At 32.3% G+C, this 288358-nt stretch overlaps 4 protein-coding genes and 1 long non-coding RNA gene across 12 annotated transcripts; 3 read left to right on the top strand and 2 right to left on the bottom strand.

Annotated features, from left to right (window-relative positions):
• Positions 1-35859: 35859 nt before the first annotated feature.
• Positions 35860-87240, bottom strand: LOC127737570 (ankyrin repeat and MYND domain-containing protein 1-like). Of its 7 annotated transcripts, XM_052248406.1 has the most exons (20): positions 87100-87240; positions 83992-84201; positions 81970-82064; positions 77887-78033; positions 76685-77353; positions 68982-69189; positions 67201-67693; positions 66719-66890; positions 65238-65378; positions 62779-62880; positions 61570-61677; positions 59439-59570; positions 58664-58771; positions 56818-56983; positions 56226-56439; positions 53234-53388; positions 50199-50285; positions 44985-45118; positions 39718-39755; positions 37629-37776 (listed from the first exon to the last, which is right to left on the bottom strand). In XM_052248406.1, the coding sequence occupies exons 2-19, from the start codon at positions 84197-84199 to the stop codon at positions 39720-39722; spliced, it is 3375 nt and encodes a 1124-aa protein (XP_052104366.1). In that variant the 5' UTR covers positions 84200-84201; positions 87100-87240; the 3' UTR covers positions 37629-37776; positions 39718-39719. The 7 variants fall into 7 exon arrangements, with proteins under 7 accessions (XP_052104362.1, XP_052104364.1, XP_052104363.1 ...); XM_052248402.1 differs by lacking the exon at positions 39718-39755 and having other exon boundaries at positions 35860-37776; XM_052248404.1 differs by lacking the exons at positions 39718-39755; positions 50199-50285 and adding an exon at positions 52352-52387 and having other exon boundaries at positions 35860-37776.
• Positions 87241-105445: 18205 nt separating this feature from the next.
• LOC127737571 (sodium-coupled monocarboxylate transporter 1-like) lies at positions 105446-165037 on the top strand. 2 transcript variants are annotated; one of them, XM_052248410.1, is made up of 18 exons: positions 105446-105525; positions 106924-106953; positions 107433-107785; positions 108686-108754; positions 112509-112560; positions 114554-114621; positions 114873-114953; positions 115980-116053; positions 118868-119005; positions 121200-121335; positions 122262-122350; positions 122852-122964; positions 123393-123463; positions 126911-126997; positions 158801-159036; positions 162566-162666; positions 163466-163590; positions 164797-165037. In XM_052248410.1, the coding sequence occupies exons 3-18, from the start codon at positions 107447-107449 to the stop codon at positions 165016-165018; spliced, it is 2001 nt and encodes a 666-aa protein (XP_052104370.1). In that variant the 5' UTR covers positions 105446-105525; positions 106924-106953; positions 107433-107446; the 3' UTR covers positions 165019-165037. The 2 variants fall into 2 exon arrangements, with proteins under 2 accessions (XP_052104370.1, XP_052104369.1); XM_052248409.1 differs by having other exon boundaries at positions 105464-105525; positions 107408-107785.
• A 14660-nt stretch (positions 165038-179697) lies between these two features.
• Positions 179698-181677, bottom strand: LOC127737573 (uncharacterized). The gene is made up of 3 exons (XR_007999693.1): positions 181630-181677; positions 180776-180940; positions 179698-180049 (listed from the first exon to the last, which is right to left on the bottom strand). It is a non-coding gene; the product is annotated as an uncharacterized LOC127737573 (long non-coding RNA).
• Positions 181678-187858: 6181 nt separating this feature from the next.
• LOC127737572 (sodium-coupled monocarboxylate transporter 1-like) lies at positions 187859-222683 on the top strand. The gene is made up of 16 exons (XM_052248411.1): positions 187859-188269; positions 193421-193489; positions 195242-195293; positions 196573-196640; positions 202255-202335; positions 202472-202545; positions 203523-203660; positions 204666-204801; positions 209173-209261; positions 211996-212108; positions 212748-212818; positions 214743-214829; positions 215597-215835; positions 216249-216349; positions 219953-220077; positions 222048-222683. The coding sequence occupies exons 1-16, from the start codon at positions 187931-187933 to the stop codon at positions 222321-222323; spliced, it is 2058 nt and encodes a 685-aa protein (XP_052104371.1). The 5' UTR covers positions 187859-187930; the 3' UTR covers positions 222324-222683.
• Positions 222684-234451: 11768 nt separating this feature from the next.
• Positions 234452-272495, top strand: LOC127699240 (sodium-coupled monocarboxylate transporter 1-like). Its single transcript, XM_052202997.1, has 14 exons — positions 234452-234790; positions 236689-236757; positions 243971-244022; positions 245142-245209; positions 249529-249609; positions 249744-249817; positions 251244-251381; positions 252387-252522; positions 255364-255452; positions 258563-258675; positions 259446-259516; positions 264982-265068; positions 265830-266068; positions 272459-272495. The coding sequence occupies exons 1-14, from the start codon at positions 234452-234454 to the stop codon at positions 272493-272495; spliced, it is 1593 nt and encodes a 530-aa protein (XP_052058957.1).
• Positions 272496-288358: the final 15863 nt, after the last annotated feature.

Genomic DNA, 288358 nt, shown 5'->3' on the forward strand with positions numbered 1-288358 from the left:
ATGTATGTTTGCAAAGCTGCATTGTTCCTTTTGTTTAAAGCTTTTTTCCTGTTACAAAATAGGTCTTTGGTCTTTTGTAGACGAAACGCGCGTCTGGCATACACAATTTTAATATTGGTATATATGTTGAGTTTATTTACAACCACTGGGTCGATGCAACTGCAGATGTAGATTTCCTCCCCGAGGGTGTCACCAGCCCAGTAGTCAGCACTTCTGTATGAATTATCATTGATATGGTCGTAATTAGATATAAACTGTTTACAAAACGTTAAGTTTTTCGAAATACTATGGTATTTCTACCCTAGGAATATGATATTTAGTAGCTTTATTTGGCAAAACCTTCTTGAATTGTGGGTCCTCAATACCATAAAACTTTGTATTTTATTTGGCATGTTATATCATTTTTGATTCGAGCGTCACTGATTAATCTTTTGTGTACGAAACGCATGTCTGGAGGACAAAATTTTAATCCTGGCATCTATGATCAGTTTATTTACATGAATTTTAATATCTTCACTCAACTTATACCCATGGAAACTAGATTTTACTTTCTAAAGGGTTTAATAAGGTTTAGAATGAACTGCATTTAAATCGTTATGACAGCTACTGGCAACTTCTTAAAATCTTTGGTACTAGTAGCTTTAGAAAATCTCGTCATTTGGTAATCTTTTCTGGTATAGAACTCAATTTTCTTTTATAATAACTGAATTCTTTGGGTGTTTTACCATCTAGCCAATTATGCGACATACATTTATTATTTTAACATCACAAGAAGGTGTATTTTGACCAATATTAACAACATTATTAACATTACTATGTAATTCAAACCAGTCATTCACAATTTATTTACAAATACTAAAATCTTCGTTACATTGACAATCTTTCTGATGTGTACACAATATAAAAATAAGGAGATGTGGTATGATTGCCAATGAGACAACTATCTACCAAAGTTCAAATGAAGTGTATGTAAGAAGTTATAGGCAACCGTACGGCCTTTCAACAATGAGAAAACCCATATCGTATAGTCGGCTATGAAACAATTCAATTGCGAAAACTAACGGCTGTTCACCATCTATTCGCGACAAAGCATCTGCATTGTGATTTTTTACTTCTGGTCTGTGCTATATTTAAAAATTATACTACGACAGAAACACTAGCTATCGTAAAACCAATTCATGTGGATAAACCAAAATAGCCATTCCAATGAACCATGACCAGTGCGTATGAGAAATTTCTGCCCAGAAAAATAATGACGATTATAATGTATAAAAGTAACTATATCTAATTGTTCACATGACACATAACTTTGTTGATGTTTATCAAATTTCATGGTACTTTCTTTTCTATTGTGGATTTGTGATAACAAAGCCCAACTAAAACATTGGAAGCATCAGTATTAAAAAATAAATGAAGTTCTTGGTAATGGATACAACAACACAGGAGCTTTACATAAGTCAGAATTCAAGTTCTCAAAGGCAGTGACAAAAAAGAAACATCTTTCCTAGTTAGTCTGCTTAAAGACTTGTTGTCAGATATTCGGAATCCTCTAGTTTTATCCATGTAGTGCCATATAAAACTTTTGCCCACTTACCTCTACTTTTCTTTTCATAATTTTATAACATATAGTTTATAAAGCCTTTTTTTAAATCTTATAAAATCCTTGTTATTTTGTCATAGTTTTTGAAAGATAAAAGGTGTCATTACTAAATGTCTTTAAAATCTAGAGTGAATCATTTCCCGCCAAATTTTCAATTTATTAATTCTCAAAAATAAGGAGACGGGCCTTTCATTTTGTTCAATTTTTTAAGTTCCTTTATTTATATTCTATCAGTTTATAGCAGTCTTTAAAAAAGCCTAAAAGGAGATTATACTTAATTAAACACAAAAAGAAATTGTCTGTTATAATTACAGAGATCAATAAAATATTGAGTTTTTTTTCTATATTACTTGGAGTATTCCAGGTTTTAACAAAACCTACAACTTTTAGTTAGGACGGAAATCCAACCCTTAGACACCACATGTCCCAAGTAGAAAATGTTGTTTCCAAACAAATTACATTTTGAAGGATAAATCAAGACGTTGAAAATAATATCATCTAGATAAATAAGTAACGTTTTCAATCGTAGCTCTCGGAAAATCAACTACACACACCTCTGGGGCTTTGCAAAGACCAAATAGGATCTTTATATATTCGTATAAGCCATAATTTGTAATAAAAGCGGTCTTATGACAATATACTCCTGCCATTTACCAATAACCTGACTGAAAAACAAAGACCGAAAATGACTTGCATTTGCAAGACACCCAAGACACATGCCTATTTTTGGCAGTGGGTATGCATCACGTACACTAAATTGATTCAGTGTGCAATAATCAACCAGCGAATCGAGTAATCCTTCTTCCTTACAAGAAACATCCTTGATGCCCAAGCTTATTTTGATAGCCTTAATGGAGCTGCCCTGTTGTTTCAATCTTATGTTCAGTTAATGATGAAGTACCTCAATCAGCTTATCATTAAGCTAACGTATTTTTATTTTTTAATCAGGACTTCTCTACCAACTTTTGTTTGTCATTAAGATTGCTAGTTTCAAATAACTGCTTGCGTATATATTTTTCAAATGTCCTGGTAACTTTGGAGTGTCGACCTGAACTCAACAGTTAGCGGTATCTGATCCTTAATACACTGTAAATCATCAGGAATGTTAGGGGTCGATCAGATCACCTTGACTAATGCCATGCTTATTTCAATTAAATTATCTGTACAACCAATTGGACTGAAAGGACTGCCATTATTTTTATCTTCTTGTACAACATTTTCAAAATGAACAACAAGGTGAATTTCTCCTAAAAGTTATCTTTTACGAATTTGCACAGGAGAGTTGTCTAAACTTACCAATCTGACAGGGATATTTTGCTGAAATGGGTCTACAAGACTTCTTACGACTAGAATTTCCCTCTCATCTATATTACCAGCTCAATACTGCCATTTAAAGTTTCTAAACTCTCACTATTCACCTCACGACTATCTTAAACCTCAGACTTTGGATGAATAGTAACAATCCCTTTTAATACATTTTTGGCTACTTTATCCGATCTCATCTGCACATAACAATCTATCCATCCCGCTTTCAGTATTAACAATAATTTTTCTTCCTCAATTACTCCACAACTCAAAAGTGATAAAATCATAACAGCAGAAATCCAACAACGAAGATTTATATGGTTAGGCCATGTGCTGAGAATGCCACAACACCGCACACATAAAACAGCTCTATATTGGACACTACTAGGAAAAAGGAAACAAGGGAGACCAAGAATCACATGGCAAAGAACTGTAACAGCAGAATTTGAAGCAATGGGTTACACCGGCCTGGGGCCAAGCCCAGTACATGGCTAAGGACAGAGAGAAGTGGAGGCAGTTTGTTGTGGCCTTATGTCCCAATAGGGATGCAGGGGATAAGGGAAGGTCAATAGTAACTAGTCTTAAACTAGATGCACAAAGTTTATATACCTATATGGTGTTAATTTCTTTCAGAACGATAGGTTATTGTTTTGCAAAATCAACCCGGAAGATATCAAGTTTCAATGAAATGTGCTTCAAGGCATAAAATAATGACACAGGTCATTATTTTCTCTGAGTTAAATGCTAACTACAGTTTGCTAAAACATTTAACTCATTTGATAGTTCTCGTGTGTTGTTGTCAATTTGAGTTTTACTTTTCAATTTTCAATCTTTAATAGGTTATAGGCAGAAACAATCCCTTTCTCCGTTTGCTAGATTGAAATACCAGAAAAACATCGTTAACGCTCATTTTGAAACATTTGGTAATTTATCGCTACAAGGAATGAACATTATGTGAGATCAAATTAATAATCCAAAACTTTTCATAGCATTTGTAAAACAAATCAAATTTTATCACATTCATGTGAAAGAGGGGCGAAAGATACCAAAGAGACATTCAAACAAATAAATCGAAAATAAACTGACAACGCCATGGCTAAAAAAGAAAAAGACAAACAGACAAACAATAGTACACAAAACACAACATAGGAAACTATAGACTGAACAAACGAACCCCACCAAAAACTGGGGGTGATCTCAGGTGCTCCGGAAGGGTAAGCAGATCCTACTCCACTTGTGGCACCCGTCGTGTTGCTCATGTTAGTACAAACCCGGTTATAAGTCTAATTCGGTAGGTAACATTCGGGAAATGGGGACGGGATTGTAGTTACGACATTAGGAACATCTCCGCTATCATCTTTGAAACGGATATTCTGTAACGGTCAACCAACTCGTGATGGTGTCCGTAAAATTTAAGAAGGAATGATTTCAACTTCAACACTTGGAACTCTTTGTTTAATAGCTTCCTTGTGAGCAGCAATCCTCTAGGTAATCATGATAGGAAATACAAGCCCTGGAGTATCGTATCAACTGGGAGATATATACTCCGTATACAGGCGCTGCTGGAATGTTTTTATAGTGATTAAGATGATAACACAATGTTGACTGCTGTACTCCTATTTTTGACATTTTTACCTATTGTGTTTGTTTGTTTTGTTCACGCATCGTTGTCAATATAATGGAATTTGATGCGACTGTCATACAAGTGAGAGGTTTAACTAGCTATAAAACCAGGTTCAATTCACCATTTTCTACATAAGAAAATGCCTGTACCAAGTCAGGAATATGACAGTTGTTATACATTCGTTTAATGTGTTTGAACTTTTGATTTTGCCATTTGATTGGAGACTTTCCTTTTTGAGTTTTCCTCGGAGTTCAGCATTTTTGTGATTTTACCTTTTGCTACATAAAAATGGACACAAGTTCACAATTGGGAAGCTGAAATCATCTCTTTTGTCATAAAGTTTTGTTTTGAACAGACCCTCATTGTCAATTTCTAGATGTAAGTCAAGATATGAGGCAGACTTAACTGTATCTGTTGTATCCTTTATTTCAAGTTCGATGGGATAGATGTGTTCAACATAGTCACCAAATTTTGAATTATTTAGTGAGAGAACATCATCTATGTAGCAGGAAGTAAAGTTAAAGGATACTGCTAACTTCTTTTTTTTCTTCCTAAGAAGTTCCTGTATGAAGTCAGCCTCATATGAATAAAAGAACAAGTCAGCAAGAAGAGGGGCACAGTTGGTTCCCATTGGAATGCCGATTTTTTGTTGAAAAACACGTCCTCCAAATGTAACAAATATGTTGTCAATCAAGAAATCAAGCATCTTGATAATGTCAGTTTCAGAGAATATTTTGGTAGAATCAGAGTGACTTTTTACGAAGTAGGATGTATCCCTCCCTAAGACCAGATACTTGTATCTACGTTGGTCATTCTTTTTTATGAAACAAAGCAGGACCAACTCTTTCAGCTTGGAATGGGGAATACTTGTGTAAAGTGTAGAAAAGTCAAATGTTTTCATACTATTGCAAGATGAAAGAGTCTTAGATTGTATGTACTCTAATAGATCTTTGGAATTTTTTAGTATCCATATCTGATTCACGCCACTTCTTGAATAGGTAGTTTCACAATAACTTTGAAGCCCGGCTTTGATTGCTGATAAAATTGATATTAACAATTTAGAAAAAGGTTTCGTGGAGCACTTAGAAGACCCAGCAATATACCGGTGTTTGTAAGGACACTTATGTAGTTTAGGTATCCAATACAGTGGTGGAAGATCCAGTTCTTCATCTTTGGTTGAAATTCCAAAGGAACATATAGAACAGACCTATGATTATCCAGGATTTCATTTTTAGTAAGTGTCGTAAGAGTATATGTTGAGTTTCCAAGTGAATTGTTAATACCTAATTCATTTATCAAGCAGTTTATGTAATGTGATTTACACACAAAACGATGTTGTTTAAGGCTTCATCTGCGGGGACAACAACATATTTGTCATGAAGGTAGGACAAGTGTTTAGCAACATTTGGATCTTTAAAGATTGGTATAGCATGGGTATTGATAGACCCATTCAGTTTTTTTAATTAATTCTGAAATGTATAAACTACCTCACAGCCTTAATCCATTCGGAAAGAGTATCCACGTCTTTTTTCTCGCGTATAACCCATTGCCTATTATCATCCTCGACTGAATCCATCAGTATTTTGAAGTTGTGTTTCCAATTGATGGATTTAGGTTCCCGATATTTCGGGCAAATTTCGCAGAGAAGTGTTATTGACAATGTTTAGGTCACCAGTAATAACGTGGCCAGCCGGATTATATATGAATGGGAAATTATCAAGGTGCAATCAGGAGGTTTAGACTTGAAGTCGTCAATATTGAGATCCTGCAACACTTGTTTGTAATTGAAATTTTAGTTGCAATTGGTTTGGTATAGGTATAAGAAATGATAGGTACAAACTGATCTTTAAAATAGGGAGATATTTTCGAGTGAACTAATTTCTGATGAAGGATATTGCTCAAGTTGATGGCATCGAGACCTTTGTTGGCAAAGGAACGTTTAAGAAAGGATCTTTTCTCTTTTTCATCTTTTCCAATGCGAACTGGTTTGAAAAGTCGGTGACTTGCAATATCCGAAATGATAGCTATAAGTTTGTATTGGTTTGAATGAGGGTTTGTAACAGTGGTTTCCAAACATAAGTTGTACAGAGAATGAAGTTGTGAAAGGGGTAATGAATAAAGCATCGTGCGAATGTGATGAATACCTAACGGCTTTTGTATAAATGGCAGCAGTTCATTAATAGAGACATCATAGAGAGTAGTTGATGTATAATGACGATGACCATGACTGCGTCTACGTCGAGGAATAGAGTTGAAAATATTCATCACATTTACCGAGCTACAGGAAGGACTAGATATAATACCAGTACCATCATTTTTTTCATTACAACCATCGCAGTTCCCAATAGTCGAATCCAGTAGTCTTCTTTCTGTCTACGGAGAGATGTTGCAAGATGAGGATTGTTAGTCCTGTGGTATATCTTTTCGAGGATGCGAATTTGCATAGAAACGATTGAATGATCAGGCTGCTTAAAATACTGGTAAACAATGTCGCTAGCACTGATGTTCATGTCTGATCTATGGAAGGATTGTGAAGGATTTTTTTTAAACAAAAGTATACAATCTTATTGATTCACACTGTATTAGAAAACTTACTTTGACATATGGATGTTCGTTTTTCGTGTTACATGTAAATTACGATTTTCCGCACCCTTTATGCCAATTCTTGATATTTTGCATTTATATTATATCTTTCACTTTATCAAATGACCAATTATTCTTACATCCTATAGGGGAACAGCCACGTACTTTATATGGAGGGGTACATTATGTTTTATTCTGATTCTCAATTTTTAAAGAAAAATATTGTATTGCAAGACAAAAGAGGGAAAGCAATTATTATCAATAGATTGTTAAACATTGACGAAAAAATAATCTGCTTGCTCGTGTTAAACTATCATGAAACGATTGGAAAAAACATAGAACTCCTGTTTATAAAGTTAATACAATAAATTACTCACAAATTGACTTGTAATTTTCATACACAATAACAATTCATTTGTTTTTTGCTTCATGCAATCACAATATAATTTGTATTGTAACTGGACAGTGATTTCTAAAGTTTATATCTAGATTAAATAGTGAGTTTTATTTCACATCATAAATGAGACATAGGGCGTATTCAAAACAAACGCATAAGAAAAGAATCGGTAGAATAGGAAACAAATCTTTGTAGAAAATGATAATTTTGACGGTAAATAAGTGAGATAATTCAAATTTTACGGTTCTTGTCCCGTATAACACTCCTTAGGGTGCCATGATTGTCAAAGGAGAACCTCATTACGGTCGGTTTTTCATTTGATCAAAGATATAACATTGAAATTAAGTTAACAATATAATCAAAAATCATAATGAATAAATTAAATAAAAACACAGAGCTGTATACTAAGAAATATAAAAAGCCTGACCTAAAAGGACAATCAACCTTGGCAACTTTTGTAAAACCATCTGTTATTCAGAAATATCAACTAAATGACCAAAATCAAAACAAAGCTACAAATACATTTTCCGAGTATATTGCTAGAAGCGATTTACTTCCATTTTCAACAGTTGAAAGTCAAAACCTTAAATACTGTATAGAAAATCTTAATCCAAAATTTCAAATTCCAACCAGGAAACATCTCTTATCTAAATTGATACAAACTAAGGCCAAGGATGTACGTCACAAATTGTATGATAACCTTCAAGAAGCTGATCACATTTGTTTGACTATTGACATTTAGTCTAATAGGGCAATGAAAGGATTTTTAAAGTACCTATCTAAAGTGGATCATTGGTATGTATTTCCTTAGATAGAATTTTCTAATGCTTTGCCAGAATATAGATTTTTCCATGTTTTTTTTTCAAAAAAATATAATAAAAAGTATGGGTCACCGTGCTATTTTTTAAGCTACAATTCGTGCAAAATTGCCCAAAATTGCATAGATTGTTCATGAAAAAAACACTTGTTTGTGAATAAACGAAATTTATGAGATAGAATTTTGATATAAAAAATGAGAATAGTTATCAAAGGTACCAGGCTTATTATTTAATACGCCAGACTCGCGTTTCGTCTACATAAGACTCACCAGTGACGCTCAGATTAAAATAGTTATAAAGTCAAACAAGTACAAAGTTGAAGAGCATTGAGGACCCAAAATTCCAAAAGGTTGTGCCAAATATGGCTAAGGTAATCTATGCCTAGGATAAGAAAATCCTTAGTATTTCGAAAAATTCATACTTTTGTAAACAGGAAATTTATAAAATGACCCTATAATTGTTATTCATGTCAACACCGAAGTGCTGACGACTGGGCTGGTGATACCCTCGGGGAAGAAACGTCCACCAGCAGTGGCATCGACCCAGTGGTGTTAATAGTTATCAAAGGTACCAGGCTGATAATTGAATACGCCAGACGCGCGTTTCGTCTACATAAGACTCATCAGTGACGCTCAGATCAAAATAGTTATAAAGTCAAACAAGTACAAAGTTGAAGAGCATTGAGGACCCAAAATTCCAAAAGGTTGTGCCAATTGTAACATTTGGTCTAATAGGGCAATGAAAGGATTTTTAAAGTACCTATTTAAGGTGGATCATTGGTAAATATTTCCTTAGATAGAATTTTCTAATGCTTTGCCAGAATATAGATTTTTCATGTTTTTTTTTTCAAAAAATATAATAAAAAGTATGGGTCACCGTGCTATTTTTTAAGCTACAATTTGTGCAAAATTGCCCAAAATTGCATAGATTGTTCATGAAAAAAACACTTGTTTGTGAATAAACGAAATTTATGAGATAGAATTTTGATATAAAAAATGAGAATAGTTATCAAAGGTACCAGGCTTATTATTTAATACGCCAGACGCGCGTTTCGTCTACATAAGACTCACCAGTGACGCTCAGATCAAAATAGTTATAAAGTCAAACAAGTACAAAGTTGAAGAGCATTGAGGACCCAAAATTCCAAAAGGTTGTGCCAAATACGGCTAAGGTAGTCTATGCCTAGGATAAGAAAATCCTTAGTATTTCGAAAAATTCATACTTTTGTAAACAGGAAATTTATAAAATGACCCTATAATTGTTATTCATGTAAACACCGAAGTGCTGACGACTGGGCTGGTGATACCCTCGGGGACGAAACGTCCACCAGCAGTGGCATCGACCCAGTGGTGTTAATAGTTATCAAAGGTACCAGGCTTATTATTTAATACGCCAGACTCGCGTTTCGTCTACATAAGACTCACCAGTGACGCTCAGATTAAAATAGTTATAAAGTCAAACAAGTACAAAGTTGAAGAGCATTGAGGACCCAAAATTCCAAAAGGTTGTGCCAAATACGGCTAAGGTAATCTATGCATAGGATAAGAAAATCCTTAGTATTTCGAAAAATTCATACTTTTGTAAACAGGAAATTTATAAAATGACCCTATAATTGTTATTCATGTCAACACCGAAGTGCTGACGACTGGGCTGGTGATACCCTCGGGGAAGAAACGTCCACCAGCAGTGGCATCGACACAGTGGTGTTAATAGTTATCAAAGGTACCAGGCTGATAATTGAATACGCCAGATGCGCGTTTCGTCTACATAAGACTCATCAGTGACGCTCAGATCAAAATAGTTATAAAGTCAAACAAGTACAAAGTTGAAGAGCATTGAGGACCCAAAATTCCAAAAGGTTGTGCCAATTGTGACATTTGGTCTAATAGGGCAATGAAAGGATTTTTAAAGTACCTATTTAAGGTGGATCATTGGTAAATATTTCCTTAGATAGAATTTTCTAATGCTTTGCCAGAATATAGATTTTTCATGTTTTTTTTTTCAAAAAATATAATAAAAAGTATGGGTCACCGTGCTATTTTTTAAGCTACAATTTGTGCAAAATTGCCCAAAATTGCATAGATTGTTCATGAAAAAAACACTTGTTTGTGAATAAACGAAATTTATGAGATAGAATTTTGATATAAAAAATGAGAATAGTTATCAAAGGTACCAGGCTTATTATTTAATACGCCAGACGCGCGTTTCGTCTACATAAGACTCACCAGTGACGCTCAGATCAAAATAGTTATAAAGTCAAACAAGTACAAAGTTGAAGAGCATTGAGGACCCAAAATTCCAAAAGGTTGTGCCAAATACGGCTAAGGTAGTCTATGCCTAGGATAAGAAAATCCTTAGTATTTCGAAAAATTCATACTTTTGTAAACAGGAAATTTATAAAATGACCCTATAATTGTTATTCATGTAAACACCGAAGTGCTGACGACTGGGCTGGTGATACCCTCGGGGACGAAACGTCCACCAGCAGTGGCATCGACTCAGTGGTGTTAATAGTTATCAAAGGTACCAGGCTTATTATTTAATACGCCAGACTCGCGTTTCGTCTACATAAGACTCACCAGTGACGCTCAGATTAAAATAGTTATAAAGTCAAACAAGTACAAAGTTGAAGAGCATTGAGGACCCAAAATTCCAAAAGGTTGTGCCAAATACGGCTAAGGTAATCTATGCATAGGATAAGAAAATCCTTAGTATTTCGAAAAATTCATACTTTTGTAAACAGGAAATTTATAAAATGACCCTATAATTGTTATTCATGTCAACACCGAAGTGCTGACGACTGGGCTGGTGATACCCTCGGGGAAGAAACGTCCACCAGCAGTGGCATCGACCCAGTGGTGTTAATAGTTATCAAAGGTACCAGGCTGATAATTGAATACGCCAGACGCGCGTTTCGTCTACATAAGACTCATCAGTGACGCTCAGATCAAAATAGTTATAAAGTCAAACAAGTACAAAGTTGAAGAGCATTGAGGACCCAAAATTCCAAAAGGTTGTGCCAATTGTGACATTTGGTCTAATAGGGCAATGAAAGGATTTTTAAAGTACCTATTTAAGGTGGATCATTGGTAAATATTTCCTTAGATAGAATTTTCTAATGCTTTGCCAGAATATAGATTTTTCATGTTTTTTTTTTCAAAAAATATAATAAAAAGTATGGGTCACCGTGCTATTTTTTAAGCTACAATTTGTGCAAAATTGCCCAAAATTGCATAGATTGTTCATGAAAAAAACACTTGTTTGTGAATAAACGAAATTTGTGAGATAGAATTTTGATATAAAAAATGAGAATAGTTAACAAAGGTACCAGGCTTATTATTTAATACGCCAGACGCGCGTTTCGTCTACATAAGACTCACCAGTGACGCTCAGATCCAAATAGTTATAAAGTCAAACAAGTACAAAGTTGAAGAGCATTGAGGACCCAAAATTCCAAAAGGTTGTGCCAAATACGGCTACGGTAGTCTATGCCTAGGATAAGAAAATCCTTAGTATTTCGAAAAATTCATACTTTTGTAAACAGGAAATTTATAAAATGACCCTATAATTGTTATTCATGTAAACACCGAAGTGCTGACGACTGGGCTGGTGATACCTTCGGAGACGAAACGTCCACCAGCAGTGGCATCGACCCAGTGGTGGTAATAGTTATCAAAGGTACTAGGCTTATAATTTAATACGCCAGACGCGCGTTTCGTCTACATAAGACTCATCAGTGACGTTCAGATCAAAATAGTTATAAAGCCAAACAAGTACAAAGTTGAAGACCATTGAGGACCCAAAATTCCAAAAGGTTGTTCCAAATACGGCTAAGGTAATCTATGCCTGGGATAAGAAAATCCTTAGTATTTCGAAAAATTCATACTTTTGTAAACAGGAAATTTATAAAAATTACCCTATAATTGTTATTCATGTCAACACCGAAGTGCTGACGACTGGGCTGGTGATACCCTCGGGGACGAAACGTCCACCGGCAGTGGCATCAACCCAGTGGTGTTAATAGTTATCAAAGGTACCAGGCTTATAATTTAATACGCCAGACGCGCGTTTCGTCTACATAAGACTCATCAGTGACGCTCAGATCAAAATAGTTATAAAGCCAAACAAGTACAAAGTTGAAGAGCATTGAGGACCCAAAATTCCAAAAGGTTGTGCCAAATACGGCTAAGGTAATCTATACCTTGGATAAGAAAATCCTTAGTATTTCGAAAAATTTATACTTTTGTAAACAGGAAGAAGATTGGTTTTAAAATATGCTTGAGGATAATAAAAAGAAACATGGTGTCACCGACCTTGTTTTATTGCTACAAGTACACATTGAAAATTTCTCTGTCATTCATTTTTAAAATTTTACCATGTCTCCCCTTAAATGGCTAAGTTGACAATTTGATTCGAACAAACATAAATATTTGGTATTTAATAAATCAGTTAGTAATGCAATAAATTACTTATTTTTCGTTATTTCAGTAAACAGTCTATAGAAATAAGAAGATGTGCTATGAGAACCAATGAGACAATGTGGTGGGAAATAGTAACCATTTAAATGCCAATCTGTCTCAAAATTTGCAGATTTGAGCAAAAAACTAGACCTATTGTGAACCGCTATTTTACAATCCAAGATGGCGGTATACAGTAAATCTACCTTAATAGTTAACCAGATTCCAGTATAAAATGTTGTATAGTATTATATGTTTCTTGTGATAATATAATTCGTAACTTTGGTAAAATAATTGTAATATAATGCATTACTTTCCAAAATACATGTAATTGTTATTGTAATTAAATGCTGGTTTTGTCCAAGTAATTGTAATGTAATGCATTACATTGCGATGTAATTCGCCCCATGCCTGCTCTACAGATATAACAACATCTGTTTCAATATTTAGATTAATCATATTCCTTTCGATATTTATTGACAAATCACCTTCAAGTTCATTAGTTTTTTAACACTCTTTTTTTCTATGCTCATTATGCAAATAGTTAAGTTATTTGTATAAGCCTTACTCCATCTGCTAGAGTGACAAATTAAATCACTGTCTGCTTTTTAACTTGTCAGTTAAAGTGTTTGACATTGTGATAATTTCTTATGTTCTCGAGCTCGTACCATTTATGATTTGAGCTGCGTCGGATAGAAATCGACCTTATGCAAATGAATATCAAAACATCTGTGTAAAGCTATTTTGGGTTGTAAAGAATCTCTAAGCAAAGTCTGTAACTGTTCGAAAACTGTTTTGATATAAGAACACTACAAAACAGATCAAAATTCATCTTTTATTGTTCCAAAATCAATCAAAGTCTATACCTGTATATGTATACGTGCACTTGCATAAGGTCGATTTCTATCTGACGCAGCTCATTTAACATTTTTTATCTTACCATTCTCTTTATACAGCCTACTATTTAACCTTCAACATATCTCTAGCAGAAGATTCTTATCATGATATCATTGTTAACTGTATCTCTATTTACTGATATAAAATCAACGACATTTAGTTTTCATGTAGGTTTACAACATTTTCAAGATTAAACAAATCCTCAATTGATTGAGAGTTATGTTACATGTATTGTTCCAGAGTTGCTTCATGTGTACATTAGTTGTTACAGATCAAACACTCTTATTACTGTTAATTAATTTCTATATTGTAATGCTTTATGACTATCACCATAATCATAGGATCGCATGGAAGAACAAAATCATTATTTCTGTCATTGTTCCGCTGTGCAGATTGGAATCGCAAACAAAACAAATTTTACAGCTAGTCTCTGATGTGTGCTAAATAATTTTACATTTTATAATATAGACCATATCAATATAACTATAGTTACTATTCTCATGTGATTAATAGATAGAACCCACTAAAACAGGATAATTAAATACATTATTATTAACAATAAACTATAAAACATCACATTTTTTCAATACTCGAGCAGTTTCAAATAAATGAGCTCTTTTAACGACAATGATAGACTTTTTTATAATATTTGTACTATTCACATGGTTTACAACGTTTTGTTTCAACAATATCATACTGATCTAACTGTTATAGTAACTCACTAGAGCATATAGTATATCGTATTTACTGCAGAATTCGCAAAACGGTAAAAAGGCCAAAAAAAGTACAAAGTTGAAGAGTATTAAACACCAAAAATTCCTAACGGTTTAGCCAAAATACAACTAAGATAATATATTCCTGTGGAAGAAGTAACTAAGTATTTCGAAAAAAATCAAAGTTTTGTAAACAGTTAATTTTCAGGAGGTTGATAGATGTTTGGTGTTACGTCTTGCTGTATCTTTCCAGTTAGTTCCAAATATTAGTGTTTAGATACAAGAAGATGTGGTATGAGTGCCAATGAGACAACTCTCCATCCAAGTTACAATTTATAAAAGTAAACCATTATAGGTCAAGGTACGGCCTTCAACACGGACCATTGGCTCACACCGAACAGCAAGCTATAAAGGGCCCCCAAAAATTACTAGTGTAAAACCATTCAAACGGAAAAACCAACGGTCTAATCTATATAAAAACGAGAAACGAGAAACACGTATGAACTACATAAACAGACGACAACTACTGTTATCAGATTCCTGACTTAGGACAGGTGCAAACATTTGCAGCGGGATTAAACGTTTTAATGGTACCAAACCTTCTCCCTTTTCTGAAACAATAGTATAACATCACAACATAGAAAAACACACTATAAAATATCAATTGGAAGGCTTAACTCAATCAAACAACGTAAATTAACACACAATGAACGAATAAATTTGACCTGTGACACCTGAATGCAAATACACAGTTAATAAAAAAATTACAAGGGATAAATAATTAAAGTCAAAAGTAAATAAACAGGTTTAAACTTACTTAACATCTATTGGCTGTCTATGTATTTATCATTAATATTTGTGTTTTGCTACAATTGATGTAATACAAGACTCTCATTTGTTTAATCAACCATGTAATGGATTGAATATTAAACTAGAAAAAGCCCATTATTTACCAAATCTCTGAGTTATCTTCATGCGAAAAATAACTTAAAATTTGACGAACATTAAACATTTCTAGTACAATGGTAAAAGTAAGGAGACTTGGTGTGACTGCAAACGAAGCAACTATATACCCGAGATGCTGAGTGGTATCCATTAACAGTTTTGCCTACTATTCTTTAAGGTTTTCAAGACGCAGTTTGGCGTTAACCAAGCAGGTCAGTTTGAGTCTCATCACTCCCTACGTTTATCAAGCATGATATGTTTACCCATCATCACTGTCGCCGATAACCAAGCAAGAAATGTGATACATTTGTAATGGTTTGAAATTTTAGTTTCGAAATTTTGGAGTTACTCGAAAGAGATAATTTGCAAACTCCAAACGTGTACTACATTTGAATCAATCGACATCAGATTTTTATGATACACGAGGAGCAATTCATGATTCATACAGGAGTTCGTAAATTTAAACCTCGACAATACAAAAGCAAACAAAAAATACATATATAACAAGCATGCATGCAATAGAACATAGAATGCACGAGTTTATAGTATGCCAGCATTAAACACAATAGTTTTATTAAGTAACTTGTACACACATATTGAAGCATGAACGTAAAGCGTAAAACATCAAGGCAAAATTATAGGGGATTGCTTTACAATAAAAAAAAACCATATGGAACTTTATTCAATAAGTAGATTTAGAAGAAAATAGCAAAAGCACTATAAGTACGTCATGATGAAAACAAAGAGGTTAGGAACTCTTCCCATTTTGAGTTCATCAAACATAAAACTTAGAAACCAATGTTGGTACTTCTTTCTAATTTGATATTAACAAAATGAAAATGATCATTTTGAGAAAACGTCTTGTAGAACAAAATTATAGTCTTCGTTATACTAGAATTTCCACTCAGTTTGCAAAGTTTACAGTATTCACAAAATGTATTTAGTTGTGACTGAAGAGATTCAGCTGAGTCAGCAAACAGAGCTTATCGACTGTATATAATAAAGCAAAACGTTTAATGAAACTATTCATCTAATTCTCAAATTCATCAGATATACAGTCTAATTACATCATGCATTTGTAAAAAAAGATTCCAAATCGTTCAGATATAAGAAGAATAAATTGACCATTATTTACAATTAAGTTTTAATACCACTATACATATTACATATGACATTATGAAGTATACCATTAATTTCGTGTCCAAGCAATTTTCCAAATGATTGAGAGATCACCATTTGGTTTTAATCTTAGTCTAAGAAAGTCATGGGGTAGGCAATCGAAAGCCTTTGACAAATCCATTTATATTGCTGTTGCATATCATTTCTGATTTTTCTCAATCATCTTTAATTTTGATAACAGGTTTGACATCTGTACTCTTTTCAAAACGATGCAAAAAAGTTTATAAAGTTTAGTTCAGATATTCGACAACTTGATTCTCTTACGACCTCTTTTTTTTTAAAAGCTATGCAATATATTAACGGGTCTATTGTTTACCTTGGTGTATGATTTTATGCGGAAAGATTTAATGTGTGCTTTCATTATTTTGTCTGAGAAAACACGTTTTGTTCATCTGTCAAATGATTCATTTATTAGTTTACAAATTGGATAATTACAGGTTTTATATTACTGTTTAAATCAAATAACAAGGGATATCCAATTCTCACGAGTTGTTACATCTATTTCTCTTATGGTCAACACTCTCATTGTGTTAAATAAAATAAATCCGCGAATCGCTGATTTAGTCTTTTGCACATACCAACATGACATCATATGTCCTGTTTCGTCGTCAAACCTTAACATCAGACATTTTAAAACTTTGTGTACGCTTGAGAATGTAACAAAAAAATGTCAAAAAGAAGATTTCCAGGTGAAAAGTGTAAGTGTTTCGTATATTATTAAAGACATCACATATGTCCAATGCCATGGACGAAATGTACATCGTCTTAACCTTTGAAAATTCTCAATGACCTACTGAATACCCAATGGATATGTCGTAATGTCAACCAATCAAATTAACGCAGTTTTCGTATCACTTTTTTGTAACACACTCTGTGCAATGTGATACGAAAAATATCTCTTCATGCAAGAAATAGGCCACAACCATGAGAGAAGATATTTTAATATATTTAATACATGTAGTTTAATTATTTTTCTCGACTGTTCTTTTAATGTGAATTTTGATTTGTTTCTATGAATGTTTTTCTCTATTGTAGCAGCAAAGTGTTGTTCATCTGTCAAAAAAATGTATCCTGTTCAAAATGCTAGAAACTTCTGTAATTTATGAAACCTTAATTCAGTTTGAGTAACTTTATTTAGGGGAAATTAATGTTATGTTCATCACTCAATCAGCAATTGCAATTCCATATGTTTTGACAATAATTTGCCTGGTTTGTACGAATAACATAATTTAATGTAGAAAGGCATGTTTTGCAAAACGGTTCTTTTTAACAAATTTGTGAACGAATGCCGATTGGGAGTGTGTATGTATGAGTCAGTGGCAAAATACCCGAAATAATCTGTTGGTGTCTAATATAGATCAATATGACAGCGAAACAATTAGTTATCAAGCAGAGAGTAGAGACCGAGGTTTACGATGTAGCGGCAGTTAGAAAAGAATCTGTGTTATGTCACTAAGCAAGAGACACTAAAAATGTAATAACAAAAATACAGAGCTCAAAGGATACATTAATTCAAAACTGGGAAGTCCATAAAACTAGCAAAACCAATTTAAACGCTCGACTGTATCAACCAACGGAACGACTGGAAAACAACTGTCATATTCCGTAGAAAATGGTGGGTTGAATCTGATATTATAACTAGCTAAACCTCAGTTGTATATCATTGAGTTCTGTTGTATTGACAAAATTGTGTAATCAACCCAAACAGACATAATTGGTACCGTAACATTATTTTGGATTCAGCAGACAAAGTTCTGTAAACATACAGATATACAATATAACTAAATCTAATAACCCAAACAAACAAACAGAAGCCAAAACAAAAGTTAGGCAAATTGTAAAATGCAGATTGGGTGGTTTTTCATGAAAACATCTCCATCCTGTCCTTGTAGGAGCAGTCACATATATAAACTGTAAAATAAATAAATAATAAGACAAATTGTCGAACACGCCAGTTCATTATCCACGAGCCTTGCCCTTTAGAGCGTCGTATGTGAATTGAAGAATCCTTTATAGTCCAAATGAAAGTCAAATCAATACGTATGAATATGATCAAAAATATGTATATGCATATTTCTGTACCTTCCTAATAACGGCAAAACTATTAATAAGGTCAATTATGTGGATGTAACACTTAAATTTATAACTGGCTAATGGGGCCCAAAGTCCCATATAGCTGGTCATTGTGGTGGATTTCCTTAGAATTTGAGGGCATTATCATTAGAAATCCAGTTCAGTATGCTTAAGGTATAGTTGTATTCCATTCTCTTAACTCCTCAACACTTCCATCAAAACTTAGTCAGCAAAACCAATACGAATTAATGTGAAAACATGATATGCTGCCTCGCCATTACCTTTTCCGTGACATGCAACTGTCGACGTTGTGCTATCTCAAGCAACTCCAACAAAGCTTTTTCCTGGTAGTCATTGGCTGCTGGCATCGCTTTGGTGTCCGACATCTCTTACATTTACGAGTAGCAAATCCGAGCCTATTTCACAAACTGCTAAACACCTATATTTCAATCCAAAATATTGTCAGTCTTTCAGCTGTTTTTGGCGTACTCCTGTGGCAGCTAAGTGGGGATGTATCCTACATGAAATCAATACAGACTGAGCTGATGCTGTGGCCAACTGGAATCACATAGTTGGCAGCTCCATATTAATTCTGTAAATTTAGAAATTATTGCGAGGTTTTTATTATTGTTAATAATGGATAATCGCAATAATAAAAACTCGCATTCTGATATCTAAAACGCATAAGTGTATGCAGATTTTCTTGAAATCGCAACAATAAATCTCACATTTTTTTCTTTCTTTAAATATCGCAATAATAAGTTCACGCAATATTTTCTGAATTTACAGTAAGTGTTTTCAGCCGGGGAGATCCGGGAGCTCATAAAGTATATTAAAAAGCAGTCTCTTAAGCATCTGATGTTAAGTCTAAATGGTAATAGCTATCCAAAAATACGCATGGGTCTAGAGGTGATTAGAATATGTCTGCAGTGCGAGCAGATTCGGAACTGTGAACACCTCGTATGACAGAAAAGACTGAGCTGTACCCAATCGTTTTGAAAGGACGTTCAAGATCTCTTAGTTCAACGTTTGATGTAGTTTGACGGATTTTCAGTAATATGCAAGACGATCCGAGGTAAAGGTTTGTGACTTTTTATGCACGATCGTTTTCTTCCTGATGACTGAAACCACTGATGACGCCTTCATATAATTTTCTGTTTAGTACGTTCTGCATTAGGCCTTCAAGGTCTAAAAATTGAAATCATGACCTTACAAGATGGATAGATCCGTTTACAACCTTACACCACAAATGAAAATTTTCTTCGAAACAAACCCGATGTTCCTCTGCGTGCTTCGTGCTGGGGTAAATGCTTGTATTTCCTGCTGACTGCATTCCCAAAATTTAAACGAAATGGAATCGGATTAAAACCATTGTTGTTTTCTCTTCATAATATGACGTATTTTTTTCGTGATACCATCCCACATATTTGGCATAGTGGCGTTAGTGCTGCAAAATAAAGTTCTCACGGCACGTTACTCTTTCCTAAGTGTACAATAATGACGATATGGCTTCAACAGAACAAGTATATTACTTTTTTTTCGCCATGAAACTGCGTTAAGACCGCACCTATTGTGGTATCGAATACATCTGTAACTAGAATGAATTTGTCATCGGGATTCGATTCGTCAGGCAACGTGAACAGATTTAATGACATCTTGGACTGCTGAAAAGCTTCCTCGTGTTACCGTCGCCATTACTTTTCACTTGTTCAACAACTTGTTCGGTTAACAAGGTCGTATAGACATGCACTCATTTCATCAAAACTGTAATCGTGATCCCGGGGATAATTGATAAGACCTAGGTTTGACATGAGTGTCTTTCTAGCTTTGCGAAATGGCCACTGTTTCACTGTTTTAAGATTTGATGATGCCATTTACGCGAACATCCTTCCTAAGAATTCAACTTCTGGATGAAACAATTGACACTTCTTCTTTTGTTTTAGATTTCGGATGTACATCCTAAATCGTTGAAATAATGTCTTCAAATTCATTAGGCTTTCTTCGAAATTGCGACCACGTACCTCAACATCATCAAGATAAATTAAAATCTGTATCCCAGTAAGTTTACGTAAAACAAGATGCATGGTCGCTGAAATGATGACGGGCATTCCAAATGCCTATGCTCGTAATGGTATTTCTTGCAGTAAGTAACATTTTCGTTCGGTCGTTTGGCTTCAGGTCGATCTAATAATAACCGCTAGAGAGGTCTTATACGTAGAAACTGATTAGGAAAAAAGGGAAGTATTCATTTAATGTATGATAGTTTAAAACTCTATTGTTACCATCGCATTGTTCCACTCTTCGTTCTCGCCTTATCTAGAGCGGATATCTATTAAGAGGATAACGGTTTGATCACCTTGGCTTGTAGCACTGTATGAAGGTGTTGTTGTTCACGGTCTTTTAATTCAAGAGGTATCGTTCCCTTTCGAAGGTTGATAAAAGTCTGTTAAATGCAATGACAATTTCGGCAACTCGTCGGGTATGGACCTGGTTCTGTGGACACTTGGCATTCCGTTTTTACTCCAACACGCCTAACATATATAACTTGATTTCTTGCCGAAGTCCACGATAGTATCAAACTCTTCTAAATGACCAATATGTATGCCCTTTTTCAAACGAATTTAACGGTTTCCATAATTTAAAATGTTCACAGGACGGCACTTCCGACAGCATGAGAGATCAAAACCCCACTAACCAGAGGCATGGGTCTAGACTGAACTATTCGTTACAATGCTGAAGGTCTCATCTGAAATCGGAAGGACCGCAATGGTACGATTTATTCAAAGGTTTTGAGTTGCATTCTCAACGAAGCCGTTATCCAAAGAAGCAGTTATAACTCGATGGTTAATGATGGGAAGGAGGGTTCATATTTATGACGGAACCATGAGTATCAACATTATATAGCCCACAGATAACGCCTATAAGCGGTGCATTGCAAACATCCTATCTTATTTCCGATGTACAGAACGGTGTTCCTTGAAAACGTGTCAATTACAAGTTAATCGCCCAAACCACGTAGCAGTATTGTTTCAGAATCTTCTGTGTCCTCTGGCATTAGCTTATTTTTGACGATTGTTATCACGGCTTCCGTATTAAAAAAATTGCTTACATTATGTTTTTACACTGTACTCCTTATTGCCAAACTTTTGCCGATAGTGTGTCTGCCTTATTAAAACATCAGTAGTGTACCGATGTGTCCGATTGTATTTTAAAATGGCCATGATATTTAAGGGTTGCCTTTTCTCGGGTTGGACTATGGCAAATTGAATCAAGTTTTGTACTACATTTTACAATGGGCTGTTAACATTTATCAACACCATGGAAATTCTTGACTCATAAAAATAAACATATTTAATGTGTTTAACAGGTTGACAGATCGACAGACGAAGGGCAGTAACTGAAACAAAGACCTATGTGACACACTATATTCTATAATGATGATGGCAACAACTGTAATTCAATATATTTATGAGTTTGCACACCTCATATGCTACATTTATTAAAAACATAAACTAAATTTAGTTTTAATTACAATAATGTACCAATTTAATTTATTTCCTGTGTTCGTCTGGGCATTGACCAAAAGCGAAAAAGGCTTAGGCGAAGACGGACGTGATAGCGATTAACCGGAAACATTATTAAAATAAAAATGTGTTTAAATCTTCAAAGACACCCCTAAAGTCCGCCTAACTGTAAGAAAAGGTTTAAATCAAATGTCGTTGACGCCACTATCGTGGTGATTTAATGTTCGATAAAATGTGACAAATACCTGAAACAATCGGTTGATTTCTTGTGGAGATAATAAGGCAATATAACAAACAATTATTTTGCAGACAGCAGAAAATGAAGCTTATCAATCTTCGTGACGTGACTATTTAAAGGCATACTGTAAATGGTTGTTAATTGATTGCATGTATATTTTTGTAAATTATGATTTGAGGTCTCTAAAGTCCTGCAATTAAATATTTATTATAATATATTATTGTTTTATATTTGTATTACAATTGATGCAGTGCATTTAAATTCAAATTTGAATTTGTCGTTTCTGACACATGCTATGTCTGATCTAACTTATATAACAAATCTTCCTCCATGAGGTAATCGGTCTTTCCTCCACTGTTTATCGACTTCAATTTGACCGTCTGCAAAAGAGGGTTTCACTGCTATAATCAGCATGTCCACGGTATTTTTAGTTGATAATTCTTTTTTAAAACAAACTATCTACCTTCCATTGTTGATATGAAGGTATGAGCACATTAATGTACCAGGGTGATTCTTTCTGATTACGTATGATTTCGGAAATATAAACTGTTCGCTTCCAGAGTCACTGTTTGATTGAATTGTATGAAAAGTTTGAATTTGTGAACCCCCAATAATGTTTAAAATCGGTACTACAGCTCCGTTTGAAATGTTGTTGTGGAAAACCATTCAATAAAGTTGGAAGTCGCTAGCTACAGCTATAGTAATAACAGGTATCGTCTGACGTTGATAACAGTTCACATCGTGTACTTGAGTTTGTACACGTAAGGTACGTCTATCTGTCACAAAGGTCTCATTTTTTTGGTGAATTTAATTTGACCTCACTGATTTTGCCTAATCTGTACAGGGGACATTTCAGTAGAAATATAAATACATATAACAATTGTTTAGTTCTCTTCTAATACAATTGAGTCCGATAATTATATGCTCTTTTTCAACTCTGTACAAAGCTGAATTTAGATTCATGATAATCCATAGCTAGTTACAATTAATCACTGAATTTAACACTATATTGAACAAAGATTTACCAGCCATGTATATTTTCGTATTAGTTTTATGAGAGTTTAATTATTGAACATCTGGAAATCTTTTTTCTTTGTTGTTTGTGTAGGCACATTTGTTGCTTTGCGCAGTTATACCCAGAAGAATGATATTTGCGATTGCTCACATTTGATCTATAGTACCCCGCTGACACATATGTTTAAAGCATCCAATTCAAGTTTGAAAGTTTTTGTTTAATTGTTATAATTATTATTATCAAAATAGCACTTTAAATTTAGCACGCTTTTATAAATAAAATTCTTAACAGATCGTTGCGTAAAATTACGTCTGCTCCAATTTGGATTAATTTTCTGGAAACATACATCATGAATACAATAAAAATTAAGAAAAGGTGATTCCACTTTCATATCCTATGTATTACATTACATCTCTCATTCTTAGATGAAATACTGGGAAATATGGATATCACGCTGATGAAAGTTCCAAAGAACCCCCTTTTCATAAATAACATATCTACATTTGGGCGGATGTACCAGGCCTGATTGTTTCGAAAAAAAAACTCATCAAGGATACCAGGCTAATAATATGATACGCCAGACGCGAATTTCATCTACATGCATATGAAGACTCATTAGAATCAGTGGCAATTGAATCAAATAGTTGGAAGACCAAATCACATACGAAGTTAAAGAGCATTAAAACCAACCATTTAAAACATGGTCAGTCCACGTGTTTCGAAGATTTGAGCTATATTAAGGTTGATATTTGTGTAAACCATCATTCAGACACACAGCACAATTTTAAAAAATCGTTTTGACACCAGATGATTAAGTAAAGCTGAATATGTTCTGTACTGTCCCCTAAATTGAATTACATAATCCGATACACTACCGTTGGAGTGAACAACTTTCATTAGAATTTTAGATACTTAGCACTGAAATTCTACCTATTTCTTCCATCATGTACGCTGATTAGTCTTTGGTACCGTTAAAGAAAATCTGATATCCCAATTAAAGGGAGGCGAAAGATACCAAAGTGATATTCAAACTCATAAGTCGAAAAGAAACTTACAATGTCATGGCATGAAAAGAATAACGACCAAAAGACAAATAACAGTGTACAAAATACAGCACAACTAAAAATTGAGCAATAGGAACCTAACCAGGTGATCTCAGGTGCTTCGGAAGGGTAAGCAGATCCTGTTCCATATGCAATATCCGTCGTGTTACTACTATAAAATACGTACGTTGATAAATTAAATCAAGTGATAAGTCATCACACAATAGCCGATTGGTAGTTGACTTTTATCTAACCCTAAGACATCACCAAATCAATATACTATTGGCCATGTAAACATTTTAACCCTGAACCTTGACCGAATGTGCAAATTTGAAATATATTGATGACAAATGAAAGACGGTCACCTAACTCGTGATGGCGTCCGTACAATTTTCGAATAGATTATTTCAACTTCACTTGAAACTCTTTGTTTAATAGCTTCCTGGTAATCAACAACCCTCCATCAAGGAAATCATAATTGGAAATGCAAGCTCTGGAATACAATATTATTAACTGGAGATATATTCTCCATGTGCAGGCGGAACTGGAATGTTGCTACATAGAAAAGGAGAGTACACAATTGGAAAGCCGAAATCTTTTCTTTTACCTCAATCTCATATGAACGAAGAAACAAGACGACAAGCAGAGGAACAGATTTCCAATGGGAACGGCAATAGTGAAAAACACGTCCTCTAAACGTTTAAAATATTTTGTCAATCTAGAAATCAATCATCCTCATTCTGTCCGTTTCAAAGCATTTTTTATTTGAATAAGAGCGATTTTTTTTACAAAGTACGCGTTCAACTTGGCTATTCTGTTCAATGTTATATTGAAAAAAGAAGGACAAATTCTTTCAATTTGTCTTTTAGTTGTACAAAAGGTAGAAAAGTGAAATGTTTTAATACTATTGTAAGAAAAAAGAGACTTCAATTATATCTATCTATATATATATATAAGTACGTCTGAACCAGTGACGACTCTAAAACAGATTTTATCCATCGGATCACCAGTGATGGTGATACAAGGCTGAAAACAAATTTCTGTATATATAATTCGTCTAAATAACAGCCCAACAATGTTAGATCTGTAAATTTGCGTTATGCGTGAGTTCGAATCCCGGCCAGGGAAGAACAAAACATTTGCTAACGCAAATTTACAGATCTAACATTGTTGAGCTGTTATTTAGACGAAATATCTATATATATGTAGGACTCTAAAGTGCGATGGGACGCTGAAACGCGATGGCCATGCTAAAGTGCGAAGGCCTATGCTACAGTGCGATTGTTTCATACGCTAAAGTGCGATGGTTTGTGATATTTAATGGTACACGCTAAAGTCCGGTGCTGCGATACGCTAAAATGCGTTTTTCTGCGAAAATGCGTTTGTTGGCGAAAGTATGGACGTTTGCAACCATAAATAGCATTATGACGCCGTTTGTACAAACAAAAATGGACATGAGTAAACGAGAATGTTTGTGCAGATGAAGGTTTTTTACTAGACACGAAAAGAGAAACAAATGATTGCAATTTTGGTCGGTGCTAGAAGAGTTTGTATGCGGAGGAGTTATTTCCCAAAAAATCATCGACAGTAACAGAAATGCAAACCTTTGATCCCGCTGTGTCGGCGGGAACAAACGTGTTTCTGACAGAATACTGGAAAAGAATACTTCTCATAAACTTAGAAACTGACGATAGTAGGGGGAAGGTGTTTACCGTAAAAGAGAGCGAAAACGGCAAAATACACCAATAGTCAAAGTATTTAATTCGTCCAAATTTAATTTAGAAACTCCTTCTTTGTTTTTAATCCCATGGCATTTACTTGCGTGATATAAAAGCTACTTTTTAATTTTTTAATTGAGTTATTTTATAATATTTGTTTTACAATATGGTTCGTCATGTCTGTGAAAGAGATAGGAAACAATAAATAAAAAATAAATAAGAAGATGTGGTGTAATTGTCAACAAAACAACTATCCACCAAAGACCATATGCACTTAGCAACATTATGAACTTCAACGTGGAGCCTTGGCTTACGTCGCATAGTAGCTATATAGGACCACGAAATGACTAATGTAAAACAATTCGAAAGAGAAAGACAACAGCATTATTTATGAACAATACAATTGACGAAAAACTAATATGAACACAGCAAAAAACAAAAACCATTGCCTGAACCCCATTCTCGTTACACCATCGCACTTTAAAAGCGTGTTAAACCAACGCACTTTAGCGTGTCATGTATACCATCGCACTTAAGCGTGTCATCTGATCGCACTTTAGCGTTTGACACCATCGCACTTTAGCGTCTGACACCATCGCACTTTAGCGTAGACCATTGCACTTTAGCGTGTCCATCGCACTTTAGAGTACCATCGCACTTTAGAGTCCTACATATATATATAGGTCTAAATTGAAAACAACGTTCAAACTTATGATTGCGTTAGATAAAAAGCGCAATTTTAATACGTGTGCATGCAAAACAAATTTCTTAGTAGAGGGGTCTAAATACAGCAAAAACAACATTTCCCAAAAGACCAAAAAAGTGAAAAAGTATATTTAAACAAAACGTATTTGACTAACAGGTCGAACAACGGATGTTCTTAAACCCTGCTGACTGCCATTGACGATTGCCAAATAAACGGATCACAAGATGTAACAAAATAGATCTTTATTATTAATTTAATACCAAACAGAAAACAATACAATTGCGGAGAAGATGATAACCGCAAACATGAGGTGCAAACATTTGTACACCATATCCGGATTTCGACAATTAATGTCTCTTCAGTGATGTTAGGAATCGAAACGGTATTTGGAAGGCCATATAATTTACCTCAATTTAGGATAGACTCTTGAATTTTGAAGAGTCGAAATAGGATGAGCGGATCATATAAACCCGAAGGCAAATATAATACAAGCCCAAAAGAAAAAATATAAATAAATTGAAAACATCGTTCAAACCTATGATTGCGTTGGATAAAAACCGCAATTTTTATACGTGTGCATGCAAAACAAATTTCTTGGTAGAGGGGTCTGAATACAGCACAAACAACATTTTCTAAAAGACCAAAAAAGTTAAAAAGTATATTTAAACAAAACGCATTTGACTAACAGGTCGAACAACGGATGTTCTTATATATATATATATATATATATATATATATATACTCTAACAGATCTTGGGAATTTTTTAGTATCCACATCTAATAAACGCCACCCCTAGAGTAGATAGTTTCAAAATAACTGATACAATTGATGTAAAAAAATTCGAAAGATGTTTCGTGGAGCACTTGGAAGACCCAACAATATGACGTTGTTTGTAAGGACACTTACAGATTATAGGTATCCAATACAGTGAAGGAAGATTCAGTTCTTTATCTTTGGTTTAAATTCCAAAGGAACATAGAACAGGCCTAGAATTATTAAGAATTTACTCCTTGATAAGTGGCGTGGGGGTATATGTTGAGTTGAGTGAATTGTCAATACCTAATTCTTTTATTAGGTGATATATGTAGTGTGATGTACACACAAAAACGATGTTGTTTGGGGCTTTTTCTGTGGGGACAACAACATATTTGTCATGGAGGTAGGACAGGTGCTTAGCAACATTTGGATCTTTAAAGATCAATTTAGAATGTGCATTCATAGACCCATTCAGGTATTTAATTCTTTATTTGCATTGAGACCTTTGTTAGAAAGGGAAGTTTTAGAAAGGATTTTCATCTTTTCCAATGCGAACCAGTCTTGCAATATCCGAGATGATAGCTGTAACTTTGTATTGGTATGAATGGGGTAGGTAACAGTGTTTTTCAAACACAACTTGTACAGAGAATGAAGTTTTTAAAAGGCGTAGTGAATAAAGCTTCATGTAAATGTGATGAATGGCTAACGGTTATTTGTATGATTAGCAGAAGGTCATTAATAGAGACATCTTGGAGAGTATGTCATGTATATTTACGATGCCCATAAATGCGTCTACATCCTGGAGCAGAGTTGAAAATAAGAACTAGTAGTCTTCCTTTTTTTCTACAGAGAGGTGTTGCAAGATGAGGATTGTTAATTCTGTGGGATATAGTATGATTCGAAGATGCGGACTCGCATAGAACATGTAGAAAGGATTGAATGATAGGACCAATTAAAATGCTGGTAAACAATGTCATTTACCTTTTTTTTATGTCTGATCTGTGGCCGCACATACGTTTATTAAGCCATCCTTTCGTTTTACCGACATATACCAATCCGCAAAGGTTACACTATGTTCTGGATTTAACATTTTCCTCTTTATAATGTTTATCCCTTTTTGATGATGTCTTTTCAGAACACATACATATTAAATTGTGTATTGAATAAATTGGTCAATTCACCAATCCACCAGGGGTTTTTAATTCGTTTTTTTTTCTTCTTGTCAAATTGACAACCGTTTGAAGAACTAAGGTTTGAATCATTCTTTAGCCATTACACTATATACATGTCCTTGTAAATGATATGTTAACCTTTATGTATACATTTTTATACTTTAATGTAAAAATACGTGATGTATCTAATAGACTCTCTTAACATTTTTCAGAGTACTGGCACTTATTAATAAACTCATTATAGATTTTTTTACGCAAGGCCAAATAAAATAACTTTAAATAAATCAATCTGTGTTGTTTCATTTATATGTATTGTATATAATTGTATTAGAAAACTGAGACTACTTTAAAGTACAATGTTTTTGATTTGTACAATCCTGGCATGTTAAGCAAAGATAAGAGAGCAAATTTTAAATGATTTATGTACAAAAGTACTAACACGTAACATGTTCAATAAGACAACCTTTGAATTATAATGCAATTTTTCTGTAATTATAAATTGATTTCGAATGAGTTTAAGGGTGATATATAATAATATGAAACATTCTCTAACTGATCATTCGATATGATATAAAAAACCATTAAATTTAAATCACATAGGATAGCAAGCAGAATTAATTGTGTCCTTAGTATTGAGTAAATTAAAACAAAAAATGGAAATTGCTTTACATAGAATATCAAAAATATCCAATAAGATAATTGTTATGCTACAAAGTTGAACGTACTAAACTTCATTTCACGTTATAGGTAACAGCTGGTATCAAATTTCAACACATTTTAAACCATGTGAATCTTTATTACTTTGCACAGAATTCTGAATCTAGATTAGTTATGTACTTCTATCTTCTCTCATCAAACTCACGTTTTCTCACCATTTTTTTGACATGTTACTATTAAAAAAAAACTGTGGTATATACTGACAAACTGACTAATGCAATACGGGAATACATATTAACAGTAACTGTTAATAGTACTGATACATTATTGTGTTACGATCATACAAAATGTTAAACACTGAAATCAAATATCTAAACTTACATCAAAACAGATTGTTTCGAATCGGTTGTTTGGGAGTAAACAATACATGCAGTTGCGACATCAGATGTTCGGATGCATATGGGGAATGGAGTAAATAAATAAGTCTGGCAATATTTTGATTTATGGAAAAAGAAAAAGAACACAACAAAATTCTAGACGTACCACTTCACAGTTTTGGTGGTCTTTATAGAATTCTAAAGGTCAGTATTTACAACTATAGTGTGTGTGCGGGAGGGAGGGAATTTTAAATAATATTGCAATTTTATTTTATTTTCCGCAGCAAGTTTTTTTGTTGAGATTGATGACCGCATGTAATTCTTAGAGTTGCATTGGTAATGAACAAAACCCTCACAATAAATTCATAGTCTAATAAATTATCAGAATTATCAGAACATATCGAAATATCATCCAATTTGACATTGTTTGGGTTGATTTCAGACAAAATATAATATATATGAAAAGTATCTATATAATACGTCTAAAAATTAGCACAACAAATGATTGTAGATTGTAATAATTTTATAATATTAAAAGTCAAGACATTGTCAGCTCTTTCGTTGTTCAAACATTAAAAGAATTATTACAATTACAATTTTTGATAAAACGACTTCCTTTAGATGTCTATTTGAAAATCAAATTACCCATTGAATGTAAGTAGCACGAACATGTAGCTTACGTTTGTTCAAATATCAAAGACCAAACATATCACTAAAATCTCATTATCAGATTATAAATAAATTGATGCTTAGTAAAAAATATTTCTTGTAAGTTTATGATCCTCTTTCATAAGTCAGTACTGTAAAAGTTAATTGGCAACAGATTATGAATTAAATGGGACTTTCCATATTGCAATCAATACATTAGCACTGTCATATATGAAATCCTATTATAAGATAACATAAAGCTGAGGAACATATGAATATTGAAAAGATAGGATATTACGTCATCGCTCTTGTATACAAGTGTCATAAAACAGCCGATTTAAACGAAAGTCTTCTTGAAGAGGATTGAAATGGTAATTTTAGTGCAATGTGATTGTTGCTGATTTGTCAACGAGTTCAAACTAAAATTCGGAGTGTTATAGTGAGTTAGAAATGTACCGCTCAAACCCAAATAACATATGTCTATTGTGTGATTACCTTTTGTTCAATAAATATATATGTAAATCTAGTTAATGCATTTAAAAACTGAAACAGTCGTAAGGATATTAACAGCATCTGAAATGTCTGAACAAAATAAGTTATGTATTGTCCTGAGTTTGTTATTTTTCTTGTAACAAGCCTGTTCTGTGTTAACCACTTTTGATGAAGGTAAATCTAGAAAAGTCCTTCGGACGCACCAATTTATAAAATATTATTTCATTTTCTAGCACTTAGACGATACCGCTGCTGGTGAACTATTAGTCCCTTGGGGTACCGTTAGTTCAGTGATCAGTGCTTCTGTACTGGCATAATTTTTAAGATACCTTTTAAAAGTTCTCCGTTCATAAAAGAAATTATTAAATTGCTAATGGTTTCAACTCCATCAGGCAATATTGAGTTAAAATGGTTTTGGCTTTTCTTTTATGTTCCATTTGGTCATATAGTTATAATACCTCCTTGGATTTGAAATTTTTGGGTTTAACGTTGCGGGTAAAAGTAAATTCAGAAAAGTGCCTAAATGTTAAATGTGATATTTGCTTTTTTGTGCTTCTTTGATAAATATTTGTTTGTTTTTGTTGTGATTAAGACTGTGACACGATTATGACTGCTGTACCCCTATTTTGACATTTTTACCTTTTATGTCTGTTAGTTTTATTCACGCATCGTTGTCAATATAATGGAATTTGATGCGACTGTCATACAATGTGAGTGAGAGGTTTAGCGCTATAAAAACAGGTTCAATCCATCATTTTCTACATAAGAAAATGCCTGTACCAAGTCAGGAATATGATAGTTGTTGTCCATTCGTTTGATGTGTTTGTGCTTTTGATTTTGCCATTTGATTAGGGACTTTCCGTTTTGAATTTTCCTCGGAGTTCAGTATTTTTGTGATTTAACTTTTTTTGGACGCACCATATTTACAAAGCCAGTGTTATCTCCATTTATTTTTCTACTAATCTAGAACACTTCATCTACTTTTCAAACAATTTAGAGTTCATTGTTTTAAACAGGTTAATAACAGCTACAATACATTCGGAAAACAGATATTTATTGGTCGTATACAAAGTGTCAGAGTAGAAATGGATCACAAAGTCTGAAAAAAACTGACAGAAATACTGAATATGGCTTACCAAGTCATTCTACAGATCTGGTAAGATAATTAACTGTAAGAGATATCTCTCGCCTTTTTGCAATTTTGATAATGCAAATGTTGAAACTAAAATAGCAATACTTTAACATGTAAGTTATGCAAATATTCAAAGTCAATGAACCATGACTGAAGGTACATGGCTTAACAATCACCATGAACATGAGATGTGCCAATAAAACTGCATACCACATACCATTGACTTATCATAAGTATTTCCCTTTAAACAAACATAAACACAAACATTAACTTGTAAACTATGTTAAAGTTTCAAAGTCAATGAACCATGATGAGGGGTGGTGCTATATAATCTTCATGGAAACAAGACTTGCAAATGCCAATAAATTTGCATACCAAATATCATTGACTTAACATAAGCAGTTCACCTAAAACTGATATAATCTAATACATGTAAACTAGGCAAAAGTTTCAAAATCAATAGACCATGACTGAGGGGGCGGGTCCAAATATTCTCCAAGGAAATGAGATGTGCTAATGCTTATACAACTGCATACCAATCAACATTGGCCTACCACTAATGGTTACCCTTGAAGTGACCTAATCACAAACTAATACATGTAAACTAAGCAAAAGTTTCAAAGTCAATAGACCATGACTGAGGGGGCGGAGCCAAATAATCTCCATTGAAATGAGATATGTCAATGCTTATACAACTGCATACCAAGTATCCTTGACCTACCACTAGTGGTTCCCCTTGAACTGACCTAATCACAAACTAATAAATGTAAACTAAGCAAAAGTTTCAAAGTCGATAGACCATGACTGAGAGGGCGGGGCCAAATATTCTCCATGGAAATGAGATGTCCTAATGCTTATACAACTGCATACCAATTAACATTGGCCTACCACTAATGGTTCCCCTTGAACTGACCTAATCACAAACTTATACATGTAAACTAAGCAAAAGTTTGAAGGTCAATAGACCATGACTGAGTGGGCGGAGCCAAATAATCTCCATGGAAATGAGATATGCTAATGCTTATACTACTGCATGCCAAGTATCCTTGACCTACCACTACTGGTTCCACTTGAACTGAACTTATCACAAACTAATACATGTAAACTAAGCAAAAGTTTCAAAGTCAAAAGACCATGACTGAGGGGTCAGGGCCAAATAATCTCCATGGAAATGAGATGTGCCAATGGTAATACAACTGCATACCAAATATCATTGACATACCACTAGTGGTTCACCATAAACTAGACCTAATCACAAACTAATACATTGTTGAAGCCCCCGCCGCCGGAAACAGCATACCTTTGTCTTGCTTTTTGACTCTGTCAAGGCAAGACAAAAATGTAACTTTAGGTTGAAAATCTATTTACTAATTATGTTACGTTAAGTTCTGCACAGAACATTCGTTCATTATTCTTGAATGCCATAATTTAAGTCTATGAATCTGGTGAACCAAAATCCTGTAAATGTTGTTGGAGAGCAGGGTAAATTTCCTAGATGACTAGAAATTTTGTTAGAAAGGCTTATTTTTTTTAACAAATATTAACAAATGAACTTGTTGGAATTTCTTTTTTTTTGTTTGTAAAAAGTATGGGCACACCAAAATAACAACTTCATACTTGGTTTAAAATACATAAATCTCTTTGAAAGCTTCTCAAGAATAAGAGTTTTGTTGTTTATTATTTTGTCAGGTCATTACCATTAAAGTTTCTATCTTTTTCAACTATTTCAAGTTAAATAACAAAAAAATGAAATTTTCTAAAAAAAATACAATTTTTATAAACTAGATTCCCTAAGGAACATTTAGATTAATTTTGATTACATTTGGCCTAGTAGTTTCAGAGGAGAAGATTGACAACTTTAGGATGATGGATGACAACAGACATCAAGTATAGCAATATTTCAGACCAGGTGAATTAAAAAGCTAAAAAAATACATGTTTTTTTAGTTTTCTTAACTGTTATTTGAATATCAGAATCAAATCAAAATTTGAAAATGCTTTATATATGTGTTGTCCTTCAAATATCTACATAACTTTACGGGAGACAGACTAAAAGCTAAAAAATGTATGCATCAGAGTTGTTTAAAAAATGGCAAAACCCTCTGAATGCTAATAAAGAGAGGAATGGTAGGGATAGGAGTAATTTCCAAAGGCAAAGTTTTATTATTTCAAAAATTAGAATTATTTCTTGGATAAACATTAACCTCTTATGTTCTATTGCATATAATAATATTTAATTGCCAATCTGAAGTACACGGTTTTCCCTCCGAGAAACCTCAGGAAATGTTATGCTCACAAATTTATGCCCCTCAACTCTATCTCTCTCCATATATATATATATATATATATATATATATATATATATAGATTGCCTAACAATGTAATTTTAACACACTATTTAGTATGTAAATATAAGAATGTTTAAAATATTTACAAAATGATGAAAATAAACGCAATATTTCGCTAGACTAACTAGCTTTATCAAGCGTGCATCTATCCAGGTGAAATCGGATGTAGATGATAAGAAACTTTTGCAGCTCAATGTATATGTTGCACTTGAATTTAGCTGCCTTGAAAATAATACATAATTTGGATGAAGTTCAAGATTTTTACAAAATTGGTAGTTGAAGTTAGCAACGTCCATTGGCCAATATTACAGGATAAAAAGGACGATGCTGTGTACTAAATTATTCCTTGTCTTTCCTGTATCTTTTCTCATCTTTTTCGTTAAGACCATCAGGTTCTAAAGTGTGGAGTTGGTGGATCCAAAAATTTTCTCTTCTCCTTCTCGCCGTGGTGTCCCACTCGGTGTTGACTTCTATGATTTGGAAAGTAACATTATCAAAAGAATGTTTCGTTGAACGAAGATGTCTTGTGAGAGGACAGTTTTTGTTGGTTTTGTACCATGAACGATCGTTTACATCCTTGTGTCACGGAACTGTCACTCCCGTATTTGTAATTATTACTAACGTGTGTATTTAATTATATGTAAAAAAAAAATTACAACTAGGTTGTCTTGTGAGAGGACAGTTTTTGTTGGTTTTGTACCATGAACGATCGTTCATGGTACAAAACCAACAAAAACTGTCCTCTCACAAGACATCTTCGTTCAACGAAACATTCTTTTGATAATGTTACTTTCCAAATCATAGAAGTCAACACCGAGTGGGACACCACGGCGAGAAGGAGAAGAGAAAATTTTTGGATCCACCAACTCCACACTTTAGAACCTGATGGTCTTAACGAAAAAGATGAGAAAAGATACAGGAAAGACAAGGAATAATTTAGTACACAGCATCGTCCTTTTTATCCTGTAATATTGGCCAATGGACGTTGCTAACTTCAACTACCAATTTTGTAAAAATCTTGAACTTCATCCAAATTATGTATTATTTTCAAGGCAGCTAAATTCAAGTGCAACATATACATTGAGCTGCAAAAGTTTCTTATCATCTACATCCGATTTCACCTGGATAGATGCACGCTTGATAAAGCTAGTTAGTCTAGCGAAATATTGCGTTTATTTTCATCATTTTGTAAATATTTTAAACATTCTTATATTTACATACTTAATAGTGTGTTAAAATTACATTGTTAGGCAATCTATAATTTTATTTGTGTAATTGAATTAATCTCTGTACTGATTAATCCACACTCCCATAGATTTGTATGTCATGTGCTGCTATTTATAGGCACTTATATATATATATATATATATATATATATATATATATATAGTGTGTGTGTGTGTGTGTGTGTGTGTGTAATACATTAAAGACAAAAAAATCTATTAAATGATAAAGATAAAGTATATTATCTTTTTTTTATTTCTCAAAGTGCATAAACTTCATATTCTAAGCTTAACAATCATTACTGTTAAATTGTTATAAAATATATGGACGGAGGTGATTCAATTCAGCAGTTATTGTACTAGTATACATCCTTTGAAAATATATATCTATCTTGTTTTTGTTTCACACTTCTAATATGTCATAAAAGAGGTACTTAACATATTTTATAGTCAAAAGTTCATACATATTAAATGCAAGAAACATATAATTCTAAATGCATTTTTTAAACATTCAAAGAAACCAATGAAATACTAAAATTCTGACTAAATATTTAATTATCGAAAAAAGGAATCTATATACCACAAAATATTTAAATGTGTACATCATTATAGTGAAACCTCTGATAATATTATAAATAATAATGAAAAAAAGGCACATAATAAGAAGCAGTTTTTTTATAGATAGGAAAAGTATGCAAATTGATTATAATATAACATTTATTATGTATTAAAATTAAACATTAGTTTAATAATGCTAAACTTTTTAAACACAATTTATAAATGAAGTAAAATTATGAACTGTTTTAAAAAACAGACAATGTCATGTAAAAATAAATTTTCAATAAAATATCACAGATTTATAAACAACTATAAACTAAAACATTTCTATTCTGGAATAAACATGTGTAACAAACCACAAGGCACAGAATAATTAACAGCAGTTTTAATAAATCATAAAGACATTTCTCTTGTATATTACAAATAAACAACAACAAAAAAGACATGCTTTTCTTTTATGTACTACTTTTCAAGATAATTGATAATTTTTCTAAAGATTCATGAAAAAAATACCAAGGGGGCAATCTAAAACCCTGTTGGAGATAATTTGCATGGAAGATCTTTTCATTAAAAATATCTAAAAACAAATTTGTTCTGTTGAATATAAAGTATTTCATGTATAACATAATCGAGCTCATGTCCACCCAGTTTTTTCCAGAGAATTTTGACTTACCATCTAAATAAACCATCCTATATGGTCCTTATCAAGTAAAATCACAGTATTGCGCGGTTCATTTAGTATCTATGTAAATCTAACATTGGAAAACTCATTCATTGATACCATCCCCTTGATGGAAACCATTGATTACCTCTTGAAGTGTAAATCAGCCCCTAAATAACATGCTTATTGATATTGTAATAGATGTCACACAATGGATGTACATATTCAAGTGAAATAAATAAGGAGTCTAACCTAAATTGTTGTTCACTATAATAAAAAACAAATGTATATCAAAATCTAAATTTGTAGTGAACAAAATGTTTTGGCACATAAATGAAAATAGAAAAACACAACAGCATAAACAAACATTACAATCCTATTTCTATATTCTCTAAATAAGATATTTTAGATCACAACCAATTCCTAAATTAACTTTCAATATTCATAAGACAGAAAACTAAAACTTCATACATTTTACTTCTAATTTGATTATCATGGTGTTTTGTTACTGAAGAAAAGTTGTACCTGAAATTTATTCTACAAACATAAACACAGGGAAATGAGCAGAATATTAATATTTTATCAAATTGCATTTGTGATAGCAAGCATCAAACTAAAAATTGATCTGTACTGTTAAAATTATTGACCATTCAAGCATTGCACATTTTCTAAATTGTATAATTAAATTTCTATTAAAAATCTCTATACTGTGTACAAGAATGTTTTTTGTTGAAAAATTTAAAATAAATTAAATAAAATGCAAATCATACATAACTATAATTATCTACATAAACCCATGGTGGGTAATTAGGTCGTCTTCTTTGACCTTTTTCTGATCTAATTTTGCGTGGATCAACCCCAAGTATTGTAACTTCTCGTTTCCCTCTGGCACTGGTACTTAATCCTTTATTGGGAACCTGAAAATATCACATAAGAATTTTGTTAGAAAAAAAATAAAATATCACGAAATATGTTTATTATATTGTCTGATAATTTTTCCTATAAAACATGTCACACTATTTTAAAATTAATATAAACTTCCATTTGTTAATCTTTTTTATCTAAATATATGCACAAGAATACTTGTTTTAATGTCAAAATAATTAAAATGAAATTGTATAAATTTAAGGCTAATAAGAAAATATGAATCATGTTATGCTATTGAAGAAAAAATAGATTATGTAATAATTTTAAAGTTCCCTTCAACTTTATATTATCATACATCTCATTAAGAGACAAAAGAGAACACTACTAAATACAGATCTGTAAGCTAAACTTTAAAAAATCTGGGAAATGATGTTGCGTGCATTGAAGACTTAGATGGCAATTACAGTTATACAGTAATTGGGTTCCAATGAGAACAAGAGTGCACACGCTGAAATGTCTCGCCTTCTTTACTAACCACTGATTTTATGTTGATAGTCCTAAATATAAAGCTTTACTACAAGTAACACATAAACTTAACATGATCCAAGAGGTCAAGGTCAGATAAAACAAACGAGAAATACATGTACACCTTACAATCATTCAACAAACGAAACATAGTTGACTGCTTATAGTTTCTAAGAAACAGTCTTAACCAAGAAAACTTAACATTGACCAATGAACCATGAAAATGAGGTCAAGGTCAGATGAACCATGCCAGACAGACATGTACACCTAACAATCAATGTATGCATTAAATATAGCTGACCTATTGCTTATAGTATCTAAGAAACAAACTTAACCATGAAAACTTAACATTGACCAATGAACCATGAAAATGAGGTCAAGGTCAGATGATACCTGTCAGACAGACATATACACCTTACAATCCTTCCAGACAACAAATATTGTTGATTTATTGCTTATAGTTGAAGAAAAACAGACCAAAACACAAAAACTTAACACTGAGAAATGAACCGTGAAAATGAGATCAAGGTCAAATAAAACCTGTGAGACTGACATGTCGATCATAAAATATTTCCATACACCAAATATGTTGACCTATTGCATATAGTATTAGAAAAAAAGACCAAAACTCAAAAACTTAACTTTGACCACTGAATCATGAAAATGAGGTCAAGGTCAGATGACACCTACCAGTTGGACATGTACACCTTACAATCATTCCATATACCAAATATAGAAGACCTACTGCTTATAGTATCTGATATATGTACTTGACCACGAAAACTTAACCTTGTTCACTGATCCGTGAAATGAGGTCGAGGTCAAATGGTCTGATGGGCATGAGGACCTTGCAAGGTACACACATACTAAATATAATTATCCTACTACTCATAATAAGAAAGAAATTAACATTACAAAAAATGTTGACTTTTTTTTTCAAGTAGTCACTGAACCATGAAAATGAGGTCAAGGACAATGGACATATGACAGACGGAAGTTAGGTAACGCCGCCACCGGGTCACTATCCCTATGTCAAGCTTTCTGTGACAAAAGTCGCAGGCTCGACAAAAATCATATTAAATAAGGGAATCATATTCTAAAATTTTCATTAAAAGTTGCACAATGGATAAAACATATAAAAAGGAAACGTTGATTAATCTTTGTTACTTTGTATGATCATCTAGGTGTCTATAGAATCAAAGGTGAGTCTTAAACCCTTAAATGGCATCATCTGTATATATCAAACAATAGGTATTGAAATTCTGTACTATTCAAGAAAAAAAGATATTTAAAAAAAACACAAGTAGCAAAAGATAAATATTAAAAACACTGTTAAAGTATGTGAATAACAAACACACTTTCCACTCTGCAAATAATTGTGAAGAGGAAATAATCTTGATTATATAGGGTAGGTCAAGTGTTTGAGATGGAAGCGTGTGGTATGTAACAAACAAAATATCACCTACAATTAAGCTGTTATATTTTTTGTTTTGTTATCGTTGATCTGAAATACAGTTTATCAATTACATATAATCCATTGTAATAAAAAAAATCAAAGTGCTTGTGAGCAATGAGGGGTAAAGATTGCTTTCATTTTACATTGTGAACTTAAATTTTAACATTGCAATGTTATTATTTAGGCAATATTTTCATTGAGTTATCTTCCTTTGTCCATAGTTGTAGGTAGAACAGATAGATTCATACGCCATGCACTACTTTCTGCAACTCAAATAAACCTTAAATAAAATGGTTTTCTTGACAAGTATGGTAAAACATATACTCATCATAATGTAACTAGAATATCTATAAGTATATAAACTGCTTTACATGGACATGAATAATATATACCCAATAAGGATTAACCAATGGCATAATCTGATAAATTACTGTTTACATATAATGGCTAGTTTTTGGAAACCTCCTGAAGGTATAACTTTCAACTGATTGTCATAATCTTGACTTGGTAAATGCACATATGAATGAATGTTGTCAGTGTAACCAGATTTAACATTGTATCAAACCTTTCACTTGTGTGAAAGTCAATTCAGTTCCTATTTTCTTTGCATCTCAAGTCAATGTACCCATTTATAAGTGGCTGTGTAGTAATGAATTCTACATATCAAACAAACATGGCTATATAATATGTTTTTAATATTTGGAGTCAAACCTTTTAAACTGGATCTTAATGTCAGAAAAGTAACATTTTTTTAATGATAAGAAAAAGAACTTCTCTTCCTCATACTTATTAAAGACATTATAAGAAAAGAACTTAACAGTTTAATAAATACATGTTAAAGTAACTGGTTCATATAATAAGGATAATATATATATCTACTTGGAATGGGATAAGTTTGTGACATAAAGGCTGTTGCATAAATATTTTGAATCCAGGTTTCATTACCATCTTACCAATCTATTAAAGAGATGAATACAGAACTTCAAACAACCAATGAAAGGTAATTACACATTTTTTCTATTTTTAAATTAAAAAAAAAAATATTTATTGACCTTTAGCACATAGAAATTGACTCAAAGTTGAAGTATGAACACAGGGGGCCAATATGAATGAAAAGACATTATGGGATCTTATGGTAGAATATTTACAACAAACCAACAAGAAATGATTGTAACAGGATGCTGTTACGAAGTCTCCCAAACGAAGCTCCCATAATTCGTAATTCCCATGGTCACCTGACATTGGGCAAAGTCCAGTGAAAATTGGTTTGGTCCAGTAAAGTTATATGCATTAGTGATGCCTGGGGACTAACCCTATATATCATTCAAATCATCTTGGCATGACAAACCAGAATATATATGGTTTAGGGGTGGGGATCTCGACCATTTACAAGATATTAGAACTTTCTCAAATGGCAGGGGGTCGGATGACCCCTGGGGACTAACCCTGTATATCATTCAAACCATAATAGCATGACAAACCAGAATATATATGGTTTAGGGGTGGGGATCTTGACCACTTACAAGATATTAGAACTTTCTTAAATGGCATGGGGTGGGGGTGACCCCTGGGGACTAACCCTGTATTTCATTTCATGTGCTTTATCATGACAAACCAGAATATATATGGTTTAGGGGTGGGGATCTCGACCATTTACAAGATATTAGAACTTTCTCAAATGGCAGGGGGTCGGGATGACCCCTGGGGACTAACCCTGTATATCATTCAAACCATCTTAGCATGACAAACCAGAATATATATGGTTTAGGGGTGGGGATCATGACCACTTACAAGATATTAGAACTTTCTTAAATGGCATTGTGTGGGGGTGACCCCTGGGGACTAACCCTGTATTTCATTTCATGTGCTTTATCATGACAAACCAGAATATATATGGTTTAGGGGTGGGGATCTCGACCATTTACAAGATATTAGAACTTTCTCAAATGGCAGGGGGTCAGGATGACCCCTGGGGACTAACCCTGTATATCATTCAAACCATCTTAGCATGACAAACCAGAATATATATGGTTTAGGGGTGGGGATCTTGACCATTTACAAGATCTTAGAACTTTCTTAAATGGCATGGGGTGGGGGTGACCCCTGGGGACTAACCCTGTATTTCATTTCATGTGCTTTATCATGACAAACCAGAATATATATGGTTTAGGGGTGGGGATCTCGACCATTTACAAGATATTAGAACTTTCTCAAATGGCAGGGGGTCGGGATGACCCCTGGGGACTAATCCTGTATATCATTCAAACCATCTTAGCATGACAAACCAGAATATATATGGTTTAGGGGTGGGGATCTTGACCACTTACAAGGTATTAGAACTTTCTTAAATGGCAGGGGGTGGGGATGACCCCTGGGGACTAACCCTGTATTTCATTTAATGTGTTTTATCATTTAGAACATTTTCAATTAAAAAGATTGTGTCTATCACAAACGGTTTTCAATTTATAATCATTTGAAAATTTTAAAAAATAAAATCCCATAGGGTTCTATAGTAAAACCCTCTTTTCTTTTTGCCCCTCAAAGTACCCCTTTATAAACCCCATTGCACAAACAAAACCCTGATTGCACCACTAGACATGTTAGTCTAACATATTGTGAAACCCTTAGTTAATCTGACAAGCGGTTTTGGAGAACGGGTGCGGACAAGTTCAAATTTAAAAGCGGCGGAAGAGGAAGAGGAAGAGGAAGAGGAAGAAGAATAATAATAATAATAAGAACTGAGCAAAAACAATAAGTCTTCCCAAACTTCGTTTGGGAGACTTAATAAAGTAAGTAAACCAAAATGGAAATCAAGTACAACTCATCTGATTAAATAACTTGGCATTGAATAATATATTCTTAAAAAGCCTCATTACATTTTACATTTACTCAAAAATATGACATTCGAGTGCTTATTTTGAGAGGGGAGGTAGTTCAACCTTCTATCATTGGGTATTGAATTTTCTTTAAAATATTAGACAATAATAGGAGAAACCTTTGTTAGAATTTCATCAATGATAAACAGGGTAACACATACTTTTGAAGTATTTATTTGGAAATGAACTATATGGTACTTATTCTTATATCAGTTCACTGCATATTAAGTAGCAATATCATCAACAAGACTGGAAAAGATAGCCCCTTTCCATCCTTAATAGTTGTCATAGGTAATAATCAATCTTGTTTTTGCATTTCAACAAATTAGACAGAAAACATATTCTATATTATGTGGTAAGCAGTAAAAATATATGAAACCTGAAGGCAAAAGAATGAAAGAAAGCTTTGAACAGTGGAAGGGTACAGATGGTAAAAATGAAAATAAAAAAAAACATTTACTCTTTGTTTCTGTAATTTTAAAATAAAACATTATTAAAACCTTGAAATCATGTCTGTATTTAAAATAATACCCCTTAGTTTAAAGTTATAAAATAATACAGTTTTAAAGTATAAATATTTTTAATGAATTAAGCTAACTGAAGGATATATAAACCTAACAACAAAGACAACAAAACACTTCCAGATGTTACTCCATGTTATAAGCTTAAGTCATGGTAAAACATCTAATATATACATAATACACAAATTTCATGTTTGACATTGTTTGGTAAACATCAATGAAACAGGTACAACCAATACACAAAACACACAGTCAATCTACCTAAACATTACAAAATATGCATTCCTTTTTTGTATATTTCATTCAGATTTATTTCTGTATAAAAGTTAATATTTCATTACAGGATAGTCATTGGAATGGCAAGATTTCATATGTTTAACATCAATATTCATAAAATCATCATGTGTGAATGAAAGTAAACGAGAGAACAACTAAAAAATACAGCATGACAAAAACAAACCATTTAGAGGTAAAAAAACTGTCTTCTCTAGACTGTAGTCTATTTGGGTTTATACAGGTAAGTTTACTTTTTTTAAAACCCGAAACCATTCACCAACATGCCATATGGTCACTTCTTCCAGAATTGGGATGTCAAAGTTAGATTTCTCTCTTCAGCTGTCTGACCACCACCTAACACAGAATCAAGATGTGAGCTGAAGAAATACCTATACAGTTTCTACCCATCATCTAACACAGAATCAAGATGTGAGCTGAAGAAACATCTATACAGTTTCTACCCATCACCTAACACAGATTTTAGATGTGAGCTGGAGAAACATCTATACAGTTTCTACCCATCACCTAACACAGAATCAAGATGTGAGCTGAAGAAATACCTATACAGTTTCTACCCATCATTTAACACAGAATCAAGATGTGAGCTGAAGAAATACCTATACAGTTTCTACCCATCACCTAACACAGAATCAAGATGTGAGCTGAAGAAATACCTATACAGTTTCTACCCATCACCTAACACAGAATCAAGATGTGAGCTGAAGAAATACCTATACAGTTTCTACCCATCATCTAACACAGAATCAAGATGTGAGCTGAAGAAATACCTATACAGTTTCTACCCATCACCTAACACAGAATCAAGATGTGAGCTGAAGAAATACCTATACAGTTTCTACCCATCACCTAACACAGAATCAAGATGTGAGCTGAAGAAATACCTATACAGTTTCTACCCATCACCTAACACAGAATCAAGATGTGAGCTGAAGAAATACCTATACAGTTTCTACCCATCATCTAACACAGAATCAAGATGTGAGCTGAAGAAACATCTATACATTTTCGACCCATCACCTAAAACAGAATCAAGATGTGAGCTGGAGAAACATCTATACAGTTTCTACCCATCATCTAACACAGAATCAAGATGTGAGCTGAAGAAACATCTATACATTTTCGACCCATCACCTAACACAGAATCAAGATGTGAGCTGAAGAAATATCTATACAGTTTCGACCCATCACCTAACACAGAATCAAGATGTGAGCTGAAGAAACATCTATACATTTTCGACCCATCACCTAACACAGAATCAAGATGTGAGCTGAAGAAACATCTAAAACAGTTTCTACCCATCACCTAACACAGAATCAAGATGTGAGCTGAAGAAACATCTATACATTTTCGACCCATCACCTAACACAGATAAAGATGTGAGCTGAAGAAATATCTATACAGTTTCAACCCATCACCACACAGAATCAAACTATGACTGTCTAACACTGTGTACCCTAAACACAGAATCAACGGTCTAACTATTCCCAATAAAACATTTACACACACAGAAACTAACGCTGATCCTCTACACAGAATCAACAGTCTAACTATCCCACAATAAAACATTTACACAGAAACTTACGCTGATCCTCAATGCCTTTTTGTCCTTATTGATGTCATTAACAGTGAGTTTTCCTTTACCAAGGTCTGTGTTAGGAGTCGGACTGTCTGATTTTCCCTTTCTGCCATTCTTTGGGCTAGGACTTCTGGATCTCCCTATAATACATAATATAGTAGTTTAATTTCTATAGCTTTAAAACACCACAACATAGTGGAAATAGTTTGTACACTGATCTCCATCACAATTATACTCTTAAAATAAAGTCCATCACTGTTACACCTCAGTGACAAAGACCTGACTTGAAATGCTGACAAAGAAGGAATTGATTTAAAATACAAGTAATTTAGACATAGAGCTATGAGGCACTATTTTTAATAAAAGCTGTTTATTCTTTAACCTCTACCCTGTGTGTCAAAACAAATTAATTCATTTATAAACTGATAAAAAATGATTAAAAAATTGATGAATATATAAAAAAAATCTGAATTATGATATAAATATGCATCAAAAAGAAATAAAATGAGAAAAAATATTAATTTAATTCTGTTTGAATCCAACTTTTTTAAAAATTGTAAAGTATTTTAAAGAAAGTAGGAAATGGAAAAATTGAAATTTATCATTGTTAAGCTGAATACTGCACCTGTAAATTGATTTAGTGAAACAAAAATGTATCATTTCCTGAAATATTGCAAAGACGCAAAAAAAAATTTGGTTCACAAAAGAGCTTGGATAACAAATACCTATTTCATTTTCATAGGTACTTTATAGGTCAAAATAAACAAAACTATGTTAAACAATAAACAAAAATTAACTACAAGAGTTCTTTCACTGAAATATCATGCCTGCTTAGATAATTATGTTTAAGAGTCTAAATACAAGCATCACTCAAACACTGTGAGTTAATGAACCATGAAAATAAGGTCACAAACAGGTAAACCCTGTAAGACAGTCATAAACACATAAGAGTGTTTCTTCTACTAAAAAAAAACAGAACCGAATTGAATTTCTATTTTAAAGTAACATAGAAACTGCCTTATCTGTAATACTGTTTTCACCACTGGGCAAAAATATGAGTGTCATATGCAAAGCAGGATATGTACCTGATTTCAGTGTATACCATTCAGGTAGCAAGTTAATATTTCCTAAAAGATAATATAAAATCCTGCTGGTATTCCCTAGTTTGTCCCATCTTCTTGATTTTTATTTTTTTTGTCATCCTCTAAATTACATTTCGTACTTCTTTATTACCATAGTTTGTTGACCATTTTCTGTTTTATCAATTAAAAATACAAAAAAGATATTTTGAAATAGTTCACAGACAACTTTTACGTCATGACAACCTCTGTTATATATCAATTTTAAAGCTTCAACAATTTGGAGATTCTATCAATTTAAAACACCTTTCAGAAAAACAGTAACGTTTGGAAAAAAAGAATGAGATTATTTATGCGACAATCACATGAATTATTTGAGTTTTATTATTGCTTTTTAGTCTCTAAGCATGAATAAAGAATGGAAATGAAAGTTATATAGCCAAATTTATAGACAGAAAATAATATAAAGTACATTAAACAGGGTTGCTATTCTGCATATAAAACAGTACATATTTAATTAATTTCAAATTTCATATTTCCTTAGTTGACATATATATAGCTTCCTGAATAGCATATGAACTGAGACAGGTTAAAAAAAAAGCCCAAAACTTCTGCTAGATTGTTAAATGTTGCATATTTCTAACAATTCATTTGTAAGGTATGTCAATGACATACACTGGAAACAAGAAATTGTTTTGTAAAGATTGGTTGATCAATAATTATACCCTTATAAACAGAAAATTATCTCAACATCTACATTCATAACAAAACATTTGGACAACTGTTTGATTCAATAATGAAAGACAAATAGAATGAGAGTCATAGGTAACATGATATGCCCCTGGCCAATAATTGAACTGTTACCCTAAACTCTTCAATTTTAAGTGTTTCCTTATCATAAAACATGCATTAGAAAGGATCTAAATGAAAAAGTAGAATTATAAGATAATATTCTGAGAAAAATAGTACATACAAAAAAGAAATGTCTGCAATGCCTGAAAAAAAGTATTAAATTTAAATGAAGTGTCTCTGATATTCTGAATAAAATAGTTAATTTATGAGAGGTGTCTTGTGCTCTGAATAAAGTAGTAAATTAAAGAAAGATGTCTCCAGTGTTCTGAGTAAAGTAGTCAATTAACAAAAGGTGTCTCCTGTGCTTGGAAAAAAGAGAGGTGTTTCCAGAACTCTGATTTAGTCTACAGTGTTCAGAATAAAACAAAAGTGTGTTTATTGAAGTTTTATTTGATAAAAAGATTGAAGCTGAAAAGAAAAATGCACATTAAAATAAAAAGTACAAAAGATATACAGGTATATGATAGCCTTTTCATTACCTGTATTCAGAATTCAAACTTTAAAAAGTTCCTTAGAAAATATGCCATTATATATAACACTAAAATATAAGGAAGATATTTTCTATCCAATTTTTTAAATATTTGTAAATACCCATCGTAAAGTAGGATTGTAATTTAATGTATTGTAAATTGAATATAGAGAAATGGGAGGAACATTTGTTCATACGTAATATTTTGTTGGGAACTTTCAAAAACCCAATTTTGATTAAAAAAACAAAAAAATCCGAATTATTCTGTAATATTTCAAGCATTTTTAAAAAAAAATTTTGCAGTTCTATTTTGAGTTTCAGAATAAAATAGTTGGCGTCATCCTTCATTACTAACACTTACATAAACCATGGCACTATTTTTTTTATGTTTCTCACTCATTGTTCCATATTAAAAAAAGATCCACGATCCCGAGGTTATTAATAATAAAACCCCCTTTTATTAACTTATTTAGGTTTATTTTAGCTAATCATATTTGATCATATATGCAACTTTGGTTCCAATCAAACGTAAGCTAGAAACTGTTTTTCCTGCACATATTTTTTATATGCTTTTAGTAACTATGACCTTGACTTTATACATTGTGGCCTCAAAATCAATAAATATGTTCCTCTGATAATATGAGACCTAATCAAAGTAAAGCTGCAATCCAATATCAAGTATTTGATTTAAGATTAGGAAACCACTTTTCTGCTCAAATTTCGTTCCAATTTTAATAACTATGACCTTGACTTCTAAATCAAAAGGGAATTTCCTCCTATTATATGTTCCTTGTATCCAAGTAAGGTGGCAATCCAATATAAAGTATTTGATTTAGCATCCAAAAACCATATTGACTGATGGAATGACTGTCTGAAGGGTAAAAAATATATACCTATGCTTCTTTGTAGCATAGGATTTGAAAATAATTAACTTTTTCTGAAAATTATAAATATTTGGCCAGAAAAATTTAGACGAAAAGGCCAAAAAAAAAGAGTAGAATTCTGACAAATTCCTGACAAGAAATTTTACCCATAGTTAATCTCCTTTTTAAAATTTCTACATCTGTTAATATATGCTAATACTGTATAATGGACCAAATACTTGTTCATCGTTTAGATAGGACAGCCAAATACATTCTGCACTTATCTTAACAGAAGAAATAGAGAAACTGAGAGAGCTGTGAAACAAGAGATGTTAAAACAATACTCACTCTTGCCTAGTATATAAAAAACAACAATGTTAAAATCATTAAACCACAAACAGACACTGATTGTTTTAATATTAAATCTCACAATTAAAATGTGATAGCTTTCATACTTATTTTTTTTATATATTAGTCATCAACAAATGTGTTCATTTCAAAACGTGCAACTCTAAGAATTGTTAGATATTCCACATATGCAATGATAATAATAATTATCTTTAACGTCTAATGTTTTTTTATATTAAATGTTTGAAACATAAAGAAAAACATCACATGGACTATATGATATTTAATTTGAAGTTACAATATCATTTGAATCCCTAATCATGAATAATAGTTATGTTGATACATTGATTATTTATTTGTGTTTTATTGTCAGATAAATACTGGATAAACAGAACATGTATAGCTCACCTTGAGTACATATATATTATTGACTATGTTCTAATAAATTTAAAAAAAAAGTCACTCTTCTTGGCAATTTGAAGCACTCCTAAAAGCCAGAAAAAATACATTTTCAAATGTAATTCAGAAAAAAGTCTGGTCACAGGTTAATAAACTTTTACCTGAGAATGTACTGATTTCACACTATCAAATTTCATACCCAAGTAAACTTTTGTTTCAATGCAGTTTTTGTCATAAGCAATAACTCTTTGTTATGATCTTATTTCTTGGTCTCAGAAAAGTATTGAAATAGTTTAAGATGGACAAAGGATGCCAAGGGAATAGATAAACTCTTGCTGGTTCATCTACCATAAAAAAAAAAAAAAAAGTTGTGTTGTTTTGAAAACATACAATATAAACTTTAATTTCAACAAAATTCATAAAAATTAATACATTAAAACAAAAACCATTTTTATCAGAGAGTTATTTTTAAACGAAAGCATTTCTGCATGCTTAAATCATATATAAACAAGTGCAATGCATCTGTTCATTTAATTTGTCTCCTAATTTGAATATCTAAATATAGATATCAAATATTAAGTTGATTCATGCATAACTTGTTTTTTTCCATTAAGAAAAATGCATTAAGACACCACACAAGACTTAAAGAAAAAGTTCTCAATTCTCATGCAAATTACCTTTACAATGTACACTTTTTCAAAGCTTTCTAAAAATATGGTTGAATTTTAATTTCATGGCAAAACAGAAAAAAATATATGAAAATATGATTTTATTGGAAAACATCCTAAAAAGTATACAATAATAACATTTAATATTAAAATCCCATTTGTTTTTGTATCATAGATTAATTAATCATAACACCATTAATTCATTTATTTATTTCAGTAGACAGACTACCATCTTATAAATGTAAACATACTGGGAAAATTTCATTTTCCAAACACTTTTTGCTGCATTGTTGTTTTCATATCTTTTATATAAGTGAACTAGAATATCATGTGTTTAATAGATTTTCTTTTTTCTTCAACATTTTTTTCTTTTTTTAAAGAAAGTATGTAAAACAAAAAATTTGAAAATATGACCTTCCTTATAAACAACACACTTGGTAAATATCTTTGCTTGTTCGGGTGCAAATCTGTGCTAGGCAATACACATTTTATTATTACATTATTTGTTGTTAATTGGATGGCGCACACTTTCTCTAACTTACTTAGTAATTTCACAGCATTTATCATTTTCACAACATTTTTGCCAGCTTTCTCCCACTTTTTTTGGACTTTAAGATCTTTTAGAGAATCTGATAGAATAAACAGCTTGCAAATGTATTGTATTTACAGCTAATATGATGAAGTAAAGAGGTAGCATAAATGAAAAGAGGTATCCTGAAATTCTAGACTGTCTAAATACATGACAAAAATATTCAAAGTCAATCCAGTGTAAGATTTATGAACCCTTTATTTATAAAAAAAACTATAAATGCTAAAAACAGCATGCATTTAATATAAAGAAACTACAAACAACTGTTAAAAAAAAACCCTACACATAAAATTAAAGATCAAACAACAAAAACCCACCAAAAACTGGGGTTAAAGGAAAGGTGAGCAATTTCTGCTCCATCAGTGGCACCTGTTGTGATGTAACTCATTATAAGTCACATTCAGTCATAAAGGAACAGGATTATAACTAACAGAAATAGAACATATCTATCCATAATAGTCAACATAATCATGATGGCATCAGTAAAATTTATAATGGATAGATGGGTTGATTGGTATTTTATAACCAGTGGCAAATATTACATACATATCAGAACATGTTAGTATGCTATGAATATGAACCCTGCTTTGTACAAGTTAAGACTGAGACACTGAGCTGGATTTTCAATGTGTTATTTCACAAGGTATAAATAAGCCACACACAACTAAATGTAGCATGCCTTGCAGAGAAGCAGCAAATACCAATTCTCAATTCTTTGGTTTCATCTAGCAAGGGACTGAACCCAAAACCTCTGTACTAGAGCCAATCATGCTACCAAGAGACAAACAAGTCAGTTCTAAAACATCCAAAGAGATGAATCCTTAATATCTTTACCCCACTGAAATGTTATTGGCAATGGCTAGCAAACTGATAAGTGAACATATTTACTTTTACAAATTGTGACTTGGATGGAGAGTTGTCTCATTGGCACTCATACCACATCTTCTTATATCTATCAATTAGAAACACTGCCATTTTTTTGGTAAGTTTATTGTCTCCTATAGAGATATCCAATCAAAATCTTTCTTAACATTTTACCTTAAAAAAATGGATTTTCTCATTAAAAAAAATTCAACAGGCCTCATAATTCTACAGATGCTTGACATAAACATTTTATTTTCATGAATTTAGCAATCAAGTAGTAGGCCTTAGGACTAATACTGTATATCACTTATTCTTCACTTTATGTAAAACAGGGAATTAATGTAAAGAACATGTGTGTAATTATCTGTGAAATATCAGTGAAAGGTGATTTATTTTTACTTATATTACCTTATACAATAATCATTATAATTGAAACATACCAAAAATGATTTTGCTTTCATTACAATAAGTAGATCCTAATACATGTAGTTAACATCTTTTTATATAGTCCTAAGAAAACTATTTAGCTTATTCCACCATTAGCAGACATTAACACAGCAAATAGAACCAATGAAAATAAACTATCGCAAAAACAGAGCTTATGATATGTACAGTTTGGGATCTACAAACTATCTCAAAATAAAACAGCTAATGATATGTACAGTTTGGGATCTCCAAACTATCTCAAAAGAACAGAGCTAATGATATGTACAGTTGGGGACCAATAATCTATCTCAAAAGAACAAGGCTTATGATATATATGTACAGAAAGGGATCTATATACTATCTCAAAAGAACAGAGCTTATGATAAGTACCTCTAGGGCTCAGTAAACTATCTCAAAAGAACACAGCTAATGATATGTACAGTTGGTGACCAATAAACTATCTCAAAAGAACACAGCTAATTACATGTACAATTTGGGATCAATAATCTATCTAAAAAAACACAGCTTATGATATTTAGAGTTGGGGAAGCTATATCATGTATATCAAACTTAAAGAACACCAAGCATTAAAAAACACATATATCCAAAAAACACTGCACACCACTGATTGATTATTCATTTCCTATAGCAAGCCAAAATATATATATATGTATTAAAAGCTATATATGCTTTAAAATGAAGCTAAAAAGTGACCGCTGTGTTTTATAAGCTTTATATGTGAGTCATGTGAGCATGATAGAGCGGTCTTGCCTTTCCCGTTATTTGTTATCCAGTTGTCATTAGTATTTTTTCTACCTTCTGTCCAAGTTGGACTAGCACTGTACAGAGTTCCTAGTAAATATCATATATTATAAGCAAAGATTGAAAGACAGTATATTTGTAAAGATCCTTTTCCCCATGCAGTAAGAAGGAAGCTCTCCATACTAGGGAATAATAATATATCAATGAACTATTACTTTTATTACTGATCTTCACTATTTAATTACTGCAAGGTTTAAAATGACTTGAAAATCTTACAGACTCTTAGTGTTAAGAAAAGGTGGACAATATAATATTTACTTTCTTGCTGATAAGTATGTGATTTATATATATTTAGAAGTTATCTTGGCATCTTTTTTTACATGAATTTAAATTTTGCCCATTGTTAATGCTTATTTGCCATTAGGAGACTTAATTATATAACAAGACTAAGTTCAAATTTCAGTAATTTAAAACCGATCAGAAAACATAAAAACAAGATCACTACCAGAAACGAGAGAACTTCCTTCAAATATTTCTTATAATATACATAAACATTAAATATCTGCTAGAAAAGCCTAAGAAGTATATTATAATTCCTAAAATTTACCTAGTTGACCTTTTTGCATGACTTGTGGTAAAATTGCAGTTGCTCCACTTTTTCTTAGCTTCCCATTATTTTTGCATTGCATTAAAGTTGAGAGAATTTCTAAACAACTTTTTATAGCATCACATTTAATGTTCAACACTAGCATTTGCTAAACATTTTACCTATAAATGCAAGGAATAACTTCCTAAAAATCAAAATTAACAGTGAAGGGGAGGCAACTTTTTTCTCTTAGGGACAACATCTATATACATTCCTGACAGCTGACAGGTTGTCTCCTCACCTTACCTCAATGTTGTATATTAAATTCTACAAATTGTGACAGATCTTACCTCCTATTCTAACACACTCCTGTTTGTGTCTCTTGTCCCAGGCATGGATTTTACAGGCTTTACTGCAGTAATATACTTCCTTACACCTAGTACAAGCTGACAGTCTGACACCTACTGATCGGCCACACTCATAACAGTATTTAAACAGTGGCTTTCTATAAAATAAATATTTTAATAAGGTTATGGTCAGACCAAACAGATCTTTGAACATTTTTATTTGACAGCTATATTTACATAAAATGTGTTATATTTCAATGCTAAGTACGGAAGATGAAAAGACTCTTTCCCTGAAAATGTACAGTCAAACCTTGATAAGTGGTGTTTGAAGGGACCTTATAATAGTCTCAATCAATGTTCAAGTCATCAGAGGTACACAGTTACATTATATTTTATGTGACCAAGATATTTGTGTGAGGTATTCATATCAACACCTTATTATGTTTAAAATAAATCATCTTGAAATTAACAATTCTCCTTTCCTTTTATATCATCAACATTTAACATTCCCAAAAGTGTCTGCAGTACATTCTTATCATTGAAGTCAAATCTAAGTGCCCTTCATTTTTTCAATAAAAATAAAATATAAAGGACAGGTCCAAAAAAAGCCTTCACTCAAAAATGAAAATTCTAAAAAGTAATATAGTTTGTTGAAAGCTATGCTTTGAAGGCTCTGTCTTGGAATGACCAAGCATATGATCTTTAAACATTACAGATATGCCCTTTCAGTTACATATTGTGATTTTATTCCCTGGGATGTTTTACCCTGTTAATGATGTTGAACTATTTGTCTCTATACCATTCATTTATAATTTAACACACTATTATATATAATAAATAAACTTGCATTAATATAATACTTTATCTTGCAAGGAAATTTATCTTTGAGTGGAAATCAAAGATGTAAAAAATAAATTTAAAAAACAACATTAGACACAGGCACTATTTTATATACAATGCATTATGTTATTTTCTCTATTCTGTACAAATAATTTCATTTAACCCATAAATTAACTGCTTTTTTAACATAAAATACTGTAACTGGCTAACCTTCAATACCCAGTTTAACTTAAAAATAATGATATGTTAAGTTAATCACAGCAAACTAATTAAAAAACAAACAATAAACAAAAAACAAAAGACAAACAAACGTGGAAACATTCTGATCGGTCAAATATCAAACAACAAAATACCCTAATCCCATTCCAATGTTTAATCATAAATGATTAAGTCATTCATTTATAAATAAATATATTATAGAAACATTTTAAACAAGATTAAATTATGACAGATTTCCATGAATTTAAAATTACCATCAACCTTTAATATTTTTATAAAACAAAAACCAAACAATCCTTTGTTAAGTAATAACAGCAACAATTCAACACTGAACAAATACTTCTATTTGAATAATTCAAAATGCTTTGAATGTAGATAAAGTTGGCCAAATATTAAATTAATTCTGTCTATTTTCACTAAACAAGTATTGTACTCTTACATGATCAAACATCAGTATTATATTTATAAAGAAACTCATATTTTACATGGATGTTTCATATCGAAATGCATCTTTTAGACAATGTTAATTTTTGTCATAAAGTATTTGTTCCTATTAATACGCAAACACAACATTTGACTATTTCTGTTGGAAACAGAGTTACGTGCATAGGGTTCCAATGGAAAGAACTGTGAAGTGAGGAATGTGATCCATGCCAAAATTGTAAACTGAAACAAAATACATCATGTACTACTCATCAAATTTATTGTTTTCATTTACCCATCACCAAAAATCAGGTGTTGAGATTATTTCATATTTAATTTCTTATTTATCAAAGACTAGTAAAGCTCCATATGAACTACAAACTAAAGTATACCCCATATCCTTTGATTTTCTTTTATACTTCAGTACATTTGTATTTTTCTTAATAATTCTGTAACTATCTTCTTGTTTCAAAACATTTATGAGCTATGTCAGATTCAGATCAAACAAAATAATACTAACTAGATATCATTGAGATGGGAGCCATCTCTGTGGGCCCCGCTATGAATAATGTGAAAGTAAAAAATTTGTATCTTTATCAATCGACATGGGGTTGTCAACTGAAACCAAAGTTTTTGACCTTGACCTTTGACCTAGGAAGTTGTACATAAATTATGACACATCCTCTGGTGTTGGTTTATATACATGTCAAGTATAAACTTTGAAATCATAACGGTTCTCAAGATATAGAGCGGACACGATCTTTACCATAGGACATGGGTTTGTCAACTAAAACCAAAGTTTTTGACTTTGACCTTTGACCTAGGAAGTTGTACGTACATTATGACACACCCTCTGGTGTTGGTTAATATACATATCAAGTATAAACTTTGAAATCATAACGGTTCTCAAGATATAGAGCGGACACAATTTGTTACGGACGGACGGACGGAAGGACAGACAGACAGACGGACGGACAGACTGATCACTATAGGGTGTCCGCCATTCGGCAGGGCCCTAATTAATTTGAAACAAATGTGATTATCAAAGCAGACAAAAACTAAAAGTTTCACAAAAGAAAAAATATGAAAAATGAAATATGAGGTAGACCCTTCGATGGAAAGGAATGATGTTTATAAGACCCTTACTATATCATTTATAGCCAAAAACTTATGCCTGATCTATATCTGTTATACTAGAAAATAGCCAAATTCATCTAACGTCAACTTAGATTGATGGAGTTGGAACCTTAGTTACTCTTTGAACATTGGTTGAAAAGCTTCATTTCTTAACCCAATAATTAATTAAAATTCTCAAAGTAAAAAAAAATAATTTAAAAATGCAGTGATTTGAAGATTACAACATTCTAATAATGATTGGTGGAAAAAATAACTTATTACAGTGTTGTATTATGAAACATGTGATTTCATATCAATATATATACTTCTTTGTTTTATATATGCTGGATAGAACTCATAAATTTTTTTTTTTAAATCAATAAAAAGGTAGATGTACCTTGGTGGTAATGTTCCTGGCTCCTTCTCAGGGTAACCTCTCCCTACAGTGCGAGGACTTTTTGTTGATGGTTCAAATTTGACTTTACTTTCCCCTGTCATATCAGGTGATTTTGATGGTGACTTCGGAGATTTTGGTGACCTAGATTTTCGGTGGCCTGGAGGTAGTTCGGCTCCTGCTCCAGTGTAGACAAAGTTAGGACTAGGACTTCTACCTATAAATCAGTGAAATAAGACAGTATTATTTAAAGCTACTTGTATGTGTCATATCCATTATCACCATTGTTTCATAAAAAAAAATATGTATTAAAAAAATTAAACTGTCTATTAACTTTGATATGCGAAACATGGTTATAAATTTTGATAAACATAAGCTATATATCCAATATCACTAATAAAAACCTACAAATAATAACAAATAAAAACCTACAAATAATCATATTAAAAGTGTATGCCTGGGAGAAAGCAATAAGTTTTTAAAAAGTATTTACACACATTTTCAAAAAGCAAAAGGCTAACAATGCATTTGCTATATCTAATTAGGTTTATAAAGCAAGCAATAATATGAAGAACAGTAATCCACAGTGATTTACTTCTAATTCCCTGACTATTATCATCTTCCAATCTGAATCTTTCTCTCTCTACAGCCTTGGTCCTCAGTATATCACCAAGATGTTCCAATAGCTTTTTCCTGGCATTGTATGTGTCTCTTTCGGCATGTGTTAGTGCATGGTAAGGCATGTGGGCTATTCTTCTGTCCTATAAATGATTGACAAACCAGATATATTACACACTCTTTTACATTATGGAATTAATATCAAGTTCATAAATACTCTATTTATCCCAATTACATTTTTGTATTTTAATTTCATAAATTGTATTCTTTTTCAAATTATATATTTAACTTTTAAACAATCATTAATCAACATGAAACATAGTATAAGTGAATATACCAGTACAATTTTCTGAAACACAGATGTTCTATCAGATGAAATCAAAACAGTTCTATTTTTATAGTATTTCAGAGTGATTTTTTCCTTTAGACATAGACTTCAAGAAAAGTGCATAAATCATATGTGAAGCTCTAAATTACTCTGAGTCAAGAAAAGTTGAGAATAGTTTTGATCGACACTATCATAGATTTTTTGCAAATTTTTAAAAGTACATTGCAGAATGAAAATTTATAACAATTCTTTTGCTATTTTTACAATATTATATTTTTTTTTATGAATGAATATATGCTCCCTTCCAAATATGTGTATCGTACACACAAGCTTTCTTCAACCTAAATTATTTTGAATCTTCTGACAAAACAAGGACGCCATATAGTATATTTAAAAGAAAGTTATACTAAAAAATTGAATGTTAAATTCTCCCTGGCCTGCTCGTCAGAATTTAAAGTATTTCTTTACTAAATTCCCTCGTATAAATAAGACAAAACTCTAATATAGATTTGGTTGCTCGCAGTAACTTGTTCTTTTCTCTTGCAAACAATGTTTAATAACATAATAATCTAATATAATTTAATAACAATATTCAAATTGACATTTGCATACAACAAAATTGTCCAACACATCATTATATGTAAATGAACTTAAACTATATGATAGATCCATATTCCAAATATGACAATAAACGGTAAACTGTACGTTGTAGTTACTGTGAGCACCTTTGATGAACTGACTGCTGGACAATTCCTTTATATTATATAACGGAACCCCACCCTTTAAACCGCCAAAGCATTTCACATGCATATATAACCAATATATCTAAATCCAAAATAACAATAACCCGTTTTACATCTTCTCTAACCAGTTTTGAATATATTTAAATAAACTATATTTAACGCAGGGGAAATCCCTAAAGTCAAACAAAAAGAAATATATTTATTAAAGAATGACAAAATTATATGCCTTGAAGTGTTAATCATCGTCTGTTCTGTTTGGAGAAATACATTAATCCTATCATATGATACACAAGCTTCAATTTAATATCCACTTTCACAACAATATTAGTGATTTTTCACTTTGTGATTCGATATACAAGTACATGCAAAATTGTGATTAAATTGGAAAGTTACATTCCTTTAGATAATCCTTTTATAAAATAATCAATATCTATTCATCATTCATAACCTGATCCAGATTATATTGTCAGCTAAATAAAATATAATACATAAATTCAAAACACTTTTAATTAAATTACAATTAAATGAAACAAGCCATATTAAGCAACAACAGTTCTCCAAAGTGGAAAACAACAACTTATTATAAAAGTATCCTTTAACGTTTGCATATTTTTATAACTTTTCTAATCTTTAATAAAAATCTTATAAAATTTGTTGACTGAAATGTTATTATGAATTACTGGGCCACATTAGCACTGTATCAATCTAATAGCAAGATAAATTAATATCCTAGTAGTAATAAATAAACAAACCTGATTAAACATATAGTAAGCATAGTCTACAGCAGTTCCCATGATCCTCTTGGGTCCTATTGGTATTGGAGCTAATATATTGCCACCAGTTTTAACTAGTTTATCAATCTATAAAACAAAAGAATCTTTAGTTTACCCTAAAAAAAACCTTCTATTTTAAGATGAAGTAAAATGTGTCCTAATGTTGAGTTGTATGCTTTTTTATTATTATTTTCTAATTATGATTTGTTTGTTTATTAAACTATTTCTCATGATTGTACTTCTTCATATTTTTGTTTTCGCATAATTTATGTTGAAGGAAGAAAGAAAGATGTTTTTTGAAATAAAAGAAAGATTCTAACTTTCTTTTTACATAAAATAAAGCAATTAACATTTTCGTTTACATAAAATGAGGCAGTTAACATTTTCTTTTACATAAAATGAGGTAGTTAATATTTTCTTTTACATAAAATAAGGCAATTAACATTATCTTTTACATAAAATAAGGCAATAAGGTATGATTGCCAATGAGACAACTATCTATAAACACCAAGGATAACTATATGCATGTCTGGAAATTGAAATGATGAGAAATGACAAAGAAGTACTTTAGAAGCTCTAATTTCAAAATAAGTGCAGCCACAAGAATGCAACTTTTAAGCACTCTCTGGTGAAAACAGATTTTTACAATTTTCCCAATAGTTTTTGTTCCTAAAATAATAGTGGTACAGGCCTTTGTGTCTACATGGACCAATGTGATACAGGCTTTTGTGTCTATATTTACATTTACACTTACCAATGCAAGTCTTGTAGTTATAGGTCTTCTATACTCATACTCAGTAGAAGCTGCAACACAGAGAGCACTTCCAACACCATGAGTCAGAACTAAACTAGGATCAGCAAGGAATGCCAATAAAACATCTATTGCCTGTTTGAATAAAATTGACAAAGTATTGATTATATTAAGTTGTCAACATTATATCCATCATAAAAAGTTAAACAAAAATTTAAATTAATTGTCAGCTTTAAAGTGTATACATAAACATTTTTTGGGGAGATTTTAAAATTAACCTTTCATGATTTTATAACCCTATGTTCTAGTTTAATTAATATATCATTATGGTTATAATTGATATAATTTTTTATCTAAACATAAGGATGATCATGGCCTAGTTATATTAGTTGTTACATAATAGTCTAAGAATAGAGGATGATTATAGATTAGAAGATACTGCCCAAGGATGCAAAATTAAGAAGCAATATTCTGCAGTAGTATCAATCAATATAAAATTTAAGAAATTATTGTTTTTATAAACATGATACATACGTATACATAAACAATGATCATTAATAAAAAGTAAAATGTTCTAAAATTAATTTAAATAAATATTGAAAATGCGAAATATTCATAACCAGAAACCCCAAAACAGTATAAAAATAGTGCAGTGTAACACTGCAAAGTCAGTTATTATCATCACTTAAGTTGAGAGTGAATAAAAGATGTGAAGAATAAGAATGAGAAATTCACAAAGTACATCTGCAACAACACAGCATGACTGCCTCTTTTCTCTGTATGGCATACATTAAGCATATGATTCACATGGAAATAAAATGTATCTCTTCTTCTAGCAAACCAAAATAATTCAATACAGTGTTAGATTTTTGTACATTTAATTTCCTTGACTGTTGATCTGCAAAATAACCAATGTATAATGAGAGATCAGGTTGACTTAATTATTACTTTAATTTTTTTTTCTTCAAAAAACGTATGTGGGAGATTTGTGTCTGTACCAAGTCATGCTATGTGGACCATGTATTTTTGTTGTTGCTGGTCTTTTTTTTGTACATCTATTTATTTCAGAGGTGTCAGATTTTGGTTGTTTGTGTGTTTGTTGTACTGCTTAATATTATTGATAATACCTGTTATCCTTTTATGTATTATGCTTCCGTAAACTCTGATTAAAATGCAACATAGTTTGTAACATAAATTTCAGTTGGATAATGCTCCGAATTTCAAAGCTTCAATTCCATAATTGATGGTCTTAAATTGTGCACACACATGTTTACCTCATGCAGATGATTTTTAAAATGTATGATTTAATAGTTATTTTTCAGTTGCATTATAATTCAGATAAAAGTAGTGTATTTGAAACTTTTTGCATTGTTAATTTGCTCTTACTTTACACAAACTGGAGAAAAAAAAATTCAAGCTATTAAAGATTTAATAGAGAAATTTTTTAATGCACAATTTTAAATTCTGAAAATTATTGTGGAGATCATATGGATAAAATGATTGTAAAAACAAATTTTAATGTATATTTAAAACAATGATTTTCATTGAATTATTTTGATATCAAAGTGGAATTGATGTATAAAACTGGAAAATAAAAAAAGTATTGTGTACGCATTGGAAAAATAAAAATTGAAGAAACAACCTGATCTTCCACAACTTTGGTTATTCTTAAAGCATTAACACATATAGAAAGCCAGAAATTGATTGAAGAACATGTGTAGATATCCATTTAATATTTCATCAAGATTCTTTGTGATATTGCACTGCAGTGATAACAAGCCATCAGATTACCTCAAATTTTATCTAGTAATGAAAAGGCACACACAATTATACATGCAACACTAACGTACATATTTAGCATGAAAAATACTTTAAACAGGTGCACTATCAAAACACAACATTTACATTAAGTATGTCAAAACTCAAAAAATCTTAAAAACATTGAATAAAAGACTTGATCATGATTAGAAAATATATATATATATATAAACAATAAGTCTACTTTACAAACTAAATCTGTTACTTAGACTGATACACTGTGCAAAAGGGATTGGGTATACATAATCAGTGGTCTTATAATGATTATATGTACATAAATAGAGTTAAATATTTTCTGGTTCAATTGATGACCTACCTGATCATTACCACTAGCAATAGCTAGGGCAAGGGGAGAGAATCCATTACATAGTAAGTTTGGATTGGCCTTGTGCTCAAGAAGCAGATGAACAACTTTACAGGCATTCTAAAAAAAAAAGGAAAAAATTATATATTGTACAAATATTCATCAGTAATTTCCTTTAAACTATGTTTATCTAAATTCTTGTAAGCTGAAATGTCTTTTTCTCTTACTGCTCTTTTAAAATTTATAAAGTTCAGAAGCACTGGAGAAAAGTGTTAGAAAATAATAATTTCTTTCATCATATTGAAAAATAAAAATTATTGGTAAACATGCAGTAGATGTCTGACAGTTTGTAAACTTGCTCAAATGTTACAACTCATTACTGTTAATTATCAAAGGTACCAGGATTATAATTTAATACGCCAGACGCGCGTTTCGTCTACATAAGACTCATCAGTGACGCTCAGATCAAAATAGTTATGAAGCCAAACAAGTACAAAGTTGTAGAGCATTGAGGACCCAAAATTCCAAAAAGTTGTGCCAAATACGGCTAAGGTAATCTATTCCTGGGATAAGAAAATCCTTAGTTTTTTCGAAAAATTCAAAGTTTTTGTGAACCTGCTGACCAAATATGAAGTTATTCTATCAAGATGTACCTTAAAACAAATGTGACAATAATATTTGTTGGAGGAATGGATTACAAAATGGATGTACAAAGTGATATCAATATAGAGAGGGTATTATAATAATAATCTGTCCAAACAACCAACATTATAACAAGATAAAGTGCCAATATTAAATAAATCTTGATATAAATCAAATTTTTTTTTCATAAAATTATCATAACTTTTTTCACAACTTATTTCCAAATTTTAACCCATTTATTACATCTTATTTAAAGAATGTTTTTTTTAATTAAGGACTATGTTAAACTTGTTAAAGTTTTACCACAAACTTAAATCATGATTTATTTATATTTTTGTAATAATTTACTTCAGAAAATACCTTAGTTTGTGTCTAAATGAGTAATCTTTAAGAAGTGCAATTCATAAAATAAAATAATTTAAAACTTATGAGAAAATGAAAAAAAAAAGGTTTTTAATGGGAAGATTTTCTTTATGAAAACCAGCAAACAAATATCTTTTAAATGAATTAAGTTGTAAAATATTGTACTTTAAAAGATAGCTAATAATTTATTTTAAGTTAAAGGAAATAATTGTTTACCTTATAATTATCATCCCTTGCACATGCTATATGTAATGGAGTTCTACCACCCAGTAACAGTTCACTCTCAGGAGATATGGTGTCTTTATTCCATTCTTCTTCCTATAAGTAATTGTAAAATATTAGTGTATGTTACAAAATATATAATATATACATACTTAAGAGCCAGAAATCAACATTTAAGGGATAAACTCTTATAAGAAGTCAATTATTGGTTTCAGTCACAATGTATTTTTGTTCGCACTTTCTGTTTATTTATATTAGTTTTCAAGATAATAGGCAAAAACTTTAGTCGTCAAAAATCATCATTTAAGGGAACAAGAGTGCACACGTTGAAATGTCTCGCATTCTTTACTAACCATTGATATTATGCTGATAGTCCTAAATATAAAGCTTTACTACAACTATCACATAATTAAACTTAACATGATCTAAGAAAATGAGGTCAAGGTAAAATAAACCAAACTAGAAATACATGTACACCTTACAATCATTCAATACACTAAATATAGTTGACCTATTGCTTATAGTTTCTAAGAAACAGACTTAACCAAGAAAACTAAACATTGACCAATGAACCATGAAAATGAGGTCAAGGTCAGATGAACCATGCCAGGCAGACATGTACAGCCTACAATCCTTCCATACAACAAATATAGTTGACCTATTACTTATAGTTTAAGAAAACAGACCGAAACACAAAAACTTAAGACTTAGCAATGAACCATGAAAATGAGGTCAAGGTCAAATAAAACCTGCGAGACTGACATGTACATCATAAAATATTTCCATACACCAAATATAGTTGACCTATTGCAAATAGTATTAGAAAAAAAGACCAAAACTCAAAAACTTAACTTTGACCACTGAACCATGAAAATGAGGTCAAGGTCAGATGACACCTGCCAGTTGGACATGTACACCTTACAATCATTCCATACACCAAATATAGTAGACCTATTGCATATAGTATAAGAAAAACAGACCAAAACACAAAAACTTAACTATAACCACTGAACCAGGAAAATGAGGTCAAGGTCAGATGACACCTGCCAGTTGGACATGTACACCTTACAATCCTTCCATACACCAAATATACTAGACCTATTGCTTATAGTATCCGAGATATGGACTTGATTACCAAAACTTAACCTTGTTCACTGATCCATGAAATGAGGTCGAGGTCAAGTGAAAACTGTCTGATGGGCATGAGGACCTTGCAAGGTACGCACATACCAAATATAGTTATCCTAATACTGATAATAAGAGAGAAATTAACATTACAAAAAATCTTAACTTTTTTTTTCAAGAAGTCACTGAACCATGAAAATGAGGTCAAGGACAATGGACATGTGACAGACGGAAACTTCCTAACATAAGGCATCTATATACAAAGTATGAAGCTTCCAGGTCTTCCACCTTCTAAAATATAAAGCTTTTAAGAAGTTAGTTAACGCCGCCACCGCCACCGGTTCACTATCCCTATGTAGGGCTTTCTGCCACAAAAGTCGCAGGCTCGACAAAAATCAAGTCCTCATGAATTATTTCTATTCTAATAGGACAAAGACTTCAACTCTTTTGGATTGAAGCGCTCTAGGTAAAGGCAAATATTTGCTGATTAACAATATCATACTTAGACAGGTTTGGACAAAGTTAAATGATTATCTTACTTTTATTTAAGAAAATGGGTTTTCATGATATTTTTGTCATCGTTTGTTATTGTTTCAATGTCTTTTTTACGACTTTCAGTTTCACATTGGTGCCTTTCCCTGTAGAATGCTATTTCCTTCAAGTCTTTACATCAATTGACCTTGGATATCTCATTCATAAAACATTGTAAAAAGCATACAGCCCAAACAAATCATTACATTGCCGATCAGCTGACATACAATATATTCCTATTTTACCACATGTATGTACCCAAAGTGTTTGAAGAACATCATATCTAAATAATAAATAACCATAAGTGTTGATTAAATTTCAACAGATTTGCCCATTGAATACCCTGTATTGGTGCCATGTGCCTCAAAGTAGTAACTGGTTTTCATATGATATAAAAGTTTATCACAATGCCACTTCCCGTATTAATTAGCCAATAGAAAACCACATGCATATATAACAGAAAATGTAAAACTTTCTGTAAACTTAGGTTGATAGTACTTTGGTTTCAATAATGCAGGTACCATTGCAACAACATGATTAGATTTAATACGTCTGGCTTTATATCTTATCACCATTAAAATGTTCCACAAAGACTGAGATTTATTTCTGACCTTTCATTTAAATATGAAGTCACCTATATATAATTACAAACTAAAAATTGGAAACATTATGTCAAATATCAAAGCAATTCAACTTATACTGACTGGTCTGGTAAGTTTAGATATTTTTAATCATTACAGAAAATCACAATATCTTTGCAAGTTTCTACATTAAAACATATGAATGTATATACACACCAGATTTCTGTTAAGAAATGAATCATCCATAGTAGCTCTGACATCTGGTTCAGCACCAGCATGTAATAATAACTCTGTGATCTGTACACCTTCATCTCCAGGGATTGCACAGGCTATATGTAAGGGAGCTAACCCTCCTTTCTGTAAATATATTATATAACAAAGTTTATCAGTACAAATAATCATAGGTTTCATAACGAGAAGGAATTGGATATCTCTTGATATCAACTCGAGTTATTTCATTTCTATATAATAATAAGTGAACCTTTAGCGAGAATCAAATAAAGAGCGTTGATATCAAGCGATATCCAATTCTCATGAATTGTTAACCTATTTCTCTTATTGTAAACATTCTGTTCTTGTTTAAACGAAAAGTCCACGACTCGTTGATTTAGTCTTTTGCACATACCAGTCTGTCATATGTCCTGTTCCAGCATCAAACTTTAACATCAGACTTTTTGTATGCTATAGAAGTAAAAAGTGGAGTGTTTTGTATATAGAAGAAATCACATATCTCTGTTACCATGAAGGAAATGACCTAACAAATAGCCAATGGAAATGTCCCAATATTGTTTCATGATTCTGTATAAGCCAATCAAATTAACACAATTTTCGTACAAGAAATATCTATTCATGCAAGAAAAAGATAAAAGGCCACAACCATGAGAGAATGACATATATAACATCAAAGTGTCATCTGTTGTAATTTGTTTGGAACATCTAGGTTACTAGAAATATTTAACACAGATACAAAATAAATATCTGCACCATGAGCCCATGATATGCCCCTTGCTTTTTCAATGAAGAAAGTTCCATAACTCTCCAATGTCATATCAGAAATTTATAAAAAATCTAAAGGGAGCTTATTTTAATAGATATAAACCAATCACCAAAGTTTCGTGAAGACTGCTCGAAGAATTTTGAGTTATTGTCTGAAAACTAGATCCCCCTTTTTTATGAATAAAATCATATTACTCAGAAATGTAAAATCTTAAATTTTATAGAAATCAAAAGGGAGCTTATGTCAATAGATATAAACAATTCACTAAAGTTTCATGAAAATTGGTTTAAGCGTTTTAGAGCTATTGTCCGACATGTTGACAACGAACAGACGGACGGACAACAGTATACCATAATAATCCTGTAAACAGGCGTATAATTGCAAGAGTGAAATTAATTATTTGAATCTCCTACACCAGATAATGATCAAGATGTGGTTTCAGTACATGATACAGTAGAATTTAACTACAAATCACAAGAACTTTATGATTAGAACAGCCTACTGGGTGAGGATCCCGGACCAGTTACACTGTACCATCAGCTGGCATTTTATGCATATCAGAGGTGCTATTTAAATAGGGCTTTTGAATTAAGTTTCTTATCAATAAATATAACCATTGCTTTTGAAATTCAAAGGTCTATGAGAAACAGTACTTAAAATATTCTTGCAATTTTTCATTGCAAATGAGACATGTACAAACCTCCTTAGGAAGAGTAATGGCAGTAGAAGCTCCTCTGTACAATAAAGTCTTCACCATTTCTACATCAGCTGATTTTATAGCAAAGAACAAGATAGGCATGGGAACACCAGAGGCATTAGGGTCAGCACCTCTTCTCAATAACAAATCTAAAGTAGCTTTCATCCTCTCTTTCCTGTTAAGAAATTGTCAAAATGTACTACACTGTAATTCGGGACAACTCATAACAAACTTACGAAATCTTTAGACCTCTTATAATTAGGTACCTGTCACTATGACTATAAAACCTTTTTTCTTTTTCTTTTTATAGTAAATATTTCTAATGAGAAGTTTCACACGCAAAAATTAAACTGTGTCACTGAACTCACAACAAAATTAGAATGTACAAAAACAGAAAACAGAAAGCGATTGTCAACTTTGCCTTTAAAAACACTTAATATAAATAATTAAATGTGTAATTTTCAGAAAGTCTTGTTTAAGCTTACTCATTTTTTATAACAGCCATATGTCTAACTGTTCCCAACATTGCACTGTCACGGGAACGTCTGCCACCAACAATCTTCTCATTTGTACTCAGCTGAGTAGCACATCTTTCTAACAACTGTTCAGACACTTCTATTTCAAAGTCCCTTAGTGTAGCAACAGACTCAAATTCACTCTCTTCTGTCTTATGGTCCTCACCAGATAAAGAAAACTTCACTTCCTTACTGGCATCCCCTAAAACTGAATCACTGTCATTTTCTTTTATATTTTCTTTTGAACCATTAACTTCTGGTTCAACAATTCTAACTTGTTGTTTACCAGAGAGATTCTGGTTACTATCATTCTGTGCAAAGCCGCTGTCAGCACTGATAAGACTGGTACCTGAGGGAACAACCTTTTTATCTGTACTAATGGCAGGAGATTCTCTTCCTTTTTGTTTAGGTGGAGCTGGTGTAGATTTAGTGCTTCCTGGTGTCTTCTTTGTAGCGAGGATACCTAATAAAGACAAAAGATAATGAAACAGTGGTTTTCTAATATATGTAACCAGTTGCATGGTTTATGTAGAGTTATTTCCCCTAAGATGCAAAATAAGTTGGATTTCTGTTCCATTTTAAACTCTGTGCCAATAATGAAAAAAAATAACAGATTTTCACTGAATTTGTTCACTCCAATTTTAATTCTTTTTGATTAATGAATGCATTAATTCTCTACTACATCAGAATCTGTCAAATCTATCTGCCAAGGAGACATCTATAATTGAAATTATAACAATTTCTTTGCTGATAGACATAAACTTTTATTAAAACTTTTTCAAGACATATTTCTGTTTAATTTATTATTTTTTTTATAGACTCAGGATGATTATGAGATTGACATCATTTTAGACCTTATAGCTATTTAGGCTGAAAAAGGAAAAGGTCCGGTAAGGGCTAATTTTGGCCTAAAATTCGAAGTACATCTGATGAAAGATTTTTGACATTTTTTAAACACTTGAGTATCTACTTCAGTTGATTCAATTAGTTTTTGTAAAAGATTTGAACTGATTTGGTCATTAAAGACGCTCAAATTCAAGCTAAAATATTTGAAATCTATGAAATACGCCAAAAAAAGTCACTTTTCAGGTGGTTTTTGTCTAAAATGGAATTGGCCGCATTCGTGTTCAGTTTCAACCTTTATATATGTTATGCATTATCATCAAATACAACATATATATAAATAATAAGACTGAACACAAGTGCGGCCACTTCCATTTTTGGATAAAAAATGTCTAAAAATTAGCACAAATGCTAAAATTGTGACGATTTCAGTAATTTTGTATGAATTAATGATGCTAGTTCCTGATGCATGTGCATTGTGTTGTCAAAAACAGCCCATATTTATGTAACCAAAGTATTCTTCTTTCCAAGAAATAGCTAAAAGTTTACATTGTTAACAAATTTTTGAAATGCTATATTTTGGGGCCAAAAAGGAGTCTTACCGGGCCTACTCCTTTGCAACACTTGAACTACTGATGTCATACAACAGTCAATTTGTTTGGTAATGTACAAACATTTTCTATTGTGACGTCAATATTTTACAAGGACACCTTTGAAATGCAGTTATGACAAACAAATAGTGATAAGGTGTACTGTATACAGACACGGGTCCTTTGTTGAAGACTGTATGTTGTCCTAAAGATGTCGTTTGGTTATTTGTGTCCTTGGACTGCTGTTATATTGATGTTTACACACACATCCTTTAATTTGATTAATACATTTATATCTGTAAATTCAAATAAGTTTACCTTTTTGAGATTTAACAGCCTTTCTGTCTTTTTCTTCATAAACAGCAGGTCTATCTAGATATCTCTCTGCAATGTTATATCTAAAGCCTTCTAATGGATAGAAGAATATGGCTCCAGCTGACAATGCAGAACAACCTTCACCATTTAATTTATTCACATCAGCTCCATGATTTAATAAACAATTAATTACATCTACTTGCCAATTGACCTGCAGTCAAAGAAAACAGAATTTGTTTTATTAATTATCAAAAAAAATATATATTTTAGTGGGCCTAATGTATTTGTAATGTTGGTATACGTATTCATATCTTGTAATCTACATCCCAATATTTATATGTCAGAGATGAGGGTGTTGTTTTTTTTATTGTACTTCAGGGTAACTACTTATAATTAGGTACATTCTTATAGTGTTCAAAAAAAGTATTATCATTTATTTCTATCGATTCTCATTATTTAAACTACAGAATAAGTATTGTAATCTTGTTTTACTTCATACAGGAATCATTTCAACTTTTCTTTTTGTTCTAAATGTCTAGCATGAGAATATGGAGAAATCAAGATATAAAGAATTAATTAAGAAATGACAGAGTCATTGATTAGAGGAATACATGTCAAACATCTCTACCTTATTGAAGTTCTACATATTTAAACAGTTTAATTTTACTTAATATTTCAAAAAACAGTCGGATGTACATAAGCATTGTATAGACACCTATCTTTTGTTGAAGTCTGTATGTTGCTCTCTAGGATGTACTTTTTTTTACTGGTTGTCACATAAACGTATACCCTTGGTCTTTTTTCATAATTCTAATGATAATGTAAAATTGACATGTTAATATTAAGAGCAATTCTCTGTAACCACCAACCATTTCATATAGGGGTGGGGCTGGCACGCATATAGTCACCGATTTTCCTGAAACTTAGTCTGACCATATAATTAGGTGAAAAAGTAAGAAAAAAAGCCTCCCAAAGTGTTGCTAGGCAAGAGTTTTCCTGTACGTTGATGCGATTTTAGCATTGAAAAAACACCTACTTTGCAAGCATTCTGAACAAAACCAGATTTTATTTAATGATATTTGTTAATATTTTTCAGAAACATGATACTTAACAATCATAACAGCAATGTAGTATATAAATAATATTTTCGCTGAATATTGTCACAACCGCAGGAGCAGAGGTCATTTTTTCATTGCATTTGTAAAGACGAATTATACACATTTAGCCTAAACAAAATATACAGTTTTGCATCCACCTTCATTTAAGTTGTGGTAATAAATATGAAGTATCAATGTTTCTAGTCAATAATTTATAACAAATATTTGGAATTCGAAGTGCTAGGATGGTTGCTATGGAAGCCAAAATGTGTCATTTTTGTTTTTTTCTCAGAAATTTGACAAGGTTATTAAGATTACCCAAAACAGTTATTACAATTGAATGACTATGTGAAAACTATTGAGCATTAAATAACATTTAATTTACCTCAAGGTCAAAGATCATAGATGACCTTGACCTTTGATCTTGCGTATATTAATTAGATTAGTACGAAAATATAATAGAAAGAAGCAAACAATACGTAGGAATGTTCAGGACGATTAAAGCCACTATTTTGTTTACAGGTTAACATAAAGAAGTTAAGGTCTTGTCAAAAGCGCTCAGCACTAAGATTACCCAAATACTGTTATTACAATTGAATGACTATGATGTGAAAACTATTGAGCATTAAATGACATTCAATTTAACTCAAGGTCAAAGATCATATATGACCTTGACCTTTGACCTTGTGTATATTAATTAGATTTGTAAGAAAATATGATAGAAAGAAGCAAACAATATGTGAGGAAAATGTTCATGATGATTAAAGCCACTATTTTGTTTACAGGTTAACATTAAGAAGTTACGGTCTTGTCAAAAGTGCTTAGCAATCACCCTTATTGACATAAAAGAACCTAGTAACAATGTACGTTTTCATTCAGGACTGTATGGATTATTACATAAAGCAGGGTCAGGGGTGAATGTTATCATACGTCCTCGGCAACCATTCATTTATAGTGAAAAATGTCTAGCAACCATTTATTTATATTGCAAAGTTGCCATCAAACCATTTATTTATATTAGAAAAGTGCCTAGCAACAATATATTTGCGGTTTCATTGAGACAAAAATCAGAAAAAATTGATATCAAACCTGCAGTTTTCTTTAAATTAGTAATCCCTTATAAGAACACACATTGTATGTACCGAATTAGTTTTGTTGAATTACACTGACTTGAATGTACACATGCATAATACGGAATAGTTAATTATATGGAAAATTTAATTTCAAGGTTGAAAAATAAGGGTTTGATTACAAATCCAAATACAAAGACAACTTATTTCATTTTTTTTTACAAAATTTTCTTTTTTCGTAGTGTACACACCTCTTTCTATTTTCAAATGGTATGTGCACCTGAATGTACAGAAAATTCATTTCTTGGGTAATGATATTCAGTTCTAGACACCATTGCATTCATTTCATTCAATATCCCCATCACAAAATATAGAATGGTCTTTCCCTAGCTAACAGAACTTCTCTGAATCCACTCAATTGTGTGGATAATATATATGAGAAAAAAAAACTCCTTCTTAAAACCAAATACATTGTGTGATCTGCATTAACTTTTTTTCATGTATATTTTACATTGGTGGTCACATAGTTTTAAAGCTAAAATGTAAAAATCCCAAAATTTAGCTCAAATAATTCTTTTCGGGCAATAACTAATAAAGAAAGTTGATTTACAATTTCAGGAATGTTAACCCATTGGTAAATCTTATCTTTAAGCTCATTTAAGCTTTATATTCCTCTCTTTACCTATTAAAATTTTCAAGAACAGCAAACAAATTAATGACAATTTCAGTAATGACTATGTCAACATATTTTAACTTTTTTCGTTGATCTGTTTTTCTGAAAGTATATCTCTGTCTATTATAGTTCTTAAAATAAAACCCAAAACGCAGAAAGGGAGAAAAATCATTAAAAAATTGAAGTTTTTAAAACAACAGTATAGAACCCAATTCACACCATGCCATTGTAAAATGTAGTTTCTAAAACAAGAGCATAATTAATTTTTTACAATTCTGTTTCAAATATAATTTCTAAAACAATAGCTTAACTCAGTCTATTCTATGCCTTTACAAAGTGAAGTTTCTTTTTTTTTTGTACAGTTTATTTATTTATTTCTTTAATGGCAATTTGTCACACCTGGGACTTACATGAGTAATACAATCTCTTGGTCCCAGGTTGTCTTTGCCTATGTGCACTTAAGTTATAAAGAAACACAATCTATGGTGAGTAAAATACTATTACAAAAAAAAGTAATACAATTATGTAGTATGAAATATAAATTTGTATAAAATATAAACTATACAAGAGTGCACACGCTGAAATGTCTCGCCTTCTTTACTAATCATTGATATTATGTTGATAGTCCTAAATATAAAGCTTCATTACAGCTGTCACATAAACTTAACATTAACCAAGTAAACTAAACATTGACCAATGAACCATGAAAATGAGGTTGAACCATGCTAGGCAGGCATGTACAGCTAACAATTCTTCCATACAACAAATATAGTTGACCTACTGCTTATAGTTTAAGAAAAACAGACCAAAACACAAAAACTTAACACTGAGCAATGAACCTTGAAAATGAGGTCAAGGTCAAATAAAACCTGTGTGACTGACATATAGATCATAAAATATTTCCATACACCAAATATAGTTGAACTATTGCATAAAGTATTAGAAAAAAAGACCAAAACTCAAAAACTTAACTTTGACAACTGAACCATGAAAATGAGGTCAAGGTCAGATGACACCTGCCAGCTAGACATGTACACCTTACAATCATTCCATACACCAAATATAGTAGACCTATTGCATACAGTATAAGAAAAACAGACCAAACCACAAAAACTTAACTATAACCACTGAACCATGAAAAAGAGGTCAAGGCCAGATGACACCTGCCAGTTGGACATGTACACCTTACAGTCCTTCCATACACCAAATATACTAGACCTATTGCTTATAGTATCTGAGATATGGACTTGACCACCAAAACTTAACCTTGTTCACTGATCCATGAAATGAGGTCGAGGTCAAGTGAAAACTGTCTGACGGGCATGAGGACCTTGCAAGGTACGCACATACCAAATATAGTTATCCTATTACTTATAATAAGAGAGAATTTAACATTACAAAAAATCTTAACTTTTTTTTCAAGTAGTCACTGAACCATGAAAATGAGGTCAAGGACATTGGACATGTGACTGACGGAAACTTCGTAACATGAGGCATCCAGATCTTCCACCTTCTAAAATATAAAGCTTTTAAGAAGTTAGCCAACGCTGCCGCCGCCGCTGGATCACACTATCACTATGTGGAGCTTTCTGCGACAAAAGTCGCAGGCTCGACAAAAATTAACTTATATCAATAATGGCGATTGTTGGTAAATGAAGGTGTATAAACAATACACTAGTTCGATGTGTGCCTTTTGTATTCAAATGATAACTATAACTATAATACCGATTCATAAAAGGTATATATATATCTACAAAATGACCAAGAATAAGCAAAGAATAAGCAAATTTGACTATTAATAGTAATTACAATATTTGAGATAAACGGTCAAGTTTGTCTATTCTGAATCAGATTTTTATGGCCCCCGCAACAAACATAGTTTTACCCTTATCCATCATTCTGCCATTCCGTCATTCTGTCATTTCGCAACAAACAGTTATACAGACTTTTTCTAAACATATTGAGCTGATTTTTAGTATGTGAGTCTGCTATGATGAGTTACAGATCAAGTTTATGTTTGGTTCCGCTCTGCTGATTTTTACCGAAATAACTTGCTTTGGACTTTGAAAACTTCATGAAAATAGCAGTTACAAGGACTTTTTTTTTCTAAACGCCTTCACATATTGAATTAATTTTTAGTATGTGAGTCTACTAAGATGAGTTACAGATTACGTTTACGTTTGGTTCCGCTCCGTTGATTTTTGCTGAAATTACGGGCTTTGAAATTCGAACTTTCCAAATACTAAATTTTCCCGAAAACACTATACATATACTTAACATTAATTCTATTTAGATCTTTGCAGGTACATATAAAATATTCAATACCAAATTTTTTGTCAAAGTATATATTTAAGCGAGTATTTGGCAATTGCATTCTAACTTTGTGTTGGACTTTCTAAATTTCTATAAACCAATTTTATATGTTTGCTTTTTATGAAACTTTCCAGACTTATCATTTTCATCCCCCTAAGCTTTCATCTAGACAACATACTTTTCTGTCATCAAGGCTGACTTTAAATAAAGCCCCAAACAAAATCCCAGAAATGTGAGTTTATTTCTTTTTCACACTCATTAGGTATACCCCTCATCTCAACCTCGTATCCTAAATAGGTATTAATTGGTTTTTGTCGAGTCTGCAACATTTATGTTGCAAAAGCGAGGCATAGCAATCCTTGAATACTCGTTTACTAAAACATTTTTTAATAATTGACTTTGAATGGCAATATGTGCCGATTGTCAATTGACTTATATGTAGATCTTATTTTGTTGAACATTGTTGCTTATTACAATTTACTCTATCTAATATTGCCACTTACCCCCTTGTTGTAAATCTATATCTATGCCTGGGAAAAAGCCTTAATTAGTACTTATTTTGAATGATTTAAAGTTTCATGAACACTAAATACACACAAAAAATATCTAAAATGTTTAAAGTCAGAACAGGAGACAACGTGGCTGATGATTAACTGAAATACACATGAGTAAAATCATGTCAGTAACTTATTTCTGTTCTTAAAAGGAATTTGACATTCTAATTGAAAGAAAGAATTTCATTTTAGTTTCAAAATTTCAGAATTTTGTCACAAGGGATCAAAACATTGATGATTGCTAGGCATTTTCCAACTATTTGAGAATAGCTACTTTTAAATCTTTGGTGAAGATATTGATCTCTCACCTTTCAATAGGATCTGTATAACAGTTCATATTAGTCTGAACCCAAATATGTATGGTTGCTAGGTACTTTTATATCAAGTAAGGGTCATTGCCAAGAACTTTTAACATGAGCTTGACCTCTTGCATTTTACCCTTGTTACCAAACAAAAGCAATAATCGTTACTGAACATTTTTTCTATTCAAGGTATGGCCATATTTGTAACCATTTCTGACAAAATCTTATAATAAAGAGCTGCGCCATGAGCGCATGATACGCCCATCACTTTTTCCAAGAATAAAGTTCTATAACTCCTCAATGTCATATCAGAAATTTATCATAAACTGTTAACACAGAGATACATTGTATGTCTCGCCTATTTGTTATTTTGATAATGCAAATGTTGAAATTAACATAGCAATACTTTAACATGTAAGTTATGCAAATATTCAAAGTCAATGAATCATGACTGAAGGTACAGTGTTAAACAATCTCCATGGAAATGAGATGTGCCAATGCTAATACAACTGCAAACCAAATACCATTGACTTTTCATAAGTCGTTCCCTTTAAACAAACCTCAACACAAACATTAACTTGTAAACTATGTAAAAGTTTCAAAGTCAATAAACCATAATTAGGGGGTGGGATTATATAATCTCCATGGAAATGAAACTTGCAAATGCCAATACATTTGCATACCGAATATCATTTACTTAACATCAGTTGTTCATCTTAAACTGACCTAATCACAAACTCATACATGTTAACTAAGCAAAAGTTTCAAAGTCAATAGACCATGACTGAGCGGTAAGGACCAAATATTCTCCATGGAAATGAGATGTGCTAATGCTTATACAACTGCATACCAATTATCATTGACCTACCACTTACAGTTCCCCTTAAACTGACCTAATCACAAACTAATACATGAAAACTAAGCAAAGTTTCAAAGTCAATAGACCTTGACTGAGGGGGCGGGGCCAAATAATCTCCATGGAAATGAGATATGCCAATGCTTATACAACTGCATACCAAATATGATTGACCTACCACTAGTAGTTCCCCATAAACTGACCTAATCACAAACTAATACATGTAAAATAAGCAAAGTTTCAAAGTCAATAGACCTTGACTGAGGGGGCCGGGCCAAATATTCTCCATGGTAATTAGATGTGCCAATGCTAATACAACTGCATACCAAATATCATTGACCTACCACTAGTGGTTCACCATGAACTAGACCTAATCACAAACTAATACATTGTTGACGCCGCCACTGTCGCCAACATACCTATGTCTTGCTTTTTGACTCCGTCAAGGCAAGACAAAAACTAATTAAAGGGAGGTTATTTTAATAGATATAAAACAGTCAGCAAAGTTTCATGAAAACTGCTCAATGCACTTTTGAGTTATTGACCGAAAACTGGAAAATCCCCCCTTTTTTAATTAGTAAAACCCCATAACTTGGAAACGTAAAATCTCAAATTTATAAAAACCATGGCAACGACAACATAAACATTTTTTTTGTCAATCTATTTCTTTTATGTTTGTCGATAGCTACCAACAAACAAAATTTCAAAAAAATCTGAGACTATGCGTGCTGCAACTTGGTTGGTGGTTACAGAGAATTGCTATTACTACTGAGGTCTTTGTTAACTCATATCAAGAACAGCACCCTACCACCCCTATCTGGTTATTTTATCTATAGCTTACAGCAGCTCCAATGAGAGCTGTATGTCCACTGTTGTCAGCAACATCAGGATGAACTTTGCCCCCTGTCAATAAGTCTTCAACTTTCTGTAGATCTCCTTTTGCAGCAGCTCCTAACAACTCTTCTGAAGCAGTTTCTAGTGGACCTTTTGAAACTTTGAACTTTGACCTCTCACCTTTAAGCACTTGATCTACTTTAAATGACACAGTGTTTTGACTTCCTTTATGTTTCAGAACATGTTTTTGTAAATTAATAACTGATGGTGTTCTATTCCAGGCTAGAACTTTTTCATTTTTGTCATTTTTCTCTTGTCCTAACTGCCTAAAATATTCTTTATCGAATTCCTCCCTATTAATTGCTAGACTACGAGGGTCTAGCGAATCAGAATAAAGATCTGTAACTCTTTCAGTGATTTGACTATCAGGTAAAAGTTCAAGTATATCTTCAGATCTAGCAGTGTCTGCATTATCTGTTAGCTCATCTGTATTCAAATACATTACATGTTCTTCTGGGTTAAAGTCTAATTCTTTATGATTGTCCATTGTAAAAGCATCTGAATTTGCAGTACATAATTTGACAAGTTTCTCTCCTTTCCATAGACCTACATCCTGTTTGCCATCGTGGTACGTCAAGACACCAGGTCCTTCTCTTTCATCTTCTTTATATAACCCCTAAAAATGGAAAGAAAATATAAATACATTCAGAATATAGTTCGACTTATTTATAAAATCTAATTTATAAAATGTTTGTTTGTTGGTGATAATTGCTATTTTCCGTGTCCTTGGAGGAGGAAGCATAGTACCATGAGAGAATCAACAATATATCAATGGTTAGTTTAAAAATAAAATAAGATTATTTGATACTAATTAACTGATACTGAAAACATACTGACACTGCACTTATTGTTATTCATTCTAATCTGTTTCAGCACCATGATGGGTAGTCCTTGGCAGCTAATGTCACTAGTGGAACAGGAACTGCTGACCAGTCTACACCACCTGAGGTCAGTATTTGGTGGGTTTGTATTGCTCAATATTTAGTTTTCTGTGAACTTTTTTCAGAGGGTTTTTCCTCTCTTGGCAATGTTGGTTTTTCCTGAACATATTTCTTAAACTGCTATCTCAGTATCTATTCCTTTTTTGTTTTATAAATACGCATTCATAGCTAGCACAAAAGAAAAATAAAATCAAATACCATACTGTACCTCAAATTTATTGCCATTGGCAAATTTAAACACTCCATATCCTTCCTTTCTGTCCATATAAAACGTGCCAGTATAAGTGGATCCATCAGGCCAATTATATACTCCTTTACCATGTCTTCTGTCTTTATAAAATGGTCCTTTGTATGACTGCAATGGTTGAATTAAAACATTGAATGATTTCCTAACCAAATATGTTAACAACAAAATGATGTGATGAAGGTTTTTTACTAGTAGCTGAAATTTTGCAGTATTATGATTACTTGTGAAAAAAGAGTTTTAAGGACTGTACCACTCACAAAAGCTACTCCTGGATTCTAAACTGGCATTACTTTTTTTGTTAAATTACAGTTGACTAGAGTATGTAGAGAACAAGAGAATGGCTGAATTTTAAATTACTATTCTTTTACTTTCGGCATTAAGAACATGAATCAAAGAAAATGAGACAGCAACCAATGAACAAAAAAGCTAGTAAAACTAGCTTTTTTGTTCTTTGGTCATTAATATTCAAACATGACCCAAGGCCTTGTCAAAACAGATATATGTATTGTGTTTCTTATATACACAAACAATTTGATGTTGGTAAAATACTGGTATCTTTTAAGTAAGGCCTGGTTCATATTCATTTCTGCCAAAATATATGTGTATTAAACGGCTCTTTTTTTGGTCACACATGTAAATTTCAACATTCTTATGCAATTCATTTAGAATGAAAATTATCATTGGATGTTTACAAATAGTTTGAAGGGTTATAATTAGATTCCATACACTTCCACTCAGTCTACCAGTCCATAACTAAGGAAAGCCACCATTTTTAATTCCGAACTTATTTGGTATGTTATTTCTCCAAAATAAACAACAAAGTCACATTTTGTGCCTCAGAGTCTTCTTTTTGTCAATATTTAAACCATTCAGAAGCATATGAAAAGTATAAATACATCTATAGTGTTTATGTTTGACATCTGGAGTATACCTATGATGTCACATTGTTTAGATGCCAAAGACGATGTAACAGTTTTGCAGACTTTTTCAATTATGGGACTTTTAAGCCAAAAACTTGATTTTTACTGTCACAAATATCCTTGTACCTAGCTCCGCTACGCATCGCTAGATAAACTCAATTTGCCACAGTAAAATAAACGTTTTATGAAGGCCAAGCTTAAAATACAAAACAGTTATCTCCTAATTTTTATGAAGTCACAGAGGCATCACAATTAACTTCCTGTACTTAAAAGTAGAGATCATAATTATCTTTCTTTTAATTTTAACCAATATCAATAGAACTTAAAAACCTGTAATTTTAAATGGATTAAAGAACTGAACTACTTCTGCAATTTTCTGGGGCCAAATAACGACTCTTGTCATACATAATCTTTACAAATTTTGATAAAAAATTGGGTAAATATTTACATGGCAAGCCATATAAAACCAATGTACAAATGTCTCTTATTATTTGGTATTTTGTTTTGTGATTTAGTATAGAAAAGGTCATCATGACAGTAAATCAATGTACTTTAGACACAAGTTTCCACTGTAAGGTCTTAAAAAGTCAAGGAATTATCATTGAAGTTTTGTTCACGGAAAACAGGCTTTTAAAATTTTATAAAGGGTAATTGCACACATTAAAACAAAACTGTGGAAAATAATTAAATTTCTTTCTTTTTTTCTATTTGAATTATTCTGTAAATGTATTTGATCAATAAACAGATAGAAGTTTTTATCAAAACTTCAATAAATCTTGCTATGCACAGTATATGAAAGTTATTGGTGTGTATCCAAAGGGTGTCAACAAATGTTTTCAGTCATTTAAAAATGTTAACAAAAGTGTTATGTATAAACAAATACTTTTATCAAGATTCATCTCAAATATCTTCTGTACAAACTGATTTCCCTCTCAGGCATATATATTTCTTTTTAAGACAAACTTTGAATAATGAAAGAGTGATATCATTTTGTTTAATTCTTATTTACTATTTTGACTTTCATTCAATATCTTATTTTCTATATAACATGTTCTAGTTTTAAAGTAATAAAATAGAACGCTACTTAAAGTACTTTAAAACAAATTCAAAGTTGAGTTTACAATGTTTTATGCCAAAAAAATTTAAACCAATGACCCATGAAATACTTAATTCTTAAAAGGTTACTGTTTGAATTTCTATCATAACTAAAATCTAATCTGCTTGATTTAATCGTAAAATGACGATTGTTTTGACAAAAGTGCTACATATAAGTTTAATATACATCTGCCAAAGAGATGTCTGAGTACCTAAATCAGGAGCAGACAAAGATCAAATTACTCTTCAACAAAGCTGTACAGACATTTACAATGTTGAAACACAAATGACATATATATACACCATTACAAACATGGTTCTGATCTATATATTAAAGGTTAAATCATTACATCTGCATTACTAATGCCGTAGTTTAAAGATTTATTAATTATTTTAAATCTGATCCTAGATTATAATCACTGTTGACTATAGAGATTAAAATATTCTGTACATTATTGTATAATGGTATATGGCAAATATTGCAAAATTAAGATCTATGGTTCATATCAAAGATGATAAAATATAAAGAGTAATAAGGCTTTTGCCATGTGAAATATTGTCTGATTCTTAAATGAAGTCTGCAAATTGAGGGAGTTTATGATTTGCCTCATAGAATCAATAACTATGTTAAAACCCATATTCCTTAACGAAACAAATTTTTTTTAGGGAAAAGTCTATGTGTATGGACTACACATTTCACACAATGGTTGTGTATTATACCGTAAACATATTTCTAGACTGATGCAAGGTTTACAATAACTGTAAAATAGCCAACGCTCCACAGACTTATATTAAGTGTGTACAGTAGACAAACGCATGATTTTAACTACATGTAGAGTAAAGACAATTTCTGGAGACTAATGTGTAGTGTGCACAAATTTTGGTACAGATGGCAGGCTGGGGTTTAGAAACACCCCATTCATATATTGATTCATGCTAAAAACCCTACCCATTCATATATTTTATAGGAAAATCACAACCCATTTATATATATTTTCCAGCTATTATGATATCTTATTAAGACATTAACCACATGGGATCATTTATATTATTGTTAAAAAAAATTACAACATAGTTTTTAGATACTTCTTGACAGAAGAGGAACATTTATGACCCATTGATAAATAATCTCTGTAAATTGATATATTGGACATTACAAAAAGTTACCCATACCAGCGGCATGTCTGTGTACACCTTTATATAGGAAGAGACCCCTGTGAGCGTGCACTACAGGTTACCACAGACTAGAAATGACTAGTGCAATCACATACATGTAATAATGTACAGACTAACCTCATTATTGGATCAATGACTAGTGCAGTAATACATGTACATGTAATAGTGTACAGATCTAGACTTACCTCATTATTAGATCAATGACTAGTGCAGAGCAATAGACACATACATGTGATAATGTACAGACCTCATTATTGGACCAATGACTAGTGCAGAGCAATAGACATGTGATAATGTACAAACCTCATTATTGGACCAATGACTAGTGCAGAGCAATAGACACATACATGTGATACTGTACAAACCTCATTATTGGACCAACGACTAGTGCAGAGCAATAGACACATACATGTAATATGTACAGACCTCATTATTGGACTAATGACTAGTGCAGAGCAATAGACACATACATGTGATAATGTACAAACCTCATTATTGGACCAACGACTAGTGCAGAGCAATATACACATACATGTGATAATGTACAAACCTCATTATTGGACTAATGACTAGTGCAGAGCAATAGACACATACATGTGATAATATACAAACCTCATTATTGGACCAGTGACTAGTGCAGAGCAATAGACATGTGATAATGTACAAACCTCATTATTGGACCAATGACTAGTGCAGAGCAATATACACATACATGTGATAATGTACAAACCTCATTATTGGACCAACGACTAGTGCAGAGCAATAGACACATACATGTGATATGTACAAACCTCATTATTGGACCAATGACTAGTGCAGAGCAATAGACACATACATGTGATAAGGTACAAACCTCATTATTGGACCATTTGACTTCTCCTTCTCCATGTCGTTTATCATTGACAAAATCCCCATCATACTGGCTACCATCCTGCCATACTTGTAGTCCTATCAAATTATATTTTCTCTGATTAATCAAAATTATCTATAATGTAATTATTGTAATAAAGGGATGTCTGCAAAGTTTGATTGACAGTACATTACTTTAAAGGATCATTAACCAATGTCAGATGACTTCATATTTACCAAATGTTATCATGGGAAAATTAAAAAAAAATTGTTATTCTGGAATGGAAAATTTTGGCATTCTCAAAAGAAAATAGAAGACAAATAGTTGTATTGTGTGAGAGTTTTTACTGCAGGTGAAATTTTAAAGGTGACATGCACCACATCAATAATCCAACCTGTATCATTTGTTCAAAACCCAACAGAAGCGATAACACACGGCATTATACTTTAAGAACAGTTCTAGTAATCAGTATGTAGTTCATATTTAACTTTCTCTTAATCAAAATTTCTTGAATTGACCATGATTTTTATTTTACACTTTTAGTTGATATAGACAGGTGTAGCAATTCAAAGTAAAATATTTCTTGTTTTTAATCTTAAAAAAGATATGATCTTTTGTAAAAAATAGTTCTATGGTCTTTTGGGGTATAAATATAATCAAAAACCAATTAACTGCCGAAAGTAACAAATATCAAATACCAAAAGCATTAACCAGTTAATCAGACCTTATTCAATTTTCATATATATAGTTTTAATATTAACGTATTTCGATAAATACATTAGAATGTACTAATAAAAGTCTAATATTCTAACATGATCATCCATTATTGACTAAATTATCAATTTCATTCCAATTTTACCTAAACTAATTAGAACAAAGACCAGTTTGTCTAGTACCAGCTTGGGACAAAATCTTAAGTAAACATAATTTGTAAAAGGTGTAAAAAAAAACATACATTATACAGTTGTAAGCTGATCAAAATTTAAGATTAAGTTCATTTCATTTTTATTTACATGTAGTATTGACTTGAGTGAATGTGAATGTAAAAATATGCCACATACAGTGGAAATCATTTAATGCATGTTTGGGATGAGAACAAATAAACATTTAATTCAATAGGCCAGTCCTGCTATAGGGGTCGACCGACATGGAGGGTCTGACATTTGGAATGCTACTGAAAAATGAGAGTATACTTGATAGGGACAGAAATTAAGCCTGCAAAAGGCCACTAATTATATAATGAACCCCTGAAAGAGCTGTTGCAAGGGTAATAAATGTGTGAAGAGCATGACACTTTTTCTACTTGTGGCATCAGATTTAATGTCCCCATTCTGACCACATGTGGCTGCGAATTCATACATCCCACACAGCCAAAAGGACACCCCACTTTTACAAGTGTTCTACATTTACTGCAGGTCAAAAGAAGACCAAAAGAGACCATATTTCCTTACTGACCAGTCACCATTAGAATATATTTCCTATGACTATGAACTTTCATATCGGTTAACCAGTTAATTGGTCAAGAGATTATCCGACCAACAGGTTAGGTAAAAATGTTCAATTAGCCAACACTAATATCAACACAAGAATTGACGACATCCTGAAAATACAAGAAAAATAACTTCCACTCTTGTTCAAACTTCACATTTTTATATTGAGGTGATATTTCAGTTGATGTTCACATCAAAATGGCTGCTGAAGACTAAAATTAACTTACAAATGTGCTAGAATCGCTTAATTCCTATAGTAAAAAATGACAGTAATATTATGCATGTTTTTTTCTTTACTAGTAATATGAAAAATGGAGATGTGGGGTTCACGTCAATGCGACAGCAACTCGAGGACACAAATAGCCAACAAACATATAATTGAGGTCAACATATATTATACAGCCTTCAAAATTAGACACTCACAGTTGTCTTCAATCTTCAATAACTTGTTTAAGATGTACTACTAACCATATTTATAGTATTTATACATGTACATGTACTTCTCATCCTCCCCCTTCATTTCAAATAAACATACCTTTTCCATTTCTGAGATTGTCCTGGTACTCTCCTTCATACTGGGCCCCATTAGGCCATGTAAACTTCCCAGAACCTTCACGTCTATGGTCACATACGGTTCCTTTAAAAATAGCTCCACTTTTATACTGAACACTTATCTCATCTGGATCAAATTCCTCAAACTTGGCATGTTGTAACTTTGGTAATGGACCACTTGACACGGACATGGCTAGAAAGAACAAAAGACAATAGAAAGGGGCAGGTAACCTTCATCATTCAATTTGAATATAATGGTATATATACATGTATATATGAGGAATATTTGTATAAACATTTATTTGTATTTTTAGTGTTCTCAACGGTTATTACAGGTTATCCATTGGAAAAAAACCTGAAAAGTACAAGTTAAAATCATCATTCTTGAACTTGATCTCCATTTTGTCATCAGTTACAACATATTATAATTTGAAAACCATTGGTAGAAGGGTTCATAAGTTATTGAAATGAAATGATATAAATTGCCATTTTCCAATATATCAAGGACCATAACTCCTGAAGGTACCAATGTAAGAGTGAAAATGGTCAATATGGAACAACATGACATTCATTTTGTCATAAGTATTAACATATGAAGATTTGAAAAGCATTGGTTGAACAGTTCATAAGTTATTGCACAGTCAGAAACTGTTCACAGTCTCCCTTCCCCCATACTTCACCAATTCAATAACTCTTGTTTTCTAGTTAGATTGTACATCTGTTTTTGTACCAAACAGATGGGTCATTGTAGTACATTCTAGAGATGTTGAGTATTTGGTCAAATCATATCACACAGATTAACGGTTTTACCAAAAGATTTTGTCATCACAGTTTTAACCAGTATGGCAAATTCAGTTCATGAAGGGATCAAAGGGGGAGGGTAGATGATGTGTGAACGATATTTTCAAGCTTAATATGTGAACTGTACACTACTCTACACTGCCCCTTGGTCCAAACAAAGACCTCTTTCTTGTTGGAGTTGACCTGGCAGAAATGATTTTTTGATTAATTATAAATTGAACACAAAACTACTCACCAAAGTTTTCAAATGATCTTTGTTTGTTTATTTCTATTGACAGTAATGACAAATCCTAAGAAATACAATCACAGGTCATTCTGGGTTAAAATATCTGAAAGCAGGAGATTCTTTAACCCACTCGAGAGAGGTCTGGCAGATTTCCCGAATTTCTCCATTAATGCGGGAGACTCCCGCTCAAAACAGGAGGGTTAGCAAGTATGCCTTAAGCTCACATAATTATCTGAGAAAAATCCTCTTTTTTAAAAAAATTTAAAATTCATTTTATGATTTCAAGCATAAAATCAAAAAGTACATGTAGGACCAGCAAGAGTTTGCATCCTGCAATGTCCTGTCACACCTACAGTCACCTTCATGTAAAATTGGCACCAGGCTTTTGATGAAATATTTTCAAACTATCAATCATGTTCATTTGAGATGATGTTTTTCACTTAGAGGAACCTAAAATGTTCGCAAAAAACAACTACTATCCTACCTTTTATCATGTTTATTGTGATTGCAGTTTATAATCCTAACCTTCACTACGGAAGCAAGACAACTTGCCCCACTGCCAAATCGCCCCACACCAACTCGCCCCATTTTAAAAAAATCTGCCCACAAGGGTACAATCCCAATAATATATAATAAAGGTCTGCCAACTCGCCCCACTTGTGAAAACTTATCTACACAGAATAAAACAAATCACTTGTGATACTAATAAAAATCGAAAATTGAATATATATATGATTATGTCTTTATGATTGAAATTAAATGATGCTTCATTTCTTAAAATGAAATTGTATATATACAGTATTTATTATTATGTAATTTTAGTATTTATTGGAGAAAAACTTTATTATTATTTTAAGAACTCATGATTCTTTACTTATCTAGTAAAACAGTGATTACATTTACCAGAAAGCAAACGTCATAAACAGTTACAATAGTCAATAACATCATACGTCACAGAAATGCTGATACTTACTTCTTTCTGCTCTATTTGAACCAAAAGAAGAGTTAAAAAAACAAGATGCATTTCTAAGATTTTCATCAGTATTCATTTAATTCATAAGTGGGGCGAGTTAGTAGACCTTAATTCAGTACAGTTTAATTCTTTTATTCATTAGTTGAGCAAGTTGGCAGACTTTTATTCAATGGGATTAACATGATTAAACTCCAGCGAGTAAGTAAGATGTTATTCTTTTTTTCATAAGCATGATAAGTGGAGAGAGTTGTCAGACCTATATTCAACGAGATTTTACCCTTTTTCATAAGTGGGGCGAGTTGGCAGGATAAATTCATTGGGATTTTACCATTTTTCATAAGTGGGGCGAGTTGGCAGACCTTTAGTCGGCGGGATTTTAACCTTTTTAATCAGTGGGGCGAGTTGGCAGACCTATATTCAATGGTAAACAAGAGTGGGCGTTTTTTTTTAGAAAACGGGGCAAGTTGGTGAAAAAGTGGGGTGATTTGGTGTGGGGCGATTTGGCAGTGGGGCGAGTCATGGATTCCTTCGCTACATGTATGTGGAAAACTTCACCTTGAATGCGCTAATGATAGTATAAAAATATTTGATTGAAAACCTGGTACCTATTTTACTTGATAGAGACTATACACATTATCACTATTTATCCGCCATTTCTGGGTTTCACAGAAGTTCTCGTAAAATTTTGATGTCACAATAGCATGATCGAATAGAAAATGTTTAATGCCACAATGATTGCTGTATGACGTCAATAGTTCAAGTGTCGCAAATTCTCATGTCAGGTGGCTTAGATTCACAAATAGCGATAAGGTCTGTTCATGTTTATCAGACAGAAAAAAGTAAAGTTTCATGAACTCCGACTCTGTAACAAAATAACTGTTATACAATGTTTATGTTGACAAGGGCATTCAAAAGGTTTAAAAGAAACGGTGTGATATGGAAAATTGGTGGCGTATTGTTGGAGGCTTACCGACCATCTTGCAACCTTGGAATTGTACTTTTGAATGTAAACAGATAAAACAGTTGAGAATTTTTTCCTGTTTTGATGCAAATAGTTTAAATTGCATTCACTTTCTAATACTTTCTCATACCTGAATTTGAAAAAAAGCTACTATGTCGATTTTCCGTAGATTTTAAACTCAACTGCTATTACATTTAACTCATGTTTACCGCCTAAAAGCAAACTGTGAACTTCTAGGCAAACAATCCGCCATTTTTAATCAACCTCGCACTGACCGGAAGTTGTTGTTGCCATGCAAAATAGGTTCTTTCGGTACAAATTAATTTTGGGCCTATAAATATATCGCCTCATAGACTTTTTTGAAGGGTGATGATCCAATATGAAAATTAATATTCTTATTTGAGGAATCACCCTATAGTGAAGTATGATTTAAAATAATTTCCTTCTTAGTCCAGAGACATAGTTAACATATATTTCTCTGTTGGTACTGTCTTTCATAAGTCGAGACGTGAAAAATACTTTGAGTTATCTCTCTTACAGCACGGAAAATACTATGACTAAAGAATGTCCATCTTTTTCTAACTTGTTTTGTCTTAACATATTAATAATTTGTTATGCTATGATAATCATTATGAAATTGTTATATTTTGACTATATTTATATGCCCCTTGAGAGTCTATGATTGGTTAGTAAAATCTTGAATCTTGAATCATAGTTTGAATTTACTTTTAAGTAAAGGTTAATTTAAACTACTTTGAACAGTGAATAGTACATACACTAGAATAAGATTTACTGAAAATGTTGATACATGCTTGATATAAATACTTCTAAAATTCAAGACTGGGCATGTTATATGAAATCCATTATGGTTGAGGATAGGCAAGTTCAAATTTGTTATTATAGTATTGGTTAATGGGGTGTTTCCATAATGGCCCTAGGGCTGTTATATGTCCAAGGCCTGTTATAATAGTTGAGGATGCCTGTAATGGCACGAGACAACGCCGAGGGACATTACAGCCTCCGAGGCCATTATTACTGACCGAGGACAAATAGCAGGGTCAATTTGAAAACACCCATTTCTTAATACTTTTATTAACCAAACCGTCAATGTGTGGGAAATTAGAAACTGACCCAATAAATAAAGCAAATATTCTAAATGATCAATTTCAATCAGTCTTCTCTGCTGCATGTCCAATCAGTAAACGAGATTTTGAAAAGAAAAAACTCATGTCAGATCTACCAGAAAATTATCCAGACAGCGAACAAATAATCATCACAATTAATGGAGTGGAAAAACAGCTGAAAAATCTAAAACCACACAAGGCTGCTGGACCAGACAACATCAAGCCAATGATTCTGAAAGAACTAGCCAGTGAAATTGCTCCAATCTTAACCATCATATACAATTTTTCAATGGAGGAAGGAAAGATACCCGATGACTGGCGAACTGCAAATGTCACTCCGGCATATAAGAAAGGCCAGAAATACATAGCAGCTAACTATAGGCCAATATCCCTAACATGTATTTGCTGCAAAATAATAGAACACATAGTCACCAGTAACATCATGAAACATGCAGAGGTAAATAACATACTATACCCATTACAACACGGCTTCAGAAGTAAAAGATCATGCGAAACACAACTCCTTGAATGTATCGATGACATCACAAAAAACCTGGAAAACGGAAAACAATCAGATCTGCTAATACTTGACTTTTCAAAAGCTTTTGATAAGGTGTCCCACAGCTTACTCCTCCATAAATTACACCATTATGGCATCCGAAGTAAAACAAACAAATGGATAAAGGAATTTCTCACCAATAGAACCCAGGTAGTAGTTGTTGAAGGCGAAACATCTGACAAAGTAAAAGTAGAATCCGGAGTACCGCAAGGATCAGTATTAGGACCCAGTCTTTTTCTGTTCTACATCAACGACCTACCAGAAGGCTTACACTCCACAGTGAGACTGTTTGCGGACGATACTGTGGTCTATTTGACAATTTCATCAGACAGCGACTGCCATAAACTCCAAGAAGACCTGGACAAACTGGCAAAATGGGAAGAACTCTGGAAAATGGAGTTCCATCCTGAAAAATGTAGTGTCCTCACTGTTACAAAAAAGAAAAAGCCAACCAAGTGGGACTATAAACTCCACGGCCATACTCTGGTGCATGAAACATCAACTAAATACCTAGGCTGCACCATCGCAAATGATCTAGATTGGGGAGAACATATAAACAACATCACAGGAAAAGCCAGCCGAAGCCTTGGTTTCCTACATCGAAACCTCCACATTAGCTCAAAATCCATCAAAGAGCATGCCTATAAAATATTAGTAAGACCGCAAATGGAATACGCCACGACAGTATGGGACCCGTACCAGCAAAACCACATAGATAAAATTGAAAAGGTACAAAGAAGAGCTGCACGATATGTAACCAGCAGACATAGAAATAGATCAAGTGTCAGCAACATGATAAATGAATTAGGATGGAAAAGCTTACAAACAAGACGAAAAGAAGCACGACTCATCATGTGTTACAAAATAACAAACGACCTTGTAGCCATAGACAAGAATAAATATCTACAAAAACCAACAAGAAGCTCAAACCGGACAGGACAACATACTTACCTATTACAGCCAGCCACCAAAGACTGTAGGAAATGGTCCTTCTTCATAAACACCGTCAAGGATTGGAACAAACTGCCACCAGATACCGCCACAGCAAAGTCTCTTGAGATATTCAAGTCTCAAGTCACCAAAACCACAAACTAAATCAACACAACAATTTGTTTTTATCCTGTTTTTAACCTGTTTTTAATCATGCGCAACTTGCCAGAATATTCATCATGTTGAATGTGGGCAGTATATGGAAGAAGAAGAAGTATTATTTAACCAAGCCCAATCAGTTTTTTTGTGGAGAAATTGTATATATATATATATATATATCATACCAAATGCAATATTAAAAAGAAACTTTTGAAGTGATGTTATGGAATAACATGTAAATGTAAATATAGTTTTATTGTCCTATTCAAAGCAATTTATGGCATACAAAATACAAGACTTCGTTCTGGATTTTAAAACTCAAAATTAAATAAATTGAAACACATCAAGGAATGTATTAAATTATTATTAACTTGACAACTGGGTCAAATAAGATAAGTCAAGATTCTTGTGAACTTTCAATTTCTTGATGTTTCTTTTCCCCAGATTGAATGTATTTGAATTGATAACAACTGAATAGGTAATTAATGGCCCTGATTATTCATAATGGCCCTGCTTTTTCAGAATGGCCCTGTTTTTTTTATAATGGTCCTGTTTATTCATAATGGTCCTGTATTAATGCCCTGTTATTCAGTTTTGCTTTTATCCATAAAGGGACAGTTTCATACATAATGCACTAAACTGGTTAATGATCACGAATTGAATGCTTCTTCTTTTATTTGGGTGTAATCTAAGAGTTGACCGAAGTACAATTTGTATGAAGCGCGGAAGCTTTTCATACTTAATCATGATGTTGTGCGCACGTTCAACGCTTTTACAACCCTATAAAAATACAAAAAGAAGAATTCAATTCTTCTTATTACATTTTCATGTTACAACCATGAAATTACGAGTTATATCAAGTCTTTTTGTTTTTTCTGTGCATTGTTTTACGATTGTCACGGGTAGCACGTGCAGTCAATGATGTTGTACTTTATACGGAAAATAAATATAACTTTAGGAATGCCTCGGCCAATCAAAATTACAGAATCGTATGAAACTTTCTTGTCATTGTGTAATTATATATAAATATTGCTTTTTCATTAACGTATTTCTTCTTCGATCCGTTATTTCTAATGTATTGATGAAAAGCAAATCTATTCAGAAAGAGAGACAACGGCGGATCTAGAGACAGCCTTGCTCTGAGTGCTCAAAAGCAAAACAAAAAAGACGTTATAGAAAGGTTGTCGGTAAACAGTAGATGGAATTCAAAACAAACCCCAGCTGGATTCTAGAATATAGAGTATAGAATAGGCCACAGTTTCATCTGTTCGTGAGCGGTAGTACTCTTCCACAAGGGTCGTTTGGCTAATTGAGAGGTATAAATACGCATGTACAACCACGCCGGGTCAATTTTGGGACTGTAAATCTGATGCCTTACGTAGGGAAAATGTCTCGCTCTCTGCAATTTAAAGTACCCTGTGTTAACAACTCTCTCTTATGTTCGTAGTTGGCACACTGCAACGTGATATATGTGCCAAATCTAACATGTCAACATTTCCTGTGCCAGTCCAAATTTCTCGACGTTCATCCTTGTCCTCAAATTTGCAGTTCTGTCTATTAAAAATTGTAATTTGTTAACTAAATAATCATGAAATTTTTGCCACTGGGCGTGAAGTAAAACTACAGTAGAGCAATTAATCAAGATCTCATCTGAGAATCACAACTTATATATGTATATGTCCTATATAAACATGTAAATGATCAAAGATATAGGATTGTAAAATGAAAAACGAAACATTATTGTTATGTAGTTTAATATTCTAAATAAATCATAATTATCTCGAACTCACGGTTTGGCAAAAGAATCCGCCTTGCAAAGTATGTAGTGCATACAGTTTCAAGCCTGTGTGAAAGGATTTGGAAACAATGATTGTAAATGCGACATCGCGCATAACATACTTTATATAGATAAATTTTTGTAATTTTGAAATAAGTAGATGTGGCATGATTTGCCAATGAAACACCTCTCCACCAGAGACCAAAGTGCGAGAAGGGTTGGTACCATGTGTCTTTCCATAAAAAGCAATATGACAGACAGTAAACAAACAACTAATGAAATGCATGCTCCTGATCTGGGACAGACACGTAAAGAATGTAGTTCAAAACATGTCTGTGGACGCTCAACCCTCCCCATTAACATGGGACAGTGGAGTTACAGCACACTATAAAAAATATAAGAGAAAAGACTTAACTCATCATGTCAGCACTAAGCACACAAAAATAACTCCTCACAAAAATAAAAACCAACAGCACATGCATGGTAACGATCTCAGGGTACCGACAGTTACTGAAAGCTAGTTACAAGCCAATTCCAACTAATACATGATAGATCAAGTTTTCCAGACTAAAAAATCAACCAGTTCACATCCAATGGATTAATTTAAAGACGTACATTACAAACAGTCTGAGAAAAGACATGATCTTGAACAACACCAAAATTTTAGTATCTACAGGATGTAGGTCAAATAGCGGTCATAACTGTTAATCCATGTTTTAGTGAATTTATTTTTTTATTAGTAATGATCATTCAAAATATATCCAGCAAATTTTGAGATGATTTATTTAATTTTTACATTAGTTGAACATAACTTGACAATTATTGAAAAAGAACATAAAGCAGTTATATTTGCATTATTTTCATTTCGTATTTACCAAAATGTTTGAATTTATTTATTGTAAATAGTTTTATAGAAAGGATGTATATTTTTGGGGTTTGCAACATCACAACTATCCCCAGAGATCACATGAACATTAATTATGATCACTCCTTGCTTTTGTTGGGGTTCGTTTAGCTCAGACTTTAGTTATCTCTGTAGTGTTTTGTAGATAAAATCGTCATAGATACCAAGATTAAAGTTTTGTACGCCAGACGCGCGTTTCGTCTATAAAAGACTCACCAGTGACGCTCGAATCAAAAAGTTAAAAAGGCCAAATAAAGTACGAAGTTAAAGAGAGCATTGTAGACTATTATAAAAATAATGAATTGTGGTATGATTTTCAATGAGACAACTATCCACCACAGACAAAATGACGTAGATGAAACTACTATAGGTCACCGTACGGCCTTCAACAATGAGCAAACCCAAACTACATATATATATAAAACTATAAACTGGAGCTCAACACAACAAAATGTAAATCATTTCAAACCAACGGCCGGATTAATGCTCATAACATGTTCTTTGTCTTTTTGTCGTTGTTTATATTTATGTCGTGATATTGTTGGTTTCTTTTATTAATTTTTGCTGTCCCTTTCGTATCTTCCGCCTCTTTTTATCCGCAGCACACACAAATGCAATTACCGTATTCAAAATAAACGAAAAGAATGATTAAGAAAATAAATGAACATGTTTTATAGGGTTTTTATTTGCGTATTAAACTTGTCAATAGATATATATATAACAGGCGATCAAGTATTCTATACGGTATTTGTCCTAAGCGAGCAATGAACAAACTTAATTGGTGGAAAACAGTACATTATATTCAACTGTTATCTACTCTACAGTCACAGTATATACACAAATGACCCACTCAGTAAATAACTCACTCAATAAGGCTAAATTATATATCTGGTATCTCAAGATAAATTAAACGTAGCACTAACTGGCTAGCTGTAACTCGATATGATATTGAACTCGGACACAATATCTTTTTTCTCATAGCATTCATTTACCAAAACAACAAGTCTGCTACAGTGTTTATATAATTGTTGTACCGGTCGATCATGGTTAGAATCTCAAAAGAAGTTTTTTTAATACGTAATCACATACAAACATGTGGATCTAAATCTGTCATAATGAGATTCTACTTATTTTGGTGTTTTTTACGCGACAAGTCAAGTAAGGGTAATCAAAAGAGATTTTATTTTAGATGGGATCCGGGATAACTCCTAATATGTTATGTCTTCACAAATTGTGTGCATGGTCTCTGAGAGATGTATAATATGAGTTGACAGAGAGATGTATAATATGAGTTGACAGAGAGATGTATAATATGAGTTGACAGAGAGATGTATAATATGAGTTGACAGAGAGATGTATAATATGAGTTGACAGAGAGATGTATAATATGAGTTGACAGAGAGATGTATAATATGAGTTGACAGAGAGATGTATACTATGAGTCGACAGAGAGATGTTTAATATGAGTTGACAAAGAGATGTATAATATGAGTTGACAGAGAGATGTATGATATGAGTTGACAAAGAGATGTATAATATGAGTTGACAGAGAGATGTTTAATATGAGTTGACAAAGAGATGTATAATATGAGTTGACAGAGAGATGTATAATATGAGTTGACAGAGTGGTCTAAGAAGTTCAGTGATCACTAGCCTGTCAACTCTAAGGTTGTAAGTTCGAATCCCGCCCGTGGCAATGTGTGTTCGACTTTGATCTCAAATAACAAAGATTGACAGTTTTCTTGCCGAATGTTTGTTTTACAGCCAAGTTTACTGAAAGTGTTATTAAACATAAACAAACCAGCAAAACAATAAACATGACATTTCATTGGGTCTACGACTATATGAATACAGCACCAATACTACTAAAAATTGCCCGTTAAAATATTGAATGCAATCCCAGAATTTGATTTTACTGTGTAAACTAGTAAACTACATTGATTTTACCGTCTTGAAATTGTTAGAATCGCCCACATTTGTTCGAAGTTTTAGCCTACTTCTTTGATTTTATGAAAACTTGTTGTAGACATCAAGATATGAGAGAAAATTGCAATCATATTAAATGTCAAATCGACCTGTTAGAAAATTAATATAACCGAAAGGCGCCATTAAAAAACTTTAGTTTCCACTTCATACATCTTATATATAGAAATGAAATTGCCATTTATTTCAAGTAATGTGTTTTCGACAAAATTCTTGTAATTTTGCTTAATCAACTTTTACATCAATACCAATGCATCAAAATTTGAATGGATGTTTCTTAAATGATTTATATAAAACAATAAAGCACATATAAATTAAAGAAGTAAAGAATAGCAAATATTGGTAAGGTAACCAGATCAATTATACTATTAATATAATATATCATACTAAATTCATTTAATGATAAATCGGTAGGATTTATATAGGAAATCAAAAACATCATTGTTGATAAAAGATCACAAAGCGCTTCTTTGTGTACTTGAAATTGAAAAAGGACAAATGGCGTATTTTTGTTCTTCAAAATAGTATACGTTTATATTAGTTATATTAGACCTTGGGAAATACTACATGTATTGCTACATACATCTTTGGCTTTTTAAACTCTTAGACTTTTGTAATTGATTTTAAGTGTTAAAATAACATTAATTGTACCAAAATTCAAGGTTAAAATTTATATAAACTTATGCATGCTGTAAGCATTGAAGACACGATAAGGCAAACATATAAACTACAACTAGAACCCGGACATTGTACCGACACTTTCTTAGGAAAGTGTTGAGAAAAAGCGTATTATTATGGCAATACCCCTTACAATTAGAATCCTATAGCACAGAAAATTTTCAAAGACAGTTGTGTGTTACATCAATACGGAAAGATATCACATGCATCTTGCCACTGAGAAGATCCGGAGCAAAAGAAACAAATATGATTGCAGTTTTTTTCTTCAAAATATGAATGTTGCAAAATACTGATTAAAACATGTTTGCGCGCATTAAAGCATTACACTTCCCAAACCTTCCAAAAAATATAACCTATAACCAAAGACAATTCCACCATTCAAGTATAACAACGTCACACTCTTCACATCGACGACCCATTCCAAGCCAAAATCTTTTTGATATCCTCTCTTTAGCTTGCCTGTTGTTGCCTTATACTTATTCAAATTTAAATCCGCAAAAAAAAAAGACAGAACATACAAACAAGAGTTCAATTGCCGAAATTTCTCGCTTGCTTTACTGATCACGATTGATTTTTATGTTGAATTTAAGATACAAAAAATAGACAAGGTAAGATGAACCATGGTAGACGAACATATACACCTTACAAACGTTCCATGTACCAAATATATAGTTGACATATTCCTTCCAGTATCTGGGAAATGGATCTTGTCACGGAAACGTAAAGTTGACTAATGTACCAAGAAAATGAGGTCAAGATCAGATGAACACTGTCTGACAAATATGTACCCCTTACAATCAATCTATTCACCAAATACAGTTGACCTTTTGCTTATGTAAAATATTTTAGAAACGGACATAACAATGAAAACTCAATGTTGACAATTAAATAATAAAATGTGTTAAGATCAGGTGAACCCTTCCTGACGGACATGTTAACATTACAATAATTCTATATATATCAAATATAGTTTTCCTCACTGGATTATAAAATATACAGTATTATACATGTACATGTAAGCTGTGAGGACGGACAACGGACTTACGCCAGAGTAAATTTTGGTAACATAAGGAAAGGTAACATAAATCATTGGTACACAAGTTGTGAATTATCAAGGTTTTCTACCTTCTAAGTTTTATATAAATTCCTTTCGCCTTCGACTCCTTCTTGTCGATTGACATTCATTGCAGGTGGTACAAAAATCATCCGTCGAAAAAAAACCAGACAACACTATGGCCAAGAAGAAAAACAACGAAAAGACAAAGAACAGTCTTCAAAATACTAAACAGAAAACTTTAGACAAATCTCCGATTCATTGAGACAAAATACTAAACAGAAAACTTTAGACAAATCTCTGATAATAAGTTCAATGAAATTAAAAGGGATACCAATACTAACTTACAAGCCGTAAAATATAAGTACAGAAAATCGACTCCAGATTAGGACATAGCAAAGGTAATTGTACAAAATGTAACAAAGGGAGTATATCATTCAATGTTCTTTTCATAATTTTTTGCTTAGATAGCAATTAGTTCCTTCGTTATTTTTCAGTTGGAAGCAGATTTAGTTACGTTTCTTATACTACTAGTGTTTATGTTTATTTTAGTCCGTATCATGACATTGCCACTTTGTAGACCCATTAAGCCATTTATATATATAATGACACGACGTTTTACGTTGCTACTATGGCTGTAGAAAGAAAAAAGTGGTATAGCGGACTTTTTGTACTTAAGAATACGTGAATAAATGTCCTGTACAAAATAAAAGGTAATTTACAGCAAGAAAATGACTTCCCTTGCATTTCTAAACTGACGAAGCCTTTTCCGAAATTAGATGCTAATTCACACATGATATTAAAATTCGTTATCTGCAATATTCAATTTATTTTCCGTTAAAGTAACCATCAATTTCATGATAACCAACATGGGTTAAGTTTGAGCAGTTTTCAAGTTATTCATACAGGAGTGTATTTGCTGTTTGTCGTTTGATTTCCATCATTCGAAAAATATCGAATCCCTATAGCTTATTTGGTATTGCGTAATCTAGAGAGAACCCACAACCGCTCGTGTACAACGTTCTTTCTATTCAAAAGATGACTATTGTGTGCTTATAAGCATATAAACAGAGACCTTTTATCTTTCCATGATATCCTGCATTTTCCAATCTATGTATAAGTATCATCGAAATTAATAGGTCTTTCAATTGTTACTATACTATATAATAAAATATTAATTTTCGCGAACCATTTAGGTCACAGAAATTCCAAAAAATGGCATCAGTAAGGCGAGTTGTACAAATGATGTGAATACACAGAACCCGGATCCAAATTATCTTTTACTAAAAGTATTCATCATTTTCTGTTTTGTATGTACTAACAACATTTCATTTTTCTACAATTTCGATTAAAATATTATAAAACCTGCAGTTCAATAGGTCACATGCCCCAAATAAACATTCCCCGATTGGTCGAACTACTGTGGCCTCGGTGTAAAGCAACGCAAGCCTCGATGTAAAGATCACGCTTCCAAAAATAGAGGTATGTCCCAATTTAACATTCCCCGATTGGTTGAATTGCTGCTCGATGTAAAGCAACGGAAGCCTTGAATGCAATGAAGAAAAGGGGTTGACAGGATAAACGAAATCGTTATAAATTTTAACTTCGTGGTTCTTATGCAAGCAAATTTAATAAACAATGAATTTATACAGTTGTGTTATTGTTTTCACCTTACATAGGGCTTTATTTCCGATCTTATTTCTGTGTACACAATTCTGAATCTACATATTTCACCTATATCAATGTTAGGTAATCCGTTTGGACGATTCCATATACCATTATGTTTTAGGGTTTTTTAGCTTCAGTGTCGAGTTGGTGTATAGTATTGAGTATTACGGTGCGTCTAAACACTGCTAAGGAGTCCTTAGTGCACTAAGGACTTATAATATGCCACTAAGGACTAGATGGGGTGCTGTAACATGTAATTTCTTTTCATATTATGGTAGATATTGATATTTAATGCATAAATTTCAAATTTTATAGAAAAATAATCACAAAAAAATTAGTAATTAAGCATTGTTTAGGCACGTGTCTGTTTTTCTTTGATATGCCGAAAATCAGTGAACCGATTGCCACGTGCCATATAATATAACAACTGAAAAAACAATCATAATCTTTTTATTTTAAGTACTTAACAATTGTTTCGAAAAGATTAATGCTTAATATTTTATAATTAAATGTGTTGTTTTTATTTACAATGATTAAAAGGACAAATAATTTTGCTTTTGTTTTATTTCTTTTCCGACAAAGTTATTTGCAATAGGTGCACGACTCTGATGTGCGCTAACTAATATTAAGTTAGAGTGTGGTCAGCTTGTTAAAAGGTTTATGTAGGAGATACCAAGACAAAAGGAATAGATATATGTATAAGTTTTTTAAAGAATTTAGATGCGTGTATATACAAATGGTTTCACTAAAAAAATATGAGTAGATTCTGAAAAACTATAAAACATGATGTTTGCTTCCACTTTAGATTACTCTTTACGAATTTCGATTGAATAGGGAAAAAATCATGTGGCGTCCTTGTGGTTTATCAAAACAACTAGTTTTCAACCAGTTTGATAGACAATATGAATAACATAGATGATAGGAAGGTGTGGTATGAGTGCCAATGAGACAACTCTCCATCCAAGTAACAATTTGTAAAAGTAAACCAATATAGGTATACTGGTACGGCCTTCAACATGGAGCCTTGGCTCACACAGAACAGCAAGCTATAAAGGGCCCCGAACATTACTAGTGTAAAATTATTCAAACGGGAAAACCAACGGTCTAATCTATATATAGCTGTTTACAAAGGCTTCATACGGTACTTATTTATTGTCATTGTTCGACATTTGTTTTATCTTAAAGTAAAAGAATTTAAAAAAAACATATATCGAACTCAAGTCAAATTATGTTTCATTTTCAAATATATAAAGGAGACAAATGTTTTTTTTAAAATGTTCCACAGTTTTTAGCACATTATTTACGAAAAATATCCCGTATGTGTTAATTTAGAGCTAAAGATATAATTTTGTCCAAAAAAAAAGTTTATGCTTTGTACGAATTGCTCAGAAAATATGCTTTTACCATATGATACGAAAATAACAATTTTTGGAATACAAGATAATGTGAATACTTTTAAATCTATCCTATGTAAAATATGAAAAAAAAAAGTTTTTTTTTTTTTTAAGAACAAGTATGTCAGAAGGAAATCCGATGTGTATTTTATTGACCAAATTCTCTGTTTAAGATATTGTACGAAATAATTTATGAAATAATGACTATGTGGTATGTGCTTTGCTCATTGTTTGAAGGCTGTTCGGTGACTTTTAATTAATAAATTTCTGTGGCATTTTGTCTCTTGTGAAGAGTTGTCTCATCGCCAATCATACCACATCTTCCGTCCAAACGGTTCATGTATTATATAAGTTTGGTTGCATGAAGTAAAAATGTCTTTTCATATAGAATTCGTTTTTGTCCTGAAAGATATTTTATACAAATCCTTGCTCAAAAGTGTTATTTATATAATAATAAATTTTGAAAATGAACCATAGCAAACGCAAAAGAAATAAACACTGTGCAAACAGTTCATGTTTTAAATACGTCTGTTTACATGATTATTATTTATTAAATAAGTTTTCAAGAAATATACAAATCCTTGATTCTGAAAAAAAAATTAAATAAAATTTAAACAACTTATTCAGTGCGAAATTAAATAAAAATTGATCATTGGAATAATCTGAAACTGAAAAATAATTCATTTATTCGTATCTAACTTTTGGCAATTTTTTAGCGATAAAACTGTAAAATACTTGTTCCAAATTAAGATAACAGTGTAATCAGTTATGTAATTTGACACGTGTCTAACGGTTCATTGATTTTCGGTAATATCAAAGAAAAAACGGCACGTGTCTAAACAATGTTAAATTACTGATTTATTTGTGATTTTTTTTCTACAAAATTTGAAATTTATGCATTAAATATCGATCTCTACCATAATATGAAAACAAATTACATGTAACAGCACACCATCTAGTCCTTAGTGGCATATTATAAGTCCTTAGTGCACTAAGGACTCCTTAGCAGTGTTTAGACGCACCCATTGAGGGCTGTCTGCGAGAAATAAATCCTTTTTTCTGATAGATTAACTAAATTCAAAACCAATGTAAAAATAGATAACACATATATTTTATTTAACTGAGTAAATTGATCGGAATGTGAATGATACATAAACCTAAAATTCGTTTTGGTCTATCCCAGTGATGACATTTGCGCGGGAATTTAGTCCATTGACATCGTAATATAATTTACTTTGGATTATAATTATCTTTAGATGTAATGTTACAGGATTTAATGTGAAATTATTTGTCTCTTCTTTTATAGTACACGAGTTTGACGTCAGGTTTGTACACATGAAGTCTCTAGTCTAAAAAAGCCAGTGACAGAACGATAAACAGATATTAAAGCAACTGTCTAGGGCCAAGTAAGGGAGGTGAAAAAGCCAGTATTACGCAGAACGATAAACAGTTACATAGACGGATCCAGGGGTGGGGAAAATTTGGTTGATTTTATAGGGAAGCAGGGGCGGATCCAGCCATTTTATAAAAGGGGGTTCCCAACTCAGGACAAAGGGTGGGTGGGGGGGTGTGTTCCAACTATGTGTCCCCATTCAAATGCATTGATCGTCCAAAAAAGGGGGGTTCCAACCCTCGGAACCCTCCATCCGGATCCGCCACTGGGGAAGCATGACGGGAGTGGGCAACCCTTAGGTCAGTCAGCGGCCACCCCCCTTTTATGAAAAGTTGTGGATCCGCCACTGAGATTTATATAAGCAGGTTTTCTTTGTGTAGATACCTTAAAATATCACCAACTGTGACTGAGTACACAATTTGATTCATTTTAGCTCATTAGCTGTGCTCACTCGCTAAAAAGGTTCATTGCGGGCCTGCTCACTGGCTAACATTTTACGATATTCATGACTCGTGTAGAAAAGCCGATAATCTATACATGTGTGTGAGGAGTAGTTATCAAGCTTGCTTTCGTCTGTAAAAACTGTCTTAGGCCAAGTTAGGGAGGTGAAAAAGCCAGTAATAGAACGATAAACAGATGATCAGGTTTTCTTCATATAGATCCCTTAAAATATCCCCTACTGAGGACACAATTTGATTCATTTTAGCTCATTAGCTGCGCTCACTCGTCACAATAGGTTCATTGCGGCTTACTGGCTAATATGTGTAGAAAAGCTGATAACCTATACATACATGTACATGTATATGGTCAGATCATATGTTTTCGTACATCATATGAATTTGTACTATGCATGCCTTTTTAATGGAAATTGTGACGACAGTATGCATTCTTAATAGCAAGGAAAACGATGAGAGGAGGATACATATGTCAACCAAAATTTTTCAGCAACGTCAAAATATGTGAGGACACCCTATCAAGATCTATCAAGCTTGAGTTCATGTTGCGTTAAAACTGTTTTAGGAAGGTGAAAAATACCAACAATATAACAATAAATAGATAATCGATATTGTAAAATATCAATGTTTTGAAAAGCCAATGATCTACATATATACTTGAATATGTCAACCACAAAATAAAACTGATTTAATTTACACCACAACTGTTGAAAAAACCTTTATGTTTATATAACTTATCTCATTCTAGTCCATTCAACTGACAGAATCGGTGTACATTTCATGAACTCTTTAATAACAAGAATCATCATGGACTATTCTTTATAGCAATATCTGTTCAGCCATTTAGGGGTCTTTTGCATTCAAAGTTTAGTTTAAGTGGGTTTATTTTGAGAAAAAGAACTCAATTTCCAGATCAAAGTTAACATTTTCTATATATTTTGCTGTGTCAAAATGACCTAATGAATATAAAGGACAGTACCCATATAGACGAAAAAATGGTATATCACATTCTACACATGACATTTTAGCAGGAAAGACTGCCATTGGAGTATATAACTTTTAACCTGTGTATATATAATTAAAATACGATAATAAAATTCATGTCTTTTTTAGGACTTCTGATCCAACCATGTAGTATGGCATGTTTGTGAGATATGGTTTTGGTGGATAGGATGTTCATGAAGGACCTGTAGTACAAAGTATATCACTGGATTGAGCTCTTTGTCTAAGTGTATTATTAAAGTGCTTTGCTTTGAGCTCAGTTCATTGTTATGCAATTCATTCTTTGTGAAATAAAGATTTGACAGACAACTCTCATGTACAAGGATTTGTCAGGATAGTATCCATTCTATGTACAATGTAAGTAATAAGGAGATAAAAGCATTTTATTATGATTTGAACCAAACATTTTTTGTCCATTAACCAAATTTAAAAAAAAGAACAAATTTACCGGACAATGCTACACTCGCTACTAGCAATATGATGCTAGGTTGTTTTAATAAATCTGTACTGCCTACTGATGACTCGGTCCTGAGTGTAAATGGTCATTCAGTATGTTAAACAAAAAGACCAAAATTTATAAGGCCTATCTGGCCTAATTGATTTCTAAAACTATATTTCATTGTACATGTTCAACATTTTTCATTCATTTGTTTATTTCTTAATTTGTGTGAATTAACATTGTTACAGTAAATGTTAATTTCTACACTTTCATACCACAACAAATACTGTATTGGTATCACTTATATTTGTATCCATATAACAAAAAAAATTGAAGAGAGAATAATTTTGCAATACCTTTTTCATATTGAATACTATAACTTTTTTGATATTTAGACATATTAAGTAGATTTTCATAATACCTACTTGACATGCTTGAAATTCTATCAGATTACTTTTTTGCTTCGGCCAGCTTTGGAGATGTTATCAAAGAATTGATAAAAAACAACACTGAAGTTTACTTTCTAGCTCATCTAGCCCCAAGCATCATGTCAGGCATTGTCATTACTAAAAACCAATAAATGTCTTCTAATCTGAGAAACAATTTCGACATTTTAACAAAATATTTTACTAATGATACTGACAATCGACCACAAAGTTATATAAATAGAACCATACAAATAGTGAGCAAATACATATAAAAAATATGTGGTATGATTGCCAATGAGACAATTCTCCACAACAGACCAAAATGACACAGAAATTAACAACTACGGGTCACCGTACAGCCTTCAACAATGAGCAAAGCCCATAACACATAGTCATTTATGTTATTTATGTACACAAAATAAACGAAAAACAAATATTATGTAACACATAGACAAACGACAACCACTGAATTACAGCCTCCTGATATCATGTTCTCAGATATCATCTCCCATTTAAAAAATGAACCTATTATGTGTTGCTCTCCTAGCTACAAAATGTATCCAAAATCAAAGATGTGGAAAATATTCTATCATAATCATTTGGTAATTAATGCAATTAGTGTCTCTTCCATGCCCGTCTTGAACATAAAATCTAAATATTAAATAAACAACACTCCTCATGCTCAGGTTGGTTGTCATCGTACAACACAGTTAATAACACCATATAGGAAAAACATAGAACTCCTTTTGTCATATAAAACACTCATCCAAACATACTATCCACATTCATCTGTGTCCACACTTGTTTTTAATAAATATATTTACTTCATTGTTAGTGAGATGATTGTTTCATTCGTATATTTTGCTAGTAACGCTAAGGATATGTTTAAAAAGCCTATTTTAGAAATTGACTAAAGCCTTGCACTTACATTCTTACCAGCATTTGCTTCACTATAAAAATAAGGAGAAAGCATTGTGAAAAATATATCGAGAATGTCAAGATCTAATTACAATATCAGATGAGCAATAATGAGTCTTTAAATGACGATATTTGACTAATATTATCGTTATTACCTTATAACTTAAAAACTAAAATAAGACAGACAGACATTTCAAAATAGCATAAATCAACAGCAGAAGATATATAAAGGCGAATATGACTGAAACCACCAATTGACGCTTTACAGGAGTTATTACCCTTGAATGACGATTTTTGACCTATCATTAGTATTTTTTTCCATATCATCCTGAAAACTGTTATGTATCGATAGATGCTATTAACAACACCAATGATAAGCAAATCCATTTTACAATTACTTTACACCAATCAAAACTGTTAATTGACTGTTTATCAGGGTTATTGACCTTAAATGACAATTTTAATCTATGTTTTATATCAGTTAGCATTTTGCATTTTGTTTATAAAAAATCTCAACTCTAACAAAACCTGAACTAATCTAATAATACATTACAATCATTGACAATGATAGCAGTGATTATATTTGACAGTACAACAGACATCGTCGACCATCACCAACTGACAATCAAAGACAAATATATCGTCCAGATATCCTGACTTGGTAAAGGCACAGCATATGCTGGGGCTCAACTAGGTTTACCAACATATAAATATACTCATCATATATACCAGGATTGAAATTTTGTATTTGCGCCAGACGCGCGTTTCGTCTACAAAAGACTCATCAGTGACGCTCGAATAAAAAAAAAGTTAAAAAGGCCAAATAAAATACGAAGTTGAAGAGCATAGAGGACCAAAAATTCCTAAAAGTTGTTTACACATGAATTCATAAATTTGCATACTCTTCAATTATGGCGTTTCTATTTTTGAGATAATTTTCTGTATGTTTATTTCAATTATTATCGAGTCCTTTCGAAAGATTTGCCTATTCATCTAGATTGCTTACACCATTATCTAAAATGTGTATCGATGTGAAAAATCGATGTTTGTTCTACAATGAGATTGCCAGGAAATATTAACAATACATGTGTTTGATTTCTTTCCTAGATTGTCTATACTTTAATGGTATAACCCAAAATATTTGTTTTTGTTTTGTGTCGTTAATTTGTCAAAACCTACAAGCAAAGCAAGAAGAAAAAACTAAACATGTATACAGATTGACGGCAATGTTTAACATCAAGGTTATCAATGTTAAAAATTTGATTAAACACATAAGTATATATTATCTTTTTATTTTGAAAAAAAAATGTATTTACGACATACATGAGGCTTAATTTATATAAACGACATACTTAAGTCTAAACTTAAATTTAAATGTTTCCTTAAAATACTATTTGTTTTTTTTTACAAATGTGTGGTTAAATTTACATGATATTGTTTTAAATGACTTGTCTAATTAGGTATTGATTTGACCGCGTAAAGCATGACTAACGAATCGATAATAATAGTTGTGAACTAGGGTTTATAATTAGGTTTTGCACTCTCGGTATGCTACCCTTTCTTCGGAATTATTTAAATCAAAACTTTATTATGACAACGAAGACGCTTTAATATCGAAACTACAGATCAAATATCATTTTATGACATTTCAAATAGCAGTCTCTAGTAATAATTTGCTGATCATGTAAAAGGTAGGTCATTGATAAATAATGTGTTATACATTTAATATTATCAGTTCTATTTTCGTATATCATGTATAATACAGCGAGATGTAAAAAACTATGCGTTATGATTTGCAGAATTCATTTCGATACAAAAGTGTTTAAGAAAGGGTAATAGATATGTTATTTTTTTTAGCGTTTCTGTTCAAAGAATTGTTGATTTAGTAAGTTTATTCAAGTTTAAACTATAATAATTTGGCTTCGATTTTTCTTTTCACATAAACTTAAAACCATAATTTTATTAAAGTTTAATGACAGATTTAAATATAATTAATTCCTATGTTCTTAATAAGTCAACAATTGATCTGCTTAAAAGTAGAAATAGAAACTATAAGAAAGATTATCTCTCTTTGAAACGACTAACGGAGCACTAAAACTACATGTAAAGTATTTTACTGCATAACAATTGAAACCATTTCAAAATTTATTGAGACTGTTGCCTATTAAGGATAAGGACATTCGTTGTATTTCCGTTAACTTTGAGAGATACCCCAGCGACTTTAAAGTAATATTTATGTATTCAGGTTGTTAATAATGGATTGTGATAAACGTCAAATGGTATCTCTAACATGATTATCACCACAAAAACATGTTGATGTGATATGAGTATGAACCATGCCTTGTATAAACATGTTAATGTGATATGAGTATGAACCATGCCTTGTATAAACATGTTAATGTGATATGAGTATGAACCATGCCTTGTATAAACCGACACGATCAGCTTATTTTTCTATTCATAAAGTAACATTTATCAGAAAGCCATGTCCGTACCGATATTTTAACTCCGAGCCGACCAGTCTTTGGTCCCTCTAATATGATTTCTTTGCATTTTATTTGCAATATTTGATTGTAGATCTATACATTTCCCTGTATTTCATTTATGAAAATTTCAACACTGTATTCAAACTGAGGTCTCAGTGGAGGAATAAAAGTTTATTGTAAGAGTACATTGTCAATTTTACCGTCGAAAGCACCTTTAACACGTTTTTTTACATTATACTGTACTAGTACTAATTTCAATCGAGCAAACCAATAAACAAACGATCAAATGTAAACAGTTTCTCTCTTTTAGTTTCTGATACATTGAGTTTTAATGATCATATTTTTACTTTCAGTTTATCATAATGATTCATATTTATATTATCAGGAAAGGGCTGTACGATTTATATATGAAGACAATGTTAGTTCGTATGATGAATTACTTGTACGAGCAAAGGTTCCATCAATGAAACTTAGACGTACAATGTATGCGTAACATGGCTATTGAATGTTTAAGAGTTTTATATAAATTGTCACCACCATGTTTACATGATTTAGTTGTATTGAAAGATTGTAAATATAATTTTAGATATTCTAATATTGTAGATATACCTAGGGTTCGAATATCAACCTACGGTAAGAACTCTTTTAAATATACAGCTGCTGTTTCATGGAATGATCTACCTGATGATTTTAGAAAAAATTGCTAATTTCAGTCAGTTTAAAAATATTTTAAAGTTATGGAATGGAAATGACTGTAAGTGCACAGTTTGTGCAGATCATTGATTAATATATCATGTTAAATATTTACCATTTAGACCACATCCTATTTTTAATTTATGATATGCATTTTAATTACCAGCTTACTAATCATGGTTAGATTACTTTTGTGTTATGTAACTTATTGTATGCGTATTATGTACTTTATTGTTGTGTTTTGTATGTCGGTTAAAAGCTCATTAGAGCTTTTGTTGTGTCCTTGTTTGTATACTTTTTGTGTTATGTAACTTATTGCATGCGTATTATGTACTTTATTGTTGTGTTTATTTATTATTTATTATCAACCAATGACGTTTTATACATTATTCAGGAGAAGTCGATCTGTGTTATTTCAGGAAACATTGCAACTATGGAGTCGAGATCTTTTTACGTGGCAGATTATATCGTATTTACTGGGGTCATTGTGTTATCAATCAGCATTGGTATCTTCCATGCCCTGTCAGGTGGGAAACAAATGACCACTTCAGAATATCATCTGGGAAACCGGAGAATGTCAATTATCCCTGTTGCCATTTCGTTAATAGTGTCATTTGAATCATCCATTATGATGCTCGGAACTCCCGCAGAAATATATGTGTTTGGTATACAGAACATTATGTGGGCCTTTGGATGGTTTATTGCTAATTTACTCTCGATTAAACTGATGTTGCCTCTGATTCACCCACTTAAAATCACGAGCGCTTATGAGGTATGCAGCATTATAGTATCATAAATATATTAAAAACAAATGGCTAAACGTCAGTAATATAAAATCATATCTCGACGTTATTCACTTCGTTTATTTACATCCATTAGGTTTAAAAGTCAACAAACTATAAGCATAAAAAGCAAAAATATGATGGTATTTTAGAATATCGCTCAATTCAAATTCTGATTCAGTTGAAAAAGTGGTACGTAACTAAGAAAACACTGTTATACACAAGAGACCGTCAGTTTTGGAACCAATACGTGTAATTTATTTACGAGTACCAAATTCAAAAGGATCATGAAGGGACAGCAAACATCGTCTTAGATCTAAAGCGAGATTGAGCCTGACAACTATTTTTAGTACAATAACCTCAATTAAATGAAAATGTAAAAAGTTGCGATAAAACAAATACATGGATTAAATGATTCCTTTGTGCAAAAAAAAAAAACAAACAAAAAAAAAACCAACAAACCGAAAACCCAAGACACGATGAGTGTCATTTTCTTCATCTAATATTAAAGATAAATGGTATCATTTCTACAGCTGACGTTTCAGTGTATTTGATGCTTTTTTTAAACGGAGATCGTCAAAACAATTCTACCAGCTTATATCATGTGAGAATATATCTATATCGGACAGTTAATGTTTTATAAGACTGAACAACCAAACATAATGGACACATTGTTAAAATTGACTTAAGTTTTATATGTAAATTACAGTTGCTTGTTTGTAATGTTACACAATGTTTTCGGTGCTACAATGACTATTTCTATCTACCATTACGTCTACCTTTAGTTCTTAGACTTATGATTTGTTATTCATCCTTTGTGTTTTCTGACTCTTTTCAAGTAAGTTTGTGGTTAACAAGATTAGAACCATGGTCAAAAATTTCTTTTTCAGTATTTGGAATTACGATTTGAATCACATGCTGTACGTATGTTCGGTACTATGCTTGGAATGATTCATTATGTGAGTACCTACTTGATTATGTGTTATGTAACTCCCTTTCTTCATTATGTAAGTACCTACTTGATTATGTGTTATGTAACTCCTTTTCTCCATTATGTAAGTACCTACTTGATTATGTGTTATGTAACTCCCTTTCTCCATTATGTAAGTACCTACTTGTTTATGTGTTATGTAACTCCCTTTCTTCATTATGTAAGTACCTACTTGATTGTGTGTTATGTAACTCCCTTTCTCCATTATGTCAGTACCTACTTGATTATGTGTTATGTAACTCCCTTTCTTCATTATGTAAGTACCTACTTGATTATGTGTTATGTAACTCCCTTTCTCCATTATCTAAGTACCTACTTGATTTTGTGTTATGTAACTCCCTTTCTCCATTATGTAAGTACCTACTTGATTATGTGTTATGTAACTCCCTTTCTTCATTATGTAAGTACCTACTTGATTGTGTTTTGTAACTCCCTTTCTTATCTGAATTATGTGACATACAAACAAAAACCTTACGTAAAGGTAGACTGCTTGTGAGTGCAAAATTTCAAATAGCCATTCTGCGTTGTGAAATTGATTAAAATAATGACAAAGTTTAATAACGTAATGGGACAAATGCTATTTGTAAAGTTAGTGTGACGGTATTGCGACGACAAGCAAAACTCCAGCCAAACGCATCCAGTCATGTCATAAACAAGGATAGAAATCTTAAATATTTAATGTATTTGATTTTCCTAAAACTTTCATCTCGATCGTATCTTATTAGTTTTTGTCTCTCCATTTCAAAACACAAAATGCGCTTTTGAATCGGTAGCATAACTAATTTGAATACTACAGACAGATTATATATAAATTCTACCACTGGATCGAGAGAGAAACCATTTCTCACCTTTCGAGAAAGGTACATTTTTAAATCAAAACAAAATGCTTGCGAGTAAAGGATGTAGGCTATAACTACGTGAGAGTAAAGGATGTATAACTACTTGAGAGTAAAGGATGTACAACTACTTGAGAGTAAAGGATGTATCTACTTGAGAGTAAAGGATGTATAACTACTTGAGAGTAAAGGATGTATAACTACTTGAGAGTAAAGGATTCATAACTACTTGCGAGTAAAGGATGTCTAACTACTTGAGAGTAAAGGATGCACAACTACTTGAGAGTAAAGGATGCATAACTACTTGAGAGTAAAGGATTCATAACTACTTGCGAGTAAAGGATGCATAACTACTTGAGAGTAAAGGATGTACAACTACTTGAGAGTAAAGGATTCATAACTACTTGCGAGTAAAGGATGCATAACTACTTGGGAGTAAAGGATGTATAACTACTTGAGAGTAAAGGATGTATAACTACTTGAGAGTAAAGGATGTACAACTACTTGAGAGTAAAGGATGCATAACTACTTGAGAGTAAAGGATGTATAACTACTTGGGAGTAAAGGATGCATAACTACTTGGGAGTAAAGGATGTATAACTACTTGAGAGTAAAGGATGTATAACTACTTGGGAGTAAAGGATGCATAACTACGTGAGAGTAAAGGATGTATAACTACTTGGGAGTAAAGGATGCATAACTACTTTAGAGTAAAGGATGTATAACTACTTGGGAGTAAAGGATGTACAACTACTTGAGAGTAAAGGATGCATAACTACGTGAGAGTAAAGGATGTATAACTACTTGAGAGTAAAGGATGTACAACTACTTGAGAGTAAAGGATGCATAACTACTTGAGAGTAAAGGATGTATAACTACTTGGGAGTAAAGGATGTACAACTACTTGAGAGTAAAGGATGCATAACTACGTGAGAGTAAAGGATGTATAACTACTTGGGAGTAAAGGATGTATAACTACTTGAGAGTAAAGGATGTATAACTACTTGAGAGTAAAGAGTGTATCTACTTGGGAGTAAAGGATGTATAACTACTTGAGAGTAAAGGATGTATAACTACTTGAGAGTAAAGAGTGTATCTACTTGAGAGTAAAGGATGTATAACTACTTGAGAGTAAAGGATGCATAACTACTTGAGAGTAAAGGATGTACAACTACTTCAGAGTAAAGGATGCATAACTACTTGAGAGTAAAGGATGCATAACTACTTGGGAGTAAAGGATGTATAACTACTTGCGAGTAAAGGATGTCTAACTACTTGTATACGCGAGGAACTAGATGACCAAAAATTACCCCAACAGAATTGCCAAATCCATCTAAGGATGTCTCTTACATGTCTTAGTTTCTTAATAATTTCCAAATTCAACGGATAATTTTATCAAAGGCATGTTTTATGCTTTCCTCGTACTACCCACGCAAACTACCAGAGGTTTAACATTCACTTGTATGATCCAATGAGAAGCTCATGTGTTTGACATTCTGTTGAGCAATGCATAATGAAATAAAAACAAACATGAAGGTGAATTGTTATTTTTCTACATATTCAGAGTCAAAGTTTTTCTTATACCAAAAAAAAAAAAAAAAAAATATATACTTATTTGTACAACAAGAAAATAATGATTGAAAAACATAAAACGATACTACAATAATACATAACACAAATGCTTGGTCTGGGAAGGGGGTCAACTAAGCCATCAAGAAAGATGCAATAAAATAAATCTTTCCTACGCCTATAAATCTTGTCGACAGTAGAGAAATATCTTTAATATCGCATGTAATAAGGTGATGGAATTGTTTCTCCATTGATTTTTAGTAGACGTAGTGTAGGAAAATTATATCTTTTTTTCAATTATCCACAAAAAGGATCGTATTCATTCTGTAAGATGTCATAAGGCTTGTTGTCTATTTTCTTTATTTGGTCTTTTAAACTTTTTTGATTTGAGCTTCACTAGACGAAACGCGCGTTTGGTGTACACAATTTATATCCTGGTATCTATGATGAGTTCATACCCTTTGGTCAAGGTAGAGAAATCAAAGGAAAGCAAGTGACGTCATAATTAAATTTTGACCAATGGAGAACCACACATTGATTATAAGATCTTATAAAAAAAAATTAACCGTTCGGGGAAAGTATAAATCGGCTAAGAATTAGAGAAATGTATAGATTCTACAACTCTACCACGTTCATTTCGATATTTTCCTACTCGAAAAAGTTGATAATTTAAATAACGACAGATAATAAATATTGTAGTCAAAGGGTAAATAAAGTGGTAGAATTTGTTTCTATATTGATTTATTGAGAAATGCCCAGTTCAATGTTCCGAATGTGTACGTATTTCGGGAAACCACTCAAGTACAGCTGTACCTATAAAGATATTTCAACAGCTTTGTTAAATACATTTTGTAGAAAAATATCCTTTTAGGTAAAGCTCTCGCTTATATCTAAATCTCTAAATGAGGCTATTTTGGCAGCTTTTGCCGATTTGGACTAAATGTAAGAAATGTGAAGCCCTAATGCAAATATGTACTTAGACAAAATTTAAAAATATAAATACTAATGTTCGACAGACTAATGTTATATAAACATTTGAAGACTGTTATTTGGTAGATTTATATAGTTCTTTTTGATTTTCGTATTCAAGGGCTAAAACGTGTCCTTATACCTTCTCCTTTAAAACAGGCTGGTCAACAGCGGTTTAAAAGCATACAAAATTAGAGAAATTATTATTATATTTATTTTGCAATATAAATCACATGATTTGAAAGGATATCAGAACTTTCAGAAATATAAACCACAGTTTAAAACAATACAGTCGCATGTGGGTCACCATAACAAATTTTTGTTAATAGTTTTGTATTCATTTTTCAGACCATATATATGGGGATCGTATTATATGGGCCAGCAATTGCATTAGAGGCAGGTTTGTATATAAATGTACATTATTCCATTAAACAATCTCACATTTTAAATATCACCAAGAAAAGATAGAGTTGGTAAGATAAAACAAGAACAAATGACATTGTAAATGAACGAGCATGTAAGGTTTTGATGTGTTCGATTCATATATCTAGAACAATGTTTTTTCATCAGGAACGTTATTAGCCAATTATTATTAGAGAAGACAAAACGGGATGAATACAGGGAAGCTTAGAAATAGCCTACTTTATTTCCCATCTTTAATATATAAAAGTATTTTTAAAAATCATAAAAAATGCGAAAAAATTGATATAATGGAGTATAATTTTACATAAAAAATGAGAAAAAAATTAATAACACGGATTATGATTTTACATTACGTAATTCTTTGTATGGTTGATGCAATACAGGGCTTGAATACCAAATTCATGAAAAGTTCGACTTAGATTTGTCTTCCTTCGCAATTCAAAACCTTACAAACAAAACAACTTGATACCTTTGAAAGACAGGAAATAACTCACTTGATAAAAGTACAACTAAGCTGATGTGCTGCAGTAGCCAAGTGTTTAGCAAAAATAAAACAATAACAATATTTAAAAAAAAGTTAATGCATAACTTGAAAATAAAGGACAGTAAACATTTAACTTCATACGGAAGGCATAGTGATAAAAAGTGGACAGCCAAAAGTCTAGATATATGGGGAAGTGCATAACCATTAAAGATCATAAATAAGAATAGCAAGAACAGCAATATGTAGTTCTACCTTTCCTCAGAGTGTTCCTAGCCATGTTTTTGTAAAATATAAGGAAACTTATTAGATCTGGATACACAAATCATGTCCAATGAAGATACTACCGAAGTAATGTCGTCTGTTCATAAACGACTTATACAAGAAATAAAATACCACTCAGACTAAAAATACACCTATACAAAGTCATAATATCTTCAGACCTAACGTTTGAAATTATCATTTAAAGGTTTGGTTTCATGTAACAAAAAGCAAATATTTGATGATAGTGACTTTACAGGAGTGCTAATCTTTACGAATATTTGTTCATTGTTATCTCAATGTTTTTATTTGATAGTCATTTGTTTATTCTTAAAAAATATTCCGCATTGCTTGAAAAGTAGTTTTCCTTATAAAGAGTTAATTTTGCAATGCAATGTTTTTTCAAAGTGACATCGTTATCGGTAGGTAAACATAGAAAAAAGATATATTAGTAAATTATATCCCATGTAGGTAATTCCACTTTATCATTGCGTTCACCCAATTCTACACTTTATATCGTTCATATATTATCCTTCTGAGTGTAAGCTCTGCAACTTTTAAGAACATCATATTTTCAATCATTAATATAGTATAGTCCATAAATTATCGACAAAAGAGATTATTTCAGCTTTCCAAATGTGAACTTTTCGTTTTTATATAGCAACATCCCAGCAGCGCTTGTAAACGATATATATATATATATCTCCCAGTTAATACGATATTCCATAGCTTGCTTTTCCTATAATGCTTTCCTTGATAGAGGGTTGCTGCTAAGAAGAAAACTATTGAAGCAAGGATTTCTTCTAGTATTGTTGAAGTCATCCCTTCGAAAGTTTTACGGATCCTATCATTATTTGGTTGACCGTTATTGAATGTCTATCCCAGATGAGAACGGATATGTTTAAATTGTCATAGATAGTTTGCTGTCCACTTTTACTTGATAATGACACCACTGAATGCAATTTATCAGCAAATGATTACTTGAAATTATCAACACAACAGGTGCAACTAATGAAGCAGGAGCACATGAGATGTCCCCGGTTTTCGATGAGACTCGTGTTGCTCTTTAGTTTTGTGTTTAGTATTTTTGTAGACTGTCGTTTGTCTTTTCGTCTGTTTGTGATTTTTTATTGTCCCCTAGGTATCTTCTTTCCTCTTGTCCTATAAAAGTATAACCATAAAGATATAAATAGTTATGTACGTAATATAAAATAATAACTCCTTTCAGTAATGGGATTTCCACAGATTGCTTCGATTGTGATTGTAGCCATTGCTGCTGTAATATACACGTCTGTGGTATGATATATTAAATTTATTGATATTAGAACTTTATCAATTCTGAATGTAGATAACAATTATTATTACAAACATTTCCACTTTATTAATGCATTAAAACCACAGCAACAACAACAGCTTTTATCATAGTGTTTTTAACGTTTTTTTTTTATACATTTCAATCTTATCAGGATTTCGAATATCAATGACTTAAACATGCCGACCTTGTTGTTTTTGTTTTATTTTTTATGATGTTCTGTATCTCGTTGTAGGGTGGGATAAAAGCTGTTATATGGACAGATGTCTTTCAGAGTTTAATAATGGTAGTTGGTATAACGGCAATTTTGATCCAAGTAAGTGAAAATTACTCAATTTTATAATACTAATTATATGTTATATCTTCTGTTTCCCATACCAACACATATGCTTAGCTATTTCTGCCTACATTATTCGGAGACCATGAAGGACACAACTTCTTTATAGTAACTTCTATCGTAATTTCTAATTAAAAAAACAAGAAACATAATTTTCTTTACACTCTATAAACCAACTTATTACACTCGTAGATTGAACAATTTTTATAAGATGTTGAATCATTCGAATCACTAAGATGTTTCTACCACCATGTAAAATCGCCTTAGCCGCATTTGGCTACACTTTTCGGAAGTTTTAGTATTCAGATGCTGTTCAATTTAGTGGTCTTCCGATTGTTTTGAAACGAGCGCCACACATAAGTCTTATATAGATGCAAGGCGCGTCTGTCTTACAAAATTATTAACCTGGTATTCTTGATTAGTGTGAATTATAGTGTTGATTTTCCAAATTCATATAGAAAGAATGACGTTTCCCTTCAAGGTCGCACCACGATTGTGAAGGTTAGTGCGAAAAATAGAATGAACATTGTCAGTTATATTTATAGTGAATGGACTAATACATAGCAGAGTTATTCTTAAAATAGATTTGTGGGATAATTTAATTTGTATCAATAAATTGCAGTTTTATTTTTTGTGTATTTTGATGAAATTTAACGGAATATAATAGGTCCAGTTTTGCATCCTCAAAAGAGACAGTCATCTGGAAAACGATCCACAGTTTTGGCTGCTTAAAAATGACAAACTAAGTATGAAATCATGAAAACCTTCAAGTTAATTCGGTATTTCTATTTACTTTTCCTAATTATCTACTAGCACAAATAAAAATAACACAAAACAAAGAAGATGTTCAACTTTCATTTACAACTATCAACACAAATAAAAAAATGTCGAAACAGTCGGTAAAGGATGGTTCGTAATTCACAGGCACATCACTAAAACAAACAAACGAATTATTCGTTAAACTATGTTGTACAATGAAATTCATATTCTCTTTTTATATTTCAGGGTACAATATTAAGTGGAGGGGTGAAATCAACGTGGAGTATTGCTAATGATAATGGGCGACTAAACTTTTTCGTGTAAGTATATGCTAATCCATTTTATTTATATTATAGTATTAGAATGTTGGTCCTAAGTATGGGTTGTCATGGAATGAATATATAACACACCTGGGCCACTGGAAAGACCATCTTGACTACAATTCATTGTACAACAGCTTTGTGACTAGATATTCGAGAACCAAACACAATTATGTTATACATCTGAAATTGTTTGTCCACAGATCATAATCGTTGAAATATGGCACAAAATTTAAGTTTGGTAGAAATTGAAAAAATATAGATAAGAAACAAGTCGATGTGAAAAAGAGCACATTTAACTCACATAGGAATGCAAACTGTCTGTTCAAATATTTTATCAATCCAATAATCAAGTAGATGAGATCAGCATCAAATAGTTTTGATATTGTTGTTGGTGTTCTTTGTTTTTTTGTTTTTTTTTTGTTTTTTTAAATCAGAGTGGACTTCTACTAAGTATGAATTGTCACTTTCTGATAGATATTTTTACCTGCAATGGCTGCTTTTCCTTTATATAACATTTTGACTTATTCGTTGAATCCGTCTCATAGTGTAAAAGGAAGAATACATATGTAACAAAAAACAAGAACATTAAAAATCAAAAATCCTTATGTTTTTGGTAAATTTTATACATTGTTAATGTGGCATGTTTGATAGCTTTCCGGTTCTGAGCTCATCGTCCGGGGTTGGGGGTAATCTTAAGATCTGTTTAGTATATTTTTACGAAACGCGCGTCTGGCGTACCAATTTATAATCCTGGTATCTTTCATGGGTTTTTGGAGTGTAAATTGAGCATTGGACTGCTGATACCCTCGGGGTCTAACAGTCCACCGGAAGTGGTATCCACCCAGTGCTCAAAATACAAATGAAAGTTGTTATACTTAGTGCGTCCAAACGCTCTCCTGCTTTATCTTTATTAACCAAACATAAATCATGATATTGCGCAGTTTTAATAAAAAGTAATTTATGTTTAAAAAAATGAAAACAAAAAGTTTTAAATTTCATGCGTCTGAAGCGCTTTTCTGGATTAACCTTCATCAGGTACGCTCAACGCCGAATATTTAAAATCAAAGGATGTATAAGAACCGAAGCAGTTGAAGAGCTATGTGACCAAAATGGACACAGAAAGTAGCCTATATAGAATAAGAAGATGTGGTATGATTGCCAATGAAACAACTCTCCACAAGAGACCAAATGACACAGACATTAACAACTATAGGTCACTGTGCGGCCTTCAACAATGAGTAAAACCCATACCGCATAGTCAGCTATAAAAGGCCCCGAAATGACAAATGTAAAACAATTCAAACGAGAAAACTAACGGCCTGATTTATGTACAAAATAATGAACGAAAAACAAATATGATTTACAGCAGCAAACGACAACCACTGAATTACAGGCTCCTGACTTGGGACAGGCACATATAGAATGTGGCGGGGTTAAACTAGTTTGTTGGCGCCAACATTCCCCCTAAACTGGGACAATGGTGCAACAGTACAAACTATAAAAAAACAGTTGAAAAGGGCTTAACTCATCAGATGGATACAAAGCAGAAATACATCTAACATAAACTCAGTATGGACGAGAACACAAGAACAAACTTTACAAGACAATAAAAGATGACAAATATGAGAAACAGCAATACATAAATATAAGAAACAGCAATACATAAATATAAGAAACAGCAATACATAAATATAAGAAACAGCAATACATAAATATAAGAAACAGCAATAAACAAATATGAGAAACAGCAATAAACGACAACCACTGAATTACAAGCCCCTGACTTGGGACAGGCACATATAGAATGTGGCGGGGTTAAACTAGTTTGAAGGCGCCAACCCTCCTCCTAACCTGGGACAGTGGTGTAACAGAACAAACTATAAAAAAACAGCTGAAAAGGGCTTTACTCATCAGATGGATACAAAGCAGAAAAACATCTAACACAAACGCAGAGTGGACGTGGCAGGGTACGTATGCATCCCCACAACAAAAAGACACTAAATTCAGATATGTGAGTACTCGCAGTTACTGACAGCTAGTTCAGAGTTAACAACTAATAAAAAATATTATGCATCTAAGACTAAAATATCAATCAGTACACATCCAACGTCCAATGGATTTATAGTGTAAAGACGTCATTAACAGTCAGAGAAAAACATGACCTTTATTTAAGATCAACTTTGCTTGAGGGAGTTGAAACCTTTATTTCTTATAATTTCAAAATTATTAGCGGACAATTTTAGAAAGGTTTGTTGTAAACCACGTCAGTAACGAAGTATTGACTTCAAGCTGATGATACCCTCCGGGACTGATAGTCCATCAGCAGAGGTATCGACCTGGTGCTTGCAAAATGTGTTGATCTGTGAAAATTGAAAACATTGTTTGTCATTTGTTGAATCATAATGAAGTTATTAGATATAGGAAGATGTGGTATGAGTGCCAATGAGACAACTCTCCATCCAAGTAACAATTTATAAAAGTAAACCACTATAGGTTAGGGTACGGCCTTCAACACGGAGCATTAGCTCACACCGAACAGCAAGCTATAAAGGGCCCCAAAAATTACTAGTGTAAAACCATTCAAACGGGAAAACCAACGGTCTAATCTATATAAAAACGAGAAACGAGAAACACGTATGAACTACATAAACAGACGACAACTACTGTGATCAGATTCCTGACTTAGGACAGGTGCAAACATTTGCAGCGGGATTAAACGTTTTAATGGTACCAAACCTTATACATATTTATTTTTTAGAACAATAATTGCCATATTTTTTTCTGAGAACAATAAATGCCATATTTTTACAGTTGGGATACTGATATAACTAGACGTCATACATTCTGGAATTTATTTGTCGGCAGTATTATCAAAGGGACCGGAATGATCTTTGATCAATCATCTGTACAAAGAATTTGTTCTATACCAACACTGAAAGATGCAAAAAGGTATAGACTTGTTTTTGAGAAAAAAATATTTGACATACAATTTAGAACTTTTTTTTATGTCAGTGACTAAAATCATATCACCCATCTTTGTGCTTGTATCAACATGTAGGAAGGTTTTGTATTCATTTGTGAGTTTCCCTTTGCATCTACTTGTGTGCTTGTCTTTATGGTTATCTGTGTGCTTGTTGTGATTATTTTTGTGAATCATCGTAAGTCATTGTGAATCATCATTACACATCCATTACCGTGAAGTAATCTATAATTGGTCAAATAATATTAAAATCAAAAGAAAAAAATAAACAGCATAATAATCTATGCTAATAACGCTAAACGAAAAACGCTTTTTGCAGACATACACCAACTGCAACCCCTGGACTACGGGCTCATGGCTAGGAAACCTGTTAGTAAGCGTTCAAACATCATTCTAACGCGGGACAGTGATGTGGCAATACAATATTAAAACAAATTGTACAAATCAGTTGAAAAGAACTTGACTCACTAGATTGGTGATAAGCACACACCAACTTATAAAAAACAAAGTTCCGACTAAAGAGAACTGGCTGTTACAAAAACTGGTTCAACTTAAATATCTATCAGTAAACCAGAAAACAGATTTAAAGTAGAGATTTTATGAGCAGTTTTTCAAAAGCAGGACTTTGTGCAATGCAAAAATATAAGTTTTAAGATGGAAGACCATAGGTGTCAATAATTGGATAGTACTGAACATGGAATTATGTAAGTACCGATAAAAACCGATTCAAATATCGTCAATATATTTTGTACATTCAAATCATGATAAAATAACTAAGGGAATCGTATGAACTTCTAGCATAGGCAAGACCGTGTACGTCGACAGAGTAAACGTCTTCTCCAATGCATGCGCCCCTCGCAATTCCAATTCAGGTTCAAACAAAATATCACAATAGGGAATAGAAAACAATCGATCAATTAACAGATCAAAGAGACGTCTCTCGTGATTTTCGACACACATACATTATATTGGTCAACCAATTCGCTAAGGTAAAAATATAAATTACATGGGTTGCGTGTATTTACTTAAGCAATCAGTACACCGCTAACGGATTTAATGTAAATACGTCAGAAACCGTCTGGAAAAATCATGACATTGTGATTATTTGTGGGCTTCATCATGTTCTCATACGTGTGCACATGATTATTTTGATGTGTGATGACGTCTCTGTGTTCAACGGAGTATCGTGTGTTTTCCACTCACATATCATAGCAAGCCAAGTACTACCTCTTGCACCTGTGTGGCCGTAATGTTTTGCTAGATGCCGATAACGTTTAACTTGCATATGTAACATTTATTTGTCATTATTTTTGTGCATGTTTTTGTTTTGACCAATGAGCATGTCTTACTGATGATTTGTATGGGTGCTTTTTTATATTCAGGAAGGTTGTGTTTCGTGTTGATCTGTACTTTGTTTATTTTACGCATTGGTGATTGTTAGATTCGATTTCTGTAATGAGCAGTGAAAGGTGTATATAGTGTGTAATATGTTCCTAAACAACATAAAGTTATATGTCCAACAGTATTTTGAATTGAAGACCCTCGATACTCTGTTTTGATTTGAGCACAACTGATGAAACTTGTGTAGACTTAACGCGCGCCTGCCGTACAAATTATACGCATAGTATCTCTGATGAGTTTTTACTATTGTACGTTACTATCATCAATAGTTTATCGGTACATGCATCGATTATCGAATTTAATATCATCATTATTAATTTGTAGGAATCGTATTACTACTTAACAAGTGAAGTTCAAACCTAAATCAAGGATTCTGGTATCATAGCCTGCTTAATTTTTGAGTAAAACCTATACAAATGAAATATAACAAGACAAAATGCTTCTAGCGTATTTGGTCTCTGCCATCGTGGGATGATACTAACGTACGTTACTATCATCATTAAAATACCAATGATGTGATTGAAATAACATCTGTGTGATGATCTTGATGTCTCATTAACGAACATCTATGTCTTTTTTATTAGCTTTGCAAATAGATAATTAACAAAAAAACAAAAACAAAACCGAGAAATATAAGGGGGAAAAACACCCACCTGGAGGAGACAATTTGTTTTCTCTAGTAATAGTCAAAATGTATTCAAGATAAATGATATAATATACACTATACAAAACTTCAATATTACTGAAATGAATTCATTCCAGAGTGATGCTAATTGTGTCTCCAGTGTTCTTGATAACAGTTTCTATGGCCTGCTACGAAGGAATCGTTGCTTACTCTTATTACAACACGTTAGGATGCGACCCCCTAAAATCAAAACAAATTACAAATCCAAACCAGGTAAGGCCATATTAAAATTTATCTTGTTACGATACTTTTTTTTCAAAAACTATTACAAATGTCAAATGACATTTATTTACAAATATCAACCATATGGAAAACAAGATTGTACAATATATTCTAGCTCTAATTCTCCTGAAATTGAAAAGTTGTCAATCAATTTGACTGAGATCAAAGATTATTTAGACTTAAGAATTATCAAACATTTTCTCAATACTTTTCTTTTTAAACTGATGGAGGCAATTGGCAAGGATTGAGTGCTTACAAAACCACCACAAACAACCTTATTAAGAACTGCATAATAGTAACCTCTCTGCCCATAGTCAAGTGTCATTTAATGGTCTGCTTGAAAGAAATCTTTGCCTAAGAGGCGTTTGAACGTTGGCAGTTTCTAAAAAAAAAAAGGCGGAACAGTATTTCCTCAAAGTTAACAAATCTATTGTCTTCTATTACACAACCGTTTTGCTATTTATAATTGCGACCTTAACAATGACATAATTCATTATTATCGAAATAGTAATAACAAGAACTAACAAAAGAATATAAATACGAGTGCATTATAAGACACGAAAATAAATTTATTACTATATTTCAAAACCTTACGTTTGTACTTGAATTTATTTATTTCAAAACAAACTTTACAACCAACACCGGAAAGAACATTTGGAGATTTACTGCAAAATATTTTACAGCGACCCAAACAAACTACATTTATGAAGTTATCTATAATTATGTTTTGAGTATATGTTCTCAGTTGGATGTGAATGGGTTATCGATAATCCCATACATGGTAATATATATGTTTAATTGTGATCAAGGGATGTCAGGATTATTCATTGCTTTATTTTACTATTTTGTAGATAATCCCGTATATGTTTTAAGGGGGCTCTAGGGATGTCAGGATTATTTATTTAACTCTTTTGTAGATAATTCCATACATGGTAATGGATATGTTTAATAGGGTTCCAGGAATGCCAGGATTATTTTTGGCTTCATTATTCAGCGCTTCACTGAGGTAAACAACAAATTAGACGATATAAGAAATACGAACAGCGGGTGTCGATAATCATCTTGTGAAATACTAGGAAAGAACAGTACACCAAACAAACAACGCTTGTGGTTGTTTTACTTTATCTTAATCGGTGCTGGAAGATCTTCAATAATGAACCAAAAAATGCATATAATTTAAACGACGTTCCCTCGCATCCACATAAACGGTTGACGTTAATATTCATCGAGTATTTCTTCGACTTTATTTGTCTTTGCAATATAATTTCATTGAGTAATGAATAATAAACAAAATCACCTAGATATTTTTTCATACAGTTATCTTTTTGTTATTTATTTTGGCTATAAACATTGGTACATGATATCTATATCCTATGGTTAGCTTTGCTTAAGAAGTGATACAATCCCTTCGTACCTTCCGCAGACATGACAGATACATACTCTGTGTATCCCATTTAGTTTCTCCCTGATTAACCAAATGTTTTTAAGAACCTTTTCTAAATTTTAGTACATTATCGTCAGGTCTCAGCAGTTTATCAGCTCTGTTTTGGCAGGATATAGTGAAACCTCATACGAAACCAATGTCTGAAGCAAAGGCAACCATTATTTCTAAAGTTGCAGGTAATTTATTATATGTATGTATAAATGTAACAGTAATTTCGTTGAAAGCACACACTTTTGTTATTTGGCTTGACTTCTGGCCTTTTACTCTATTATATTACATGTTTTACCTAAATTATTTACATAGTTTATAGTTATGCTCTGCACATATATTTCGCACGACCCTTTATGGGAGCATGACCTTTGAAAATCAGCACGTTTTACTATTTTTAATGAATGTTCTACTGTTTCAGCTTTGGTAAAAAGTTAATCAATTTATGTTTTAATTTACTCCAATTTTTAAAAATAATACGACTTATGAATGTTTTTAGGTTCTTGTGCAACAATTTGGATCACTTCTAGAAATTGTATTATCAATGAATTTGATTTAAAGTATAGTTGTATTTACATACCAAATACATACATTTGATAAATAATTTGTATTTCAGTAATAGTATTTGGTCTTGTTGCAATTGCCATGGCTCTGTTGGTTTCTACTATTGGAGGTACTTTAACACAGGTATGGACCAAAAGACACATTTATATTTACGTGTTGTATATGTGTGTATGTATATGCGCGTAGTGTTGCTATGGTTTGGCTCTTCCAATTCAAATGGGACATGGGGTATATCCAATAAAAAGCAAAACATTGAGAGAAAGACACACTTAAATACCTTTAAATGACCCAATATTTAGTAAATAAACTCATCATAGATACCAGGATTAAAATTTTGTACGCGCGTTTCGTCTACAAAAGGCTCATCAGTGACGCTCAAATAAAAAAGGTTTAAAAGGTAAAAATAAAAAAACGAATTAGAAGAGCATTGAGGATCCAAAGTTCCGAAAGGTTTTGCAAAATACAGATAAAATTATCTATTCCTGGGTTAGAAAAAGCTTAGTATTTTTTCTAAAAAATTAAAGTTTTATTTACAGTTAATTTTTAATTATGACCATATCAATAATTTTCACTTATATAACTTGTAAATAAGTATATCATAAGTTAAGACAAAATGTACTACTAATTTTCTGCTGTCGGACGAAATTTAATTAACGGATGAATGTAAAGATCACAAACATACAATGTATATTTTGGGGTCTTGCAGAGAACAATAAGATAACGTAACAAAATTAAATCAATCGTACAATGAATAAAAGAAATGACGTCTTTATGGTTGGCTCTTCTATTAATTCCAAGCTTTCAGAAATGTTTTCATAAATAAATAAGACATGGACTTCAAAAATAGATTTGGGCTAGGTTTTTTATTTTCATTGTTATTAATGCATGTTATATTAGTATTACAAACCTAATCTTGAACTCTATCCTATTTTTTGGAAATTTATAGAAATTTATATGGGATGTCACATTGTGCGTCGATCTCTTCGGCTAACATATAATACGTTGTTCGGCTGTGCCTTTTTTATGTGCTGATTTAGGTTGTTTTACGTATTCGTTTTTATTCTGTAGTTAGTCACCACTTCGGTGTTAACATGTATATCTATTATATAGTCATTTTTATAAATTTACTGTTTGCAAAAGTATGAATTATTCTAAATACTAAGGATTTTCTTATCCCAGGCATATAACTTTAGCCGTATTTGGCACAACTTTTTGGAACTTTTGGTCCTCAATTGTCTTCAACTTTGTACTTGTTTTGGCTTTCGATTTTTTTTTATCTGAGCATCACTGATGGGTCTTATGTAGACGAAACGCGCTTCTGGCGTATTAAATTATAAGCCCGGTACCTTTTGATAGCTATTATTTGTGTGTGCTCTGTCCTGTATGTTCTTCCATTTATTTGTATTGTAGTCCTGTCATGTAATCCTGTCATTTTAAAGTTATATTTAACATTGCCATAAAAGCGGGAGGTTTGGCTAGCCACAAAACCAGGTTCAACCCACCATTTTTTCTTAAAATGTCCTGTACCAAGTCAGGAAAATGGTCATTGTTATATTGTAGTTCGATTCTGTGTGTGTTGCATTTTAGTGTTGTGTTTCTGTTGTGTCGTTGTTCTCCTCTTATATTTGATGTGTTTCCCTCAGTTTTAGTTTGTAACCCGGATTTGTTTTTTTCTCAATCGATTTATGAATTTCGAATAGCGATATACTACTGTTGCCTTTATTTAACGAACGCCTTTAATCTGAATTGGTTGATTCTACATTTTATTAACTACCACAATCTGTAAAAAGTATCAATTAACAAAAAATACTTTCTTTTTTTTAGACAGGAAATAAATAAAAGTGATAAAAATGAATGCATGTTTTTAATTTTATAAACCTTACAGTATATTTGTTTAGTTTACATTGTATTTTTGTTTTTATAAACAATGTGTATGAAAATAACTATTTCAAGAAAGATGTGATAAACATGATTTTAGTATACAGTCAAAATCAATGTCAGTGGTAGACTTATTTTCTTATATCAAATACGGTAATGTTCACACCCATTTTGATATTCCATTTGATAACGGACTTTCCGTTTTGAGTTTTCCTTGGAATTTTTGTATATTTTACTTTTTATTCTATGTCATGTCTAGGGCATATATTATGTAGGTTAAAGATTACGTAGATGTAATTAATTTTTGTGATCTGAAATTGTATTTGAGGCATTAGATGGGAAAAATAGCAAACATTATCACGTGTTGACCTACATTATATCAGATATGAATTAAAATCTCCTTTATAAAGTTACACAACCAATTGGTGGATGCTACTGTTGGATGACTCATCGTTCACGATGGTATTATCAGCCCAGTCATCAGCACTTCCTTACTGATATACAACATCAATGATACGGTCATTTTCTGAATTTACTCGGTCTATAAAAGTTTGAATTATAAAAACACTGAGGTTTTTCTACCCAAAGGCATATATATGTATCCTTGACTTATTTGATTAATTCGCCACTGAAGAGTCTTATGTATACAAAACGCGTGATAAATTATAAGCATGGTATCTTTCGTGAGTTTTTAAATTTAGACATGGTGTTCACGAATATACTGATTCATGTAACTAAAAAAGATGCCCCAATTTTGTGTATCAAAGATTCTCAATACTTATTGCATATCTTTTTGTTATGTAATACTATCAGTTTTTCTCAACCTTAACCCTTCATTGGGAGAAATTTAAAAAAACTGGTTTCACAATATAGCTACCTTTGTTTATAGGATTTGTGAATACATCACGTTGAAACCTTTTACTCATGCTTCTCTATGATGAAATAAATTTGAAACACGATGATATTCTTGTAAATAGATGATGATACATTCTAAACACTCACCATGGAGAAATTCCAAACGGCTAAACATTTGTTTGTGGAATAAAGACAAGTAACAACATGATAAAAATAACAGCTCATTCAATATTACACAAAAATACAAAAACTAAAAATTCAAGAAAAACATCCTACAGTAAGGTGCTTACTGTTTGCATCTTACGGATGTTAAGTTAATGTAATGCTTTTAGTCTATTAGAACAACATACAATGGTACTTGTTTATTCTGCTGATTTCAAGCATTTAGATTGAATGTAGATTTTCGGTGAATGTTTTGTTTTTCGATTATATCACACAATTATCAGTAATAATTTCCCTTGAAACGATATAATAACAAAATGTAGACTTTTCAGTTCAAAATGACACCATTTCAATGTCTATTGTTACACTTTAGTTTGGCATGTTTGCAATCCAAAATCAAACAAAGTGTAAAACGGTTCAGTTTCATATTTTGTTGTAATGACCTTTTTAGTGTCATTAGCTAAGCATGGTATTAGTATCAGTCTCAGTCTCAATGCTTTGTGTTGAACTCGCTGAGTCTTTTAATATTTACCTCAAATGATTTCGAACTATCACAACTAAGAAATATCGGCCATAAGTACTGTTATATAGTCAAGTTTTGAATAAAAAGATTGACTTCTTATTTCAGTTACTTTAAAAGTACTATAATAAGCACACTTTTAAATTTCTGTTTAGATTGGAGGTACTATATTAGCTATAGTTGGAGGTCCATTGACTGGATTGTTTCTTCTTGGTTGTTTCTGCCCATGGGCTAATGCAAAGGTGAGTGAAATCAAAAGCATGTTTGTTTCTATTAGTACTATTTTATAACAGAATGTTAATGAAAATACATTGAAAATATTAGGAACGTATGTTTAGAATCAAATATGAAATATATTTTATTATTATACTTCACGTAAAAATGCAATATTTTGATTGGCTTATACGAGGGTGTTAATTTACTCTATTCTATGGTAAATACTCTATTACCCTTCACGGAGACGCTTGATCAAGTGTGCGCTTTATTAAATACGACTCTATCCTATGGCAAATACTCTATTACCCTTCACGGAGACGCTTGATCAAGTGTGCGCTTTATTAAATACGGATGGTTGTTATGTACAAGACGTCATAGTTTATTACTTTGAATTTGAAATTTAATCGACAGTAATAACAGAACATTCAGTATAATAAATTAAATAACACATATCTGAGAGGGTGATAGAGCAGATTGTCAACCCTCGAAAAGACATTGTCAACCTTGGCTTCGCCTCAATGACAATGTTTTCTCGGGGTAACAATCTGCTCTATCACCCTCTCAGCTATGTGTAATTTATATAATGTTGAATAATAATTTTTGAAGTTTTGAAAAAAAATAAAATGTAGTCCTTACGCATCCATTCACCACCGCTGGTTCAAAATAAATTGACGCATTTGCTTTTATGCTAAGAAATATAAAATATCATATAATTGGGGTTCACAGCTAAACTAATCATCTCAAATAAAGCGGGAAGTTTAACTCTGTGATCTGATTAAGTCCTGGTTGTTATTGGGTTTTAAACCAATTTGATTGAAATATAGATCCTGTGTCTAAGCTTTGGTTACAAGGATCTGGCAACACTTCGTTTTACTTTTTGTTCCGCTAATTATTGCAATGACATTTTCAAATCTTTGACGGTGTGTATTAATCCGACAAAACCAGAGGATCCCCAAAAGTCTTTAAAACAGAAAGAAGAATTGAACGTTTTCAGATACTTGTAAAAAAGAAGCAAAGCGTGGAAACACAGGATCTGTATTTTAATATGATTGGTGTGAAACAAACAAAATCTTTTTATCTTATGTTAAACAGTCGAGGCAAATAGGAAATTGCATAATATTATGAAATATCCTAATTTAATACATTATTATGAAACTTCATAATATTAGATAATCGGCTAATTTTGTAACTATATTATGGGATGTCGTAATTCATAAAGTTATGGAAATACATAAGATAAGAAAATTTTTATAATTTTAAATATTTTTTTCGGTCGTTTTTTGGGCCCCGTGACTAATTTTGGGAAATTTCTAGAAAAAAAAAGTTATTTTTGAGTGGCGTTTATACCAGGTCATAATGAACAACTGTCAGATTTTTATCGACACGCCTTAAATTCTCCCGACACCACCCTCTTTGCTTGTTGTAAATAATTTAACAAAGGGAGACAACTAGTATCGGTTTAAAATACAACTTGCGGTTATAGTTCTTTGATAAATCGATCTGTTTATTGCTAATATAAGGTTGAAGATGTGTTTTTGTTATATTTCTAATCTAATTTGAATGTGATTTACAGCTGCATATTTCATTTTCATTGTTGAAATCTTGAATTATCTAGTTTAAGACGTTTGAATGGAATATACTTAAAATAAATTTTAAAGGTTTATCTAAACAATTGTCTGTTGTCATATGCATGTTGAAACAATAAAATATCAAAACACCAAATAAAATATTATCTATCAATGTTTATTTAATGCATAACGATGTATTTGTTAACTAAAATAATGCCAAATGACAAAATTATTTAACAACTAAAATCATATGTCTGATCTTAATTTTGTAAATAGCGATATTTTCTTTACCGCGTGTACAAACTTTATATTTCTTTTAATTTTAGAATTATTTTTTAAATATTTTACAGTGTTCTTTTTTTTTATTTAAGTACTATTAATTGGATCATGGAAATATTATATTGTCAATAAACTATTTCCATGATCGGATAATTATGATAAGATTAAATCGTAAGATACGGCATTTAAGTGCATAACGATGTATCATGGTTTATTTTCATCACTGCTGTCAAGATATGTAGCGTGTACAACATGTAATAACAACTCATCTTGGTATGATTCAATCACAAAAGTTACTGTTTACAAAAGAAACGATTGTAGAAAATTTATGTTGTAAAAAGGAGTATTTGTTTTAATAACACACATTTGTACATATTTTTAACGAAACAATTGCTATATTACGCACACGTTTTGATTTAAATGATTCATTAAGTTTTGAATATTTTATAATTAAAAACTTTTTTATCGAATTTAAATTTTATGTTTTTTTATTTAATTTGAAAGTGGTGTTTTGTAAATATCTGCATTTGCATGTCCGTCTGCCTGTTTGTGATTTAGTTAAGAAAGAGAGCATAAAAATCAGACAAACTCATTATAATAAATATACATAAGAATAAAGGAATACTTGTATCACAATTATACACAAATTAAGAAATATTTTTGTATCAGAAAATTATATAAATATAACGTGAAAATTGATATGGAATAGAACAATTTTAATTGAAAGACTACGCTTTCGATAATTTTAATTTACAGGGAAGTGGCAAAGTAGGGAAGAGCAACAAAAAAGTTCATACAATTGCGAAACTCTCGAGTCAAGTAGACAAAACGATCTTTCGGCTTCAAAATGATTTACTTTGAAGAAGAAAAAAAAAATAGTGCTGTTTTACAAAATCGTTTATCGAATTTCAGTATATGATAAAGTTTCTTTAATTGACAAAAATATGGGGATTTTGAACTTCAATCTAGTAAGGTGATTATTTAAGATGCTTGCGTAGAAAATTATTATAGACTACATAATTATGATAATAAGAAATCGTCATATTATACATTTATTTCAATATGGTAGTTTGTAAAGATCTAACCAATCTTTCACAATGCTCAAACAAGCGCTTACTTTGGAAGTGTTTTTTTTTTTCGGCTACATTAACAGGGACCCCAAAGGGTGACTGGGGGATAGAAGTATGGTCACGTAGTCTTCTTTCGACCGGCAGTAAAACGCTTGACAAAGTCCTTTTGGCTGTGCGGGATGTACGTATTTGCAGTCACATCCAGTCAGAATGGGGACGTTAAGTCTGATGCCTCATGTAAAGAGAGTGTAACGCTATCAGTAAGTTAAGAACCCTTAAAACAACTCTTTGAGGGGTCCGTAGGTGGCCTGTTGCAAGGCAACATTTCTGTCCCTATCCAAAATACTCTCATTTTAAAGTGCCAGTCCAAATTTCCCCGACCTTCATCCTGGATGGCCACTTATACAAGACCTGCCTATTGTATTATTGTTAACTTGTTCTCGTCCTAAACATGCATTAAATATTTTTCACTGGACGTTAAGCAACGAAAAAATCAATCAATCAATACTTACCAGTTTATATATATATATAAAATTGAGAATGGAAATGGGGAATGTGTCAAAGAGACAACAACCCGACCATAGAACAGACAACAGCAGAAGGTCACCAACAGGTCTTCAATGCAGCGAGAAATTCCCGAACCCGGAGGCGTCCTTCAGCTGGCCCCTAAACAAATATATATACTAGTTATATATATATATATATGTATAAAGGTTTATTCTTCTCCTCATTGTTATGCAATGATATGTGCATAACACTCGGCATTTTACTTTGCAGTAAGTACACAGGTTGGTTAATTTTAAAACAAGTACCTTTCTTTATTTACAACAGCTTATTCCCTTAAATCTAACATAAGAAATAGAAAGAAAAAATAATGTTTGCGTTATATCGCACAGGTTTGCGTTATTTCGCAAATGTTTGCGTTAGTTCGCAAAGGTTCGCATTATACGCAATTGTTTGTGTTATTTCGCAAAGGTTTGCATTATAACGCAAACATTAGGAGACATATAAGAAAACAAATGTATGGGACTTTTACTCTTCCGTAAAATAACGACAAAAACGAAGTTAAATCTTAAATGACATTGCCTGTTTATCTATTTTTATTCATGGGTAGATCAAAACATTTTTTTTAAGACTTATCGTTAAAGGCCATACGGTGACTGTTAGTTCTTATCCTCTACGTATTTTGGTCTATAGTGGACTGTTGTCTCATTGGCAGTCTTACAGCATTTTCGTTTTATAGTTATTATATGAATATCTTTCGACAAAACCGTATTAATATATAATAGTTATCTACCCAGTATATAATACTGCTTCCTTTTTGTGTTCATTAGAAATACGAGATTGCAAGTGTCGTCCGTATCATACTTATTTATTATGACATTCTTCTATTGAGTATTTATACCTTGTCATGAATCCAGGAGTTTCGTACATATTGTGCCGAATGTAGGTTTATAATTTATTATAATTACTTACCATACACCACTAGATCGGTATAAACATTGTTTCACCTTTTTAGTTTAATGTTATTTCTATTTCTTTCGAATGTAAAATGGTGGAAAGAAAAACAGTTGATGAAACCCATTTGAATAACGTATACAGGATGTACAATGATATATTAAAATGTCTATAGAAGTTGGATCTTTGAACGTGTAGTTGCATATACATTGTACACAAAGATACTGTTAAATGAAATTAGATATCCTGCATTTATCATGCTTTTCAATTATATATGGTCGAATCGCAGAAAGATCCCTCCTTTAAAGTATTGACAACTACAAATCTGCATTGACAATAATATATTGGTGTACATTAGATACACCCATTTGGACTAACGCCCTCAAGGTGTATATAAAACAAACAAGTATAAATTAATGTCTACAGAAATGGAAATAATACATGTACATGTAACTGTGCGTATTGCTTTTTGTTTCTTTATTCTACATTGGCTAGAGGTATAGGGGAAGGGTTGAGATCACACAAAACATGTTTAACCCGGCCGCATCTTTGCGCCTGTCCCAAGTCAGGAGCCTCTGGCCTTTGTTAGTCTAGTATGTTTTTTAATTTTAGTTCACTTATATGTTTTGGAGTTTAGTGTGACGTCCATTTTCACTGAACTAGCACACAATTTTAGTTAGGAGCCAGCTGAGGACCACCTCCGGGTGCGGGATTTTCTGCATTGAAGACCTATTGGTGGCCTTCGGCTATTGTCTGCACTTTGGTCGGGTTGTTGTCTCTTTGACATATTCCCCATTTTCATTCTCATTTTTATATGTAACACATGGTTAGAAGATGTCAGGAATTATGTACAATTGATCCATAATAGCTTAATATTCGATGAAGTTGAAATTAAAACTGCGAAAAAAAAGACAGATGTCAAATGATAAGTTGAACAGTCACAATAGTCAGAAAAATAAAAATATAACTATGATGAATATAAACAATAATAAAATATTGATACAAACAATATTTTCTCTTAATTCAAAAACGATAAAATCCATATATCATGTGTTTATATTCTACATTATGAGTAAACAGGACCTCTGAAAACATACAATATAGCTTTGATTTATCGAAAAATACAAGATTGTGCATTATGTTTTTTAATACAAACTGGGAACCTGTCTACAATCTAAATTGCAAGAAAAAAGAAACATAACAAAAAAGCAGCGTATTTGTTAACGAATGATAATCTTCTGAATATACGACATTCTTCACAATCTATATTATAATCTAATCAGATTTGGGAGACACACTTTTGTAGAAAAACGTTCTGTATGATAAGCTTGCAATTATAGCATAATACTTAGCTACATTATTAGAAACAGATGTTTGCGATGCTTATTAAAGGGACATTAGTTACTATTCTTATCGTTATGAAAGTGTTAAAACTTTGTTATTCAAAACTATTTACTTACTTAAAGATTAGAAGGGATATTGAGCAATAATTGGAAAAAAAACACAGTATATCATCGATATAAAGTATTTGATATATCATTGTTATAATTTATTTATTGTGTACATGTATCGTTAATGATACAGTGCCCTCGTTAGAAAGGTCGTTGGCAAATATCTAGACGTTTTATACATATTGTGAAAATTGATCTAGAAAGAAAAAAACAAATGTTAAACTCTTTAAATAAATTTATTTTCAACTTGTTATATGACGTAATTGGAATCTTATTTTCACAAAGTCTTTCATTTTTTGACTACTCTGTTTTTCAAGCACACCGGTCTATTCACTTTCGTTTAAACTTTTAATATATTAAAATATTGAAATGTCTAGGTGAATATTATAAATTAACTAAGTGTAGTAGGTTGTTTTCTATGCTTGGAATAACAACTAACGAGAGCTATGGGTTCTGATGCTTTATTGTACCAGTAGATAAAACAAGTCTGAAATAGCAATACAACATATATAAATAACAAGCTATTTCATATAACATAAATACTTTTACGAAATATCACAGTTTATGTAATACAGAAATATAATAATAAATAATACATTTATCTGTTATTAAATAAGTAGCAAGTAAAATGTTTTACAAGTAGAAGATGTTCACTGTTTACAGTCAGTGAAATTGACCTCGGTGTCACGTGTACTTTAACAACAAGATTCACTTTTATTTACACTGTATAGTGAAATGTAATGTACGATAAATTTGTGTATCTGTGTATATGTAATCACTACTGGTTTACCTTACAAACGGTATATAATAAATGTTATATCTACATTTATTAATAATAACTTCATTAAAATATATAATACGTATAATAATTAACTACATAATATCATACAACAATCATAAAGTTGCAAATATAATAATCATAAAGACTTATGATGTCAATATTATTGATTTGTTAAAAGCTCCAAATAAAGGGGAGGTAACTCATGTTTACAATACAATATAAACAATGCCAAACTATAAATAAATATACTCTTACCACTTATGGAGTGAGTTGAACTAGTAAGGTTAACGGCACATCAAATAAACATCACACAATCATGTGTTCTATATAATTACACATTACATGGAGTCCTGAAACCAAAATACAAACATAAATACTCGGACTCTAATTATAGAAATATACAATGTGACAAATATTCTTTACTCATTCATATTTGTACTTTATAAAAACTATTCGATACAAAACTATTACTTTATATAAATGGAAACACTTTTCAGTCGTTTGATTAACAAGCAGCCATTTATAAAATATAGACTATTCGTGACAATAACCAAATAGTAGTGTACGCAAATTAACAATATAATTCTACCGTGGCAAATAAACCGTAGATTATAAAATCATATACTTATAGCTTAATAAAATACTCTCATGTACATCTTGTGTACTTATGTTACATGCATGCGATATGAGGAGAACGTTACAAGACAAATAGAAACTTTGCTATAATATCATTTACGTGAAAAATATAAATAATGTTAATAAAGAAGTAAACTTACAGTATTCAATAATATGTTGTCCAAAATATAAGGTTTACAGGTAACTATGTGGTCAATATAATCAGACATAAATTCAATGGACTGTCATGGCTATCGTCCGTGGAAATATACAGGTACAAAACAAAGGAAATTAAACTTGACCGCGAAATACTAACAGCCAATCAGATACAATGATTCAAGTAACTCCCAATGAATATTCATAGAAAAATAAAGTGAATATTACTTAAGATAAAATTAAGGTTTACAAAGTATAATTTAAACTCAGATTCAATATTCGAAATATGTAAGCTTTTATCATAAATATAGTAATTAAATAGATGATTTTTACAATATATATAAAATGATCATAAAAATCACTCTGCTACATTCTCCCCGCTGTAGGAAAATGACTTCCACGTCATTCCAGTCTGTTTCCCCCTTCACTGAAAATTGACGTCCTCGGCAAGCCATTAACCACTAGTAATTGCATCGCATGATGTCAAGGATGGTTCTGGACAACTCCATCTCCAAACCTTTAAATCTCCCTTTCTGTGCTTCAGACTCCAACCAGTGAATCTTTAGTAACCAGTCTGGCTGTTGGATCGTAGCCTGCTTGGATACAACATAGTCCTCGAGGTACTTCGGTGGTTTTCTGTTCCTCTGTGGTCTTGTTGATACTGGTGGATCTCGTGGTGGTGTTGGTAATATCCGTCTTCTTCGTGGGTGTTCTGGAGCTATGGTGGGTTCATCTGCCTCTTCTAGTGATAGGTCTGTTGGCGCACTCTCATCTTGATCAATAGAAGTGTGTACTTCAGTAGTCTGAGCAGTCGCTTCTTCAGTATCCTCATCACTCACAGGGGCTGGTTCTGCAGCTCTATTGATGTCCACAGGAAGAGCGTCCCCTCCTAAACCAGTTCCCTGCTGATCACTACTCTCAGCTCCATCATGGTCGTCACCAGTGAAACCAAGAGTTCCTTTTTCTTGTCGGTCCACATCTGGTACATCACTGTTAGTGTTGTCCTGTGTATCCTGATCAAGTATCCAATACACCAACTCCTGCTCCGACTCCTCATCTGACTCCTTATCAGTGGTCCTGTTCTCACTGTTCCCTTCAGATTTCGTCGGTTCCTCGGGCTGCTTCTTTCCTCTTTGCCTGGGCGCAGGACGTTTCTTTTCTTTATCTGTATCTATAACAGTTGGCAGATCTCCAATAGGCAAGAAAAGATTCCTGTGTAGTGTCCTCTTTCTTCCTTCTTTATTCTCTTTCTGAACCACGTACACTGGGATTCCACAATTAGGTTGACTAATAATCCGGTACGGGTCATCTTCCCACCTGTCTGCTAATTTGTGCTTTCCATCAAAAGCTAGTGTCTTGACTAAGACTCTATCTCCCGGTTTCAGCACAGCTCCTTTTACTTTCTGGTCGTAATGTGTCTTCTGGCGTTTCTGGGCAGCAAATATGTTTCTTGTTGCTGTATCATAGGCTTTGCGTAGTCTGTCTTGCATTTCCTCTGCATACTTCGTAGTTGTAACAGGTTCAGCATCATCTCCAATACCAAAAGCAATGTCTATAGGTAGCTTTGGTTGTCTTCCGAACATCAGGAAGTATGGTGAGAAACCAGTTGATGTTTGACGTGTACAGTTGTAAGCATGGACTAGACCAGCAACATGTGACTTCCAATCTTTCTTCTGAACGTTTTCTAAGGTACCAAGCATACCAAGTAATGTTCTGTTGAAACGTTCAGTGATGCCATTACCCATTGGATGATACGGTGTTGTTCTTGATTTCGTCATACCAGTGATGTTACATAATTCCTTGATGATTTTGGATCCAAAGTTGGCACCTTGATCGGAATGAATTCTTTCTGGCAAACCATAATGGACGACAAAGTTGTTGAAGAATGCGTCTGCAGTTGTTTTTGCTGTCTGGTTTCTTGTTGGTATTGCCAAGGCGTATCGTGTGAAGTGGTCTGTTATTACTAGTATGTTCTCAAATCCACCTGTAGATCTTTCAAGTGAGAGATAGTCCATACATACTAACTCCAGAGGTTGTGTCGTCTCGATGTTAATGAGTGGTGCTCTGTGACTGGCAGGTTGCTTTCGTCGAATACATCTGTCGCAGTTCGATATCCAGTTGTCAACATCTCGATTCATTCCAAACCAAACAAAACGGTCTCTAACTAATGAAACTGTTTTATCTCTGCCTTGATGTCCCATCTCATCATGTAATGCTGTTAATACTTTGGCAATGCAGACTTCAGGTAACACAAGTTGTTTATGTTGTTCCCCATTGTCGTGGATAATACGGTAGAGTACGCCATCGATCATTTTCAACTTGTCGTAGTTGTTCAAGAACCAAGTGTTCCATGGTGAACGTTCTAGCTGTTCTTTTCGTGGTTTTCGATGTTCATCAACCCAGTATATCCAATCTTTAAGGTAAGTATCTTGCTTTTGTTCCATCTTTATGTTGATTAAATGTTGTGATGGTAAGAATGGATCATCAGTGGCTTTAGGTGTTGTCATCGATAACGTCTGAACATATGGTTGTACATGCTGTAACTGACAAATGGCTTTCACAGAATCTGTACTAATGTTGGAGGTGTTGGTACGACCAAGTAGTTCTGGAAGTCTGGAAAGTGCATCTGCATCAGCGTTGTTAGCACCTGGTCGATAGACGATGTTAAAGTTGTATGATGACAAACTTGCTATCCAACGATGTCCAGTGGCGTCAAGCTTCGCTGTTGTTAAGACGTAGGTAAGTGGGTTGTTGTCTGTAACCACGGTAAATGTGTTGCCATAAAGGTAATCATGGAACTTTTCTGTTACTGACCATTTGAGAGCAAGGAATTCTAATTTATGGACTGGATAGTTCTTCTCAGTCTTGCTAAGTCCTCTGCTGGCATAGGCAATGGCTCTTTTCTTTCCTTCTTGTTGTTGGTACAGTATTGCTCCAAGACCAAGCATAGATGCGTCTGTATGTAATTCGAAAGGTTCCTTATAGCGTGGATAACCAAGAACAGGTGGCATCGCAAGTTGACTTTTGAGCTTCTGAAAGGCATCTTCTTGTGGCTTATCCCAAACCCATGATGTTACTGTTGGTTTCTTAAGTTTTCGTTTGCTGGACTTCTTAGGTGCAGGCATCAAGTCTGTGAGCGGTCTGGCTATCTTGGAGAAGTCTTTGACAAACTTGCGGTAATAACCGACGAAACCAAGGAAACGACGAACTTCTTCAGGCGTTGTGGGTCGAGGCCAGTTGATGACTTTCTCTAGTTTATCTGGATCGGGTGAAATACCATCTTTAGAGACTATGTGGCCGATGTACTTAACTTTGTCTTTGAAGAATGCACATTTCTTGGGCGAAAGTTTCAAGTTGTGTTCTCTTAGTCGTTGTAGTACCATCTGTAGTCTTTCAAGATGTTCTTCATACGTCTCTGAAAAGATGATTTAATCGTCAAGGTATATAAAGCATATATCTAGGTGAAGATCTCCAAGTATCTGTTCCATGAGGCGTTGGTAGGTTGCTGGACTGTTTACGAGGCCAAACGGAAGTCGGTTGAACTCGTAGAAACCAAGTGGGCCGACTGTAAACGCTGTTCTAGCTTTGTGTGTCTCTTCAACCTCTACTTGGTGATAACCACTCTTCATGTCCATGACTGTATAGTAGTTGTTTCCTCCCAAGGCGTCAAGGATTTCTTCGCTTCTAGGAAGAGCATATGAGTCTTTAATTGTCAGCTGGTTCAATTGTCTATAGTCCACACACATTCTAAGCTTGTTGTCTTTCTTTCTGACCAATACAACATTCGATGACCAAGGCGAATGTGAACGACGAATGATCCCAGCAGTAAGAAGTTGTTGAAGGTGAGTTCTAACTTCGTCGAATAAAGCAGGTGGAATACGCCGGTGTCGTTGTTTGAACGGTGTTTCATCTTTCAGTTCTATTCTATGCTGAACGGCGGTGATGTGGCCTATATCAGTATCTGAATTGCTGAATACATCTCGAAATTGATGAAGTAGTTCTCTGGCTTTACGTAGTTGATCATCAGTAAGTGTGTCTGGAAATGTAGACTCATTCCATGCATCTTGTTCATAGTTGTCTGATACATCAATGTCGGTGACTGAAACAGGCTGAAGTTCGCAAAGGATGGCATTTGGCGAAACTGTCACTGTTCTGGTAGTTACATTGCTGATGTGTACTGGTATGATGCTGTTGTTTCTATACTGATACGATACTAACGATGGAGCTATATCTAGGTCAGATGGTATCGCTGCTCTATCAGTTGACTGTAGGAGTCCACAAACTGGATGGTATGGTAGTTCATGGTCCATGTATCCCTGTAGAACGACATCTTTGTTAGGTGGTATGCGGATTGTCTTTCCTTCAGCACTCTTGACGATGGCAAGTCTGTTGCATCTTTTCTGCAGTTCTCTATCTCTAAGTAGGAGACATCTAAACGTAATATACCAAGGTGTATGTAGATCTGCTGTTTGTAGAAAACGTGATCCATAACGTTGCTTTACATCATTCATAGCTGCTGTCAAAACGTTGGTTCCCAGTAGAAGTGGTACTAACTGGTTGTAAGTGCTATCTGGAACGACTAACAGCAAGCATTGCTGAGGATCTGCTGATGTAGATGTACCTGGTAACTGTAGATCTGCTGAGATGTAACCAAGGTATGGCATGTTCTGGCCATCTGCACACTCGATGTTAAGTATCTGGTTAAGTTCCTGGATAGGACTGTCAGCAAAGTACTGTCGATGGAATGACTGACTAACTGTACTAACTGTAGAACCAGTATCTAGTAGTGCTGATGCTTGAAGTCCATTGATGACTATGGTAACTTCATTAGGGCTGCCAAGTAATCCTTCTGTATCACCTGATGACTGTCGTTGTGGGTACATCTTGGCTTCAGTGTTAATCTGCTGAAAATTACAGGCTTTTCTGGAGTGATCGAGTCTAACTCTGCATGCAAAGGCATAGTGACCTGGTTGTCCACATCTAAAGCATATGACAGGTTCTCTGGATGGTTGAGATACATGAGTCGGAGTAGGAGCAGGTTGGTATTCAGCTTCTATCTGGTCCCAGTATGGACGTTGTCTGTTGCGTCTTCGGTGACGACGACGTTTTCTGCGTGGTGGATAGTACTGTGGATCAAAGGTGTCGTAGGTGTCGTAGTGTTGGTTATACATGGCGTTGTAACATGGCTCATACGGTTGGTTATACATGGCTAACGGTGTAGACTAGTGTACCTATAAACATTCAAATCATTCACCCTAATTCAAGTTCAATAATAATGCAAAAATCTAATAAGTGTCAACACCACCACACTAAAAGATCAAATGGAAATTTTTAATCAATATTAAAAAAAAAAATTAATCAGCAATGTCTATCTACAATCTGAAAATCTAGGTACTAGCTAACTCAGTGAATGTCTTATATGTATAGAATATATGACAATAAATTTTAATTCATATCAACTTAAGGACCAAGTCACTATATAAAGTACATTTATAAAACGATATAATTATATACTATGTATCTAATATAAACTAGCAATACTACACATAAAACATTATGTGTGTTATAATTGCTAAGTTCAACTGAGCACTGACCTATACCATGTGGGTCATAGTTCAATGTAAGTACAATACACTACATCTGTATACCGAAAAATAAATTTAAAATATAAAAGTGTATGCTATATACTATGTAGCTATGCTACTGTAATTTACAAAGTATGTTTATAACTATCAGTAATTAATGTACACCATAAATGAAAGCCTAAATAATATAAGTGTACATCTCCTCTGACAAACTAAGTCCGTATCCAAGTAAGCCTCGGAAAAAAAAATTAAAAAAAAAAAATTTTATGTGTATAAATGTTTAAGTATGAAAAGGTCAAAATGTAGAACGCCAAAAAAAAAATTAAAGTCCAAAAAGTGGATGTAGAATTTCAAAAATAAATTTTTAGTGTGTAAATGTTTCAAGTGTATGCTAAGTTTCAATGTATCAAAGTGGTATACAGTATATAATGTAAGTAAATAAGTCCTACCTTAAACTAGAAATTATTTCAATAATTGCACTGTTCCACAAACGTATAAATAAATCACAATATTTCACAATGTAGAATAACACAAGTTCAGTTTTCCAAAAGTGAAAAACAAAAGTCAAGTTACTATAAGTAACATCCGGTACTATAATGTCATCCGGTAAACTGTAAACAAACGCACGTGGACGATGATCACATGGGTCGGCATGTTGGTAAACATAAGCACATGGTAAAGTTCATCACATGGTACCATAACGGAAGTAATCAAACAAACATGGTCACTGTATACATGGACTCGAGACATCTAATGGTGGTCACTGACATCACATCTGGATCTCCACAAAAACTGGTATGTGCCATCAACCCAACGAAACGTGGGCGCCATTTGTAGTAGGTTGTTTTCTATGCTTGGAATAACAACTAACGAGAGCTATGGGTTCTGATGCTTTATTGTACCAGTAGATAAAACAAGTCTGAAATAGCAATACAACATATATAAATAACAAGCTATTTCATATAACATAAATACTTTTACGAAATATCACAGTTTATGTAATACAGAAATATAATAATAAATAATACATTTATCTGTTATTAAATAAGTAGCAAGTAAAATGTTTTACAAGTAGAAGATGTTCACTGTTTACAGTCAGTGAAATTGACCTCGGTGTCACGTGTACTTTAACAACAAGATTCACTTTTATTTACACTGTATAGTGAAATGTAATGTACGATAAATTTGTGTATCTGTGTATATGTAATCACTACTGGTTTACCTTACAAACGGTATATAATAAATGTTATATCTACATTTATTAATAATAACTTCATTAAAATATATAATACGTATAATAATTAACTACATAATATTATACAACAATCATAAAGTTGCAAATATAATAATCATAAAGACTTATGATGTCAATATTATTGATTTGTTAAAAGCTCCAAATAAAGGGGAGGTAACTCATGTTTACAATACAATATAAACAATGCCAAACTATAAATAAATATACTCTTACCACTTATGGAGTGAGTTGAACTAGTAAGGTTAACGGCACATCAAATAAACATCACACAATCATGTGTTCTATATAATTACACATTACATGGAGTCCTGAAACCAAAATACAAACATAAATACTCGGACTCTAATTATAGAAATATACAATGTGACAAATATTCTTTACTCATTCATATTTGTACTTTATAAAAACTATTCGATACAAAACTATTACTTTATATAAATGGAAACACTTTTCAGTCGTTTGATTAACAAGCAGCCATTTATAAAATATAGACTATTCGTGACAATAACCAAATAGTAGTGTACGCAAATTAACAATATAATTCTACCGTGGCAAATAAACCGTAGATTATAAAATCATATACTTATAGCTTAATAAAATACTCTCATGTACATCTTGTGTACTTATGTTACATGCATGCGATATGAGGAGAACGTTACAAGACAAATAGAAACTTTGCTATAATATCATTTACGTGAAAAATATAAATAATGTTAATAAAGAAGTAAACTTACAGTATTCAATAATATGTTGTCCAAAATATAAGGTTTACAGGTAACTATGTGGTCAATATAATCAGACATAAATTCAATGGACTGTCATGGCTATCGTCCGTGGAAATATACAGGTACAAAACAAAGGAAATTAAACTTGACCGCGAAATACTAACAGCCAATCAGATACAATGATTCAAGTAACTCCCAATGAATATTCATAGAAAAATAAAGTGAATATTACTAAAGATAAAATTAAGGTTTACACAGTATAATTTAAACTCAGATTCAATATTCGAAATATGTAAGCTTTTATCATAAATATAGTAATTAAATAGATGATTTTTACAATATATATAAAATGATCATAAAAATCACTCTGCTACATAAGTGTGATCAGGGGCGTTGTTTATCGAAGCTGTCTTAGGATCTGTCCTAAGATCTATCTTTGAAATAAATTAAAGTTTATTTTGAGTACCGACTTACTGTATATCGAAGCTATCTTAGCTAGGATGTGGCCTCACCACTTTTCTAAGTGTTACAGATAAGAAAACTGGGACTTAAACAAAATTTGTTTTTAGAATGCATCGAATTTCACCTGTAGTAATACATTCTAAGATTAAGTGTCCGATTCCCCAAAACGTGTCTATTCTCCCCAAACGTGTTCGTAATATATATTGCCCAAACGTGTCCGATAATTGTTATCGCCAAAACGTGTCCACTGTTAAACGCCAGAACGTCTCACGTCTTTTAGCACTAATACATGTATGTCCTTAAATTTTGACTGAAATTGCTTATTGTTCAGTTGCAATTATTTCATGCTCATTTAGAGCTAACATACAAACAGTTCTAGTGTAGTTGAAATAATCGTTTACTATGTAAATTAAGTGTTACTAATAAACTCTGATGATGCCTTTTATATTAATCCCACGGCGGGCCTTCAGCAGACTTTACTACCTGTTATCAACAGTTCTGGTATTTTAAAAACCGTTCAAATCAAAAACTGTTATCAGGTTTTTTAATAAATTTTAGGTTTCGAGCATCACTAACGACACACAAACAAGAGCCATAACGTCCAGTGCCAAATATTTCATGCATTATTTCAACGACATTATGTTAACAATAAATACTGTAGATAGCGTGATTGGTATGATTGCCAATTAGACAACTCTCTACAACAGACAAATGACACAGAAATTAACTACTATAGATCACCGTACTGCCTTCAACAATGAGTAAAGCCCATATCGCATAGTCAGCTATTAGAGGCCCCGAAATGACAATGTAAAACAATTCAAACGAGAAAACTAACGGCTTGATTTATGTACAAAAAAAAAAAACGAAAAAACAAATAAGTAACACATAAACAAACGACAACCACTGAATTACAGGCTCCTGACTTGGGACAGGCACAAACATGCATAATGTGGCGGGGTTAAACATGTTAGCGGGATCCCAACCATCCTCCAAACCTTGAACAGTAGTGTAACAGTACAACATTTGAACAAACTATAAAAATCAGTTGAAAAAATCTTAACTCGTCAGATGGATATAAATACAAATACAACTGTACACAGAGTGGACGTGGCAGGGTACTTGTACATCCCAACAACAAAAAGACAATATAAGTACAGATCTGAGAGTACTCGCAGTAACTGACAGCTAGTCCAAAGCCACTAGCAACTAATAAAAAAAATCATGCATCTAAGACTAAATCTATAGGCGGGTTATTGTCTCTTTGACACATTCCCCATTTCCATGCATAATTTTATACAATACTTTCACGAATGTTTAATACAATTTAGTTCAGATTAAAACAATTTACTCTGTAATAACGCGTTAATTTCACATTATGTAAAAATGAAACTATGTTAAAATATAATGTTATACCTAAAAAAAATTGCAGTTAATGAAAGTATAAGCGTGAAGATTCCATACGTTTCAGCCATTGGCCTTTTTATTGGAATTAAATAACTTACAATCATAACGCTTAGATTCATTACGTATAACTACAACTTTACCACGCTTTTTCTCTTTTAATTTTTTTTTATCGTTTGTACACATTGTTAAGTCTGTCAGGTCCTCACGTTTTTATTTATTTTATTCGAAGGTCTTTTTAGTTTTTTGATAAATTGCTGTGCCAAATACTCTTTTTTTTTTTTTGCAGTGAATTTAGATTTTTCATTTATTATGGAATGATGTAGCAATATTAGTTTGAATCAAATCATGTTTTCATACGAATGTCGGTTATTTCAAAGACTGTCCACTATACATCATTTTTATTTTGAAATATTCTATAAACATGCTTAACTATCAAATCTTCTATTTTTACTTGCAGCTTGACTCTTTCAAATCGCACTTTACTTTCGTAACTCGCAACTCGACTTTCTATAAATAAAGTAGATTTTTTTTCAGTTCGATAATGACTTTCGTTAAATTTGTTGCCTAACAATGTAAATTTGTGGTTGTATTTTTTACTTTCAAACTTTACGTCTTTAGGAAATTTAATCAATTTTTAATAAAGTCATCTATATCTGTCATAATTCAATAGAAACCCTTCAAAAGAATACGGGAATTCAAGGCTTTTTACCAGAGATACCGCTATGAATATAGAAAGATGTAAGAACAGAGGGCTATGAAATTAATAAACAATATTTGGTGTGCTAATGATATCGTTAGGTACCAACCTTCATTATTTTTTTACTTGATCTGTACGCAGCAGTAATACTAGGACTGATAGTTGATGGTTTACGTCCAGTGTCAAATATGTCATGCATGTACAGGATGCGATATGTTGATTTTAAAAGAAAGGGCTGTTCCGTTTGAAGGTTAGGAATTGGAGACAGCTACTGCTAGGGTATTGATAAGGACAGATATTTATCTAGCAATATTTCACCAGTATGTCAACCCTCAGGAACATATAGACATAAAGCATCCATCCAAGTTCCGATCGAACGTGGCTGCGTATTTATACATCTCGCTCAGTTAAACGGACGTCCATCTCAAGCAAAGGTTACGATACCAGAATATAAGACGTTCAGCAGTTTTATTCAGAAAATAGACTAAAGTGTAAACAAAATTGATTGCTATTCAGGAAATATTAATACGAATTGGAAATTTAAGACACTAGGCAATTTCAAACACGGACTTAATTAAGTCCGATTGAAAATTTAAATGCATCTCAAAATGTATATGTACATATACGTGCACACATTGACACATTCTCAATATAAAAACACTAATACCCTTTCATTGAACAATTATGTCCTGCTAGTTAATCAACTCATAAAATCTATTTTCTTATTTTTATAAATGTACATTGTAGCATACTGTTTGAAAGCGGCAAACATACATTTGTATATATTCAATCGTACGGTCTTGAACTATGAGCAATACCAGTAGAGTGTAGTTTACTTTAAAAAAGACACTGGTACAACATAATGTTAAATATGCTTTTCAAAAGAGCAAACCAACGATCAAATATATGTTAAAAACTATAAAAAAAAAAAAAAAGTAATTAACGACCACTGCTAGTTTCGGACAGACATAATAAATATTATAACAGGTTTAATCATATTTTAATCATATTTTTTTTTTATAGTTGTCACTTGTTCAGACGTACTTATGTATATATAAATATATAATTGCATGCATGTTCTTTGTTTCAAGCTCGTTAGAAGTTGTCTTGAATACATGTAATGTTTAATAAATGAGGTTAACCAATCAAATCACTCACATTGCATTCCGATGACGTTTTCATTTGGTCAACAGGCTATAAATTGCCAAATCGTCCTACTTTTTTTTTCACTTGCGGACAAAAAAACTGATTTTTTAAGAACATTAATTGACATTTATTTTGCGTCCAACTTATATCTTAAAGAGATGCATAAGCGTTCAATATTTTTAGATGTCAATTTGCCTGTTTTAGATGACTCCATCTTGCGATAGTTAAAATTGTGTAGCTAGACAAATGTCTGAAATTGTTTACCAACATACCTTAACAAAATATGTATATCGGTAAAAAAAATGACTTTAGTTCAATGTAATGTATTTCCTTTTAAGGTTTCTTGTATTCATTCAGTCAATTGGAATTTAGAAATATTTGTTCTCCTTTTTGTATAAAAAAATAATGACCTGTTTTGCAGACATAACTGCACCCCCTTCCCCTCCCCCTAAAAAAAAAGGAAAGGAGACAACGTACGTCTAGTTCACAAAGGATACACAAATGTATGTTCCTCAAAATATGAATGATTGTTGGTTGCACAACGTCCAGTGCCAAATATTGCATGCATATTTAGGACGATTTCTAGTCCATTTTTACTAAGACCAACATTGATAGTACTATTGCTTTTATAAGCAAGTAAAAAAGAAAACAAACCATTGTAGTTTCCTACATATATTAACTGTATAATTAATCTGCAATCTGGTCATTTGTCAATTTTTTTGTCATTGAGTTACTGTCTTGTTGATGCATACGACATTTTTCTTTTTATTCATATTTAAAGTCTGTCCTTGATGACACTTTGTTTTCATAATATTTGCTTAATATAAAAGGACGACCATTTGATTTTCTCTGGGGATATAGGAGGATTAAGAAAATGATATCAAATGGTCGTCCCCTCTCTGTAAGTGTCCAAATTAAAAAGTATGATTTAACAATAAGAGGAAAACACAAGAATAATTTTAAAGATAATATGTTCACAGCAGCTTTGATAATAATAAATTACATAAAATTGAGAATGGAAATGGGGAATGTGTCAAAGAGACAACAACCCGACCATAGAACAGACAACAGCAGAAGGTCACCAACAGGTCTTCAATGCAGCGAGAAATTCCCGCACCCGGAGGCGTCCTTCAGCTGGCCCCTAAACAAATATATATACTAGTTCAGTGATAATGAACGCCATACTAAACTCCAAATTGTACACAAGAAACTAAAATTAAAAATAATACAAGACTAACAAAGGCTAGAGGCTCCTGACTTGGGACAGGCGCAAAAATGCGGCGGGGTTAAACATGTTTATGAGATCTCAACCCTCCCCCTATACCTCTAGCCAATGTAGAAAAGTAAACGCATAACAATACGCACATTAAAATTCAGTTCAAGAGAAGTCCGAGTCTGATGTCAGAAGATGTAACCAAAGAAAATAAACAAAATGACAATAATACATAAATAACAACAGACTACTAGCAGTTAACTGACATGCCAGCTCCAGACTTCAATTAAACTGATTGAAAGATTATGTCTTCATCATATGAATATCAGGCACAATCCTTCCCGTTAGGGGTTTAGTATCATACCATCATAACATATATGAGAAGAACATAACCCGTGTCATGCCAACAACTGGTTTTTAAATAAATGTGTTTAGTGCCGATGCAAAGACCCTATAAGTGAATCAATATTAACGCCAAAATATGCAATCTTTAATGACCTGACATGAATGAATTTGTACGAAAGCATTACAAAAATTTCTACTTTTTAGACATAATATAAACAAATCATTATATATAAAATTGAGAATGGAAATGGTGAATGTGTCAAAGAGCCAACAACCCGACCATAGAACAGACAACAGCAGAAGGTCACCAACAGGTCTTCAATGCAGCGAGAAATTCCCGCACCCGGAGGCGTCCTTCAGCTGGCCCCTAAACAAATATATATACTAGTTCAGTGATAATATATATATATATATATATAACGAGATCTACTCTTACATCGTAAGGTTGATTTTCTGGGCACTTTATATATACATATATAATTATATCCGAAATATCTGAAATTTGTTCATGATTTAATAATTTTTTTGGTGATGTTGTACCCTTTTAGACTTGTTATATTATATAGTTTGTTCTACTGAATAAAAATAAAGATCCCGCCAGAATGTTTAGATCAAGGATAGGCTTGGCATTTGATATCTTTGTGGTTAGAAAAACCCATTCATGCAGTTACAACAGTTTTGACATGATTAATTTGATGTAATCAAGATAAACTGTTGACTTCTATATTCCCAGACTATAAGTACATGTGTAACAGTTAATCGGTATAGTATTGAAAACACACAAATGATATATTTTGCAGTCGCACTTGATTTATACAACGAATCCTATCTTACAAAAGTCTTGGCTTGATAATTGATGCAAAATAGTTTGAATGATACATCCACTTCGCTTTCTTTCTCTCTTTCTCTCTCTTGAATTAAAAAAAAAGATAGATTGCATTTAAAAAGATGAATTTATGGCAGACAAAAGTTTCGAAAAGGATACCTATATAATTAACTTTTTAAATAAAATGGTTGAAACTATCGTTTTAAAATTATTCGTTTATTTAATTACTTTTAATATTAATTGGAATTGGGGTTCGCGTGAAGAGGTAATGAGTAGATAGCATTTTTTTTTAGATGAGGGGGGGGGGGGGGAGGGGGAGGGGGTGATGAAAATGATATAACGGTTGCCTATAGCTATAATATATACCTTTCATTTCAAACATTAAGATTTTAGAATAAATACCGTGTAATTATAAATAGTTTTTACAAAAGACAGATGCAATGCCATTCAGTAATATTACAATTTAATTAGATGATCTATAGGAAGATGAGAATATCAGATGACTTAACTAATGTTTGCATGTTTATATTTACATAACAATATCCGGTTTAATCAATTTGCGTTAATTTGAGATTTGAAGGGGGACTTCAATACTTAATTGATAGAGGTGCCGCTGAGGTTCTTTTCATATAATTTATTTTAAAATATGTTCACCTTTGTCAATAAATGGTAATTTTATGGATAACAAAACAGTCATAACACCAAGAAAGTTACCGTGAGGGCTTTTCATATAATTACAAGTAATGTATCATGTATATTTCTTATAGTTTTCCCCACCTATACTTATATTTTGAAGCCGGAAAATGTATAACCTATTCCAGCGGCACGTCCTATCACCTTGTATGTAGAACGTATCCCCCCTTTTTTTTCAAGTCAACCGACTGATTTAATGAGGGGGAGTGAAAATAAATATACTGCTGGCCTGGTAAGAACTGTTGATATATAATCTGACACAAGGTGGGATTAGAATATTTTGCAACACAAAATGCAGGAAACAATAGTGAACAGAAGGTTAAGCTTTTCTCTGACTGTCAACGCAGTCTTTGTACTAAAACCAAGATGAATGTGTTCTGATTGATATTTAAAGGCATACAATACAGTTTCGATCCCACAATGAATACATTTTACCAAAATTTGCATACAAGTTATTTTACAATTCAATTATGTAATAAAAAGTATACCTTATTATAGAATTAAATTATACGAAAAGAACCTCAGCGGCATCCCCTGTCACTGAATTAAGTATTTTAGTACCCCCCCTCCCTTATCTACGAAGTAAGTTACACACAAATTGATTACAAACTATTGACTGGATATTGTTCTGTAAATATAAACATGCAAAAATTAGTTAGGGAACGACAATTTAACTTCAAAAGAGATTTTTTTTTCTTTAAAAAAACAGTATGAAGCCAAGATTACAAAATGATCTTTTCTACCAATAGGAAAATAATGTAAAAAACAATCTTACTAAGGGCAAAAGAATAGCATGAAATTGTAATAATTAGAAAAATAGTTAATCTAGAGGAAGCGGGATAATAACCTTTACCGTTGGTCACTAAATAAGCATAACTCATAGAAAAGATCTGAAAAAAACCAACATTTTAGTCCACTCAAACATTTTTGTGTGTGTCTTTTAATGCTTTTAGTCTCTATCACATGTTCAGGAGGATACAGCACAGAACATGCGGTATGTGGTTAAATAAAGATAACAAAAATTGAATCCATTCATCTATATGTTAAAATGTTTTAATTTGTGTGTGTATGTGTCTGGTGGGCTATACATATACTTCTTTATATTTTTGTTGTTTTTTCATATTCTTTCTTCTGAATACAAATATATATATAAGCACACCAGTATTTTCTTTTCTTTTGACATATTTACCTCTTCCCTTTATGTTTTTGCCTTTTATCCACTTTTTGTGCACCCTCTACTCTCTATTTCTGCCCATAGTTCTGTATTTTGTTAACCCCATCAAGCCTCTTTTCTTTTTTGTCACATACAAATATATTTCCTACATTTTAGCTTTATTTTAGACTTGAACAAATGTAATGAAGAAAAATGCACTTTTCAATTTGTTTGGTCGTTATTATTATGAAACACCGAAAATAGTACCTCAACTACATTTTATAACGAAACTGGATTTAAAAAAAAAAAACAAAATGAATGATATGAAAGATTTTGAAGAGCTTCCATGAATATCAAAATTAGAAATATGCTACAATTTAATTACAGTTCCATGTAAACGCCTATTGGTTTGTAGAAATGAATGACTAGTAATAACTATTTCCCAATTGTATAGAGCATGACATATGGTATAGACTATTGTTCAGTGTATGTTCACTGGTGTTAATATGTCCTTTGATTGAGTTAAGCTATTTCAGTTGATATTTTATAGTGTGTCTTTCTATGTTGTGATATTACACTATTGTTTCAGAAAAAGGGTGAAGGATTGGTACCATTAAAACGTTTAAACCCGCTGCATTTGTTTGTACCTGTCCTAAGTCAGGAATCTGATGTTCAGTAGTTGTCGTTTGTTAATGTGGTTCATAAGTGTTTCTCGTTTCTCGTTTTTTATATAGATTAGACCGTTGGTTTTCCCGTTTGAATGATTTTACACTAGTAATTTTTGGGACCCTTTATAGCTTACTTGTTCGGTGTGAGCCAAGGCTCCGTTTTGAAGACCGTACTTTGACCCCAAATGGTTTACTTTTATAAATGTTGACTTGGATGGAGAGTTGTCTCATTGGCACTCATACCACATCTTCTTATATCTATGTATTGAAAACCATTTGCTATAGATAGTTTTTGGCTTGTTAGTTGTTGTATTTTTTGCCTTTTGGGTATTATATTGTTTTCTTATTACATATAATTCATCTTCCTCAAATCTTATTTAAGTCATACTCTGAAATCTACAGATTTTAGACACCAAAGAGCACTTTTGCAACTCTATGATTGATTGATAGATTGTTGGTAATTAACGCCACATTCATCACTATTGGCTCTTTATATTGACGAAGGAGCCGGCGTTCCAGGAGAGAACAACCGACCTTCGGCAAGAAAACTGGCATGCAATTCTATTCAATTAATATGAGAGTCAAACGCAAATGTTTCATGGGGGTTTGAACTCACAATCTCAAATTGACAGTACAGCCGAGTCCAACCAAAGATTTGAACATTGCTATTTGATGCGTCTTAATTGAGTACGTGTCCTTTAGGAGTAGGAGCAAACACTAGTCGGATCGGAGTCAGAGTAACGTGTTACACATGTAATGTTTACTGTCTTCCAATCGATTTATTTGTGTCCATATTTTTTTAATGAACTACTCTGTTATAGCGGGAAAATGTTCTTACAATTGAAGAGTTCCGTTTTAGAGTGTTTACAAATTGTCTCATGATTGGGAAATTTCAACCTTGTCTTAAAAAAATTGCCTCATTTTACGGATTGGATTTACACCTACAAATATAATGCATTAAATAACTTATATAACAATCACTGACGAGAAAGCGACCCTTCATGGAGACGCTTGATCAAGTGTGCGCTTCATTAAATACGACTCTATCCTAAGGCAAATACTCTATTACCTTCACGGAGACGCTTGATCAACTGTGCGCTTTATTAAATACGACTCTATCCTATGGCAAATACTCTATTACCCTTCACAGAGACGCTTGATCAAGTGTGCGCTTTATTAAATACGGATGGTTGTTATGTACAAGACGCCATAGTTTATTACTTTGAATTTGAAATTTAATCGACAGTAATAACAGAACATTCAGTATAATAAATTAAATAACACATATCTGAGAGGGTGATAGAGCAGATTGTTACCCCTCGAAAAGACATTGTCAACCTTGGCTTCGCCTCAGTTGACAATGTTTTCTCGGGGTAACAATCTGCTCTATCACCCTCTCAGCTATGTGTTATTTATATAATGTCAAGCGATGCCGACCCATGGGTAATAAAGAACGTAAACACGATATGATTACCTACAAATTCATTAAAAGAAGCACATATATGCTGTTCTTTTTTATGAAACAAAAATAATCTGGCCTATTCAGTTGCTAAAAAATATTATGACTTCATCTACAGCAAGTATGACATGTATGATGTTATTTTTTCTTCGCTCGCTAAAAAGATTATCCACACATTGTCAGATTGTAGTGTACTAGTACCTCACTTTCAAGATCTATGGACAAACCGACATACAGGACAGGACACACTTGTTAAACCTTAACCGAACACTTAAACAAATATTTACATAGAAGACATTTATGATAAAATATCGAAAGGACAAAATAGAAAAAGAATTTAAAAATCAAATGCTAAGAGTGTGTATTAGTATATATAGGATTGGTTCATTCAAATGTTGAAAAAAAATATTCTTGCTTTGGATTGACTGAAAAAAATATTCTTGCTCGGTTTGCATGATAAAAAAATCTGGCTTGATATAAGAAAGAAAGTCAAATGGTCCATGTCTAATTGAATGAAAAAAAATCTAATGGTTTTTCATGAGTTAGATCATTATACCAAAACTTCAATCAAAAACTCATTAAAACTATGTATGTAAATAGTAAATAATAATAAGTCAGTGTTTGAAATATTTGTTAGAAATTTCAAACTTTTTGTTTGTAGGAATGAGCAGCTGAGACGCCAAGTACCCAACCCTTTTCATATATTTTGTTTAAAAAAATATATACCTTATCATACACAATTAACAAAAAAAAAACAGACCTATACAGCTTACTGTTTGGTGTGAGCCAAGGCACCGTGTTAAAAACCGTACGTTGACTAGACTTGCTACATGTCCCTTCCTTATTATTTTTATTTTCAATTTTCTCCTTTAACAATTTTACTACTACAACTAAGAGATTACCATCATACTGACATTTGCAGAGAAAGGTCTGTTTCTAAGGACAATCAGTATACTGACAGTTTTCAGTAAATATATAGATTAGTAAGAAAGAAATAAAAGAAAGGGAATTGTAGCAAGTCTATTTTTTGGCCTATAATGGTTTGTTTACTTTTACAAATTGTGACTTAGATGGAGAGTTGTCTCATTGGCACTCATACCACATCTTCTTATATCTATAGATATATTTGGATATATTTCATCTTCTGGTACATAACTATGTAGATTTTTTGGGGTTCCGCTCATCGTCAGTTTCTTGTTTAGAAGCAACGCAGTCGTAATACTAGAGTGTTACGAAAAGGTATATACTCGACGCTGAGGTTGGCAAATAAGACTTAAAATGAGGAGACTGTGTCAAAACATTGATTATCGATTAAAACAGGTAAAATTCAATTCGAGTTATGTTAAACGGGTATCCTACACACAAGTCTTGATTCATTAAAAGTTATACAAATTGAGTATAATCAGTTTCTGATATCATTGCTTTGGATAGATCATAGGATGGGCAAGGTGTGAGTATTTGTGTGTGTGGGCGGGGGGAAGGGGGGGGTTACTTTATTCATTACGATATCAATCTGTCACTCCACTACTGTACCTCGTTCCGAAAAGCATGAAATATTTGTAACTGGACCAAAACATCCAAACAACATTCAATATAATATAATAAATCTAGGCAAAACCCGCATAAAGCTCTACAGTCTGATTGAATTGTTTTCGGATGTCTCCATAGGCTTCCACCGATTTTGGAAGTTGAAAAAGCATGAAATATTTGTCACTGGACGAAAAAAACAAACAACTTTCAATCCATCTCTGCAAAACCTGTACAAAATTATACAGTCTAGTTGATTTTTTTGCAGATTTCTTCATAGGCTTCCACTGAATTTTTCAGCGTCTAATAGCGTGTTTCAAGTATACCTTACACCCGAACGATAATTGCAAGTTTATTTTTTACATTATATTTTTTCTTCTCTTGTTCTACACGTAGCTCTAAGTTGCTCTTGTTCTACACGTAGCTCTAAGTTGATGGCGCCAATAGAGGATAACGAACGGAGAACGACATGCGGTATTTCTATTTAACCTAATATGACTAAATTCCAGGGAAATCTTATTTCATACGTGGCAAATAAAAGGCAGTATATTAAACTGTTGAAAATCATCCTGTTGATATAAGAAACTACTCCGACCGTGTGAACATGATATGATTTCTAGTGTCCACAACGGATCGAACCAGTCACATTTTACATGAATATAAGATAAAGGAAAATAATTCCTGTGTAGGTATTAACAGATTAGTATATATAAAATCATTTCCAATGTCCAATAAGGGCTAATGAGGCACTAGAGATTAGGAGTTTATTGCTCAAAACGGGTTCCCTCTTCTCCTGCTCGACTGCATGTCAGCCCGCCCGCCAGCTAAATTTCGTAATATTGTATCAGTCAGTTTTGCATTCAGTACAACCCGTCCAAAAGTTCTGAACACGGGTAAACACACCTTTAATGAAATGTTCGTCACTATTGAGTTCGAAAAAAAAAGAAATAGCAAGTTGCTTTATTTTTTATGGATTAGCGAGGATTTTTTTTCTCCCATCCATTAATACTCCTTTTTTCTCGAATTTTAAATCCTTTCTGCAATACCCTCTCCTCCTGTCAGTGTCCCAAAATACAAAATAGGAAGAATAATTATGTTGTAGATTATAATTATATTCTTCACGAAATAATTACTATTGAGTATTTATTCCAAATATAACACCTTACTTTTCAAATAAATTCGTCATTTCTTTAACACTTTTCTCTATTACCCCTTTTATATCTTTTATTATGAAGAAATTTTAATTTCAAAAGACAATTAAAGATGTTTGATCAGATAAATGAATTAACAGCCCTGACAGTAGCTATATAACGCTTTCATTGAGTTTAATATTAATGAAAAACAGATGAAAAGTTACTTTGCCGTTCCCTCTTAAAGATTAAAATAAACAATTAATTTCCCCATAGGCGACAATGATAGCCTTTTTCGAGATACAGGCTTTAGAAAGTTGATTTTTTAACGAAACCTTGCTAGAATTAAAGAAAAGTTATTAGGACAGTATTTTTTTGGTCCAAAAAATATAGGTTCGCGTTGCTTTTCTTAGCGTAATGTGTACATATCTCCCATGCCTATCAATTTTGCACTTAAAAATACGTGTCTCATCCTAGCGTTTAAAAGACATCTCAGTTCCGTTAGGGCTAAGGAAAATAATTTATTTGGCCTTTGGTATAATGCAGAATGCACGAAGTCTCTAATAACAAAAAATAACGGGCGCACATATCAACCAATCAGGATTAGCTATACTCTTAATTCTGAATACCATGTTATGCTCATAAAATGGCTGCGCCCCTAAAATCTAATGGTTTATTGTAAACTATACGGTATTTAATACTTTCTAGAATCATGCAATTCATAGTTCGTTAGATGCACAAATATATATGCCACACAAAAATCATCTTCAAAACGTTCTGGCATTTCTCTCTGAATTTTCTCAATTTTTTATCAGAGGTGACCCCAGTCAATAATTTAAAATCTAATGGTTTATTGTAACCTATAGGACGCTAGCTGTCACAAAGGAATTTCTTTAAATAATTGTTATCATATTTCATGTAAACAAACCTTTAATGTGAATTAGGTGCACATATCAAAATTATCGGATTTATTGCATCTATAAATAGCATCAGTGGAAATACCAGATTTCAGTAAATAGAGTTTAATTGGTTTGACAAATAGCTGATGTATTTACGGCAGCCGCATCAAAAATAAATACGGACATATAATTAGTATCAGATACTTATAATATAATCAAGCAAGTGATTATATCAACCTATCGATCGCGATGTATTCAATCTGATTTTCTCACCCTTTTCATGAAATAGTGACCTATTTTAGCTCATCACTACCATTCATTACATAGTAAGTGGCCCCGAGATCTTCAGATCCTCCTTTTTAAACGCATTTAAGTAACATATATATAATTGTGTGTGCTTTATCAATAGCTAATACTGTGGTATTATCTTTGTGGCGTTTTCAACCATGTAATTACGCATGCTATTCTATGCATCGGTTTCCAATGTTTGAATGAGTTTACAAAAAATATTACTTGATATTGACCTTCAAGATAAAACCGCAACCTTGATAAAGGTAGACTGTTGCGAAAGACTGTAATTATTTGTGGTTCCGCTTTTAAAAAACAGGATGTTTGATTATGATAAGGAAGAATTGGAGCTGCATTATGTTGTGTCAAAACTTTAAAGAATCCAGAGTGTAACAAAACTGCACTTAACTTAATAGTCATTTCATCATAAAGTTTTTAACACAATTCCGTCTGTTGAACACGTACGGTTTCTACATTTTCCAATTTTTTTACATAAAACTACATATCACACATACAGAGAAAAGTATATTTAATTCTAGGTATCTATTTAAACTTAGGCCTACATATTATTTCTTGTTAATATCTCTTACTCATTTTTTTAGTTCGTAATACACTATACAATATAAAAAAGAAGATGTGGTATGATTTCAAAAGAGACAACTCTCCACAAGAGACAAAATAACACAAAAAATAACTGCTAAAGGTGACACCGTACGGCCTTCAACAATGAACCCAAACCGCATAGTTAATAAACTTCATTTTCTTATCTGTTTTGGGACCTTACATCAAATTATCACTAACATTGGTTATAAAGATAATTTGTGTTGTTAGTTGATTTACAAAATTCAACTCCGACATTTGGTTTAAGTCTTAATGTTCTTTATCTTACATTATTGAATATATATATATTGAAGTTTTAAGTTTTGTCCACGCTGTGCATAAAAAAGGGGGAAAATTAAGGCTGAAAATGCACCAAGTATTTATATTCAATTCATTCATGAGTATTTGTTAAGCAGTGAAACCAGTAGAATTCTATTGGAACATTTTTCAACAATTTGATGTTTGAATAGACAAAATGGGAATATTCGTATTGAATATGAATATATAGTGCATTTTCATCCTTATTTTTCCTATATTTTTTTTACCTATATATATACTTTATCTATCCAACGCAATTATAATTTTGAACGTTGTTTTCAATTTAGATTTGTATAGTAGCATGAGTTCGAATCCCGGCAAGGGAAGAACAAAAAATTTGCGAAAGCAAATTTACAGATCTAACATTGTTGGGCTGATGTTTAGACGAGTTATATATATATAAATACTTAAAATTGAATTCTTCGTCCACACTAGTAGAAAAAAAAATAAAATTAAATTTCAAAATGCTCTTAAAGTCCTTTAATCTTCTATATTTTTTCACCAACCGGTTTCACATCTTTGTAATAATCATGGATGATAATGAATATATATATATACATATGTGCTGTATTTAGACCCCTCTAACAAGAAATTTGTTTTTGCATGCACACGTATAAAAATTGCGGTTTTTATCCAACGCAATCATAGGTTTGAACGTTGTTTTCAATTTAGACTTGTTTATATTTTTTCGTTTGGGCTTGTATTATATTTGCCTTCGGGTTTATATGAGCCGTTCATCCTAATTTGACTCCTCAAAATTCGAGAGTCTATCCTAAATTGAGGTAAATTACATGGCCTTCCAAATACTGTTTCGATTCCTAACATCACTGAAGAGACAATAATTGTCGAAATCCGGATATGGTGTACAAAAATCTTTGCACCTTTGTTTGCGGTATACCATCTTTGCCGCAAGTTTATTGTTTTCTGTTTGGTATTACATTTTTAATTAAGCCATTTATTACACGTTGTGATCCGTTTATTTGGCAATCGCCAATGGCAGTCAGCAGGGTTTAAGAACATTTGTTGTTCGACCTGTTAGTCAAATGCGTTTTGTTAAAATATACTTTTTCACTATTTTGGTCTTTTTGAAAATGTTGTTTGTGCTGTATTTAGACCCCTCTAACAAGAAATTTGTTTTTGCATGCACACGTATAAAAATTGCGGTTTTTATCCAACGCAATCATAGGTTTGAACGTTGTTTTCAATTTAGACTTGTATATATATATATATATATATATATAGTGAGGCCAACAATGCTGGATCTGTAAATTTTTGTTCTTCCCTGGTCGGGATTAAACTTCATGCTACTGAGATATCGTGGCACCAAATCTCCTTGCACTATGCAATATTTTCTGAATTACAATCAATTCCAACAAATGTTATTGTACGAGAAAAACACAGACAGAAATTTGTTTATGCATATAATGATAATAATAATAATAAAAACACGAGGGTTTTGCCGTTTTACCACTGATAAGATTTACCGATAGCGTCAAAGAATTACACAACAAAAACATGCAATTGTGAATAAAAATGGAAACATAATATGATTGGAACGCGAGATTAAACATTGTAAACTATAACCTATGCAAAGATTTAAGTTATAAAAATCATGATAATTCGATAAAGTCTTATCAATTCATAAATTGGTACAAAAATAAATCATTGTAAAACAGATATGCAATGGATATAAGTATTACAAATTTATGTTGTATCCTAATTATACTTATGATAATATTAAGTTATCTTCCTAACAACTTCCGTTAAGACAAAAGTTGTTATCTCCCATGTCTTAATTGTCAGGGTGAGTCTAAGAAAGATAACTCAAATTTGCCACAAGATGTAAGTAGAATTATGCTTTTTCATAATATTATGGTATTTCCTATTTGCCTCGACTGTTAAAGTCTTTGTAGATATTGATATCGTCTCTCGCGATGATATTGGTCATGATATTTGGTAGGGTGTTACTAATTTGACATGGAGTTTAACATACGTTGAGTATCAAATTACAATAGTACTGTTTTCATTATTTATTTAATGCTTTCGTTGTTGCAGGGTGCAATCATTGGTACATTATCTGGAATAACACTCATTACCTGGATAATAACAGGCCAGTACACGTCAACAAACGTACGACAAGCGGTGCCATTGCCGTCCGCACCTGTTGATAAGTGCTACCTACCTCTAAGGAACATATCCACAATCTACAACATGACATCACCAGTCTCAATGCCTTATTATGTAGAGTCTGATATATTAACTACTGAAGTTCCTGAAACAGATAATATACCGTACGTATAGGTTCATGTTCGGAAGATTTAACGTACAATTTAAAAGAGATAAAACTGAGTAGCACCAATACAAAATTGCACAGGGTCAAACTCACATATTTATAGTTCTAGCATGGCGCTGATATATTTTTCTCAAATTGATTTTTTTAACTAAAACCATAACATTCCTTTATTCAACTATCTTGTAATAAACGAATATAGCAACAATGAAAAAGTGCAGTTCTATAATTTCAGTTACGAATATATATTTTAGTTCAGCTAAAATATGGAATGGTTTCTGTCAATTGCCTACCCCATGTTTTAGTAATTTATATTTAAATTCTTTATTAACCAAATGTTTAACAACATATAGGTACATGTATAATCAATATATACTAAATATAGATTACAAAAATATACGATCATGACAAACCAGGCAGAAGTATTAAATACAAAAAAAATAAATACAAATAAATATAATTCCAAAAGGCAAATATATGTAACAAATGACTTACAAATCAACTTACTGAAAACAGTCATCTCTGGGGTTCAGTGCTCTAAATACATATTTTCCTAAGTTGCACTAGTCTTTTACATTAGTAGTGCTTAATAATTGTAAAAGTTTATAAACAGATGGCTTACGTCAATAATATGGTTTTATCAAACATTCACGCAAATTTGAATATAAAGGAAATGATAAAATAAAATGCATTTCATCCTCAATATCATCAATACACAATGTACAGGTTCTAAGGTTTCTTTTTACATTAGAATACCTTTCCTTCTCTATAGCTAGATTATGTGATGACAATCTAAATTTAGCAATACACTTTTTGTAAATTTCGGGTATTGGATTACATAAATATGACTGCAAAGAAAAATAGGATATCATATATCTATACAAAATACATTTTGATGAACTATCTAAAGTAGCATCAAACTCTTGTTTGAAAATATCGCATAGTCTCTGTTTAATAACCAAAATATGATGTTTACATAAAGAATTTTGTGAATACCACAGATCATTTAAACCAAGGTGGAACAATTCCTTTCGTATATTACAAACCCAGTTATTTTTGTCATTTGTATTCTTCAAACACATATCATATAAATAATGTAACAACCAAGTAATATACAATTGCTATTATTCAATACCTTAATCCAATATTTAAATCTACGCAATTTCCTGGTTACTAACATTGGAAATCTGCCAAGTTCATAATAAACCATGACATTCGGTGTACGTGTTTTAACATTCAAAATTCTTTTACAAAAATCAATATGTATCTTTTCTACATCTTGAGCTTTATGGAAGCCCCATATTTCAGAACCATAACATAGAATACTACTCACATATGTATCAAATAATGATAATAACGTGGCATAATTAAATGAAAATTGTCTAATATTACTAAATAAACAAAACATAGCTTTTCTACCTTGTTCTGCAACTTGTTTTTGTGCAACAGCAAATTTTCCATTAAAATTAAGAACAACACCTAGATAAGTAAATTTGTTAACAATATCTATTTGTACATAATCATAAAACCATTTATCTTCTTCCTTTACTAAGCCACCATTTCTAAAAATTACAATTATGGTTTTATCAATATTTACCGCTAATTTCCATTTCTTTGTTTAAATATGTAAGACTCTAAAGTGCGATGATACTCTAAAGTGCGATGGTTACGCTAAAGTGCGATGGTCTACGCTAAAATACGATGGTGTCTCACGCTAAAGTGCGATGCTTGTTTGTTCGCCAAAGTACGATGGTTATATCACGCTAAAGTGCGATGGACCAAAAGGGTAAGATTCGTGGGATTAAAACGTTAAAGTACACCGAGGTTAAAAAATAGTCTTTTATCAAAAGCTAGTTTGCTAAGGAATAACATTTAGATAGCCTTTATGATTTACAGAAAGGCTTAAGTGATTGTTTCTAAATTTGGAAGACCGACCAATAATAACTACTAAAAAGGTATTTAAGCGTCACTCAATACTATATTTCCTGTAAAATGAAATTGTAACAATTCGGAGCGTATTGAATATTTGGATAACTGGTGTAGCTTGCCGTTCACACTAATGTGACAACCTCCCTTACAGTCGTCATTGAAAATTACAATTACAAAATTCGTTCATTGTCGGAATATACAACTTTTATTTGTATAAGCTTTAATTTAAATGCGAGAGAAAGGCAATGTTCGCCGAGATTTCTCCTTTTTCGTAGCGAGTACAAATACATATTTTATTTTCCTATAATGTACAAACTGATAAATGTTTTAGCAGACAATTTACGCATGAAAACATGTAACTCTATTTTACCGACGTTACTTTTCATTAAAATCGACAGTACTTTAACGGTGATCGCATGCAAAGGAAACTGCCACATAAACAATGATTGAAATGTATCCGATCGCTTCAAATAGAAGCAGGATACAGGATACGTATGCGTATAATATTTTGTATCTTTAAAGTAAAATGGTTGACTGTAGGATGCAAGTAAATCTTTCATCACTCGAAAAAAAACATTGTGCTTCAGCCGACAAAGAACGGTTAAGTTTAAATCAATTACTAGTAAGTCACGGACATTTGGTGTAAAAGTTGTTAATCAAATATTCTTATCTTCCCGCATGTTCATTTTTGGTTTGTATAAACGACTGTTAACGTCATTATCAAAGTACGTTTCTAACGTCTATATTTTCGCGGACCATCGGACTTTAGCGTGAGACACCATCGTACTTTAGCGTAGACCATCGCACTTTAGCGTGACCATCGTACTTTAGCGTCCCCATCGCACTTTAGAGTCCTACAAATATACAATGCATTTAACATCTCTTGCAAACCATCTTTGGTTTCCGAAAAAATGACCATGTCATCTGCATACATATAAAAAATAAACTTAATTCTTTCAACTCTACAGCTTTACATGCAATTATTGTTTATAAACCCCATCTCACAATCATTAACATATATAAAGCAAATTAAATGGGCGACAATACCTCCCCTTGCATTAAACCAACATTATTTTTGAAAAAGTCTGTGTAAAACCCATTTATTGTAACACATGATTTGATATTTAAATACATGGACTTAATAACTGACAGTAATTTTCCTTGTATACCAATTTTAGACAATTTAAACCATAAATTCATTCGATCAATAGTGTCAAAAGCCTTTGTATAATCAACAAAACAGCAAAGTTTCTTCTTTTCTGACAGTGTTTTTGAAATAATACTTTGTAGAATAAAAATTGCATCAACAGTAGAAAGTCCGTTTCTAAATCCAAATTGAGCATCAGTAATTGTATTATACGTGCTTGCCCATGCTATTAGTCTATTGTTTATAATGTGTGTAAAAAGTTTGGCTAAGCAACTGACTAGGCTTATGCCTCGAAAGTTATTCGGGTCACTTGGGTCGCCGCGTTTGAAGACTGGTACCATAACTGCAATAGACCATGATTCTAGAAAAAGTCCTGAAACTAATATACCATTAAATAATCTATATGCTAGTATTTGCTTTAATGATATGCTGTAGAACTAGCGTTGTATTTCAGGAGTGGTATAGATTATTTTTATTCAATTGCCTATCCATGGTTTGGAGTGATTGGTATATTTACTGTAATGATTGTTGGTAGTATAATTAGCTTTCTGACAGGTAAGGTATTTTTGTGTCTTTATTGTAGGACGAGTAAACAATTATCAAAGGTACCAGGCTTATAATTTAATATGCCAGACGCGCGTTTCGTCTACATAAGACTCATCAGTAAAAAGATGCACGGCACAATCGGAATAGAAGGAAGGAACAGACAACATAAAATGCAAGGAGAAAGGGACAAAAAGACCGCAAACAATATTAAAACATGATTTAGGATACCAATGATTTATATTCACAAATCAAACAGATCTTAAAAAATATGTCATATCTGAACGGACTAGCAGTTTCTACTTCACTAGACATAACCGGCGAATAATCATGAACATGCCTCCAGGTGAGAATCTGAAACAAAAATTTGTGCCAGGGCAATAATAAAAATAAACACCATGCGAACTAACACAAATTGGATTACAGAAATCTATTACAAATTCAGGTAGGTCGGAAGGGTACACGTTTTCTGTTCATCTTGCGGTATTCGTCACATTGCTCAAAACAAGTAAGAATCCTGTCATATGTCGATTTTGTCAACAGTGTTTGAGCAATGGAAAACGTTCATGACAAACCAAACACATGCGCTGTCGGCTGTGGTATATACTGTCCATAACAGTATACACAGACTTGGTTGTCCCCATGTAAGTATCAGAGATGACTTCAGCAATAGTAACTAATTGTTTTTGAGATTAATTGCAATTAGTAGCCCATTCTGTGTTTTCTTTTTGTCAGCACCATTCCATTGTTTAAGCTGTAGGTCAGAACTACTATCACTACCTTGTTATGTTTTGATTTTATCTTCGTTTAGGTTATACAAGACCAGAAGATTCAAATCCATTGTATTTAATATCGGCGGTGGATGAATTCTTTTTCTTTTTGCCAAAATCTGTTAAAAAATTTATGAAATTTGGATATATTTATAAAAAACCAGAGGTAAGAATGTACTAGTGTGATATATTTTATTTATAAAACTACCAAACACATAAGCTGTTTTCCATTCGTTACATTGTTTGATAAAGTCTTACGTTTGTTTTTGTCAGTTTTTATAGACTGACCATTTTTGAATTCACCTTGGAGTTCATTTTTGTTAATTATACCTTTTTTATAATATAGCATCATATTCATATTTCAATTGATAAACCAGTTTTTGTTAAGTTCAATTTTTAATAGATTTATTATAACAGAGGTAAAACGTTAATGTTCCATGGAGATGTAACAGAATTTCAAATGAGACATTAACAACCGTCAAACAAACAAAACTGAGGCATAGAATTTTAAGACATCTAATGATATACACCTCAATTTTATATGGTACCTCTTATTTTATTTATTTACCGATTACATATTATAAACATGTACAACGATAACATAAATAGAAAACCAAACAGGATTGAATGGTAGATAATAAATGTAAGACTCATAAAGAAGCAAATAATAATTATGGTTTTAGTACATAATGTAACAAATAATATAAAAAAATTTCATTTAAAATAATAGACCCAATTTAAAATATCCCAGGTATCTATGGTGTGATAATAATATAATCGTTTAAAATAACATTAATGGTACCAATCATCATGCACAAGATGCGCATTTCGACAATTAGTGTCTCTTCAGTGATGCTCGAGGCCGAAATATTAGAAAATCCAAAACCTCATAAAAACGTTGGAAGAGCTGATCAAAAACAAAAAAGAACTTAAAGTATAGCAAAAAATTTTAAAAAATGGAAAAAATTTATCCTTTCAAATCAATTGAAAGTGTACGATAATTAATCCACTTCCTAAGTATTTAGAATGCCGCTTGAAAAAGAACTCGCAAAACAATTATCAAAAATTCTTTTTATATTCATCCTTTTAAAAAGTTAAAATAATTGTTTTACGAGTTCTTATTCATCGGCGTCATGGTTCATCCTGCATGTAAGGTATTGACTTTGTCGATTTAACAAAGCTCATTTGTTGTCTTTTATTTGTCAATCATTGCTAGATGTGTATTGGCATTGTAACATTATTGAGTTTTATCTGAGGATAAATTCATGCTAATTTAAAAACATTTGTAAGTGAAATTTCTTTACCAGTTGTACTGACTTTTATGTAAATATTTAAATTGAAATGTTATTCTGTGATTCTACTGTCGTTTCAGATACATGAAGAGGAAAATGAAAATGCGCTTCAAGGGCAGACGTCAGTTATGATTAAGAATTCGATGAATAAACATGTCAACATCGAACAGAAACATGATTTAAATAATGCGAATACAGCCTTATTGACTGAAAATAGTACTAATCATAGTGATTCAGACAGAACAAATAGAAACATACCTTTGATATCTATAGAATGTGATCGACATGAAGCAAAGGCTTAAATAAAATTTATCATCTTAATTTGAATGCATTCCGTAATATGAGTTAGAAATATGAAAATATTTGACACCCTCCCCTTTCCCCCAAGTCACGGTCCATTGACTTTTGGTATAGTTAACATGTTAATGTTTTGAATTATGTTAGCTTAAGGGGTACAACAAATATTAAGTCAATGTTGGCATTTGTTATATCCCGTTTCGATGGAGATTTTGTGGCCCCGCCTCTTCAGTCATGATCCATTGACTTTGAAAGTTCTGCATAATTCGCATTTTAAGGTTTTGCTATTCAATTCTCAACCACATTTTACTGTTGAAACACAGACGAATTACTGTGTCAACCTTTGTGTTGTAGTTTTGCTTTATGTAAGAATTTTAAAGCCCTTAAAAGCAAAATATGTTGGACACAATTTAAAAATATAAAAAATGCTATCTGACAGAGACCGACTAATGAATGACATATGAACATGATGAATACCTGATTTTTAATACTTTTCAAATTTCGAATTCATGGGGCTTACTTGTTTAAAAAGAATTAATCAATACTTTACGGGCTAATACCAATTGAGTAATAGTGATATAGCAATACAGCAATGAGTTTTTTCTTAGAATGTACTTTATCTGGAAAATAGAGGTAACATTAAATAGTACATATTTACTTCACTAGTGATACCTTGTTTATAACTGTTTTTATTTTCACCAGAAATGCATTTAAAAAACAGACAGCTCTCTCTCTCCATAGAATAACTAATATGGCAAGCCGTTTTACTATTTATTCTAACTTCAAGATATATCATAAACTTTATAAGATATCTTATATAGTTTATAAGATATCTTATATAGTTTATGAGATATCTTATATAGTTTATGAGATATCTTATATACTTTATGAGATATCTTATATAGTTTATAAGATATCTCATATAATTTTCTTTATAAGATATCTTATAAACTATATAAGATATCTTATATAAAAAATATTTATAAGATATTTCTTATAATAGATAAGATATCTTATAAAAATTAAATTATATAAGATATCTTATATATTATATGAAATATCTGATATATTATATAAGATATCTTATATATTATATGAGATATCTTGAAATTCGAATAAATAGTAAAACGGCTTGCCATAAACTAAAGCTTGCGTGCATATTAAATCTACTGAAGCAAAATGCACTTTGTAATTCTATCGACAGCACCATATTATAGTTGTCACTTCGTTTTAACGAAGGTCGAATATATTAGGTTTCTGCAACAGCAGGATGGACACCCAAAACAATTGGATTATATAATTATGTTTTAAAATACATTTACTTATCTAATAATATATGTCAGCGTCAATTATTTTTATACTGACCCGGTAGTCTCATGGAGGGCGTGTCTTCAATTCTCGTTTCGGTCAAATCATTTAACACTCAACTGGAGTATACGGAACAAGTAGTTCCTTGGCGAATAAAAATTTAAATATTCATACCCCAAGTATAATATGCATACGCCAATCTTAATTTTTATAAAGACTTTGAGACACATAGACACACGGACACATAGACACAACCGGTCACACAGCCTACACAAACCTTACTATACATTGACATAGCCTACGGCGCTAGACGACACATTGACACAGCCTATGGCGGTAGATGACACTTTGACATAGCCTACGGCGATAGACGGCACATTGACACATGCAGCCCACGGAGCTATACGTCACATTGACTCAGCCTACTGCCCAAAATAGCACATTGACACAGCCTTCGGCGCTAGATGGCACATTGATACATACAACTGCGCTAGACAGAACATTAAAATAGCTTCACCTTAACCATAAACCAAAGCCCAACACAGCCTACGGCGCTAGTCTCCGGTACTATACCACACAGTTGCACAGTAAAAAGTAAGAAATAGTAAATCTTACAATATATCTAACCGATGACACAGACTATGACAGTAGATGGCACATTGACACAGCCTACGGCGCTAGACGGCACATTGACACAGCCTACGGCGCTAGACGACACATTGACACAGCCTACGGCGCTAGACTACATATTGACACAGCCTACGGCGCTAGACTGCAAAGTGACAAAAGCAACGGTGCTTGATTGTACACTGATACATCATACGCTGCTCGACCTGTCATTGACACAGCATGAAACTTTAATATTGCGTTTGCATTATATTCTCATGTGAAATCACAAATTGACAAAACTTTAAAATTACGATTTAATAGATTTAATTTTGCGATAGTCCTTCGATATGTCGATGTGTCAATGTGTCGATGTGTCTATGTGTCGATGTGATGTATGTCGATGTGTCGATATGTCGATATGTAGAGATGTCGATGTGTCGATATGTCGATGTGGCGATATGTCGATGTGTCGATGTGTCGATGTGTTTTTATTCATACTTTGATAATTGCAGATGCGCAACTGGGAACTATTTGTTCAGTATACTTCAGTTGATCCAGGATACCAAAGGGACATTCAAATTCATAAGTCGAAAATAAACTGAGGCTCCGTGCTGAAGGCCGTACTTTAATCTATAATGGTTTAATTTTATAAATTGTGACTTGGGTGGAGAGTTGTCTAATTGGCACTCATACCTTATCTTCTTATATCTATTGAAAACGCAATGGCTAAAATAGACAAAGACAAACAGACAAACAACAGTACACAAAACACAACATAGAAAACAAAAGACTGAGCAACACGAAACCCACCAAAATCTGGGGTAAATCAAATTGGTATTTGATACTTCTCCGCTAACCATGCGGTTTTAAGGAGTAAGGACAAAGAGTGGTTGTCCCGTAGTCAGAATAATGTGTCTGGGTAAGGTGGTGTTTTACTGGGGAATGGCACGTTAAAATCAGACTCAGAATGTCGGTCTAGTACAAAGCAGGCTTCATTTATAGTCATATTACACGAGCAAGGTGTATCTATTATATGCATGTGATATTTGTCACTGGACGTTTAACACCAATCCATTATCATTTAGTTTAGTTACTACTTGGATGAGGTTTCACGTTTATTTAGAGATTTTACTACGGTGCTAAAACATGTAAGTGCGTGAACATTAAAAAAATTGTTAGCAGCAATTTAGTGTGTACATGTATCAGGTATCATATATAAACATACATATACATTTAGTAGCCAACACATTTTGATCTTCTGTCCCAAATAAGTTACCTTCATTTTTTCTTGCTTAAGTAAGTGTTCTTCCTGTTGGCAGTTGGACTGGTGCGGGATTTTTATTGTGCGTTTCAATGTTAGGGCATGTGGTCTAAATATGCAAAGGACGAGGTTTGTGTACACACAAAACTGTTTTAACCCCTGTACAATGTGTGCTTGTATCTAATCGGCTATCTGCTGTTTGTTGATGTCTTTATCTGTACGTCAATTTTCTCGAGGCAGGAACGTGTTGGTGGTTGGTGTTGTCGGTTCCTTTGTCACATGTCGGTTATTTCTCTATAATTTATATTCATTATGTACACTGCATGTTTATTTGTTTATTTTTGAAAATAATTTTTTTTGTGCGCTTTAACTTGTTTTATAGTGTGTATTAAAGAAATGCCAGTGCAGCTTATCCTGTCTCGCCCAACATCTAAGTAACACGTCAGGTTCCAGAACTGGTTGGTATCATTATATAATTTCATAGTCAGATGATCTAAATTATATATTCAAATTTGCAATGGTACATACTTTGAACCGACAAACTTTTTATCACATCTTTTTCCAATAAAGATTGAATGGTTTACGGTTGCATGTTCTGATATGTATAGTATTTGTTGTTGTAAATGTTGTTCTGCTATAAACATACCATGATACTTTGGGAATTGAAAGGTGTACACTAATTTGAATGAATTGGTTAAAACTTCCCAGTCTAATTGAAGTAGAGATTCCGTTACGGACCAATATCTTCAACCGTTATTTGTGGTTAGTCTTTATTATATTTTCTGAAATATCAAATCAAAATTAACTTTAACTTTACAAATTTTATCTAGAATTAGAAAACATATTTGTTCATAAAAAATGCCTCCGTTCTCACAAATATTTTATAGCATTCAATATACCTTCGTTCATTAAGCCATTTATTCTCTCGAAATTTTCTCTCTATTTGAAAATTTCATTATTCTTAGTGGATGAATACTTTAATTAATCAGTTAAGTGAATGAACCTGTTTCTAGAAGGTACTAATGAAACACTTAGAGTAAGATTTTCCCAAGGACTGGCTGGAAATCAAACGAGGTATTCGGATGCTCGCAATATTTCATACAAATAATGAATAAGCGAATCTACGTATACAAATACATGTATACACAAATGTAATGATTTTTCTTTCTTGTATCGTTTATGCCATCACCACATGCAACTTACTAACGGGTTTTTACGTTTTATTAAACAACGAGTCTTGCTAGTAGGTAAGGATTTGCTTACCCTTCCGGGGCACTAGTGTTCTGTCAGGTATTTGATGGGTTAGTGTTGTGTGGACCGTCGTCTGTCTTTTTTTTTACTTTGGCCAATGTGTCCTCCATTCCTATTTTCATTGGCCGGCCTTTTGGTATTTTTTCCAGTACATTTTGAACGATAATGATACGTACCGGGTGTCTCTGAATGGTCATATGAAATACGGTTAATTAATTTAACTAGAATAGTTATCAACTACAATTCAATCCTACTGTTAAATATTATTATGAACCGATACTAAATTTCCACTGGTGAAGACTCTTTGAGGATAAAAACGCATATCTAAGTTTCAAAAACATAATTGTAAAAATTAAAAGTGAACGTAGGAATATTCCCGTCAAAACAGCATACGTCCAAATGGCATTTTTTGAATGCATTGGACTCCATGTACCTTTATTTACCACATTCGTTTGATTTGGTTGCGCCAATCAGTTTGGATGTATATATATGAATCACTTACAGTCAAATGGACGAAACTGAGTAGGATTAAAAGTAGTAGTTAACATGCACATCCTCATTTCTTTAGATATATATTGGAATGTTATTTTTCTAAAGACTGTTTATGACCAATCGAAAAGACTAACAAATCATGACCAAACAAATAAAATGTGAGTATATCAGAATGATTGAAATTATAAAAAAAACTCTCTTTATACATATCTTTATGTCAATTGTTGACATTGACATTGACAACACTTTGTTCTCTTAAAAACAATGCAATCAAAGGTACAGAGAATGACATGCAAAAACAATATACAAATAAAAACTTATTGTTGAAACAAATAAAAAATAACTGCAAAACTCTTAAGTATAGAATGAAAAGGAAGTTCACAGGTGGCATATGTGATTTCCTTGCAAGTGCAAGTACAATTAATATATAAAAGCCGGAATTAAAGGGTCACTGTTTCAGTATATCTTCTACAGTGAACACAAAAAAAAAAAGATCTACAAGTTTGTCATGCTTGAACTGAGTCCCCGTTTTAGAAAAAACTCTGGTAGTTGCAATCAGAACACCTATACTAAACAGTTAATGAATCGGACGAAAATCCATTTATATTTTAAGACAGTATTCACATATATATTTATTCTACAACGTCAGATAACCTTGAAACTTGGATCATCAGTGAAATAAAATCAGCAAAGTAATAAATAACTAATAATACATTCAGTGATGTTCATTATGAACTGTGAATGAGTTTGAATATTTAGAATTAATAATTCATTATGTTAATTTATTCAGCGTTATTATGTTATGTACACTAGCATACACGTACTAGACTTACATACATGTACTGGACTCGCATGCATATACAAGACTCTGAACCTGTGATATCCTATGAACAAATCTAGTTGAAGGTATGTGTTCGGGTTTTATTTTAACTTGATTCCATCTGACAAAAAAAATTCACTTTAAATAAACGTCAGAAATTATTTCTTAAACAATAATGGATTCATATCTTTTGAAAATAGAAACATATAGATTCCACCACTGCAACAAGTGTGTTACGATATTTCTCCACTCGTGATAGTTAAATTTTGATATTTAAAGCGAGAGGCTTTCCGAGCTTTTTAAATAAATAAAATTTAACTGTTGAGAATTAGAGTGGAGAAATATCGTAATACACGAGTTATAGCGGTGGAATTTGTTTCTCTAATGATTTTTTTATCCTTCCTTTTCAAAGATTTGCAGAAAGTTGTGTTATTTATATGTGACGTCATTAGGCATGGTCGCCTTTTAACATGACGTCACAATAGGAAATTCAGAAGAAACCAAGAAAATTTGACGTCATAATTGAATTTCAACCAATCATTTGCCGAGAACAGATATTTCACTAGTGAGGAGAACATTTTTTTCACAATTGGTTAAGAAATGTGAAAAAAGGGGAAACATTGAGAAATGATGTTATAAATATAGAAGAGATGCAAAAGATACCAAAGGGACATTCAAACTCATAAGTTGAAAATAAACTAACGACGCTATGGCTAAAAAAGAAAAAGACAAACAGACAAACAACAGTACACAAAACACAACATAGAAAACTAAAGACTGAGCAACACGAACCCCACCAACAACTGTGGGTGATCTCAGGTGCTCTGGAAGGGTATAGCTGCGTAAATACTTACAAACTTTTATCCATGCAATAAAATGAAACCGAAATACAGTCGTATTTATTTAATATCATATCGTGGAGAATCACGTTTTAATGCATTATCTATGGACTTATCCTGACATTTCATCGAAGCACAATTTGATAAGTTGAAACTTAATTTTGTCAGCAAATTAGGTCCTTGATTATTTGTTCGTCTTCATAATTTAGAAAACCTGCAGCTCTCGTTATATTATCGTTTTATTAGTACCCAAAGCAATTAGAAGATAATATCACGAAAGTGCCTAGACATGAAAACAAATATGTTGATTTATACAATTCTCTTCTTGTCGTTCATCACGATATAGAAAAATCAAACTGCAAGCTTGACATGATTCAGTTTTAAAGGTGCATGAACAGTTTTGATTGATAAAAAAGACGTAAAACCGATTTGACATGTGTGTTTAACAAGTAAAAATCTAAATCATGATCAGAGAACTCCTCTAATTAACGTCATATAGATCTGTTCTAGCCTTGAACAAATTCTGAAAGTTGAAGGGCAAAACTGTTCTTGATCATCTTAGAACAGTTAAATGACAGTTTATTTTAACAGATCTGATTATATTAAGTAAGAACTGATCCCAACTAAATCATGGTTTCCTTATAGAAAGTCGATGCTTCAAGTCATTCTTTAATTTCGAACGTTTTACGGACGCCATTATTATTTGGATGACCATTATGGAATACATGGTATATGAGTCACATGTATCCACGGGTTTGTTTTACTTTCTGTATCCATAATATTATCTTCTTCCAATCGATTGTGATATAATATATTGTGATTAACAAATTATTTTTACTTGGCATGAGTAACACGACAGAAGCCAACCATGAGACAGGAACTGCGTACCATACGGAACACTTGAGTTACCTTCCTGTTTTTGTGGGTTTGCTTAATCTTCAGTTCTCTGTGTAGTGTAGTTAGGTCTGTGTAGTGTATTGAGGACTGTTGCCTGTCTTTTCGTCGTTCTATTTTTGCCGTTGAGTTGTCTGTTTTTCTTCGACCTACAGTTTTTGATTGCCCACTTGGTATCGTCTGTCTTCAAATTACGGGTTTTTTTATTGCCCTCTTGGTATCGTTTGTCTCATTATGTTCTATATGTTGTATTATTTTCTTCTTTTTTATTGGTTTGAAGACGAAATTGCATTATAAATATATTTTATATCCTTTTTCTATCCTATTTTGTCATTCCAAGACATCGTGATGAATTGACTCTAAATAGAAGGTTTTTCAACTTTACTTTCCAAACTTTTAGAAGATTATCACAAAATGTATGTGTTCACTTAGATTTCTTTAACCTTTTTGTTGTTGTTTCTTATTTTCTTTCATGTTATGGGCATCGCAATATATAATATTGTAACTGAATTTTATGACAGCGTTCGTGTATTTGCTGTAAATCTTCTTATTTTTCCCAAGGTTGCAAAATAAGCATTCTTGGTGATCAAAGTGGAATCATTTACTTACAGTGATTTGATTTATTAAACCCGTATTGATGTGGAATAATGCGACGAATATTTTAATATTTGACGGAAAAAGTTGCAATAAAATAGAACTGATTATGTTTTTTTTACTTATATATTTGGTGTGCCAATTCTAACTATTAAACATTATCAAATATTGAGAGTAAAAAAATGAAAAAAAGTTGATAGAGGCTGCCAAAAGGAAAGGAATTATTCAGGATAAGGTATTTTTCTGCATTTAGCTTTTTATAAACACCATTTTATTATTCAGAGCTTAACCTTTGAAAATTTTGTTCCGAATGCATACATTTTGTAAAGAATTTACCGTTTTCTGTAATTCAAGATAAAAATATTTATTATAAATGGTGCATACTTCGTCTAAATCCATCATCGAATTAAAACGAAGATGTACCATTATAATGAATTGATTGATTCATTGATTGGTGTTTATCTATTTTGCTATTTCGTGGCCGTCTGTTTTATTGGTGGAAGGAAACCGGGGCCATTAATATGAAAAAATCGGGTCAGATGAAAGAGGCTATCATATCCACGAAACTAAATATCTTCCAAATCAATCTTTACAGAAGTCGTAATCAATGAGTTAACAATCTTGAATTAGATATATAGGTAAATAGAAACATTCGTATGACTTAGAATACATATATTCAATTATTTCAGCAATCAGTTGTTTGGAAATTAAAGTAGTCGCATAACATTTACCGAGGACACTTAACAGAATACATTAAATACATTAACATTGATTAATAAACTGAAAGTTCATATATCAGGATAGTATTTGGGATAAAGTGTTCTTGCCTGATTTTGATGATCCGAAAAGATTCAGCAACTATTAAATTTAAAGTAGTTTTGAGTAATTGTATCTGCCATATGGTGAGCTATATAAAACAGCATTAAAGTTCAACATTTTATGACTAAATAGCTGTTGTTTATAACTAAGACACTTGTTTTACGATGTTTTTTTTTTGTTTTGTTTGCGTCTCATTCTGTCTTTATTTTGTTAAAATCCGATTCTGTTAGATATTAAGGATAATGTAAAACTGTCGTCCTTGGAGTGTTAAAGAATATTTACTTAATTTACTAAACATCTTTAAAATCTATTATGACTTTTGTTGGTTTTATTGCTTCAGTGTTTCAAGAAAAAAATCAACAATATTCATGCATCGCATTTTTCTGGTTTGAATAAATCTATTTAGTTTTCAACTCTCATTAAATTTTAAATTGCTCAGAGATCATGAATTATAAGACAAATTTTAGACCACTTGAAGTCTTGTTTTGAAAGAGAAGAACTTAATTCCTAACAGAATCGGTATATAAGAAGAAGATCGACTTGATTTAAGCCCCAAAAAATTTTTACGTGAATTTCACCACAAACGAGCTTATACGTGAAACTCGCGAGAATTTCACATGAATCTCACGTCAAAAATTTTCACATGAATTTCACGTAAACTTAAAAGTATTTTTCATGATTTGAATTAACTTTGAAAATTTAAATGTTATTTTGTAATTTCACGTGAAAAAAAAATCATATGATTTTCACGTAAAAGTCATTTGAGTTTCACATGAAATTTACGTGAGTTAAAATCAGTTCATGTGAGTTTCACGTATAAGCTCGTTTGAGGTTAAATTCCTGTGAATTTCACGTGAGATGCACGTGATTTCCCTGTGTACTTGAGACAACTCCAGGAAATACAGATTCATTGGCTAGCCGAACGAACTGCTAATCAGGGCTTTAAACCTTATTCGACGACATCCAACTCCTTCACAACACACGTATGCTGTGCTATGTTTTGTTATTTTTGTTATTTTTCAAATATCACCCATGTGTCAGGATTATTCTTTGTCATATGTTGTTTATTAATGTAATGATTATTTTGGATTGGAGAAGAAAGTCAAAAATGTGTGTTTTATTATTTATCAGTTTTGACGTGTTTTGACAATGAAATATGTTTAAAGTATTTGTATTCAATATTTTTTTATTTTAATTATTTTTAGACAATTTCCTCATCTGGTTTTACATATACATTCCTTTTAACTGTGTAATCATAATATCATAAGTAAGTCCATGCTCAATATGACCAAATTTCTGTAAGTATTGGGCGAAAATTGGGTTTGAACTTAGCCATATCGAGATACATGAACTTTTTTTATTTTTTTTTGGTGAAAGTCCCGCTTTGTACCGACATCATACACAGAGCATGTTAAGTCCTGATTTGTGCCCATATCATACACAGAGCATGTGCAAGTCCCACTTTGCTCTGATAGCAGCGATATAGCTGAAATACTGCCGACAGTGGCGTTAAACCCCATTCAATCAATCATCTTTCGTGCACCTGAATTGACCTCTTGCTTTTATGTTTTTCTGACTTTCACGTTCTAAATCGTGAATTCTTCAATATACACATATAACCTATGACCTAACTGTAAAGTGTTAATATATTCGGATTAACTGTTGTTTGGGGACATCCAGAGTGTACTATCTGTTATGTGGTAGTTTCTGCTGCATTGACAATCAAATTGGAAGCTCTAGATGTATTTTATGTAAAACATCGGGTGGTTAAGTAATGTCTTAGTGCCCTTGCCCTTTATCCGTTCATTTTCATCATCAGGAAATGTCCTTCAAATATCTACCCTAAGGCTTACGCAAATAAATATGAATTTTCACTTAATATGACATGTGTAATTTGTTGTCAACATGATTTCTAATTAGAATAGAAACACTTCCTCGAAACTCAATAAAACAAATTAAGTAAAAACGAATTAAAGAAAAGAAATATTTATTAAAGAAAAGTATATTCGATACAATCCTTACACGACAAATTCTCAATTTCAACATAGATAATACAGTCACACATAATATTCCTCAAAAATACAGGCAAGTCTTATTTAAACAAATTCTCAATTTCAAAATACATAAATAATGGCGATGCATAATATCCCTCAAAATGCAGGCAAGTCATATTCGACATACATAAATAGTAGTAATACATAAAGTCCCTCAAAAATACAAAATCAAATTTAACAATGCATTTAATAGTAACAAACTGTTACTCCAAAACACTTCAAATTGTCACTGAAAAGCACTGGAAAGTTTATTGACCTCACAATACGACTCAAAAATAGATCTACAAATATTAGATTCAGAAGCCCCCGTATTCGCCATGATGGAACTGACTGACCCTCGTCCTACCATACTGGAATTCTATTGTATCTTTGGTAAGAAGATGAGGAAGACCAACCTATATGCTGCATGACGTCATTTGCAGGCCCCCCTGACAATGCCAAAGTAATAGCACACGCTCCCCGAATTCCATGAGGGGTCTCGCCGTCGTAAATATCGAGTTTCTTTAAATATTTCTTCAAGCGATCATACATAGCATTGGAAGATACAGGATTGTCAGTAACCTCTTTTCTATTTTTACTCAAAGTACGGAATAAATAACCAAACCTTAAATCAACCCCAAGCGCCCTGGCACTTTTAACATACCTTTCCAGGGCTTCAACAGGACAAATCAAAGTATCATCAAATCTCAAGATGGAAAATTCATTCACCTTCCCCTTTCCAAGAGTTTTGCCTACAGTGTGTGAAAAAAGAAAACCATCACCTTTTGGTAATAACTTAACCTCTTGTGAAATACACAAACCCAAGTCATTCGCTCTATCTCCTGAAAAACATTGAACTTTGAAGAAAGCCTGATCCCTTAAAAATATGAATCTTTCGGATGGTTTCAAATCGGGATTCATGAACAAATCATCGATATGAACACTAATTGATCGGAGTTTGTCTAAAAACAGAGGCTTTGCTTGTTTTTGTACAACATGTGATTTTGACTGCTCAAACTGAATAGCATGCAAATATTTTTCTACTTCTGGACTACACACAGGATTACCAGTGTCAGTTATTGCATTCCACGCAGAACCCCGACCATTAGATTCAAATATAGCCTTTAATTGTCCTAGCATAGACTGAACAGTTCCCGCCGCCAACCTCAACGGACACTGACATGAATAAATACCTAACTTACCAAGAAATTCACAAGACAAGTCATGTACTTGAGTTTTTCCCTTTGAATCCTTCATGACCATAAATCGCCTAACATCTAAAGGGGAAGCAGACTTTATACATTTAACGGGTACACTTTCAAGTCTTGAGAGAAAACATTTACACCATCTGAAAGAACTGTGGGGAATGGTGTAAAATGTTTTAACGGATTACCAATTTTATCAATCATAACATTGGAATCTAAAGCCATCAAATCTGTAGTGTGGAGACCAAACCTCTGTTCAACAAAGTTCCATTTCAGAGGAGACAACATAGCATCTGACAATCTTAACCTTCTGGACTCCCTGTCAGCAGGGTTTCTACTAGAATTAACATACACAAGACGTAGGTCCATATTAACCGTTTTTGAAAGAGTGAATATTTTCCGCAAAACTGCATTCAAAGAGGGGTCCCTACCACCTTGATTACTCCAAGCATTAACTACAGCAAGATTATCACAAAACGCGTCTACCCGAGCATTAACAATTTTCTCCTTAACAGAACAGAGAGAGTGGAGTAGGGCATTTGCCTCTTTAACATGGATAGGAGCGTTATCGTAGTCTTTCCAAAAATCACCAAATTCTACTGAAACCCCTTTGAAAATCATAAAGGCACCCCACTTAAAAAGCGACGAGTCAGTTGCTAAAATCAATTGTAAATGGGTTTCTAATCTCCAGGAGGCAGCTCCCTCCCAGTTATCCAGAAAACGCCAATACTCTAACTCGTCCTTTAACTCTTTGTAAATGCAAATTTTTTTGCTATTTCTAAAAGCAAGGCTAATGGCCCTATTGATTTCCCTTGAAAACAATCTAGCAGAGGGGATAGCAAGAAAAAATGAAACACATTTTCCTGCAAAACGTTACAGGGTTTTAATGCCCACTTCATTGCCATCAAGGATAGATTCCCTTAAAACTCTAAACGATTCTTTTTTCGGCCCCGGCAAGATAAAGGCCAGTTCAGTTGAGTCACAAAACATTCCCAAGAATTTCAAACACCTGGTTGGTATAAAACAACACTTAGCCAAATTCATGAAATATCCCAATCTAACAAGAACCTGACATAGAATGTACAGACTTTTTTCTGCCATTTCTGCACGTCCCGATCCTATCTTCAAATTAGTACCTTTAAACTCACAAACTAACCTATCGTCTATATACAATAAAGAAGGTACACCAAGGGAGCGACAATAGCTGATTGGAACCAGACCGGTAGTGTGATAAATATAAGCACTGGCTTTGAAGCCGAATGGGAGGGAGTTGAAAACCAAGTACCAGCCTGCAAACTGGATTCCGAAATACTGTCTAGAATTAGGATTTAAAAGTATATGATCATAACCAGACTTATCATCAAGAGATGCCATGAACGAATCCTTCTCTAATAATCTAGGAACCTCTTTGAGAGTATCTAAAGAGAAAGGGAGATCCTTAATCCACAAGTTCAGGTATATTTCATCATGGCACATACGGGGTTTTGAAGGTTCAATGGTGATAGGTAAAACAAGTAAAGGGGGATCACATTCTCCAACTCTACCAAGTACAGTTAAAGATCCATTGGCTATTCTTTCTAATAAAGTGTCAGAGACAAATTTCTCAAATCCTTTACAACTAGCAGAGTTTTGAAAATATACAGGTTGAGGAAGGTTTGAATCATAACTATGCCCCTTAAAATTTCCCTTAAAATGTTTAAACATGGGCTGAATATCTACCCCGTTTTTAATCCAGTCCAAAATTTCATCAGGACAACCTATTTGCTCCCATTGTTCTGAACAATACATCAAATTTCCTGCTTTGAAAAAATTAGGATCTAAAAAGGACAGATCCTCAAAATTAAAGTCACTACCATTTACAACCTCTTCAGCCTTAGGCAAACAAACAGAGGGTTGGGTGATCTCTCCTTTATAATTTACTGAAAGTATGTCACCTTGCTTTCTTAATTTAACTCGTGATGGATCGAAACCCGATTTTAACTCCCAATCTGGAATTTCTGGCTCAAACTTTTCTTTCTTAACCAAAGGTTCATGATCCCTGATATTCTGAAATTAACAAAAAATATCCTTTCACATCTAGAAAATGCTCAGTATTTACAAATTATTTTAAAGGAGAGACACTCAACCCTTACCCGCGTGAAAAATTTCACTGGAGATCGAAGCTCCTGGGAAGGGAAAGGTATCAAAAAATAAAATAAAATAAAATAACAAAACAAAATACACAAAATACAAAAATACACAAAATACAAAAATACACAAAATTAATTATCTTTCTTCATTTTTGGACAATTGGCAATAAAATGTCCTGACTCCTTGCAAAAGTAGCAAACACCGTTAGAACCTCCCCTACCTCTACTTCCTTGCATTCTGGGAGGCCGAAAACCACCAGTATTAAAGTTTGGCCCCGGATAAAAATTTGGATATGGAAAACCAAAACCTGGATTTTGAAACCCATATCCAGGAAATGGAAATCCAGAAGCTGAAGCAGGTGGTGCATCTAACTTTTCCTGCCTCTCCTTTGACCCTGATGGTTCCTCGTATTTCTTGGATTTTGCCCAGTCTGAAATTAAGGAGGAAATCTTCTTGTCCTCCTGGGAACCAAACAATTTTAACACAAGCCCACAAAAATCAACATGATCTTCAAATTTTTTACACATGGCAAAGGATTTTGAAAATAATGAACAGTCTTTATGATTCGCTTTGTTAGCTGCATCAACCAACATTTCGATGGCCGCAAGCAATACTCCCGGTGTTGTAAGTTTTGGTCTTGCTGCCAATGTCCTAACATAAGATAGTGCTTCATCTACCTGTATATCTTTTGATTTGTTCTTTTATTCATCTAAATCCTGCCTCATGGCTTGCAGCTGCTGATTAGTACATGGTTCACCAGGGACAGCTTTAGTACCACTTCCTACAACAGCCAAACAAGAGGGAAATTAATATAACATCCTAACAATAGCTTACTCAAAATGTCAAATTAACAAATACAAGTAATATGACTACAAGACAATGCCTTGACCTCAATTACATGCCTAAGCTGTAAACGGTAAGTGCGTAAAACCAAATAAAAATTATATACCCTTTTTGTTGTTTCAATGCTAAACATATGGAAATTTAGAGAAAATCCACAGCCTTTCCCCTTGTACTCTTTATGTTTGACAATTCTGTATAAATAGATTCATGCAAGTAGTGCTAACACTGATTTCCCTAAATGAGGTTTAAAATAACAAAAATAGTTAAAATAAATACAAATGTAGACCTATTCAAGTACACCTTCTAATGTGTGCTGATTATAAAGATTATAAAGGACTTTGTAAACAATAAACAGTCTATCACATCATGGACAGAGAAGTGAGTAATCTATGTTTAAAATGCTATAACGAAAATCTCTGTAAAGTCTGTATTCTGTAAAAATATAGGCTTGTTAGCCACAAAATCCACATTTTCTATTAAATGCAATGATGTCTCTGACAGAAATAATTATTATTGCTGTGAAGGACATTTCCCTTTAGAAATACACAGCGGGTCTACATAAGGGTTCATAAACCTTAAGTTTCAAATTAAAGTGAGACTACCTTCACAAAAACACTTAATAAAAAGGCTAACACGAATAAGGTAAAAAAGAAACATTCTATACCTTTAGCCGCTGGCGTTTCTGTTGGTGAAGTGTTTTGACTGCTCAACCTCTGACCTCTAGCCCCCAAAGAATTGGCCAAAATGATGCTCTCATGCACAAGTAATCTCACATTCTCAATAGAATCATTCTTTCCACACAGAGTTGATACATCCTTAACTGATTCACCTGGATATAAATAAAATCATTGATCAATTAAACGCAACTGATAGAGTACTATGTGTAAAATCACGAACCGTGAAAACGAAAAAACTCATTGGCAACTCGTTTATATAATAACATCCAACAACAAGAATCAACTTAACATTTCAAAATTAAACTGTCACATATCTAAAACTGAAACATTATCAGCCAATGCGATAGCCAAATATCAAATTTTAAAGCTATATAAACTTTAAACTGTAGGTTTGAAAAAGTCTTAGAAAAACGTAATAAATTATGAGGCTGCATGGTAAAGGGTTATATACGTGCAAAATGTTCGGCCTTTTTAATTTTCCATGCTTTCGTGTTCTTCGTATTCTCGTGTTTGCATGTATACACGTGCTTCGTGCTTACTTTAATTTATTTCCCGTGCTTCATGCCCAGACATCTAATTTCTCGTGCATGACCTGTATTTCGTGTAAAAAACTAAACCGATGTAATAACATCGATTAAAATTCATTTGTATGCATTTACATAACAGACGCAATTAACAGTTTCTAAATGGACCTTGTGATAACTTCACGGATGGCTGACTATTAAATTTTATTACTTTTCTTGTCCTTATTTCTCGTGCTTCGCGCTTCAACGTTTTGAGGTTTTTATTTTATGTGTTTCCGTTCTCAGACCCCCCTTTACCACCCTCAATTATTACTTACCCGTCAATTTCTCAAATTCCGCTATCAACGCAGCTTTAGAAAAACTCTTCAGGGGTTCGTCCTTCTTAAACCGGGACAACTCTACGACATCTACGTCAGCGTCTGCGGCTTTAACTCTCAATATTATAGGAATAAGACTTTTACCCACAAGGGAACAGTTAGGTTTTAACACCTGAGCCATATCTGAAAAAAAAAACAACATTAAAATAGCATTTAAAAATCGTGCAGTGCGGGCAGTCCTCGCCTAAAAGTAAGGATAAAAATTACCTAGACTTATGAACATTTTGATGGATATATTTCATAAAAATAAATGCATTCAAAGTCTTAAAATTGCTAACTGGACTAAGCAAAGCATTTTCCTTATTATTTTCATTACTTTGACAAAGACACAAAATACGGAAACTACTTATCCGAGATATATTAACCAAAGACCCGTAATTAACTAAATTTTAAACCAAACGCAAAGAGAATAAAATTAAAAGTAAACAGTTACATTAACTATAAGTTCAGATAAGTCAGAAAAGTGGCAAGTCGAAAATAGTTACATCAATACAAAATCAGCCTGCAATTGGCAGAATCTTGGCAGCCTCTTAATAAAACGCCGCAACCTTCTGAATAAAACGCCACAACCTTCTTAATAAAACGCCGCAACCTATGCAAACGCCACTTTAAACATGTACATGTATTTAGCTAAAACAAACTTCCCGACTTACAGGACATTTCCTCAACACGCGTCGCAACCAATGCAGACGCAAACTCCATTAAAGTACATTAATTACAAAACAGCTTCCAAATCTCCAAGCTGTTGTTAACAAAATATATTAAAAACATTCATTACATTTAACAAAGATTAAAAAACTTACTTCCACAGTAAGAAAATTCTCTACTTAAGAGAAGTCCAACCACGCTCTACTCAAGAGCAGTAAAAGTCCGTGCTTCACGCTTGATAGCAGCGGCCAAACTGATTGTATTTGGTCAAATCTCGCGAGACTCACTTACGATAGCGGTATAAACAATTTAGAATATAAACGGAATTCACTAAATAGATTTGCATAGGCAAGAAGTAATTGTTTTTGTTGATAGTGCTCTGCCACGCTCTCAGCTATGTTTTATTTATATAAGAATGCTCTTTCACGCTGTCAGGTATGTGTCATTTATATAACAGTGCTCTATCACGCTGTCAGCTATGTGTTATTTATATAAGAGCGATCTATTAGGCTCTCAGCTATGTGTTATGTATATAAGAGTACTCTATCACGCTGTCAGATATGTGTTATTTATATAAGATGGCTCTATCTAGCTTTTAGCTATGTGATACTTATATGAGAGTACTCTACCACGCTGTCAGCTATCATGTGTTACTCATATAAGAATACGCTTTCAGCTAACTGTTATTTATATGAGAGTTCTCTATAACGCTCTCAGCTAAGTGTTATTTATATAAGAGGGCTATATCACGCTCTCAGCTAGGTGTTATTTAAATAAGAGAGCTCTATCACGCTCTCAGCTAGGTGTTATTTAAATAAGAGAGCTCTATCACGCTCTCAGCTATGTGTTATTTATTTAAGAGTTCTTTATCACGCTCTCAGCTAAATGTTATTTATATAAGAGGGCTTTATCACGCTCTCAGCTATGTGTTATTTATTTACGAGTTCTTTATCACTCTCTCAGCTAAGTGTTATTTATATAAGAGGGCTCTATCACGCTCTCACTCCAATTTACTTTTGCTGCAGTATCGTACAGAGCAGATATTCCTAGGTAATATGTATCCGTTTGGTCATTCTCTGTGAACATGCTTCTGTTCCTTGTAGCGAGATTACAGATGGTGACAGCTGGAAAACCGAGCTCATCATTATTCTTCACAGACACAGTTGTTGTTGTTGTTGGGTATTTGTAGTATGATATTAATTCAGTTGTAACAGTAAATATCAGGTAACCAGCTGAAAACAACCATATACACACCCAGAATAAACTGAAAAGAAATATTATAGGATTAAACGCCTTTTTATAGGAATTTATTGGTGTATAAACTCGACCAATTCACTCACAAACATGTCTGTGAGTGACTTGGTACAGTTTATACACCAATAAATTCCTTTAAAAAGGCGTTTAATCCTTATAATTCTTTAAAATTGAAGATAAGGAATTTATTTTTCCACACTCGTAACCTCTATCACACGTAAATTGTATATTCGTGTCATTGAATAGGCCTGGCGCATGAATATATTTGTTGGTTAACGCAAAAATATATATGTACTCCATGAAATTTGCAATCTAATAAAAAATAAACTACAAAAACTCTTATCATCATTCAAATGAATGTTTTGTGTTTATTATTTAATTTAACTATTAAGACCTAATAACGCGAATTGAAAATAAATTTTGTTAACGTCGATCCGGATTGTGTCATTATCGCCGTCATCTTGTTTACATTGGTTACGAAAAGAAGTTCGGTCAACGTCGTCTATCGAAAAATAAACAACGTCAAGAACAACTACCGGAATTCTCAACCAATCATATCAACGTATTCTCTAATATGCAAATCATATAAGAATTATTTATATAAGGATGCTCTATCACGCTCTTAGCTATGTGTTATTTATCAGTTACATCAAAACCATTGCACCTAAAGTATTTAACTATAAACAAGCATTACAGGACCCTGATTTAGAAGAATACCCCCAAAAAAACTCTGACAAGTGACTGTTCCCACTCGCTTTATATTTACAGCCCCTCTGGCCATGTTATTACTGGGGATCTAAACATAATTCAGCATGAACATCTCCGAAAGGTAATATCTCACGGTGCTAAGTTCAGAGAACCCAAACACATCATTTGGAACCATAACTTCAAAATAATTATGAATTCCATTGAGGACTACGCCAGAGCATGGGCTAAACGAGAAGTTGAACTGGACACTTTATCAGAATGGGTCAAAACAATCAGGTATCTGCTAAAACGTCAAATTTATAAGTTGAAAAACTGTGTGAATGATCGACCAAAGTCCATGTTCAGAGACAAAGAAGCTGTGAAATGTCTATCTTCTCTTCACGATAAATATGTTGTTGTTCCTGCGGACAAAGCTTCAAATAATATTGTTTTTGTATGTAAATCGTACTACTACGAGTGTCTTGTAAGAGAATAAGGAATAAATGAGCACTCAGGTAATCCCACATACAAAAACATATCATTTGACAAGGATGAAATTCTGGCGAATCATAAGTCCTTCATGGCTTCAATGAACATAACATTGAAAGCAAATCTGAGGACTTACCTTGTTTGTATTGGATAACTAAACTTCTCAAAATTCCGTACAAACAAAGGTACAATGCCGGCTCATCTACATGTTCTACAAAGGAATTTGTCCATTAGATTGACAAAATTCTGTCCGCAGTGAAAGAGGGTCTTCAGAAATACTGTGAAACTGTTTACTCGTGTAGTGGTATTAACCATATGTGGATTCTAAAAAACTCTAAAAAACTTCTGGATAATTTCAAATCTCGATCTTTCTCTGAAATTAATTCTATCAATTTTTTGATTTCTCAACCCTGTATACCACCATTCCCCATGTGAAATTGAAAAATAGATTTATTACTTTGGGATACCATACGGCATATTTTGTTAATAGTGAACAAAAAGGTAAAACATTCTACACAGAGGAACAAGTGATCAGTATGCTGGAGTTTCTTATTGACAACATATTTGTTAAATTTGGAGGTAGACTTTTTCAACAAATTGCCTCTCCTTGCCGACCTCTTCTTATTTTCATATGAGTCGGAGTTCCTTCAGACACTTGTCAAAAACAAGAAGATCAAAGAAGCCAGATAATTTAATTTCACATTCAGATATATTGATGATGTTCTTTCCATTAACAATCCAAACTTTTCTGATTGGGTTCCATAACTATATCCTCCAGAACTAGAAATTAAAAAGAAAAAAAAAAAAAAAAAAACAACAGACACGGCTTCCTCCGCCTCATTTTTAGACTTATACCTCGGATTTGACATAAGCGATTTTAATTTTGAAATTATCAATTTCCCCCACCTTAATAGCAATATACCAACTTCACCTGCATAAAGGATGTACATTTCTCAATTCATTCGGTATTCAAGAGCTTGCAGCTGCTACCCAGACTTTATAAAACGTCACCAGTGTCTGAGCAGAAAGTTGATGAACCAGGGTTATGTCAAAGAACGTCTCGTCCTTTTTCTAAAAAAGTTCATCGGAAGATACCAAGACCTTGTTAATAAATATCCTGTATCAACTTCACAAATAATACATGATGGTCTTGAAGTTTAGATTCTATGTACTGACGTTGTTTATCATCCCAATTACGTGTTATAGTGTTCTTTTATATGTCTTTGTAAATTATTAACCTTTACTGTTTAGTCCGTTTTTGGTAATATCGTTTTGGCGTGGCTGGGTACTTATGCATCCCGCCAATGTGTTGTTGTGCTGTGGCCATTTTGTGTATTCTTGTCTTTCATTTTTCTTAATGTGCTTTGTCTATATGGCATTTTGTTTGTCTTTGTTGACATATTTGTTTGTTTTATAGTGATTAAGATTATAACATAATACATACCCCTGTTTTTGACATTTTTACCTATTATGTCTGTTTGTCTTGTTCACACATTGTTGTCAATATAATGGAAATTTATGCGACTGTCATACAAGTGAGAGGTTTAGCTAGCTATAAAACCAGGTTTAATCCACCATTTTCTACATAAGGAAATGCTTGTACCAAGTCAGGAATATGACAGTTGTTTTCCATTCGTTTGATGTGTTTGAGCCCTTGATTTTGCCATTTGATAAGGGACTTTCTGGTTTGAATTTTCCTTGGAGTTCGGTATTTTTGTTATTTTACTTTTTTATATAAGAGGGCTCTTTCACGCTCGCAGCTAAGTGTTATTTATTTACGAGTGCTCTATCAGGCTGTCAGGTATGTGTTATTTATATAAGAGTACTCTATCCCGTTCTCAGCTATGTGTTATTTATATAAGGGTGCCCTATCACGCCCTCAGCTACTAGTATATGTGATTTACATAAGAGTGCTCAATCACGCTGTTAGCTATGTGTTATTCATATAAGGGTGTTCTATCACGGTCTCAGCTACAAAAATGTATGTGTCATTTATATAAGAGTGCTCTATCGCGCTTTCAGGTATGTGTTATTCATATAAGAGTACTCAACCCTCCCTTTTACCTTTAACCGTAGAATAACAATTCTTATTGTAGTTAAAATAGTGTTTTTTTTAAAGTATATTGAGTTTGGATGGGAAAATGGAAGGTACGATCATTTAATGCGGCAATCAAGAATTCCAAACTAAAAAAGTACCAGATTATAAAGTTTACACTGTAAACAAACAACGTAGAAGAGATAGTGAGTTTATCGGAAATTTAGGACGGATTGTTAATCACCTTTGCCATATGAAATTTATAATTGTTGATTTTAACTGCAATATAAAAAAGAAGATGTGGTATGATCGCCAATAAGACAACTCTCCACAAGAGACCACATGACACAGAAATTAACAGCTATAGGTCACCGTACGGCCTTCAACAATAAGAGTGCCTTCAACAATGCACAGATGTAGCTAGGACGATATCTAGCAAAGAATGCCGCTCAAAACAGAGATTAAGACATCCATGAGCTTACAGTAGGGTGAAACTTTTGCTTCATATTAAAGGTTCACTGTGGGTTTGAGACGAAGAACAGCAATACACGCGTTGACCGATGGTTTTTTCATGTGCGATTAGTGATTTGTTTACATGAACTGATTTTTAACATTTTATGTCGTCAAATCTTATTAAAAATTGGGGGCGAGTTGTTTTTCATTAGTGTTTTCCTGGTCTTTACAAGTGACATGTAAAGCATGTACAAAATGATGGAATATATCCGTGGTCATCTGTAACACAGAGCAGTCGATTTCACTATGTATATTACGTTCCACGGTGACATTGGCAAGGATACTTTTTTTATTTATTTTATTAAAAATCATTAAATTACGGTATTTTATAGTCATTTATGTATTTGGTTTCTATCATGTTTCCGTTGTCATGGAATGACTAGAACAAACTCCTTCAGAAGAGATAAAGGAAAAGAAACAGTTCCAATTAGTATTTTCGTCCATTCAAATTAAAGGACAAGGTAAATTACAACAAAATTAAGCCAAAGGAGAGTTTTATGTTTATATTACCTTTCTTTGAATTTCTTTATTCATTTCAGGACTTAACTTTCTACTAAATACAAGTTGACGTATTTTGATGACGTAGGAAAAAGGTTTTATCACTGAATAACTGAAATGGCATCTAGATCGTTTTACTTGGCAGACTATATTATATTTGCCATTACCATCGTGCTCTCAGTCGGAATTGGCCTCTATCATGCATTTGTCGGTGGGAAACAAAAAACAACATCCGAGTTTCACCTTGGAAACCGTAGGATGGCAATCATACCGGTTGCAATTTCATTGTTAGTGTCGTTTGAATCATCAATCATGATGCTTGGAACGCCTGCAGAAACATACGTATTTGGGATTCAGAATATTATGGGAAATTTTGGATGGTTTGCTGCTAATCTGCTCTCAATTAAAATAATGGTACCGTTGATACACCCCCTGAAGATAACTAGTGCCTATGAGGTAAGGTATATTAACATTTATACACCCCCTGAAGATAACTAGTGCCTATGAGGTAAGGTATATTACCATTGATACACTCCCTGAAGATAACTAGTGCCTATGTGGTAAGGTCTATTACAATTGATACACCCCCTGAAGATAACTAGTGCCTATGAGGTAAGGTATATTACCGTTGATACACTCCCTAAAGATAACTAGTGCCGATGAGGTAAGGTATATAACCATTGATACACCCCCTGAAGATTACTAGTGCCTATGAGGTAAGGTATTTTACCATTGATACACCCCCTAAAATAACTAGTGCCTATGAGGTAAGGTATATAACCATTGATACACCCACTGATAACTAGTGCCTATGAGGTAAGGTATATAACCGCTGATACACTCCCTGAAGATAACTAGTGCCGATGAGGTAAGGTCTATTCCCGTTGATACACCCCCTGAAGATAACTAGTGCCTATGAGGTAAGGTATATAACCATTGAAACACTCCCTGAAGATAACTAGTGCCGATGAGGTAAGGTATATTACCGTTGATAAACCCCCTGAAGATAACTAGTGCCTATGAGGTAAGGTTTATTACCGTTGATACACCCTCTGAAGATAACTAGTGCATAGGAGGTAAGGTATATAACCATTGATACACTCCCTGAAGATAACTAGTGCCGATGAGGTAAGGTATATTACCACTGATACACCCCCTGAAGAATACTAGTGCCTATGAGGTAAGGTATATTACCATTGATGCACCCCCTGAATATAACAAGTGCCTATGAGGTAAGGTATATTACCATTGATACACCCCCTGGAGATAACTAGTGCCGATAAGGTAAGGTATAGTACCATTGATACACTCCTGAAGATAATTACTGCCTATAAGGTAAGATATATAACCATTGATACACCCCTGAAGATAACTAGTGCCTATGAGGTAAGGTATACTACCATTGATACACCCCCTGAAGATAACTAGTGCCTATGAGGTAAGGTATATAACCATTGATACACCCACTGATAACTAGTGCCTATGAGGTAAGGTATATAACCGCTGATACACTCCCTGAAGATAACTATTGCCGATGAGGTAAGGTATATAACCATTGATACACTCCCTGAAGATAACTAGTGCCGATGAGGTAAGGTATATTACCGTTGATAAACCCCATGAAGATAACTAGTGCCTATGAGGTAAGGTATATTACCGTTGATACACCCCCTGAAGATAACTAGTGCCTATGATGTAAGGTATATTACCATTGATGCACCCCCTGAAGATTACTAGTGCCTATGAGGTAAGGTATATAACCATTGTTACACCCCCTGAAGATAACTAGTGCCGATAAGGTAAGGTATAGTACCATTGATACACTCCTGAAGATAACTAGTGCCTATGAGGTAAGGTATATTACCGTTGATACACCCCCTGAAGATAACTAGTGCATATGAGGGAAGGTATATAACCATTGATACACTCCCTGAAGATAACTAGTGCCGATGAGGTAAGGTATATTACCGTTGATAAACCCCCTGAAGATAACTAGTGCCTATGAGGTAAGGTATATTACCATTGGTACACCCCTGAAGATAACTAGTGCCTATGAGGTAAGGTATATTACCATTGATACACCCCCTGAAGAATACTAGTGCCTATGAGGTAAGGTATATTACTGTTGATACACCCCTGAAGATAACTAGTGCCTATGACGTAAGGTATATTACCATTGATGCACCCCCTGAAGATAACTAGTGCCTATAAGGTAAGGTATATTACAATTGATACACCCCCTAAAGATAACTAGTGCCGATAAGGTAAGGTATAGTACCATTGATACACTCCTGAAGATAACTAGTGCCTATGAGGTAAGGTATATTACCATTGATACACCACTGAAGATAACTAGTGCCTATGAGGTAAGGTATACTGCCATTGATACACCCCTGAAGATAACTAGTGCCTATGAGGTAAGGTATATTACCATTGATACACCCCCTGAGGATTACTAGTGCCTATGAGGTAAGGTATATTACCGTTGATACACCCCCTAAAGATAACTAGTGCCTATGTGGTAAGGTATATAACCATTGATACACTCCCTGAAGATAACTAGTGCCGATGAGGTAAGGTATATTACCGTTGATAAACCCCCTGAAGATAACTAGTGCCTATGAGGTAAGGTATATTACCATTGATACACCCCTGAAGATAACTAGTGCCTATGAGGTAAGGTATATTACCATTTATACACCCCCTGAGGATTACTAGTGCCTATGAGGTAAGGTATATTACCGTTGATACACCCCCTGAAGATAACTAGTGCCTATGATGTAAGGTATATTACCATTGATGCACCCCCTGAAGATTACTAGTGCCTATGAGGTAAGGTATATTACCATTGGTACACCCCCTGAAGATAACTAGTGCCGATAAGGTAAGGTATAGTACCATTGATACACTCCTGAAGATAACTAGTGCCTATGAGGTAAGGTATATTACCATTGATACACTCCCTGAAGATAACTAGTGCCTATGAAGTAAGGTATTTTACCATTGATACACTTCCTGAAGATAACTAGTGCCTATGATGTAAGGTATATTACCATTGATACACCCCCTGAAGATTACTAGTGCCTATGAAGGAAGGTATATTACCATTGATACACTCCCTGAAGATAGCTAGTGCCTATGAAGTAAGGTATATTACCATTGATACACTCCTTGAAGATGACTTGTGCCTATGATGTAAGGTATATTACCATTGATACACCCCCTGAAGATAACTAGTGCCGATGAGGTAAGGTATATTACCGTTGATAAACCCCCTGAAGATAACTAGTGCCTATGATGTAAGGTATATTACCATTGATACACCCCCTGAAGATTACTAGTACCTATGAAGTAAGGTATATTACCATTGATACACCCCCTGAAGATTACTAGTGCCTATGAGGTAAGGTATATTGCCATTGATACACCCCCTGAAGATAACTAGTGCCTATGAGGTAAGGTATATTTTGATTAGTACTTTTCGTATAGATCTGTATCATTTCTTCTAATCACTTTGTTATATCATGCACAGGCTCTTGTCTCTGAAAGAAATTCCTATATACCTTAATATAACACAAGGTACATAACTCGCATTTCCGAAAAATATCACCTTGTCGCAAACTTCCGTTATATTTCGATTTCTCGGTTGTGAACCCCAATAAACTTGTTATGCCGTAAATCTTAATTGATTTATCTACGCAATGGTGTATAACACGCCTACCTTTGGTGTCGGAATCATTCGTAGCAGGCCTCATCATGTTTTTCAAAGACAAGTGCTTGTGATATCAAGTCTCTGACATATCACTAAGCCTACATTTACATATGAAATATCTCGACAAATATATAAGCAAGAAGTTAGTTTTTTAAAAATTTTTTAACAAGTAAGATCGAGTTGGGTTATGTTTACTAACGAGACAACTATCCAACAGAAACCAAAGGACATGTATGATAACACCTAGTCATCACAAGACCTTCAACCCTTAGTGAAATACATACCGTGTAGTAAGCTTTATATAATAGGCCCAATTAAATAATTTATAACTAGAAAACAGACGGCTCGATGTATGCTAAAACAATACATGAAACTAATATAACAGTCAGCAACCGCCGGCATCAACTTAATTACAGGCTCCCGACTTGGGACAGGTGCATTATGAATGTTACGGGATTAAACATGTTTGTGAGCACTCAACTATCCCCATACCTGGAGAATTGATATAAAAAGCTCAACATAAAAACAAACTGTAAAAATCAGTTAGAAAGGATTCACTTATTAGATCGGCACGAAGGTCAAAAATACCAAACATAAATTGAAGACAAAAGTACCGGTAAATGTACAGACAGATTAAAAGCTAGTTCAAAGCCCATTACAATATTTAAAACGGCATGTCTTCACTACAGTATCAATTTGTACATATCCAACGGATTTAGTATAAAAACTTTATTAACAGCGTAACATTGTACAATGTCAAAATATAAGTATTGACTGAAAATAGAACCATAAAGGAGAGAGTAAAGATACCAATGTGGGCAATCATGTAAAAAAATATCTTAATCCTTTGTTATATTTACTTCAAAATTTGTAGAACAGGAAATGCAAACTTGAAGAATTGTTTTTATTCTGTGTAATTTATCCAGAATTATACACATTTCACCTTTAAGTGTTTGGCCCTGTTCATTAACGACCTTGTCATTGCAACTCCTTCTTCATGTTAAATCGTATCTAAACAAAACTTGGTATATTGTTATATCCTAATATACAATTATGATTGTGGGTAGTGTATTCAAGTTGATTGAATTTACCAGAGACATGTGTCTTTGAGCTTCGAAAATATTGGCCCTGTGCAGTAACTACCTTGACAACACCCTTCTCCTTCAGGATTTATAATATCTACACGGAAGGTGGAATATTGTTACACTCTACAGTGCTGATGTGCTTATGGATACGATATTCTAGTCCATTAGAGTTTTTATTGAGTAATGCCCCATTGAACTTATAAATGCTTTGGCCTGTTCAGCTTCTACATTGCCATTAATTACAACTCACCAAAGGGGGTTCATTATATGTATATGAAACTTAGTATATTGTTAGATCCTGATACGCACATATACACGTATGTAGGATGTACATTCATCTGAGACAACATCTAATAAACACTAGGACAACTTCTTTAATTCGCTGTATTTCAATAACTAGCATACTCAAACGTCAATCTAGTATCTGATGTTATCCACATATTAGTCAGTAATGTCAATCTAGTATCCGATGTTATCCACATATAAGTTAGTAATGTCAACCTAGTATCTGATGTTATCCACATACAAGTTAGTAATGTCAATCTAGTATCCGATGTTATCCACATACAAGTTAGTAATGTCAATCTAGTATCCGATGTTATCCATACATAAGTTAGTAATGTCAATGAAGTATCCGATGTTATCCACATATAAGTTAGTAATGTCAATCTAGTATCTGATGTTATCCACATATAAGTTAGTAATACTAAATGATAAAACATAAGTGTTTGTTATTTCTTTATTGTATTATATATAATTATAAATGTATAATGTTAACCATAACTTTCATTCACTTATGTTTGCTTCCAGTACTTGGAATTACGATTTAATTCCCATGCTGTGCGAATACTTGGTACAATTCTTGGAATGCTGAATTATGTAAGTTATGCAGTTGACTGTTTGAAAAAATTAACGAAGACATTTTCATAGAACCGTCTTTTTGTAGACATTAAATTGGTACTAGAAGAGAAAAAAAAAAAAAAACATCAAATTACAAACACTTAGCTCAGAATTAAATGATGCTTTTTATTCAGCCTTCTAAATTTGAAATCATCATATGCTGCCATAACTTTAAGAATCTCGTGTAATTCATTTATATTTCTTGATCTTCTGTATTTCCATACAGTATGTGCAAATTTCAAATAGATCTCTAAAAAAGTGCTTTAATGCCCCTACTCATATGTAGATCAACCTTTAATACAAAAAAAAAAAAAAATAAAAAGTTTGAATACAGCGTCTTTGTTTGAATAATGATTACAATGTAACGAGAAAAAATTCTATTGTTTTGGATACGGTATTTGTAAAACTGACCTGAAATTTTTGACTAAAAAGTTTCCTAACCCTCTCCACCTAATTTCAAAAGTTAAATAAACATTTTTTGAGTGGTTCAAAAGACAAATAATTTCGACAAACTGTTAAATTCTTTTTATGATAAAAGTGTGCTTGGATCATTATATGTAAGGACGAAATGCTTTAGTCAGTTTTATAATTTCATTAAGCTCACTTTGTGTTTAAGATTTAAATTAATACTGAAATATATTTACTGCTAAGATGTTTTATATCTGGGATTGAAGTAGTTGAGTTGTGATAATAATGATTACTACTAGAACACACCCGGTGGTCCGTGACTGAATTAAAGTACCTACACCTTATTTTTAGCCTGGATTTTTAGCATTCGTATTGTCATTTGATAAAGTCATGCTGATTATAAGGTGCACAGTTTTCTCTGCTTTTAAAATCTTTCTGTTTGAACCCGTCCTGGTTGTGTTACTACAAGCAGAAACTACTTGTAGATATATTTTTTGGTCAATGATTGAATTTAACAGTGTCAATCAATGTGTAATGACGAAGTTCAGGTGTGATAATGACCCGTGTATATAGCAGATCCCAAATACACCGTTTGTTGGTGCCCCTGACACAGGCAGAACGTACAGGTTAGGTAACATGTGACATATACTATTATTACTATTGGTATCGTTATCGGATTAGATCCGGAACATTTTAATTATTGGTAATAATAATTATGTGGAAAACAAAAGGGCCTGAAATGGTTTAATTTTTAATTTACACCATTGTCCTATATTAGTTGTATATAAAGTTGAATTCTTAGATTCGTCGTTTTTACGTCATTCCGGCTAACAAATTTGACCTCGTTAGTTTAGTAGTATAAATGTTACCTACATGTAACCTTTTTATGTTTTTTCGAAATGTGAACAATGAAGCTAAAACAAAGAATTAATCAGACTCAAAGCTACAGAACAAATCACTAAATATGTTTGAAATTTAATTTGTAACTAGTAACTAAATAAAAATATGTTGAAATCTCAAAGTGAAAAATAAGTTTGATTTTAAAAGTATTAAACATTACAGCTACGTATGGGTTTGTCAAGAAGAAAACCCAATTAAAACAGGTTTTATTAGCTGTGTCATTATTTTAAAACGAGCTTTTTAAACAGACAATTTTGAAAACGCGATGTCAACGAATAGAATTTTGTTTTTTTATATATTTCGGTTTGCTCGTCTCACTAGATTTCTGTTTATGCATCCTATATGTGTCCTCTAAATGAACATTTCTTTACCTGCACCTTATTCAATACAGAAAATACTGAATGCTATTTTATTTGTTTGTAGGCTTTGTATATGGGTGTTGTACTGTTTGGACCAGCAATTGCATTAGAAGCGGGTTTGTTTACAATTAATTTTGATATTTTACCTGTGGCTAGAAATTATTCACGCCACAATGAACGGACTTGGAAATTTTATGACTACTCTTGTCATTTTTAGATATATTTGATTGTTTCCTTGCCATCCTTGTAATATAAAATAATGAGGTATGGTATATTTGCCAGGAAGAAAACTTTCCACCAGAGACCAAACCCAGAAGTTAGCAACTAAAATACAGGGATCCGACTTGTGGAGGATTGGACATGTTTGATGACGCCCGTGCCCATTTACCGTACATGACGATAGTTTATAGCAACACTTGTTCAATCATTCACAATATATGACGACCATTTTATAGCAACACATGTTTAATCATTCAAAATATATGACGACCATTTTATAGCAACACTTGTTTAATCATTAACAATATATGACGACCATTTTATAGCAACACATGTAAGATCCTTTACAATACATGTATATGGTGGCCTTGGGCTGTTTTCTGATCTTTTGTCGGGTTGTTGTCTCTTTGACACATTACCTTTTTCCATTCTCAATATTACACCATTGTATTTCTACACTGATTTTTGCATTTGCATTTATTAATTTAGGTCTTTTACTATACATGCACTTAAGTTGTTTTGCTTCATATCTTAGATACTTCCACATGCATGTAGATTGATTCTTTGTATAGTTATAAGAATTAAGGTCAAGGATATGAATGTGAAAGTAATGTTACCAATATTCAAAGTTATTTAACAAGAATGCCGATGAAATCAGCTGTGCTATCAATACAATATTCTTAAAATTGAGAATGGAAATGGGGAATATGTCAAAGAGACAACAACCCGATCAAAGAGCAGACAACAGCCGAAAACCACTAATGGGTCTTCAACGCAGCGAGAAAATCCCGCACCCGGAGGTGGTCCTCAGCTGGCCCCTAAATAAAATTGTGTACTAGTTCAGTGAAAATGGACGTCACACTAAACTCCAAAACATATAAATGAACTAAATTAAAAAAAACATACAAGACTAACAAAGGCCAGAGGCTCCTGACTTGGGACAGGCGCAAAACTGCGGCGGGGTTAAACATGTTTTGTGAGATCTCAACCCTCCCCATATACCTCTATAAAAGTTCTTGCCTGTTTCATCTTGGCTGTGGTTGAGAACGTGCTATATTACATGAATAATGAAAAAGTTTGTATAACTACTTCACAAGGCAAACATCACTAGCTGCATAATGCTCCAAAACGGAACCGCACTACATTTTAACTTTACTAATACTGTTTTATTTTTAGTAATGGGTTTCCCTCAGTTTGCTTCAATCATCATTGTTGCTATAGCTGCTGTTATATATACTTCTTTGGTAAGTATCAAATATTTATGGATGTATATATACTTCTATTTTAAGTATTAAACAATTATTGATGTGTTATTTTATAAGTTAGATAATATATACATTTGCGAAATGACGTAATGAGTTTTAGATGTCTCCTTAGAATCTTCAGCCATTGATTTATACTTCCAACGGATAAAAGTAAAAATTAGTAATGTTGTAGTAATTTGGTTTAATGTTATCATTAAGTACAATTGTTTTTGTATAAAGTATTTTGTAAACACATGTTGTGCTTCTTTCATACTTCGTCGGATAATCACCATCATTATCCCGACAAATGAAGCTGAAGTTGATAACAAGCGTCTGTTATGGACATGTTTTAAGCAGAGTAATGATGCAGCTTATTTGGTGTGTTACTTCTTGTAGTTGATTAATTTTTATTTGTATGTATCTTAACAATAGATTCTTAAAAAAAAAAAGGAAAACAAGCTAGTCTGCACTTGACTGTTGCAGAAAAAAATATTCTCACTGCATCAGATTCAGATTCGAAAACTTTTATTAGGCCTCGTTTCTTTTAGTCTAAATTTGCATATCTGTTAGAGCCATTGTGGTGCATCATCATAAAAAGCTCTACCTTTAGTTCAATAATACGTTTATTAATAAATAGTTGTGCTTCTCTGTAATGTTTCGATATTTTGTTGTAATTATTTTTAAATTTGTTTATTTAATTTGGTTATTATATATCCCTTTATGTTTGTAGTTTGGACCTTTTGTTGGTTTTAGTCATTCTTTTAACTATCACAGAAGTGAAACAAGTTTAACCTTTCCAAAAACGTATGGAGTGCCTCGCAGTAAAATAAATTAACGTCAGCCTTTGTTTTTATGGGTTAATTTATTTAGAGAACACGAAACTTTTTATCTATTTTTTTTCAGTTTCATTATAATCAGTTATATGATACAAAATGTTAGTTGATGGTCTTGAATAATTAAGGAAATGCCAAAGGGAAATGTAACATGAAATATTCAACCTGAAACAAATTGTTCATTATTCGAAGGAGGTTATATTCGGACTTTCTGGATTATCATCACACGAGATTCCGTTTAATCTGACTGAATATGTTAACTCTCTTCGATAAAGTAAATAATTTGTATCAGGTACAGGTAATTTGATAATCATGACTACATTATCACCTTACGTACTCAGCCAGAGTAACTCATAAATAGATGCTTTGTTTATACCATGTTATGATGGTTACACCTACACCCAAACGTTAAACTGTTTTTAGAGTGCCGTTTAAGTCCTATAATTTCTAGATTTGATAATGTAATAGTTTAACAAAATTAATGACAACTAAACATCTAATAATTACAAATCGGTAAGTATTAAGCAAGCGCATCAGTGAACAGAGCTATCACGTTCGTATATTATATGTAATGACTGATGATATGATATTAACACCATACAGATCACACCATACGTAGGAAATGAAGGAATAAAAATAATCGTGTTATACAGATTAAAGCAATGGAAATGCGTAATAATAACTGTACCAATTTTGACTATAAGCACTTATCCAACACAATGTGATTCTATTGCAAAATATTCACCAATCGCGTCTCGAATACTCATGATGTCAGACTATCTGTCTATAATAGCTTTTCTCCTGCCTGACGTGTTCTCAATTCTATAACTCATGCAAGTGAATATAATCTTAGCCACACCATTCAGCAACCATTCAGAACTAACTGTTGCTAAGTAATAATTTCATGTTGGGTGTAAATTGACTGAAACTAATTAATATCATTCTTATACACTACAAACCAGTAAAAGTCTGAAATGGCCTATATCTGTACTCGACTGTACTGATTTTTACTCGACCAGTCTGAATTGGTCTGAAACTTACTTGATAATACTCGACTGTAGTCTGAACCATACTTAACAGTCTGAACTTGTACTCGACCTTTACTCGACCAGTACTTAACCATTTTATACGCGTCTGAACCATGCTCGACCTAGTCTGAACCATACTCGACCTAGTCTGAACCATACTCGACCAAGTCTTAACCAACCTAGACTTATTTTTTGTATCTATCTATTGTATTTCATCAATTTAGGAACTGTTTTTAACAACAGCTATTTCCCCTGGCTAGAAATTTGAACAACAATTTGAAATTAAAAATGTATTCAATATACATGATATAGCATTGAAACCAAAATTTCACAATAAACATAATATAACTTCATCACCATATTCATCAACACTTATATACATACATATATAACACCTTTAAAATAAAAATAAAACAAGCTTATCAAATAATCTCAAAACTGAATTGTGACTAATATTTTCAATGTTATTTTAAAATTTTTTGAATGTTTCAGATATATTTTATGGTTACTGGACAATTTTCACCATTAACTTAAGCCTCGTATAGATTTATGGTGTCAGTTGAGTTTAGTTAATAATGCAGTGAACATTTTTTTATTAAAATATATATAAAATAGCATATAAAGCAACTTAATAAATTTAAAAAATGACACCTTTGTTTTATTAAACCAAGAATTTAATATAATCATGATAATAGAACTTCCATAGTAATCCGGTGATAAACTTTTAAAAAAGGAAATGTGTTCCAAAGTTACAGTAAAAATTTATTTCAATTAAATTTAAATAATTTTTGTCAAAATTAAAGACATGGTATACAAGAAGCACTTTAATAAGGTTTAATTACCTCAGTACATGTGTGTTTTACAGGTAAAAAGAAAGCCCTATACTCGTGTATTACTTATCTAGTGAATTCAAAAGGCCTTGCGATTTAAGTTTCACAGGATGTTGCAATTTTGAATGAATGTTATTTAGAATTTAATACTCTCTGACCAGGTGTGATCTTTTTCATGATTTTGCCCCAAGCAGGGGGTATTACTTTATACTTCACCACTAATCAGAAGAACAATTTTATTAATTTTTTTAATTTTTATCCCTTTTTGATATATATTGTATATAATATATCCCAAATTATAATAATAGATATATTTCTAAAATAAGGTTAAACAATTTCAGTGATTTTGTTGGCTGTTGTTACCTCATTAAAAAGATAATTATATAACTATTGTACATTTTTTGTATGTAACCATGAAACCTATGTAGTTTTTATTTAGGAATTTTGGAAAATTAATTTAAAAAAAAAACACATGCCAAACAAGAAGCACCTTAATAAGGTTTAATTACCCTCAGTATAGGTCTGGTTTTTAGGTAAAAGAAAATCTTTTTTTAACAAAACTCTAAAACTTTAAAATTAATATAATTAAATTATTATTTAAGATAATTTGATTTAACTATCTCTATTCGATAAATCTGAGAATCATGTAAGAATGTAAAAATCTGTTTTTATAATATATCTTTATTTTGTTGTGGCTGTTGTCATGTCAGTTAAAAAGAAATTTATTTTAACAGTTAAAATTTAGAAAAAGCAGAGGTTATATGGTCAAGTATGGTTCAGACTGGTCGAGTATTGTTCAGACCTTTGGTCGAGTATGGTTTAGACTGAAAAAAATAGGTCGAGTACAGGTCGAGAATGGGTTAAGACTGTTTCAGACTGGTCGAGTAATAGTTCAGACTATTTCAATGGCAAAGATAAGGGTCAAGTACAAATCAGTACAGTCGAGTATGGTTAAGACTGGGGTCGAGTAATGTCCAGTAAAATTCAGACCAATTCAGACTGGTCGAGTAAAAATCAGTACAGTCGAGTACAGATATAGGCCATTTCAGACTTTTACTGGTTTGTAGTGATAACAATGAAGGAAGGCAAATATATGCATGTGCTTCACAACTGCATGCACATTAAAATGACATTATTTGAATGAAGGACATTTGGTGAATGGGAATAAAAATAGCAACCGAAAAATACAATATAACATACCTTTGTTCTATAGGGGTTCATGTTTAATTTCTTCTAATCTATAATTCAACAGTAGCTATTAAAATTGATTATCTTCCCCCCCAAAAGAAAATAATCTATTATATTTTATAAGTTTAAACCAAAAAGATTGTTCGTTTTGGATCTTGATCAATTGAAAAGGAAACATATCTTTTATTTTATAAATAAATATGACCAATTATATGAGTGTCATAGGATATCCTGTTTCTGTCAGATAATTAAAAATGTTACTCCCAGCCAGCTTTATACTGATTCTAAAAACGTTTCCGTGTTAATTGAATTGGATAAAAAGTTCTTCGAATAACCAATGATATATCCTACTGGATTTGAATAAATTTAATACATCGTACAATCTAGCGACTGTACAGCACATACAAATAACATTATAAAAGTCTTAAGGTCTGTGCTACGATATTGATAAAAGATTTTAAAAAATATGAAAAGATGAAATGTATTTGCATTCTTTTTCAAAATGTGATAATAAAAAAAGTCAACACTTTCTAACGAAAGTAGAAAATTAAGATTAAACAAAAAAAGTAAAATAACAAAAATACTGAACTCCAAGGAAAATTCAAAACGGAAAGTCCCTTATCCAATGGCAAAATCAAATTAAAAGCACAAACACACCAAACAAATGGAAAAAAAAAGCTGTCATGTTCCTGACTTGGCATTTCCTTGTGAGGAAATGGTGGATTAAACCTGGTTTTGTAGCTAGCTAAACCTGTCACCTGTATGGCAGTCGCTTATAATTCCATTAAATTGACAACAATGTGTGAGCAAAACAAACAGACATAATAAGTAAAAATGTCACAAATTTGGGTCCAACACTCAACATTGTGTTATAATCTTAATCATTATAAAAACAAACAAATATGTAAACAAAGAAAAACAAAATGGCATTAAGACACTCTATAGACAAAGCACATAAGCAAAAATGAAAGACAGGAATACAAAAATTACCATAACACAATAACACAATGGAGGGATGTATAAATACAGGGCCACGCCAAAAGAATATTACCAAAAATGGACTAAACAGTTAAGGTAAAAAATATACAAAGCCAACAAAAGGAACACTATTACACGTAATTAAGACGATAAACAACGTCAGTATCTAAAATCTAAACTTCAAGACCATCGTGTAAAATTTGTGAAGTTGATACAGAATGTTTATCAACAAAGACTTGGTATCTTCCGATGAACGTTTTTTAGAAAAAAGACAAGACATAACCCTGGTTCATCGACTTTCTGTTCAGACGCTGGTGAAATTTTAAAAAGTTTGAGTAGGAAGCAGTGTCACTTACTTATGAGAGTTATAATTAAAACAAATTGGACAAATAATAATACAACCATTCAACATTATTCATATGAGGGGCAATTAAACAAGCATTTCAATAACAGGAAGGGAAATCCACAAGTTTGCAAAATATTTTCATTTGACAGCAATCAAACCAGCATTAAAATGAACAATCATAAACATAGACAGCTTTAAGGTAAAAACAAGCCTTACATTACATAAAAATACGACAGAACTTTATATAAATAACATTCATGAATAATCAGGAATGCTGATTAAACTTTATAAATGAAACAGAAGAAAAGTCTCAAAATGATCTGTTTGTGGGATATGTATGATGCAGTTTATACACTTAATTAAATAGTTGATATGTAGCTACTTGCATAAAATGGTAAATATTTGTTTTAGGGTGGAATAAAAGCTGTTATATGGACTGATGTCTTCCAAAGTTTCGTAATGCTTGCTGGTATTATGGCAATTTTGATTAAGGTAAATGTTTACTGTCGGTCTGTGTTAAGATTATTTTAAGTCATTTTATTCAATTATGAAAACAATTTTATTCCACGACTGACTTTTGAAATTGGTTTATGTATGGTCTTCACTTATTCACGATTGGGTTTTTCAGGGTACACTTGTCAGTGGAGGTGTAAAGTCAACTTGGACGATTGCCAATGAAAATGGACGACTTAACTTTTTCGTGTAAGTATATCGATAATGAATATCTTATAACACAACTAGTTCCATGTCGGTTAAAGGGCAACTGTGTTTTATATCTATGTAAATGTATGTTTATTAGCAACTAAATTTCCTATTGTTTCAAGACTTATAGTTTAATAAATAACAAAGAGTAACTGGGGTATATATTATCATGGTTTGCATCGTACATTTTCTGTTAATTCTAACATGAAAGGTAACATAATAAACACATGGAACTGATTATAATATTTCAATTTTACACAGGAAACCAAATACAAAACTTTACGACAAAATACACGATGTTTGTTCGTTTTCCTTTTTTGGACGGCAATATTCCTGTGATCCATTTTTATGAATTATAAATATGTTAGACTGTCAAATTATTAGGTCAAGTATATCGTTACCACAAATTACTAAAAATTTTCACTCAAGTCTTTAAACGCACATCATATTGTAAATTTTACGGTAAACCAGCAAATTAAGCTAATACAGGCATGAAAGATGTTTTTTTTAGAAAAACAAATTAATTTCTAAATGTTATCGATTTAACACTGTAGTAAGATAATATCTTAATATTATGTTTTATCATTCCTAACATGTTTTTTATTATTGCTGTACAATTGTGAATAACTATGGTCCTACATCCTGTCTTTTCTTATATTTTCTTTTTATATATTTTGCAATTCCTAGTATCCCTTTTATGTATAACAATCATACTTAAACACAAAAAGTCGAAAACAAAATTCTCCATAACAAATATCAAGGAACCAAAGAAAACTAAAAGAAAGACCATGGACCATGGACATGACAATGTTCCGTTACAAAGTCCAATACCACACGGTCACGCATACATGTATGCAAGCATTTGATTTTCTAATTGATTGTCTGACGTCCTTTTGATGTTTTTGGGCTTCCGCTCAGCAACACACAAATTATATTTGATATTTTATTTGTCATACTTTATATTTTCTTGAATGTAGATGGGACACAGACATCACAAGACGACACACGTTTTGGAATTTATTTTTTGGCAGTATGATTAGAGGAACTGGATTAATATTTAATCAATCATCTGTTCAAAGGATCTGTTCTACACCAACACTCAAAGATGCTAGAAAGTACGGTTGTGGCTTGATAATGTCATTTTAACTACACATTAAAATAAATAGTATAGAAAGTACGGTTGTATCTTGATACTGTCATATTAACTTCACCTTAAATCAAATAGCCTAATATAGTACGGTTGTATCTTGACATCTTAACTGCACCTTAAATCAAATAGCCTAGAAAGTACGGTTGTATCTTGATATCTTAACTACACCTTAAATCAAATAGCCTAGAAAGAACGGTTGTATCTTGATAGTGTCATCTCAACTACACCTTAAATCAAAAACATTTTATTTCAGATCTTTTCCTTATATTTTTCTGCTTAAAATATCTTCAATATGTTAAACGTACATGCAAAACATAAACTTTTTACAACAATATTATATATTTCATTCACTAGATATGCTTATTACATTTATTGTCACAAAAAATGTTCAATTAAGGTCTAACCGATGTATCCTAAATACTCTAGTACTGACTCATATATACTCATTAATTGTTGTGGTTTAAGTTAGAATTGATAAAACATCTAAAAAAATAATGAAGCCGTTTTAATAAGAAATACGTGAAACTGAAAAGCATGTGAGTAAATCTATGTACACAAATGTAAACAATTCATATAAAAAAGTCTATGTGTGAAAAGATATCAAAATTATATATATATGATTGTTGTAGAAGAGTTGTTGTTTGGCGTTTGTAATCCATTGTTAAACTTTATCATTTCGTGCAATATGTGCCATCTGCATATGTAACTTTAAACTTTATTTTGTCACAATTTTTTCCAGTGTTTACTGGAAATAATATATACTTTAACTATTTTAGTTAATATGTATATTTTATGACTACAAGTTATAATATATAAAAATAAGGAAATGTGGTACGATTGCCAATGAGACGACTATCCACCAAAATTCCAATGAAGTGAATGTAAGCAATGACGGTATACATTTTATCGCATTGGCTTTCCTAGATGCAATGATTCTAAACAATAGAATAATTTGATAAATGTTTTTCAGAGTAATGATGTTTGTTTCGCCAGCATTCCTCATAACAATTGCCATGGCGTCCTTCGAGGGGATTGTTGCTTACTCATACTACCACACACTAGGTTGTGACCCAATCAAATCGAAACAAATCACAAATCCGAATCAGGTATAGTTAGAACAATTATTAGTAATTGAAGAACTGTTTAGTCTTTACTATAACTTGTATGTTCTTAATGAATTTTTGAGCTTTTACCTAGTATACTTTAAAAACCATGTCAAAAGAAACACAATAGTTTAAGACGTTTTCCACATTCTAAATGTATAAAATTGCTAGGTAATGGAAAACACGGGTTATGTAATTCCATCGCAATAACAGGAAACAACAGGTGAAAATCTGACTTGTTATAGACATTACTTGGACAATGTTATAGACAACTATGTTATGGCGCAATAATTGAAAATTATCAATCATTAATTTTCCAAAGGAATATTAAAAATAGAAATAGTAAGACGATACCTTGGAAGAATGAAAAAAAGTCACATAAATCGTAGAAGACAAAACATAAACCAAAATCATAACATATGTTTTTCTTAAGGTCGTCTAATGTTGATGACAGATCTGTAATGGTCTCAATAACTTTAGTTACAACTTGTCTTGTCTCATGCAGAGTAAGAGCTTGCAACTTGGTTAAGACACACGTGCATATGTCTTTCTGTTTGCCTTTCAAGTGACTTTGTAGTTTAGTTTAGTTTAAACGTATTTTATTTGCTAAAGTAAAGCAAAATGGATTAGATACAAGTAAATCATACTTATGAAGTCTTCTCCATAATACAAAATAAATAAATACAATAATAGTATAATGAGCATGCATGTGAGGCAAACAGTTTATAGAATATAATAGGAGCTATAGGTAAAAAAATAAGAGAGAAAAAAAAAAAGATGGAAAGATTGAACAGTCATATAATTCTGTGATGATGACGTGGGTGTTGATGATGATGTCGATGATGATGATGATGATTTTCCGTGTCGGTATCAATTATGTTTTACGAAGGTACAAGAAATCTGTTTGACCTTTTGATGAAATTTTGATCATGTTTGAAAATTCGGATATTTTGTTTGTTCGAAAGTTCCAAGTTTTCGCAAATGAATAGTTTCGTATCTAAAACAAAGTTTTCGTAAAGCCAATTAAGATTTTGAGTAAAGTTCTTATACATGAAGTGTATTTTGGACAAACGAAGAAGTAATGATGAACATCCCCAATATCTGATCCACATTGTCAAAAAGGATCATTTATAATGTTAGCTCGACAAAGGTCATAGTTTAAGAATGAAGCGGAGTATCACAATTGCCTTAGAATAATATTCAGGTTCCTCGGGCCGTACAAATAAAACGTTTCAACTTTACTTAGGAGACAGACTATCGTTTTTCAATTCATTCTTAAATCTAGATAAAGAGTCGACGCTGCGAATTTTTAGATTAAGTTTATGCCACTCACGTATTGTGGAGGGAATAAACGATTCAGTAGTAATGGAAAGTCTACAAAATGAAACAATAATATCATGACCATTTCGCAACAGATAGTTGTACTTGAAAGTTGGTTGTACTTTGTACACATGGAGGTACAAGATTACTTGGATGGAGAGTTGTCTCATTGGCACTCATACAACATCTTCCTATATCTATATAGGTACTCTGTTGCATTTTATTGGTTCATGTTATAAAACTTCTGTAATTTTATTCTTTTTCTTTCAAAAAGAAATTTCCAGTATAAGATTTCAGTTCTAACGAAAATTTGTAGACCGGTTACAATTCTTGCTGCCTCTAATTGCAAATTTTCTAAATTATGTGAACAGCATATTCCACAGTAATCCCACTCTTCCATGGCATATTAAAAAAATGGGTTAAATAAAAACTATTACAGTTTTTCTAAATTGTTTCGAGATAGTCGGTATTTAAGTTTACACAAAACATTTAAGTGTTTCTTTACACTTGTAATTATACTTTCAATATGTTTGTTCCATTTTGCGTCACCACTGAAAATAACTCCCAGGTGTTTATGAGATGTACGTAAAGGGATATTTTTACCATTTAAGGAAAAGCTGAGGTCTGAAATCTCAATATTTGAGAAAATCATAATTTCGTTTTTTATCAGGGTTAAATGACATAAATCATTTAGTATAACAAACATCCAGCTCTTTCAGGTCGTGATCGATTACAGATCTAATCTGTTCTCCGTCGTTACCAGAATAACTGAAAGATGTGTCATCAGTAAATAGCCGACACAGTGATGTAAGCTTATCATCAATATCATCTATATATAAGACAAATAGAAGAGGGCCCAGAACTGATCCACGAAGAACACCAGCTGAAATATTACAAAAGAAAGAAGACGAATTATGCAATACTACTCTCTGTTTTCTATCATGTAGATAATCTTCAAACCAATGTAATAAGCTTCCGTCAATACCATAAGCTTTCAGTTTGCATATAAGGTCTCTGTGCCAAAGTTTGTCAAAAGCTTTAGACAAGTCACAGAATACAAAACAATTCATTTCTTTTCTTTCCAAAGAGTTTAATATGCAGTTTAATATATATTTCTAAAAGTCGATGGACAGTTGCATTTTAAGGAAGAAATCCTGATTGATATTCATAAATTAATTTATTAGCATGTAAATGATTGTATGAGTGCTTAATCACAACTATTTCCATTACTTTTCCAACACAACTAATTAAAGATATCGGTCTGTAATTTGAAGGCAAAGATGAATCTCCTTTTTTGAAAATAGGTATGAGATTTGCTATCTTCCAGCTGGTTGGATATAGACAGGTTTTTCCGATTATCTGCCTTAGTTTTTGACGCGACTGCTCATGTCGTCGTAGTAGCGGTCGCCATTTCAGTCGTGGAAAAATTTATAAACAAGCTACACATCTATTTCCCAGATCGCTTATAATTGCTTAACGTTAACACCAGAATGCGAAGGCGTACTTGACCTCGGCAAAATTGTTAATGAATTAAAAGATAAAGTAATTAGATCAGGAATGGACATTCAAATAATAAGTGTATTGCAGGTCAGGTGTCGATCGAACCCTAAAAATTAAACTGATACGGTACACCGGGGACATAATATATTGACTAAAGTATAATAATCCCAGGTTACATATCGATTATAATTACTTGGTAATCATAATTGATTATTATAGTTATTATAGTAAATAAAGGTACATTTGGCTTGGGTATCTGATGAGGATTTACGGCCTTTGCTTGTCGAATGTGATATCAGAAACACAAGGTGCAATTTTATCAAATCATAGAAACGTCTGTGCATGGTCAGACCTATCATCAGACAGTCTTAAAATTCGACATTCCTCAAGTCCGACTTCTCTATAATCAGACAGTCTTAAAATTTGACATTTCTCAAGTCCGACGTCCCTATAATTCGACAGCCCGTTTCGTCCCACACACGGTTACTTGTCTCTGAAGTAAATATACTGTACCTATAGACATGTAACGTTTTAATATATTTTTTCACAGAGACGGAGATTGTTTTAGCTTGTGGTTCGTACGCACGTATACTGCTCATAATTGAGTGACTTTTTCGTCTGATTTTTGTCTTCGCACACAAGAATTGCGCTATGCTATCGATGCGTCGGGCCATATGCAGATCTAACTTTGCCCATAAAAATTCGGCTCAGGTTAAGAAGTTTTGAACTTTTCCATGTAGTCATATAGTTATTAGGCGTTTACCCGACTCGTTAAGGATTCATTGAATATAATATTGAGCGAAACTGCTACCTTTTCTGGACACAACTTAAGCATTTGATGACTTATACCTATTATTTCTCTTTTATTTATTTGGATTTCTATTGGATGAATATATAACAACGAAAGTAAATATTGAAGAAGAAAAAAACACAATTAACGAGACAAAACCCAGACAAAAAGGGTGGTTGAGAACATACAAACATATTAAGCTTACTTGCAGTTACAATTACTTATGAAATAAAGATTATAGGATATGTGTCCCAACAGGAACAGATATTATGCATAGTTTATAACAAAGTTTCCAGTGCAACTTCTTTTAGGCGGAACACATACTATATACGTTGACACCACTTATGAAGATTTGAGTCAAATTTAGATTTGAACGAGCTCATGGTTCATTGATTAATGAAATCGTTTCTGCTTCGAAAATTTAATCCAATGGGGAATTAAATTTAACGCAGGTCGTCTGAAGATTGCATTCTACGTAAACTTCTATAAAGGAATTAATTCTGATTAGGGATTCGCACACCACTTTATATGGTGGTATGTCTATAAACGTCGACCTTTTTTTCTCGTTTAGGGGATCTACAAATCATTCAGTGAAAAAGTACAAAAATTTCATGTTATACATAACATATCTTGGATAAGGTAAATATTTATATCGTGGTTAAATTAAAAAAAAATCCAACTAATTACTATAGTAATACATTCGTCAAGATACTTTCTTATATACAAAATATTGTGGTTGATTAAGCCACCTATTTGTTTTTCAGATAGTACCGTATATGGTAATGGATATTTTCAATGGTCTACCAGGAATGCCGGGATTGTTTATGGCTTCGTTATTCAGTGCATCACTAAGGTATACAAACCAAAATAAAGTCGACATTCCGGAATGTACTCATTTGGTATAACATAGAAAAATAACCATGCCATTTTTCTTTTCGATAGGAAATTGTTAAAAAGTCGTGGCACTCAAGTTGTATTAGAAGATGTGAGGAAAATCATAATTTGTTTCAGGGCACTGTAATGGAATGAATATTCGTTAAGTAGTTTAAGATAACAATTTTTTTTTTGATAATTAAATGTTTAATTTACTAATGTTAATAGAAACAATCTACACAAACATATTTTTTTTCACTTCCATGCAGAAGTGAAACAAATTCTTTTTTTCAAAACATTTAGAATCGAACAACTATTCAATAAAACATGTCACAAACAAAAAAGATAAATAGTTGGTGACTTATCAAATTTTAGAAAGTACCAGAGGTGCGTGGATGGTTTCATTTTACAATTGGGAAGATAACCAGTGGGGCGTGAATGGTTTCATTTTACAGTTGGGGAATATTACCAGTGGGGCGTGAATGGTTGCATTTTACAGTTGGGGAAAATTACCAGTGGGGCGTGAATGGTTTAATTTTACAGTTGGGGAAGAGTAACAGTGCGGCGTGACTGGTTTCATGTTACAGTTGGGGTAGATTACCAGAACGGCGTGACTGGTTTCATTCTACAGTTGGGGAAGATAACCAGAGGGGCGTGAATGGTTTCATTTTACAGTTTGGGAAGATTACCAGTAGGGCGTGAAAAGACATTCTTCAAATTTTACGGAGTATGGTAACTCTTTACAAGTTTTCTTGGACATGAAAAAATAATCTACATTAAATTTAGGCTTTTAAATAAAGTCAACAGTAGTATACCGCTGTTCGAAACTCATAAATCGATAGAGATAAAAACAAATCCGGGTTACTAACTAAAACTGAGGGAAACGCATCAAATATAAGAGGAGAACAACGACACAACAAAAACACAACATTAAAAATGTAACACACAAACGAACTATAATATAACAATAGCCATTTTCCTGACTTGGTACAGGACATTTTAAGAAAAAAATGGTGGGTTGAACCTGGTTTTGTGGCATGCCAAACCTCCCGCTTTTATGGCAACGTCAAACACAACACCAAAACGACAACATCACATGACAGGACCACAATACAAATAAATGGGAGAACATATTGGACAAAGAAACACACGAATAATAGCTAACAAAAGGTACTAGGCTTAAAATTCAAAACGCCAGACGTGCGTCTCGTCCACACAAGACCATCCAGTGACGCTCAGATGAAAAAAGCTTGAAAGCCAAAACAAGTACAAAGCCGAAGAGCACCGAGGACCAAAACTTCCAAAAAGTTGCGCCTAACACGGCCAGGGTTTTCTGCCTGGGACAAGAACATCCTTATTATTTAGAATAATTTATAATTTTGCAAACAGTAAATTTTATAAAATGACTATATAATAGATATACATGATAAAACCGAAGTGGGGACTAACTACAGAATAAAAGCGGATACATTACATAAAACAACTTAATCCAACATATAAAAATACACAACCGAGTTAGCCAAAGCAGCAACGCACAAAGTGACGTCACATTTCAAATTCTAAAAAAACACACAAAGTGACGTCACATTTGAATTTGTAAAAATATTTCCCAAAAATAAGATAGGATTAGGATTGATTTAAGATTAGATTTGTAATACTGACATTACATTTATTAATAACAATGAAAATTACAATACTTATTAATATCAAATTGTGGTAGTTATTAGATAATTAATTGTATTATCTAGCTATGTCGGTGTTTCTTCTGAATCAAACTGTAAACCAAATACATCGTATAAATTTCTTTGAACCAAACTAAAATCAACGTGTTGACAAAACATATTGTGTCATTGCAACCGGTATTGCCACTAACAAAGTGTCAATAATGATTGAATTGATATTCTTTAATTTTTCTTGCACATTTCAGTATCTGTTCATGTATTAATCATAGAATAATTAGTCCAAGAATTCAAATATCGAAAAATATTCAACATGTGACCAAAATACATGAAGCCCATGAGAGAAATATCACAGTTACTTTTTTTTACGGTTGAATTCTGGGATTATTCTTGTTATTACATTGGCCTTTAATATAAATAAACGGGAAATGGAAGGATGTTTTAATAATTAAGGTATACATCTGGAATACCATATAATGCGATGGAACATCATTGGCAACGTGTTGACAAAACATATTGTGTGAAATTTGCCCGATTTGTAGTAAAACGCTTGTCTGAAACTGAAAGGAATATAGTTCTGATTGTTCGCGCACTAGCTTATCTCAACCTTCAAATATAAACGTTTTTGTGTGTATTCTGCATGCTGTTTTAAAATTGTAATTCTCTCACCATCAAAACATATTGTAATCTTTGACTTCACAAATATTCAAACAAGGTAAAGAAGTATTCAGAATTGTTTTACCGTTGCAAATTACACTTTTTTAATTCCTTATGTATTCCGTGTAATCAATAACTATATTGAAGATTATCAAATCCTCCCCCCTCCCGATTCGTTTCTAATTTCATTAGTGTTCCCATTGTATATACCCAATTTAAAAAAAAAAAAAAAAAAAACTGGTGGGAAATATTTCATCAATAGTCCTTGATAACAATAAATGATGAACTGTTATGCCCCATGATTAGTATGTCTGTCATGTATAATTTTCTAAAACCTACAACATTGAAAGCAATTTTTAATGCATAATCTTTTAACAGTACGTTGTCATCTGGGCTCAGCAGTTTATCAGCTCTGTTTTGGCAGGATTTAGTTAAGCCTCATACAAAGCCCATGTCAGAATTGAAAGGGACAATTATTTCTAAAGTTGCAGGTATGTAAGATTTGTTTTTACATTAAAAAACTTTTTTTCATAATTCTTTACTGTTCATAAACCTATAAAACCATTAATCAAGGAGTCACTGATGGTTGTTATGTAGATCTAGAGTCCTAAACTATAATCCTTGATTTTTATGATAAGACTAATTAATATAAATGAAATACAAAAAAAAAAAAAAAAAAAAAAAAAACATTCCCCGCAAATTATGTTTATTATTCATAAAGAAAGTTGAAATCAAACATCGAAGAATTTCATTTCAAAAAAATTAAAACAACACGTCATAAATTTCATGCTTCCGAAGTGCTTTTCTAGATTTCCCTTCATCAGAAACACTTAAAGCCAAAGATGTGTAAAAACTGAAACCGTTTGAGAGCTATATGACCAAAAAGGACTTAAAATATAGCCAAATCCATCTAAGGTCAGCTTTGCTTCTTTCAAGAGGTTTGCAGATTTATCGTTAAAACTTACTTCCTGAAAATGCGAAGCCAAAAGTTATTTATAAGAAGAATGAAAATGATATTTTCTTAAACCTTACTATGAAATCCGTTTATCACATTTAGGGACTAACTTGTTACATTGAACATTCAACATTTCACTAACATTTTAGGCATAATGTTTTCATTTATATATTAGTCATAGTGTTTGGAATTATTGCTGTATGCGTAGCCCTTTTGGTGTCTGTTATTGGTGGAACATTAACACAGGTACACGAAGAAACATATTAAATTTTTTTGATGTTAAGTGTACTTCTTAGGTAAATAATGTGTGGTTGACAAATACATGTGGCTTTTTCAAGACAACAGGAAATAAAATTATCATTGGCTAATTGAGCCAAGATGAACTAATGTGTTTAAAATAGTTGCATTTGATCGACATTACTAGTCTAAAATTTTATGTTATGATATGTCCAAATCTTGTCTGAAGATACAAAAATTATATATTAAAAATACACAGTTTCTTTTATTCCGTTAGCTCAATAATACATGTAAAAGAACTGTTTAAACATAACAATACTTTTTTGAAAGTCAGCAAAATTAATAAATACCGTGCAAACCAAATCACACGAAAACGAAATTAAGTGAATCTTTAAGGATGATATCTAACATTGGTAACACACTCTGGAAATCTTCAGAACAATGCAAACAGTTACACTATATTTAGTGAAAACTTTATCACTCCTGATAAAATTGTCCTCTCGGGTTGCAGACGATAAAACTTGGAAGATTAGAAGAAGACAAAACACGCGAAAATGACTTTTTATAACTAATAATGAAACAAAAAACCAAGGTATACAGATATATGTCATAGTCATTAAATATGTACGTTCGAGTTTATGCAATATATTTTAGTAATATGACCGGTCTGTAAGTATGCATAAGCGGAATTCTTTATCGTCGACAACAATTTCCGGTAATTAATACCAAGTTTTTCAAGGTTACAAGGGACAATGTATTGTTTCTATATATTAAGACTATCAATAATAACAAATCACTACACAAAAACTACAGATGAAGATAACAAACCCCGTCAAAATCTGGTGTAAACTCTAGGGTAAGCAGTTCCTGCTCCATTATTAACAATCGTCGTGTTCCTAATTGCAAGTAAAAGTCACATTATTTCACGTCACAGTTGAGAAACTGAGGATGGCATTACGGTAACAACATCTTCAACTTAACTGTTTTAAATCCTTTTACAATAGCTTTCTTGTCAGCAGTAACCGTTCCGGCTTCTATTTTTAACCCATTAAGTATCAACAACATCACCTCTTAAACAAAACTGAACGTGTACGAACGTCCTTGTTTTATGTTTGGACCATTGCCTTGCATAATTCTTGACTGAATTCGTTAGTATATAAAGTCATGTTTCCAGTTAATAGGTTTCAGCTTACAGTATTTCGGCCCTATAACGAATACGTTTCGTATTCAAAATCTTTTGACAATGCTGAGGTCATCATTTATAAGGTAGCTAGCTGGATTGTGCTAAGAAAACTTAAACAAACTGCAATTAAATGGTTTAAACTTGAAGTCCTTAATATTGCAATTTTCAATGTGCAGATACAATTCAGAGTTAAAATACGTGTATTTCCGCATATACCTTGAGTATCAAAGCATCTTATTCCGATGGAGAGAAAAAAAAAATTACATAAATACAACGTCGATCTACAAAACCAAAAAGAACCAAAAAGCCAAAAAAAAACAACGTCAAGGTCAACTTCGTAGGGATGGTGTATGCAATGTTAAAAATAAATCACTGATTCATGAAAACGGTAGGTAAACAATATGGTCAACGAGAAGACATCAAATCAAATCAAATCAAAAGCTTTATTTATGTGATTAGAAGTTATCCGTTAGGGTTATTGTAATAGAGCTTCTTTAACTTGACTGTGTCATCACATGTAAATATCATTTAAAGTCAAGTGGCATTTTTACACGAATGGGTTCAATCAAGATCTTCACGATATCCAGGAAAGCAGTTCAGAGATCTTTAAGTCTAAAACATTTGATTATCGTTACATTCATTGTATTAAAATGTCCCTGCTTAAAGTCACATTCAAATTTTATTTGTATAATTAAAAATATTAGTTGTAATTCCCCTTTGGAAGTTAAGTGGTAGTTCTTATCGTTTTAGATAACTGGAACCATTCTATCAGCAATTGGTGGTCCGCTCACTGGTTTATTTCTGTTGGGATGTTTCTGTCCTTGGGCAAACGCTAAGGTAAGTATACACATGTTTCTCGAATGCATTAATCGGATTTGAATACTTTTAATATTGTTCAATTCATTACGACTTTTAAGCATACACCCTTAGTATAACTCTAGCCTCTCTATAAAAATCAATTGGTAGACGACAAATATATACGCAGTTATTCATAAGTATCTTGACTAAATAACCTTAATCCAGATTAAACTTCAAACCAAATCAAATAGTTCTGTTACCTGTATTGTTAATGATTATATTGTCTTGCACAACACATTCTAGTACGTTAAACTTTTAATTCAATTTATGGGTATGAGAGAAAAGAAAATGATGATATTTCAAGATAGTTTTATAAAAATTATTTCCTGTTTATAATTGGTGTATGCAAAAGCCTTAGATTTTACATTTTGTTATCTTTTTGATAATTCTAGATATAATGATGTCATAAAATAACTTTGCACCTCCTTATTATTGTGCAAATTGATAAAAAAATGTAAACCTGCTTTCGCATTGAATGTGATACTATAAATTTGATCATTGATCTTGCCTGAAAAAACTAATTATAATGTCCCTTGTACCAAATTAAAGATCAATGATAACACTTAGATTTTCAACTGTGATGGAATTTTAAATGGAAAATATATAAGCACACTGTGACAGCAATCTTGAATCATATTTCTATTTAAGCATCCGACTTCTCTTTTTTTTCAATATTTTTTGAGTGATCAAATTCCATGAAGACAAATTTGATGATTTATGATATTCGTTTTACCAATTTATCACAGGGGGCATTTATCGGAACAATTTCGGGAATTATATTGATTACGTGGATAACAACAGGCCAATACATATCACCAAACGTTCGAAAAGCTGTACCATTACCGTCAGCTCCTATTGACAAGTGTTATGTACCCTTTACAAATATAACATCACTGTACAATGCTTCAACACAGATGTCGACTTCAGCATATGAGTACCACTCCACTGTTTTTACCACAGAATCTCCGATAGTTGACAAAATACCGTTAGTATATATTTTTTCATTGTATAACACTTATGGTTGATACTTATACTCGATATATATTTGCAATATCATCACTTCTGTCACATTGTTTTCTCTACTCCATTTTATTAACGTAATCAATATAATATTAATTAATTTTCTATGCACAGTTCAGTCTATATAATATTCTTATAAAGCTGTATAAGTATGGAATATCTTAAATTAATAAGCTGCAAATAATAGTTTTGATTGATTCACCGGATATTATACTTTCTAAATTGATATATTTGCTGTAATACAAGAAGCCTTAGTAAAAGTATTTTCTTACGGTACGGTAATGGCATAGCTTATTTTCATTTCATTACCTTTCCGTGATGGAGTGTAATTTGATTTTCTTTTTGTAGAGATTAACTGCTTTGTTTGTCTTGTTTCAGGAGTGGTATAGATTATTTTTATTCCATTGCCTATCCATGGTTCGGTGTGATTGGTATATTTACTGTGCTGATTGTTGGCAGCATTTTTAGTTTTCTGACAGGTAAAACTCTGTTCCTATTGCAACATACAGTATTACTAAAACCATTGCACCTAAAGTATTTAACTATAAGCATTCATTGCAGGACCTTGATTTAGAAAAAAATACATAAAAAAAAACTCTCCGACATGTGACTGTTCCCACTCGCCGTATATTTACAGCCACTCTGGCAATATTATCACTGGGGATCTAAACATAATTCAACATGAATATCTCCGAAAGGTGATATCTCATGGTCCTAAGTTCAGAGAACCCTTACACATCAATTGGAACCATAACTTCAAAATAATTATGGATTCCATTGAGGACTACGCCAGAGCATGGGCTAAACGAGAAAAAGTTGAACTGGACACATTGTCAGAATGGGTCAAAACAATCAGGTCTCTGATAAAACGTCGAATTCATAAGTTGAAAAACGGTGTGAATGATCGACTAAAGTCCGTTTTCAGAGACAAAGAAGCTGTGAAATGTCTATCATCTCTTCACGATTAATACGTTATTGTTCCTGCGGACAAAGCTTCAAATAAATTTGTTTTTGTATGTAAATCATACTACTATGAGTGTCTGGTAAATGAATTAGGAATAAATGAGCACTCAGGTAATCCCACATACAAAAACATTTCATTTGACAACGATGAGATTTTAGCGAATCATAAGTCCTTCATGGCGTCAATGAACATTACTATGAACAGCAAGTCTGAGGACTTACCTTGTTTGTGTTGAATACCTAAGCTTAGAAAAATTCCGTACAAACAACGGTACATTGCCGGCTCATCTGCATGTTCTACAAAGGAATTGTCCACTAGATTGACAAAAATTCTGGCCGCAGTGAAAGAGGGTCTCCAGAAATACTGTGAAACTGTTTTACTCGCGTAGTGGTATTAACCATATGTTGATTCTAAAACACTCTAAAGAACTTCTTAATAATTTCAAATCTCGATCTTTCTCTGAAATTAATTCCATCAAAAACTTTTGATTTTCCATCCTGTATACCACCATTCCCATGTGAAACTGAAAAATCTTCTAAAAGAAATAATTCACTATACTTTTCAATATAAAAATGGCAGCATGCACTATAAATTCATTGCTTTGGGATACCATACGGCATATTTTGTTAATAGTGAATAAAAAGATAAAACATGCTACACAGAGTTTCTCACTGACAACATTTTTGTTGAATTTGGAGGTAGACTTTTTCAGCAAGTTGTCGGCATTCCTATGGGGACGAACTGTGCGCCTCTCCTTTCCGATCTCTTCTTATTTTCATATGAGTCGGAGTTCCTTCAGACACTTGTAAAAAACAAGAAAATCAAAGAAGCCCAATCATTAAATTTCACATTCAAATATATTGATGATGTTCTTTTCATTAACAAACTTGTCTGATTGGTTTCCATCAGTATATCCTCCAGAACTAGAAATTAAAGAAACAACAGACACGGCATCTCAATACCAGAATCTATGACAAGCGTGACGATTTTAATTTTGAAATTATAAATTTTCCCTACCTTAGCAGCAGTATACCAACTTCACCTGCATATGGGATATACATTTCCTAACTCATTCGGTATTCAAGAGCTTGCAGCTGCTACTCAGACTTTATAAAACGTCACCAGTGTCTGAGCAGAAGGTTGATGAGCCAAGGTTATGTCAAAGAACGTCTCGTCCTGTTTCTAAAAAAGTTCATGAGAAGATATATAGACCTTGTTGATAAATATTCCGTATCAGCTTCACAAAAAATAATACATGATGTTCTTGAAGTAAAGACTCTAGGTACTGACGTTCTTTCTTTATCATCTTAATTACGTGCTAAAGTTCCTTTTTTTTGCCCTTGTATATTTTTAACCTTTACTGTGTATCCATTTTTGATTATATACTTATGACGTGGATCGGTATTTATACATCCCGCCTTGTGCTATGGTCAATTTTGAGTTCTTGTCTTTCATTTTTGCTTTTGTACTTTGTCTATATGCCATTTTGTGTTTCTTTGTTGAAACAGTTATTTGTTTTTATAGTGATTAAGATTGCATTGCAATGTTTACTGCTGTACCCCAGTTTTTAACGTTTTTACCTATTATGTCTGTTTGTTTTTGCTCACACATTGTAGTCAATATCATGGAATACTATGCGACTGTCATACAAGTTAGATGTTTAGCTAGCTATAAAACCAGGTTTTAACAACCATTTTCTATATAAGGAAATGCCTGTACCAAGTCAGGAATATGACAGTTGTTTTCCATTCGCTGGATGTGTTTGAGCCTTTGATTTTGCCATTTTATACAGGACTTTCCGTTTTGAATTTCCCTTGGAGTTCGCTATTTTTGTTATTTTACTTTTGATAAATTACAACAAAATTTAAGGTGTATTTACAAGAGGCAAACATCAATGGCGTTATAAAAATAAGTTGATGTGGTATGCTTGCAAATGAGACAACTCTCCACGTAAGACCAAATAATATAAAGGTTACCGTATAAAGGTCACCTTACGGCATTCAACATGGAACAAAACCCATACCGCATAGAAAGCTATAAAAGGTCCCGAATTGACATATAAAAATTTCAAACGATAAAACTAACGGCCTGCTTTGTTTAAATTATATATTATTTTTTAAAAGTGCACAAATTACATTTATACAAAAGAAACACAGGTATTTAGAAACAAGAAGAACTTGTATAAATCCGTCTCCATTAACAAAATGATAGCATTGGGAACATAATGTAAAGAAACCCACTATAATATAGTTTCAATTTACATAACATGTTTATTCTGTGGTTTGCCCGTTAAATGAAGTCAGTTTGATTGAAATATGCGATCAATTCATTTTTAATTCAATTTTGATTTCTGTACATAGCAATAAACGAAAAACAACTATGATATACAGCAACAAACAAGTATAACAAAAATATCGAACTCCAAGGGGAGGTAAACGAACGACAACAACTGAATTTCAAGCTCCTGACTTGAGCCAACATAGAAACAAATTATAAAAATCAGTTGAATGTGTTTAACACATCGAGATCAAGAACAAACAATGCAAAACAATAAACGAAAAACAAATATAATGAATAGCAACAACTGAAAATAATTCAATCCCAGGCTTCTTACTTGGGACAGGAACATATAGAGTGTGCCGGGGTAAAACATCTTTGCGGGCGTCCAACACTTCCCCCCCCCTCCCCCCAACATGGGACAGTGGTGTAACAGATTAACATACGAACAAACTGTATTCATTTTAATAGCATTGTAATTAAGATTGACATCTGCAATCAATAGATAGGCGGGGCTTCAGCTTGTATACATTATACTTAAATGTTATTGGATGTTAAGTATAATGCAGAGTATGCTGTATACAAGCTGAAGCCCCGCCTATCTATTAATTGCAGATGTCAATCTTAATTTCAATGTTTGAGCAAACATTTATACAAACAAAGCGAGCAAGTCAAACAAACCTTTAAACTACAAGCATTAGCAAAACAGCTCTAAAAATTAATCTTTTTAAAAGGGATTGAGCTAAAGATAAAACATTTCAAGATTTCTAAACAGAGGCCGTTTTACAATTTTGAAATTGTTCTCTGTGAGTTATATTAATCTTTATTTTTATAATTTAAGGTTATACAAAACCAGAAGAGTCTAATCCAATGTATTTAATATCGATCGTAGATGAACTTTTTTTCTTCTTACCAGAGTCTGTAAAGAATGTTATGAAATTAGGTTATAATTATAAAAAACCAGAGGTAAGAAACTTAAAATTTTGCTTTCATATATTATTACGTTTTTTCGGCAGCTTGCAGTCATGTAATGAAGGTTTCACAGTAATAAAAAAACCTGTATTACCGATTACCATGGCTATGTTCTAATTTTCTTAGGCACAATTTAGTCCTTCTTTTCTCAGTAATAAACGAATACAACTTATCATTGGACAATAACATCCCACAACCAAAGCAACAGATGTCACTAGTAGAACAGGAACTACTTACCTTCCAGATGATCCAGTTCTATCTAAAGTGGTTTTGTTGCTTTTGCTTAACATCATAGTGTTAAATTTGGAGCTTTTTTACTACTATATTGTGTTCAGTTTACCGTTAATGAGAGCCTTAGTTCGTGTCTTTACGGGTTTTAAAGGGTGCATGGTGCTAACCTTTCTTTTTCTCGTAAAGATTTTGTTTTATTGTTGTTCTTTTCGTTGCTTATCTTTATTGGTACTGAACCAGACAGACGTGTAGTAGTTCTGATAAATGGAATAAAATAAATTTTCAGATATGCAATGTTTTTGCATTGCTGGTAAGTCCAATGAAGATGAGACGAACGTCTTGCTTAACAAATCATAAGCCTGTTATCTTTGAGGACTTTTTCTAAGCAAATATATGAACAACTATAGCTGCCGTCTACAACTGCTGATCCAAAAATCTTGAGTGAAATCCTATCATAACTGTTGTTGAAAATTAATAGTGAAAATTAGTAAAGCTATATACATTTTAGGCGTGGTTTTCCTGAAAATGTCCAGTCACTTATAACAAATCTACCAACCTATTTTTCCTGGTATAAAAAAGCAGAACTCAGTTTTTAGTATCTGTCTTGACAAATGTGTAATAACATTTAAACAAACGAGTTGTATGATTTTGTAGATTATATTGGACAGACAAGCTATGGCAATAAACTTTTTCATAAGAAACCACCGAAAAAAAGGAGACTTTCAATATCATGAATATATATTATTCTAAAGTGAAAATCATTTCATTTAGACAACAAAGACAAATATTATACTAAAAGAGTAAGGAAACATAATTCATTCGAATATAACGCAAGAAATTTAAGCAAGTACCGAAGTACAAGCAGACCTGACCGCAAATTATATTGAATAGACCTGTTATCTTAACTGGATAAGAGCACACATGTCCTAAAATGTAGACTATATATATTCTATTGATCATTAACTTATATAATTGAACTGCTCGACTGCTCAAAATATATCAAGTTAACGTTGCTTGTTAAAATCTATCCCTATAGATATTTTTTTTGCAGAATATGGGTGCATTATTAGTCTTTTTGAAGAAATTACGTATACTGTACGTTTATTTTATTGTACATGTTAAATCAAACAGTGCTGTTTCTGATGTTCATGAGAAATAAAGTTTTTACATTTTTTGCAATGAAACTCCGTATTTCCAAGTTATATAAAAACCGATAATTTCAAAAGTGAAATTAATCCGATAATTTCACTTCTCTGACTCCTCTGACGTCATACTACAAAGGGTGTTGTCAAGACAGTGTCGATTACGTTATTTCTGAACGAATTGGGAATGCACAGAAAAAAATATAGTCCCTTGTATTTTATACTTTATTTCCAATCAAAAGGCAATGGTTAATGTTAGAGCTCTGAATCAATTTGATAAAAAGAATAACTAATCACAGAATTTAAATATGCAAAAATGTTCAATTTGTGACCGAACAACACTGATAATTAACTCATGAGCAACGCCATTCATAAATTAATGTGAATCAATGTGTTGTTTGGTCACTTGTTGAATTCTATAATTGTTAATTCTAATGTTTGGAATTCTAATTTTTTTCATAGAATAGATAGCACACTTTTATTAAAAAAACGCGAGATCACTTCAATAAAAAACACACAAACAACGCTGCAAATCTCAAGAAAAAAGCAGTATTAAATATGGCATCTCAAATCAAGTGTTTTTTTTTCCAGATGTATGGCACGAAAGAAACGATATATGATAAGACTGTTTACGTTGATAATGAATTAGACAAACAACTAAGCAAGAATGACGAAGAGACAAATAATCAAATGAACAATGAAAACAGCGCTTTACTGAATGTTCTAGAGGAAAACGAACATCATACCAAATTACAAAAAAAGAGCGTCAATAAAGTAGACTGTGATTCCAAAAACGGAAGATTGCCACTGTTATCTGAGGATTCTACTCATCAAGGTCAAATAGTAGTTAATGAAAGCAAAACATAAAGGAATACGATAATTGCCACGACTTCTGTCATGTTTAACACTAATTCACAAGTGGCGATAATAATTAAGCTTCCGCTTTACAAATATGACTAATTTTAATATGGTTTATTATTTTTTTAGTAGAGTATAGATAAAGATATATCAGAATATTTATTTTATTATTGATGTAATAAGTTATATGCCTAATTGTTAAATGATATGAGCAAATCAGTCCTTATACGGAGGAATCAGCATGTGCAATCATGATGACGTCGATGACTGTTGATAATATAAATTATGAATTAATATTGCTTTTCGGCCCGGTCACTTCTGGTTTCAGGTTTTGGTTTTACTTCATACCTAACGTTGGACGTATTATTATGCATAAGATACATTTTATCATATTTTGTAACTTAAAATAACTTTTGAAAAAGTTAAAATGGTGTTCCTTGTTTTGTAACGATTTGAAACGGAAATTTTCAACAGCCTTTCCGAGTAAAACTTACTATTATTATCACTGGTAATGTTGTAAGGCAACGGAGTTCTAGCTCTGGATATCAAGTTCACTGGTGGCATATGTGATTTCCTTGCAAGTGCAAGTACAATTAATTCATAAAAGCCAAACTAAGAGGGTCACTGTTTCAGTATATATCTTCTATATTGAAAAAAAAAAAACATTCTACAGGCTTGTCATGCTTGAACTGGGTCCCCGTTTTAGAAAAAAATCTGGTAGTTGCAATCAGAACACCTATAATCAACAGTTAATGAATCGGACGAAAATCCATTCATATTGTAAAAGAGAGGCGAAAGTTACCAGAGGGACATTCAAATTCACAAGTCGAAAATAAACTGACAACGCCATGGCTAGAAAAGAAAATGACCAACAGACAAACAATAGTACACTAAAATAAACATAGAAAACTAATGACTGAGCAACACGAACTCCACCAAAAACTGAGGCCGATCTCAGGTGCTCTGGAAGGGTAAGCAAATCCTGCTCCACATGTGGCACCTGTTGTGTTGCTCATGGTAGTACAAACACGGTAATAAGTCTAATTCGGTAGGTCACATCCGAAAAAAAGGTGGACGGAATTGTTGTAACGATATTAGGAACATATTCGTTATCATCTGTGCAACGGATATCCCATAGCGGTCAACCAACTGGTGATGGCGTTCGTAAAACTTACGAAGGGATGATTTCATCTTCACCACTTGGAACTCTTATTTTAATAGCTTCCTTGTAAACAGCAACCCTCTTTCGAGGAAATCATAATAGGAAATTCATACCCTGGAATATCGTATCAACTGGGAGATATATACTCCGTATGCAGGCGCTGCTGGAATGTTGTTACATAGAAATGGAAAGTTTACAATTGGGAAGCTGAATTCATCTTTTTTATCGTAAAGTTTTGTTTTCAACGGACCCTCATTGACAAGTTTTAAATGTAAGTCAAGATATGAGGCAATCTTAACTGTATCTGTTGTATCCTTTATCTCAAATTCGTTGGTATAGATGCGTTCAAGACAGTATACACAAATATATTTATTCTACTACGTCAGATAACCTTGAAACTGGTGTCATCAGTGAATTAAAATCAGCAAAGTAATAGATAACTAATGATACTTTCAGTGATGTTCATTATGAACTGTGAATGAGTTTGAATATTTAAAATTTATAATTCATTATGTTAATTTATTCTGCGTTATTATGCAATGTAGACTTACATACATGTACTGGACTCGCATGCATATACAAGACTCTAAACCTGTGATATCCTATGAACAAATCTAGTTGAAGGTATGTGTTTGGTTTTTATTTTAATTTGATTGCATTCAACAAAAATAATTCACTTTAAATAAAACGTCAGAAATTATTTTCTCAAACAATAAAGGATTCATATCTTCTTAAAATGGAAACATGGTGTTATGAATATAGACAAGATGCAAACGATACCAAAGGAACATTAAAACTCATAAGTCGAAAATAAACTGAGAACACCATGGCTTAAAAAGAAAAAAGACTAACAGACAAATAACAGTACACAAAACAAAACATAGAAAACTAAGGACTGAGCAACACGATCCCACCAAAAACTTGGGGTGATCTCAGGTGCTCCGGAAGGGTATAGCTGCGTAAATACTTACACACTTTAGATTTTATCCATGCAATAAAATGAAAACCAAATACAGTCGTATTTATATAATATCATCACGTTTTAATGCATTATTTATGGACTTATCCTGACATTTCATCGAAGCACAATTTGATAAGTTGAAACTTAATTTTGTCAGCAAATTTGGTCCTTGATTATTTGATCGTCTCCATAATTTAGAAAACCTGCAGCTCTCGTTATATTATCGTTTTATTAGTACTCAAAGCAACTAGAAGATAATATCGCGAAAGTGCCTAGACATGATAACAAATATGTTGATTTCTATAATTCTCTTCATGTCGTTCAAGAAGATTATTCATTATCAGATTTATATATAGAAAAATCAAACTTGACATGGTTCCGTTTTAAAAGTGCATGAACAGTTTTGATTGATAAAAAAGACGTAAAACCGATTTGACATGTGTGTTTAACAAGTAAAAAGTTGTTTGTCTTTTCGTCGTTCTATTTTTGCCGTTGAGTTGTTTGTTTTTCTTCAACCTTTGGATTTTGATTGCCCCCTTGGTACCGTCTGTTTTCGAACTACATTTTTTTTTACCTCCTTGTATCGTCTGTCTTCAAACTACGTTTTTTGCTCCTACCCCCTTTTGGTATCTTTTGTCTTCGAACTACGTTTTTTATTGCCCCCTTGGTATCGTATGTCTCTTTTGGTCTTATTATTTTCTTTTTTTAATATTGTTTGTGAGTTTTCATTATAGATATATTACATTTCCCTTTTCAACCCTTTTTTTGTCATTCCAAGATATGGTGATGAATGACTCTAAATAGATGGTTTTCAACTTTACTTTCCCAACATTTTAGAAGATTATCACAAAATGTATGTGTTCACTTAGATTTATTTAACCATTTTGTTGTTGTTTCTGATTTTCCTTCATGTTATTGGCATTGCAATATATACAAGTGTAATATTGTAACTGATTTTTATACTAGCGTTCGTGTATTTTTTGTAAATCTTCGAAGTTTCCAATGCTTGCAAATTAAGCATTCTTGTTGATCAATGTTGAATAATATACTTACAGTGTTTTAATTTTGCAAACATGTTTAGAGGTGTATTAATGCGTCGAAAATTTTAATATTTGACGGAAAAAGCTGCATTTAAATAGAACTGACTGTGTTTTTTTTACTTATATAAATGGTGAGCTAATTCTAACTGGTAAACAATAACAAATTTTGAGTGTAAACAATGAAAAAAGTTGATGCCTTTTAGATATCCAATGCTCCGAAAAGGAAAGGGAATATCCGGAATAAGATATTTTTTCTGCATTTGGTTTTGTAAAAATGTTTCGTACCATATGAGTATTTGAACCATACGCGTATGGTTATGACTATATGCGTATACTCGTATGATTATTAACGGGCAGGACCATATGAGTATTTAGACCATATCTGTTTTTTTCGAACAATTCTAACTTCCTTATCAGAAACACACAGCTCATTCTCTGATAAAAAAACGGCACAAGTTACTATCTGAATTCCTTTATCTTTTACATATTGTCTTAATTTTGATGTATCTGTTATTTTGCATTTGCTAGAGTCAATTTATTTCGCCTTTTTGTTGTTTTCTTGGTGTTTAAATAACTATTCCAGCAACAAAATTTCTTTTTATTTCTGCTTAATTTCATTTATTTGAAGTTTCTTGCTCCTATTCATACAATCTTATGATCATTGTAAGATCGCACGAATAGGAGCAACAGCACATGAACAAATGATATCAAATCAATGAGAAAGATCTAAGAATTTATAATCTTATAAAAAAACCAATTTAAAGTCGGACCATATTAGTATATACAAAGATGACCATGAACATACACGTATGGCCCAAGTACTCATATTGTCCGGACCATAAACACTCATTCAGAGCTTAACCTTTGAAAATTCTGTTCCGAAAGCACACATATTGTAAAGAATTTTCCATTTTTTAAGAATTCAAGAGGAAATATTTATCATCAATGTTGTATACTACGTCTAAATCCATCACCAAATTAACACGAAGATGTACCATTATAATGAATTGATTGATTTATTGATTGGTGTTTAACACCACTGTCAGTAATATTGTGCTATTTCGTGGCCGTCTGTTTTTACTGGCGAAAGGAAGCCATAGCTATTATATTGAAACAATCGGGTCGGATGAAAGGGGTAATCATATTGAAGAAACTTAATATCTTGATTACGGTATTTGTTTTATTTTTGATTTTTACAGAAGTCGTTATCAATGAGATAGCAATCTTACATTAGATAGTTGAGTAAATAGAAACAATCGTCAAACATCATTCGTATGATTTAGAATACGTATATTTAATTAATTCAGTAATCCGTTATATCGAAATTTAAGTAGTCGCATAACATTTACTAAGCACACTTAACAGAATACATTAAATACATTAACATTGATTAATAAACTGAAAGTTCATATATCAGGATAGTATTTGGGATAAAGTGTTCTTGCCTGATTTTGATGATCCGAAAAGATTCAGCAACTATTAAATTTAAAGTAGTTTTGTGTAATTGTATCTGTCATGCGGTGAGCTATATGAAACAACATCAAAGTTCAACATTTCATGACTAAATTGCTGTTGTTCATAACACCACAAACAAGTAAAACTCTGAAATGGCCTATATCTGTACTCGACTGTGCTGATGTTTACTCGACCAGTCTGAATTGGTCTGAAATTTACTTAATATTACTCGACTGTAGTCTGAACCATACTTAACAGTCTGAACTTGTACTGGACCTTTACTCGAATAGTACTTAATCATTTTATACGTGTCTGAACCATACTCGACATAGTCTTAACCATTCTCGACCAAGTCTGAACCATGCCCGACCTAGTCTGAACCATACTCGACCTAGTCTGAACCATACTCGAAATTAAAGACATGGCATACAAGAAGCACTTTAATGTTAAAGTTTAATTACCTCAGTACAAGTGTGTTTTACAGGTAAAAAGAAAACATTTTTTTTTAAACTGGTGTATCAATTATCTAGTGAATTCAAAAGGCCTTGTGATTTAAGTTTTACAGGATGTTGTTTAATTTGTAATGGATGTTATTTAAAATTTATTACTCTCTGACCAGATGTGATCTTTTTAATGAGTGTGCCCCAAGCAGGAGGTATTCCTTAATAGTTTACCCTTAATCAGAAGAACAATTTTAGTCATTTCTTTAATTTTTCATCCCTTTTTGATATATATATATATAAATAAACAAGTCTAAATTGAAAACAACGTTCAAACCTATGATTGCGTTGGATAAAAACCGCAATTCTTATATGTGTGCATGCAAAAACAAATTTCTTGTTAGAGGGGTCTAAATACAGCACAAACAACATTTTCCAAAAGACCAAAAAAGTGAAAAAGTATATTTTAACAAAACGCATTTGACTAACAGGTCGAACAAAAAATGTTCTTAAACCCTGCTGACTGCCATTGGCGATTGCCAAATAAACGGATCACAAGGTGTAATAAATGGATCTTAATTAAAAATTTAATACCAAACAGAAAACAATAAACTTGCGGCAAAGATGGTAAACCGCGAACAAAGGTGCAAAGATTTTTGTACACCATATCCGGATTTCGACAATTAATGTCTCTTCAGTGATGTTAGGAATTGAAACAGTATTTGGAAGGCCATGTAATTTACCTCAATTTAGGATAGACTCTCGAATTTTGAGGAGTCAAATTAGGATGAACGGATCATATAAACCCGAAGGCAAATATAATACAAGCCCAAACGAAAAAATATAAACAAGTCTAAATTGAAAACAACGTTCAAACCTATGATTGCGTTGGATAAAAACCGCAATTTGTATACGTGTGCATGCAAAAACAAATTTCTTGTTAGAGGGGTCTAAATACAGCACAAACAACATTTTCCAAAAGACCAAAAAAGTGAAAAAGTATATTTTAACAAAACGCATTTGACTAGCAGGTCGAACAACAAATGTTCTTAAACCCTGCTGACTGCCATTGGCGATTGCCAAATAAACGGATCACAAGATGTAACAAAATAGACCTTATTATTAATTTATTACCAAACAGAAAACAATAAACTTGCGGAAAAGATGGTATACCGCAAACATGAGGTGCAAAAATTTGTACACCATATCCGGATTTCTATATATCCCAAATTATAATAAGAATAGATGTATTTCTGATAAAAGGTTAAACAATTTCAGTGATTTTGTTGGCGGTTGTTACCTAAGTTAAACGATAGTTATATAACTATTGTATGAAACCTATATAGTTTTTATTTAAGAATGAAGGAAAATTAAGTTTTGTTTAAAGAAAAAACATGCCTAACAAGAAGCACCTAAATAAGGTTTTATTACCCTCGTTACAGGTGTGGTTTTCAGGGAAAAAATTCCTTTTTTTTAACAAGACTCAGACTTTTAAATTAGATAATTTAACTATCTCGATTTGATAAATCTGATAATCATGTAAGGATGTTTTTTATTCCTTTTCGATATATATATACATATATATATATATAAATATTTTCCAAAAGACCAAATGAGTGAAAAAGTATATTTTAACAAAACGCATTTGACTAGCAGGTCGAACAACAAATGTTCTTAAACCCTGCTGACTGCCATTGGCGATTGCCAAATAAACGGATCACAAGATGTAACAAAATAGATCTTATTATTAATTTATTACCAAACAGAAAACAATAAACTTGCGGAAAAGATGGTATACCGCAAACATGAGGTGCAAAAATTTGTACACCATATCCGGATTTCGACAATGAATGTCTCTTCAGTGATGTTAGGAATCGAAACGGTATTTGGAAGGCCATATAACTTACCTCAATTTAGGATAGACTCTTAAATTTTGAAAGAGTCAAAATAGGATGAACGGATCATATAAACCCGAAGGCAAATATAATACAAGCCAAACTTTGGGCTTGTATGATATGCCTCATGTTTGCGGTATACCATCTTTTCCGCAAGTTTATTGTTTTCGACCTGCTAGTCAAATGCGTTTTGTTAAAATATACTTTTTCACTCATTTGGTCTTTTGGAAAATGTTGTTTGTGCTGTATTTAGACCCCTCTACCAAGAAATTTGTTTTGCATGCACACGTATAAAAATTGCGATTTTTATCCAACGCAATCATAGGTTTGAACGTTGTTTTCAATTTGGACTTGTTTATATATATAAATATATATATAAACGCCTAAAAAGTGTACAAAACAACACCAATAAAAAAAAAATTGTAATTATCTATAAATATTTCGGATAACAGATATCCTTCATCAGTATGATTATGATGTAAAATGAATAATATGTTTTGTACACTTTTTTGGCGTTTATATAATTTATTTATTGTGTACATGTATCGTTACTCGTAACGATCCAGCGCCCTCGTAAGAAAGATCGTTGACTTATATCTAGATGTTTTATATATAAATATATGTATATATCTCAAATTGTAATAAGAATAGATATATTTCGACTATAAGGTTAAACAATTTCAGTGATTGTGTTGGCTGTTGTTACCTCAGTTAAAAGATAGTTATACAACTATTGTATAAACCCCTAAAACATAGAAAGTTTTTATTTAGGAATTTAGGTGAATTGAGTTTTGTTAAAAAAAACACATGACAAAGAAGATGCACCTATATAAGGTTTAAGTACCCTCAGTACAGGTATGTTTTTCGGGAAAGAGAAAACTTTTTTTAACAAGACTCAGACTTCAAAATTAGATAATTTGACTATCTCAATTTTATAAATCGGATAATCATGTAAGGATGTAAAAATCTGTTTTTATATATCTTTACTTTATTGTGGCTGTTGTCATGTCTGTTAAAAAGAAAGTAATTTTAACAGTTAAAAAAAGTAGAGGTTATTCGGTAAAGTATGGTTCAGACTGGTCGAGTTTTGTTCAAACCTTTGGTCGAGTATGGTTCAGACTGAAAAAAATAGATCGAAAACTGGTCAAGTATTAGTCGAGTACAGGTCGAGAATGGGTTAAGACTGTTTCAGACTGGTCGAGTAATAGTTCAGACTTTTTTCAATGACAAAGATAAGAGTCAAGTACAAATCGGTACAGTCGAGTATGGTTAAGATTGTGGTCGAGTAATATCGAGTACAATTCAGACCAATTCAGACTGGTCTAGTAAAAATCAGTACAGTCGAGTACAGATATAGGCCATTTCAGACTTTTACTGGTTTGTAGTGTAACTAAACCACTTGTTTTATGACTTTATGTTGTTTTTTTTAATTTTGTTAGCGTCTCATTTTGTCTTTATTTTGTTAAAATCAGACTCTGTTAGGATACATCGTTGCTCCTTCGGATAATGTAAAATCAGAATATGTTAGTATACATCGTTGCTGATTGGGATAACGCAAAACTATTGTTCTAGGAGTGTTAAAGAATATTTACTTACTTTATTAAAAATCTTTCAATTTTATTATGACTTTTGTTGGTTTAATGGCTTCAGTATGTCAGGCATCTGGTTTGAATAAATCTATTTAGTTTTTAACTTTCATTAAATTGCTCAGAGATCATTAATTATAAGACAAATTTTAGAACCACTTGAACTCTTGTTTTGAATGAATTCTAAATAACACCACAGAAGACCTTAATTCCTTACAGAATCGGTATATAAGAATAAGATCGTCGACTAAAGCCCAGAAATAAATTCATGTGAAATTCACCTCAAACGAGCTTTTACGTGAAACTCACGTGAATTTCAAATGAATCTCACGTCAATTTTTTTTTCATATTAATTTCACGTGAACTTTACCAAAAAAGTTGGTATTCTTCAAGATTTGAATTAGATTTAAAAATTAAGATGTTATCTTGTAATTTCACATGAAAAAAAAATCCTACAATTTTTTACGTAAAAGTCACTTGAGTTTCACATGAATTTACGTGAGTTTAAATAATTTCATGTGAGTTTCACGTATAAGCTCATTTGAGGTTAAATTCGTATGAATTTCACGTGAGATGCACGTGATTTCCCTGTGTACTTGAGACAACCCCAGGAAATACTGCTTCATTGGATAGCCGAACAAACTGCTTATCAAGGCTTTTAAGGAATGACACCACTAATTCATAGCCCCTTGCTTTCTATGTTAAATTCTGCAACTTCAGGCATTCATAGCTATTTTGTATTCAGTTTAAATAAAGTGATAGTCATTTCATGTCAGAACTGTACCTTATCAACATATATTTAATTGCATATTAAAGCGCACAGGTTCCCGGAAGTATGGTAGAACAAAAAACCAGGTACTTCTGATCTGAGCAGCATATGCCCTCCTATCTTAATTTCATATATTTTTTAATTATTCACAAGAAACTTTAAACAAGGTTTCTACAGTGATCCAAGGGGCCGCGTGCTCTAAGTAGTCGAACTACTGTATCACTAGCCAGTCACCACGGCGGTTGTGAATTCGAATCCCGCACGGGGCATGTGCACTCGAGTCCAATATCTTAATTGACTAGGATTGTTAGCTTTCCTACCGAAGGTCGGTGGTTCTCTCCGGGCACTCCGGCTTCCTGCACAAAAAGAAACAACTGACCGCCACAATAGCAAAAATGTGTTGAAAGTGGCGTTAAACACCAATCAATCAATCAACCAATCTACAGTGATCCCAAGTCCTTAAGCTTTCATTTGATACCAAAATTACTCAAATATTTTACTTATTGACAAAGTTACAGTTACATTGTATGCGCAAGAACAATTTTGTTTAAAATATGTACTTCTTTCTTGTATGTTCTTTATGACCGGGCCGAATTAGTGGTTCTATTTTAACCTTATTCGACGACATCAAACTCCTTCACAACACACGTATGCTGTGCTATGTTTTGTTTGTTTTTTTCTAAATATCACCCATGTGTCAAGATTATTCTTTATCATATGTTGTTTTATCAATGTAATTAGAAATAAGAAGATATGGTATGAGTGCCAATGAGACAACTCTTCATCTAAGTCACAATATTTAAAAATTAAACAATTATTGGTCAAATAACGGCCTTCAACACGGAGCCTTGGCTCACACCGAACAGCAAGCTATAAAGGGCCCCAAAATGACTAGTGTCAAACAATTCAAACAGGAAAACCAACGGTCTAATCTATTTAAAAAACGAGAAATACTTAAGAACCACATCAACAAACGACAACCACTGAAACAGGTTCCTTACTTAGTACAGATGCAAACAAATGCAGCGGTTTAAACGTTATAACAGGCGCAAACCTTCCTCCTAACCTGAAATAGTAGTGTTACACTACAACAGAAAGACACACTATAAAATATCAATTGAAATGGCTTAACTCTTTCAAAAAGACATATTAACAAAAACAAGTAAACATACACTGAACGAATACATTTGATCTATGACTACATATAAATACAATATCAAATAAAAAAGGAGGATGTAAACAATGTCAAAAAGACAACTATAACCTTGGACAATCATTATTTTGGATTGGAGAAGAAAGTCAAAAATGTGTGATATTACTTGTCAGTTTTTTCGTGTTTTGAAAATAAAATATGTTTAAAGTATTTGTATCAATATTTTTTTTTTATTTCAATTATTTTTAGACAATTTTCTCTGCTGAAAACAAACGATTTTACATATGCATTCCTTTTAGCTGTGTAAGCCGTATAAAAAATTTAGAATATAAATGGAATTCCCAAATTAACTCTTTGAAGTGAAGCAAGAAGTAATTGTTTATGTTGATAGTGCTCTGTCAGGCTCTCAGCTATGTGTTATTTATATAAGAGTGCTCATTCACGCTGTCAGCTATGTGTTATTTATATAAGAGTACTCTATCACGCTGTCAGCTATGTGTTACTTATATAAGAGTGATCTATCATGCTCTCAGCTATGTGTTATTTATATGAGAGTTCTCTATCACGCTCTCAGGTATGTGTTATCTATATAGGAGGGCTCTATCAGGCTCTCAGCTATGTGTTATTTATATATACAAGAGTGCTCTATCACACTCTTTGCTATATGTTATTTATATAAGAGTACTCTATCCTGTTCTCAACTATGTGTTATTTATATAAGGGTGTTTTATCACGCCTTCAGCTATGTGTCAATCAAGAATTCCAAACTGAAAAAGTACCAGATCATAAAGTTTACACTGTAAACAAACAACGTAGAAGAGACAGTGAGTTTATCGGGTTTTTTTTTTTAGGACGGATTGCTTAACATCTTTGCCAGATGTAATTTATAATTGTTGATTTTGACTGCAATGCACAGATGTAGCTAGGACGTCATCTAACAAACTTTTCCGCTCAAAACAGAGATTAAGACAGCCATGAGCTTACAGTGGGTGAAACTTTTGCTATTGCTTCATGTTAAAGGTCTCACTCTGAGTTTGAGACGAAGAACAGCAATACAAACGTCGACCGATGGTTTTTTCATGTCCTATTAGTGATTTGTATTTTGAACGGATTTGTTAACGTTTGTTTTGTCGTCAAATCTTATCAAAATATGGTGGCGAGTTGTTTTTCGTTAGTGTTTTCCTGGTCTTATCAAGTGACATGTAAACCATGTGATTAACTGTGGACTGAGGATGAATAGCGCTGTTATGACTATGAATACTACAAAATGATGGAACATATCCGTGGTCATCTGTAACACAGAGCAGTCGATTTCACTATGTACATTACGTTCTACGGTGACATTGGCAAGGATACTTTTTTTTGTTATTAAAAATCATTAAATTACAGTATTTATAGTCATTTATGTATTTCGTTTCTATCATGTCTCCGTTTTGTCATGGATTGATTAGAGTAAACTCCTTAAGAAGAGATAAAGATAAAGAAACCGTTCCAATTAGTATTTTCGCCTATTCAAAGGACAAGGTAAATCACAACAAAATTAAGCCAAAGGAGAGCTTTATGTTCATGTTACTTTTCTTTGAATTTTTTATTTATTTCAGCACTTGATTTTCTACTAAATGCAAGTCGACGTATTTTGATGACATAGGAAAAGGTTTTATCACTGAATTACAGAGATGGCATCTAGATCGTTTTACTTGGCAGACTATATTATATTTGCCATTACCATCGTGCTCTCAGTCGGAATTGGTCTCTTTCATGCATTTGTCGGTGGGAAACAAAAAACAACATCCGAGTTTCATCTTGGAAACCGTAGAATGGCCATCATACCGGTTGCCATTTCATTAATAGTGTCGTTTGAATCATCAATCATGATGCTTGGATTTCCTGCAGAATCATACGTATTTGGGATTCAGAATATTATGGCAGATTTTGGATGGTTTGTTGCTAATCTGCTTTCAATTAAAATAATGATACCATTGATACATCCTTTGAAGATTACTAGTGCATATGAGGTAAGGTATATTTTGATTAGTACTTATCGTATAGATTTTCATTTCTTCTATTCACTTTGTTATATCAAGTCACGGACATATCACTAAGCCTACATATACTAAGTCTTGTGAAATATCTCGACAAATATATTAGCAAGCAATAGTTTTTTTTTAAAATTTTTTAACAAGTAAGGAGATGTGTAATGTTTGCTAAAGAGACAACTATCCAACAGAAACTAACGGACATGTATGATAACACCTATTGGTCACCACAAGACCTTAAACCCTTAGTAAAATACAAACCGTATATTAAGCGTTATGGCTTGCCGTTCGGTGTGAGCCAATGCCCCGTGTTGAAGGTCGTAGTTTGACCTATACTGTACACCAACTTATTTTCGCGACTTTCGCGAGTAGAAGAATAACGCGAATATAAATCGTCGCGAATATGTAAAACTTGGATCTTTCCTTATTAAACTACATTAAGTAAATTAGAAAATCGCGAAATTAAGTAGCCGCGAAGTGGATTAGAAAGGGTTAAACGCGAAATAAAGTATCCGTGAAAATAAGTTGATTTACAGTAATTGTTTTCTTTTTACACATTGTGACTTGGATGGAGAGTTGTCTCATTAGCACTCATACCACATCTTCTTATTTCTATTTATATAAAAGGCATAATTAAATAAATTCTAACGAGAAAACCGACGACCCGATGTATGAAAAAACAATACATGAAACCAATATAACATGGAGCAACCGCCGACATAAACTTAATTACAGGCTCCCGACTTGGGACAGGTACATTAAGAATGTTGCGGGATTAAACATGTTTGTGAGCACTTTACTATCCCCATACCTGGAAAATTGATATATAAAAGCTCAACATAAAAACAAACAGTAAAAATCAGTTAAAAAGGGATTAACTCATCAGATCGGCATGAAGGACAAAAATACCAAATAAAAATTGAAGATAAAAAGTACCGGTAAATGTACAGAAAGATTAAAAGCTTGTTCAAAGCCCATTACAATACCTTAAAAGGCATGTTTTCACTACAGTAACAATTGTTACATATCCAACGGATCTAGTATAAAAACTTTATAAACAGCGTAACATTGTACAATGTCAAAATATAAATATTGATTGAATGTAGAACCATAAAAGAGACAGTAAAGATACCAATGGAGGCAATCAAAAATCATATGTAAAATTGTAAAACAAAAAAAAAAACATTTCTTTACCCTTTGATAAATTCCCTTCAAAATATTGTAGAACAGGATATTCAAACGCTACAACTTGAAGAATTTAGTTTTTCTGTTTAGTTAATCCAGAATTATACACATTTCAGCTTTAAGTGTTTGACCCTGTTCAGTAGCGACATTGTCATTGCAACTCCGTCTTGTTAAATCGTATCTTAACAAAACTTAGTATATTGTTATATCCTAATATACAATTCTGATTGTTGGTAGTATATTCAAGTTGATTGAACTTACCAGGAACATGTGTCTTTGAGCTTCGGAAATATTGGCCCTGTCCAGTAACTAACTTGACAACATTACTCCTCTTTCATGCTTTGACCTGTTCAGCTTCTACATTGCCATTAATTACAACTCATCAAAGATGGTTCATCATATTTATATAAAACTTAGTATATTGTTAGGGAATGATACGCACATATACATATATGTAGGATGTACATTCATCTGAGACAAATTCTATCAAAACACTAGGACAACTTCTTTGATTCCCTGTATTTTAGTAACTAGCATACTCAAACGTCAATCAAGTATCCGATGTTATCCACATATAAGTTAGTAATTCTAAATAATAAAAGATAAGTGTTTGTCATTTCTTTATTGTATTATATATAATTATAAACGTTTAATGATAATCATAACTTTCATTCAATTATGTTTGCTTCCAGTACTTGGAATTACGATTTAATTCCCATGCTGTGCGAATACTTGGTACAGTTCTTGGAATGCTGAATTATGTAAGTTATACGTCACAGTTAAATGTCTGTAAAAATTAACGAGGACATTTTCATAGAACCGTCTTTTTGTAGACATTAAACTGGTACTAGAAGAGTAAAAAAAGGAAAACATCTAATTGCAAACACTGAGCTCAGAATCAAATGATGCTTTATTTCGTCGACCTTTTAAATTTGAAATCATTATACGACGCCATAACTTTAAGAATATTACTTAAATATTTCTTGATATTTTGTATTTCCGTGCATGTTGTGGAAATTTGAAAAAAAAAGATTTCCAAAAAGTTCTTGGCTATGTAGATCGACTTAATACCAAAAATTAAAAAAAGGTTTAAATGTAGCGTCTTTGTTTGAATAATGGTTACAATGTAAGGAGAAAAATTCTATTTTTTTGGATACGGTATTTGTAAAACGGACCTGAAATTTTAGAATGAATTGATTCCAAACCCTCTCCACCTAATTTTAAATGTTAAATGAAGATCTTTTTAGTGGTTCAAAAGACAAATAAATTCGACAAACTGAATTAAAACTAAAAATTCTTTTTATGATAAAAGTGTGTCTGGATCATTATGTGTGAAGAACGAAATGCTATAGTCATTGTAATTTCGTTAAACTCACTTTGTGATTAAGGTTTAAGTTACTACTGAAATATATTTACTGCTTAGATGTTTTATATCTTGGGTTTAAGTAGTTTAGTTGTGATAATAATAATTACTACTAGAACACAACCGCGACATCGCAGGTCCGTGAATGAATTAAAGTACCTACACCTTATGTTTAGCCTATATTTTTAGTATTCGTATTGTCATTTGATAAAGTCATGCTGATTACAAGGTGCACAGTATTCTCTGCTTTCAAAATCGTTCTGTTTGAACCCGTCCTGGTTTCTTATTACAACCGGAAACTACTTGTATATATATTTTTTGTTCAATGATCGAATTCAGTAGTGTCAATCCCTGTATAATGACGTAGATCAGGTGTGACAATGAACCGTGAATATAGCAGATCCCAGATTCACCGTTTAGTGGTGCGCCTGTGATAGGCGGAACCGATCTAGATTAGGTAACAGGTAACAAGTAACATGTGACATATACTATTGGTATCGGTATCGGTATCGAATTCGACCCGGAACATGTTAATTATTGATAATATTAATTATGTGGAAAACAAAAGGGCCTGGAATGGTTTATTTTTTAATTAACACCATTGCCCTATATTAGTTATATATAAAGTTGAAATCTTTGATTCGTCATTTATACGTCATGCAGGCTAAGAAATTGTACCTCGTTATTTAAGTAGTATAGATTTTACCTACATGTAACTTTTTTTATGTTTTTTTTCGAATTGTAAACAATGAAGCTAAAACAAAGAATTAATTAAACCTGAAGCTACAGACAAAATCACTCAATATGTTTGAAATTTAATTTGTAACTAAACAAAAATATGTTTAAAATTTCAAAGTGAAAAATAAGTTTAATTAAGTATTGAACATTATTGAATGAATGAATATTTTATTGCAGAAGCAAACATAATGCTATAGCAAATATAATATAATATATAATGACAATCATGACAGTAAACAGAGAACAACACAATAAAGGCATGGCAAGCACAGAACTACAACTGTTATGCAATTATAATTTGTAATCTTAACTTCCATACCGCATTAAGAAATTTACACAATCTTTCGGTTAAATTCTATGTGCTAGCTTGCAAAGGAAATACAAGCTTTCTATTATTTGGCCACGCACAATGATATTTAGGTAAAAACTGTAGCGTCAATGATCTAAAGGCAGGACACACTTATACAAAATGATAATCATTTCTATACTATTCATATAACAACATGTACATATACGATTTTATCTTGGAATATTGTCAAAGGACCAACTTCTATATTCAGTTAAAATGTCCACTACGTAGTTTAGTGAGTAAATTACTACTAAAATCATAATTTAAGTAATCCTCTAAACAAAAATGATTTTTTAATGTTCTATATAAACACAGTTTTTCACAATCGTTCAAAATAGCAAACCAGTTCTGGTAATACTAATCGTTTATACGATATTTTATACATTAAAACTATACATTAATGTTCTCTTCATCAATCCATACATAGTTTAGACCTAAACTGAATAGTAAATCGCGCACATTTGAAACCAAGTTTCTCTTACCATTTGAAGCATCAATGCGTAGGAGGTTATAAATATCATATACAATGTAAGGTTTATCATATATTTTATCCAACCAAACTTTATAATTCTATGTTTCCTTAAAATGAACGTAGGCAAATGACCAAGTTCACCACATAAAAAAGGCGATTGGTACATTTTATCAAGCTTTAATACAAAACAACAGAAACGATTATGAACGAATTCTATGTCATTGGCTCGATGATATCCCTAAATTTCCATTGAAATGTAGCAACATGCCTAGGTATACATATGAATTTACAATTTCTAGCTCCTGGTTGTCAAAGAAAAAACGGTTAATAACAGGTTGCCAATCATTTCTGAAAATGACTACTTTTGTCTTGTCAGTATTAACAGTTATATTCCACTTTTACAATAAAATGAAAGTTTTCTTATCAAGACCTGTAATTTTCGGCAGATTTTCCGAATAGGACGGTATCGTCTGCAAACAAAATTTAATAAATTAGACATCCATTGGTATTCAAAACACCGTTATCATTACCCATAGGAATATCCTGAACAATGTCATTCACTAAAATATAAATAAAAGAGGTAATAACGGTTCACCTTGTTTCACTCCCAAGAAAATTTTCAAAAGCCTCTTTAAATTCACCCTCGGTGCGAATTCGTAGACAAACAGATTCATGACTGCCTTTATGATTAAAACAAATTTCGTGCTGAAACAACTTTTTAAATCATTGTACCATAGAATTCTTCTGATTACCTTGTCGAATGCTTTACGAAAATCGACGAATGCACAATATAATTTTGATGTATGTTGTAGATTATTTGTTATAATACCATGTAGTACAAATATAGCGTCAACATTTGAGCGGCCAGGTCGAAATTAAAACTGGTTATCGATAAGTTTTCCTCATCCTCAGCCCAACTAAGTAATCGTTCGGTTGATATCGACGTAAACAGTTTTGATAAAACACTCACTAAGATGATAGGTCGATAAATATTCGGGTCTGTTAAGTCCCCATTTTTCGGAACAGCTATTACAATACGACCACGTATCCGAAAAAAGACCATTTTCAAACATGAAATTGAAATGAGTTTTAAAAATAGGAGCGAGGAAACTGTATTCGGTGACAACATTTCAGTGATAATGGAATCATTCCCAGCTAGACTTTCCAGATTTAAGTTTACCAATAGGACGTATAATTTCATCTTCCACAATTTCATTATCTAGAGAGTCTATTGTATTAGTGTCTAAAAATGAGTTATTTTCAATCAGATCAATGACTTCTTCACATATATCTGAAGGTGTCTCCCCCTAGCAATTGTTCAAAATGACGCAACAACAAATCACAATCAGCTAAAATTTTGATTTCTTTTGCAGCTTAACTGCAGACCAAAATTTTCGTGGGCTCATTTTAGCTATTTTGCAAAGTTCAAGTCCTTTGGCATGTTTGAAACTTGCTCGAGCTTCACGTTTAGCTTATTGTAACTATTCCGGGCTGAGATATGTAAATGTCGATTTGCATCTGTAGAATGACGTTGGTAGAAAGTGCAATATTAATTAAATTTGCGACGTTCAAGGGCACAATTTGCATTAAACCATTCGTTGCTTTGTTTTTTCACATCTTTAGAATTGTTCACCAATATGGTTTTCCCAAAAATTTTAAAAGCATTGTCATACAAAACACAACTTATTTCCCTTACAGCATCGTTGACATCGTCTGCGTTGGATAAGTTATTTACAAGCATCAAAAGTGATTCACCTGTTGTAAAAGAAGTTGATTATCATCGTGACACTTTTTTGAGTCCCACTTTATAATGTTATGTGTCCTTAAAAAAAGTTTTGTTTATACGAATTTCATTAAAAATCGGCGCATGGTCGGAAAAAGCGTTACATTGCTAAACGCTGAGGTATGCGATGCTATTGTAATTTTTTGGAAACACAAGAACATAGTCATTAACACTTTGACCTTTAGAAGAGCAAAAAATAAACTGTCCGTCGCCATTCGCAATCGTTAGGCCCGTATTGTAGCACATCTGTAGCAATTTTCGTCAAATACGTTTATAACTTTGTCCATAGAGCGCCTTTTATAAATACTGGGGATATCATCGGAATCAACACCATATATTAACCTGTCTAAATTATCAGTTTCTAAGATATCATACAATTCGCCTGTACGGCTGTGCAGACCACCATATACCTGAATAACTGAACCTTTGCTTTTATACTCAAGGACAATATTTTCAAAATATCATGGAAATCATGTTCACAAATTTGGTAAAAATTTGATTTCTCATGTAGAGTACAAGCAAAACAAATAAAAGTATATCAATTGAATTGAAAATAATTTATCAAGTTTAATAACAAATATACCATATTCAAACTTTTTTCTACAAATATACCATCAACTATATAATTTTTACAAAAAACAGCTATACCACCTTCTGATCTAATACCGATATTTTCTTTACGGTTAACACATGATATTTTGACACAACCTTCAATTTCTTTTAAATTTTTGTCTTTTATAGATATAAGAAGATGTGGTATGAGTGCCAATGAAACAACTCTCCATCCAAGTCAAAATTTATGAAAGTAAACCATTATAGGTCAAAGTACGGTCTTCAACACGGAGCCTTGGCTCACACCGAACAGCAAGCTATAAAGGGCTCCACAAATTACTAGTGTAAAACCATTCAAACGGGAAAACCGACGGTCTAATCTATATAAAAAAAGAGAAACGAGAAACACTTATGAACCACATCAACAAACGACAACTACTGAACATCATATTCCTGACTTAGGACAGGTGCAAACAATTGCAGCGGGTTCGAACTTTTTAATGGTACCGAACCTTCACCCTTATCTGAAACAATAGTGTAACATCGCAACATAGAAAGCTTTAACCAAAATTCACAAAGTAAAATGAATATCATAATTGTAAACAATTTTTAAAAAATTCATTGTCGTCATCACATGACTCTAGTCCATTTACATTCCAGGACAAACATTTCAAGCTTTGAGTTTGTTCTCTTGGTAACCTCTATGGTTGATTGTATTCGTTTCCACCAACATAAATTTTGTCTTTCACAAAATAGGCTTTAGCACCTTTATCACGCAATTCTTTCAAAAGAGGAAGCAATTCTTTCCTGTGGGTAGCTGTTGTGAAATGCTAAAATCGGAACCTTTCAGATTTTTTGCGTTTCTACGGCCGACTTAACGATGATCGTAACACTTGAACCTTGCTGATATAGGTCTGATTTTAAGACTTTTTTGACCAAGACGATGAGCATCTAAAACATGAATTCGTTCGGGATTGCAGTTTCAGTTTCGGGTATATTATAAAAGATTAAATTGTTACTCGTGGACTGCATATGGATATCCAAAATACTTTCTTTCTATTAACCACACTCGTTTTGTAAGTCCGAAACAGACGAAGTAAGCTTTTTATCTATTTTATTGACCTCATAACTACTAGATTTCATAGCTTTAGAAATATTGAAAAGTTAAAATTTCATATCCGCGAACTTCACTTTATGCCCGTCGTAATCATCGCTAATAAGTTGGGTGCATTTTTCTACATGTTCCAAACGTTCATCTAGAGAATTTGTGCCTTGCTCGAGACGAATAACTTTAATGTGTATTGTAGTTACTAGATTATTGAATGAGTTAAGTTTATTTGATTTAGACTCAAAGGAGAAGGTCCGGTAAGGGCTGATTTCGGCTTAAAATTCAAAGTACATCTGATGAAATATTTTTGACATATTTTAAACAATTAAGTGTCTACTTCAGTCGATTCAATTAGTTTATTTTAAGGATTTAAACTAATGTGGTCATAAAAGACGCTCAAATTCAAGCTTAAATATGAAAAATCTATCAAATATGCCATAAAACGTCACTTTTCAGATCGTTTTTGTCTAAAACGGAGGTGGCCGCATTCCTGTTCAGTCTGAACATTTTTATATGTTATGTTTTATCATAAAATACAACATATATTTAAATATTAAGACTGAACACAAGTGCAGCCACTTCCATTTGAGACAAAAACCATCTTAAAATTAGCACAAATGCTAAAATTATGAAAATGTCAGTATTTTTGCCTGAAATAATTATGCTAGTACCTAATGCATGTCAATTGTATTGTCCAAAAACAGCCCATATTTTGTAACAAAAGTATTCTTCTTTCCAGTAAATAGCTAAGTGTACATTTTTAGTAACTTTGTAAAAAAGCTATATTTTGGGGCCAAACGGGGGTCTTACCGGGTCTACTCCTTTGTCCATACCTGTGAACATTCATTCGATGTTATGAGTATGCTATGGGCGGTACATGTTGCATTGGAGGAGGATATACTCCAGTCGTCTGACTAAAACAAAACTGCTGTTGTTGTGGAAACGGAAACATTGGACCTTGTTGGTACATTAAGTGTGTACCAGTCTGTACTGCGACTGGTTCATTTTGTTGGTATTGGTATTGTTATTGTTTATATTTACATCCGTGTTTACTCTACCGGTACAATGTGGAACAGCTGATTTGTTTTCACCTGTATTAATGTCACCCGTATTGTTAGTATTATTGTTACATTTTGTTTAATTTATATTTTTACCCTTCTTCTTAGACTTCTTTTTTTGTAGGTTTTTTGCTTTCGGAATCATTAAGTAAACTTATGTTTTTACGTTTAGCACTTTGTTCAGGCATTATAAACTATTATTTCCAACAACAACAAAAAACACATAAGGTAGCGGGCAATCAAAAATACGTCTGTCACCTGCAATATTGTCACGAAGATAATCCAATTAAATTGGAGGTTTTAATAGCTCTGCTCTGTCATTATTTTAAAACGAACTTTTTCAACAGACGATTTTCAAAACGTGATGTCAACGAATAGAACTAATTTTTATTATAAATTTCGCTTTGCTTGTCTTACTAGAATTCTGTTTTTGCTATAATGTTTCCTCTAAATGAAAATTTCTTTACCCGCACCTTATTCAATTAAGAAATTTCTTTGCCCGCACCTTATTCAATTAAGAAAGTACTGAGTGTTATTTTATTTGTTTTTAGGCTTTGTACATGGGTATTGTACTGTTTGGACCAGCAATTGCATTAGAAGCGGGTTTGTTTACAATTAATGTTTATATTTACCTGTGGCTATAAATTATTCACACCACAATAAACGGAATACTTGGACATTTTATTAATAATCTTGTCATTTTGAAATACTTGATTGTTTCCTTGCCAACCTTGTGATATAAAATAATGAGGTATGGTATACTTGCCAGGAAGACAACTTTCTACCAGAGACAAAACGAAGAAGTTAGCAACTTACATACAGGCATCTGACTTGTTGAGGATTGGACATGCTTGATAACGCCCGAGCCCTTTACCTTACATGACGATTGTTTATGGCAATACTTGTTTAATCATTCACAATATATGACGACCATTTTATAGCAACACATGTTTAATCATTCACAATATATGACGGCCATTTTATAGCAACACATGTTGATTCATTCACAATATATGACGGCCATTTTACAGTAACACGTGTTTAATCATTCACATTATATGACGACCATTTTATAGCAACACATGTTTAATCATTCACAATATATGACGACCATTTTATAACAACACATGTTTATTCATGCACGATATATGACGACCATTTTATAGCAACATGTGTTTAGTCATTCACAATATATATATATATTTATAGCAACACTTGTTTAATCAGTCACCATATATGACGATCATTTTATAGCAACACATGTTTCATCATTCACAATATATGACGATCATTTTATAGCAATCCATGTTAAAACATTCACAATATATCACGACCATTTTATAGCAATACATGTAAGATTCCTTACAATACATGTACACCATTGTATTTCTACACTGAATTGGAGTTTTACATTTATCAGGTCTTTTACTTAGATACTTCCACATACATGTAGATTAATTCTTTGTATAGTTATAAGAATTAAGGTCAAGGATATAAATGATATAGTAACAAATATTCAAAGTTATTTAATAAGAATGCCGATGAATTCAGCTGTGTTATCAATGCGACAGTCTTGCTGTGGTTGAGAATGTACTATATTACATGAATAATGAAAAAATTTGTATAACTACTTCACAAGAGAAATATCAATAGCTACATAATGCTCCAGACGGAAGTGTACTACATTTTAACTTTCCTAATACTATTCTGTTTTATTTTTAGTAATGGGTTTCCCTCAGTTTGCTTCAATCATCATTGTTGCTATAGCTGCTGTTATATATACTTCAATGGTAAGTATCAAACATTTATGGATGTATATATACTTCTATGGTAAGTATTAAACAATTAATGATGTGTCATTTTATAAGTTAGATTCTAGCATAATATATACACTTGCGAAATGAGGGGAACGCTCGTAAATGAAATACTGATGTCCTTTAATATTTTTACCATGGCGTTGTCAGTTTCTTTTAGACTAATGAGTTTTAAATGTCTCCTTAGAATCTTCAGCATTGTTCTATAATTCCAACGGATAAAAATAAGAATTAGTAATGTTGTATTAATTTGGTTTTATGTTATCATTAAGTACAATTGTTTTTGTGTTGTGCTTCTTTCCTGCCTTCATCAGATAATCACCATCATTATATGGCCAAATGAAGCTGAAGCTGATAACAAGCGTCTGTTATGGACATGTTTTGTGTAATGTTGCAGCTTATTTGTTGTGTACCTTCTTTTTCTTGTTGATTATTTTTTTTTATGTATTTATTGTAACAATAGTTTATGAAAAAAGGTGAACGAGCCAGTCTGCACTTGACTGTAGCAGAAGAAATTTAAACATGTATACATAATTTGTATGACAGTGGTCAAAAGCTTATTTTTAGGGTCCAATTACACAAGATGATGATATTCTCCCTGCATTGTTCTGGTTCGAAAACTCTTTTGTTCATCTGCGATTTCTTTGTTATATTGGCCTCGTTTCTTTTAGTCTAAATTTGCATTTCTCTTAGAGCCATTGTGGTGCATAATTATAAAGAACTCTGCATTACCTTTAATTCAATAATTCATTTATTAATAAATAGTTGTGCCTCTCTGTAGTATTTCGATATTTTGTTGTAATTATTTTTAAATTTTTATAGAATAACTAATCGAAGAATTCAAATAGAGAAAAATATTCAACGAGTGACCGAACAACACATTAATTCACAAATGCGCGTAGCGCATGAGTTAATTATCAGTGTTGTTCGGTCACGAGTTGAATATTTTTCGATATTTGAATTCTTTGATTAGTTATTCTTTTTATTACATTGGCAAATGGCTTTTTTTAATGAAATTAATGTAGAAAATGTAAGGAACTATATCTTTTTTCTACGCATCCACAATTTGTTTTGATCCGACGTTATCGACGTCTTGACAACGCCTATTGTTGTATGACGTCAGAGAGTGAAATAACCACGTTTATTTCACATGTGAAATTATCGGTTTTTATTTGACTGGGAATTCAATGTAATTCAATGCTACCAATGTAATAAAATTATTTAGTTTGGTTATAAGTTACCTTGATGTGTGTTGTTTGAACCTTTTGTTGGTTTTTGTCATTCTCTTAACTATACCAGAAGTGAAACAAGTTTAACCTTTCCAAAAACGTAAAGAGTGCCTCGAAGTTTCATAAATTAACGCCAGCTTTTGTTTTTGTGAGTTAATTTGTTTTTAGAGAACTTTTATTTTCAGTATTTATCTTGTTTTCAGTTTCATTATAATCAATTATATGAAACAAAATGATAACTGATGATCTTGAAAAATTAAGGGGCTGCCAAAGAAAAATGTAACATTATATATTCAACCTGAAAAAATTGTTCATTAGACGAAGGAGGTTATATTCGGACCTTCTTAATTACTAGTACACTCACAAGCGATTCCGTTAAATACGACTGAATATGTATAAAATCTCTTCAAGGAGGTAAATATTTTTTTTCAGGTACATGTTATTGATGATCATGACTACATTATCACCTTACTTACTCAGCCAGAGTACCTCATAAATTGATGCTTTGTTTAAACCATCTTATGATGGTCACACCTACACCTTGACGTTGAACTGTTTTAGTGTGCCGTTTTAGTCCTGTAATTTCTAGATTTTATAATGTAATAGTTTAACAAAATTAATGACAAATAAATATTAAGCAAGGGCATCAGTGAACAGAGCTATCACTTTCGTATATTATATGTAATGACTGATGATATGATATCAACACCATACACAACATGCACATCATACGTAGGTAATCAAGGAATAAAAATAATCGTGTTATACAGATTAAAGCAAAGGAAATGCGTACTAATAACTGTACTAATTTTGACTATAAGCACTTATCCAACACTATGTGATTCTATTGCAAAATATTCATCAATCGCGTCTCGAATACTAATTATGAAACTAATATAATATCATTCTTATAACAATGAAGGGATGTAAATATATGCATGTGCTACACAAATGCATGTACATTAGAATGACATTATTTGAATGAAGGACATTGGGAGAATGGCAATAAAAACAGAAACCGAAAAATACAATATAACATACCATTGTTCTATAAGGGGTCATATTTAATTTCCTCTAATTTATAATTCAACAGTAGCTATTAAAATTGATTGTTCCCCCCCCCCCCCCCCCCCCCACAAAAAAAAAAGAAGAAAATAATCTATTATATTGTATAAGTTTAAGCCAATACGATTGTTCGTATGGGATCTTAATCTATTGAAAAGGAAACATATCTTTCATTTTATAGATGAAAATGACCAGTTATGTGAGTGTCATAGGATATCCAATTTGTTTCAGATAAATAGAAATGTTACTCCTAGCCAGCTTCTACTGATTCTAAAAAAGTTTCCATGTTAATGGAACTGAAAAAAAGGTTCTTTGAATAACCAATGATATCCTACTGAATTTGAACTAATTTAATGCATATCGTATAGCACATACAAACAAAATTATACAAGCCTTAAGGTCTGTGCTGCGATATTGATAAAACAATTTAAAAAGCATGCAAAAATGAAATGTATATGCATTCTTTTCAAAATGTGATAATAATAAAAGTCAACACTCTTTCTGTTCTAACGAAAGTAGAAAATTAAGATTAAACAAAAAAAGTAAAATAACAAAAATACCGAACTCCAAGGAAAATTCAAAACGGAAAGTCCCTTATCCGATGGCAAAATAAAGTTTAAAGCTCAAACACACCAAACGAAAGGAAAACAACTGTAATATTCCTGACTTGGCATTTCCTTATGAGGAAATGGTGGATAACACCTGGTTTAACAGCTAGCTAAACCTCTCAATTATATGACAGTCGCTTATAATTCCATTAAATTGTCAACAGTATGTGAGCAAAACACAGACATAATAAGTAAAAATGTCACAAATTGGGGTCCAGCAGTCAACATTGTGTTCTAATCTCAATCACTTTAAAAACAAACAGCTATGTAAACAAAGAAAAAGAAAATGGCATTGATACACTCTATAGACAAAGCACATAAGCAAAAATGAAAGACAAGAATACAAAAAAATTACCATAGCAAAATAATACAATGGCGGGATGTATAAATACCGAGCCATGACAAAAGGATATTCCCAAAAATGGACTTAACAGTTAAGGTAAAAAATATGCAAAGCCAATAAAAGAACACTTTTACACGTAATTAAGATGACACACAATGTAAGTATATAGAATCTAAACTTCAAGACCATCATGTGTAATTTTGGAAGTTGATACGAAATATTTATCAACAAGGTCTTGGTATCTTCCGATGAACTTATTTAGAAAAAGACGTGTTTTTAACATAACTCTGTTTGACGTTGCCATAAAAGCGGGAGGTTTGGCATGCCACAAAACCATTTTTTTCTTAAAATGTCCTGTACCAAGTCAGGAAAATGGCCATTGTTATATTATAGTTCGTTTCTGTGTGTGTTACATTTTAATGTTGTGTTTTTGTTGTGTCGTTGTCCTCCTTTTATATTTGATGCGTTTCCCTCAGTTTAAGTTTGTAACCCGGATTTGTTTTTATCTCTATCGATTTATGAGTTTTCGAACAGCGGTATACTACTGTTGCCTTTATTTATTCAGCAACTTTCTGTTCAGACACTGGTGACGTTTTATAAAGTTTGAGTAGGCAGCAGTCGCACTTACTTTTGAGAGTTATCATTAAAAAAAATTGGACAAATAATAATACAACCATTCTATATTATTCATATGTGGGGCAATCAAACAAGCATTTCAATAACAGAATAAGACATCTGCAAGTTTGCAAAATATTTTTATTTGACAGCAATCAAACCAACATTAAAATTAATATTCATAAACATAGACAAGGTAAAGGTAAAAACAGGCCTAAAATTACATAGAAATATGAGAGAATGACAACAAATTACATCTCCTTATTTGTATATAAATAACATTCATGAATAATCAGGATGAATTAACCTTTATAAATGAAACAGAAGAAAAGTCTCAAAATGATCTGTATGTGGGTTATGTATGATGCAGTTTATACACTTAGTTAAATAGTTGATATGTAGCTACTTGAATAAAATGTTCAATTTTTGTTTTAGGGTGGAATAAAAGCTGTTATATGGACTGATGTCTTCCAAAGTTTTGTAATGATCGCTGGTATTATGGCAATTTTGATAAAGGTAAATGTTAGCTGTCGGTCTGTGTTAAGATTATTTAAGTAATTTAATTCATTATAAAAAAAAATATTATTTCACGATTGACTCTTGAATTTGGTTTATTGATATTCTGCACTTATTCACGATTGGGTTTTCAGGGTACAATTGTCAGTGGAGGTGTAAAGTCAACTTGGACGATTGCCAATGATAATGGACGACTTAACTTTTTCGTGTGAGTATATCGATAATGAATATCTTATAACACAACTAGTTCCATGTCGGCTAAAGGGCAATTGTGTTTTATATCTATGTAAATGTATGTTTATTAGCAACTAAATTTCGTATTGTTTCAAGACGTAAAGTTTAATAAATAACCAAGAGTAACTGGGGTATATATTATCGTGGTTTGCATCGTACATTATCTGTTTGCTTCAATTTAACAGGAAAGTTAACATAATAAACACATGGAACTGATTATAATATTTCAATTTTACACAGGAAACCCTATATAAAACTTTACGACAAAATACACGATGTTTGTTCGTTTTCCTTTTTTGGACGGCAATATTCCTGTGATCCATTTTTATGAATTATAAATATGTTATACTGTCAAATTATTAGGTCAAGTATATCGTTACCACAAATTACTAAATGACTACAAAATTTTCACTAAAGTCTTTAATAGATTAAAGTGTAGCTGTACCCATAGAAACCTTATTGTAAGCGCATATCATATCTTAAATTTTACGGTGAACCAGCATTTTTAGCTAAAACAGACAATCAGCAAATTCAGCTAAAACAAACATGATAGACTTGTTTGAGAAAAACGAATTTATTTCTAAATGTTATTGATTTATCATTGTAGCAAGATACCTTAATATTGTGTTTTATCTGTCCTCATATGTTTTTTTTATTATTGCTGTACAGTTGTGTATATCTATGGTCCTACATCCTGTCTTTTTTTAAAAATGTTTTTTGCATTACAGAGGGTCATGCTTTTCTCATACGGTTTATGAGGTCTTTACACTAAATCTATAGGATTCATACTGATATATCTTTTAGTCCGAAATACATTATCATTTTATGTTATAGTTGTAATTGACTGTGAACTATGTTTCAGTAACTGTTATAGTTGTCTTTGATAGATTATTTGTGTTTTCTATTTTTCTAAGTTGTATTTTGTGTTTCGTGTCAACATCGAGTCAACCTGATTTATACCTGAAAGGACATTAAACATATAAAACATATAAATATGAATTACATGTACGTTGATTTTTTATCTGCTATATACTTCTATCCTAAAACAATGTTAGTTTCCATGGAAGAAGTCGAATAGTCTGTTGTTTTATTTAATATATTTTGCAATTCCTAGTATCCCTTTTTTGTATAACAATCAAACTTAAACACAAAAAGTCGAAACAAAATTCTCTATAAAAAATATCAAGGAAGGAAAGAAAACTAAAAGAAAGACCATGGACATTGGATATGACAATGTTCAGTTACAAAGTCCAATACCACACGTGCACGCATACATGTATGAAAGCATTTGATTTTCTAGACCTATTGCCTAACATCCTTTTGATGTTTTTGAGCATCCTATCAGTAACACACAAATTACATTTGATTATTCGTCATGATTAATATCTTCTTGAATTTAGATGGGACACAGACATCACAAGACGACACACGTTTTTGAATTTATTTGTTGGCACTATGATTAGAGGAACTGGATTAATATTTAATCAATCATCTGTTCAGAGGATCTGCTCTACACCAACACTCAAAGATGCTAGAAAGTACGGTTGTGGCTTGATTCTGTCATCTTAACTACACCTTAACTCAAATAGCTTAGAAAGAACGGTTGTATCTTGATAGTGTCATCCTAACTACACCTTAAATCAAATACATTACTATTTCAGGTTTTTTTCTTACTATTTTCTGCTTAAAATACTTCCAATATGTTTAACTAATATACAGAACATAAACGATTACAACAATATTATATATTTTACTCACTAGATATGCTTATTACATTTATTGTCACAATAAATGTTCAATTTAGGTGTACTCGATGTATCCTGTAATATTTCACTGAGTTTGCAGGTAAGCAATCAGCTGTTGATGAGTTTTCACTCTATTACTGACTCATATATACTCATTAATTGCTGTGTTTTAAGTTAGAATTGATAAAACATCTAAAAAAATTAATGAAGCCTTTTTAATAAGAAATACTTGAAACTGAAAGGTATATGATGGTTACTTTTATAAATTTTGACTTGGATGGAGAGTTGTCTCATTGGCACTCATACCACATTTTCTTATATCTATATATGAGTAAATCTATGTACACAAATGTATACAATTGTGATAAGATATCAAAATTTTATTGTTGAAGAAGAGTTGTTATTTGGCGTTTGTAATCCATTGTTAAACTTTATAATTTCTTGAAATATTTGCAATCTGCATATGTAACTTTACACTTAATTGTGTCACAATTTTGTTCCATACAATTGTTTAATAATGGAAATGATATGTACCTTTACTATTTTAGATAAGATGTACATTTTATGACTACAAGTTATAATATATAAAGATAAGAATATGGTATGATTGTCAATGAGACGACTATCCACCAAAATTCAAATGAAGTGAAATAATGACTGTATATATTTTATCTCATTGACTCTCCTAGTTGTAAACATTTTATCGCATTGACTTTTCTAGTTGTATACATTTTATTGCATTGACTTTCCTAGATGCTATGATTCTAAACAATAGAATAATTTGATGATTTTTTTCAGAGTAATGCTATTTGTTTCGCCAGCATTCCTCATAACAATGGCCATGGCATTCTTCGAGGGGATCGTTGCTTACTCCTACTACCACACACTAGGTTGTGACCCACTCAAATCAAAACAAATCACAAATCCGAATCAGGTATAGTTAGAATAATTATTAATAATTGAAGAACTGTTTAGTCTTTACTATGATTTGTATGTTTTTAATGAATTTTTGAGCTTTTACCTAGTATACTTTAAAAACCATGTCAAAAGAAACAAAATAGCTGAAGACGTTTTCCACATTCTAAATGTATAACATTGTTTGGTAATGGGAAACAGGTAATGTAATTCCAAGGCATAAACAGGAAACAACAGATGAAAATTAGACTTGTTATAGACATCACTTGGACAATGTTATAGACAACTATGTTATGGCGCAATAATTGAAAATTATAAATCAACAATTTTGCAAAGGAATATTAAAAATAGAAATAGTAAGACGATACCTTGGAAGAATGAAAAAGACACATAAATCGCAGAAGATGAAAACAAATGTTTTTTCTCAAGGTCGTCTTATGTTGATGGCAGATCTTTAATGGTTTTTACAACTTCAGTAACAACTTGTCTTGTCTCATGCAGATTAAGAGATTATAACTTGGCAAAGACACAGGTGTATATGCCTTTCAATTGACTTTGCAGTTTAGTTTAGTTTAAACATATTTTATTTGCTAAATTGAAAATTATAGCAAAAAGGATTAGACATCATACTTATGAAGTCTTCTCCATAATACAATATAAATAAATACAATGAAAGTATAATGAGCATGAATTAAAGCAAACAGTTTATAGAATATAATGCGAGGTATAGTTAAAAACAGAAGAGAGAGAAAAAAGAAGGAAAGATTGAAAAGTCATATAATTCTGTGATGATGAAGTGGGTGTTGATGATGATGTTCCGTGTCAGTATCAGTAACGTTTTATGAAGGTACAAGAAATCTGTTTGACTTTTATGAAATTTGAAACATGTTTGAAAATTGGAATATTTTGTTCGTTCGAAAGTTCCAAGTTTCCGCAAATTAATAGTTTTGTATCTACAACAAAGTTTCGGAAAGTCCAATAAGATTATTGAGTAAGATTTCAGAAAAAGCTGAGGTCTTGAATCGTAATATATGAGAAAATCGTTATTTTGGTTTTATCAGGGTTAAATGACATAAGCCATTTAGTAGACCAAACATCCAGTTCTTTCAGATCGCGATCGATAATAGATCTAATCTGTGCTCTGTCGTTACCAGAATAACTATATGATGTGTCATCAGTATATAGCCGACACAGTGGTGTAAGATGATCAGCAGTATCATTTATATATAAGACAAAGAGAAAGAGCCCATAACTGATCCCTTGGGAACACCAGCTGAAACATTGCAAAAGGAAGAAAGACGAATTATGCAATACTACTCTCTGTTTTCTATCATGTAGATAATCTTCAAACCAATGTAATAAGTTTCCGTCAATACCATAAGCTTTCAGTTTGCATAAGGCCTCTGTGCCAAACTTTGTCAAAAGCGTCAGAAAACTCACAGAATACAAAACAATTAATTTTTTTTTTCCAAAGAGTTTAAAATGCAGTTAAATATTTCTAAGATTCGGTGGACAGCTGAATTTTAAGGATGAAATCATGATTGATATTCATAAATTAATTTATTAGTATGTAAATGATTGTACAAGTGCTTAAACACAACTCTTTCTATTACTTTTCCTATACAGTTTATTAAAGATATCGGTCTGTAATTTGAAGGCAAAGATCAATCTCCCTTTTTTAAAATAGGTATTAGATTTGCTATCTTTCAGCTTGTTGGATATATGCCCTCTCGTAACGATTTATTGAATATAATATTGAGCGGAACTGCTACATTTTCTGGACACAACTTAAGCATCTGAGGACTGATCACATCAGGGACATTTGCTTTGTTTAGATCTAATATCTGAATAATACCTTTTATTTCTTTTATTTTTATTTTCAATTTTTAAAACTAACTTACAGGTTTTTGTCAAACTCGTGTAAATTAACATATTCTTCATCTAGTTTGCAAATCATACTAAATTATTTGTTTAGCAAACTACATTTCTCATCATCTTCACATACAATTTCATTCAGTGCATTATCATTTATAATATTTTTGAGAGGGGTATGTGTTCTAAACCTTTATTGGACTTAATCAACGTTTGCATTTATTTCTAATACGTTTTTGAGATCGAGGGGTTTTTGATATTACACTGTCCAAATTTGTTTCGAACTTTTCTGTGACAATTGTTTTCATATTAGTTACTTTATTTTTTCTGTTTTTTTGTACTTTATAATATTATTTTCACTCTTAGATTTATCTGCGTATTTTCTTAATTTATCTCAAATTCGAATTTCACGTCTTAAGTCTTTATTGAACCAGTGTTTGCCATTATGTCCTGCAGCTACTAGTTAAGTAGGAATACATTATTTAGCTATTTTCAAAAATTCTATGGTATAAATTTTACACACCTCATTAGTGTTTTTGCCATTCAAGAATATTTTTTTTTAAATTTGAAGTTTCATATGACTATAAAGGAAATTTTAAACTAAATAAAAACTAATTGGAACTGTATTTGATAATAAAGTAAGATTGCCAATGAGAGATCTATCAACCAAACTTAAAGTTTTATATCCAGGTCGCACAAGAAATTAACCAGAGAGATCATCATTGTTTTTGTTGTTGTCATTATTTGTGTTATATTGTCACAAACAGCCAGAGATGCTATAAGCTTTACAAATAGATATTATAACCGCATAGACATTGAACATTAAAGTACATATTATTATATCATACACAATAGATTAACAGGTAAATATTTATATTGTGATTAAATTTTTATAAAATCCAGCAAGTTACTATAGTAATAGATTCGTCTAGTTACTTTCTTATATACAAAATAGTGTAGTTGATTAAGCCACCTAATCGTTTTTCAGATAATACCGTATATGGTAATGGATATTTTCAATGGTCTACCAGGAATGCCGGGATTGTTTATGGCTTCGTTATTCAGTGCATCACTAAGGTATACAAACCAAAATAAAGTCGACATTCCGAAAAGTACTCTTTTGGTATAATTAGAAAAATAGCCATTACATTTTTCTTTTCGATAGGAAATGTTAAAAAGTCTTGGCACTCAAATTGTTTTAGAAGTTGTGAGGAAAAACTTAATTTGTTTCAGGGCACTGTAATGGAATGAATATTCGATGAGTAGTTTAAGATGAGATTTTTTTTTTTTATAATTCAATGTTAAATTTACTAATGTTAATAGTAACAATCTATACAAATATATATTTTTCGCTTCCATTTTTTTTTCAAAACATTTAGAATCAAACAATTATTTAATAAAACATGTCACAAACAAAACCGAAAAATAGTTGGTGACTAATCAAATTATAGAAAAGTACCAGTTGGGTGTGAATGGTATCATTTTACAGTTGGAGAAGATTACCATTAGGACGTGAATTGTTTCATTTTACAGTTGGGGAAGATTACCAGTAGGGCGTGAATGGTTTCATTTTACAGTTAGGAAAGATTACCAGTAGGGCGTGAATGGTTTCATTTTACAGTTGGGCAAGATTACCAGTGGGGCGTGATTGATTTTATTTTACAGTTGGGAAAGATTACCAGTAGGGCGGCGTGATTGGTGCATTTTACAGTTGGGGAAGATTTCCAGTGGGGCTTGAATTGTTTCATTTTACAGTTGGTGAAGACTACCAGTTGGGCGTGAATGGTTTCATTTAACAGTTTGGCAAGATTACCAGTAGGGCGTGAATGGTTTCATTTTACAGTTGGGAAAGATTACCAGTGGGGCGTGATTGGTTTCATTTTACAGTTGGGAAAGATTACCAGTGGGGTGTGTTTGGTGCATTTAACAGTTGGGGAAGATTTCCAGTGGGGCGTGAATGGTTTTATTTTACAGTTGGGAAAGATTACAAGTGGGGCGTGATTGGTGCATTTTACAGTTGGGAAAGATTACCAGTGGGGCGCGATTGGTTCATTTTACTGTTGGGGAAGATTTCCAGTAGGGCGTGACTGATTTCATTTTACAGTTTGGGAAGATTACTAGTAGGGCGTGAAAAGACATAAAATTTTCTGAAACATTCTACAAATTTTACGGAGTATGGTGACTTTTTACGAGTGTTCTTGCATAGAAGAATTAGTCTGAGAATTTAAATATCGAAAAATATTTAACACGTGACCAAAGGACATGCGTAGACCATGAGTGAAATATCACAGTGACTGTATTTACGGTCACGGGTTGAATTCAATGACTTTTCTTGTTATTACATTGGCCTTTAATATAAATAAACGGGAAAATGAAAGGAACTATATCTTGTTTCTATGCATTTATTTTTTACTTTTCCTCGCAATCGGAAGTGAGATGTTTAATTATTAAGGTATACATATGGAAATACAATATAATATATGGAACATAATTGGCAACGTGTTGACAAAACATATTTTGGGAAATTTGCCACATACTTAGGAAAACGCTTGGCTGAAACTGCAAGGAATATAATTCTGATTGTTCGCGCACTATCATATTTTAACCTTCAAATATAAACGTTTATGTGTGTACTCTGCATGCTGTTTTAAAATTGTATTTCTCTCAACATCAAAACATATTGTAATCTTTAATTTCACAAATATTCAAACAAGGTAAAGAAGTATTCAGAATTGATTTACCGTTGCAAATTACACTTTTTTTCAATTCCTTATGTATTCCGTGTAATCAATAACTATATTGAAGATTATCAAATACCCCCCACCCACCCCCCCCTGATTTGTATGTCTGTCTAGAGGTGGCGTGAATTAGATGTGGATACTAAAAAAATCCAAAAATCTTTTAGAGTACATACAATCTAAGACTGTCTCATCTTGCAATAGTATTTAAACATTTGACTATTACACTTTACACAAGTATTCTCCATTCCAAACTAAAAGACAAATTGAAAGAGTTGGTATTACTTTGTTTCATTAAAAAGAATGGCGAATGTAGATACAAGTATCTTGTCTAAGGGAGGGATAAATCTTACTTTGTAAAGAATCACTCTGATTCAAACGAAAAATTCTCTGAAACTGACATTATCAAGATACTTGATTTCTTGATTGACAACATATTTGTTACGTTTGGAGGACGTGTTTTTCAACAAACTGTCGGAATTCCAATGGGAACCAATTGTGCCCCTCTTCTTGCCGACTTGTTTCTTTATTATTATGAGGCTGACTTCATACAGGATCTTCTTAGGAAGAAAGATAAGAAGTTAGCAATATCCTTTAACTTTACGTTCCGCTATATAGATGATGTTTTCTCACTTAATAATACAAAATTTTGTGACTATGTTGAACGAATCCATCCCATCGAACTAGAGATAAAGGATACTACAGATACAGTTAAGTCTGCCTCATATCTTGATTTACATCTAGAAATTGACAATGAGGGTTGGTTGAAAACAAAACTTTACGACAAAAGAGATGATTTTAGCTTCCCAATTGTGAACTTTCCATTTCTATGTAGCAACATTCCAGCAGTGCCTGCATACGGAGTATATATCTCCCAATTGATACGAAATTTCCGGGCTTGTATTTCCTATCATGAATTCCTTGATAGAGGATTACTGCTCACAAGGAAGCTATTAAACCAAGAGTTCCAAATGGTGAAGTTGAAATCATCCCTTCGTAATTTTTACAGACGCCATCACGAGTTGGTTCACCGTTATCGAATAACCGTTTCCACAGATGATATCGGATATGTTCCTTATGTCGTAACTAAAATACCTTTCCCTTTTCACGAATGTGACCTACCGAATTAGACTACTTACCGGATTTGTAATAACATAAGCACGACGGGTGCCACATGTGGACCAGGATCTGCTTACCCTTCCGGAGCACCTGAGATCACCCCCAGTTTTTTTGTGGGGTTCGTGTTGCTTAGTCTTTAGTTTTCTATGTTGTGTCATCTGTACTATTATTTGTCTATTTGTTTTTTTATTTTTGGCCATGGCGTTGTCAGTTTGTTTTCGATCTGTGAGTTTGACTGTCCCTCTGGTATCTTTTGTCCCTCTTTTATGTATTATTTTCTAAAACCTACAACATTGAAAGCAATATTTTTAATGCATAATATTTTAACAGTACGTTGTCATCTGGTCTCAGCAGTTTATCAGCTCTGTTTTGGCAGGATTTAGTTAAGCCTCATACAAAGCCCATGTCAGAATTAAAAGGAACAATTATTTCTAAAGTTGCAGGTATGGTACATTTGTTTTTACATTAAAAAACTTTTTATAATTATATACTGTTCATAAACCTATAAAACCATTAATCAAGGAGTCATTAATGGTTGTTATGTAGAACTAAGAGTCCGAAACTATATGCTTATGTATATGTCAAGGAGACAAATTAACATGAGCACTTGCTGCTTGTTTCTGAATCCTATTTGTGAACGTGAATATATATTGTAATTTGTATAATTCATAATAAAATATTGTTTACCCTAAAATATATGCTTAGATTTTAGTGAATTGTATGACAAGACTAATATAAATGAAATTAAAAATCAAACAAAAAAAAAAAAACGATTCCCCGCAAATTATGTTTATTATTCACAAAGAAAGTTGAAATCAAACATCGAATAATTTCACTTGAAAAAAATTAAAACAACACGTTATAAATTTCATGCGTCCGAAGCGCATTTTTTTTAGATTTACCTTCGTCAGAAACACTCATAGCCAAATATTTGAATGCCAAATATGAAAGAACAGTCATATGACCAAAAAGGACCTAAAATATAGCCAAATATATTATCTAAAGTCAACTTTGCTTCTTTCAAGAGGTTTGCAGATTTATTGTTAAAACTTACTCATCGAAAATGCGAAGCCAAAAGGTATTTATAAGTAGAATGAAAATAATATTTTTCTTAAGTCTTAATATGAAACCTGTTAATCATATTTAGGGACTAACGTTTTACATTCAACATTTCACTAACAATTTAGTCATAATGTTTTCATTTATATATTAGTCATAGTGTTTGGAATTGTTGCTGTATGCGTAGCTCTTTTGGTGTCTATTATTGGTGGAACATTAACACAGGTAAATGAAGAAACAAATTTAATTGTATTGATATTAATTGTACTTCTTAGGTAAATAATATGTGTTTGACAAATACATGTGGCTTTTGAAGTAAACAGAAAATAAAATTAGCATTGGCTTAATTAGTTAAGATGTGTTCAAAATAGTAACATTTGATCAACATTACTAGTCTAAAATTTAAAGTAATAATATGTAAAATCTTGTCGAAGGTACAAAAAATATATATTGAAAATGCACACTTTCTTTTATTCCGTTAGCTCAATACTACATGTACACGAACTGTTTAGACATTACACTACATAGAATTGAGAATGGAGATGGGGGAATGTGTCAAAGAGACAACAACCCGACCATAGAACAGACAACAGCAGAAGGTCACCAACAGGTCTTCAATGCAGCGAGAAATTCCCGCACCCGGAGGCGTACTTCAGCTGGCCCCTAAACAAATATATATACTAGTTCAGTGATAATGAACGCCATACTAAACTCCAAATTGTACACAAGAAACTAAAATTAAAAATAATACAAGACTGACAAAGGCTAGAGGCTCCTGACTTGGGACAGGCGCAAAAATGCGGCGGGGTTAAACATGTTTATGAGATCTCAAACCTCCCCCTATACCTCTAGCCAATGTAGAAAAGTAAACGCATAACAATACGCACATTAAAATTCAGTTCAAGAGAAGTCCGAGTCTGATGTCAGAAGATGTCAAAGAAAATAAACAAAATGACAATAATACATAATTAACAACAGACTACTAGCAGTTAACTGACATGCCAGCTCCAGACTTCAATTAAACTGATTGAAAGATTATGTCTTCATCATATGAATATCAGGCACAATCCTTCCCGTTAGGGGTTTAGTATCATGCCATCATAACATATATGAGAAGAACATAACCCGTGTCATGTCAACAACTGGTTTTTAAATAAATGTGTTTAGTGCTGATGCAAAGACCCTATAAGTGAATCAATATTAACGCCAACATATGCAATCTTTAATGACCTGACAACAGTATCGTAACTATATCCCTTCTTAATAAGTCTATTTAAAGGTTTTGTTAGCTTCAGAGGTGAATACTGACATTTTTGTGCTTTATAAAGAATATTTCCATAAAAAATTGGATGTGAAATACCTGAACGTATAAGATGTCTGCATGTTGAGCTATATTTACGAATGATGTCCTTATACCGATGATAAAATTTAGTAAATGTTTTGACTAGTTTGTGATATCGAAAACCCTGGTGTAATAATTTTTCAGTAATACATAAATTTCTCTCGTTAAAATCTAAAACATTGTTACATACACGAGCGAATCGGACAAGTTGAGATATATAAACACCGTAAGATGGTGACAAGGGAACGTCACCATCTAAAATGGATAATTAACGATAGGAAATGAAAAATCATCTCTTTTATCATATATTTGTTTGTAAAACAGTAAAATAAATGTATACGCTTGCAAACCAAATCACACGAAAACGGTTAGATCAAGGGAATCGTCTCGCATTGGTAACAAATATTAGAAATCTTCAGAACAATGCAAACAGTTACACTACTTTTACATGATTTAGTGAAAACTTAAAATCACTGTAAAAATAGATACATAGGTTTTAATATTAGACAAATACAAGACATTATAGATTACTCTGAAAAATTTAATATAGAAGGAGCAATACTTTTTTTGGATTTTAGTAAAGCTTTTGACTCTTTGGAATGGACATTTATGACAGAAACGCTAAAAAAGTTTGGATTTAAAAATGGCTTTATCAGATGGGTGGAAACTATGTATAATGGCATTAAAGGCTGTATTTTAAATAATGGGTGGGTTTCAGGTCCGTTTAAAATATATCGTGGTATACGACAAGGGTGTCCGATTTCTGCTCTTCTTTTTGTCATAACAGTAGAATTAATGGCAATAAGGCTAAGAAGTAATAAAGATTTTAAAGGAATAACAATAAAATTAGATGGAAAATCATGTAATTTAAAAATTTGTCAATTAGCTGATGACACAACTCTTTTTTTTCAGTCACGAAAAGAAATAAGTCTGGCTCTTAGTATAATTGAAACATTTGGCAGCTTTTCAGGATTAAAACTAAATAGAAATAAAACAGAGGGGATATGGTTAGGAAAATTAAAAAGTTCAAAAGATAAATATGAAAATATAAATTGGACAAATAAACCAATTAAAAGCTTAGGTATTTACTTTGGTTATGACAGAAAAGAATGTGACACACTGAATATGGAAAAAGTCATGGATAAAATAGCGAAACTTGTAGATAGATGGTCAAAACGAAGATTAACCCAATTGGGAAAAATATTGAAGCACAAAAAACGTGCGAGGTCATCGACCAGTGACCGCATTTAGTTTCTGGAACATTTAAGATAGTATACAAAAACTCATTCCGAAATAAATAGTGATAAATTCCGTAATATATTGACGAACTTTTGTGATAACGTGTGTAATGTTACATGAATATATAGTATTTTATATATAAAAAAATAAACATATTTTGTAGTAGACAATTTAAAACAGCTATTTGTAATAGCAATTTATTTATTTAGATATTGATAGAATTTTTTTTTTTGTTAATTCTACTGAATATTCTCCCTGGATATTCGGTGGCACTATTAACAGGGATACTTGATGGAATGCTGTACATCAAGTGGTATTGTTAACAGCAAGTTGTGCAATAAAGTATCAATTTGAGTGTTAAAAAAAAAAAAAAAAAACTTAATCACTGCTGATAAAATTGTCCTCTCAGGTTGCAGATTATAAAATTTAGAAGCTAAGAAGAAGACACAAGTTGCTTTAAAAAAAAAAGAAAAGCAACACGAGAACCCGAGACCGCTGATTGGTCACCAAAAATGTGTTGTTTAATTTTTGTTTGCTTTTGATTTGAAATAATTGACTGTGAATAGAATATGATAATGATGATGTTAAACACCTTTATTGAAAACATGTAATTGTGTGTAGATTCTTGCACAAGTCGATTGAAAGCAATGTTGGATAGTTGAAAATAGAAAAGTGAATATATACTGCTACTATTTGAATTTACATTTAAATGCTTGACTATTTTATTTATTACTTAAGAGTGTACATCATTTATTCATAATCCTGTTGCAAATCCCAGTTTCTGCAAATTGGATTTCTAATGCAAGTTGCACAAACCAATCGCAATATAAATTTAAGCACACAGTTTGCTTTATAATCTGGATGCATTTATGTTTTCTATTACATCTTCATATTCTGTTTCCGGGAAGCCTTCAATTATTCTTATACTCGTTATTGAAGCTGTCTATACTCATGGTTGATGTTGTATAGATAAATTTTAAGTCACTTTCAATGTGAAGTGAAACCCTGAGGCATGCAAATTGTAAGAAGGTTTCGTATATTTATTTTGAGAGTAACACACCAGTTTCATTGGGACCTCTTATATACTGTCAATTATTTTGGTCTCATAAAACATCTCAAATTGTAAAGATTTCCTGAAGTTACTTAACATAATCCAAACATTCTACATGAAAACTTGGTTTTGAAGAATATCTTATTTTCAGAAGTCTTATGAATACCTGAACATACTCGCTAAAAAGATATGTAGATTTAAAAAGATACCAAGATTAAAATGTTGTACGCCAGACGCAAGTTCAGTCTGCAAAAGACTCATCAGTCACGCTCGAATACAAAAGTTAAAAAAACCAAATACAGTACGAAGTTGATAGGAATTGAGAACGCACGTTTCGAAACAAAGGTTTTGCCGAATACTACAATAAGGTAATCTATTCCTGGGGTAGGCAATCCTTCGCATTTCGAAAATATCAAAGTTTGTAATAGGACTGTCACTCAAAAAAGAAAAAGAAAGGAAAAACAGCCAGAGGTCAGATTACCTTATGTAATGATGACCATGCTTGAAAGTCACATATCAAGCTCTTACTGCCGTGTCCTGAATTAGATAAGAAAAGCGAAAATTCATATTCGCGAGTGAAATTATTATTTATGCATGTACGTAGTTTTTTTAGCGCAAGAAAAAGTAAATAGAAAGCATACGACTGGCACATTTGCGTCATCACAAATATATATCATGGCTCAAATCAAATGTTTGAAAGTTGAATTCGAATGTCAAACTACCTACCTCAATTGTTTTGACTCAAGATTCATTGCAAAAAAACACGGTAAAATGACTTTTTAAAAAAGTAATAATGAAACAAAAAACCAATGTGTACAGATATATGTCATAGTCCTTAAATATGTACGTTCGAATTTATGCAATATATTTTAGTAGTATGACCTGTCTGTAAGTATGAATCATCGGAATTCTTTATTGTCAACAACGATTTCTGTTAATTAATGTCAGGTTTGTTTTTGTCAAGGTTACAAGATAAAATGGACTGTTTCTGTATATTATGAACACCAGCAATAACAAAACACTAAAAAACAAAAAAAACAACAGATAGAGCGACGAACCCCGTCAAAATCTGGGGTAAATTCAAGTGCTCCGGAAGGGTAAGCAGTTCCTGCTCCACTATCAACAATCGTCGAGGTTTCTAATTGCAAGTAAAAGTCACATCAATTAATGCACAGATTAGAAACTGAGGATGGACTTGTGGAAACGATATTTTCAACTTTACTGTATTAAATCCTTTTACCAGAGCTTTCTTGTTAGCAGTAACCATTTTTGCTTTTTTTGTTTTGATCAATTAAGTTCTTTTTAATTACGATTTGTATCAACGACCTCACCTCTTAAACAATACTGAACGTGTACGTACGTCCTCTTTTTGTGTTTGGACCATTACCCGGCATAATTCTCGACTGAATTTGTTAGTCTCTAAAGTCATGTTTCCAGTTAATAGGTTTCAGCTTACGGCATTTTGGACCTTTGACGAATACGTTTCGTATTCAAAATCTGTCGACAATGCTGAGGTCATCATTTATAAGGTAGATAGCTGGAATGTGCTGAGAAAACTTCCACAGCTGCAATTAAATGGTTTAAACTTGAAGTCCTTATTGAGATTTTGCAATTTGCAAATAGAAATCAGAGTTAAAATAAATGTATTTCGCATATACCTTAAGTATCAAAGCATCTTATTCCGATGGACAGAAAAAATAATTACATAAGTACAATGTCGATATACAAGTAAACATTATTGTCAAAGACAAAACATGTGATTTAAAATTATCGGTTAGGTTTGTTCTAATAAACCTTTTTTACATTGATTGTGTCATCACTTGTAAATATCATTTAAAGTCAAGTGGCATTTTTACACGAATGGGGTCAATCAAAATCTTCACGATATCCAGGAAAGGAGTTCAGAGATCTCTAGGTCTAAAACATTTAATAATCGTTACCTGCATTGTAATATTAAAATGTCCCTGCTTAAATTCACATTCAAATTTTTTTTGCATAATTAAAAATATTAGTTGTAATTCCCCTTTGGAAGTTAAGTGGTAGTTCTTATCGTTTTAGATAACTGGAACCATTCTAGCAGCAATTGGTGGTCCGCTCACTGGTTTATTTCTGTTGGGCTGTTTCTGTCCTTGGGCAAACGCTAAGGTTAGTATACACATGTTTCACGCATGCGTTAATCGGATTTGAATACTTTTGATATTGTTCAATTCATTACGACTTTTATAATACCCCCTTGGTATAACCCTAGCCTCTCTATAAAGAGCAATTGTCAGACGACAAATATATACACAATTATTCATAAGTATCTTGACTAAATAACCTTAATCCTGATTAAACTTCAAACCAAATCATATAATTCTGTTACCTGTATTGTTAATGATTTTATTGTCTTGCACAACACATTCCAGTACGTTAAACTTTAAATACAAGTTAAAGGTAGGAGAGAAAAAAAGGGTGAAATTTCAGGATGGTTTTATAAAAATTATTTCCTGTTTATCAATGGTGTATGCAAAAAGCCTTACATTGTTCATTTTGTTATCTTTTTGATAATTCAAGATATAATTTTGCTATAGAATAACTTTGCACCTCTCTATCAATATGCAAATTGATAAGAAGAGGTAAACCTGCTTTCGCATTAAAGGTGATACTATAAATATATACAATAATCTTGCCCGAAAAAAACTACTTATAATGTTCCTTGTACTAAATGAAAGATCAATGATAACACTTAGATTTTTAACTGAGATAGAACTTTAAATGGAAAATATATAAGCACCCTGTGACAACAATTTTGAATCATATTTCTATCAAAGCACCCGACTTATGATTCAATATTTTTTGAATGATCAAATGCCATGAAGACTTATTTGATGATTTATGATATTCGTGTTACCAATTTATCACAGGGGGCATTTATCGGAACAATTTCGGGAATTATATTGATTACGTGGATAACAACAGGACAGTACACATCACCAAACGTTCGAAAAGCTGTACCATTACCGTCAGCTCCTATTGACAAGTGTTATGTACCTTTTACAAACATAACAACACTGTACAATGTTTCAACACAGATGTCGACTTCAACATATGAGTACCACTCCACTGTTTTTACCACAGAATCTCCGATAGTTGACAAAATACCGTTAGTATATATTTTTTCATTGTATAACAGTTATGGTTGGTACTTATACTCAAGACTATATTTACAATATCATCACTACTGTCACAATCATTTATCTACTCCTTTTTATTAACCTAAGCAATATACTAATAAATAATTTTATCTGCACAGTTCAGTCCATATAATATTTTTATAAAGCTGTATAAGTAAGAAAGATCGTAAATTAATAAGTCGCAAATAATAGTTTAGATTGATTCATCGCATATTATACTTTCTAATTGATATATTTGCTGTAATACAAGAAGCCTTAGTACTAATATTTTCTTTCGGGAGTGGCATAGCTTATTTTCATTTCATTAAATATCCGTGATCGATGGTAATTTTCTTTTTTGTAGAGATTAAAAGCTTTGTTTGTCTTGTTTCAGGAGTGGTATAGATTATTTTTATTCCATTGCCTATCCATGGTTCGGTGTGATTGGTATATTTGCTGTGATGATTGTTGGCAGCATTTTTAGTTTTCTGACAGGTAAAACTCCTCTGATAAATTACAACATAATTAAGGGTGTATTTACAAGAGGCAAACATCAATGGTGTTATAATAATAAGAGGATGTGGTATAATTTTAAATGAGATATTTCTCCACTAAAGACCAAATTATAAAGAGGTTAACGCATAAAGGTCACCGCGCGACATTCAATATGGAACAAAACCCATACCGCATAGAAAGCCATAAAAGGCCCCGAATTGACATGTACAAATTTCAAACGAGAAAACTAACGGCCTGCTTTGTTTAAACAATATGTAATTATTCAAAAGTGCACACATTACATTTAAACAATAGAAACACAGGGATTCAGAAACAAGAAGAACTTGTATAAATCCGTTTCCTTTAACAAAATGACAACATTGGGAACATAATGTAAAGAAACCCACCATAATATATTTTGCAATTTACATTACACGTTTATTCTATGGTTTGCCAGTTATAAGAAGTCTGTTTGATTGAAATATGCGATCAACTCATTTCTAATTCATTTCTGATTGATTTACAAAGCATTAAAAGCATCAAACGAAAAACAACTATGATTATCCAGCAACAAACAAGTATAACAAAAATATTGAACTGCAAGGTAAATTCAAAAAGTGAAAGTACACAAACTGCAACATCTGAATTACAAGCACCTGACTTGAGACAACATGGGAACAAACTATAAAAATCAGTTGAAAAGGGCTTAACACATCGAGATCAAGAACAAACAATGCAAAACAATAAACGAAAAACAAAAGTGATAAATAGCAACAACTGACAACAACTCAATCCCAGGCTTCTGAATTTAGACAGGAACATATAGAATATGCCGGGGTGAAACATGGTTGTGGGACAGTGGTGTAACAGATAAACATATGAACAAACTATAAAAATCAGTTGCAAATAGGCTTGATTCATAAGATCGCTACAAGGAAAAAATTAACTAACAAAAACACTAAAGACACAAAGTACAGATCTGACTCGCAGTTATTTCAAAGCCAATAACAACTATTAAAAAAATTATGTATCTAAAACTAAATTGTTCTTGATTAAAAATAAATATACATCAACATAGGCTATCTTATTGTCCTTTAAACATCTTATCCATTTCGTTGAGTTCCCACAAGAAGGACTTAATAGCAAGCACTCCGTATAATTATTGAAATTACATATTTAACTGCACGAGATGCTCATTTCGACAATTTATTTGTCATTTTTTATTTGAGTTCGTGTGTCACCATTGTATCTTAAACTTTGTGGAATATTTTTAAATCATAAATGTATATTATATTCCTAAAGATGTAAATGTACTTCCTGCAACTTCTGTACGCAAAGTACATAATTCTGTTGTCTAGTTCATACTTCAATATTGTAACAAGGTTCTGTTGAAGTTTACGTTTTAGTAATGGTAAGTGAATATGATGGCACTTCTCGCCCACTCCTACATTTCCAGACATTGTTTGTGTACCTTAAATAGTGTTTCTCATATACAGTCTACATACAATTTGTAAACTTTAATCACAATCCTGTTATTTTACAGATTTCGCATTAGCCATTCTGTTAAACTTTCTATGTTTATGCAACTGATATTTCATATACTATATCAAAAAATACTAAAACAACTGAGAAACAATACTACTTTCTTTTCACTTTATTGATTCTGATATAATGGTTTGTCTTTGTAGACAATATCAACCAGAAATAATCCCTGATTCACATTTTAAATATAAAACTTTTTTATCAACATGAACTTCCTTTTAACATTACTAAATAGTAAACACTTCCAAGGAAAATGTTTCATTTTAATTGAAACATTAGTTTAATAGACTAAGACATTTCGATTGCAACGAATCAGTAAGAAGCAATTTCACCAATCATTCTTTATAAATAAAGATCGTTAAAGAACTTTGCACCTCTCTGGTTTTTCAGCCCACAGCAAATTAAACATAAAATTTTGTTCTGCTGTTTTTTTTTAATGGGATTTAGCAGTACTGTCACTTCCTCGAATTTAATATCACTGAAATTGAATTTTTACTGGTTTATTCGTTCTAATGAGAAGAACGACAGGTCCAACAATTGGTCTTATTTTTCCCTAGTCTATTTTGTGTTGACCGTTTTTCGTATGTTCGTGTTTCTTTCTTAGAATTTTCATTTGTAATTGCCCCTGTGTATCTTCACTCTCTTTTGTATGGCCAATGTCTTACCAATAATCCTGATATTAAAGAGTCAAGCCCCCATTCAATTACGAGTTAAGATAGATATCTTTTGCGTGACTTTTTTTTTTTTTGTTACAGTATTTAGCAAAACAAAAATTGAGTCACGCTTTCATTCTATAAAAAACTAGTCAAAACTCTTAACAGCCTTTGAAAGGGGTCCTTTTATTTCTAGATAATTAATGTATACCCAACTACGTATTGCCTCGGTCTATATTCTGAAACTTATAACATGACAAAATAAAATATGACTAATGATAATACTTATTTGTAACTTAACATGTCATTTTCATGTTTAAAAATAAATCTTTTTAAAAAGGATTGAGCTCAAGACATAACATTACAAGATTTCTAAACTGAGGCTATTTTAAAATTTTGAAATTGTTCTCTGTGAGTTATATTTATCTTTTTTTTTTTAATTTCAGGTTATACAAAACCAGAAGAGTCCAATCCAATATATTTAATATCGATCGTAGATGAACTCTTTTTCTTCTTACCAGAGTCTGTAAAGAATGTTATGAAATTAGGTTATAATTATAAAAAGCCAGAGGTAAGAAACTGGAATATTGCTTTCATATATTATTAAGTTTTTTCGGCAGCTTGCAGTCTTGTAATGAAAGATTGACCATAATAAAAAAAAACCTGTGTTACCGATAACCATGGCTATGTTCTAATTACATTAGGCACAATTTAGTCCTCCTATAAGCAGTAATAAACGAATACAAATATCACTGGACAATAACCTCCCATAATCAGAGCAACGGATGTCACTATTAGAACAGGAACTACTTACCTTCCAGATAATCTGAATCAATGTGATAAAAAGAATAACTAATCGCAGAATTCAAATATTCAACTTGACCGAACAACACTGATAATTAACTCATTCGCTACGCGCATTCATGAATTAATGTGAATTAATGTGTTGTTCGGTCACTTGTTGAATATTATTCTATATTTTAATTCTTCGATTAGTTACATGTATTCTATAATTGTTAAATCTTATGTTTGGAATTCTATTTTTTTTCATAGACTAGATAGCTAACTTTTATTAAAAAGAAGCGAGATCACCTTCAATAAAAAAACACACGAACAACGCTACAAATCACTAGAAAAAAGCAATATAAAATATGGTATCTCAAATCAAATGGTTTTTTTTCCAGATGTATGATACGAAAGAAACGATATATACTAAGACTGTATGTGTTGATAATGAATTAGACAAACAACTAAGCAAGAATGACGAAGAGACAAATAATCAAATGAACAATGAAAACAGCGCTTTACTGAATGTTCTAGAGGAAAACGAACATCATACCAAATCACAAAAGAAAGCTTCAATAAAGTAGATTGTGATTCCAAAAACGGAAGCTTACCACTATTATCTGAGGATTCTTTTCAACAAGGCCAAATAGTACTTAATGAAAGCAAAACATAAAGAAATACGATAATTGCCACGAATGTTGTCATGTTTGGTAATCAGTTTAACACTAAATCAAAAGTGGCGATAATAATTAAACTGCCTCTTTACATGTATGACTAATTTCAATATGGTTTATTACTTTTTAGTAGAGTATGGATACAGATATTTCAGAAAATTTAAAATATTATTTATGTATAAAGTTATATGCCTAATTATTAAATGATATGAGCTAATCAGTCCTAAAACGGAGAAATCGGCATGTACAATCCTGATGACGTCGCCCTGTTGATGCTAAATATCATGAGTTAATATTGCTTTTCGGCCCGGTCCCTTCCGGTTTCAGATTTTAACATGTCAACAAAATGATTGCAAAAAGACAAGCTCAAAATGAATTCCTAAATCTTCTTAACGGTAAGTTTTTTAGTTTAATGGGAGAATTACAATCATTTAATAAATATTTTATGAACTGGTTGTTTCTGTATTGGTCCTGTAATAGATTCTCGGTCAGTTGTATTGGCCCTGTAATAGATTCTCGGTCAGCTGTATTGGATAACATCGAATCTATAACAGGACATAAACAGCCAGTTAATAATATTTTAGTATAGTGTTACAAGAATAATAGGTTTATGTAAGACCTGGTCTCTGGTTAAAGGGGCATTAGCTACGAGATATGAAAAAATTATAATAAGATTTTTTTTTGTTCAATCATTAATAAAAGTGAAATAAAAAAATAATAATTCGTTTTGAGCTGCCAATGTGGTTCAATTGTGTCAACATCAGCAAAGTAACGTCGCTGATGAATTATTCACTTGTAAGTGAATATTTCGACCTCATTGAATCCGTATTCATGTGACTTTCAATTTAACCCATTAGCTAGAGATTGGTAACGCATGTATAAGTCGTGTTCAGCCATTAAAAGGAATGTCAACATTGAAAGTGATACAAAGGTGAACCATTTCGTTGATTGATTTGATCCACAAAAAAATCATTCTTATACAGGTAAAATCGATGATTAACTTAATTTTTTAACCTATAACATGAAGTCAAACAGACCTAGAAAAGTCCAATTGCACGAGGGCGCTATCTATTTATATTTATGTTTATGTTTATATCAAGTTATGTGACTGTCGGCAGTCTTCGATGGTTAATAAGATGGCGTCTAGACTAAAGTACACACGACATGCTGATATATATTATCGAGTAAATGCATTGTTAACTGTTTACTTCAGACTTATTGTAATTTGGATATACGTTTAGTATGTTATAAATCAAATATGAGAATTTGAGTCCAATCGCTGAACATGAATTTGACAGCTAATGCCCCTTTAATAACAGAGTATAATGCTTAATTGAAGAAAATAAAATATCATTTGGTGTTAATTAGGAAACAATGTTATTTTCCTTGAAATACTTGTTGGTGAAACATAATTCATATTAATACTGGTTTTCTTTGTTGCAGGAGAGATTCGCCTTAATCTTTATTACAGTTGCAAAAAGGCTGCCAAAGATGAGCAAAGCAACTCGAGCTTTATTGCAAAATTAAGAAAACAAGTTTGGATGTTCAGTTTTAGACAAAGTATACATAACTAGCCGTTTTAGAATCTAATGCTTTCTGGGTAGAATTTTCAAAAGTGTACAACAAAACGTTGTGATTGGTCGTAAACGTCACAAACAATGAAAATTAAAATGAAATACAATGAAGATATAAGTTCCGCGAAATATTCTTTTTCTTCACAAAGGTGATTGGTTTTGCATTAGAAAAAACAATTACTCGTCAGAACTAGATATCAATTGATATCGACTCTCATTATTTGATTTTAATAATATTAATAATAATAATAATAATGATAATAATAATAATAATAATAAGCTCGCCACAGGTTCGTTTATTAGTATATTGAAATTGAATAACTGGAGTTTATATCAAGCGATAACTAATTTTCACTTGTTATTAAACGTATAATTATCGCCTCGTGAAGTATTATTTAGCAGCGACACAAGTACCGATCGGTTATCGATGATCACATGGCATTGATTCAAACTACGCTAAGGGCACATGCTATGTTACTGCTCAAGACAATGAACTGACAAAAGGATATCTAAAAAAAAAATACAGAAGTCTTTCATCTTAGTTTTGAACTGTCCTTAACTTGCCAGTTTAAAAAAAAATATAAGCTGTAGTATCTTTTCATCAGCCGAACCCCGGGTCTATTATTAACAACAATATACTGTTTGTTATATTTTAGTTTTTATGATCCTCTTTTGAATGTTTACTCAGCATGAACTGTATATATGTGAATCATTTAATTGATTAGCAGTGTACTTCGAATAAGTGGACTTTCAGAATGTTCTGTAGATTTGTTAATACTTTTAGTGTGTACTATAGAAAGAAGTTTTATTTTATGATAAATGTAGAATTAGACAAAGAAAAAGAATCTTAATTGTATTTCAAACAGGGAAGACCTCTCGTGTTTCATTATTTGTCAAAGTCAATGTTATATCAAATTAGAATGGTTAAAATAAATCCAATAAGACGAAAGGTTAAAAGGGTACATGGTAATAATGAATGCTTAAATCGTAGGTGATGATACTTAAAAACTAGTTGGAAAGTGATAATACCTAATTAGATTAGAAAACCCCAGATAATAGCATACGTAGGCAGTCAATAACAAGGATCCTATTGCGTTTCTGATCGATTGGAATTCTAATCATATAAAATGCATCTTCTTTTAATAATATCTAAAATGCTTAATTCAACAATCTAAAAATGTCAATATGTCAGGTCGGGTGACATAATATCATTAAATCCAGTTTAGGATGCCAATCAAAGTGTTAATTACGCTTGATTTAATGAGTTTGATTCCCATGTTAGAAAGTGACAATGTTAGAAATCCATAGTAATAAGTTTTAATCCTTAATTGATGAGTTGATCCCTATTGCTTTTCGTAGAATGAACATTTGCATTGGTAACACAGAATTGTAGATCGTCATGGGCTTCACCATAAAAGAGTATTTTTTCAATCCAATGTTTCCTTAGCTGTATGTTTTTAAAAATTCCCAAATGACCCGAACGCGTTGCTTTACAACGATTAGTCCGTTCAAAGTTCTACCATACTGGCAATTTTCCATATTATATGTGCATGTGTCAGAAGTTGTTTTAAAACTTCTACGTCATTTTGTTTCTGGTGGAGAGTTTTCTCATTGGCAAAAATACCACATCTTTTTTTTTAACAAAACATTTTTCTAAGAGTGCGGGATATATAAATACGCAAATACGTCCAGTTGAAATATGTGTGCCACGTTGTATGAACGTAAAAAAAAACCTTCAAACAACTCTTTGAGGGGTCCGAAGGTGTCATGTCATACTCCCTTGTCCGGAGGCTATTCAAAGTTCTGGTATTCATCAAGTTTATTTGTTAACGTTCTGAAAATGCATGTTATATTTGCCACTGTTCTTGAATACAAATCACTTTAAAGAAGTAAAACCCTATTTCTGGTGTATCCTTATTTGACCAAATACTTGAGAAATAGAGATGTCTGTGCCTTTGTAGATAACTATTAATATAATATAATTGCTGTTATATTCAATATGGTAGGAATTCCTGGTTGTGCTAAATTCTTCACGATTGAAAACAACCTGTGATAATTGCTACATAATTGACATGGTGACAATACATGTACCCTTGGTATGCTTTAACTTGGTTAACTCATCACTTGACGATGCTTATAGCAAAATATCTTAAAATGCAAAATTAATTCATATTTTAAAATGAAATTGTTTTAAGAATTATCATCTACATTAAAACGATTGTAAACTAATTAATTGTGACGTTTGGTCTAGGACTTTTGTCATGTAACTTTTTGTCATTTGACGTTCTGTCCTTTTACCGCAAAATAGAGGTAAAAATAGAATTAAATAATATCTTAAAATATGTCTCAACTGTAATCATAAGTGTGCCGAACAGTCGTCAAACCAAGTATTTGAGTCTGATAAACGATACTTTTATCAGTATTTTTTTAGTCCGGTTGTTACAATGTAAAGACATTACAAAACAGCATCGTTGTCAATATAATGGAATTTGATGCGAATGTCATACAAGTGAGAGGTTTAGCTAGCTATAAAACCAGGTTCAATCCACCATTTTCTACATAAGAAAATGCCTGTAACAAGTCAGGAATATGACAGTTGTTATCCATTATCCATTCGTTTGATGTATTTGAGCTTTTGATTTTGTCATTTGATTAGGGATTTTCCTTTTTGAATTTTCCTCGGGGTTCAGTATTTTTGTGATTTTACTTTTCAGTCAAGTTTATTTAAAACCAAAATCAACAGGTTTAAAGGTATATCAAAGAAATAATACATATATTGGTCCAACAAATTTTCAGTATAGTCGACGGCAAAACTACAGAATTGACATGATAAACCCAGTTTATTTCATAATTATCCAGATTGATAATGGAGAATTCAGTATAGTACAACTTTCGACATTTCAGACTTTTTGTTTGGTCGTAGAATCTCAAATTTGTAACCCGCAACATTTATAAATCGGTTATTATCAAGATAAAACAAAGCGTACATGTACGGTAATTTATATGCAAGAAAGATATTTTCTATTATGAATTAGCTGCTACCATTTTTTTTTTTGAAAAAAACTAACGAAAACTTATCTAATTTCCTACAGTAACTGTGAATTTAATCATATCGTGTCAATACTAAGGTTAACATGAAACTTTCACGATAACTTGTGTGTTACATATCTCTCTGACAATAAAGTCGGATTATACAATCTATTTATTAAGAATAAGAGATTAATGAATTGCAAAATTATATTATGCATCGTATTTGTCCGCCATTGCTGGACATGACACACGTTCTCGTAAAACTCTGACGTCACCAGAGAAAATTGTCTGACGCCAAAAAGAAAAAGTTATGGTTCTATGACGCCAATAGCTCAAGTGTCGAAGATCTCTTAATGGCGATAAGATATGTTAAAATCTAAATAAATAATTTGAATAACGATGTTTATCACAATTGTGAAACGCTTTCTTCGAATTGTACAACTACTGGCCTCTAGTTTTTCGTTGGTTTAAAATTTGTAGTGAATAATATTTGGAAATCGTTATTTATTTAGTGTCTAGAAATAAATCAAACTGACTGAATGTTTTTGTCATTTTAAAGGGGCACTAGCTGTCAAATTCATGTTCACCGATTTGACTCAAATTGTCATATTTGATTTATAACCATGTAAAACATTTATCCAAATTATAAATAGTCTAAAATACACAATTTACAGGGCATGGGCTCGATAATATGTAGCTTCGTTTCTTGTGTATTTTAGTCTTGACGCCATCTAATTAACTATCGAGTTGACCTCCGTACCTCCGATGGTCATATATGCGATATAAACATAAATATAGATATAAAAAGAAAGTGAACTCGTGTGATTGGATTTTTCTGGGTCTGTTTAATTTCATATTATAGATTAAAAATATATGTTAATCATCGTTTTTACCTGTGTAAGAATGATTTTTTGTGGATCAAATCAGTAAATCAAATGATTTACATTTGTTTCACTTTCAATGTTAACATTCTTTCCCTTTACATAACTTAACACGCACAATGCATGCGTTATCTATCTCTAGCTAAGGGGTTAAACTGAAGTTCACATGAATACGGATTCAATGAGGTCGAATTATTCACTTACAAGTGAATAATTCGTCATGAACGTTTCTTAGCTTATTTTGACAAAATTGAACCATACTGGCTGCTAAATGCAAATTATTATTTCACCATTTCACTTTCATTAATGATTGAACAAAAAAACAAATCATACTTTAGATTTTTTATATATCTCGTAGCTAGTGCCCCTTTAAACGTTTGATTTTTGAAATGATTGTGTAGTTCACCTTTATGTTAGGCAATAGTAAAGTATTATGTACCTTTTCACACACATATTGAATTATGATTAGTACCATTGTCACATAATTATCTCATTTACCAAAAACGTGATTTATGAATACATACAGAAATTGCTGTATTTGAGAAGGGGAAAAAGAAGCAGAAGAAACCAAAGTGAAAGGAATAAGCCAGAATCAAAAGTCGAAAATAAACCGACAATACCATGACAAAAACGAAATACACTGAAAACCAATGAATGAGCCACAAGAACCCAATTAAAATTCGGCATATTAGTTGATATTATGTAACTATAAACGATAAAAAACAACAACAAAAAGTCATTACTGAAACGATTGATTAAAAGAGAACTGACCATAAAATTTACATAAAGCGACCTGAGCTGCCAAATGTATGCTCACCAAATAAATTTTATTTAAAACGTAATATAGATGTCAGAGATACCAAAGCGATATTCCAACTCATAAATCGAAAATAAACTGACAATGCCATGGCAAAGAATATAAAACGACGAAGAGACAAACAACAATCCACAAAACACAACATAGAAAATTCAAAACTGAGCAACACGAACCCACCAAAAACCGGGGCTGATCTCAAGTGCTCCGGGAAGGTAAGCAGATCCTGCTCCACATGTGGCAACCGTCGTGTTGCTCATGTAAGTACAAACCTAGTGATCAGTCTAATTCGGTAGGTCACACTTGAAGAAAAGAGGACGAGATTGTGGTTAGGACAAATATTTGACATATCCGTCGTCATCTGTGAAACAGATATTCCATAACGGTCAACGAACTCGTGATGGCGTCCATAAAATTTTCGACGGAATGATTTCAACTTCACCACTTGGAGCACCTGGTTTAACAGCTTCCCTGTAAGCAGCAACCCTCTGTCAAGGAAATCGTGAAGGGAAATGCAAGCTCTGGAATATCGTATCAACTGGAAGATAAACATTTATACTCCATATGCTGGCGCTGCTGGAATGTTGGTACATAAAAATGGAAATTTCAGAATTAGAAAGCTGAATTCATCTCTTTTGTCGTAAAGTTTTGTTCACAACCGACCCTCATTGTCACTGTCTAGATGTTAGTCAAGATATGAGGCAGACTGCATTTGTTGTATCCTTTATTTCAAGTTCGATGGGATAGTTGGTTCAACATAGTCACAAAACTTTTAAATTATTTAGTGAGATGAGATCATTTTTAGAGCGGAAATTACAGTTAAAGGACCATGCTCTCCCTAAGAAGAGCTCGTATGAATTCAGCCTCATATAAATAAAGGAACAAGTCGGCAAGAAGAGGAGGACAGTTGGTTTCTACGGGAATGCCGATTGTTTGTTGAAAAACATATCATCCAAACGTAAAAAATATGTTGTCAATCAAGAAATCAAGCATCTTGATAATTTCAGTTTCAGAGATGTTTTTGTTTTAATCAGAGTGATTGTTTTACAAAGTACGATTTATCCCTCCCTAAGACAAGAAACTTGTAACTACGTAGGCCTTTCTGTTTTTATGACACAAAACAGGACCAACTCTTTCAATTTGTCTTTTAGTTTGGAAATGGGAATACTTGAGTAAAGTGTAGAAAAGTCAAATGTTTTAATACTGTTGCAAGATGAAAGAGTCTTAGATTGTATGTACTCTAAAAGACATTTGGAAGTTTTTTAGTATCCAAATCTGATTCACGCCACATCTCGAATAGGTAGTTTTGCAATAACTTTGAAGTCTGGCTTTGATTGTTGATACAATTGATGTTAATAATAAAGAGAGGTTTCTTGGAGCACTTTGAAGACCCAGCAATGTAACGTTGTATGTAAGGACACTTATGTAGTTTAGGTATCCAATACAGTGAAGGAAGATCCAGTTATTTATCTTTGGTTAAAATTACAAAGGAACTTAGAACAGACCTATAATTATTACAAAGAGTTAAATTGCTTTAAATCATATGAGCTGGTTATTAATTTATTATTGTTAAAACGATGATTTTCCTGCTTACAAAAACGTGTTTCTGGTGAAACCATCATCATAAAGTCATTTACAGTTGCTACCAAACTGACAATTGTTTATCGCAAATAGTTATTACTTATTAACTATAAAAGAAATATCACAATGCTAGCAATATTTACTGATAGTTTTACTGGTCTTCATTTAAATATATATTTCAGATTGGTTGAATAAGAGTTATTTTTTCCAAAGTACGTTTATCCCTCCGTAAGATAAGATACTTGTAACTACGTTAAACTAGCAATTATCTGTAAAAATAAAGAGAAACTTAATTTGTCTTGCGTATGAACCATTTCCTATGTACAATGTATATATATATCTGCTTAAGTCGAGTACAAAGTACAACGCATATAATAATGTCGCGTGTGCGTTTATTTTTACTTAGACGAACTACAGACTCCCGAATTGCACAGGCACATACATAATGTTGCGACGTTTATCATGTTTACGAGCACTTTACTCTCCCCCTACCCGAGAGATAAGTTTGAAAGAGCAATCAGAGTATAATGGACACCTGCAAAACTAATCAAATAAAGTCTTCTGTTTTAGAGTTAAGGTCAGATGGTTAATAGGATCTCACGAATACATATATTATATGTAATGTTCTATGATTATACGCACATGTAATTGATCATACAATCAGATTCAGCTATATATTTCATCAAATTTTACTTTGAAACAATTGGCAAGACATTATATGTAGTCCAATTCAAACTTAATTTTATCAATAAAAATAAAAATGTGTACAGTTGCTTGCGCGCTTATTTTGGAATGCACATGCAAGTACCAACTAATATAAAAAGGCGATGTGTTATAATTGTCAATGAAACAGCCATATACAAATCAATTTCAAAGATTTTACAGTTTAAATTTTACACATGCTTAACAATCATATTGAAGCCAAAATCACCTGATTTTGTGACAGTTTTACTTTTAAATTAGGCTGATAAGGGCCCTTGTTGATGCATTTTCAAAAGTCTCTATCATAAAATCTTTACCTATTAAAAGTAAATCACGAAAATGATAATAAAACACAAACAAGACGTTAAAATAATGAATAAATCAACCCCTAATTACATTTGCTAAGGAAAGTTTGAAGCTAGAAAGAAAACAAAACTATTCATGACATGTGAAGATCTTATATAATTAAATTACAGTTTCTTTTTGTTTGGCTCAACTCTTATAAAACTATCGAAATGTTTTGCTAAATAAGATTAGACTTTGGAATTACAATGTAAACAGTAAGCACTGTATTGCCAATTATTTAATTGTAGAATGACAGATTGATTTATTGTATTGTGGGATCAGATTTAAATAATTTATTGTAAGAACAACTGAGATAATGGCTTGATGTGATTTTTTTTTTTCAATTGAAATGCACGAACAACATAAGTCACCATCCCAACATTAGAGTTGAATGAAACGATTACAGTCTGTCAAAATAACAAGCTTCCACACCATTGTCTTATGGTTCAATGTTTGATTTTTAATACAGTGTAAGGGTATTTGATAGAAAGCAAACTTGCAAGGATAAATGTTTTACAAATGAGCATATCTTGAAAGATTGCAACAAAGGTTCAATTGATTGATTTCTGAATTTAATATTCATGCAGCTTGAATATTAACCAAATAAGAAATGGTTTTTTTTTGTAAATTTTATTGATGTAATAGACTCAAATAATAACATATCATTACAGATTCTTAAATATTATGAAAAGCGCTAATTAAAGTATTTCTTGAAATTTTACATACTCGCCCGGAGCACATGAGATCAGTTTTTGGTGGGGTTTGTTTGTTCCATCTTTAGTTTTCTATATTAAGTTTTGTATCTGTTATTTGTCTTCATGTCGTCTTTCATTTATTGTAATGGCGTTGTCTGTTTTTCCCGACTTATGAGTTTTGAATGTCCTCTTATTATCTTCCTCATCATGTTTCTGAATCTATAGTAATAAAAAAAATTAATCTGACAATTTTTTTGTTTTATAAATTTGGCGATGTGATAGACGCAAAGTAATCCAGTAATGATTGATAACGAGACTATTTACCGTTACAAAAAGAAGATTCAAAATTGAAATATTTATTTAATCTTAATCTTCTTTATACTACAGAAAAAATCTAATTCAGACATACCTGTGAATATGCTATATCACATCTGTTTATTTTTTTATTTTTTAAGTCATGGCCGGTGTGACAATATTTGTTTCAAAACCAGGAAGATGTTTGATAGAAAAACAATTCACCCGTACGTTTACGGAGAAAATATGAAAAATTTCCGGAAACAATACCCAAAAATCAATTATTGCTAGATGATATATATAGTAAATTGTTAAACAAATAAGTACCATTGATATATACTTGTTAATTTCATTGCTGACAATTTTATAATTTAACTGTTAAATTAAAACTAATGTTAATTTAATATAATGATGCTTACCAGAAACAACCCTGGATTTCTGGTATTTACAAACAGGGACTCTTTACTGGAATGCTGGACTAGTGAAGTACATTGTTAACAGCAGAAAGTGCAATTAGTTGTTGTTGAATAAAAAAAAAAAAAAAAGTAATCCAATATCAGGTGTTAAAGTATTGAATGACAACATAGGATTACTGTACTAATATTGAGGAATATCGTCCCCAGCTGTACAGCATATTACCCGAGCTTAAGAGTGCAATATAATATACTTCGAGGGACAATCTTCCATAATATAAGTGCAATATTGTTTTTATGAATTAGTCCAATTCCTACAGCTCTGATGCGCAATTTTCATTTTCGCCATCTTGTTTATCTCTTGTTTTCTTGTGTGCAACTGTCGTTTTACTCAGAACCTATCTAGTGCATACCAAGTTATAAGGAGAAAGTATATAATGCAATATCAGTCAAGATTTAAAAAAAAAACTCATCGGAAATGTTGTACTTTAAAATTTATGTATATATATATATATATATGAATGAATGAATGGTTTATTATAGTGCAACCTGCATATATACAATAGATTCATATTAGTACAATATTACATTGCAGCCAGCCAGATAGGCTTACGATGCACTGACAAATTAAAACTCAAATTTTTGATAACAAATAGTTTTGGACGAATGTCTAAGTTATAAGAAAATTCAACAGTTAAAGTAAAATAGTTGGAGAATTTCTCTTCGCATACGATCACAGTCCAAGATAAAGTTCTCTATACATTTGTTGTTGTTAGATAACAGTTCATTCAAGGCAGCATTTGGAGAAAGTTCATTTATGCGTAGAGGATAAGCAGGATCTGGTGATATTGCAGTAAATAGTTTATTTCTCAAAACCGAGTAACGATCACAGTATAAGATGAAGTGTTGCTCATCTTCAATAGATCCAGAATTGCACATTTTACATACTCGTTGTTCGATTGGAATGTTTCTATAGCGTCCTCGTTCGACTTCTAGTGGGAAAGTATATATATATATGAAGACCAGTAAAACTATCAGTAAATATTGCTAGCATTGTGGAATTGCTTTTATATTCACTATGTAATAACTATTTGCGATAAACAATTGTCAGTTTAGTAGCAACTGTAAGTGACTGTATGATCTGATGGTAACTAATCGTTTTTCTAATTTGTGGTCATGAGCCTACCTGATGATGGGTTTTTGTAAGAAGGGAAATAATTGTTTAAATAAGAATATATTAATAACCAGCTCATATAAAGTAAAGCAATTTAACTTAATTTATAATAATCATAGGTCTGTTCTATGTTCCTTTGGAAATTTAAACAAAGATGAAGAACTGGATCTGCCTTCACTGTATTGGATAATAAACTACATAAGTGTCCATACAAACAACGTTACATTGTTGGGTCTTCCAAGTGCTCCATGAAACCTTTTTATAAATTATTAACATCAATTGTATCAACAATCAAAGCTAGGATTCAAAATTATTGTGAAACTACCTATTCGAGAGGTGGCGGGAATCAGATTTGGAATTTGGATACTAAAAACTTCCAAATATCTTTTAGAGTACATACAATTAAAGACTCTTTCATCTTGCAACAGTATTAAAACATTTGACTTTTCTACACTTTACACAAGTATTCCCCATTCCAAAATGAAAGACAAATTGAAACAGTTGGTCCTGCTTTGCGTCATAAAAAAGAATGGCCTACGTAGTTACAAGTTTCTTGTCTTAGGGAGGGATAATTCGTATTTTATAAAACAATCACTCTGCTTCAAACAAATATTCTCTGAAACTGACATTATTAAGATTCTTGATTTCTTGATTGACAACATATTTGTTACGTTTGGAGGACGTGTTTTTCAACAAACAATCGGCATTCCCATAAAAACCAAATATGCTCCTCTTCTTGCCGACGTGTTCTTTTATTCATATGAGGCTGCATTCATACAGGATCTTCTTAGTAAGAAAGAAAAGAAGTTAGCAGTACCCCTTAACTTCACTTTCCGCTATGTAGATGATGTTCTCTCATTAAATAATTTAAATATTTGGTGACTTTGTTGAACGCATCTATCCCATCGAACTTGCGATAAAGGATACAACAGATACAGTCAAGTCTGCCTCATATCTTGACTTGAATCTACAAATTGTCAATGATGGTCGATTGAAAAACAAAACTTTACGACAAAAGAGATGATTTTTGCTTCCCAATTGTGAACTTTCCATTTCTATGTAACAACATTCCAGCAGCGCCTGCATAGGGAGTATATATCTCCCAGTTGATACGATATTCCAGGGTTGTATTTACTATCATGATTTCCTTGATAGACGTTGCTGTTCACAAAGAAGATATTAAACCAAGAGTTCCTAGTAGTGAAGTTAAAATCGTCCCTTCGTAAATTCTACGGACGCCATCATGAGTTGGTCGACCGTTATGAAATATCCGTTTCACAGATGACAACGAATATGTTCCAACTATCGTTACTTCAATCCCGTCTCCTTTTCCCCGAAAATGACCTACAAATTAGACTTATCACCGGGTTTGTACTAACATGAACAACATGAATGGTGCCACATGTGGAGCAGCATCTTCTTACCCTTCCGGAGCACCTGAGATCCCCCCAGTTTATGGTTTTTGTGTTGCTTAGTCGTTAATTTTATATGTTGTGTTTTGTGTTCTAGTGTCTGTCTGTTTGTCATTTTTAGCCATGGTGTTGTCAGTTTATTTTTGACTTCTGAGTTTGGTACCTTTCGCCTCTCCTTTATTATGTTAGTTTCGCACTTTTTTCTACTAGTAAATCAAATACTATCACTACAAGTGTTACCCAAGATATAAACTTTAAATTTTCAGCAGTTTTAATTGAATTACTTGAAATTAAGAGAAGCTACACATAACATAGAGTGTCTTTCTGTTTTCCAATAACAATAATGTAACAGATACTAATACATCCTTTTAACGGATATGAACAAGATACATTTTTGAGCAATTTTGAACAGAGGAATTTATTTTGTATAAAGATGATTAATTGAATGATAACGAAGCGAAACAATGAAAGATAATGAAAAAGTGTCAAAAGTATAAGTTCTGTTCACAGAAATCTTATTTTTCTAAATTGGTTAAAACCAAACTTCCCACATATGTGCTTATGTTATTAAGTGATTCTATTCACACTACAAAAAAGGCGATGAAGGGTTCTTAAATGAAAACTTACAACGAAATACACAGACTTTTATTGAATACTTGTGACTGAACATAACTGATTTAAGTGGAATGCAATAGTTCGAAAATCAGTATAGTTCTATTAACACATAATTTAATAATGAGATTAAAATTTCGTATATAAATAAATGTTAAACTTCTGTCAAGTTTACCCCCGATTATTGTGAATTGTTAGATTATTTAAACAGTGGTTATTATGAAGACCTTTTAAAGATTTTTTTTATTCCTGGACAATTTTGTTAGACAAGGATATGTATAACTATATAAAAGACGTTTACCTAAAGTCAAACAGTTGAGGCAATATGCAATGATCTAAACATATAAGATTCCATATAGACGACATTAACATTAACACAGACATAAAGGCCGGACTTGTGAAGCTTAGGGATACTATGATATATCCATTTTGACATGAGCTACAGTTGTCATAAGAAGACAATATATTTTTATTTATATTTATGCACCTATTATCTAACTTACCTATTACAATTTAAAATTTCAAAAACGAAACATATGTCAGGAAATGTCTTATACCCATTTATTCCTGATTTTAAACACTACATTCTACCGTGATTGTCTACACGATGATATGTAAAATATGGTTATAATTATCATTAGACAGGGTTAAAAGGGGTATTTGCTACGATTTCGATAAACAGTTTAAATATGTTTCAAACATTTATAAAAAGCGGAATATTGAAACAATATGTCGGTATTAGCAGTCAGTATTTTTCAATTTAGCCAAAATAAGCCCAAAAAATATCGCTGATTTTTTTATTTGCTTGCAAGTCAATAATTCAACCTCAGTTGAATCCACAATCACGCTACCTTCCTTTTATTTTTAACCTTAGTCTGAGATGCGTTGTGCATATGCTCAGCATGTACAGTCATTAAAACGAATGTCAGCTTAAAAAGTAAAACTATGAATAGCAGAGTTTCTTGATTGATTCGACCCACAAAATAAGTTTTATACAGTTTATGAGTAAAATTAAAGACTTGCACTACATCCAAATGTTTTATCTTTGTAATGCGATCACAGAAGTTAGAAAATCGACTTATACTGATGCAGATTCTCACTCATCTATTTCTATTTTATGTTAACTGTTTGTTAATATTTATAATCACACTTCATAGCGATTCCAGTCATTGAGTACTGTTTTCTATTGAACTTTGGAGTTCTGAATTACGTTTTGGTATTCATTTATTCAAATTGGAGAGTTTGAATAAATTCGGTGGGCATTAAGTTTGCAGCTGAGGCTCATATAAAAAATTGGCAAAAACATTTGTATGAATCTATCAAAAATACGTAGATGGCCAATGAGTCCAAATGACGTGGATGTAAGCAGTTAAAAGATCTGCTTACCCTTTCAGAGCAACTGAGATCATGCTCGGTTCGTTTGCTGTGGTTCGTGTGCTTGTTATTTGTTTTATGACGGTTTTTCGTTTTTTTGTCATGAAATTGTCGGTATGTTTTCAACTAACGAGTTTGAATATTCCTTTTGGTATCTTTCGTCTCTCTCTTTCATAGGTCAATGTACGGCCTTCAACAATGAGCAAAGCCCATTATGTGTAGTTAGCTATAAAAGGCCCATGCATGACAAAATGTGATACAAATTAAACGATAAAACCGACGGCCTGATTTATTACAAAAATATTTTGGTATTCAACATCGTATAATAAATAGATAAAGTCAAGACACTGTTATTTTACAAGCGGTTTCAATTATATTATTACGGTAGGAATTCAACTTTATATCTGTTATAATATGATAGAAAAAAACTTAAATGTCAATCTTCGGTGTTTTTATTTTCAATTTTTATTTTTGTCAATTTAGGTAATTCATGCTTTGCCATGACCAAGTTTCAGTTCTAAAGATTTTTGATGCCGATTTCAACCGATTTGTCAAAACAATTTGCGTTTGCTACAATATATAACTTGTTAAGCTTTCCCTAACTCTGGTATTTATGAAATACTACTCGTAGTACATCACAATAAGATTACATTAACGTCCGCAAATCAAATTAGCATTGTGAAAAATCTCCAAATGTATACAACAAAATAACATCAAAATAAAAAAAAAACTTCTTTCTATATACAAAAGTGAAACAAATGAGTTTAGATTAAGTCAAGACACGCAGCAGGGCTGCTTTAAACAATACATTAACTGTTTTGTCTCTATCCGGTAAGCTACTGATTTTGAATATTTGTTCCGTTTGTCAAAGATATTAAATTAGGCGCCTCTTTTTGCGATAAAAGTTATGCAGATTAAATTTCATTTCTCTTTGTCTAGCACTGGTACATCGTGATATGAATTCATTTTAACTTAACGATAGTCTTTCTACATACTAAAGGTCACATTTTCATGAAAAGGATTTTGTGAATGTTCTTTAAGATATGGAAAGCTGTTTGATACCTAAGAATGTCTGGAAGCGGAAGATACTAAAGGGATAATAAAACTCTTAAGTCGAAGACAAATTGACAACACCATGGCAAACAAACAAAGAATTCCAATATATAAAAACAGATAAAAGTCCTGAAGCCGGGAAAATGATCGATTGAATAATACAATAAAAGGATGGTCTCATGTTATTCTTGAACATATAACACTTTCTGCGGAGTCAACTAATTTGTTGTTCTTACTGCTAAATCCTCGGAAGAAGCAGCAAATATCAGTTTTGAATTCTTTGGTTGAATCAAATCCATCATCCTAAGGCACACTGCCACGTGATCAACAAAGTATTAATGTCAGAATTACGATCAAAGCAGCAAGGGAAGTTTTTTCAAACGTTCCACGAACTAAAAATAAATTATAGAAAAATTCTGCCAGGAAAACGATAATAACATCAACTTGAAGAGATGATGAGTAAACAAACGGTCTCTGAACTGTAAATTTCAAAGAGCAACCATTATGCCAGGAAACGATAAAAGCCGAAAGAGATTAATCCCAAAACATCGTATTGTATCATTGCATTCGGTAATCAGAGAAATAACACAAACAGTTTCTTCCAGAGGTATAAATGGCGAATTGCATCCTAGGGCAAACCGATTAAGGTTGAATTAATTGTAATGCATATATTTACCTGATTTTTGTTTGTCGGGGTAAATTGCATATTCAATATAAATAGTCTTATTAATATCTTTAAATGAATATTCATTTAAAGAAATTGTCAGCTTTTCAGTTCCATAATTAAAATATTTCTTGTGATGAATGCATTAATTTTCACAGAAGTTTTATTTTTTAATTTAAATTGAATATTGAATTGACAACTTATGTTCCCTACTGTTAATCGCTTTCGTTGAATTTCTTTCACTTTCCTCCTATTTCTGTCTAGATCAGCTTGCGATATTTTCTTTGTCTCAAGCCAGTTAAATATTTTGGTTTTCTGGAGTGATATTTTTCATATTTCCATCTTATTGTGGCATAAACCATGTCTTTTTGTTTTTTATGCAATGAAGGGATTTTTTTTCTCTCGTGTTTTTCTTTCTTCCAATTAACGATACAATTATACTTTTTCTTTTAACGATATGGAACCTGTAGACAGATGACGGAACGTTTTTATTTAAAACAAAATGCACTCGAAAACGATGATCCCGATATTTTTTTTGAAATCTCATTTTGATCAATATTTTATTAATTTGTAAATTGATACTCATTTTTCTTACATGACGGCTTATATTATAACTTATATTTTTCCGTTTTATGCGAATTAAACTGGAAACAAATAATTATAATTTAAATTTTAGAAAACGAGCAGTGTAAGATGCGTGACGTATTTGTTAAGATATACTGTAAGCGCTATAAGATGGGACAGAGGACAGAGGATAATATTTTACTGCTGAGAAATTGGAAGTGGACAATTGTTATCATATATTCTAGTTTGAAGTCGTCCATCTGTGTTAATATCGAGGAAATCATTAATATATGAAGCAGACGTTTTAGTTTCGGTAGTACCATTAATCTCACGTTCACTGGGATATTTGAGATACAAGCGCTCACTGACATTTTGGTAATTGAGTGACAGGACATTACAATATATGTGAAAGTGAAATTAGAGAACGTTTCGTATTTGAAAAGATTCTGTATTTAACCAGCTTTATATGAGTATTAAAAGTCGTTCAGGGGGGGCACACAGTTAATACCCATTACAAATCCGACTGTTTATTGAAATATTGATCCACACAACTAAACAAATATGTTGCCGATCAAAAACTCAAACATTTATCTTTAGAAGTTTTAAAAACTCACCTCTGACTGCATTGATACCGCTGGTTAATACAACTTATCATAATTTTTCTGAAGGCCGTATTTGACTGTAGATAGAATAGTAACGAGAGTTTTGAAAAATGTTTTGTCCAACAATTTGACGACACGGCTACATATCGTTCTTTATAAGTACTTTTGTAAAGTTAAGGTATCCACTTTAAAGAGGGTAGGTTTTCATCGTTCTTTTCTATATATCATATCTTGATTAAATCTGACACGCTACTCAAAAGATGTGCCTATCAAACAAACTAAAATAATATAAAAGGAATGTGAATGAGCTGACGGAATATCATAATAAAGAAACAAGAGATGTCAT

This window comes from Mytilus californianus, unplaced genomic scaffold, assembly GCF_021869535.1.
Source record: "Mytilus californianus isolate M0D057914Y unplaced genomic scaffold, xbMytCali1.0.p SCAF_4, whole genome shotgun sequence".
Lineage (NCBI taxonomy): Eukaryota > Metazoa > Mollusca > Bivalvia > Mytilida > Mytilidae > Mytilus > Mytilus californianus.

Coding starts and splice junctions, on each gene's coding strand:
- LOC127737571 (XM_052248410.1), top strand. CDS start 107,447: ATGGAGTCGAGATCTTTTTACGTGGCAGATTATATCGTATTTACTGGG. Junction 119,006..121,199: donor ACACTGAAAGATGCAAAAAG/GTATAGACTTGT, acceptor AATTCATTCCAG/AGTGATGCTAATTGTGTCTC. Junction 121,336..122,261: donor AAATTACAAATCCAAACCAG/GTAAGGCCATAT, acceptor ACTCTTTTGTAG/ATAATTCCATACATGGTAAT.
- LOC127737572 (XM_052248411.1), top strand. CDS start 187,931: ATGGCATCTAGATCGTTTTACTTGGCAGACTATATTATATTTGCCATT. Junction 195,294..196,572: donor AGCAATTGCATTAGAAGCGG/GTTTGTTTACAA, acceptor TTTTATTTTTAG/TAATGGGTTTCCCTCAGTTT. Junction 216,350..219,952: donor CATTTTTAGTTTTCTGACAG/GTAAAACTCTGT, acceptor TTATAATTTAAG/GTTATACAAAACCAGAAGAG.
- LOC127699240 (XM_052202997.1), top strand. CDS start 234,452: ATGGCATCTAGATCGTTTTACTTGGCAGACTATATTATATTTGCCATT. Junction 252,523..255,363: donor AAATCACAAATCCGAATCAG/GTATAGTTAGAA, acceptor ATCGTTTTTCAG/ATAATACCGTATATGGTAAT. Junction 258,676..259,445: donor AATTATTTCTAAAGTTGCAG/GTATGGTACATT, acceptor TTTATATATTAG/TCATAGTGTTTGGAATTGTT.
- LOC127737570 (XM_052248402.1), bottom strand. CDS start 84,199: ATGTCCGTGTCAAGTGGTCCATTACCAAAGTTACAACATGCCAAGTTT. Junction 78,034..81,969: donor TCAAATGGTCCAATAATGAG/GTTTGTACCTTA, acceptor CAACCATTGCAG/TCATACAAAGGACCATTTTA. Junction 53,389..56,225: donor CCAGGAACATTACCACCAAG/GTACATCTACCT, acceptor TTTATTTTATAG/AAAGCCACTGTTTAAATACT.